Source organism: Canis lupus, chromosome 35, assembly GCF_048164855.1.
Source record: "Canis lupus baileyi chromosome 35, mCanLup2.hap1, whole genome shotgun sequence".
NCBI lineage: Eukaryota > Metazoa > Chordata > Mammalia > Carnivora > Canidae > Canis > Canis lupus.
In genome coordinates, this window is record NC_132872.1 from 1868791 (window position 1) to 2155052 (window position 286262).

Sequence of the window (286262 nt, forward strand, 5' to 3'; positions counted from 1 at the left end):
TATTTGTGGGGCTCACCCAGGATGTCTTAGAGTTCAGAGTAGCCTATATCTGCTTGAAGACTGAATACTAACCCTAGACCAGGGCTAGAACCGGGTCATCCTGAGACAAAGGCTGTTGGATCTGCTTGGCAACTCCGTGTGAAGGAAGAATGCCGAGTAAGGACAGAAATGGGGACCGGAGCTGTAGAGCTATCGGCCAAGAAATGTCAATGAGTGGAGGTAACACTAGAAGCTAAGAGTAAGGCATGGAATACATTCTTCCCCAGAACCTTCAGGAAAGTGTGGTCTTGCTGATACCCTGATTTTGGACTTCTAAGCCTCCAGAACTGTGAAAGAATAAATTTCTGTTGTTGAAAGCAATCCAGCTTGTGGCATTTTTTTTTTACAGCAGCTCTAGGAATTTAATACAGCCACTCTAATACCCTTATCTCAGGATGAATTTCTGAAATATTGAGCCTCTTTTTAGGAAAGAAAGGAATTTCAATGGCATCTACCCCGGTTGCCAGACTAGAGAAGCCCAAAAAATCCTTTCTAAACTGGCACACAAAGTGAGTTTTGGAGGATGAACCTAGTCTCCACAGCACTGTCTAGCTCCCAAGACCCAGGGGTGGAGTTATAAGGAATTATTTAGGATCTTAAGATTGCTACTATGAGTTTAGGGAGGTGCAAGCACACCTCTCTCTCTCTCCCCCCCCCCCCCCCCCCCCCCGCCTCTCTACTACTTAGTGGCTAAAATGGGAGATTTCTAAATTCCCAAATAGCTACTCATGTAGAAGCTAAGTCAGGGCTTCGGGAAGACATTGCCTCAGAAGCCAGAAAACAACCAGAGAGTCTCCACAATGGCCACTTTGGTTGGTACCCATTCCTGCTTCGTGTGAGAAGGAAGATGGCAGATGGCATGGCCAAAACATCAGCTCCTGTTGCCTTTAAAGGAACCAATGGCTCCACCCTTCCTTCTAGGCCTACAAGGCCCATTAGAGGGTTCACCCAGCTCAGAGGAAGCCCATATCTTGGGGAGTGGAAGGAACGCAACCGAAGCCCCAGGAGGAAGTCCACTCCGGGGCTAGCAAGGAGGTATCATTCAGAGGGACACAAAGCACATGGCCTGGATGCGGGCTTCGCTAAGAATCCGAGGAGCCCAGAGGCAATGTAATGGATCCCTATGTAGCAAATTGCTCAAGACTTAGTGACTTAAATGACAATAAACAGTGATTATCTCACATAGTTTCTGTGGGTCAGAAATTCTGGGTGGTTCTGCCCAGGGCTCTCAGGTAAGTCACAAGACGTCAGTTGAGGCTGCAGTCATCTGAAGGCTTGACTGAGGGGCACCTGGGTGGCTTCTGTCTTCGGCTCAGGTCTGACCCCGAGACCCTGGGGTCCTGGGATCAAGACCGGTGGCCGGCTCCCTGCTCAGCTGGGGGTCTCTTCTCCCTCTCTTTCTGCTCGGGCTCTCTCTCACTATCTCTGTTGCTGCCTGTGGTTCTCTCTCTTAAATAAATAAAAGCTTTTTTAAAAATTAAAAAAAAAAGAGAGGCTTGACTGAGGCTGGCAGGTCAGTCGGCGCTGGCTGTTGGCAAAAGACTGCAGTCCTCTGCCGAGAAGATCTCTCCACAGAGCTGCTTGAGTGTTCTCCTGACATGGCCGCTCGTTTCCGCCAGGCGAGCGATCCAAAGGCGCCCGCACCTTCCACGACTTTGGCTGGGACGTCTCATGCTGCCACTTCTATCACATTCTTTCCATTAGAAGCAAGTCATTAAATCTGGCCCAACCTAAAGAGGAGAGTAATTAGTTGCCATTTTTTGAAGGGAGGCATGTCCAAGAGTTTTTAGATACTTTTTAAAACCACCACAAGTAGCGTCATGAACACGCACCGAGCTGCTGGGTAAGAGGGAGTTCGTATGTCGTTGAATCAAATCTGGGACAAACACCCAGGTCCCATCATCGTGAAGGTCAGGGACTTTGGGGTGAGGCGTCATTTTCTGTGATTATCCCCTACGACACCATCACAGCCAATGAGAAAAACACCAGCGTCTGCTCGAGGTTTCCAGGCAAGTTTTTGCTTTGTCCTCTTTCCTCCTGTCTCAAGCATAGATGTGATGTCTGGAGCTGCAAAAGCTATCTTGCAAATATGAGAAAAAGGCCAAGGGTTATCAGCCCTGCCTACCAAGCCAGGACCAGCCTGCCTGCTCTGGACATCCGGTTGCGTAAGAAAAACAATTCCTTGTTCCTCAAGCCCCTGGTATCCAACTCTTCTGCTATTGACAGAAACTGTTCCTAATTAATGCCTAGACACAGAGGAAGCAGGAAAAAGAAAGGAGTCACTTGGGTTCTGAATTTTAAAACCTAGGCCTCAGGATGGTAAAGGAAAAGAAAATTAAGAAAATCCTCGGAGTGTGGTCTATAGATCTGGGAGATTGATGATTGATGATTATTTACCAGGCTACTCTCCTTCTGGACTACAGGAAGATCCCTGGTCTGGAAATCGTAAAAATTAAATGGAATTATGGAAAAATAAAATTATGTTTTTTTGTTCTAGAAGTTTGTGCGCTAAGATTTATACTTACTATACGGTAGCTGTCATTTAACTAAAAATGTTATCCTATCTCACCCTTGGATGTCTTGCGATCACTCTGGTCATTTTCTCTGAAAATTCACTTTTCTTCTAGACTTCTTTTTTTTTTAAGATTTTATTTATTTATTTGAGAGAGAAAGAGAGATAGCTAGAGAGAGCACAGAGGCAGAGGGAGAAGCATACTCCCCACTGAGCAGGAAGCCCTACAACGAGGTGGGGCTTGGTCCAAGGACTTGGGGTCATGACCTGAGCCAAAGGCAGCAACTTAACCAACTGAGCCACGTAGGCGCCCCAACTGAAGGACTTTAACAATAGAAATTCATTGTCTCACAGTCCTGGAGGCTGGAAATCAAAGGTCAAGTTGTTGGCAGGTTTGGTTGAATTCTGAGGCCTCTCTCCTTGGCTTGCAGGTGGCACTGCCGTGTCCCTGTGCCCTCACATGGTCTTTGCTCTGTGCATGGGATTCCTAGTGTCTCCTTTGGTGTCTACATTTCCTCTTCAATAGGAAACCAGTCAGATTGGATTATGACCCACTCTAACGGGGGTCTCATTTAATCACCTCTTTAAAGGCCGTATCCCCCCACCCTAAAAAAAGAAGGCCCTATCCCCAAAGGCAGTCACATTCTCAGGTACTAAGAGTCAGAACATGAACATATGAAATGGGCAGGGAGGTGGACACAGTTCAGCCCGTTAAAGGGGTATAATATTAAACACTCCCCATAACATTAGGACCCCTCTGATAAGAGAGAGAGAACCAGAAATAAATATGCTTTCTACCTCCTGTCACCACAGGGCTGCATGGAACTTGCCTTGGAGATGGGTAGTGGAGAGGGGTGGGGCCGTCTGTGAGAACATGTAGCCCCAGACCAGCTCTCACATGCTCACTTGCAGCCCTAATTCATATCACTTGTGTGGTGGTATTACATTTAACTAAAATTGCTCCCAGTATGGTGGTGCCCCTAAATGGGTGGGAGGAACCAAAGGAAATCTCCTTTAGAGAAACGTGCCTTCAGCTTAGACCTCAAAGAATTCCTGCAAATATTTTTGCAAGAACTGAGTACCTCACAGTAAAACAAAACAAAACAAAAAACAAGGCACACACACACGGAAACCCAGGTACTGTGTGTGCAAAGCAGTGTAAACAACAGATAGAATGAATAGATACTGGAATTATCAGACATGGATCAAAAAATAGCTAGGATATAGCTAGGATTATCATGTTTAAAGAAGTAAGATACTAGCCTGAAAGCAGCTTCGAGAAACAAATTGTTTTTTAAGAAATGACTAATCAGATTTTCAATATAAATAGAACTTACAGAAATGAAAAAATACGGTAATTAAATTTTCTCAGCTATTTGAGGTGCCTGGCTGACTCAGTTGGCAGAACAGGCGACTCTTGATCTCGGGGTAGTGAGTTTGAGCCCCACTCTGGGTGTGGAGATTACTTAAAAAAAAGTAAATTAAAAAAAAAACAAAATTTTTTTTTTCTCAGCTATTTCATACAGGTTTCAAAATACAGAAAAGTTGAGGGATGGCTGAGTGGCTCACTTGGTTAAGTGTCTGCCTTTGGCTCAGGTCATGATCCCAGGGTCCTAGGGTCGAATCCTGTGTTGGGCTCTCTGCTCAGCGGGGAGCCTGCTTCTCCCTCACCCCTGCCCTTCCCTCCCTTCTAGTGTTCTCTCTCTCTCTCAAATAAATAAAATCTTTTAAAAAATACAGAAAATTTGAAAGAACAGTAAAACGAACACCTATATATTACTTAGATCCAACAATTAACATTTTATCACAGCTATTTTTTAGAATGCTGAATAATTTAAAAATAAGTTACAGACATCATATTTCACCTCTAAACATGTTAGAATGCATTTCTGAGAAATAATACTTCTTTTATAATTACAGTGTTGTCACATCTAAGAAAATTAAAAATTTCCTAATATCATCTCATACTGATTTCATATTAAAATTTTCAGTTTGCCCAAAAAAGTACTTTATAGCTGTCTTTTGGGTTTTTGTTTTTTTGGTTTGTTTGTTTAGATTGAGGATCCAATCAAGGCATTGCGTTTAGTTGTAATTTTTTTTAAGCTTTTATTTATTTATTCATGAGAGACACAGAGAAAGAGGCAGAGACACAGGCAGAGGGAGAAGCAGGCTCCATGCAGGGAGCCCAACGTGGGACTCGATCCCAGGACCCCAGGATCACACCCTGAGCCAAAGGCTGATGCTCAACCGCTGAGCCGCCCAGGCGTCTAACTTCCTCCTCCTCCTCCTCCTCCTCCACCTTCTTTTTTAAGTAGGCTCCGTGCGCAACATGGGGCTTGAACTCACAACCCGGAGATCAAGAGTCAGATGCTCTACCAACTGAGCCAGCCAGAAGCCCCTGTAACTTTTTTCTTGATTTTCGTGTATTTCTTGTAGTCTGAAAATTAGATCTAGAAGCTTGATTAGATTCAGGCTAACAATTTTGCCAAGAATATGTCATAGGTGATTCTGTGTATCTCCTAACACATCACAATAGGAATACAAAATATCAAGTTGTTTCATACTTAGGTAATATGAAGTATGATCACTTGGTTAAAGTGATGGTTTCAAGACCTCTTCTTCAAACTGAAATTTAAAAATTCCTGGACAGTTTATCAGATTCTTATAAAGTCAAACATACATTCACCATACCACCCAGCGATTCTACACTTAGGTATTTTCCCAAGAGAAGTGAAAACTTATGTTCACACAACAACTTACATACGCGAGTTTGTGACAGCTTTATTCATAAATTGCCCCTAACTGGAAACAACCCAAAGACCTCCAACTGATGAAAGGATAAACAGATTGTGGTACATCCTGACTATGAAATTTTACTCAGCAATAAAAAAGGAATGAAATACTGACACAGCAGCAACATGCATGGCTCTTAAAACACATGATGCTAAGTGCAAGAAGCCAGACTCGAGAGGGTATATCCTGTATGATTTCATTTGTAGAACATTCTGGAAATAATAAAAACCATAGGAATAGAAAACTCCAACCTTACACCAAAATACCAATTTTAAGTCTCATATTAGGAGATAGAAGTTTCCAGTGATTAATATACCGTTATACCACTGTCCTGGTATCAAGAAGCCTGGAGACAGGTTAATTGTCACTCATTCGGTTCTAGGTAAAGGTAGAATCAGAACAAAGGGGAAGTAGAGGAATATTTCCTCATGCTCTGAGTGAAGCTTTATGAATGGAGCAGACTCTGATGATTCCCTAATTAACATCCATTCCCCTCCTTCTTTCTTCCTAGAAGCACCAGACTTTAAGGAGGAATCCACCTTCCTCCACAACACCATATGCTTTACTAAACCAGTTATGTTTATCTCGCATCCCTTGGCAGGGATGACTCCAGGAACAAAATTGTGACTCAACTCAAACTGATAAATTCTGAAGCGAAATCTCCCCAGGGGACTTTTAGAAACTGTTTCTCAATTAAAAAAAAAAAAAAAAAAAAGACCTGTTATAAGAGATAAGGTAAGGAGTTCTTCCTCTGGATGTTATTGTATCTGAATGTGACCCTTGGAACTACTGCTGCTATCTTGCTGGCAGCACAGGACAGAGCTGAGACAGGTGAGGGGAAGTCAAGACAGAATCAGAGCTGGAGCCCTGTACTCTGGGGTACACACCTGCCCTAACTTTTCTTATTTAGGCCAGCTGAGCGGGGGTGTCCTGATACAGTACATAGAACCCTAAAGGACTTCATGCCTGTCTCACAATAACATACCTTTCTGAAGGCAGTCACACTGGGTCCACCTGAAAGATGCTGAAAAAAATCACCGAAATATTTTTACTTGTTGGATTTTCTTTTTATAGTTCCTGTACACACCACTTCCCAGAATTTGTCAGCTCATTTTTGTTTGGGTTTAAATCCAATCTTACCCCTTACGTTACAGACATTTGTCATTTTAACGTTGTCAAATTGATCATTTTTTCCCTTTATGTGATTTTATATCTTCTTTAAGAAATATTTCCCTTCTTTGATCAGGCTTTTGTGACCCCCTTGAAGGCTTTCCTCCCAACCACCTTGTGTTCCACGTGAATGGCGCCCCCTGGAGTGCAGAGTCCATGGCATCATCTGAAGTTGTGCCAAGCTGTTCCACTTGAAGTCTTTCCCATACTCCTATATTCTCTTCTGAAGGTCGTAAAGTTTTGTTCTTCTACTTAAATCTTTGATAAATATATAATTAATTTTTGTGTCTTATATGGAGGTGGAACCAATTTTATTTGGTCTTGTGGTCGTTGATGGGTTAATTCATCCTTTCCTTCACTGATCCGCGTTCAGCTCCCTCAGTGTCCACAGATGCCTATGTCTAGTCCCCCTCTCTGTCTGCAGTCTATTTATCTATCTCCCATCAATCCCTCACACATTCAGTTACTATTCCTTTATAATAATTCCTGGTATGCAGTAGGGTAAAACTTATCCCTTGTTCTACCCCAAAACTGTCTGGACTATATTGTTGGTCCTTTGTTCTTGAATTTTAAAATCGCCTTATTAAAATACTTGAGAAACTGTGGTATTTTGATTGGAATTATATTGAATTTATTAATATATACAATATTGACATCTTTATAATATTGTGTCTTCCCATACATGAATATAGATTTCTTCATTTAATGCTCATCAATAAAGTTTTAGCATTTTCTTCATAAAACTTTGTGCATTTATTTATTTATTTATTTATTTTTACTTTGTGCATTTTTGTTAAAACTATGCTTAGGTACATACTTCATGTGAACATTCTTAGTTGCTATTGTGAATTGTGTGTGTGTGTGTGTGTGTGTGTGTGTGTTTAATTACAGCTTCAGGGTCGCCTGGGTGGCTCAGGTCATGATCCCAGGGCCCTGGAGTTGAGTCCCCCATAGGGCTCCTTGCTCAGCAGGGTGACTGCTTCTCCCTCACCCTTTGCCCTTGTGTGTTCCCTTGGTCAAATAAATAAATAAAATCTAAAAAAAGTTAAAATGACAGCTTTAAGGTATTTGCTGCTTATGTTTAGGAATAGAGTTTTAAAATATGTATACTGGGGGGAGCGCCTGGCTGGCTCAGTCAGTGGAGCATGTGACTCTTGATCTCAGGGTCATGAATTCAAACCCCACATTGGGTATAGAGCCTATTAAAAAATAAAGTATATGGTTTTATATCCAGAAATATACCTGAACTAAAAGAGATAAAATTCTTTTACATATTTTTTCTTGCTTACTCCCAAGGCTAGACTTTCCAGTATATTGGTTCACTGAAATAGTGACAGAGTGCATACTTTAAATGTTTTATTAAGTATAGTGCTGTTTATCTGTGCTTTTGGTAAATATATTTTATTAGGTTGAAGAAGTTTCTTTCTCTACCTAGATTATTAAGAAGTATTTTTGTCATTGTTTTATGAAGGGATATTGATTTATACCATTGATTTTTCCATATCTGATCAAACGGATCAAATGGCTTCTCTTAGTTGCTCTACCCATGAATTACATTGAAAGATGTTTTTTTTTTTAAATTTTTATTTATTTATGATAGTCACACACAGAGAGAGAGAGGCAGAGACATAGGCAGAGGGAGAAGCAGGCTCCATGCACCGGGAGCCTGACGTGGGATTCGATCCCGGGTCTCCAGGATCGCGCCCTGAGCCAAAGGCAGGCGCCAAACCGCTGCGCCACCCAGGGATCCCCGAAAGATGTTTTTTTTTTTTTTTTTTTTTAATTTTTTTTTATTTATTTATGATAGTCACAGAGAGAGGGAGAGAGGCAGAGACACAGGCAGAGGGAGAAGCAGGCTCCATGCACCGGGAGCCCGACGTGGGATTCGATCCCGGGTCTCCAGGATCGCGCCCTGGGCCAAAGGCAGGCGCCAAACCGCTGCGCCACCCAGGGATCCCCCGAAAGATGTTTTTATTGTAAAATTATGCTTACATTCCTGAGATAAATCCAATTAAAAAATAAATATATATGTGCATGCATGTACGAGGGTATGCAACTGGCTTTCTAAATTTTTATTTAATATTTTTGTATTATTTTGAAACCTTAAATGAGGCTGAACTTTTATTTATTTTTAAAGATTTTATTTATTTATTCATGAGAGACACACAGATAGAGGCAGAGACACAGGCAGAGGGAGAAGCAGGCTCCATGCAGGGAGCCCGATGTGGGACTCAATCCCAGGACCCCGGGATCACGCCCTGGGCTGAAGACAGGTGCTAAATCACTGAGAGCCACCCCGGGATCCCCTAGGCTGAGCTTTAATTTACTGTTTTGTTTGGTTTTGATATTAAGGTTACTAGCCTTATAGAAGGAGCAATTTGTCCTCTTTGTTTCTCTCTCTGGAATAATTTGCATATCATTTATGCATAATAATTGCATGTTAGGATTATCTGTGTCTTAATTTTTTTTGATAGAAACCACCTGTAAAATCATCTGGATTTGGCTGTTTATTTGTATGCTGGATTCAACATCATTTTTTTAAAAAAGATTTTATTTATTTATTCATAGAGACACATGGAGAGAGAGAGAGAGAGGCAGAGATGCAGGCAGAAGGAGAAGCAGGCTCCTGATGTGGGATTCGATCCCGGGTCTCCAGGATCGCGCCCTGGGCCAAAGGCAGGTGCCAAACCGCTGCACCACCCAGGGATCCCTTCTTTTCTTCTTAATATAATTTGCCAAAGGATTTAAATTTTGGTGTGCAGATCCTCTGTTTTTTTTTTTTTTTTCTTTCCTTTATTGACTCCTGCATTTTTCCCTTCAAATTTCCCTAGGCTTACTCTGTTGTTCCTTTATTAACTTATTTTTTTTTTAAAGATTTTATTTATTTATTCATGATAGTCACAGAGAGAGAGAGAGAGGCAGAGACACAGGCAGAGGGAGAAGCAGGCTCCATGCAGGGAGCCCGACGTGGGATTCGATCCCGGGTCTCTAGGATCGCGCCCTGGGCCAAAGGCAGGCGCCAAACTGCTGCGCCACCCAGGGATCCCTAACTTATTTTTTTGAAACATTTTATTTATTTATTTTTACTTGAGAGAAAATGTGGGCGGGATGGGGGTGCAGAGGAGCAGAGTGAGAAGGACAAGCAGACTCTGTGTTGACTGTGGAGCCAGAGACAAGGCTCAGTCCCACAGCCCTGAGGTCATGACCCGAACCAGAATGAAGAGTCAGGTGCCCAACCGACTGGGGTACCCAGGTGTCCCGTCTTTTCTTCTTCACTGAATGTTGAGCTACTCATTTTCTAATCTTCTCTAATATAAATATTTAAGTTTACATATTTTTCCTTTAGGTACTGTGAAAACTATACCCCACAAATTTTGATGTATATATTTCCGTGATCCTTCAGTTTTAAATATTTTCTATTTTCCATGAGTGCCTATCCCCCTTGCCCCTTCAGACCCACTCGCTTCCACCCTCCTCTACCCTGCTCTCGGGCCCACAAGCTGCCCGTATAGACACCGGGGGGCTGCTGTGCCCTCTGTCTTCCGGTTGTTTCTGCCCGTGGGGATTCCTGGCAGGAGATGGAAGAGGAGGAGAGCAAAGACAGAGTAGTTGTTTCCTTGGTCTCTTCTCTGAGATTGCCTTAGGCTGATTATATCCCTCGACAGGTCACGCTTTGTAAAAGGTGGCCTGTCCTACAAATACAATTCTCTGTCCTTTGGGATTCTGGTAACAGCTCTCTCATCTCTTTGGACCTACAGGTTGTGACGTTTCTGCTGTTGCAAGTCCCAGATCCTCCACTATTCCTTGAGTCTCACGTTATCCCACCTACACCTTTAAGATTTGCTCCTTTATAAATCATTTAAATGACATCTGTTATCTGTTGGTACTCTGGATAATCCAGCATTTTTATTTTTATTTTTTATTATTATTTTTTTATCCAGCATTTTTATTTTGTCTTTGATCCAGAAGTTATTTAGAAGTTTATTTATTTTTTATTTATTTATTTATTATTTTTTTTTAATTTTTATTTATTTATGATAGTCACAGAGAGAGAGAGAGGCGCAGAGACACAGGCAGAGGGAGAAGCAGGCTCCATGCACCGGGAGCCCGATGTGGGATGTGGGATTCGATCCCGGGTCTCCAGGATCGCGCCCTGGGCCAAAGGCAGGCGCCAAACCGCTGCGCCACCCAGGGATCCCCTAGAAGTTTATTTTTTTATTTTTATTTTTACCTTTCCAGGTATATGAGTTTCTTTTTAAGTTATTTATTTTTTTAAAATATTTTATTTATTTATTCATGAGAGACACACACAGAGAGAGGCAGAGACACAGGCAGAGGGAGAAGCAGGCTCCCTCTGGGGAGCCTGATGCGGGACTCGATCCCGGGACTCCAGGATCACCCCTGGGCTGAAGGCAGACACTAAACCGCTGAGCCACCCAGGGATCCCCTTTTTGTTATTTTTAAATAATTTCTCTGCTATGTATTTAGAGAACATGTTCTTTTTTTTTTTAAATTTTATTTTATTTATGATAGTCACATAGAGAGAGAGAGAGAGGCAGAGACATAGGCAGAGGGAGAAGCAGGCTCCATGCACCAGGAGCCTGACGTGGGATTCGATCCGGGGTCTCCAGGATCGCGCCCTGGGCCAAAGGCTGGCGCCAAACCGCTGCGCCACCCAGGGATCCCGAGAACATGTTCTATATTATGATTCTCTGACATTTGTTGAGACATGCTTGCAATCAATTTTTATTTTGTTTCACATATGCTTGAATAGGGTAAGCATTTTCTGTATCTTTACTACTTTTGCCAAAGAGAAAGGGGTTAAGTAATTGCATATTTATCAAATTTCTTCTGTAAACATTAATTTTTCTTTAAATACCCTTGAGACCACGTTATTGGATGCATACAGGTTTAGAATTATTTTATCTTTCTGGTTGTTCTTGTTGTAATTATATAGTGACCCTCTTTATCTCTAATGATACATTTTGCTTTACAATCTATTTTAAAAAATGGGCTTGGCCCAGTGTAAAAAAAAATCTATTTTATTTGAAATTAATACAGCTACTCCAGTTTCATTTCCTTAATATTACCTCTATATATCTTTTTTACTTTTCCCTTCAACCTTTATCCTTATGTTTTAGGTATGTCTTGTGTCAACAGATGGATTTTTTAAAAAATCTTATTCATGAGAGATACAGAGAGAGAGGCAGAGACACAGACATAGGGAGAAGCAGGCTCCTCGCAGGGAGCCTGACAGGACTCAACCCCTGGACCCGGGATCACACCCTGAGCCCAAGGCAGACGCTCAACTGCTGAGCCGCCCAGGCATCCCCAACAGATGGACTTTTAAGAGCTATCTAATATAGTCATGTTTTTTAAACAAAAGAAATATTCTCATTTACAATCAAAGTGTAGTACATCTGTCTAGGATGCAAGGGATTTGGATTCTAGGCTCTATCCTACCATATTGTAACCTTGAGGAACTCTTTTAAACTCTGTATCTCAGGAGAGTCATGATAAAATGCAAGTGTTGAATCAGATTATCTTGACTATACCTTCTAGCTCATATACTCTGTCATTCCATTAAATTACAGTAACATGTTACAAATTGTCTTGATACAAGGAGTCTTAAAATCAGACCTAAAATTAAAAACAAAATCCTAGTATAATTTGGTGAAATAATTCAAATAGTAACTGATGTTTAGCTTTAGGATATTTGCTCTTTGTGTTCTAAAATTTTAATTTTTCATTATTCAATATATAATATTTTTGCAGTTTCTTTTCTGAGGATAGTCCATTTTTTAAAACATATTTCCCATGATTTGAAGAATGTATTTTTTTAAATTCACCCTTTTTTTAAAGATTTTATTTATTAATGAGAGACACACACGGAGAGGGGGGAGAGAGAGAGACAGAGACACAGGCAGAGGGAGAAGCAGGCTCCATGCAGGGAGTCTGATGTGGGACTTGATCCAGGGTCTCCAGGACCACGCCCCAGGCTGTAGGCGGCGCTAAACCACCTTCAGGGGCTGCCCTGAAGAATGTATTTAAACATATTTTCTTATGAATCTAAGGATCTTTCATATGCGTTAACAATTCAAAAAGGCTTTTCAAAGTTGTGTTATTAATTTCCTGCCTCATTTTATTTTTTAATCTCCACAAAATCTTTTCTAAAGTTGTGGACAGCACAAGCTTGACCACTTTTTGACAAGATTAATTGAAAAATCACATCATCATATCTGAATTCTAAGATCTTGGAAATAAATTTCCAGGTTCCGTAGTAACGGCAGTAATAACCGCACCTAGTTTTTGTAGTCAGTGGTATTATACCATTTTACCTGGAGTTCGATTTTACATGGTTGCCCATAGTGATACAGCCTTTAGGATTAAGGAAGGCCTTTAGGAAGGGAGAGGATAACATGCCTGGCTGGGTCTGTCATTGGAGTGTGAGGCTTTTTTTTAAAGATTTATCTATTTATTTATTTTGTTGGTGGGGGGAATGGAGAGAGAGCACAGGGAGGAGAGGCAGGGGAGAAGTCAGAGTCTTGGAGCCCGGTGATGTGTGGTTCTGTCTCATGACCCTGAGATCACGATATGAGCCATAGTCAAGAGTCAGATGCTTAACAGACTCAGCTACCCAGGTGCCCCATGGAGTATGCCATTCTTGATCTCGGAGTTGTGAGTTCTAGTCCCACATTGGGTACAGAGATTACTCAAAAAAAAAAAAAAAGCTTTAAAAAATAGTAAAAAGAGGTCAAACTGTTTCTTGCCCTTGTTTTCCTCTCCTTTTTTGCACTTCTGTGTCAATGTGAGTCAAACAGCTTCCCAAATCCATTACTGGTCCTTAGGATTTCTCAAACATCCAGAGAATTGAAGCAACCTGGAGGTGGTCCTAGGACCAATCTTTGTCATTTAACTGGCAATATTCATCAGGAGTCAGTTTTCTGATATATTATCAATCATATCTTCATCATATCAACCATATTTTCCTGAAGCTTTAACTCTATACCTGATTTGACCTGGTTATTTCTTAATTCACCCCAATAACACATTTACACACTCTTAGAATGGGTCAGTTTTCTTGTCTCATCTTTTACTGGACCATTTTCCTATGTAGATGAAAAATACGTGGGTAGGAGGTTAGAACCTAAATTGAGTCTCCTTAATTTTATTCTTATAGAGGGAGGGATCATCAGATTTGAGTGCACCCCATCATTGTTTTATTTTATTTAAGATTTTTTATTTATTCATTTGAGACAGAAAGAGAGAGAAAGCATGAGCGGGGAAGAGGTAGACTTCCCACTGAGTCCGGAGCCAGGTGGGGCTCCATCTCAGGACCCAGAGATCATGACCTGAGTCCAGGAAAGCAGAGGCTTAACCACTTGAGCCACCCAGGCACCCCTCCATCATTGTTTTAAAAATATAAAATATAAGTAATATACTAATAATATTTTATTTATTTATTTATTTATTTATTTATTTATTTATTTATTTATTTATTTATCTTTATTTAAAAATAAAAGAGAGGGGGATCCCTGGGTGGCGCAGCGGTTTGGCACCTGCCTTTGGCCCAGGGCTCGATCCTGGAGACCCGGCCTGTGTCTCTGCCTCTCTCTCTCTCATGAGTAAATAAATCTTTTTTTTTTTTTATTTATTCATGAGAGAGAGACACACACACACAGGCAGAGGGAGAAGCAGGCTCCATGCAGGGAGCCCGATGTGGGACTCGAACCCAGGACTCCAGGATCACGCCCCAGGGCGAAGGTGGCGCTAAACCACTGAGCCACCCGGGCTGCCCAAATAAATCAAATCTTAAAAAAAAGAAAAAAAATCTTTTAAAAGAAAGGGATAAAAGAATCCTCAAAGTCCCCTTTTGCCATCCCCTTTATTGCTCCCCTCTCTAGGGGTCACTAGCATCTTTTTAAGAACAACTTCTCGGTGCTCTTTCTATGCACATATACCCATGTTATTTATATATATATATATATATATATATATATATATATATATATATTTTTTTTTTTTTTTTTTTTTTTTTTTTTTTGCATAGAGGACACCTCTTCATTTTATAGGCGAGGAAACCGAGACCTAGAGTGGAGACATGGGTTGGCACGTTGACGGAAGGGAGGCGGACTGGACCGTCATTTATTCGAATCCGCTGCGCGTCAGGCTCCGCGCCGGTGCTGGGTCGGCCCGCGGCGCCTGGTCCTGGACTTCCCTTGGACGGGTCGTCGCGCTCAGGGTGGCTCCGCGGAGCTCCCTCCCGTGCGGCGATGCGCGATTTGCATTTTGACAGGAGCTGCAGGACACGTCGCAGAGCGCTTTGGAGCTGCAGAAAAAGACGGGAAAACGGTCACCGGCGGCCGGGTCTGCTGGTGCAACCGGCGAGGCCGGCACGCGGAGCCGAGACGCCGCACCTCCGAGGCCGGCCCGCGAGCGCTGCGCCCCAAGGGGCCGCGGGCCGCCAGCCAGCGCGCAAGGCGCTCCCGGAGCGGCCCGGAGCGCGCGTGCGCCTGCGCCGCCGGGGGGGCGGGGCGGGGGGGCGGAGCCTGGGGGCGGCCAGTGCGCCTGCGCGGACGGCGCGGCGAGGTGGGGGAGGGCGGCCCGTGTGTGTCTGTGTTGTTGTTCGGCGGCGGCGGCGGCGGCGGTAAGATGGCTGCCCACGGGGGCTCCGCGGCGTCCTCGGCGCTGAAGGGGTTAATCCAGCAGTTCACCGCCATCACCGGTGAGAGACGCGGTTACCGGAAGGCGGGGAGCGGGGCCCGCCGCGGGCGGCCGTTGTGCCCCGGGCTGCCCCGCGCCTCCCTGCGTGTCTCCCTCGGGCTCTGCCGTCCGCTCGCGTCCTCCCTCCTGAGGCGGCGGCGGCGGCGGGTGTCGGGGTTCGGGCGGGAGGCGGCCCCCCCGCCGCCGCGCGCACCGCCTACCTCGGTGTCGGGGTCCGCGCGGCGTGACCGAGACGCCCCCGCGCGCCCCCGCCGCCCGCCGGTGCGCCGGGACCCGGGGGCTGGGCCGAGCCGGCGCGGGGACCCGGGGGCGGGCGGGCGCGCGGGGGGGGCGCCCCGGGGCACCGCCCTCCGCCTCCCGCATCACCTCCCCGGCCCCGCGCGGGCCTGGGGTGCCGCGCATCCTCGCGCCGCGCTCCCCCGCGCCCCGGCCGGGTCGCCCTCCCCCAGCCCCCGCCGGCCCTTCCCCTCCCTGGGCCCCTCGGAGCCGTCGCCGTGGCCCTGGCGTGCGCGGGCCCTCCCGCCCGAACGGCGAGGCCGGTGGGCTCGGCAGTGCCTCGCCGGCCCGGGGGGATGGGCCGCTGCGCCGAGGGCGCCCGCCGAGGACTGCCTTCCACACCGAGGTTCTCCGAGAAGAACGAGGGGGAGCCCCCCTCCCTCCACCCTCACACAGAAGGCCTGCACGAACCGTGGGTGGCGTTTCCCACCTCCCCATAATAAAAATCATAAAGCCTGGGACGATGGCGCCGGAGCCTCCTGCTGATAAAATAGGGATGGCGGCAGAAACTTCTTGGAGAGAAAGTCAGCTTCGGGGGTGTCAGCATCCCCCAGATGTTCGGCGATTCTTCTCCCTCTGGACCCCCCTCCCTCTCCCCCCGCCCCCCTCCACCCCTGCGAAGGGCACACGCAGATCCTCTTGCCGCCTGGAGGAAAAGGCCCTGAGCCATTCTGCGAATTCTCCTCTACGCCTTGTTTCTCTCTGATGGTGCTGAACTTTTTTTTGCATGAGTTATTAGAGGGCGGAGCAAATGATGAAGTTCTCTGTGGAGTGATTTGAAGGGGAAGAGTACTCCATGTGCCTGAGTGTGATCTCGCCGTCCTAGTTTTGTCATTTTGGAAGGAGGCTTGGAAATGTTCGTGGCCTCCCCGAGCAGACCCGTGCCTCACCCGGCGGTTTGTTAGGTGCTAGGGAAGGATTCTGCTGGTAATGGAGCTAAGAGCCCGATGTGTAAGAGCTGTCTGGTCGAGTAAGATTTCACATTGTTCTAACCAGACAGGCCGTATGCAGGTTGCTGTTTTATCCTTTAAAGCTTCGTTTGGCCTTTTGCTTTGCAATGACTAAAGGCTTGATGCATTATCTCGCTGGTGGGCATGAAACCTCGCGTCAAAATTGGTGAAGTAAAATTCGCAACAAAATTGGGATGAAGGGGGATCGCTAGGTGGCTCAGCGGTTGGTCGCCCGCCTTCGACCCAGGTCGTGACCCCGGGGTCCCGGGATCGAGTCCCGCGTCGGGCTCCCTGCATGGAACCTGCTTCTCCCTCTGCCTGTGTCTCTGCCTCTCTCATGAATAAATACATAAAATCTTTTTTTTTTTTTAAAGGAAAGTGTTTTTTTTTTTTTTTAAGATTTTATGTATTTATTCATGAGAAACACAGAGAGAGAGAGAGACAGAGACACAGGCAGAGGGAGAAGCAGGCTCCATGCAAGGAGCCCGATGTGGGACTCGATCCTGGATCTCCAGGATCATACCCCAGGCTGCAGGCGGCGCTAAACCGCTGCGCCACTGGGGCTGCCCGTAAAACCTTTATAAAATAAAGTACTTGACTTAGTATTGCTTCTAGAGTAGCGGCAGAATTGGAATCGGGGGGATCCCTGGGTGGCTCAGCGGTTTAGCTCCACCTTCCGCCCAGGCCATGACCCTGGGGTCCTGGGATCGAGTCCCGCGTCGAGCTCCCTGCTTGGAGCCTGCTTCTCTGCCTCTCTCTCTCTCTCTCTGTGTGTGTCTCTCAGGAATAAATAAATAAAATCTTTAAAAATAAATAAAGAAAATTGGAATGAAGAATGGAATCATCAGCTTTTCTTGATATTTTAAAACTTTTGTGATTGGTATGTTAAAGATGTAATGCATTTCCCAGTGTCTAAGCAGATCAGTGTTACTGGGAAAATTACAAAATTCTTGTGTATGCAAGTTAATATTGCAGCATTACCTTTTTTACAGAAAAATATTTGTAGTGAGTTAGATGTAGAAGTGGTTATTATTATTTTGAAAGATTTTATTTATTTATTTATTCATGAGAGACACAGAGAGAGAGAGAGAGGCAGAGAGAGAAGCAGGCTCCATGCAGGGAGCCTGATGTGGGACTCGATCCCGGGTCTTCAGGATCACGCCCTGGGCTCCAGGCGGCGCTAAACCACTGAGCCACCCGGGCTGCCCAGAGATAGTTATTATTCTTTAAGTTTCTCTAGAGTTGGCTTAAGATGACACCTATTTAATTTCAGCTTTTTTTATATTAATTACCACCACTTCAGCAACTCAGGCCGTTTTTATGTTAACTTCTACCCCTTCAGGAACTCAGAACCTCACATTATTTCTTCTAAGTAAGCATTTTTGTTAGATATGGACAAACCCAAAGTGTGGTGAGATAAAATGGCTCACTCATTTGCTTTAATTCTGTTTCTGTATATTAGCTTACATGGCTTATTTCTTGGCCACAGGCCTTGCTATTCCTGAATCAGGTTGGAGACTCTTAGTAGACAATGGTATCTGGAATCTGCAAAACGGAAAATACCTTAAATTTTTCTTGATGTATTATGAGTTTCTGGCAGGCTCAGTCAGAAGAGTATGCAACTCTTGATCTTGGAGTCATGAGTTCGAGCCCAATTGGGTGTAGAGATTACTTAAATAAAAAAAACTAAAAAAAATAATAACTTTGGGGATTTTTTTTTTGTGAGATAATAATTAACTGTTATAAACACATGATTAACCCCTATCGTCTTTTTCACATATTTAAAAAAATAATTTGGGGTCTGTATACATATATTTTATTTTATTTTTTATTTTTTTAAATTTTTATTTATTTATGATAGTTACAGAGAGAAAGAGGGAGGCAGAGACACAGGCAGAGGGAGAAGCGGGCTCCATGCACCGGGAGCCCGATGTGGGATTCGATCCCAGGTCTCCGGGATCACGCCCTGGGCCAAAGGCAGGCGCCAAACCGCTGCGCCACCCAGGGATCCCTGTATACATATATTTTAATTGTAGTTTTTATGTGAACCAGACTTTCCCTGTAACGCTTAGAAATAGAAAACTGAATTTTAAGTCTTATTTCACTAAGTAGAACAAATCTCTCTATATATGAGTATGAAGTAATGACTGATTTCTTTTTAGTTGAGTACAACTAACTATTATATTACCTTCAGCTATAATGACTCTGATTTTTATTTTATATTTATTTAAACATTTTTTATTTATTTGAGAGGGAGACGGCATGTGCCCGAGTGTGAGTGTACATATGTGCAGGTGCCTGCATGAGGAGGAAGGGCAAAGGGAGAGGGATAAGCAGACTCTCATATGTTGGGCTCCATCCCAGGACCCCAAGATCATGACCAGAGCGGAAGGCAGACACTTAACCGACTGAGCCACCCAGGCGTCCTTATTTTTATTTATTTATTTTTTAAGTAGTCTCCACTCCCAATGTGAGGCTTGAACTTGGAACCTTGAGGGTTTTTTTTTTTTTTTTTTTTTTTTTTTAAGATTTTATTTATTCATGAGACACACACAGAGAGACAGGGAGAAGCAGATTCTCTGCAGGGGAGCCCAATGAGGGACTTGATCCCAGGACTCTGGGATCATGACCTGAACCAAAGGCAGAGGCTCAGACACTGAGCCACCCAGGTGCCCTGCAACCCTGAGATTAACAGTCACATGCTTGAGGCACCTGGGTGGCCCATTAGTTGAGCGTCTGCCTTTGGCTCAGGTCGTGATCCTGGGGACCTGGAATTGAGTTCTGCCTCGGGCTCCCCTTGGGGAGTCTGCTTCTCCCTCTGCCTATGCCTTTGCCTCTCTGTGTCTCTCATGAATAAATAAAATCTTTAAAAAAAGGGTCATATGCCGTACTGACTGGGCTAGCCAAGCACACTGACTCTTGAGTTAAAAAAGAAAACCCTTAAAAAAAAAATCACACACACACACACACAAATCATAGCAACATGAAATGATTTTGAAAAAAGCAAAAACTAATCCCTCACAACAGGAATATTACTTATTTTATGTATTTCAATTTTTGTTTGCATACTTTTAAAAATTCTTACATTATGGGCCATAGTATACATAATTTAGAATTCTAAGATTATTCAATTAATATTACATCATAAATATTTTTTCTGTGATCAAACTCTGATAAGCAATTCGCCAAGGGAAATGACAGTCTTTGAAATACTCACATTGATAGACTATATACCTTTACCATTGATGTTGTTAAGAGTCATTTGAAGTTGCATAGAAAACCAGTCCTGTTACTTCATAGTTCACTACATTTTACAGTATTACTCAGTTTGATCTCCCTGATATTCATCATACTTGGGTTTGAATGATTGTTGACTGTTTTCAAAAGTCGTATCAGTTCTGAAAACATGAGGAAAGAATGTGCTGCTGGATCTGAATGTAATTCCAAGTAATCTCTACACCCAATACAGGGCTTGAACTCATGACCCCAAGATCAAGAGTTGCATGCTTCTCCAACAGAACCAGCCTGACAGCCCCCAAAAGAACAGTTTTTAAAAATGTTTTGACCCATGGCGGTATCCCATTAACACCAACCTAGGCTGACATCCATCTACACATAGACAGAATGCACAGATGTATTAGAATAATTTCATGAGATGAGGGATCTATAGATGCTATAGAATTGGTAAAAATAAACAGGCAATAGAAGATAAGGACAAAATGTGAGGGAATAGAAAGTGGAGGCCCAGAAATACTAGAGTTTGTTGGTATAGATTTCCATAAAGCTTTGTGCATAGTAGACATTCATGTACTTAATGAAGTTATACAGTCTCAGTTACAGAAGAGACCTTAGTTTAATCTCTCTCTAAAATTATCAAATGAATGTGCGTTAGTTGATGTTAGAAACTGTGGTGTGGGTAGTAATTGGCTTTGTGGCCAATTTCCATTCATATTCTTTTCTACAATACATTTCTCTTGGGTTAGTATTAAAATGTGTTAAAGTTCTCTGTCAGGAAAGATGGTGGTAAGTGTTCTAGATATCAAGAGAAAACTCTTGGAATTTTAAGAACTATTTCAGAAGGTGATGATGTTTGAGCAGAATTTTTATTACAGAGAGGTAATAAGTTTAGAGTTGTGAATGGAATCTTACTAATAAATTCAGTATTGATAGACTACTATGTGCCAGGCATGGTTCAGATCCTGAGGATATTACTGTGAGCAAGACAAGGTTTCTGTGCTCAAAAAGCATAAAGTTTAATGGGAATACAGACACATAAATAGGTTATTATAATACAGTGGGAGAATGGTAGGTAGCTGTTATGGGAGCATAAAAGATGGAGGTAAAGAAAAGTTTCCTAGAAGAAATAATTTCTTTTTTTTTTTTTTTTAATTTTTATTTACTTATGATAGTCACAGAGAGAGAGAGAGAGAGAGAGAGGCAGAGACATAGGCAGAGGGAGAAGCAGGCTCCATGCACCGGGAGCCCGACATGGGATTCGATCCCGGGTCTCCAGGATCGCGCTCTGGGCCAAAGGCAGGCGCCAAACCGCTGCACCACCCAGGGATCCCCTTAGCTAAAACTTAGAGGAGAGATATTTCTGACAGGAGGAACATGTGTAAAGGCCTGGAGGAGAGAGGGACAGATATATACACATACCGAGACAAGAAAGGAGAGACAGTAGGTTTAGGGAGTTGATGATAATTCCAAATAAATAGGGCATAGCTAGTTGGAGATGCAGTAAATTGAGCTGAAGAGATAAGTGGGTGGGTGCCAGATTACGAAGGGCTTTATAAAACCCATGTTAAGAAATGTTGGCTGTACTCTGTAGTGGGGAGTCCATGAAAAATTTAATTGGGAGTGACAAAACCTGATTTAGATTTTTTTAGGAAGAACTATTTGGTTATAGTGGAGAAGAGAGGCATCGAGACCAGTAGAAAACTTGTTTTAATCCAAGAAAGACACTGGTGTCCTTACTGAAGTAAGTTTGTGGCAGAGAAGTGGAAGTTAAGGGAAGAAAGATATGGGAAGAAGTCAGAGGAGTCAGAATGAACCTTAGGTTTCTGTTTTGGGCATTTAGGTGTATATGTAATGGTGCTATTTGTGAAGATTACGGTATAGTAGAAGAGGTTTGAGGAGAAGATGATTCAGTTCAGTTTCAGATCAATTACTGCCTGTGAGACTTCAGAACTGTTCAATAAGCAAATGAATATTTGGGTCTAGAAATAGGAGTAACACCTGAGTTGTGGCGATGGTGGTTGAAGCTGTAAATGTGAATGGCACCTTGCAGGGGAGAGTGTACTGTGAGGAAGCAATAGGCTCCAGGACACAAAGCTGAAGGAACTCTTAACATCTGACACACTGCAAAGGAAGTACAGAGAAGATTCCAGAGAAACCAGATTTAGGAGGAAAACCAGGGGAATGTAATGGTACTTCCAATATCAGGAGTATGGTGATAAGTCAGATACTCTGTAGGCACTTGAAGAAACCAGAAATCATTGAATATTCATAGTTTTTTTTTTTTAAGAGGGAGGGAGAGACCGTGAGAGAGGGTGAGAAAGAATCTTAAGCAGGCTCCATGCCAACAGCGCTAGATGCTGGTTGGTTCTCACAACCCTGAGATCATGACCAGAGCCAAAATCAAGAAGTTGGCCCAATGCTTAACTGCCCGAGCCACCCAGGAGCCCCCTGGGCTGGAAGATATCTTAAAAACCATCTTGAAAAAAAAAAAAAAAAACTTGACCCATTTCTGAGTTATTCAAATGAGAAGTAAACTGTTATATGTCTAGGTCAGTGCTCCTCAAACTTTCTTGGAGGAAAAGGACTCCTTCCTTCCTTCCTTCCTTCCTTCCTTCCTTCCTTCCTTCCTTCCTTCCTTCCTTCCTTCCTTCCTTCCTTCCTTCCTTCCTCTCTCTTCCTCTCTCTCTTTCTTTCTTTCTTTCTTTCTTTCTTTCTTTCTTTCTTTCTTTCTTAATCTAGTCTTTGTGGACTAGTACTTTTATAAAATACAATAAAAATTAGTTGCTGGAAAAATGAAGTAAAAATAAAATATAAGCCCAAATTCTTTTTAAAGTATAATTTGGATGCAGTAAAATTTGCCCTTTTTAGTATGTATTTTTGAGTTTTGATGAATGTGTACAATTTTGTAACCTCAGTGAAGTTGCAAAAACAGTTCTATCATCCTCAGAAAATTCTTCCTGCCCCTTTGTAATCAATCCCTCCCTCCACCTATAGCCTAATCTTTTTGTCTATTGTTTTTCTTTTCCAGAATGTCATATAAATGGAATCACAGTATGTAGCCTTTTGAGTCTGGCTTCTTTCACTTAGCATACTGTATTTGAGATTCATTCATGTCATTGTGGTATGAGTATGAGTAGTATTGGTGAATAGTATATCTTTGAATGGGTATACTACAATTTATTTATCCATTCACTGAATGTATAATTGTGCTGTTTCCGGTTTGGGAGATTATAAGTAAAGTTGTGCAAAACATTAGTGTACAAGTGTATGAATATAAGTTTTCATTTCCCTTGGATAAATTCCTAGACTGGGATAGTGGGATAATGGATAATATGATAGGTGTATTACTTTAAGAAATTGCCAAGCTGTTTTCCAAGGTCATGATTACCATTTTGCATTCCCATCAGCAATGTATGAAAGGTCAGTTGTCCTTTTGATATTTTTATTTTTTTATTAATTATTACTGTTATTTGTCCATTTGGTATTTTTAAGTTTTGGTAGTCATTTTAACAGATGTGTAATGGTATAGTAGTTTTAATTTGCATTTACCTAGTGACTAATGATATTGAGCGTTTTCATATGGTAATTTGCCATCTGTAAATCTTTCAAGCCTGAACTTTTTTAATTATTAGATTCCACAAAAATAAAATAACTCTATCAAATTGTTACAGAAGTTTCTAAATGCTTACACTGGAATTTCTGTTTTAATCTTGTCATGAACTAGAGATGAGATGGCTGGTCTGAGGACCATACTTTGGATAATACTGGTTTTAGGTAATGGCACAACAGGGCCTAGAATTCTGTTGTCTTTACTCCTAGGCCTATGCATTTTTTTACCATATTACTCTCACTATAGTTTACCTTTTGTTGATCCAACAAAAATTAGCTTTGTTTTTTTTTTTTTTTTTTTTTAAAGATTTTATTTATTTATTCATGATAGTCACAGAGAGAGAGAGAGAGAGAGAGAGGCAGAGACACAGGCCGAGGCAGAAGCAGGCTCCATGCACCGGGAGCCCGACGTGGGATTCGATCCCGGGTCTCCAGGATCGCGCCCTGGGCCAAAGGCAGGCGCCAAACCGCTGCGCCACCCAGGGATCCCAAAATTAGCTTTGTTAATCTGTCCCCTAACTCATTTCATTCCTCTTATATTTACTAAATGTAGTTTTCTGGATATAAAGGTTTCTTTGTTTCGTTTTATTTATTTATTTTTTATTTAATATTTTCTATTCCTGAATGCTTAAAACTAACTTCAGGATGGGAGACTGATGAGGTTAACTTTTACCTTACTTGTTACAACTATCACTCCTTCCTGTTTCCTAGGTGGACGCCTAGCTTATTTTGTTAGCATTTGGGAAAGGTAGAAGTAAAAAGCAATCTCTTTGGGTCTTTATCATTTCTGTCTCTATCCTTCTGAGATAATAAGGGCTCTATAGTGGGATTCTTTCTTTTCTATTTATCTTTTCTATTTCTCTGACTTCTCTAGTTCTTTGATATTAGTGGAGAGACTAATTTTTTTGGCACTGAAAGTGATGCAGAAAATAGGCATAAGGGGCTACTATAGTTTGGAAAATCTCTTGATTCTTTCTTCCAACTGTGGTGGAGATGTGGACTGCATTATAGGTTTTGGGCTATTTCCTATATTAAGTCATTAGGGAGAGAGTGTGAACTAAGAGGCAGCAGCAAAGAAATGGCCACTGGTAAATTGTATATCACAGGCTGGGTAATCATACTTTGGTGCCATTAGCAAGCTTAAAACGGAAGGGAAAAAGATAACAGGTAAATAAAAAGGATGCATATAGTGAGAAATAGTAAAGTGGAGCTCCGGCCACAGATTATAGATTGAATTTTTGTGCCCCCCCCTCCACTCCCTATATGTTGAGATCTTAAGCCCCTGATATGGTGATAGCAGGAAGTGGGGGCCTTTGGGAGATCATCAGTTCTTGAGGATGGAGCTCTCATGAGTGGGACTAGTGTCCTTAAAAAAGAGACCCCAGGAAACTCCCTTGTCCCTTCTGTGAGGATACAGTAAGACAACTGTCTTTGTTCTTCTTTTTTTTTTTAAATATACTTTTAAAAAGTTGTATTTTTTTTTAAGTAATCTTTACACTCAGTGTAGGGCTCAAACTCACAACCCCAAGATCAAGGCTCACGTGTTCTACTGACTGAGCCAGCTAGGTATCCCAGTATAGCTGTCTTTGAATCAGATAGCGGTCCTGTACCACACACTAAATCTGCTGGAGCCTTGATCTTGGATTTCCCAACCTCCAGAGCTGTGAGAGATTTGTTGTTTAAGCCACCCAGTCAAAGGTATTTTTGTAAGAGTGTCCTGAAAACACTAAGACACTGCATTAAATTAAGCTATCCTATTGCTGGCTGTAATATTGAGACCTCAAAATAAGCCTATTTACTTTTATTTTTTATTTTTTTAATTTTATTTATGATAGTCACACAGAGAGAGAGAGAGGCAGAGACATAGGCAGAGGGAGAAGCAGGCTCCATGCACCGGGAGCCCGACGTGGGATTCGATCCGGGGTCTCCAGGATCGCGCCCTGGGCCAAAGGCAGGCGCTAAACCGCTGCGCCACCCAGGGATCCCCTACTTTTATTTTTTTTTAAGATTTTATTGATTTATTCATGAGAGACACAGAAAGAGAGGCAGAGACACAAGGAGAGGGAGAAGCAGGCTCCCCACAAGGAACCTGATGCAGGACTTGATCCCAGGACCCGAGATCACACCCTGAGCCAAAGGCAGATGCTCAACCACTGAGCTACCCAGGTGTCCCAAAATAAGCCTATTTATTTATTTATTATTTTAAAGATTTTATTTATTCATGAGAGACAGAGAGAGAGAGGCAGAGACACAGGCAGAAGGAGAAGCAGGCTCCAGGCAGGGAGCCCAATGTGGGACTCGATCCTGGGACTCCAGGATCATGCCCTGAGCCAAAGGCTCAACTGCTGAGCCACCCAGGCGTCCCAAAATAAGCCTATTTAAACAAGTGTACAGGGATCCCTGGGTGGCGCAGCGGTTTGGCGCCTGCCTTTGGCCCAGGGCGCGATCCTGGAGACCCGGGATCGAATCCCACGTCGGGCTCCCGGTGCATGGAGCCTGCTTCTCCCTCTGCCTATGTCTCTGCCTCTCTCTCTCTCTCTGTGACTATCATAAATAAAAAAAATAAAAAATAAAATAAAAAAATAAACAAGTGTACAGATAGTTTAAATATGCAAACCTGTGTTATTAGTCCACCCTTTAAAAAAAGATAGATTTTAAAAAAAGATGTTTTTTATGCTGAATATAGTAAGGTAGAAGTTGAGGTCATAGCTGACCCTTCAAAAATAGTTATTACTCTGAATATATAGGTAAAACTTGCAACTTGATTAAATTTGTTGATCACTTTTCCTTTCTCCTATATCATTTAGATCTCCATGCTTTCCTCTTTCTTCTCAGTTAACCTTCACTTCTTCATATTTCTGTTTGTTCAGTGAGAGTGTTACTAGCATTTTGGCTGGGACAGTTTTTGTTGTGTAGGACTGTTCTGTCCATTTCAGAAGATTTAGCACTTGTGTTTATTTCCTATGGCTGCTGCAGCAGATTACCACAAACTGCATGGCTTAACACACATTTATTCTCTCATAGTTCTGGAGGTCATAAGTCTGAAATGAAAGTGTGAGCAATCTTTGAGGGAAGGGAGGTCTTTTTCAACATACTACAGCATCCCTGGCTTCTCTCCACTAAACGCCAACGGTGCTCCCGCAGCCCCCGGATATGGAACACCAAAAATGGTCTCTCACATTGCTAAATGCCTCTACTACTTCCCGACATTAAGAACCACTGGAACCTTTAATTATCTCTCCATTGTCTTCTGTTTCTAAAATGATGCACTAAGTGATACATGCAATACATTAAGAATGATTATACAAGCAGGATGACTCAGATAAGTTGGCTTTATTTAAGAAAGTGAATGGAGTACTTTGTTTCTTGGGCCCCTCTCTAATACTACCTTCTTCAGTCTTGCCAGGATTTAGCATGTGCTTCCTTTAAAAGAAATATTCGTAGGTTCATACGTAGGCCCCTCCTTTTTTTTTTTTTTTTTTTTTTAATACTCTTAGAGGTCACTGTCCTGACAAGCACCAGTAATGCAAGTTATCCTGTCACATTGTCAACTGAGATATGATAGGGCTGTCTCTGGGATATGCTGCCTACAGCTTAGATTCTAATGTTAAATGGTTAAGTGAGCATTATAAATAGGATGGCAGTTCTGGGCCTTGAGTGTTGATACCATCTGCCTTCAAAGTATCACAGTTATTACTTCCTTTATTATAGTTTTATTTTTGTATCTTAAAGTCATTCCCTGTAGAATCTCTTTTAATAAATTCTCTTTTAATGTATAGTTCAATAAACTTGTTGACCTAGGAAATTTTGGAGTCCTTACTTATACTTTTATTAAGTTTTCTACTGCCTCTACATCACCTCCTGGTACTTCTCAGTCATACTGGAATGCTGCTTAGTTACAGATTTCTTTGAAGCCCATCTTTTAGTATTGTTTTATACTTTATAGCATTCACTTTTTTCTAGAGTGATATTTCTTGTTATACTCCTGCTTAAAAAAAAAAGTGTTTAACATGAATGAAGCAAATGTTCATAGCATCACATGAGTGAGGAAAAGAAAACTGTGAGATGTCTTACTCTGCCTGCCTATTTGCCAATAAAGAGCTGTGCCAATTTCTTTAATGTGAATTTTCTTAGTCTGTACAAGCACTTCATGAAGTTGGTAATATCCCCATTTTATAACTGAGGAAACTGAGAGCTAGAGAAATTAGTAACTAGATCAAAGTCACATAACTAGTGAGTGAAAGAACTAGAAGTTTGACTAGTCTGAGTGGTATCCAGGCTCGTAATATCCATACTATATTCCCTAGCCTGAGAACTGGTGGGAACATGAAGAATGTTTTCTCTTCCTTATGGTGTATAGGACTGGCCAAAGGAAAAATTTTGATACCTTCATTCCAGTTACTTGTTGTCGCTATCCTCAGGTACCCCATATCTTTTTCATGCTCTGAGGTACCTCCCACCCCAATGCAGCACTTCTTGTAGGCCTTTCTTAGCTGTCCTCCAAAAGACACTTGGGTGCTAAAGCTACCTCTATCTCTTTTTTCCAGACCCAGCTCCCTTAATCTCTTATCCTCAATTTAATAGGGTTTTAGGGAGTAGCTCAACATCTAATGAAGAAGCTAATAAAGAATGGGGCACCTGGGTAGCTCAGTCACTTAGACATCCGACTTTTGATTTTGGCTTAGGTCATGATCTCAGGATTGTGAGGTAGATCCCTGCATCAGGCTCTGTACTCAATGTGAAATCTGTTTAAGACTCTCTTCCCCTTTCCCTTTGTTCTCCACTTCTAAAAATAAAATAAAAATAAGTATGTTTGTTTACCCAGATTAATCTCTTCAGTGGTTGCATTTTAGACAGTATAATAAAGTGAAAAAAAATTTAGTCAGTTAGGAAAGACTTTTAGGATAGGCAACCATAAAAAAAAAAAAAAAAAGGATAGGCAACCATATTGTTGACAGGCAAGCTTGCCTGAGGATTGGTTTTATAAGTTCCCAATTTTCATAAAATCTTTTTTTTTTTTTAAGATTTTATTTATTTATTCATGGGAGACAGAGGGAGAGAGAGAGAGGCAGAGACACAGGCATAGGGAGAAGGAGGCTCCACGCAGGGAGCCCGACATGGACTCGATCCTGGGTCTCCAGGATCACACCCTGGGCTGAAGGTGGTGCTAAACCGCTCAGCCACCCAGGCTGCTCCATAACATCTTTTATTTTAGTTCAGAGCCCACAAATTATTTATAGGGTTCCCATGTCAGTGGTTTTAGAGTTCTGATAGTTGGAGGGTAGTAGAGAGGATGACAACAACTATTTGTATGCAGCGGTCATTTTAAGTTGAATTTCCTTATGAATACATTTCAGAAGGAGTGAAAGCAGCCAGCATTGGTCGCTGTTATGGCAGAGGAAGTTTCACTCCCCCACCAGGATGTTTTTTGTGCTTTTTATGGTGATTTAGTGCAGTGTGAGCACCTAGAAAGATGAGAGCCAAAAATGATACAAACTCAGCGATTTAATTCTCTGAAAGGAAAAGATTAGTAGACCTTGTGAAGCTGGTTTTAGGGTTCATTATGAGGTAAATATAACAGTTCATGCATCTTGGCTAAAACAGGTAACCAGAGTGGTCTACCTGTGGGAACCTTTTAACTTTTAGAAATTGCTGTGTATGTAAGTTAAATGGAGCACAATAGACACTGAACTTTTAGACTAGCATTTAAGATGTATAATGCAAAAATACTAGGAAGGTACTAAACCAAAGCTTCAGGTTTTATGCCAAATAGTATGGAAACACATGAGTCTCAAAATTGTTCATCAAATTTATGCTGGTTTTGCCTCAGGATTACCTAAGGTTGGCTATTGGGATAGTTGAACTTCTCCTTCCCCTCAAAAATTTGCATTTGTTTGTGTTGTGAAATTTCTTTCTCTCTCTCTCTTTCTCTCTCTTTTTTTTTTTAAGATTTATTTATTTTAGAGAGAGAGCCAAGTGAGGGAGGCAGAGGCAGAGAGAATCTCAAGCAGGCTTCCAGCTGAGTGTGGAGCCCAATGCAGTCTGGGGCTCAATCTCACGACCCTGAGAGCATGACCTGAGCTAAAATCAGAGTCGGATGCCCAACCAACTGAGCCACTCAGGTGGCCCAAAATTTCATTTTTTAGAAGTGTGTTTCCTAATGGTGAGAATGTAAATTTGTACCTACTCGTACTTGAGTTCAGCTTGATTGAGAACTTAGGGAGAGAAAACTGATATGAGAAAAGTGAAAACTGGGCAAGTTCAAGGAGTTTTTAAAGTTTTCAGGGTGGAAAAGCTAGCAGGACAAGGATAGAGAATGAGACTAAATAGAAAAGTATACATTTATTCCTATATCTCCTTCAGAGTGAGGAAGAAAGGAGGAAGGTCCAAAACTTAACAGAAAAGTGGGTATTTGGTATGTTAAGAAAAATGAGGGGACTGATTTTATATAACTATCCATATTTTGCAAAGGCATGGCATTTTAAAATAACACCAAGGGATCTGCCTAGATTACCTAGGCCTGTGTGGGTAGAGAGAATGGTATAGTGGTGAGATGAGAGCAGAGGGGTATCATTTGGGAGCAGTATATAGGAGCCAAATCTTATTGGCAGCTTAAGAGAGATGAAAACTTTTAGTCAGCAGGGACACCTGGGTGGCTCAGCAGTTGAGCGTCTGCCTTCGGCTCAGGGCAGGATCCCGGGTGACAGGGATTGAGTCCCATGTCGGGCTCCCTGCATGGAGCCTGCTTCTCCCTCTGCCTGTGTGTCTGCCTCTCTCTATGTGTTTCTCATGAATAAATAAATCTTAAAATAAAACAACAACAACAAACCCTTCTAGTCAGCAATGCAGAACTATGGATACAGAGGAGACCATCAAATTTACATTATTTAGCAGTGTATAAGGTCTATCAAAAGGAGCATGAGCAAGAGCAGAGAGATGCAGTTAGTTCACATAAGAGGTAAAGGCTTGAGCAAAGACTATAGCAATGGATATAGAGCGAAAAAGATGGGTCAGAATGGGTATATATATGGTCATTTTAGTTACATAGACCCAGGGAGTCTTTTTCCTTTAAAAAGGCTTCATATATTACTCAAATTTAAGAAACTTTAAACCCTTCTCTGTCTCCTTCAATTGGAAACATAAGATCAACCAACAATTCCTACAGTTTCCATCTAACTGAAACCATTCTAAGTTTATTAGACATTGATTGTGTGCAGGCAAACACAATGCTAAGTGTTGGGGATACCAAGATAAAAGGCAATCCCTGTGTTCAAGAAGCTTCTGCTCTTTCCTAGAAGCCAGAAAGTAAACTAGCATTTACTGCTTGGTAGCATATTCATGTATATAATAAGAGTATCATAAGGTTGGGAATGGGGAGATAGTATAGAGAGTGCTTAGCACATAAATTGACAAAGTAACACTTAGGGTGGTTCTTGAGCATGCACAAACTAGATGGAGGGGAGATGAGGATAAGGGCATCCCAAGCATGTAATTCAGTATTACTGTACTGAGTTGTGTTAGGATGAGGAAGAGGAGAGGGAAAACCAGAGAGATGGGCTGAGGCTTGATCACAAAGGACTTTCCTGATCATAAGGATTTGGGAATTTATACTGTACACTGTGGTGTGAGAGAGCCAGTAAAGACTGTGTGAGAGACAGAGGGAAGGAGGGAGAATGAGAATCAGACTTGTATTTTGGAGCATAACTGCAGCAGTAAGGTGGAAGATAGAATGGTGATCATTTAGGAGCTTGTTGTAGTAATGCAGGTAAGAAGTATTGTAGGCTTCATTTAAAGCCTTAGAACTTGATAAAAGATAACAATCCTTACATAGTGAAAGTGCGGTGAATCTCAAGAATAAGTAAAATCAGCCAAAACAAATTAGAGTGAAACTGCAGAAGACCAAAGAGAGAAAATCTTAAAAGCAACTAGAAAGAAACAACAGATTGCTATAAAAAGGATTTTTTTCTGGTCTGGCAACTGATTTCCCAGTAGCAACACCAGAAGCCAGTGGACATTGGAATGCTGTCTTTACTGAGGGAAAATAGCTGTCAGCCTGAAAATAGCAAAGCTGTCTTTCAGGAATGACAGCAAAATAAAGACATTTTCAGACCAAACACATAAACATAAACACACAGACACAGACTCTTTAGAAGGAAGTTATAAGACTACGTGATTCTTGTAGAAGGAAAGTCATCCCAGATGGAAAAACCTGAGATACGTTTTAATGGTCACAAAATGTTCCATCATATAGATTCTATAATTTAGATTCTAGTACTATTGGAATTTATGTTTCCAGTTTCTTTTTCTTTTTTTTTTAATTAATTCATTTATGATAGTCACAGAGAGAGAGAGAGGCAGAGACACAGGCAGAGGGAGAAGCAGGCTCCATGTACCGGGAGCCTGAAGTGGGATTTGATCCCGGGTCTCCAGGATCGTGCCCTGGGCCAAAGGCAGGCGCTAAATCACTGCGCCACCCAGGGATCCCCTATGTTTCCAGTTTCTCAATATTAATTGAAACTATACTGGACATGTATATGGACATATTTATGCACATAGTGTTTGATATGTAATAAATGAAAGAATAAATTGATTTTTGGCTCAGTTGATTAAGTGTCCAACTCTTGGTTTTGGCTCAGGTCATGATCCCATGAGATTGAGCCTCATATTGGGCTCTGTGTTCAGCATGAAGTCTGCTTGAATATTCTCGCCCTCTGCCCCTTACCCTGCTGCTGCACACACACACAGACTACACTCACTCACTCTCAAAAAAAAAAAAAAAAAAAAGTTTTTTGACCATTTGACCATAAGCGCAAATTACTGGGTCAAAAAAAAGGAGTACTTTTTTTTTTTTTTTTTTTTTTTAAGATTTTACTTATTTATTCGAGAGAGAGGGAGAGGGAGAGGGAGAGGCAGAGACACAGGCAGAGGGAGAAGCAGGCTCCATGCAAGGAGCCTAATGTGGGACTTGATCTCGGGTCTCCAGGATCACACCCTGGGCTGCAGGCGGTGCTAAACCGCTACACCACTGGGGCCGCCCGAAAGGAGTACTTTTTGATACATGTTGTAAAATTGGTTTTGTAAAGGGCTTTACCAATCTACATTGCATCTAACAGACAATACTGGCTTTACAAATGAATAAATATATGTAGCGTCAGTTTTAAATGATGAAGATTGACATCTCCCCACCCCCCCTTTTTTTTTGAGAGAGAGAAGGAGAACTCAAGAGAGTGGGGTTAGGTGGGGGGAGAGGGAGAGAGATAATCTTAAACAGGCTCCACACCCAGCACTGAGCCCAGTGTAGGGCTCAATCCCATGACCCTGAGATCATGACCTGAGCTGAAATCAAGAGTTTGGACACTTAACTGACTGAGCCACCCAAGTGTCCTGAAGACTGATATGTTTTCTTAAGGTTTTATTTATTTATTAGAACATGCACAAGTGGGGGGAGTGGCAGAGGGAGAGGGACTGACTCCCTGCTGAGCAGTGAGCATGATGTGGGGCTCCATCCCAGGACTTGGTATCATGACCTGAGCTGAAGGCAGATGCTTAACCAGCTGAGCCACCCCTGAAGGCACCCCTGAAGACTGACATTTCCTACCAGATTTTGACTTGGTTATGTTTTTGACAAAAATGTCCTATCTCACTTTTCTCCCTTTATTATTAAAAAATGCTTTCTTTTTAATGGAAACAAATGCTAACTGAAATGCATTCTTTCTAACAAAATATTTCTAACTTTCTAGAATGTAATCTTTAATCTTTTTTTTTTCAGTTTATTAACAGATATATGGTTGGTCCATTTAAAGACATGCTTTATTTAGTTTGGTTTTATTATGAAGGACGAGCACTATTTTAATGTTGTCAGTTTCTTTTCTAGCTTTGTATATTTATTAATCAGCTAACATTGTAAAAGTATGCAAACAGGTTTTTAAAAAGAAGCCATTCATCCTAAAAGGAAAAAAGATATTATTCATTTGCTTGGGAATTCTATTTTTTAATATGAACTGAATATAAGATGTCTTTTTTTTTTTTTTTTTTTAACTTTTTCCCTGTCTTTTTTGCTATTTCAGGTGCAAGCGAAAGCGTAGGGAAACATATGCTTGAAGCCTGCAACAATAATCTGGAGATGGCAGTTACTATGTTTTTGGATGGTGGAGGAATTGCTGAAGAGCCCAGTACCAGTTCAGCAAGTGTTTCCACAGTCAGACCACACACAGAGTATGAGTTTATTATTTATTGTTAGGAGGTACCCCTTGCTTATATTGAGCAGTTGCATTTTTATCAGTTAGGTTAATTCTCTGATTTTGAAAAAATTAGGAGTTGAAACCATCTGAGAAAGTGTCACATGGACATTTTAATGCTTATATACTGTAAGTTCTGTAGAGCACTGTCATGTCTATTATTTAATGTTCAGAAGAACCCTATGGGATGGCCTTATATCTACATTTTATAAATAAGGAAGCAGAGGCATAGCCATTTTCCCAAACTAGATAGCAGTTACATAGCAGAAGTAGCAACAAAGCCCAATAAAGTTCAGATTTCTCAATTCTGGATTTCCTTTCCTTTCCCTTTCCTTTCCCTTTCCTTTCCCTTTCTTAATTCTGGATTTTCTTACGTTGTCCCAGGAGAGTTTTCAGTTGCCACAAAAATTTTTGAAAAATAATTCTAGTCCTTTATACCTTAATGATAGTTACATACATGTAGTTAATCATTAGAAACATCTTTAGTATATGGAACTGTACTCTGTAGAGAATGATAATAAATGGTGAACAGATTTGGGTGTTTTTGCCCTTTACATTGGATACCAATGAGAATTTGAAATCAATACCTTAGGGACAAAATTCCAAGTCTTTGGAAAATATTAGAGATAAATGCTACTGGAAGGAAAACCATTGATTTTTGAAACAAAATTAAAGAGATCTTTAAATAAGACTTTAATGCTTACAGCCCTTTATAACTCTCAGGGTTTATAACATGAGATACTAAACAAGAGGAATTTTAGGGAATACACTAAAAGACATAGGTATTAAAATTAGAGATAGATTTAAAAAGCCAAAGAACCTTCAAGACATAGTTGCCTCTTTTGTTGATCTAGTTCCAGATTTTAGAGTACTAATTGTTTCCAAATGAAGAATGAACTTTAGAGATTATTATTAATACTTCATAAAGTTTTTTCTTGTCAGTGTTGCCTGTATATTTCAGATGTTGGTGTCCCATTCCCCCCCAACATAGCTCAAATTTTTCATGGAAATCAATATGAAAACATGATTTAGTTTATAGAAACTTGAATAACAGATATTCACAGCTGATTTGGGGGAGCATAACTGTTCTCACTGTTTAAAACATGTTTTCTTAATTGTGTTTAAAAATAATTTTGAGGGACTTCTGGGTGGCTCAGTGGTTGAGTGCCTGCCTTCAGCCTAGGGTGTGATCCTGGAGACCCAGGATTGAGTCCCACGTTGGGAACTGCCTCTCTCTCTGCCTATGTCTCTGCTTCTCTCTCTCTGTGTCGCTTATTAATAAATAAATAAAATCTTAAAAAAATCCAACTTAAAAAAAATAGTTTTGATATAGGGCGCCTAGCTGGCTCAGTCAGTAGAGGATGCAGTCAATGCTTGATCTTAGGGTTGTGAGTTCAAGCCCTATATTAAGTGTGGAGCCTACTTAAAAAAAATTAATTAAAAAGTTTTCTAAATGAATGTCTTTTCCTACTGAATTACATTATAATTTGACTTTTGATAATGACTCCTAATTCCTAAACTATAATTTTTCATTCTTTGCCATTCACTTTTTTCTGATCCATTCTTTCATTTTGTTAGGTAGCTAACAATCTTGGAACAGATACACTCAATCAAGTTTTTCTGTATAGGGACTACTACTTAATCCAACCCCCTAATTGATTTGTTTTCTGAGTTATACACACACACACACACACACACACACACACAGACTCTAAGTATAAAATCAGATATAGCAATAATGGATTGATTGATTGATTTTTTTTTAATTTTATTTTTTTATTCATGAGAGACACAGAGAGAGATGCAGAGACACAGGCAGAGGGAGAAGCAGGCTCCATTCAGGGAGCCGATTGATTGATTTTTTTAATGGATTTATTTAGGTTAAAGCTATCTTCTAAGTTCTTAGTTTTCTTTCTTTTTTTTAAGATTTAGTTATTTGAGTACAAGAGAGAAAGAGGTACACAAAGGGGAGAGTGGGGCAGAGAGAGAAGCAGACTCCCCCCACTGACTAGGGAGCCAGATGTGAGGCTCAATCCCTGGACCCTGAGATCATGACCTGAGCCAAAGGCCAAGGCTTAGCTGACTGAGCCATCCAGGGGCCCCTAAATTCTTAGTTTTTTTTTTTTCTTAAAGATTTTATTTATTTATTCATGAGCGACAGAGAGAGAGGGGGTTGGGGGCGGAGACACAGGCAGATAGAGAAGCAGGCCCCATGCTGGGAGCTCAACGTGGGACTCTATCCTGGGTCTCCAGGATCACACCCTGGGCTGCAGGCGGCGCTAAACCGCTGCACCACCAGGGCTGCCCAATTCTTAGTTTTCGTAAGAAAATAGACTATCTCTTTGATGAAAGAATATTAATAGAGCTTCCTCTTATAGATGCATTGTCTATCCTTCAGATTACAGAAATTTTGTCTGGGAGCTGTGACTGATGTACTTAGCATAATTTTGAATTACCCTTTATCCTCCATCTTTTGGCTTTATTGTGGATTTCTTTGTCCATCTAATTGTTCTTTGATTATAGTATGTTTTGTTGACAAATGAATATTCATACCTTATTTCATTAAGTATATTTTGGAGTTCCAGCTATTAGATATAAAAAATAGGGCCTTAAACTCAGTTAATATTATTAGAAAACACCTGAATGCAAAACAGTAGGCCTAACTTAAATTAACATTGTAAGCAGGACAGTAATAAGTTTGGAACATAACTCTTCCTTGCTATAAACATTAATCAGCAGAGATTAATATTTGAGTTAAAACTATAAAATAATTAAATTGGTATTTAAAGGAACATACACCATTTTTACAGTATTTCTAAATGAGTATTTTCTACAGGAGGAGGTGGTGTTTTTTTTTTTTTTTTGGAGGTGGGTTTTTAATAAATCCTCTGGAGGTAAACTATGAAGAGTTTATAGGCTTTTAGGAGATGAGTTATTACCTTTTCTGTTTTGTGTGTATATTGGAGTCTATTTAATAAATAATCCAAGGTAATACCTATATTAACTATCTTCATAACTAGCATAAAATTTGCTGCTTGTTTATTTAAGGTATTTTAATATCTGGGTGATTTAATTATCTATTATGTAATGTAATACTGCTTTTATTATGCCTGTATTCTTCCATTAATTTTTTTTGTCTGAGGTTTTTTTTTTTTTTTTTTTTTTTTTTTTTGGTCACATCCCTTTTTTTTTTTTTCTTTCCTGAAAAGAACCTAGGGTAGGGAACTTGAGAGGAAATGGGAAATATTTTTTCTTTTTCTGTTTGTTCTATTTCTTTATAAATTATATGAGCTATCTATGCCAGGTACTTTTATTTTAGTTGACTTCTTTATAGAAACCATCTAACAGTCATTTAATACCGTGATTCCTAAAAGTCACTAAGTTTAGTATTAATATTACTTGTTAATTTGGATGTTTTCACAATAGTTGTAGAGAGAACATGAAGCAAAAAAGTTTTCCTTTTGATACTTTCCTACTTCTTTTGATAGAGAAGAAGTTCGTGCCCCAATTCCTCAAAAACAGGAAATACTGGTGGAACCAGAACCTTTGTTTGGTGGTAAGTTCATCTTTTTCCTTGGTTTTATTGGACTCTGTTGTTATCTTTAGGGTTTTTTTTTTTTTTTTTTTTTTCTTTAGGGTTTTAATGAAGCTATCAAAAGATATGAAGGCTTCCTCAGAGATTCTTACTTCAAATGTTGTACAGTCAGGTCTTATCCTGTAATTCTGTACTCTCATTGGGAAAATTGCAGAGTTGCTTCTTTCCAAGGAGAGAACCAGATTAAAATATTGGTATTTGTTGTAAAAGGCCAAAAGAAGAAAGTTAGCAAAAAGAACTGCTGCCTTGCAATGGAAACAAAGCTATCATTAAATAAAAGACAGATTACTTTTTATTTTGGGGAGCACTTACTTGACTGCCATATTCTTACTGTCTTGATATGTCTTTACTCTTTCTAAATTTCTAAACGTTCTATCCCTATTTTGAGCAAGGGAGAAAATAATACCTACTCCATGCAAAAAATTGTGATATCAATCTAGATGCATAGAAAGATGGTAGAAAATGGAACATATAATTAGATTTAAAGAAAATTTAGTTTTAGTTTAATAAGCACTTTAATTTACCTTTTGCAGGCTAAATATTTTAGGCATTAATAGATATATTAAAAAATAGAAAATAAAGTTATAATCTGGGTGGGCAGTCATAGAAATGTATTATATTGTACATATGGAGGCCAGTAATGCAGAGTAATAAGTTTTGTAGGTAAATTTGAATAAAGGAGAAGAAATAAATTATAAGAAATGGATGAAGAAAACAATGTAAATGATGTGTTTTAATTTGAAAAAGCACTATAATTGAGAGCTTTTTTTTCCCCCCAGAGATTTTATTTATTTATTCATGAGAGACACAGAGAGAGAAAGAGAGACACAGGCAGAGGGAGAAGCAGGAGGCTCCATGCAGGGATGTGCAACTTGATCCTGGGACTCCAGGATCATGTCCTGGGCCAAAGGCAGATGCTCAACCGCTGAGCCACCCAGGTGTCCTGAGAGGTTGTTTTTTTTTTTTTTTTTTTTTAAGATCAATATTTGACTGGACAACTTTGGAGTTTACTGTAGTAAGAAATAACAGAATATACTGTCTAGATTCAGAAATAAAAGTGGGGTGAAGAAAACTCTAAGAACTGAATATTGAAGTATAATATAGGCTTTCTGGACTTTGATTCAGGCAGTCATTGTGCTTATTATCAGAACTAGTAAAGCATTGTTCATCATTTGTTTTTTCATACAAATGTTATGGATGGATTTTGGAATTGAGGGGTGATGCCTTTGGAAGCTTTATCTTTTCTTTATTGAAGGAATAAGGCAGGATTTCAGAGTGGGGTAAATGACAGGAAATAAATTCTATGCTCTCTTACTGTTGTAAAGAGGCAAAACTGTTCTTTTTTTTTTTTTTTTTTTTTATTTATTTATTTTTTATGATAGGCACACAGTGAGAGAGAGAGAGAGGCAGAGACACAGGCAGAGGGAGAAGCAGGCTCCATGCACCGGGAGCCTGATGTGGGACTCGATCCCGGGTCTCCAGGATCGCGCCCTGGGCCAAAGGCAGGCGCCAAACCGCTGCGCCACCCAGGGATCCCGAGGCAAAACTGTTCTAATTTGAAATCCCTTTCCTTTTACCTCTGGTTTAATAGACATTGAAGAGGGGAATGAGAATGACTATATACAGTTAGGAAGTCAGTCCTAACTTTCATTATTACATCTTTTTTTCTTTTTTTAAAAAACATTTATTTATTTGAGAGATTATGAGCAGGGGAAGGGGTAGAGGGAGAATCAGACTCCCCACTGAGCAGTGACCCTAATGCGGGACTTGATCACAGGACCCTGGAATCATAACCTGAGCCAAAGGCTTAACCAGTTGGACCACCCAGGCACCCTCATTGTTAGATCTTACTATATCCTGATAAAGGTCTTTGGAGAACTATTTTCTTCTTAGGACAGTATTGATTTTAAAGTGTGATTCTCAAAGTGTGATCTTGGGTCTGTAATATGAAAACTATTTTCATAAAAATTTTCAGAAGAAGTTATTTGCCTTTTTTACATTGTTGAGATTTGAACTGATGGTTCAAAAACAATGATAGATCAGACTGCTGCATCTTAATTAAGTCAGGGCAGTGGCACCAAACTGTAAATTCTTCACAGAATTAAAAAAAAAAAAAGAAAAAGCCTATTTTACTTAATAATGTTCTTGATGAAGCAATAAAAAATTGATTTCATTAAATCTGGATTCCTGGGTTCATATTTCTAAACTATTCTTTTCTATGAAATAGAATGTATACATAAAGCACTTCTGCATACTGAAGTATAGTGTGGTTACTTTAAGGAAAAGCACTTGTATAGTTGTTTGAGTTGTGAGCTAATTAAACCAGCTGCTTTTCTTGTGGAACTTTATTTTTACTTGGAAGATTCTGGAAAAACTATGGTTATTTAGGCATTTGGCAGACATTTTCTTGGAGATGAACAAAATCCTATTACCACTTTGAGACAGACAACTGGCATTGTTACCAGTTATTCTGGCAAAAATTAGAATTTTAGAAAGTTTATTTCCCACAATTAGGAACTTGGTAACTTCCTAATCCTTAAAGGCTTTCTGATGAGATTAGTGGTGGCATTAACAGGTGTTGATTTATTATTATTATTATTATTATTATTATTATTATGTAATGAAATGGTCGGTGTTTGAAATGTTTGTATATCTCAGTGAACAAACATTTTTTCTCTTTTTTTTAGAGAGAGGGAGGGGGGTTAGGGAAGGGACAGAAAAAGAGGGAGAAAGAGAATCTTCAGCAGGCTCCACATCCAGCAGTGAGCCCAGTGCAGGGTTGATCTTACAACCCTGAGATTGTGAACTGAGCTAAAATCAAGAATCGGATCCATAACTGACTGATACCCTCAGGCACCCCTGAACAAATATTTTCAGGTGACCAGTACACCATATTACAAAATTGCACATAGGTAAAAGATCAGACAGTAAGATGAATCACAGATGTATATTAGTTATCTATTGCTGTGTAACAAATTACTCCAAAATTTAGCTTCCTGAAAGAACAAATATTTATTATTTCATGGTTTCTATAGTTCAGGAATCCAGGTGTGGCTTAGCTGGGTATCTTTAGTTAGGGTCTCTCACAAGGTATAGTCAAGGTGTCAGCCAGCTCTATAATCATCTTAGAGCTTGAATAGAGGAGCATCTCCTAAGCTCACTCACGTGGCTATTGGTTCCTTACCACAGAGCAAATGAGAACAAGAGAAGGAAGCTCATTTTAGAAGCCACCATCTTTCTTAGAAGTGACAACCCATTATATCACCTCTGCCACATTCTATTTGAACTTGCCCGAATTCAAGATACTCACATACAGGTAATGAATATTGGGAGATTAGGATAATTGGAGGCCATCCTAGAGACTGCCTACCACATAGACCAGTGGATTTTAATGGAGCAGATAATGAAAAGTGCATTGATAAGATTTTAGATTTCATGCTACAATTAACCTTTAAGAAACTACTACTGGTTGAGTTTTGGTGCAGTATCAAAGAAGAATATTCACTGTGTTCTTTTTTTTTTTTTAGAAGATCTTTTTTTTTTTTCCCTAAAGATTTATTTATTTATTCATGATAGACATAGAGAGAGAGAGAGAGAGAGGCAGAGACACAGGAGGAGGGAGAAGCAGGCTCCCTGCAGGGACTCCAGGATTGCACCCTGGGCCAAAGGCAGGCGCTAAACCGCTGAGCCACCCAGGGATCCCCCTATTCACTGTTATTCACTATGTTTTGTTTTTTTTTTAATTTCTCCATGTTGTTATATATTCTATTTTTTTTTCTTTTTCTTTTCTTTTTTTTTTTTTTTTAAGATTTCATTTATTCATTCATGAGAGACACACAGAGAGAAAGAGGCAGACACACAGGCAGAGGGAGAAGCAGGCTCCATGCAGGAAGCCCAATGTGGGACCCGATCCCGGGTCTCCAGGATCACACCCTGGGCCAAAGGCAGTGCCAATCCGCTGAGCCCCCCGGGCTGCCCTATTCACTGTGTTCTTAACACTATTTTTTTTTTTTAAGATTTTATTTATTCATTCATGGGAGACACAGAGAGAGGCAGAGACACAGGCAGAGGGAGCACAGAAGCAGCCTCTGTGCAGGGAGCGTGATGTGAGAATCGATTTCGGGATTCTAGGATCATGTCCTGGGCCAAAGGGAGGCACCCAACTAGTCCCTTAAAAACACTATATTTAAAACAAAACATGGGATCCCTGGGTGGCTAAGCGGTTTGGCGCCTGCCTTTGGCCCAGGGCACGATCCTGGAGTCCCGGGATCGAGTCCCACGTCGGGGTCCCAGCATGGAGCCTGCTTCTCCCTCCTCCTGTGTCTCTGTCTCTCTCTTTCTCTCTCTATATCTATCATGAATAAATAAATAAATCTTTAAAAAAAACAAAAACAAAACAAAACAAAAAAAACCACTATATTTTTTCTTTTTTAAGATTTTATTTATTTATTCATGAGACGCACACACACACACAGAGAGAGAGAGAGGCAGAGACACAGGCAGAGGGAGAAGCAGGCTCCATGCAGGGAGCCTGATGTGGGACTCGATCCCTGGTCTCCAGGGTCACATCCCGGGCTGAAGGTGGCGCTAAACTGCTGAGCCACTGGGACGGCCCCCTAAAAACACTATTAAAATACTCCTCCCCTTAGGATGCCTGGGTGGCTCAGTCTTTGAGTGTCTGCCTTTGGCTCAGGTTGTGATCCTGGGTTCCTGGGATTTAGTGCTGCATCAGGCTCCTTGTAGGGAGCCTGCTTTCTCCCTCTGTCTATATCTCTGCCTCTCTTACTGTGTCTCTCATGAATAAATAAAATCTTAAAAAAATACTCCTCCCCTTTACTACTATGGATCTGTGTTAGGTTGACTTTTAATTTTATTTACTTGAGTTATAGGAAAAACAATAGATTGAATGCAGAAGCAGATCTGAAAATCTAGATGTCTTCTCTTAAGCCAGTTATTTTTTTTAATAGCAAAGGCTTTTTTTTTTTAAAGATTTTATTTATTTATTCATGAGAGACACAGAGAGAGAGGCAGAGAGAGAAGCAGGCTCCGTGCAGAAAGCCCAGTGTGGGACTTGATCCCAGGACCCTGGGATCACAGCTTGAACCAAAGGCAGATGTTCAACCACTGAGCCACTCAGGCATCCCTTAAGCCAGTTATTTACAGGGAGTTGTGAAAATGTGATGAAGTGCCATTTTTCTGACTAAATTTTATTTCCACCTGCCCCACCTCCCCTATTCTATGAATCTCCTTTTTTTTTCTTTTGAAGATTTTATGTATTTATTAATGACAGACACAGAGAGAAAGGGAGAAGCAGAGACACAGGCAGAGGGAGAAGCAGGCTCCATGCAGGGAGTCTGAGGTGGGACTCGATCCTGGGTCTCCAGGATCACACCCCAGGCTGAAGGTGGCGCTAAACCGCCAGGGCACCGGGGCTCCCCTATGAATCTCCTTTTGAATCTTTTATTAGCTCTTTGTAGCTTAGCCTCTTTGCCCTCCGTTACCAGCATTCCTGTTATGTCAATAGAATGAGAATACAAAGGACTGATGTTTGCTATATAGCAGATGGCTTGCAAGAGTCAGGAAACACCTATTGAAGTGGCAGGTGGAAGTGCAGGCATGCCTTGTTTTATTGTGCTTCACAAATACTGCGCTTTTTACAAATGAATGGTTTATGGCTACCCTATGTTGAACAAGCCTGTTAGTGCCATTTTACCAACATTTGTTCACTTTATGTCCCTATATTACATATTGGTAATTCTTGCAATATTTCAGATGTTTTCATTATTATTATATTTGTTATAGTGATCTATAATCAGTGGTCTTTGATTGTAGTATTGTAATTGTTTTGGGGTGCCACAAACCACACTTATAAGATGGTGGACGTAATTGATAGGACTGATTGACCAGCCAGCCACTCCCTGTCTCTCCTTCTTGGACCTCTGTATTCCCTGAAACACAGCAATATTGAAATTAGACCAGTTAATAATCCTGCAGTATCCTCTTAAGTGTCCAAGTGAAAGGAAGAGTTACATATCTCTCACTTCAAATCAGAAGCTAGAAATGAGGGGCAGCCTGGGTGGCTCAGTGGGTTAGCGCCTGCCTTCAGCCCAGGGCGTGATCCTGGAGACCCAAGATCGAGTCCCATGTCGGGCTCCCTGTGTGGAGCCTGCTTCTCCCTCTGCCTGTGTCTCTGCCCCTCCCCCCCCGTGTCTCTCATGAATAAATAAATAAAATTCTTAAAAAATAAAAAAGCTAGAAGTGATTAAACTTAGTGAGGAAGGCATATTGAAAGCTGAGATAGGCCAAAGGCTAGGCCTCTTGTGTCAGTTAGCCAGGTTGTGAATGCAAAGGAAAATTTTTTGAAAGAAATGAGAAGTGCTGCTCCGTTGAACACATGAATGATGAGAAAGTGAAACAACCTATTGCTTGCTGATCAGGAGAAAGTTTTAGTGTCAGGATCAAAGATCAAACCAGCCACAACATATCCTTAAGCCAAAGTCTAATCAGAGCAAGACTGACTCTCTTCAATTCTTTGAAGGCTCAGAGAGGTGGGGAAGCTGTAGAAGAAAAATTTGAGCTAGCAGAGTTTATTCATGAGATTTAAAGAAAGAAGCTATTTCCATAACATGAAAGTGCAGAGTGAAGTAGCAATTCCTGATGTTGAAACTGTAGCAAGTTATCCAGAAGATCTAGCTAAGATAATTCATGAAGGTAGCAATACTAACCAACAGATTTTTCTATGTAGACAAAACATTCTATTGGAAGAAGATGCTGTCTAGGACTTCCATAGCTAGAGAGGAGGAGTCAGTGCTTCAGATCTTCAAAGGACAGGCTGGCTCTCTTGTTAGGGACTAATGCAGCTGGTGACTTAAAGTTGAAGCTGATGGTCATTTATCATTCTGAAAATCCTAGAACCTTTAAGCATTATGCTAAATCTGCTATGCTTGAACCCTATAAATGAAAAAACAAAGTCTGGATGACAACACATCTGTTTACAACATGGTTTACTGAATATTTTAAGCCCACTGTTGAGACCTCCTGTTTGGAAAAAAGGATTCTTTTCAAAATATGACTGCTTAGTGACAACACACCTGGTCATCTAAGAATTCTGATGGTAGGGCAGCCCCGGTGGCACAGCGGTTTAGCACCGCCTACAGCCCAGGGCGTGACCCTGGAGACCCTGGATCAAGTCCCACATCGAGCTCCCTGTATGGAGCCTGATTCTCCCTCTGCCCGTGTCTCTGCCTCTCTCTCTCTCTCTGCATCTCTATGAATAATAATAATAATAATAATAAAAAGAATTCTGATGGTATTGTCAAATAGGAATAATGTTTTCATGCATGCTAACACAACATCCATTCTGCAGTGCATGGATTAAAGGGAAATTTTTATTTTCAAGTCTTACTATTAAAGAAATACATATTGTAAGGTGATAGCTGCCATAGATAGTGATTCCTTTGATGGACCTGAGCAGCATAAATTGCAAATCTCATAGAAAGGATTCACCATTCTGGATGCCATTAAGAACCTTCACAATTCATGAGGGGTTCGAAATAACAACATTAACAGGAGTTTGAAAGAGGTTGATTCCAACCCTCATGGATGACTTTGAGGGTTTAAGACTTCAGTGGAGGAACTAATAAGTGTAGATCTGGGTAGAAATAACAGAACTAAAATTAGAAGTGGAGCCTAAAGATACAATCGGATTGCTGCAGTCTCTTGATAAAATTTAAATGGATGAAGAGTTGCTTCTTACAGATGAGCAAAGAAAATGGTCTCTTGAGAACTAATCTACTCCTGGTGAAGATGCTGTGAAGATTGTTGAAATGACAACAACAGATTTAGAATATTACATAAATTAGGGGATCCCTGGGTGGCTCAGCGGTTTAGCGCCTGCCTTCCGCCCAGGGCGTGATCCTGGAGACCCAGGATCGAGTCCCACATTGGGCTCCCTGCATGGGGCCTGCTTCTCCCTCTGCCTGTGTCTCTGCCTCTGTCTCTCTCTCTCATGAATAAATAAATAAATAAAATATTTTTTAAAAAGGAATATTACATAAATTAGTGATAAAGCAACAGTAAGGCTTGAGAGGATTGACTCCAATTCTTTAAAAAAAATTATTTATGTATTTATTTAATTTCTACACCCAGTGTGGGGTTCAAACTCACAACCCCAAGATTGAGTCTCATGGCCCACCAACTGAGCTAGCCCTGGTGCTGCTTAGTTGATTCCAGTTTTTGTTTGTTTGTTTGTTTGTTTGTTTAGATTTTTAAAATTTATTTATTCATTTGAGACACAGAGAAAGAGGCAGACACATAAGCAGAGGGAGAAGCAGGCTCCCAGGGGAGCCCGATGCAGGACTTGATCCCAGGACCCCAGGACCATGACCTGAGCCAAAGGCAGACACTCAACTATTGAGCCACCTAGGTGCCCCTTGACTCCAGTTTTTCTTTCTTTCTTTCTTTTTTATTTTTTTTAAGAATTTGTGTATTTATTTATTCATGAGAGAGAGAGGCAGAGACATAGGTAGAGGGAGAAGCAGGCTCCCTGTGAGGAACCTGATATGGGACTCGATCTCAGGACCCCAGGACCATGACCTAAGCCCAAGGCAGATACTCAACCACTGAGCCACCCAGGCGTCCACTGACTCCAGTTTTGAAAGAAATTCTACTGTGGGTAAAATACTATCAAACAACATCATATGCTACAGGGAAATCTTTTGTGGAAAGAAGAGTTAATTAATACAGCAAACTTCATTATCTTAAGAAGTTGCCACAGCTATTCCCAACTAGAAGCAATCTCTACCATGATCAGTCAGCAGCCTTCAAGCAAGGCCCTCCACCAGCAAAAGATTACAACTTGTTGAAAGCTCCAATGATGGTTAGCATTTTTTAGCAATAAAATATTTTAAATTAATGTGTATCTTTTTTTTAGACATAATGCTATTGTACACATAATGGACTACAGTATACAATTGTCCCTTGAACAACTTTCAGGTTTGGAGAGCTGACCTCCAAACAGTTGAAATCTGCATATAACTTTTTACCCCCACCCCAAATTTAACTAATAGTCTGCATTTGACCAGAAGCCTTACCAATAACATAAATAGTCAATTAACAGATATTTTGTATGTTATGTGTATTATATACTGTATTCCAAACAATAAAGTAAGTTGGAGAAAAATGTTTAAAATCATAAGGGAGAGAAAACACATTTAAAGTACTGTACTGTATTAAAAAAATCCACATATAAATAGACCCATGAAGTTCGAATCTGTATTACTCAATGGTCAGCTTTAGTGTAAATATAACTTTTATATGCACTGGGAAAATAAAAAATTCATTTGACACCTCTTAACGTGATACTTGTTTTATTGTGGTTGTCTGGAACCAAACCTACATTATCTCTGAGGTATGCCTATAATAATGGTCCTAGGGCTAGAGGTGTTGTGAGTGGCCTGAGGAGAGGTTCTTGGTTAGACTGAGCATAAATGAAGAGGAAACAAATGGGAGCAGGTTATGAGCCCAGGAAATAAAAGGGGTTGAGTCTAAGGGTAGCAAAAGAGGAAATTGGAGATTCCCTGGTATAGAAGGGCTAAAGTGGGAAGAAAAGTGGGTGGGTATGTGTGAAATAATAGAGTATTGAGTGGCCTGCCTTGTCATTTTCAAAGTAGAATAAAACTTTGATGTACTACTTCCCCAATAATCACATGCTCTGTTGAGGCAGCCATTCTATGCCTTATCCTCAGATATCCTTACTTTCTTAATTGTCATGGTTAAAAAGTATCTGCTAGTGAGTTTTAAGAAGGTATTATTTGAGAGCCCATATTATTCCTGCTAGAAACATACACATTTGAAATAGGAACTCTTAATTAAAAATAGTTACGAGATTGAAAATAATGCATTCCTTGCTGGTGCTTTATAAAGGAAAGAAGGGAGAGAGGAAGTGAGGAGAAAATAATGCAATATTTAAATTTTAAAAATTTCAGTTTAAATAAATTCAATATAAATAAAATTCAATACAGAACTAAAACATGAAAGTTTCTTTTTCCCTTTTTTATTATTTATGTATTTATTTTAAAGATTGTATTTATTTATTCATGGGGGGGGGAGTGGCAGAGACACAGGCAGAGGGAGAAGCAGGCTCCATGCAGGGAACCCAACATGGGACTCAATCCTGGGATTCCAGGATCATGCCCTGAGCCAAAGGCAGATGCTAAACCACTGAGCCACCCAGGTGTCCTGCCATAAGCCAATTTTTATAACTGTTATCTATTTGAAAGAATGGTTAAATGTCCTTTTTTATTATAGTGTATGTAAATGATCTAGTTTATTGTAGTGTAAATAAATGGTCTGACAAATCATATGAACATGTATATACATATAGGAAGATAACATTTTTATTAATGCTTTCTAGACTTTATAAAATACTTAAGGATTGAGTAATAGATACACTATATTGGGTATCAAAAGACTGTGGTTCTGTTCATTTTTCTCTCACTAAACCATTGTATAGCTGTGGAAAAAGATTTTCTTCCAAAATTAAAAATATATTTGGTGTTTATAATTCTACATGTGTATCCATTCACTAAGAAGCTGTTCTTAAATATTATGGTTTAGAAGGTAGGTTGTTTTTCACTCTCAAGTGTTAAACCAAAGGATAGTGAGATCCCTTAGGCTAACCTGAATTAGAAATTTGTAGCATATATGTAGCTTCCTCACCATGGGGAATCATCCTCAAACCTTCTTTCTTCCTGTCTTTTACACAAGTTTGGGTAAGTCTCTTAACTGGTCCTTGATTTTCTTATTTGGAAAACAGTATGGTTGGGCTGAAGAATGTTGAGTTAATTATATATGAATGACTTGAAGATTTTTAAATATTTTATTTTTTGAAGGAGGACACCTTTATAAATCTATGAGTGTTTTAAAACAAGAAATGCTTACAGATAAAGAAGTTTTTAGAATTACTGCAAAATTAAGGTTTAAATTTTTATATGATTTCTGTTTTTTTCCCTTAAAGCTCCTAAAAGACGACGGCCTGCGCGTTCGATATTTGATGGTTTCCGTGATTTTCAAACTGAAACTAGTAGGTATCTTGGACCATTTTATTCTCTCTCTCTCCCCCCCTCCTTCTCCTCCCTTCTTTCCTTCCCTCTCTTTCTCCCATATAGAAAACCGCAAGATGGAAAAGCACCCATATACTTCCCTATAGGTCAAGATCCTGGTTTGTTTTACATAATTTTTGTTTCTTTTTTTAATAATAAATTTATTTTTTATTGGTGTTCAATTTGCCAACATATAGAATAACACCCAGTGCTCATCCCGTCAAGTGCCGCCCTTAGTGCCCCCGCCACCCAGTCATCCCCACCCCCCGCCCTCCTCCCCTTCCACCACCCCTAGTTCATTTCCCAGAGTTAGGAGTCTTCCATGTTCTGTCTCCCTTTCTGATATTTCCTACCCATTTCTTCTCCCTTCCCCTCTATTCCCTTTCACTATTATTTATATTCCCAAATGAATGAGACCATATAATGTTTGTCCTTCTCCGATTGACTTATTTCACTCAGCTACATAATTTTTCTTAAAAAGATGTTTAATATCAGACCTAATTACTTAGATGAGTTACCTTATTTTAAAAGGAAATTATGAATTCAGTCTGTGATTGATTGCTACTAACTTCCCTTTGAGCCGAATTGTTCCAAAGTGCTAACCTAACTGATGATAGGATAAGAAGAGTGGTAGAGAAATACAAGAAATCTGGTAATTTACAAAGTTAATTAGCTTTTGAATGAGCACTTAAAAGCTGACTTTAATAAAAGAAAAAGATGGTTTCCCTCAAGATCCTGATATCTCACCTCACATAAGTCAGAATAGCCAGTATGAAATAGACAAGAAATAAGAAGTGTTGGCAAAGATGTGGAGAATAGAGAATCCTTGTGCACTGTTGATGGGATTGCAAATTGATGCAGCCATTATGGAAAACAATATGCATGTCCTCCCCCCAAATTAAAACTAACAATACCATATGACCCAGTAATTATAGTTCTGGGTATTTATCCTAAGAAAATGAGAAATACACACCTCTTTGTTTATTGCAGCATTATTTTTAGTAGCCAAGTTATGGAGGCAACCTGTGTCCATCAATAGATGAATGGGTAGAGAAGATGTATTATGTACATAATGGAATATTAGTCATAAGAAAGAATGAAACCTTGCCATTAGCAGCAACGTTATGGACGTTGAGGATATTATGCTAAGTGAAATAAGTGAGACAAAGAATGACAAATACTACATGATTGCACATGTATGTGGAATCTAAAAAACAAAACAAGTGAAAAGGAGACCCCTAAGTATAGAGAATAAGTTGGTGATTGCCAAAGGGGAGTGGGAGGATAAGTGAAATAGATGAAGGGGATTAAGAGGTACAAACTTCCAGTTATAAAATAAGTTATGGTGATGAAAACTACAACATTGGGAATATAGTCAGTTAATACTGTAATAACTCATACAATGACAGAGGGAACAGAGGGTAGCTACATTTAACAGTGGTGAGCATTTTATAATGTGTATAATTGTTGAATCACTATATTGTACACCTGAAACCAAAAGAGTATTGTATGTCAACTGCACTTGAATTTAAAACAATAAATGTATAATCGGCAGCAAAAAGAAATCTTGATATATGTCAGTTAAAGGAATGACCACAATGAAAATGGTTATTGTAGGGGATTGATAAACAGAAGAGGAAAAAGCCACACTACCCAAAGCAGCCACTCTTAACATTATGGCTACAGTTGTTTGCAATAGGTTTATATCTTTCTGTGAAATAAGTTAGGATGAGTGAGATTCTTGGCCTTGTACCTTTAGAGGATTTAGTAGTGATTTAGCAATGGAATCTTAGAAGGAAAGTTGCCTAGAGAATATCTGAAAAATTGTTGGACTCTGCTTGATTTTGTAGTTGATTTATAGTGAGCTCATTGCAGCACAGATAGGTTTTGTAACTTTGGAATGAGTTAAAGGGGAAACCAAGCTGATACAGGTCATCCAGGGACCTGTGCCCTTCCAGGAAAAGGTGACAACATGTGGTCGGTCATTCTCCCTCACTGCCAGAATTTTTAAAGATTGGGAATGTACCTACACAAAACAGATAGATTTAGAATCACTTTCAAACTGGATAAATGGAGATGAAAATTTTCACCTGTGTTTAAATTGGCTTGGAATATGAAAGGGAGATACTGTGATTAGATGATGCTACTGTAACTTTCAGGTTTTGCCTTTATGTTTGGCTTGAGAGCACCACTAGGTCTCAAGAGACCCTCCCCATCTTGCTTTGTATCTTTTTCAGAGTCAGCATTAGATATTTGCATTTGCATGAGGTTAGTAGGCACATTGTTAAGTAATTCTTAGAGTTGATGCATGTTCTTTTTATTTTGAGATTCGTGGCTTTTATTTTCTGGCTAACTGAAACTTTCCTATCCTCCTGTGTTGCAGTTCGGCAAGAACAGGAATTAAGGAATGGAGGAGCAATAGATAAGAAACTAACTACCCTTGCAGATCTATTCCGGCCACCCATTGATTTGATGCATAAAGGCAGCTTTGAAACAGTAAGTTGTTGGAAATTGTAAGCCTTAGCTATAAATTTTTTCATTTTCAATACCATTTTTATCTAAGAAAAAAAAATTTCCAACTTACAGAGAATTGGCATCTTAAGTATGACACCAGTATGAAGTACTTAAAAGGTTGCATTGATTTATATTTCTACCAGCAGTATAAGAGATTGTTTCATAAAATCCTTTTATTACCCTTGTGTGGTATTGCTTAGAATCTTTGTCATTTTGGTAGTTTCTGAAAAAAAAAAAAAAAAACTTAATTTTTTTTAGTAGTTTATGTTTCTTTGATGACTATTGAGAATAGTAGGCCTGTGTTTATTGGCCATTTGTGAATTGTAGGTATCTTTTGCCCATATTTCTATGGGGATCTTATTGTATTTTAAAAGAATATCTAAATAGTTGTAGAAGGTATTATCCCTCAGTTCTTGTTTTTATTTTTATTTATTTATTTATTTTCAAAAGATTTTATTTATTCATGAGAGACAGAAAGGTGGAGATACTGGCAGAGGGAGAAGGGAGCCCGATGTGGGACTCGATCCCCAGGATCACACCCTGAGCCAAAGGCAGATGCTCAACCCACTGAGCCACCAGGCATCGCTCAGGTCTTGGTTTTAATTTGGCTAAAGCCAAAGGAAAACTTGCCAGGGCACATTTATTTGATTGTCTGCTAAATTATAAGCTTAATGAAGGCAGGGATAACATGTTTCTTTTTATTTTGGTAATCCTTGGTACCTGGTTTCTAGTATTTTATAGAAACAAGGTATTTGTTAAATGAATAGGTTTGGTTACAATCTTAAATATTCTTCTGTTGAAGTGTTCAAACCACAGTTGCTTTTTTGTGTTGAATAACATGTTAACGCTCTTTTGAGTCAGAATAGTATTTTTACGGATGGAAATCACTTAAATTTCAAGTAAATCTTATGTGTTAGGATAAAGTAGGCTAAACACTAATCATAAAAATGATGTTTGTAGCTGCATATTTGGAAATGAGTGATTATTGTTTTTTAAAAGATTTTGTACTTTGGGATCCCTGGGTGGCGCAGCAGTTTAGTGCCTGTCTTTGGCCCAGGGCGCGATCCTGGAGACCCGGGATCGAGTCCCACGTCGGGCTCCCGGTGCATGGAGCCTGCTTCTCCCTCTGCCTGTGTCTCTGCCTCTCTCTCTCTCTCTCTCTCTGTGATTATTATAAATAAATAAAAATTAAAAAAAAAAAGATTTTGTACTTTGACAGACTCTTAGAGTAGCCTAAATGAACTACTGAGGATTAAAAATGTAACTGTAAACCTCTTCTTCAGTTTTAATTTTCTGAATTGTAAAACCTGAAAGTGTTTGACTGAATGTAAATCAAAATCAAAATCCACATGATGTTGATTTGACCAAGCCAGTATTTCATTTTTGTCATATAAATAAGACTAGAGTTGAGAGAGTCTTTGATGTTCATTAGTCAGGTCAAAGGTGTTTTCTTTTTCTTTGCCTGGTGATCTAAATATGGCAGCTGCCTATCCTTTCTACTCTTCTGGTGATAATTCAGCCATTCAGAGAGAATAGCAGCAACATGAAAGACAAAAAGGATCTGAGTTTGTTGTGCCATGTTTTCCATTTTTTAGTAGCTACTGAGTTGCTGTAGGGCTTAATGAAATAGCTGTGAGCCTGATTTAACTTCTATCACTTTGGGTTCATAAAAGCAGTTACTCTGCTGCTTGTTCATTGAGGGAAAATGTGAGTCTTTTTTGATACTGTCATCTGAACTTTTATTCATTTTGTTAAGTTATATCACTTTTTGCTTTTTTTTTAAGATTTTTGTTTATTTATTCATGAGAGACACCGAGAGAGAGAGAGGCAGAGACACAGGCAAAGGAAGAAGCAGGCCATTAAGTACAAGTGTGCTTACTCGTAAATTGAAAGCAAAATTGATTTTATAAGTTTCACATATGTTTGTAGTTGTGAGGGGACAGAACTATTTTAGATAGGGAAGATTATGAAAGGATGGGATTTGATAGAAACTTGAGTGAGGGAGTGTGACTCATGGAAAGGTCCAGGGAAAGAGTAGACAAAACGGTTAAGTGTAAAGGTACTGATGCTGGAAAGACCTAGGCCTAGTTCAGATACAGCCAAGAAAACCAATGTAGCTGGAGCTGAGTGAGCAAAGTACTTAGAATGAATGATCTGACCTGGGCAATGGAACATTTCTTAGGTTTTCTTTTTTTTCTTTTTTTTCCTAGTAGGCTCCATACCCAGCATGGAGCCCAACACGGTCTTGAACTCAAAACCCTGAGATCAAGACCTGAACTGAGATTCAGAGTAGGATACTCAACCAACTGAGCCATCCACAGGCATCCTTTAGGTTTTCTTATTTTTCTCCCTAGCCCTTAAGTTCTGTGAACACAGGGACTTTGTTTTATTTACTGTTCCACAGTGCCTGGAAGGGTTTCTGGCACATAGTTGGCCCTTGTTAAATCTTTGTTAAATGATTGAATGAATGGTATAATCTGGAGTATATTATACAGAAAGAATCAGAACAATTTCCTTGATGTTCCTTACTTTAATAAATCCATATTTACTAAAGTTGTCAGTTACACATGTACCTATTCCTAATTAATAAGAGTTCTTTATTAATTTCAAAAGTACTTATTATAAATGTGGGTAAAAATAATTAACATTTCCATAAGAAAGTATTTTGATATTTTTTTCTTAGCTTTATGCATATATATTTATTATTGAAGTATTGTTACTTTCCTAATCTGTCTGGGACTGAGAGGTTAGTCTTTACTGTTTCCCCCTTGTCATGATAAATCCCATCACAACCTCTCTATTTGGTATAGCCACACTTGCCCTTGGGTCTCCCTATAATGGCTTTTTTCTTTTTTTTAAAGATTGTATTTATTTATTCATGAGAGACACAGAGAGAGAGAGAGAGGCAGAGACATAGGCAGAGGGAGAAGTAGGTTCCTTGCAGGGAGTGGGACTCGATTCCAGGACCCCGGGATCACGACCTGAGCCAAAGGCAGACACTCAACTGCTGAGCCACCCAGGTGCCCCATGGCTTTTGAATATTGACTCAGAACAGCCTAATAGATTCCAAGAGGGAAGATTCATCATTGTCCCATGGTCATATTCACCTCTAGTCCTTGACTTCATATAATTTGTATTATTTAGTGAGATTTTGTTAAGGCTCTTACAATTCGTCCAGACACTGTTGCTTTGCATGAATTTTATATCTGCTTTGGCTCCTTCCTTCTAGCAGTAATTTCTTAATAGATCTTCGGGTATTTTTGCTGGTATAAGGTTTTGCCCTGCAGTGTAAGCTTCATGAAGGTGGCAGGGGTTTTGTGTTCTGATAATTGCTATAGCACACCATCTAACTGCCTGAAACATGGTAGGTTCTCAGTAAGTACTTGTTGAATGAATGAATCTGAATTAATGAAAGCTTCATTTTAGTTCCTATGCAGAGGTTTGAGGTAGCATTTGCTCATTTGCTTTCCTGCCATTCTTTTCCTATTTGACAACATTTCTAGGTCTTTATGGTAATGAGGAACTGTGAAGCAAAAAGTACACACACATGATTTATTTGTACCATACACAGGGGAGTCTTGGAGATCATTCTGAAATATTCTGTGATCCTGTGATCTCATGTTTTGAAATTCACCCTTAGGAATAACAACCTTAAGGAGAAGCATCCTGGGCAGCCCAGGTGGCTCAGCGGTTTAGTGCCGCCTTCAGCCCAGGGCCTGATCCTGAAGACCTGGGATCGAGTCCCATGTCAGACTCCATGCATGGAGCCTGCTTCTCCCTCTGCCTGTGTCTCTGCTTCTCTCTCTCTCTCTCTCTCTCTCTCTCTGTCTCTCATGAATAAATAAATAAAATCTTAAAAAAAAAAAAAAAAAAAGAGAAGGCATCCTTGGTGGCTCTTACTGAAGTATTTGGGTGATTCTGTAAAATAGATGCCTTATAATTGAGAAGAAAATAGTATTTGGAACTATGTATACAAAACACATTTTGAAGTATTTATAGACGTGTATGGGATTTTTGAAAAAGAAAACAAAGTAACACACCTACTGCTTTCATCTGTTTAAAAGGAGGGATATTTATGAGTAGGGATTGGAAGAGATTACAATATAACTATATGATTTGTTGACCTTGTTTGTGGAATCATTTTTTTAAAAATTTTTTAAAGATTTTATTTATTCATAAGAGACAGAGAGAGAGAGAGAGGCAGAGACACAGGCAGAGGGAGAAGCAGGTTCCATGCAGGGAGCCCGACATGGGACTGGATCCCGGGTCTCCAGGACCATACCCCGAGCTGAAGGCGGCGCTAAACCACTTGGCCACCCGGGCTGCCCTGGAATCATTTTTAGGGAAAGATATTTAAATGTACAGCACAAATCTAGCCATTAAGCAAGTAATGGTGTATAAATGAAAAAAACAGTTAATTTAAATTTGAAAAATGCTGAAAATAGGTGGTACAATGATATAGAAATATGCAAATTAATGTAAATAATGTATAGATACTGAAAATTCTAGATGTACTTCAGAAAAAAACTTACTATTAATATGAAGATAGCTTCTGAATTGTGAAACATATCAATTACTAGTAGAAAGTATTTCTGACAAATTATATATAAATTTACTCTTACAGGCCAAAGAGTGTGGCCAGATGCAAAATAAGTGGCTAATGATAAACATTCAAAATGTACAAGACTTTGCATGCCAGTGCCTCAACCGTGATGTGTGGAGCAATGAAGCTGTGAAGAATATTATCCGGGAACATTTCATTTTCTGGCAGGTGAGGAGGAGCATTAATCAAGATTTTTACGGTATTTTACTTTTATAATATGGGATGTTGGGGAGGAAGCATTAGGTTATAAAATGGGGGAAAACTAATAACAGTTAAATTGTGACATATGAAAAAGTAAAACTGCCCATAATGGCTGAAATAATAAGGACAAATGAAAATAAGGGCAGCAGTGAACTCCTAAGGGAAGGAGGCGAAAAAGAACCAAGCCATATAAACCATGTAATACTCCTATCTCAGAAAAGTTTATATATTTTGATGGAATGTACAACTGTACTGTTTAGAAGAGATATAACATGAGCCATATAAGTAAAGTTTTTTAGTAGCCATATTTAAAAAGGTCAAAAGGAATAAGTGGAATTAATTTTAATATATTTCTAAAATTGCTCTCTCATATAAAACTAATACTAGGGATCCCTGGGTGGCGCAGCGGTTTGGCGCCTGCCTTTGGCCCAGGGCGCGATCCTGGAGACCAGGGATCGAATCCCACATCGGGCTCCCGGTGCATGGAGCCTGCTTCTCCCTCTGCCTGTGTCTCTGCCTCTCTCTCTCACTGTGTGCCTATCATAAATAAATAAATAAATAAAATAAAAAAAAAAAAAAACTAATACTAAAATATTGAGGGGTTTGGGCAGCCCCCGTGGCACAGTGGTTTAGCGCCGCCTGCAGCCTGAGATGTGATCCTAGAGACCAGGATCAAGTCCCACATTGGGCTCCCTGCATGGAGCCTGCTTCTCCCTCTGCCTGTGTCTCTGCCTCTCTCTCTCTCTCTCTCTGTGTGTCTATGAATAAATAAATAAAATCTTAAAAAAAAAAATATTGAGGGTTTGTTTGTTGGTGTTAAACCTTAAAGATCTGGTGTGTATTTTATACTTAGCAGTATCAGACTGGCAACATTTCAGGTACTTCAATACCACATGTTCTAGTGATTACTGTAATTGACAGTTCAGATATAGAAGTTCTTGAAGTAATGGAAAAGCATTTGACTTTGACTAAGGCTTGGTTGGATTTTAGCTTGAGTTTGATACTCCCCCATCCATATGTCCTTAGGGTCTTGCTGATTGTACTTTTTAAAAAATTTTTTTTATTTATTTATGATAGTCACATAGAGAGAGAGAGAGAGAGAGAGGCAGAGACATAGGCAGAGGGAGAAGCAGGCTTCATGCACCGGGAGCCTGACGTGGGATTTGATCCCGGGTTTCCAGGATCGCGTCCTGGGCCAAAGGCAGGTGCTAAACCGCTGCGCCACCCAGGGATCCCTGTACTTTCTTTTGTATAAGTTATCAAGCTAAAGTTAGATAACCTTACTCTAATTTTTTATTTATGAAAAATTAACTGAAAACAGAAACTTATGAATGACCTTAATTCTTTTCCCAATGCAAGATATGCTATTAGTATTATTCATTTGCCTTCTCATGTGTTGTAGGCCACTAAATTCAATATGATTTTTCTGAATGGTAACCTTTTATTCAGCACCTGTTGGTTGGCTATCTCTTTGTCTAGCACTGTGCTAGGTACTCAAGCATATGATCTTAATATATTGTGATTTATTAAGATGTATATGGTTGAGAGTCAGGAATGACATAGATGGACAGACAACTTAAACAGGAAGGGTAATACCTCTTTTGTACTGGGAAGGGAGGAAGAACAGATTTCTATGTTTCTGTAAGTTTCCCAAGGGATTCAGGGCAAGAAGTTGAGAGAATTCACACCAGATAATTTTCATATTCTGTTTAATGCAGGAGTGAGATTCTAACATATACCAAAGGTATATTTGGATAATTAGTTGCTATTCGTATATAACAAGGAGATAGTTGACACTTTTTTAAGAAGCTAACCTTTTTTGTAATATCAATGATTTAACAGGTTTATCACGACAGTGAGGAAGGTCAGAGATACATACAGTTTTATAAGTTGGGGGATTTCCCCTATGTCTCCATCTTGGATCCACGGACAGGTAAGATTTATGTCCCTTTATAGTCTTTAACCTCTTATTTATCTTTCAGTTATCTCAATAATCTGTAATATTTCTCTTGGATCCAGTTTCAGAAAAATTTGTAATAATTTAGTTAAAGCGTTTTGTTTGTGCCCTTGAGAAATGTTTAAAAATCTGTGAAGTATGTATTTCGGTCTGTTTCTAGTAACATTAGGAGATGGTAGTATTTTATATTTTTGTACAGTTCTGTCCTTTCAAAGAATAGCTGTTTACCTTTCTTGTCCTTTTATAAAGGATTCCCTTGGGTTTCCTATTATTAAAATGTTAATATTGTTCAATTATACGATATAATCCCACCAGGGAAGCAGAGGGTAGAGCTAGTTTTATTATTATTATTTTATTTAGATACTGCTTTATCTGAATCTCTTCTTAAATGGCAAAAAGTGATATCAGCAGATAAAGTAGCAGATAAAGTAGCCCTGTCATGATACCTAGGAGTCTCTTATGTTGGTTATTATTAATGTATCCCCTAGTTTATGGAAGCTTTATATAACTTATGCTGGTGAAGGATGGAATGTATGTTCCTAGTAAATTTTAATTATGCATATGCCAAAAAGAAATACTTAATGAGAATGTTCAGAAAGAGTATTGATTTTATTATATATCCTGGTTTTTAATTTTTAGGTCAGAAGCTAGTAGAGTGGCACCAGTTAGATGTATCTTCTTTCTTGGATCAAGTGACAGGATTTCTGGGTGAACATGGGCAACTGGATGGACTTTCTAGCAGTCCCCCCAAAAAATGTGCCCGTTCAGTAAGTATGCCTGAGAATGGTGATGGGCAGTTAAGTCTAACTGTATAATAAATGTCTTGTGTAAAATGTTTTGAGCAAAGATACTAATATAAGTTTTGGACAGAGTTTGCAGCTGCACAACATCTTAGACACCCTCCTTGTATTTTGATAATTTGCTACATAAGGGTTCAGTCTTCTCAGTGAAATTACAAGATTCATATTCCCAGTCTTCCTTGCAGTTAGGGTACAGCCAAGTGACCTGAGACTTGGATTTAGAAGTAAACAATGTATGTAGCAGTAGACAGGAGGGACTGCTATGGCAAGCCAGGTGACAGAGTAAGCTACGTCTTCAGGGGCAGCACTGCTAGGACTTTTGGTATCCGAGTCCAAGCAGCAGTGGAAACGCTCTTTTCCGTAGACCACTCTGATGATGGTATAGCTGGGCATTATTACTGGCTATATAGCTCTGGGGCTTGGCTCTCTGGCCCATCTAGAGATATTTCTATAATATGCTATTATGAGGCAGACCTGTTTGATACTTAGAATCAAGATCAGTGGTAAGTAAGAGAGCTTCAAAGATACAGGAATCACACATTGGTTGTAGGTGCTATTTGGATTTGATGGCAGTGACAATAAAAGTTTTAGAGGATATGACTTAAGCAGTCATATCATGCAGTTGTGAAACAGTTCCTTAAGTTATCACTTAGAATAAAGTACCCCCCAGGCACAATATGCTTTGGGTGCTTGCCAAGGAGTGGTATAGAATTCTTATTCCCCTTTAGAGAAGTTTTATTTAGGTAGACAAAGTAGTGCGGAATTAAAACATTGTTTCATCTTTATGAATAAACACAGTATTTTGGGAGGTTTTTGGTTTTTGTTTGCTTTTTTCGTTACTCAGAGAAGTGCTTGCTTATTTATTTATTTATTTATTTATTTATTTTTGAGAAGTTTTACTTATGTAGAACCCTTAAAAAAATTTTTTTTTAAATTTATTAATGAGAGACGGGTCGGGGCAGAGACACAGGCAGAGAGAGAAGCAGGCTCCGTGCACAGAGCCCGACGTGGGACTCTATCCTGGGTCTCCAGGATCAGGCCCTGGGTTGAAGGCAGCGCTAAACCATTGAGCCACCTGGGCCACCCAGAAACCTTTTTAAGGCATAAAAAAACTCAGAGAATTTTTTTTTAAAAAGATTTTATTTATTCATTCATGAAAGACACACAGAGAGAGGCAGAAACATAGGCAGAGGGAGAAGCAGGCTCCGCGCAGGGAGCCCGATGTGGGACTCGATTCCAGGACTCCGGGATCACACCCTGAGCCGAAGGCAGTTGCTCAACCACTGAGCCACCCAGGTGTTCCTTCAGAGAATTTTTGTAATTGCCCTAAGCATTTCTTACCCTTGGTAGTCATGAGGCTGATATTGTCAAAAACCAGAGCCTGAGCTTGTGAGTTTCTGAATTACAATAACATAAATTGAGTTTACAACTTGATTGGGTCTCTCAGAAAAGTAAGGCTTTTAGTGGGGAAAGAGTGGGACCATAACATTGGACAAATACATAGGGGTGATTTGGGTAACTAGTACCTAACTCAGACTCCATTTCTGATACTAAATTCTGTGTTACAAATGTTCGTGAACTGTTTGCAAGAGAAACCCCAACAATAATGACTTAAACAAGGAAGATACCTACTTCTCTCAACAAGAAGTTGAGGCAGGCAATCTAAGACGTGACTCCTGTGGACGTCATCAAGGAACCGGGTTCCTCCTCTTACCCCCACCCCCTCCTCTATCCTTAATATTGGCTTTTGTTCTCATGTTTACAATATAGATGCTGTGCTCCCAGGCATTATATCCAAGCATGGACAAGGAGGAAGGAGATAGTGCCTCTATATAAAAGTAAACAGCCACAGATAAGAGTTCTGCTTATTTTAGCTGGACACATTTCTTGCCCAAATGCAATTGACGTTAAGGCAAAGAAGATTGTGTGATAGGAAACTAGTAGTGTCCATCATAGTGTCATTCTTTAAAATCAACCTTATATGGTACACAATGTTATCAATGGTCAGTCCAAGCCATTGCATGTCATATAGGCACCTCTTTGCTTTTGTGTATGTAATAAGTCAGCCTCAATTTTATTTATTTGTTCATCCATCCATCCATCCATCCATCCATCCATCCATCCATCCATTCGAGAGAGAGAGAGAGGTAGAGACACAGGCAGAGGGAGAAGCAGACTCCATGCAGGGAACCTGACGTGGGACTTGATCCTGGGTCTGCAGGATCATGCCCTGGGATGAAGGCGGCGCTAAATCGCTGAGCCACTTGGGCTGCCCAAGTTTATTTTATTTAAAAAAAGTTATAAAAAAAAGTTATAGGGTTCATTTTATTTAAAAAATAAATAAATAAAAAAAAATGTTATAGGGGGTGCCTGGGTGGCTCAGTTAGTTAAGCGTTCGACCCTTGGTTTCAGCTCAGGTCATGCTCTCAGGATTAAGATTGAGCCCCGCACTGGGTTCCTTGCTCAGCACAGAGTCAGCCTGGGATTCTTTCCCTCTTCTTTTCCTTCCCTCTTTTCTCCGCCTACCCCCCACCCCCCCGCCATGCTCAAGCACATGTTCTCTCTTTGTCCAAAATAAAATAAGATCTTTTAAAATAATTATAGCTTTATTTTAAAATTTACAAGTTGATATGAGCATCTTTTCACATGCTCTTATGCTATCCCTCTTTTGGTAGTGTTTACTCCGATCTCTGGCTCATTTTTTTATTTTCTCTTATTAGGTTGTAAGAATTTCTTAGATGGTAAGCCTTTGTTGGGTATGTGGTTTGAAGATACTTTCTCTCAGTCTGTTGCTTACTTGCTCATTTCTTAATTGTCTTCTGAAGAGCAAATTTTAAAATTTTCATAAAATCCAAATCAAACTGTTTTTTTTTAAGACTTTATTTATTCATGAGAGAGAGAGAGAGACAAAAGCAGAGACACAGGCAAAGGGCAAAGCAGGCTCCATGCAGGGAGCCCAACATGAGACTCGATCCCAGGTCTCCAGATCACGCCCTGGGCTGAAGGCAGCACTAAACCGCTGAGCCACCCAGGGATTCCCCCAAATCATAAACTTTTATACTTTGTGCTTTTTCTCTCTTATCTAAGAAATCTTAGCCTAACCCAAGATTTTATCCCATATTTTTTGCATTTTAGTTCTTAAGTCAACCATCCATTTTAAATTAATTTTTGTATATGGTGTCAGAATAGGATTGAGTTTGAGTTTTTTGTTTATCTACATATGGCTGTACATTTATCCTAGCACCATTTGTTGTTTTTTTATAGGTTTCTTTTTATTTTTTTGAAAGATTTTACTTACTTGACAGAGAGCACAAGCAGGAGGAGCAGCAGACAAAGAGAAAAATGGGTCCCCCTGCTGAGCAGGGAGCATGATGCAATGGGGCTTGATCCTGGGTTCATGACCTGAGCTGAAGGCTGTCGCCTTAACCTACTGAGCCAGGTGCCCTCCCCAGCACTTTCTGTTAAAAACACATCCTTTTCCCATTGAATTGCCCTTTATACCTTTGTTAACAAATGGAGATGTATATGTGCATTTATGGACTCTTCTTCTTCTTCTTTTTTTTTTTTTTTAAGATTTTATTTATTATTCATGAGAGACACAGAGAGAGAGAGAGAGAGAGAGCGGCAGAGACACAGGCTAAGGGAGAAGCAGGCTCCACGCAGGGAGCCTGATGTGGGACTCGATCCTGGGACCCCAGGATCAGGCTGTGGGCTGAAGGCGGCGCTAAACCACTGAGCCACCCGGGCTGCCCATAAATTATTTATTCATGAGAGACACAGAGAGAGGCAGAGGGGAGAAGCAGGCTCCATGCAGGGAACTCGATGTGGGATTTGATCCCGGGACTCCAGGATAACGTCCTGGGCTGAAGGCAGATGCCCAACTGCTGAGCCACCCATGCATCCCTGGGCTCTTTTCAATTGATACATCTTTCTTTACACAAATATTTTTGTCTTGATTGCTGTAGCTTTATAAGTCTTGAAATTGCATGGTGTAAATTCAACTTTATAGTTATTTGGTTATTTCAGGCCTTTTATGTTTCCACATATGAGTTTTGCTTTGTTTTTTTAATTAAAAAATTTTTAAAAAAGATTTATATAGGGGATCCCTGGGTGGCTCAGCGGTTTAGCGCCTGCCTTTGGCCCAGGGCGCGATCCTGGAGTCCGGGGATCGAGTCCCACGTCGGGCTCCTGGCATAGAGCCTGCCTCTCCCTCTGCCTGTGTCTCTGCCTCTCTCTCTCTCTCTCTCTCTCTCTCTCATAAGTAAATACAATCTTTTTCTAAAAGAAAAGATTTATTTATTTATTCAGGGGAGACACAGAGAGCAGCAGAGACACAGGCAGAGGGAGAAGCAGGCTCCAAGCGGGGAACCCGATAGGGGACTCGATCCTGGATCCCAGGATCCAGGACCTGAGCGGAAGGTGGTGGCTCAACAGTTGAGCATCCTGCCTTCAGCTCGGGACATGATCTGGGACAGAGTCCCACATTGGGCTCTCTGTGAGGAGCGTGCGTCTCCCTCTGCCTATGTCTCTTCCTCTCTCTGTGTATCTCATGAATAAATAAATAAAATCTTAAATTTTTTTTAACATGGGAGGGATCTATGACAGAGAGATCCACATGAGCTTGCTTGCTTATTTAGTTAGTTCTTTTAGTAAACTATACATCTAATGTGGGGCTTAAACTCACAACCCTGAGGTTTCCAATCTCTATGCCTTTTTCTCAGGTAAGACCTCCAGTACAAAGTTACATAGAAGTAGTGAGATTAGACCTCCTTTTTTTTTTTTTTTAATTTTTTAAATTTTATTTATTTATGATAAACACACAGTGAGAGAGAGGCAGAGACATAGGCAGAGGGAGAAGTAGGCTCCATGCACTGGGAGCCTGATGTGGGATTCGATCCTGGGTCTTCAGGATCGCGCCCTGGGCCAAAGGCAGGCGCCAAACCGCTGCGCCACCCAGGGATCCCAGATTAGACCTCCTTAATTTGCTTCTGGTGTTGGGGTGAAAGTCTTCACTCATTCACCATTAACTTTGATGTTAGCTTTATTTTTCTTATAGATACAGTTTATCAGGTCGAGGGAAGTTTCCTTCTATTCCTAGTTTGCTGAGTTTTTATCATGAGGGAATTTTGTCAAAAGTTTTTTACGTCTGTTTAGATGAACATTGGTTTTTTTTTTTTTTTATCGAATTCTATTGGTTGGCATCTATCTATCTAACTATCTATCTGAGAGAGAGAGAGCATGAGCAGGGGCATTGGGAAAGGGAGAAGCAGACTCCCTGCCAAGCAGGGAGCCTGACATGGGGCTTGATTCCAGGACCCCAGGATCATGACCTGAGCGGAAGGTGAATGCTTTAACCAACTGAGTCACCCAGGTGCCCCTATTGATTGGCGTTTTAATCTTAAACCAACCTTGCATTCCTAGGCTAAAAAAGTTAGGCTTAAAAACCCAGGCTACTTGGTTACTGATGGATTGCTCTTTTATATATTGTTGGATTTCATTTGCCAAAATTCTGTCAAGGATTCTTGGGCCTATATTCATGAGGGATATTGGTTTGTAGTTTCTTTGTCTTTTGTCTTCCTTGTAATGTGTTTGTCTGGTTTTGGTATTAGGGTAATGCTGGCTTCATAATGAATTGGGAAGTATTTCCTTTGCTTCTGTTTTCAGGAAGAGTTTGTGTAAAATTGATACTTTTTCTTCCTTAATGTTACATGACATTTACCAGTGAAGCCATCTGGACCTAGAGCTTTTTTTGCGGGAAGTTTTTAAACTATAGATTCAATTTAATTAATAGATTAGGAATTATGTATTTCTTTTTTTAGTAATAGAAAGTTTGATTACTACATAAAGTTAATAGGATATAATAATTTGCTATAAAAATTTACATCTTTATTTCATGGAAATAAATTTTTATGACAGTGATAATACATATTTCAATATTTTATTTTCTTCAGAAATGGTCACTAGGTTTGACATTCTTGTGACATTGAAGGTCTTTAGCAGATTAAAGTATTATTTAAAATTTTAAAGCAATCTCAAAATTAGAGAAAAATGCAATTATGGCACAAAGCAGTTCTGAGCCATTTAAGATTAAATTATCCATTTCTTCTCTGTTTTTTTTTAAAGATTTATTTATTTGAGATAAAGCACTAGAGTGTGCGAGTGGGAGGGGCAGAGGGAGAGGAAGAGAGAGTCTCAAGCAGACTGTGCTGAGTGCAGAGCCACGAGGGATATATCCCATGACCCTGAGATCACCACCCGAGCTGAAACCAAGAGTTGGATACTCAACTGACTCTACCACCCAGGCACTCCCACTTATGCTTTAATGAGCTTTAGTAGGTTTTGTCTTTGTAGGGATTTATCCATTTTACCTTAGGGGTTGACTATATTGACAAGTTGTTCATTATTATTTCCTTGTTATTTCTTTAATGACTATAGTATTTGTAGCAGTCATTATTAATCCTTAATAATACTATTAATCCTGTTATTGATAATTTGTAGATTCTTTTTTTCCTGACAGTCTGGCTAGAGGCTTATCAGTTTTATTGATTTTAAACAACTAGCTTTACGTTTTAATGATTTCTCTTCTGTTTTCTAGGTCATTGATTTCTGTCTTTTCTCTTTTTCCTTCTGTGTAGTTTGGGTTTGACTTAATTTTCTTTTTCTGTGTGGGTGCTTTTTTAAGATGGAATCTTAGTCATTAATTTCAGACTTTTCTGTTATATCTGTGAGTTCTATAATTTCTCTGTAAGTGCTTCTTTAACTCCATAACACAATTTTTTTTTTCTAGCTACAAGAGAAACTAATAAATGGAATTTTTTGGCTGGACATATTTTCTTTTATAGACATCATTAGGATTCTATAAAAAATCAGAAGAGAATGGATATTGGATAGGAAGTTAGTAGTGTCACCATGGAGACAGTCTTTAAAATCAAGCTACATGGGCAGCCCCGGTGGCTTAGTGATTTAGCGCCACCTGAAGCCCAGGGTGTGATCCTGGAGACCCGGGATCGAGTCCCATGTCAGGCTCCCAGCATGGAGCCTGCTTCTCCCTCTGCCTGTGTCTCTGCCCCTCTCTCCCTGTGTTTCTCATGAATAAATAAATAAATAAATCTTAAAAAAAAATAATAAAATCAAGCTACATGCTGTGCATTGTCATTGTAAACCTACAATCCACCTAAAAGCCATTGAAGGTCATGTGGGCATTTTACTTGCCCTTTTTTGTTAGTAGATTAGTCTTAAATTTATTTAACATTTTTCCTTTAATTTTTTTACTATATGATTAGCAGATAGTAAAAGCCAAAATGAGGTTCTTTTAGTTTTTTGTTAGCAACACATACATTTTTTACCTTTTTATTGTGGAAAATTTTCAGCATGTTCAAAAGTAGAAGGAACCTGGGACACCTGGGTAGCTTAGTCGGTTAAGTGTCTGCCTTTGGCTCAGGTCGTGATCTCAGAGTCCTCGGATCAAGCCCCCATCAGGCTCCTTGCTCAGCTGGGAGTTGACTTCTCTCTCTCCCTTTGTCCCTCCATATCCCCTGCTCGCTTTCTTTCTTACTAATTCTCTCTCTCAAATAAATAAAATCTTTTTTAAAAAACCCAGAAAACAAAAGTGGAAGGAATTAATTGAGCATCTATGTATCCGTTAGCCAATTGCAGTAATCATTGTACATGACCAGTCTTGTTTCATTTATACCCCATTGTAGTCACATTATTTTGAAATGAATCTCAGAATTCATCTTTTCATTCATTAATACTTTGGCATGTATCTTTAAAAGATAAAGACTCTTACTTTTTTAAAACACAATCATAATACCAGTAACACACCCTTTAAGAAATTAACAGCAATTCTTTAATATCATGAGATGTCTAGTGTTCAACTTTTGGTTTCCTTACAAAAAAATTTTTTAAATAATTTGAGTTAGGGTCTAAATAAGTTCCACTGAAATAACCGATATTTTGTGATTCAGTCAGTTTAGTGATATTTGTGACAGAACTTTACATAGGGGACAACTGTTGAAATTTGCATTTCTCATGATCACAATGAAACCCTTCATTGTAATTAAGCTTGGGAAAACATAGCTGTCATTTTTTCATATTCTATATGCTGTTTTGTTTTGATTTGAATGTTAGATTTTTTTGCAAAATGATGATTACTGAATTTATTGATATCCTTCTCTGTCGGAGCGTTGCTATGTGAAGAACATAGTGATAAGCAAGGTAGACATCCTTTCCCATGTGGAGTCATTTTAAAAACTAATGTTTTCGCTGTATATTTAAAGCCTGCTTATATTTTTCTGGGCTGAGAATAAACTATTTTCTTGATTCTATTCATTTTGACAAAGAAAACCTGTGTTTGCAACACCATTATGCCAGGTGGTATAATTATTAATATATAATTAAAAACCAGGTGGTTTTTATTTTTGTTTTTAAAATATACATTCCATCTTGGCTGTGTAAGACAAAGTTGTAGCACTCAAATAGCTTAAAATTTAGGAAAGAGATATACTCAGCAGAAAAGAATATTGGCAACCTGGTTCTGTTTCTTATTTCCTATTTGACTTTATCTGTTTTTTTGGTTTAACTGTTTTCTTTTTCTTTTTACCCATGTTTTATGACTGCATCTCGCAGGAGAGCCTTATAGATGCAAGTGAAGACAGCCAGCTAGAAGCTGCCATCAGAGCCTCCTTGCAAGAGACACACTTTGATTCAACACAGACAAAACAGGATAGCCGCTCAGATGAAGAATCTGAATCTGAACTTTTTTCTGGCAGTGAGGAGTTCATATCCGTTTGTGGCTCTGATGAAGAAGAGGAGATAGAAAATCTTGCCAAGTCCAGAAAATCTCCCCACAAAGATCTGGGGCATAGAAAAGAGGAGAATAGAAGGCCACTGACTGAGCCCCCAGCCAGAACTGAGCCTGGAACAGCCACAAACCACCAAGGATTGCCACCTGTGGATTCAGAAATATTAGAGATGTCACCTGAAAAATCAGATGGAATAGTGGAGGGCATAGATGTAAATGGTGAGTTACATTCTAGACCTGCTTTATTTAAAACTTGAATGTTGCTGAAGGGGTTGATTTGTTTAGTCTTCTGTCTTAAGCTCTTACTATCTTTTTTTTTTTTTTTTAAACCTTTCCTTTAGGACCAAAAGCACAACTGATGTTGCGGTATCCAGATGGGAAAAGGGAACAGATCACTCTTCCAGAGCAAGCTAAACTGCTGGTAAGTATATTTAATTGACAGTGTTTACTCGAAGCATAGAAACTTACTTAATTGGCATAATTGGCTTTATGATTCTTTGATGTAGATGGTAGGTATTCAGTTTGGCCTCTAACTAGAAGATTGTGGTGAATCTTCATTCGGGTAACTTTATTTCCTTCTCAGATTATCTTATGCAAGTCACACAGGGTTTGTCCAGTCAAGGATTTTCTATCCTATGGCTGCATGGGATGGAAACCCAACTGAAATTATTACTTGGGAAAGAGGAGCAGGATTGTTTGAAGATTATAGTGGGGCTCCTGGGTATCCTAGTAGCTGAAACTGCAAACTGGTTAAGAACCAAGATTGTTTTCCTGTGTATTTTTCTCATGGGATCTGTTTTGTTTCCCTTTTCCAATTTTCTGCTTCACATCATTCTTCTCTCTACATATTGGTGGTTTTTGTTTACCTCTAAACTTACACATGGTTTATCGAAGTGATGCTGAGGGCATCAGCCTTTACGTCTAAAGTCCACAGCTGATGGGCCTTCCCTCTGTTTCTAATTCCTAGAAAAGAGAATGGGTCTAATTAGCTTAGCTTAGCCTATGAGTGAATCCCCCTTGGGTCAGGCCACTTGCTGTGGCTGGAGATAATTAATATGATTCTTCAAGACTGTATGACTGAAGTACAAGAAGGTTCTGGTCGCTGGTGCTGATACCCAGAACTGTCTCCCTGGTCTAGTATTTGGAAGGGAATGGGAGAGAGATAGTAGATACAGCAGGTTTGTTTGTTTGTTTATTTTTTAAAAGATCTTATTTATTTATTCATGAGAGACACACAGAGAGGCAGAGACACAGGCAGAGGGAGAAGCAGGCTCCATGCAGGGAGCCTGACGTGGGACTCGATCCCAGGTCTCCAGGATCAGGCCCTGGGCTGAAGGCAGACGCTAAACCGCTGAGCCACCCGGGGATCCCAATACAGCAAGTTTAGATCACTTTTTTGAGAAGTTTGGTTTTGAAGCTAGAGAGAGAGAATGGGCAATAATCAGAGGGGAAAAAAATGATTGAAGGAGCAGCTGAGCATGTTTAAGTTTGATGGGAAGCATCTATAGAGAGTGAGATGTTGAAGATGTGTGTCAAAGGGGTATTGTAGTGGGATGGTTTCTGAAAAGGCAAGAAGGAATTCAGTGTACAGGTGGCAGAGATGTCTGTAGGTGGACTGAAGAACATATATCCAAAGAGTTATATTGGCCCTTTCACGAGGGTAAGCTTTGGTTATGTGAAGAGTAATTTGAAGTTCATATCTTATCTGATATAAAAATGAATATAAGATATTTAATTCTTTAAATATTCCTTCTTTTTATTTCCATCTAACAGCTTTGTCTTTCTCTTATTTTTCATAGGCTTTGGTGAAGCACGTCCAGTCTAAAGGATATCCAAATGAACGTTTTGAACTTCTCACCAACTTCCCTCGAAGGAAACTCTCTCATCTGGACTATGACATTACATTACAGGAGGCAGGCCTTTGTCCTCAAGAGACTGTCTTTGTACAGGAAAGAAATTAACATCATGGCCTGACCTCTCTCAGCTTACCCCTTTTTCCCCTTTTCCTGTGAGATACCATGTCACTAAGTATGCATTTTGGCTCATAGGACCATAGAGCCAAAGTTGGGCAAGCAAGTCACCTGCCTTCTCTTTTATTTCTTGCTTTCTTCTATATTCAGTCTGTTTACCCCCTCCCTCCACCTTTTCACTCCTCTTCTATTTTCTTCTTTTTCCTACTATTCTTTCTTTCTTACCTAATCTGGTGACCAAATGGAAGTATAAGGATTAGACCTCCTAGTACTGGCAGCAGGAAATGTGTGTTCCAATAAGTGGTCTCTTGCACGGCACTTTTTTGGGATCAAATGATAATGTTACTCCTCAGACTCCTTGGGTAAAGGAATGGCTACATTCAGAATAAGAACAACCTTCCATTTTTGTAAGCCCCATTTTTGGTAGGGAAATGAAACTCTATATAACATGTTTTGTTTGTTGTTCATGTAAGAAATATCATGTGACAAAATATCCAGGCTTTTGTTTTCATGGAAAAAGCATCCCTTATAATTATTGCTCATCATATTTAAAAATTTTTCAATGGATTCCCATGTTCCCAGCTAGAATTATTTCCATGGTGTGTGTTATTGGCAGAACGAGTGTTAAATGTAGTAGGGTGAGTAGCATGGGTGGCTTTCAATATCCTAGCCTGAAACAGCTTTCTTCATTATTACTTTATAAACTGTATTGATCCTGCTAGTCCTGAAATGGACATTTGGTGAGGCTATTATGGTGAGTAAGATAGGAAGGTGCTTGCTGTTTTTGCCAGTACAGCATATTAGTTCCTTTGGCCCTTCCATTGTATGGGTCTGCACGTGATCTATGGGAAGGCAGCTGTTCAATAATCATGCAGTACAACGGCTTGTAGTTGTAACCACTGTGGTTATTGATTGTCCTATGTGCTTTAAGGCATACTTATGTATGTCCTGGGGGGAAAAAGAATACGCGGCTGAGAGTTGCTAACCATGTTCCTACGGTTAGAATGATTCATTTTTTTACCCCTGGTTGGAATAGTTTCTAAAAGGCTCTGGTGACTGAATGAGTTTATTAATTCCTCTACTGTTTTCTTGCAAAAGGTGTCAAAACTGAAAGCCTCTGTAAGGGGAAGACCTTTAAATTCAGTTTATAAGGGGAAGACCTTTAAATTCAATTTATAAGACATTTAGTAAGGGAGGTGGAGAAGATTATTGGCAATCTTCAGATGTTGTGGGGTTTTTCTGTCAACAAAAGCCACATTCAAAATATAGTTGGTGAAAGCTTTTTTTCAGTATTATTTAGAAGAGACCATCGTGAATCTATGTAATACTGTTTGACTTATCACCTTCACTGTATGCTCAATTCTTATTTTGAGCTTTAAATAGAGTCCTCTGAAGGGGTAGTAACTATTCTGGTGGCAAAATCAGGACTTTAACCTTGTTATATAGAATGGGCCTATTTTGTCAATTGGGAATTTGGATCAATTGATTCTTCTGCTTGAGGAACATAAATTGCGATTGCTCAGAGACCTTAGGTTCCCATGTACTTTAAGATTGCTTTCTTGGCAACGGGGGGATTAAAAAAAAAGATGCTTACGTGTTGCTAGTACACAATTAGAGAATATGGTTTCTAATGGTTGGATTTAGAGGGACCCTTCCTAAAGAATGAGTTGTGTATCTCCTCAAGGAAATCATGGAAAATTCTGTTTATTCTTCAGTGAGTCCTTTTGAATTAATGTTCTTACATTTTTTTCTAAGTCTGTGTAAGTGCTTATGTATAAGTATATAATTGTATAAATATTTATAAATATATTTATATAATTACAATTTCATTTATACCTTGAGTCAAAGTTCTCTCTTTAGATTGGTGACTGAGTGATACCATTTTGGTGTTTTTTCATAGGCTCTCGAGGCTAACTAGCAGCTTCTGATTTATTGAGGAAACATGGTTTTCATGTTAATTCCTCAGTTGTATCTCTGAACTTGGATAATACATTTGCTATCTGAGGAATAAAGCTATATACTAGCAAAGATGCAGTAGAGGTTTAAAAACTGTTGGTAGTAGACAAGGTCAGAAATCTTAAAATTCAGGAAGGCACAGGGTAAGAACTGAGGGTATGCCCAGCTTTGGTGCTATGATGGCACCCATCTCCACTCTCAGCAGAGTCACAGCTAAAGCCCAAATCTGTCAGAAATGTGAAGTCAAGAATTTTCCCTGTGGGACTCTTTCATTCTTTTACCTACTAAGTTCTCTTTATAAAACATATCCCAAGAACCTGAGGCATGTTCATTAATGATAGGATGTAGTTCTACTTTTTTGATGAGGTCAGCCGTGGCATATCCATTTATGAGAAACCAAAGTGACTTTTTCAACTTGGATTACAGTGAGATGCCCGAGTATATATAAAATGATTTAAGTAAGCATATCAGAGACACAGATCATGAGATATTGATCCAACTTAGATACAACTGGTGTTTAGAGTACAAGATGTAGGGGATTTTATTTTATTTTGAGGCAGAAATGTAATTATCCTGGGCTTGATGCAGAGGCCTATGGGGGAAGGGTTATAGATTCTATGGGAAGAGTAAGGACTATTGCTTCGCTCATTAACAAATTCAGTAAGTAGTAAGCTTCCTCCAGTTTGTCTTATTTCCTCTGTAAATTCCTTTGCTCTGTGGAGGAGAGATTTTATTGAATAGATAAAATGAGACTAGTAAGATTAGTTAAAAATAGTCATTCTTTGTAGGTATTGGAAACAGCTTGAAAGAAAACGTGGAGAGGAAAAGAATGAGATAGACTTTAAGAGTGACAAATACAGGGAGATGGAATGAAAACTAGTGGGGAAAAAGACAGGAAACATCTTTTGAATTTGATTTAGAAAGCAATCAGAGAAGAGGACAGCCAAACGTGGGAAGAATGGGGAACTAATTTTGAGTAACTAGCATGTGTTAGGTATTTTCTGTGTGTTTTTTCCCTTAATCTTCCTAAGAACTCTGCAAAGTACATATTCTCACCATTTTATAGATAGGATGAAATTGAAGTTTGGAGAACTTTCTCAGGATGTCACAGCTAGTAATTGGCAAAATGAAAATTGACATCCAGAGTCCATTCTTTCTTCACTCTCTTGCTGTTGTCCCCTACAACAGAGGAATCAGTTTACGTAAAAGGCTATCTTCTTGTTGTTTGAATCTGTAAATTAACATTTGGTTTTGTTTCCTTAAAGCTTGTGGGATTTGCACTATGCCTATAAATTCTTATTTACACCACTGTTTTGAGGGACTGATTATTGCTTTTTTAAAAAAAAATGATGCACTGATGAAAACGTGAAAGGAAAATATGTGGCATTATTTGCCAAGAATAAATGGAGAGGATAAAAAAAATAATTTTATCTTTTTTTTAACCTTTTTGGAGAAAAGATATAATTTTCTTTGTCCCATCCATACCAGATTATTGAACTCTCTATGTGTATGTTTTTAAATCTGTAACATTCTACTTCCTTGACTTTAGAAGTCAATAAGTATTTATTGAGTCCTAGTTCCACCTTTTGTAACTACTAGACTCAGGACATGACTTTTATCAGTAAGGTACACCCAACACCCAAACAGAAAAGGATTATTGATCCTACAATTAAAGATTTTAGCTAGCGAGGATCTCAGTTGGACACTTATGGAAATACCTGAGGGAGCCACTGGCAACTGAAAGTGAAGGAATGATTTAATTTCTCTACCCCCCTACAAATTGAATGTATGTATAAAGAAGCACTATATGTGGGCATAAGTGCACTTGGGTGACAGTCCTGCTACTAATAGAGAATTGGACTAGATCAATAGTTCTCTGTCTTCTCAAGTAAAAGGACTATTAAAATCTGGCAGGAGTGGGGAATTGTGGGGTTAAGTATTAATAACTAAGTCCATAGATAAAGAAAATGTAAATGTGCATATGGAATTGCAGACCCTTTGCAAAAACTCTAGGAACCCACAGATTGTAAACCACCGATTAGAGTATCTTTGAAGTCCTTTCCACTCTAAAATTTTATGCTTCTAGTTTCTCTTCTCTTTATTATCCCTGGGCTAATTAAAAGTTTACTTGTTAATCAATTCCTCTGCTTTTTTTCTGTGTCCAGGTTTCATTTGCCCAATAACTTTATGTAACCTCACTGTGATGACTGAAATCTCCAAAAAAGAAGAGTATCATAGTTCTAAATCTAGTAATCTATCTATCTATCTTTCTTTTTTTTTTTTTGTTTTTTTTTGTTTTAAGGTTTTATTTATTTATTCATCAGGGACAGAGAGAGAGAGAGAGAGAGAGGCAGAGACACAGCCAGAGGGAGAAGCAGGCTCCATGCAGAGAGCCTGATGTGGGATTCGATCCCAGGACTCCAGGATCACACCCTGGGCTGAAGGCGGCGCTAAATCGCTGAGCCACCCGGACTGCCCTAGTAATGATCTTTTAAACACAATTCATTAATTTAAAAAACTTCATGCTGTGTTTCTAATCGGTATTAAGTATGACTAAAATGTAATTAATGAGCTAAATATTTCACTGACAACAGAGTTAAATTTTATTTTACCTGTGTGCTTAACAAAGCACTGTACTTGCTGAGCAATTGTTGATTTGTATAAGTTGCAGAATTTATACTTGGTTTTGGCAGAAACAACTTTTTCAAGATTTGGTGAGGTTGACTTTTAAAAATACTTCCTATCTCACAGAATGTATCTCCATTATGCCATTCATATTGTCTTTCTTTGGCTCTCTTTCACTTAGCTACTCAATAGTAAATCATAGGATGCAGGTTGATGAATAAGTGATGACTTGTGTAAAACTAAATGAGAGTCGGGAGAACCAACCCTGCTGATGAATGTGGCAGTTTTCCAATATTACAAGCCTTGATGAAAAGCCTACTTAAAGACAGCTGTGTCCTATGAATATTCAACTTCATTGATTTGCCTTGCGTAGCATATCAACTTGCCTTGAAACTTAGTATTGCATTGTACACGGTTTAGTGGCAAAAATGTTCTTCTGTGCAGAGAATAACCAACCGAATACCAAGGCACTATCTTGATTTCTCCTGTTCTATAGAAATTTAGTATTTCGGTGACAGTGATTTTGGTCTTTGACTCACCTATGTGTCAACACTGCTGGATGGCTTAGAATCAGGAATATTTTTTTTATAGAGATTATGATGACCTTGATTGTTTTCCCATGAAGTGAACTTGTAATTAAATTATTGGATGTGATGATGAGACCGTTAATGAGAAAATCTTTTCATCTTACTTTCTCTTTTACTTTGCCATTTTCTATTCTCGTCTTTTTAGACATTCTTTCACTGAAAACTAGGTATGATTTTTAATGAAATTAGCTGTGTTTTTAAAATTCCATTTCTATGTTTGAGTATGTAACATTTTAAATTATTTTCATAATTTAATGCATAAGGGAACAATTTGAAGCAAATGTTTTTATAGCTCATTTTCTCTGTCTACCTAAAAATTCTCTTGTTCCAAATACAGAATGGCTAACACCAGGAGACACCTTCCCCTTCTTTGGCCTACGGAATGCTGTTGTACTGCTTAGAATCTCAGTCATTGTCACAAACACGATAATTTTTGGTTCATGCCATTCTTTGCCATACGATCTCCTACTAGAGTTGAGCAATCCAATATGAACTACTTCAATAAAATGAGTTAGCATTTCTGAAAAGTATTTTCAAGAGATGGCCAGATTTACTTGTAGGATTAGAGATACAAATATCAGTAATAGTATTTTGCCCAAGAACAATCCCACATTAATCTCTAAATATGGGAAGTTGCTTTGTTGTACTTAATTCTGTGGCAACAAACTTTTGTTGTTGCTTATTTCCTGTACAGAAATCAAAATGCCCTGAGATTTTATATCCCTTACAGGGTCACTTAAGTTTTCAAATAGGAAGAATAGTCCAGCTACACTGGACTGAACATAAGGAAATTTTATATGTATCAAAACGAGTTATTTATCTAACTGGGCTACCATGAATCATTGATTTATAAGGTGTAAATAAAATGGGAGCATTTCAAATCATTGGATACATTCTGACCTGGAATTATTCTCCTTTTCTTAAAATCTTTTTTATTTGCTTCTTTCATAGACTCAGTATGAGCATCTTAATTAAGAAGGGAGAGAGTCTTGATCTGGAGCTATTCCCTGCCCTTCTGTTTTTTTTTTTTCTTCTTTTGTCAAGCTTGCTGGCTCTAGAAGAGTACATGTTATTTCAAATTAATGACATTGGAATGCTGATGCTCAGTTGAGTATCTTAATGTTTTCAACAAAATGGTTTGATAGTATGTTTTTCTCAGATTTCTGTGTTCTTAATAATGGAAAAATATCAATTAATTAAATGGTGTGATTCGAAATATAAATAAGTTTTTTTCCCTAATCATATGTTCTTAACTTTTTGATGATTTATTTCCCTCTCAGCTAAACCTCAGTGAAGTTACCATTGCCACCAGAAAGTCCCCTTTTACTTGCTAATTAATTAGAATGAAAGTAGTATGTAACCCCCACTTTTTAGTTACTGAGTGTAGCAGGCTTGTACCAGGGGCTGTTTATCTTACCCATTTGGGGACTTGGGCCTTGTTACTTTCTTATGTTTGTCCCTTCAGTTTTGGAAAGGCTATTTAAAACTCTTGGTGGGAAACAGTAAAGCTATGATATAATCCTCTAGTCTTAGATATAGAGAAATGAGTACCAGTTGATCCAGTTGATGCTAACATGATACTTAGACTTCTTTTTTTTTTTTTTTTTTTTTTTTTTTTTTTTTTTTTTTTTGATACTTAGACTTCTGAGGGGCTTTCATCCATGCTTTGGCATGAATCTGTTAGATACAGTTTTTTCACTCCTTTAAAAATCTTTTTTAGAACAGTTTTCCTTTTGATTGTTAACAACTTCTAAGCATCTGGTGTTTCTCTCTTTTTTTAACCCTTTAATTAAAGTCCTTGTTTGAGTAGATTCTGATTGTTCCATGGATACTCTCAGGAGTGTTTGTAGGCTCTGTGCATGCTTTGTATGAGTTCAGTTTAAATAATGCGTTTTGAATCATCTGGGATGTCCCAATTCCGGCATGTCCTCACTAGTTGTGTTTTTTAAACGTTTTTCATGTCATTTTCCAAACTTCACTTTCCATCTTACTCAGAGAGGTTAATCAAGGAATGAAATTTGTTTGGGGAATAGGGAAGGGGGTGGGGTGGGGACTCGAGTGACGTCAGCTTGGGGTATTTGCTTTAAAGTGTTTCTCAAGCAGTTCCTAACAGTATTTAGAGATTCCCTGGGAATCCTTATTCTGGACTAAGTGGCAGTCTTAGTGAGATTTGCATTTTTAATGCAGGACAGGCTCTAAATTTAATTTGTAGTGTAACTTTGTTACTGAATCCAAGAAGATAATGGACAGAGACAGCGCTCCTACTGTAGTGTTTCTGGCAAGTGCTCCCTAAAATGCACATACAGTTCTCAGTTTTCTGGGCTTTTAATCCCATGGTGCTAGGAGATATTTGTTTCTGCAGCTCTTCTGCAAAGTGGGAAGAAGGGTTTGGGACCAGTGAGCAAGGATCATCCACTAAATTTTTTTTGTTCACAACACACTAGAGACCCTCCTGTACATCTAGTTGGTGAAAATTAAGGTGCTAGGGAAAGCCTTAAATGTGAGGACCGGAGGCAGTGGAAAATGTATACTTGGAGGAAGAGAAAAACATGCCATTAGATAAAGCAGAGCTGTACTGCTGGCTAAGACTCAATGGAACTTCCACTTGCTCTAAAACCAGGGAGATCTTAGATAACTGGGTGTGGTATATCTATAGATACACATACTCTACAGGTAAATAATTTCTAAAAGGAGGGTTTTTCAGTTGGTGATCCTCTGGTTTTGGCTGTACCAAATTGTGAATATATTTGCTGTGTTGTACCCAGTTGCTTTATATTGGTACTGCAACTTGAAGGGGGGGTGGGGAGGGGCACTCGGGGTGGGGGAGGGAGGGGAGTGGGATAAATCTTTTGAAGACATCAGCTCACTGTGCTGAGAGAGGGACCAAACTCAAGGAAACCTCTGATCTATAAATTCAACTGCTGCATTTTTTTATAAATACATGTAAATGTCCTGTTGTAATATTTGATCTTGGAAATAAAATCAAAAACTTTTCAGTATTAGTTTTTTTGGAATTGTTTTTGTGAGATAAGACTCCCTTAATATTATTTTAATTAATATAATTCAGGCTTCAAAAGCTTACCCTCCTAATGTTTAGGACACAAGTATTTATTGACATAAGTTAATTCATAGTCGCATCATCAAGGATGACGTTTGCTCGCTTCTCTGCTACTAGTAGTATGTTGAACATTGATGGTAATGCTCCATGAATGTTGGGCATATTGTCAGGAAATCGTTGGGTAAGCTTTTTAGGAAAGTAGGATTCTGTAACTCACATTCGGACAATTCCAGCATGTAATCTTTCAGACCAGGAATAATGACTAAGGATTCAAAACAAGTGAAGGAAAAAAGGAATTACTAAATTAATGGGAGAAAAACCAGGAGATAGGATTTTATTGTGTTATAGAAATTGAGACCACTGCCTAGCCCACAGTAACCCCAGGAACCAGTTTGGGCTGTTCTTTTCCTCTTGTGGAAGTGTCCTCATCCCTATGCTTCAGCAACATATCCTGATGGGACTTGCCATCTTCTTCCAAGACTGTGTCTCCCTGGCCGCATCGATGGACCAAGGTTTGGGCATAAATACTACATTGGGCTGAAGTATCTTTCCCATTCCTCAAGCCACAGAATAAGTAGCCTCACTAATGTGCCAACTAATACAAACATGGTGATGAGCAAAGCCTACATAGCCCTGTCCTCAAGGAACTTATTTTCAGTTCATACAGACAACCGTTGAGAAAATAGATGTGATTCAAATACAGTGAAAAAAATTGAGCAGATAGAGAATTCTTTATTATTTTTTAAAGATTTATTTGGTTGAGAGAGAGAGAGAGAGGGTGGCAGGTGGAGGAGCAGAGGGACAGAGAAAGAGTCTGACATGGAGCTTGATCCCATGATCCTGAGATCACGACCTGAGCTGAAACCAAGCATTGGACACTTAAGCGACGGCGCCATCCAGGCGCCCTGAGAATTCTGCTTTAAATAAGATGTTGGGAAGTTAACATTTAGGCTGAGACCTGAAGGATGCAAAAAAAAGTGGCCGTGCTAAGATGAGGAGGAACGCTGCCAAGCCGAACAACTGCAAAGAGCTGGGGAGGAGGAAAGTGTTTGATGTCTTGGAGATGTTTAGGGAAGGCAAGTAGGTCTGGTGTGTAGTGAGCAAAGGGAGTGGCACAGAGTAAGAGCCAGATCACACGAAGCCTGATGAGACCCTGCTAAGGAGCTCCGGTCGCGGTCCAGCTGCAATGAGAAGCCGTCATGTGGACAGTGGACTGGAGAGCCAGAGTAGAGATGTTGCAACGATCAAACCGTAAAACAGAGGTCACCTGCACCGGAGGAGGCCGCGCACCCGGGAAGCCGTGTATAGATCAGAGCTGCGTTATGAAAGACGTACTGCTGCGTGAAACGCGAGGGATGAAGGGACGCAAAAATCAAGAACGACTCTTTTCCAGCAGGGGGCAGGGAGCGGTGTGGTTACTGAGGCAGGAAGCTGTGAACAGGCAGGTTTGGTGGGGAAGAAATCATCCTGGATGTGCTCATCCAAGGAGAAAGTCAAAGAAGGGGATCCAGGACCTAGGTCTGGAGATCACCAACAGAAAGAGGTCCAGTTGAGGAGGGACAGTCCGTGAGGGAGGAGAAACACCAGAGCAGGGTGTCAAGGGAGCCAAGAGCAAGAATTTCAAAAAGGACCTAGTGGCCCGCTATGGCTAATTCTGTCTTGGAGCCTAGTAAAAAGGATAGTGAAGTGTCTGTTAGATGCAAAAAGTCATTGAAGACCAAGGACAATCTCCGTGTGCTGTTGGAGACAGAAGCCTGGTGGGAGTGGCTTGAAGCCTGTGATATTTTTATACTAATAAAAAAGAAAACCAATACTTCCCCTTCAGCGGACGAGTATAAATGGCAATGCTTGGAACGCCTCTGACCTTCCCTTTTTTCCTCCCTCCAATTAAGGGAATGTGCTCTCTTGTTTTGTCAGCTGTCAGCTGAGGTGGGGGCCCACCCACAGGAAGCTGATTGCCCGTCACTCTTATTTGGGGAACACTGGCCTGATGCTCATCTTTTCCCCTTCCCTTCAACTTCCTCTATTCCTGGATTGAATCCCACCGCCAGACCCAACAGTATCCCTCAGAATGGAACATCTGTCTATCCTCTTCTCCTAAACCTTTCAGTCTCGGTTTATGGCACCAGGCAAATTGCTTTCCCACCCAGGCTCCGTTCTTAATTTGTGCCCTTCCTAGACGCCTATTTGCCTCTCCCTAGAGATATCACCACCAAAGTGATAACTAGTAGCTGTGTCTCCAGTGGAGCCACGTTTTTTTTTTTTGGTCTGTTTTTTTTTTTTTTTTAAATAGGCTCCACCCCCAGCGTGGAGCCCAACACGGGACTTGAACTCAGGACCCTGAGATCAAGACCTGAGCTGAGATTCATAAGAGTCCCACACCTAACCAACTGAGCCACCCCGGCGCCCCCAGGGGAGCCAAATTCTATGATTATTAGCACATCTATAAAAAGGTAATGCTTTAGTTCTTTCGTGGCACTCATCAGGCCTCTGTTACCGTAGAGGTTTACTGCAAGGAGAGTGAAGAACTTGACCTACAACTGGCCTGGCCTAGTAAAACTCTTTATCGCAAGTATATAGTTTCTTAAAGAAGTGTCTTGTTTGTAAGGCGAACCGTTGAATTAACTGTCTCACGTTTACCCTAAGGAAGAAAGGCCTACAGCTGCTAGCACAGCCCCAAAGAAGTTTGGTTCTTCAAGGGGTTAAAGCCTAATTCTACTGCTTAATTCCCCTTGTTCCACGAACACCACTTTCCTGGTACCCGTGAGCGAGGGTCTGCCGTCAGACACGCCACTGCGTTGGGAACGGAGGTACCCTCCGAGATCTCAGCCATCAGAGCATTCTAATCGTCTAAGTACGAGATGCTCTCACGGGGGTCCCGTGTAAAATCCTTCTGCTAAGCTGAGATCCAAGAAGAGCAGGAGAGGACTAACCTATTCTAGGCCTCTCACATCCTAATTTTCAAAATAAACTTACAAGGTAGGCATCATTTTATATGAAAAACAGGCCCAGGTTATTTCTGGGGCTCCGCGAACTACCCAAGTGCACATAGCTGATAGGTACCCGTAGCAGGCACGGGGACCCAGGCCCCTCCGGTGCCAAAGCACCCCGGTACTGCCTCCAAAAGAAGACTTTAAGATAGTTGGGATGTGGGTTGGGGAGAAGAAAACACCCCCGGCATCACTGGGTGGGGCCGTGCGGCGCGTCCTGGAGGATGAGTTTCCGCGGCCTCCTTCCCTGGTACTCCGAGCAGGGCAAGGTCCTCTGCACCACCATCCCTGTCTGCGTCTCAAGGCTGACCGAACGTTTATGTCACTTGCTGGAAAGTCTGCTGTAAGGATCTAATGAAAGAGTTTGTAAATGTATTTTATAAGGTGAATGAGTGTCTCTTCTTATTACAAAGCTTTGTGAGTGCTCAACCTAGTATCTCTTATCCAAATTTGGTTCTCTGCAAAGACCCAGGAATTCACGTAGGCTCTAGATGATTCTCTTTTGCAGTGAAAATGAAAACTGGATTCTACTTAATGAGCTTTTCAATAGTTGTTTACCAGCTTTTGCTTCACGCACATACACATCTGCACACAGAGACAGCAGCCGTCTGTAGTCCACAAGGATGTAATAGCCAGTTGTAACCATCCCTTCTCAGGGCGCCTGCGGGGCTCCGTGGTTGAGCGGCTGCCTTCCACCCAGGGCGTGACCCCGGGGTCCCGGGATCGAGTCCCGCGTCGGGCTCCCTGCATGGAGCCTGCTTCTCCCTCTGCCTGTGTCTCTGCCTCTCTCTCTCTCTGTGTCTCTCTCTCATTCTGTCTCTCATGAATAAATATCAATAAAATATTAGCGATATTAAATATAATATTGATATTAATATTAGCAACAATGAAGTGCCTAACTCGGAGTGAAGAAACCAGGGAAGACCTCCTGTGGACGTTGAGCTGGATCTTGAATGAAGGCTTGTCAAGGGGCTCAGAGGCCTCCCAAACCCAGCAGCACTCCGCGCTCAGCGCTGCGGCGTGACTGGCACAAGGTGACGCCAGCGGGGAAGTGGCGCACATGCAGGGAGGCGACAGGGACAAGATGGCTGCTGTGCTTGGCGAAGCTGGTTTTCCGCAGAGCCCCAGCTGGGCAGCGGTGGGGCAGCTGAGGGCCGCCAGCTGGGGAAAGGGTCGCTGCTCTGGGGAAGAAGGGAGGGTGAGGTACTTCTCGTGGGTGCTCGTCTGACTCACCGAGACGTCGGCTCACGAGGCCTTGCCTCCTGGTTCCTTCCAGGGTCACATGAAGACGTGGGTCATCCGGGGAGGGCTCTCCGAGGGAGGCCAGCTCCTGCCGGGGGCCGCACAGCCGCTCACATAAGGGCTGCCCTGCCCTCGGGCTCCCACCAGGGCCGCCGGGTCCGGGCCTCCCCGGAAGGCCAGCGCTCCTCAGCCGCTCTCTGTCCCGTCGCGCTCCTGCCCTGGGTCGCAGGTAAGCGGAGGTGAGGCCCGACGCGGCGCCAACCAGGCGGCTCGCGCCACCTCACTTGGCCCAGCCTGTCAACCTGGGCCTTCTGCCCCCGCCAGACGCCTGTCCCTCCTCGGCTGCGTCTGTGGGATGCCTCGCTGTGGGGGAAGTCTCGGCTTGGCCCTCAGCCTTCCAGGAGGCGGGCCTCGCCTCTGCGGGGCGACATGAGGTGACGCTGTGGCCTCCGTCACCTTCCCTGGACACCTCTGCTCCGCACTGGCCCAGGGCTTGTGGGCCCTTAGGCGTAGCCCCTCAGGAAAGGGCCGGGGCGTGTTACCTGAGCCCGCCTGGCCCCGGGCCTGCGGGAGGCCGTGCCCACACTTCCCTGGTTCCCGGGTGGCAGACGGAGGGATGCGAGCCAAGCGGGCTACGCGGCCGCAAGGAGTGGGCCCGCAGACAATCTGCAGCGCGTCCCCGCGGCCTCGCCGGTCACTTCTGCGGGGCCCCGCCGGCCCGGACCTCGGGGGGGAACAGGGCCCGGTTTTAAGGCTTCGCCTCATGATCCCACTTTCTCTTGGAGATCAAATTAGCCGCACAGTTTGCTCGTCTCCAGGCTCACATTCGTGGGAGTGTTTCTGAGGATGGTCCTGCGTCCTGCGTCCTGAGTGATTTCCTGTGGGACAAGGTCAGGGAGGGGAAGTGAAGTTCAGACTGACGTGACTCAGTTGGCTCAGTTGGCGCAGCGGCCAAGCCTTCCCAGGGCAACGCTCGGCGGGAGTCTGGGATTCCCTCCCCCAGGCCCGCCCAGCTCCCTGCTTGGCCCTCACACGTTTATGCTCTCAAGCCTCCCCTACAAAATTCTCCCCTCATAGAATTTTCCATAGGAGAGACCGTGGGCGGGGGGGGGGGGGCTGCTCTGATGTCCCTGCCCACGGGCCTTCCCCGCAGGTGGGGTGAGGCGCTCCTGGCGCCGCCGTCTCCAGGCCCCGCTGCCGTCCAGCCGCGCTCCGGTCCTTACCCGGGCCCCTGACACAGTATCAGTCATCCGGGAGGGCGTGTGGCTTAGACTCACTGACTTGCCAACACCGTCCATTGCTCCAGCACAGGGACATACGGGAGCTTTGCCCTCATGAGACAGTGGGAGGGGGCCCAGCCGTGTGCTTACACCCCAGAGGTTGCCGGGCACACTGTGGCGAGGGCTGGCTTCCTCCAGGCGCTGGGCTCCTGACAGCAGGGCCCGTTCATCACCCTGGGGGCTGGAGGACGAGGACCCAGCAGCCAGGATTTCAGGAAAAGGGGCCTCCAGGAGTGCGCCATCTGGGAGGGGGCGGCTAGGGGGAGACCAGCTTCCCTCCTCGTCCCTGGTCCCTACCCTTCCCTCCAGCCTCCTCCGTCCCTGGGCTAAGGGTCACTGTTGCTTCATATCCTTCCCGCACCCCCCAACGCAGGCCCCTGTCCTGGAGGCCTTGCCTTTGGGGGGCGAGTTCTCATGAGAGACGGGGCTTAGGGAGCAAACACTGCGGGGAGGGCACAGAGTGAAGGCGACTCTTCACACGGAAACGTTAGCAACTGCAGCCGAAGCTCTCTGCTGGGAGGAGTCCCAGGAGGCAAGCGCGGACTCTGGGACTAGGGGAGGGAAAGATGGGGATGGGGGGTGCGGAGGAGGCCGTGGAACAGACCACCAGCCACCCTGCTCTCGGCTGTGCCTGGCACCAGGCTCTTCACCCTAAGATAAACAGATAATGCTAAGTTAATCAAGTTTTCCCTTTTATTTTTTAAGAGACTTTATTTATTCATTTGAGACACACAGAGAGAGAGAGAGACAGAGACACAGGCAGAGGGAGAAGCAGGCTCCATGCAGGGAGCCCGACGTGGGACTCGATCCTGGGTCTCTAGGATTACGCCCCGGGGTGAAGGCGCGCTAAACCGCTGAGCCACCTGGGCTGCCCTCTTTTTCCCATTTTTAAAATCAAGTTGCTTGTCTTATTGTATAGTTTTAAGAGTTCTTCATATAGTATAGTTACAAGTCTGTTATCAGATGTGCATGTATTCACATTCACCTACATATTTGCAAAATACACATTGTATTGTCTTGGTCTGTGGGTTTCCTTCATTTTCTTTTCTTTTTCTTTCTTTCTTTCTTTTTTTTTTTTTTTTTTAAGAGAGAGAATCTTAAGCAGGCTCCATGCCCAGCTTGGAGCTGTATGTGGGACTTGACTCCACGACTCTGAGATCATGACCTGAGCTAAAATCAAGAGTTGGATGCTTAACCAACTGAGCCACACAGGTGCCCCCAAAGTGTTTTGTGAAGAGCAAATTAATTTTGAAGTAAATTTTTAAATCTTTTTTTTTTTTTTTTTTTTTTTATTTATGATAGTCACAGAGAGAGAGAGAGAGAGAGGCAGAGACATAGGCAGAGGGAGAAGCAGGCTCCATGCACCGGGAGCCCGACATGGGATTCGATCCCGGGTCTCCAGGATCACGCCCTGGGCCAAAGGCAGGCGCCAAACCGCTGCGCCACCCAGGGATCCCAATTTTGAAGTAAATTTATCACTTTTAAGGATTGTACTTTTTGTCTTTTATCTAATAAATCTTTTCCTAACTTAAGATCCCAGGGCACCTGGATGGCTCAGTATGTGGAGCATGTGACTCTTGATCTCAGGGTTGTGGGTCTGAGTAATAATCATTACTCAGGGTCTGTGGCTAATAATCATGGTATATATTTTTTGTTTTGCATATAGTTTGTTCTAGTGCTGTTGGAGACTGTCCTTTTCCCACTGAAACAGTATCTTTTTCAAAAATCATTTGCTCATGTGTGTATGTCTATTTCTGAATTCTCTAGTCTGTTCTAGTGGTCTGTATGTCTTTATATACCAGTACTTTACTTTTTGTAACTTTATAAATGTCTTAAAATCACATGGTGTAAGTCTTCCAACTCTGCTCTTTTTCAAAAGTATTTTGGCTAATCTAGGACCTTTGCATTTCCACATCAATTTAGATTCAATTTGTTATCTACAACAAAATGCTGCTAGGATTTTGACTGAGACTGTATTGAATCCACACATCAATTTAGAGAGAATTGACATGTTAATGATAGTCTTTTGATCTGTGAATGTGGTATATATGTCTCCATTTATTTAGGTCTTTAATTTTTCTCAGCGATATTTTGTTATTTTTAATGTACAAGTCTTGCACATATTTTGTTAAATTTATCCATAAATATTTTCTATTCTTATGTTACTTATTTTTTTAAAGATTTTATTTATTTATGCATGAGAGACACAGAGAGAGAGGCAGGGACATAGGCAGAGAGAGAAGCAGGCTCCATGCAGAGAATCTGATGCAGGACTTGATCCCAGGAACTCGGGATGACAACCTGAGCCAAAGACAGATGCTCAACTACTGAGCCACCCAGACATCCCTATTCTTATGCTATTTAAATATTGTTTTTAAAAGTTTTTATAATTTATTATTACTTGTATATAGAAATATAAGAGAATCTTTGTATATTTATTTTTATTGTGTTACTTGCTATACTCACTAGTTCTAGTAACTTTTTGATAGATTCCTTTGGATTCTCTACATAGATAATCATGTTACCTTCTTTCTTTCTTTCTTATCTATATTTCTTTTGCTTCTTTTTATTTTATTGTACTAGATAGCACTTCTTGTACTATTGAATGGAAGTGCTGGCAGTGGACATCTTTAAAATGACATCTTTTAAAGACAGTTAAACACCTTTAAACATTTTTTCCTGCCCCAAATACAGATAATCACTGGCTGTATAAAGGTATAAGCAAAATATGATGGGATGAGTGGGGGTTGGCAGAAAATGGAGAATTTAAATCCTATCCTTTGGGGACTATTTATAAAAAGCAGAGATTTTTTTTTTCTTAAAAGCAGAGATTTTAAGAAAGTTCTTTGGCTCTTCTGGATCTAACCCCAGGAGGTGACAGTATCTGTAGTCTGTTTCCCCCATCCCACACTTGCTGTGGGTGTTCCCTTTCCTGATGCTCCCAGCAGCAGAGCTACCATGACCCTCCATCCATTGGTTCCAGGATGCTGTCGTCTCCTGATGTGATGGCATGCTCACGGACCTGCTCTTGCATCCTGGGGCTGAGCCTTGGGACTACTGCCCTGTGTGCTGCTGGAACCAACATGGTGCTTCTCTTTCCTAACTGGGATGTGACCTACCTGTTGAGGGGCCTCATTGGCAAGCATGCCATGCTGGGCTCTGGGCTCTGGGGAGGAGGCCTCATGGTAAGTGTTTGGAGTTCCCTGGGTGTGAACTCCCCAAACACCCCTCAGGTGGAGCAGGGAGATGTCAGGGAGGTAGTGTTTGGGTTCCTTGCAAGAATGCTTGATCTTGGGGTGCCTGCCTGGCTCAATTGGTAGAGCATGTGACTCTTGATCTCAGGGTTATAAGTTTGAGCCCCCCATTGGGTAAGAGATTACTTAAAAATAAAATCTTAACAAAAAAAAAAAAAAAAAGAAAAGAAAGAAAAGGATGCATGATCTAGCAAACTAGTCTTGGGTCTATGGCAATTCCAAGGAATGGGAGACCCTAGGAAGACTTGTCAAGTCTTGTTGGTGAACTTTGGCTTGGGACTAAAAGGCTGGGTGTAAATGTTGCAATCCAGAGTCAGATCAGGCTAGTCATCCAATTTGGTCCTGATAGTCAAAGCCAAACCCTCTGGGGAAGATACAGGATAATCAAATCCATGTGAGGTGCCCAACCAATCTATTTCAACAGCCACAGGTGCAGCTAGAAATGTCAGTTACCCAATGTCTTCTTATCATTCTTCTCTCCTCTCCCAGGTACTCACTGCAGCTACCCTCATCTCCTTGATGGGCTGGAGATATGGCTGCTTCAGTAAGAGTTGGCCCTGCCGAAGTGTAAGCAGCAGATTCTACTCTCCTAATACCCAGAATATACCCCCATTCTATTACTCTACAAGTAGAGTGGTAAAGAGGCAATTTCAATCTTGGGGCTTGAAGTCAGGTCCTGACTGTACCCCCTTAATAACTCTAAGCTGCTGGGCAAGTTCCTTAATCCTTCTGAGCGTCAAGTCCTCATCTATAAAATGGGAGTGAACAGGATCAAATTAAGGGAATAAGTGCTTAATGAGCCAGAAATGTCTATAAACATGTGAGGAATTGTTACCATTATTTTTAGCCTATTGAATAATATGGACATGAGTTAAGTGACTGCAGTCATGTGCCATTGATAGAAAATTTCCTGGGGTGCCTGGCTGGAAATGCACTCAATCTCTGGGTTGTGAGTTCAAGTCCCACACTGGGTGTGAAGCCTACTTTTTTTTTTTAAAGGTTTTATTTATTTATTTATGAGAGATACACACACACACACACAGAGAGAAAGAGAGAGAGAGGGGGGGGGGGGCAGAGACACAGGCAGAGGGAGAAGCAGGCTCCATGCAGGGAGCCCGACGTGGGACTCGATCCCAGGTCTCCAGGATCAGGCCCTGGGCTGAAGGCGGTGCTAAACCACTGAGCCACCCGGGCTGCCCTGGAGCCTACTTAATAAAAAGAAAAAAAAGAAAACTTCCTGGCTATTTTTTCTTAGAGTTGAAAGGTTTTCCAGAAATCATCTAATGACTTTATTCTAGTCTAACTCCTCCATTTTACCGAAAATGAAACTGAGGCCCAGAGTAAATTACAGTGGCATTTATACATATCTGAAAAATCTCAGTACATATATATTGCTTATTCAGTCTCAGACACACGAATTTGTGGACTCCTTACAGTAACTCCTTACAGGCTACAGTAGGCTGTAGCCTACTTTGATATCTGCAGCCCACATATTGGAAACCCCACTGATTCAGAATTACATGTTGAAGAATTAAATATAAACACCCACACATTTCATTCACTATCTGTTCTCAGTCTGGTCAGGTTTTCCCTGGGCGAGTGAGTGGTTCTCACACTTGTGTATCAGAATCCCTGCAGGGTTTGTTAAAACGGATTGCTGGGCCCCACCCCAGACAGTCTCTCTCTCTCTCTCTCTTAGGATATATTCTCTGAGGAAAGGAGAAGGTAGGAGAGATGAGAGTTGACTATTTTTTTTAGAGGGAGGGGGCTGGAGCAGAGAGCTAGAGGAAGAGAAAGAATCTGAAGCAGGCTCCAGGCCCAGCACTGAGCCTCATGTAGGGCTTGAACTCACAACCCTGAGATCATGACCTGAGCTGAAATCGAGAATCGGACGCTTAACCTACTGAACCCCCCTGGTGCTCCACCCCTAGATTTTTCTGATTCAGAGGTTGGTGTGAACCAGAAAGTGTGCATTTCTAACAGGTTTTCAGGTGATGTGATGCTGTCAGGGCCAGGATCACATTTTGAGCATTTCCCTGGCTCCTCCCAACCTCCAAACCAGCCTGACATCGTGGGAAGAAGACTCCACGATTCTGTATAAAAGCTATATATACACACACACACACACATATATATATACACACACACATATAGCTTTAAATAAACATATATATGTGTGTATATATATATATGTTTTATTTAAATTCTTAAAATATGTAGTCTTTGGAAGGGATAAAATGACCTAGTATTCTCAGAAAGAAGCCAATTTAAAAGCAAGCTAGAATCCTGCCAAGGAAATGCACTCGTTTTGTTTTGGGAGGGAAGTGAGTGGTGCACAGACTAGAAGTACAATGACACAACTGGAGTCACTTCAGAGCTGACTGTAATTTCTGTCTGTCTCCCTCCTTCCCTTCTTTTCTAACCCCTTCCCTCCTACCTCCCTTGTTTCCTTTCATGCTTGATTTGAGAAAGAGAGGAACTAGGGGTAGGAGCTTGGAACTTTTGAGAATACAGCTTTCCCTTCTAAGAGTCAGAAATGGGAAGGCGATGACCATCCAACCCTTCTACCCAGAGGCTATGTAAAAGGTTTTTTCCTAAGATTTATTTATTTGAGAGAGAGAGAGAGAGAGTGCACATGCATGAGTGGGGAGGGGGTAGGTAGAGGGAGAACAAGAGGGAGAATATTAAGCAGATGCCATGCTTAGCCCAGAGCCTGATGCAGGGCTCTATCTCAAGACCCCGAGATTGTGACCTGAGCTGAAATCAAGAGTCGGTAACTGACTGAGCCTCCCAGGCGGCCCCTGAATATAAAAGTTTTTTATGCCAACCTGGAGAGCCTACTGGGCCAGGGAGACTGAGGTCCAGGTTCCACTGCTTCCCCTTCTCAGGGCTTTCTCTCCCACCCCTCCCGGCTCTATCCACTGACCGCTCATCAGCCACCCTGCCTTGGTTATTCTTTAAAGGATGTGCCAGGGGCAGCATTATCCCCATGTGATATGATGGGGAAGAGCCTGAGTGCCAGGGAAGTTCGACTTGTCCAGATCACTCCATCACCTGGTCATGACCCTGTCTCACCTTATGGCTTCTCTCCCTCTACAGATACTCACTGCTCTGCTGTCCAGTGGCCTGGCTTCTCTTGGAGCCTTGATTTGCTTTATCACTTCCGGTGTAGCCCTGAAAGATGGTCCATTTTGCATGTTTGATGGCTCACCCTTCAATCAAACGCAAGCTTGGAAATACGGTTACCCATTCCAAGACTTGCATAACAGGTAAGTGGATGGAGACCTGGATTTTCAGTCTTTTCAGAGAGATACAGAAAGACAGACAGAAAGACACACAGATGGACTACAAACTCCTCTTGGTCACGCGTTCTAGCACCCCCTTCTCTGATGCTCAGAATTTTGCAGATGCAGCCACAATAGCTACCCTGAAGAGTCTAGGCCTATGACCCTGGCTGGGGAAGGCCCCAGGTTTTTTTTTTTTAGGCCCCAGGTTTTTATTGAGGTTGTTTACTTGGCTTTTCTTACTTATTCCTCAAACCCCGGTCTCCTTATTTTTTGGGATAGGAATTATTTGTATGATCATTCACTCTGGAACTCTGTCTGCCTGGAGCCTTCTAAAGCAGTCATTTGGCACGTGTCCTTCTTCTCCACCCTTCTATGCATCAGCCTCCTCCAGATTCTCCTGGTGGTCATTCATTTGATCAACAGCTTCCTGGGCCTTTTCTACAGCCTCTGTGAGAAGTGATAGGTAATGCCCTCTCCTGTGTGAGAGTTTTACTCAGAAGCTGCCTTGAATCCTTTCTGCAGTATGGATTATAAACAAACTTTCCTTTTAGGTATTCCTGTAGTAATAATAACAGTAACAGTAATTCCTTGTACATCTGTTGAAGGATACATACGTTTTAAGTCACATTGTAAACTGCAAGATGATATAGTTGTAGAAGGAATAATTAAATCATTACCAGGTGCAGGAATTTATAGTTCACAAAATGTCCTCCAGCCACGGTCTCATTTCAGCCTCTCAACGACTCCATAAAACTGGCCACATGTCACAGAAGTTGAGGTTTGGAGAGCATAATGGATTTGCTGCCTAAAAGCACTCAACTGGGTTCAGAGAAAGTCAGTACCTGAGCTCTTATCTTCTAAATTCAAGTTCAACCAGTTGTTATGGATGGAGTTTTGTGTCCTTAAAACTCATAGGTTGAGGCCCTACCCCTCAATGTGACTCTATTTGTAGAGAGAACCTTTAAGAACCTAATTAAGGTTAAACGAGGTCATAAAGGTAGGGCCCTAATCCAGCAGGACAGGCATCCTTGTGGGAAGAGGATGAGATACTCTCTCTCCACACAAGCACAGAAGACAAGGCCACATGAGGAAGCAGCCAGAAGGTGGCCACCTGCAAGCCAAGGGTGGGAGCCGCAGTAGAAACTAGCTTTGTTGGTACCTTCATGTTGGGACTTCCAGCATCCAGAAAATAAAGATCTGTTGTTTGAGTCACTCGGCCTGTAGTATTTTGTTAGGGCAGCCGGAGCTGAGTAATCCACCAGTGCTCTTTTCTTTACTCTTCTGTGCAATTCAGTAAGTGCTGAACACTGAGTATCCACTGTGGATCCAAAGATGATTGAGACATGGTCCTTGGCCTTGGGCCCTGCCTTGTCCTTGAAAAGCTCATGGTCAGATCTAGGGGAACAAACACACCCACAGAGAATTTAAATGTCATATGGTAAGGGCCATGTTAGAGGTCAGCAGGATGCAGAGTTCCGAGGAACAGCGAACCTCCAAGGAGGGGGTCTTTGAGAGATGAAGGAAGGGTCCCTTGTGTCTGAACTGATTCTTGAAATAGCCCAGCAAAGAGGGGTGGAAGAGATTCCTCAGTAGAGGGGAGACACGGGGTGGGGGGTGGGGGGTGGGCGTGGAGAGCTGTGGTGCCAGCGGTTTCTCACGTGGTGCATCTCCTACCTCAGGGCGGTGGTCAGGCCATGGTGCCGGGTGGTGCCTGGGGTCAGCAGAGGGCTGGAGGGGAGCGGCTGGGGCAGCGGCCGGGGAAGACACGGGGAGACACGGGGAGATGGGTCTTGGCAAGGGAAGGGGCTGGCGCGCCCAGGGCTCTGGAGCCACAGAGCGGGCAAAGGCAGGAAGTGAGGGGGCGGTGCCCAGGTGCCGCGGTCTCCCCTCCACAGCCCCCTGGGCCCCAGCGCTGTCCCCGCCCTGCCCCAGGTCGCGGAGAAGCTCCAGATGCCTCCAGAACACAGGAATCCCTCCATTACCAGGGGAGGGAGGGCGGGGAAGAGGAGGGGAAAGCAGGGATGCAAGGGGAAGGGGCAAGGAAGGAGCTGGGGCCCCCCCACGGAGGGCTCCAGTCCCCCCACCTGGCTGTTGGCTGCCCCTGTGGGACTCCAGAGGATACCTGCGTCCCCTTCCTTCTCCCACGTCCCAGGACCACCTCACATTCAGAATGGGCTTTCACCCTGGCTGTTTCTCCTCAGTTGAAAGCCACGACTAGCTCTTGGCTTGGCCTCCAATCAGGTTTTGGGCCAAGGGGTTTATGTTAATCTGTTTGTCAGGACAGGGTTAACATTTTGTTAAGAAAACAGTTGTCTGTCCCTTACCTTGTATGTGCCTCTTGAGCATCATCAGGGGATAAAGAGGACGTGGCTGGGACACTTGGATGGCTCAGTGGTTGAGTGTCTGCCTTTGGCTCAGGGTGTAATCCTGGGGTCCCTGGATGGAGTCCTACACCGGGTTCTCGGCAGGGAGCCTCTGTCTCCGTCTGCCTGTGTCTCTGCCTCTCTGTGTTTCTTAAGAATAAATAAATAAAATATTAAAAAAAAAAAAAGAAAGGAGGACGTTGCCTTGTTTATGATCACTCTCAAGAAAAGTAAGCCCATCTTGGGAACAGGTTGTCCTTCAGCTTTCTGTTATAGCAATTGGTGCTTCACTCAGCCCATTCCTCCCCAGCAAAATCTGTTCACTCTTTAGGGCAAGATCTGGGTTTTACTCACTTTTGGATCTATAGGCCCTAGCACAGATGGAATAATAAAATATTTATTGAATTAAATTATGCATCTAATCTGTGTTTGTAGTTGGACCATAGTAGATAGTAGATAGGATGAGAAAAATATAACTGAAGAAATCAGAAACGAGGAGAGAGTCTGCATATTAGGAGTATGATTTGCGGGGCGGCCTGGGTGGCTCAGTGGTTTAGCGCTGCCTTCAGCCCAGGGTGTGATCCTGGAGACCTAGGATTGGGTCCCACGTCAGGCTCCCTGCATGGAGCCTGCTTCTCCCTCTGCCTGTGTCCCTGCCTTTCTCTCTCCCTGTCATTAATAAATAAAATCTTAAAAAAAAAAATAGGAGTCTGATTTGTTAAGGCAGGTGCAACAGCAAGGAGCAGACACTATCTGCCCCCAGGGGACACTGGGTTTCTGTGCCAGGCTAGTCAGTGGCTGCACAACTGCAGCAAAAGATGCGGCTGGTGCTGCTGAGCCAAGGGGCAGTGAAAGCGGGCAGAGTTCAGGCAGCGTTGAGCTGATGCTGGCTGCACACCTAGCCCAAGGCCCTGGCACCCACCCCAGGCTGCTGCTCTGCTGCTCAGTGCCAGGGGAGGGCTCAGCAACCTGGCCAGATCATGAGAGGTCTTATTTGGAGTGGATGCTGGGGAGACGGTCATAAGGAACCACTGAAGGATTTTCAAGCAGAGTAGCGACAAAGGAAAGCCATTCTGGGGACAGGGTGCCGTGTGGACTGGGAAGGTGAAATTCAGGGGACTTTCCTGGAGTCAGGGAGACCAATCTAGGCTCTACTATCAAGAAAACGGATTTTTTATTTTTTTAAGAAAACGGATTGTAAGCCAAAACCCTGAATAGTAAAATTAGTTGGTCTCTCCTGGGCTTTTACAGAAACTACTCCCTTAGCATCCCGATAGGAGGAAGTTTTGCAATTTGTTAACCAACCTAGAGGAAGCCCAATGCATAGTGTGGGGAGTTTCTTTTCCTAGTTTTTGAGGCGTGTAGAGGCTAGGGTGCTGCAATCTTTTAAAACAGGACCAGCAACTGGGGGATACACCTCGAGTCTGCTTCTTTCTGAATCTTGCACTGGATGCACGAGGGGCGACTTCATGTGCAGTTTTCGCGTGTCACGAAATATTCCTTTGATTTTTTTCTCCGATCACTTAAAAATATAAAACCCGTTCCTAAGTCGTGCAGAACGAAAGCAAGGCTGCCCTCGCGCGCGGGTCGCAGCTCGGAGATGGGTCCGGTCCCCGCCCCCCCCCCGGGCCGCCCCGGGCCGCCCCGGGCCGCCCCGGGCCCGCCCGGCAGCTGGTGCGCAGGCGCGGGGAGGGCGGCGGCGGGAGTGCGCAGGCGCGCGGCCGCCCCGGTTGCCCTGGCGACGGCCCCCGCTCCCGCCGCGGAGCCGGAGCGCGGCCATGGCTGCCTCGGCCGGGGCGTCCTTCTCGGTGGGCGCCGCCGCCGCGCTGCCGGGGGCTGAGAAGAACTCGGGAGAGCCCGAGAACACCTACAGTCTGCGGCCTGTTTTCCAGCAAAGGCGGGTAACGGACGGACGGGCCGCGAGGAAGGCGTCCTGCTCCCAGCAGGTCCCGGGTCGTGCGGGCAGAGCTCGCCTGAAGCCGGGGCGTCGGGAACAGGCGCGAGGGCCCGGAGGGAAGGAGCTGGGGGGGAGGGAGGGGAGGAGCTGGGAGAGGGAGGGAGGGGAGGAGCTGCCGGGGGAGGGAGAGGCAGGGCTGGGGGGGAGGGGAGGGGCTGCGGGAGGGAGGGGAGGGGCTGGGGGGAGGGAGAGGCAGGGCTGGGGGGAGGGAGGGGAGGGGCTGGGGGGAGGGAGAGGCAGGGCTGGGGGGAGGGAGGGGAGGAGCTGGGGGGAGAGAAGAGGGGCTGGGGAGAGAGAGGAGGAGCTGGGGGGAGGGAGAGGCGGGGCTGGGGGGAGAGAGGTGGGGCTGGGGAGGAGGGAGAGGAGGGGAGGAGCTGGGGGAGAGGAGGGGAGGCGCTGGGGGGGGAGAGGAGGGGCTGGGGGAGAGAGGAGGGGCTGGGGGTGAGGGAGAGGAGGAGCTGAGAGTGAGGGAGAGGCGGGGCTGGGAGGAGGGAGGGGAGGAGCTGGGGGGAGGGAGGGGAGGAGCTGGGGGAGAGAAGAGGGGCTGGGGGAGGGAGGGGAGGGGAGGAGCTGGGAGGAGGGAGAGGCGGGGCTGGGGGTGGGAGGGAGGGGAGGAGCTGGGGGCAGAGAGAGGAGGGGCTGGGGGAGGGAGAGGAGGGGGCTGGAGGACAGGATGGGAGGGGGGAGAGGTGGGGCTGGAGGGAGAGGCGGGGCAGGGGGGGAGAGGCGGGGCTAGGGGGCGGGGTTAGGGTTGGGAGAAAGGTACTGGGTCGAAGTGGAGCGGGGAGGCAGGGTGGGAGGGAGCGGGGAAGGGGATCGGGCCGGGGCTGGAGAGGATGCGGCTGGAGAGGATGCGGCTTGGCGGTGGGGGTGGGTGGGGGTGGGGGGCCTGGGAGTGGGGGGGCGGGGAGTGGGGGGGCGGGGAGTGGGGCCCGGTCCTTGAGCCTCCAGCCGCTCCGTGCAGCTGAGGACCGACCTGCTGCAGTTGCAGTGCTAGGGCGCCAGGAGCGCTCAGGCTGGCGCAGTGGGGAATGCGTGGTCTGGGACACCCAGGGACACGGGCAGAGGAAAGGAGATGCAAGGAATAGAACCGTAAAGAAGTGCCTGGCGTCGACTGCCATTCAGCCATTTCCCAGGGTTAGTGTGTGCATACGTGTGCGAGAATACGCCTACACCTACGGGGTATGGGACTTGTGTGTGTGCGAAGTCTTAGCCAGGGGTCGTCTGGATGCTCTTGGCGCACCACGGCAGTAGCTTCCCAGGATTCAAGTACGCGGTCTATTGCGCAGGGCCGTCTGCTAGGGCTGTAGGGTCTATCACTAACTTCATTTTCACAAGATAAAAAAAATTAAATAGAAAAATAAAGCCCCTCTCTTGCTTTGAAACCAGATTGCTGAATCAAGTGCTTGGAAAATACTGGAAGCCAGGAACTTTGGTTATAGTGCAATAAAAAGTTTCATGCAGTAGTTTTCTTTTGGGTGGAATGGACATAAAAAAAGATATATTCAGTTATCTTGGTAAAGGTTTCTAAATGCATAGAATGCCTGCAATTCTGCCGTAAAGCAGAACAAGATTCGTAGGAATAATCCTATGAAATTATTTGTGAATTGTTTGAAGAAAACTTTTGACATTTCGCTGAAGATGAGAAAGGATTAAGGGGAAGAGCCAGATACAATATATTTGTAATAGGAAGACCCCTTTCTGAACAGATCAAATCCTGGAAATTTGTCTATGAGTCAAAAGTTCATCTGTGACAATAACTAGGAAAGAAAGCAAAGAAAATACTGTTAAAAAGTAATAAGGGACCACTAGGATTACCAAATTACATATACCTCAAAATCTAAAACATTCTAGTCGCTGGGCACATAATAGACACAACAACTGATACAGTATATGGCCCAGAAAATGAACCTAGTGTTGTAATATATGATAAATAAAACTAAATTGTGGATGGTGTTGTGAAGGTGGGGAAATTAAGGGAGATTTTTTTTTCTCTGTCTTCATTTATTCAATAATCCATTCCTTCCAAACGTATTTATCGCCTACTGCGTGCTCGGTGCTGTTGTAAGAAACGAGGTGATAACAAGTGAACAGAACAGATAGAAATCCCTGCCCTCGGGAGCTTATGTTCTAGCTAGGTAGAAGGACAACAAACAATAATTACAGAAGTGAACTATATAGTGTATGAGATAGTAATAAGTACCAGGAAGTGAGATATAAAGTGATGTGGTAGGAGGGCAATTTGAAGTTTTAGAGAAAGAGGCTAGGGAAAGGGACTTGCATAAAGACTTGAAAGAGGTGAGGGAGGTAGGTGTGCATGTAGAACAGGCTGGTGCTTCAGGCGGAGGTTAAAAGCAAGTGCAGAAGCACTGAGCTTGGCATGCCTGCCGTGGTCAGAGAACATAGGGAAGGCCAGTGGCTGGAGTGGGGAGAACTGGCAGGAAAGTAGTAGAAAACAAGGTCAGAGAGTTTGGTGCGGTAGGTCATATGGGACTGTGCAAGTCACAGTTAGGATGTTGCTTTTACTCTGAGTGAGGTGGGAAGCATTTGGGGTATTTTGAATAGAGGAGGGCCACGATCCAACATGTACTTTAACAGGACCAGTCTAGTTGCTGTGGTGACAACAGGATATGGGGGCAAAGGCAGAGACAGAGGGACTTGTTAGGAGCCATTGTAATCCAGACAGGAGGTGATGGTAGCTTGGATGAAGCTGGTGGCAGTGGGGTGGTGAGAATGATTGAATTTTAGAGTATTCTGAAGGTAGAACTGATAAAACTTGTTCATGAACCAGGATGTAGTTTGTGAGAGAGAAAGGCAAGACTGACTTCAAGTTTTTTGGCCTGGACAACTGAAAGAATGGAGTTACCATTGACTGATAGAGTTTTGGAGAGAGGGGAGGGTTAGAAGCTCAGTGTTGGATGTATGGACTTTGAGTTGTCTGTTAGACACCCAGATGGAATAGGTGTTGGGATTTGTGGTCTGAAGTTCAGGGGAAAGGTCCAGGCCAGAGGTATAAATCATGACTATGACAGTGTTCTTAATTTGTGTATGTCACTTTAATAAGTACGAAAAAGAAAGATTAGATTGTTCTAGTGACAAAAAGCTGGGGGCAGTTCAGCTGTGAAGGTAAACTGGAGTTTTGAAGTTACCAACTAGATGTTTCAAACTGTTTCATTTAGGTTCAGACCCTCTGTGGTTAAAGACTGTATCCATGCCGTGCTTAAGGAGGAGCTGGCAAATGCTGAATACTCTCCAGAAGAAATGCCTCAGCTCACAAAACGGTTATCAGAAATCATTAAAGACAAATTAAAAGGTAATTTCTTCCATGTCTGGTCTTCTCAATTATTTGGTAACTTTTACTCATGTAGGTTTTTGCAGAGATGGTGTGAAATAAAACATTGTATGCAAGCACCATCTGAGAAATTCCAGTATGGGAAACCCAGAAATTATAAGGGCTCCTTTCTCCCCTCATTCTTGGTTGTTTTTCTCAGCAAAATATCAATTCCTTAGCCTGTCATTCATACCCTCACTGTGTGACCTCAGCCCTTCTCTTCAGCTGAGTCCTTAATAGTCGCCATACTTAACTTGTCATGGCTTGATAAGCAAGCCCTCTACATCTACAAAATACCTCATGCTTTTTCTCTGTTCTCTTTATCTCTGTCTCTCTCTTTTTAAAGATTATTTATTTAAGAAAGAGAGCTCACACATATGGGGGGAGGGGTAGAGGAAGAGGGAGAGAATCTTCAAGGGGACTCAGTGCTGAGTGTGGAGTTGGAGGTGGGGCTTGATCTCATGACCTTGAAATCATGACCTGAACTGAAACCAAGAGTCAGATGCTTAACTGACTATCTCCCAAGTGCCCCTCTTTTGTTAGTAATATTATACCATCTGAAAAGTCCTTTCTATCTACCTTTTTAAAATAGAACTTTTTTTTGGAGGGAAGAAAATGTCTTTGTAGCAGTAATACATTTTCATTGTACTAACCTAGACAATCTAGAAAAAGTACAGATTTAAGTTTTTTTTAATTATATAAAATTCCATTACCCAAAGGTAGTTATTATTAATATTTTGGCATACATTTTTCTTAATTTAAGTTTTACAAATTAAAAATATACAAGAGTACAAAGAAAACAGCAATTCTATGTATTTCTATCACCTGGAATTAACCGGTTTCTATATTAGCATTTTTATTTTCACTTTTTTTAAAAAGGAGTTTTTATTTATTTGAGAGAGAGAGAATGAGTGGGAGGAGGAGCAGATGAAGAAGGAGAAGCAGACTTCCTGCTGAGCAAAGAGCCCGACATGAGGCTTGATCCTAGGACCCTGAGATCATGACCTGAGCAGAAGTCAGCTGCTTAACTGACTGAGCCACCCAGGCACCCCTTTATTTTTCCTGTTTTTAATTTGAGAGAGAGAGAGAAAGAGAGAGAGAGCATGAGTGAGGGCAAAAGGAGAGGGAGAAGTAGACTCCCCACTAAGCAAGGAGCCTGACTTGGGACTCAATCTGAGGACCCTGGGATCATGACTGAGCCAAAGGTAGACTCTTAATCCACTGAACCACCCAGGTGCCCCTGCTGAGTTATTTATTTTAGTTCAGATATTACCTGATGAGATTTTGTTGTAAGTTTTTTGAGGAAGGGCTCAGAAATGCTACATTTTCTGGGATTTTTCATGTTTTAGAATGTTTGCCTTTTGCTTTTAAGCCAAAATATATTTTGGATGAATATAATATTTTGAGGTAACAACTTATTTTCTTCAGAGTCTTGTAGACTTTGTTTTTTTTTTTTTTAATTTTTTTTTTTTTTATTTATTTATGATAGTCACAGAGAGAGAGAGAGAGAGGCAGAGACACAGGCAGAGGGAGAAGCAGGCTCCATGCACCGGGAGCCCGATGCGGGATTCGATCCCGGGTCTCCAGGATCGCGCCCTGGGCCAAAGGCAGGCGCCAAACCGCTGCGCCACCCAGGGATCCCTAGACTTTGTTATATTGTCTGGCATTGAAAGTTACTGTAGAGAAATCTAAGGCCACCTGATGTCCTCTGCCTAAAGAATCCCATCCTTAACCTTGATGCTCAATAGCTTTTTTAGAATGTCACTTGATAGTGAGCATTTCATATCTTTCAATCTGTGGTGGTTGTTTTTTTTTCCATATCAGGGAAGTTTTCTTGTATCTCTGAAAACATTTCCTGTTCCATTCATTAGATTCTCTTCTTCAGAACGACAAATACTGATATGTTGAATCATCTTTATCTTCCATATCTATGAGCTTTTCTGTACCATAGTTTCTTCCCTTTCTTTTGATATTTACTTATAATTGTCTTAAGCCAGTAACTCAATTTTCATTTGTGACTGTTCTGTCTCTTGCCATTTTCAATTTATTAGGTCTGCTCTGATATTGTGTGAGTAGTTTGTTTCTTAGGGCTGTGATCTTTCTTTTCATCTTTCTGTTGTTTATAATCTTTTTTTTGTTGTTGTTGTTTATAATCTGATTGAATTCTTATTTTGTTGAATTTATGAGCTGTTTTGTTCTATACAGTGAATCAATTGTGAGGAGTTTCTCTTTGTTTCTTGGTTTATATTATATCCTAAGTTGAGAGGTTTTTTGGTTTGTTTTTGTTTTTTGTCTTTGTCTTTTAAACAGTATGTTTGTTTCTTGTTATCCTTTTGTTTTTCTTGCTGCATTATTGCATATTGCCAGTCAGCTTCTTTCCATTTTACTCTGATGTGGTGTGGTTTTCAGATCTTTTAATTTGCTGTTTTCATAATTGCTCTGACATGGTATGGGTGGATTTCTTTTGTATTCTCCCACCATATCTGAGATTGTTTTATTTTTTCCCTCTACTATGACTTAAGGGTTGGGTATTTAATATTCTAGCTACATGGATATCAGAAAAAGAAGAAGAGAAATGAGTAGAGAAAGGAGGAAGCTCCATGGAGCTGTGTACAGTGTTTTGGGCTCTGTCTCCTGAGATTTTGTTAAGGGTCCTGAATTAGGGTTCGTGTCTCACCTGGGAGGGGGCCTGTAGTCTTGAGATCGTTTGCCTAATTTACTATATAATCCTGGAGCCTTTACTTTGATCAAAAAGAGTTGGCTGTGTTTCAACTTTGTCCATTTCCTTTACTTTTTCTTTTCTCCAAATGTTTCTATTATTCCTTGGTTAGAAAAGGAGGAAGATAAAGATACTCAGTTTTCTTTTCTCCAAATTTGAGGTTAGTGAAAATTTTTGGGATTTTGCCTCTTTAGCAGTATGGTTTCTGGGGAAGCAGCGGAGTTGTATTGGGCTATACCAGTATACTCCAGAATCTCATGTTGTTTTCTTTTCTCCTTTACTGAACAGCTTACAGTTTTCTTTTCTTTCTTTTTTTTTTTTAAAGATTTATTTATTTATTTATTCATGATAGTCACAGAGAGAGAGAGAGAGAGAGAGAGAGGGAGGCAGAGACACAGGCAGAGGGAGAAGCGGGCTCCATGCAGGGAGCCCGATGTGGGATTTGATCCCGGGTCTCCAGGATCGCGCCCTGGGCCAAAGGCAGGCGCCAAACCCCTGCGCCACCCAAGGATCCCTACAGTTTTCTAAATACTCCATACTCTATGCCTTTGTACATGCTATTTCCTCTCTGTAGAATGAAGACTTTGTCTGCCTGATAAATTCCCATTTGTCTTTCAAGGCTCAGCTCATTTATCACATTTTCCAAGAAGTCTCTTCTGGTCGTCCCTTCTCCACTGTCCAGACAAGGGAAGGAGATGCCAGCTCTGTGTTCCTATGTATCTTATACATGCTACTCTTGGAATTATTATTATTATTATTATCATTATTTTTTTTTAAGATTTTATTTATTTATTCATGAAAGACACACACAGAGAGGCAGAGGCACAGGCAGAGGGAGAAACAGGCTCCATGCAGGGAGCCTGATGTGGGACTCGATCCCGGGACTCCAGGATCACACCCTGGGCCAAAGGCAGGTGCTAAACTGCTGAGCCACCCAGGAATCCCTATTTTTTAAAGATTTTACCTATTTATTCATGAGAGACACAGAGAGAGAGACAGAGACATAGGCAGAGGGACAAGCAGGCTTCTTGCAGGCCCGATGTGGGACTCGATCCCGGGACTCCAGGATCATGCCCTGAGCCAAAGGCAGACGCTCAACTGCTGAGCCACCCAGGCGTCCCTACTCTTAGAATTATTAATATGATGCTTTTTCATTTTATTCCTCATGTTTGCCTTCCCAAATACCATATGTTCTTCAAAGCAAGAAGAGTGTCTTGTTTATCTTTGTGTTTTGAGAACCTACCAGCACCTGACTTAGAGTAGGAGAGAAAGGAAGGAAGCTGAGATCTATTGAGAAACTAGTACGTATCAGTACTGTTCTAGATGTTTTACATATTACTTATGAAAATCAATGAAGGGCAACCTCACTAAAATGGAGCTGGGAAGCCAAAAGGGGGAGCTCTACTACTGTACCACTCCTTATCAGCCCAACAGGAAGAAGTTTGTACTTTTTACGGTCCCAGCAGGAGGAAGAGAGATTTTCTACTTGCCCCAGCAATAGCCCTGCCAATGAGAGACTGTCACAGTTCCAGCAATGAAAAGCCACGACACTTTCAACTCCTGGGTGACTTTTTGTCTATAACAAACAAAACCTCCCAACCTCCTCCTTTCCACTATGAAAGAATTAGCTGCTTCTTTGTTTTGTAGACTTGCCTATGGTTTTGCTGTAACTTTCATTTCCTGAATAACAATTCTTTGCCCTTCCTGACTAAATCCATTATTTTTGCTGGTAAAATAACTGAAGTTTTATTTTTAAGGTCAATGTACTAGATCTTATCTCATCTCACCTCACAACATCCCCCAGGAGGTAGGTAATAATTTTCCTATTTAACAGATGAGGAAGAGTTAAGCCAAAGAAGGTAAACAACTTGTCTAAGGTTACGTACTTGGTAAGATAACTGACTTACTTACCAAATAAAATTTGTCCTCAAGTCCTTCTGACTCCCAAGCTTATCATCCTACTCAGTCAGTGCTTGTGGACTGAATGCCTATGTCCGTTTCTAGGCAAATTTACCTTCATTAAATAACTTTTACCACTTTTACTTATAGATACCTTTCTTATTTTTCTTTCTAGAAATGGGATTTGACCGATATAAAATGGTGGTACAAGTAGTGATTGGAGAACAAAGAGGTGAAGGAGTATTGTGAGTACTTGGTTTTTCCTTCTTGTTTTTATTCTTAAATGTTTCTTTTTTTTTTTTTTAAAGATTTTATTTATTTATTCATAGAGACAGAGAGAGAGAGAGGCAGAGACACAGGCAGAGGGAGAAGCAGGCATCATACAGAGAGCCTGACGTGGGACTCGATCCAGGGTCTCCAGGATCATGCCCTGGGCTGCAGGCAGCGCTAAACCGCTGTGCCACCGGGGCTACCCCTTAAATGTTTCTTATTAGATATTCTTTCTCCTGACAAGTTAGTAAGATTGTGTATTTGTAAGAGTGAGAGGGAAGGACAGCATAACAAAATGCGGCTGTGAACCAAAAAGATCCTGGTACTGAACAGTGTGGTTGACAGTGTGGGTGAGCTCCGTGAGGTGATTCACTTTTTGTGCTATCTGTGGGCCAGTACGTCTTTTAGGGTTTATGTATATTATGCTCCTAAGTAGAGTATGGCAGTGTATATATATACTTCTTCTTAAATTCCTTCTTGCCTGGCTTTTGTGCCTGTCATTCCAAATGAATTTTTTTAAAATTGTTTAAGACCTCCTTTTTTTTTTTAAAGTATATCCTTTTTTTTTTTTTTAAGATTTTTATTTATTTATTCATGAGAATACACAGAGAGGAGAGAGAGAGAGAGGCACAGGGAGAAGCAGGCTCCATGCAGAGAGCCCGATGTGGGACTCGGTCCCAGGTCTCCAGGATCATGCCCTGAGCTGTAGGCGGTGCTAAACCGCTGAGCCACCCGGGCTGCCCTGTTTAAGACCTCCTTATTAGCATCTATAGTAGTCCTTAGCTCTGTTCTTGACCTGGGCTTCTATTTCTTTCTATTCATTCTAGGGTTTTTTGGCTCTGATTTCACTTATCTAACTTGTTTCTCTTCTGTTTTTCTAACTGATTATTCTCCTTCCTTCCCTGGTTCCTCTTTCTCCGCTACATTGCCAGCTGTGAGCTTTCTTCAAGGCTCAGTTCTTGTTCTTTTGCTCTGCTCAGTGCTTTTTCAATGAGCTCATTCATTCTCATGACCTCAAACTGTCGTTTGTGTATTGGTGAGTTCAAAATCTGTATTTCCTGCCTTTTTCTATGCCCAAGTGTTAATCTCCTGTTTCCCAGGGCCCTTGGGTGGCTCAGCTGGTTAAGCATCTAACTTTGGCTCAGGTCATGATCCCAGGGCCCTGGGATTGAGCCCCATGTCTGAGCAGGGAGCCTGCTTCTCCTTCTCCTTCTGCCCCGCCTCCCCACTTGTGTGCTGTCTCTCACTTTGCTCTCTCCCTCAAATAAATAAATAAAATCTTAAACAAAAAAATAATCTTTAAAAAAATCTCCTGTTTCCCTTTGCAAACAGTACTTTGTATAGTATTTTATAAGAAAGTATTAAAATATTTGTTGAATGAGTTTTAAAAATACCTTGTGGATATTATTACTGAGAATTTTTACTATAGAATATTAATTTGGAAGGGACTGTGAATATGTTCTAGTGTCTACTCCTCTTTATTTTTTTTATTTATTTTTATTTTTTTATACTCCTCTTAATCTATAGATGATGCTTAGGAGGGTCAGTATGATTTTCCCCAAATTATTTATCTGACTGGTGTTAGGTAAACTAATAGAGCCTAGCCTTCTGGCTTCTGGCACAGACTCTTCACCATTGTTCCCCCTACCATTTGGTCAAAAGTCTTCAGGAGATTTTCACCTCAGAGACATCACTTCAGATTCGACACGTTCAAATCAGTTGCACCATCAGTTAGCCTGCCATTTCTCTGTCTTTCATGGTCTTAGAAATATTGTTAACTTTGGCTTACAACCTTGACTTCCTCTTTTGTCATAGTTAGCCGTTACACTCTCCCACTGCATGCACTATGATCTGGATGCCAAGGTTATGTAGCAGCCCCTTATCAGCATTGCCAGACTCTGGTCTGTCTCCTCTACAATTCATTTTATATACAAGACCAATCTCTCATTTTCTTTCTGTAAACTCTTTAGAGTTTATTTTAAGCCCTGTCAAATATAAACTCCTTAAACTGGTTATGTTTCACTTTGCTAAACATGATACAGCCAAACTCTAAAGTATAGTATTCAAGGCCACCCTGCTCCTTTTTTAAAACTTTTATCTAAAATTTCAAACATGCAAAAGTACAAGGGCTAAGGAACTCCCTTTTACTATTACTTAGTTTCAAAGTTTATCAGCAAATATGGATGCTGTTTTATTTATACCTACTCTCCTTGTCCCACCAGATTATTTTGAAGCAAATTCCAGTCACCATACCATTTCATTTGTAAATACAACAGTATACGATATCTCTAAGTTATAGGAACCCTTTTTAACACAACAAAATACCATCACATCTAAAATATTGTTGATCCCTAATATTATACAATATTCAGTTAGTGTTCAGATATTCCCAGTTGTCTCATATACAGTTGACTCTTGTGCACAATATGGGATTTAGAGGTGCTGCACAGTCAAAAATAACTTTATATATGCATATAGCTTTGACCCCCCCAAAACTTAACATTAATAGCCTACTGTTGACCGGAAGCCTTACTGATAACATAAATAGTGGATTAATACCTATCTTATATAGGTATTATATACTGTATTCTTATAATAAAGTAAGCTTATGAAAAGAAAATGGTATTGTTATTTAAAAAATCATAAGGAAAAGAAAATCATAAGGAAGAGAAAATACATTTACAGTACTGTGCTGTATTTATTGAAAAAACATCTGCAATATAAGTGGACCTGTGCAGTTCAAACCCAAGTTGTTCAAGGATCAACTATGTATATGTATGTTTTTTTTTTTTTTTTACAGTTTGTTCAGATCAGAATCCATGTAAAGGCCACACACTGCATTTAGTTGATACATCTCTTACATTTATTTTAATCAATTATTTTCTTTCTCTTTCTCTCTTTTTAACCTTGCCATTTAATTGTTGAAGAAGTTGGGTTATTTGTCATGTAGAGTTTCCTACATTCTGACGTTTGCTGATTTCATCTCATTTATTTATTTTCAGGATTTTTATGTTTTAGATTGTAATCTAGTACTACTGTATTTATTTTATTGCTTCATGTTCTAACTTTGGCCATGGGCAGCTCTTTTGGTGGCCTCTTGTGTCCCTTTGGTATACCCTAGTATTGTGGGTGGTTTTTTTTTTTTTTTTTTTTTCTAAGATTTAGTTTAATTTAGAGAGAGAGAGCAAGGAGGGGGGAGGTCAGGTAAATAAAGGGAGGGAGAGAGAGGAAGAATCGTTAGGTAGACTCTACACTGAGTGCAGAGTGTGTTGTGGGGCTTGATATCATGACCCCAACATTATGACCCAAGCCAAAATCAAGAGTCAGACACTTAACCAACTGAGCCACTCAGGTGCTCCTATTGTGGGGTTTTTGAGTACTTCCTTACTTTTTGGCACTATAAGATGCTTCTCAATCTTATTCATTCCCTGCCCCAACCTTATAATCAGCCATTTCTCCAAGGAGCTCTGGTTCATTTTATTGGAAAATGACATTAGAAACTAACATCTGGACACTAGATGTGGCCGTTAATTTTTTAAATATTGCTTCTGCTCTATTTGCTCTTTTTGTCCTTTTTGGACTCCAATCACCTATATTTGGATTGAGATGCCCTTTTTACTGTATTCCACATGTCTCTTATACTCTAAGTTTTTATGTTTTTTTTCTCTGTGCTTCCTTTTGGATATGTTTCTATTGATTTTTCAGTTGACTAATTCTCTTTTCTGTTGTGTCTTCTGTTATCCAGCCCACTGACTGAATTCTTAATATCAGTTATTATATTTTTCAGGTTGAGAATCTCCATTAATTCTTTTTTATAGATTCCATTCTCTAGTAAAATAATAATAATAATAATTTAATTATTTAATAATAATTTTATTATTATTATTGTTATTGAATACCACACAGCTTTATTTATTTTTATGTTTTAAAGAGATTTCTTTGAGAGAGAGAGAGAGAGAGAGAGCATGAGCAAGGGGAGGGAGCAGAGGGAGAGGGAATGGGAAGAGAGAATCTCAAGCAGACTCCCCACTGAGTGCAGAGCCTGACGTGGGGCTCTGTCTGAGGACCCTGAGATCATGACCTGAGCTGAACTCAAGAATCAGGTGCTTAATCAACTGAGCCACCCAGGCACTCCTATATGAGGTTTATTTGAAGAATTTATGTAAGAGATTTCTGAATTTGCCCCAATGAGGGAAGAAGGGGCCTTTCTCTCATGCCTGTTACTAAAGTATAAATAAAGACAATTGCTGATCAGGGGTGCCTGGGTGGCTCAGTCAGTTTTGTGTCTGCCTTTGGCTCAGGTCATGATCCTAGGGTCCTGGGATCAGGCCTCACATTGGGGATGTGGGGGGCTTGCTTTTCCCTCTGCCTACCACTCCCCCTGTGGCCCCCCCCCCCGTCGAGTAAATAAATAAAAATCTTTAAAAAAACAAAGACGATTGCTGATCAAACTTACACACTGTTGACAAATAGTTTTTAGCCCCTATTTTAGTTATTGTGATTATCAGAGGAAAAGAACTTTTCCTAAGACACTAAACTGCAAAGGGCAGGCAGTGTTGGAATGAATTCCCCTCAGTGATACCAGACCACTCTGGAAAATACATTTTCAGGCTCCTTCTCATCGCCCAAGGCAGCAGCAAATCCTGTCACCTCCTTTTGGCCAAAGCAGCCAAAGATTTAAAAGTCTTTGGTTCATAGATGGCTGGGTCCACTCTTAGCTCCACCTGGCATTTAATTGACAGTGAATGTTGGGTACTTCAAACCATGTTCCTGGGAGACAGAGTTCAATGAATCCAGTGTCCTCACGTTCCTCTTCTTTGGTCTGCACTTTTGTGCATTTCACGAATACTATGGTCATGGTTCTGACCACTGGCCTGTAGCACTGCACATGCTGCATCACCTCCTGGACCCACCGGTAGCAATCAGTGAGGCCAGTGAAATTATTTATGTTTTTCATCCTCCGTCTCTCCTCCGTTTATACATTTTGGTCAGAGCAGTTATTTTAAAGTCATTGTCTGCTTACTCTAGTATCTTTTTTTTTTTTTTTTTTTCACTTTAGTATCTTGATCATGTGTGATTCTTTCCATTGATTTTTTTTTCCTTGGTAATTCTTTATGTGGCTCTGTCAGCATGCCTGGTTTAAATCTTGGACCTTATGTCAAAAAATGGTAGAACCTTCAGATAATGTGATTTTCTTCCAGAAAAAGTTTCGTCTTTCCTTTTCTATTCAGGTAGACTATGGACTGCTTACCTTAATCCAGTCAGGTACTAAGCAGAGTTGAGGTTAGGTGGCAATTTTGATTCGAGGTTCCCTCTACCTTCAGTTCACCTTTCTTTCTTGAATGTAGCCCTCCAGATCTTTCAACTAAGAACCTGTCACGCCCATTGAGACCCCCACTCCCATCAGGTACCAACTTTTTTCTTTTTTTTTTTTTAAGGTACCAACTTTTATACTTGTCTCCTCATTATAAAACTACTCTTTACTTCAAAGTTTTTTTTTCATTCAGTGTTTTGGTTTCCTATTGCTGCTGTAAAAAATTATCACTGACACCTAGCTGGTTCAGTCGGAAGAGAATACGACTCTTTATCTCAAGATTATGAGTTTGAGCCCATGTTGAGTGTAGAGATGACAATAAACAAATAAGTAAATAAAATTATCACAAACCCTCTAGCATAAACATATTATTTTACATTTCTGGAGATCATAAATCCAAAATGGGTTTCGTTCAGCAAAAATCAAGGTATTGGATTGACTGCATTCCTTCTGGAGGTTCTGTGGGAAAATCCATTCCTTTGACTCTTCCAGCTTCTAGAAATAGCATTCTTTAGCTTATAAACCCTTCCTCCATCTTCAAAGCCAGCAGCATAGCATCTTTAAATGTTTCTCTGACTCTCTCACCTCCTTCTTTCTTTTATAATATGGACCCTTGTGATTACAATGAACCCACCTGAATAATCCAGGATACTCTTCCCATCTCAGGATCGTTAATCATATATCTGTAAAACTGTCTCTCTTTTTTGCTATATAAGGTAACATTCACGGGTTTTGGGGGGCAGGACATAGATATATTTAGTGTGAGGGCCATTATTTTGCCTGCCACACTTGGCTATCAGTTTCAGAATTCAGCACATGTCTTGAGAGGAAAACCAACCATGTGAATGGCTTTCCAGTGATCTTGGTCCCTCAAGTCTCCAATTTATCTCCCTAACCCTGCAAGTCTGCCAACAGTCCCGCTGGTTTCTTTTTCCCGAGTAGTTGATTGTCTAGCTGAGCCAAGCCTGGGTTCTTAGCTTCTAATCCTGTGCCTGGACTTGGCAAATGCCCCAGGGAGAATTCTGATGCAGGAAAGGAGCTTAACCTCCTTGCAGTTCACCTCTCTCTGGAATTTTGGCTCCCCTAGTCTTACTTGCTTTAGCTGCATTCTGATTCATTTTATCCAGCCTTGCTAATTAATCTTGGTGGGAACATTGGCCTGCTACAAACCGTTCCATCATGTTTCTTCTGAGTCCTTTTGACACAAATATATATATATATACTTGAATTATAGCATTTTTTTTTCTGTAGAGTCCAGGCTTTGAGTGTGACTCAAATATCATAATTTCCTCTACCAGTTACTACTGTGCATTTAAGTTGTTTCCATTATTTATTTATTAAAAAAATTGTTTTTAAGTTATCTCTGTACCTAACATGGAGCTGGAACCCACAACCTGGGAGATCAAGAGTTGCATATTCCACTGACTGAGCCAGCCAGGTGCCCCATCAATTGTTTCCATTTTTTTTTTTTTAATTTTTTTTTATTTATTTATGATAGGCACACAGTGAGAGAGAGAGAGAGGCAGAGACACAGGCAGAGGGAGAAGCAGGCTCCATGCACCGGGAGCCCGATGTGGGATTCGATCCCGGGTCTCCAGGATCGTGCCCTGGGCCAAAGGCAGGCGCCAAACCGCTGCGCCACCCAGGGATCCCTCCATTTTTTAATTAGCTTTTGTTTTTGCATAACATTCTTATTCAAGATTTGGGGAGAGAATGGCTAATTTGAGAATTCAGAAGTACATAGGAAATCTGTAGAGATAATACTGGGTTTATTTTATTTTATTTTTATTTTTTTAAATTTTTATTTATTTATGATAGTTACACACAGAGAGAGAGAGAGAGAGAGGCAGAGACACAGGCAGAGGGAGAAGCAGGCTCCATGCACTGGGAGCCCGACGTGGGATTCAATCCCGGGTCTCCAGGATCACGCCCCGGGCCAAAGGCAGGCGCTAAACTGCTGCGCCACCCAGGGATCCCTAATACTGGGTTTAGAACTAGTTAGAAGATTGAGTTCTAGTTCAGGGTTTGTCCCTTTCTTTTCTGGAACTCTACAAAATTATCAGGTTGATATAAATAATCTATTGGGTACTTTCCAGACCTGTTTTTTCATATTATGCAGGATGGAGCCCATTTGAGTTGTAAGTCTTAGGTATTACTTCCTCTAAAAGTTATACAAAAATATTTTGGCTGAAGTAATCTGTAACAGCTTCCCATCCAGGATTTCAGAGTATTGACCCCTGAAGCTGTCAGGCAGCTGGTCAGAGTCTGAGATTGCCACAGCCCCTGGGCTGTCACTGCCAGTGACATCTATGATTCCAATCCCTTCTAGTTTACTCAGTATATTCTGCTGTAGGAACAGGATTTTCTGTGTGCCACCCTGTGAAAAGTTGGCAGCATTGATATATAAGAATGTATCAAGGAAAACTTTTGCTCATGGCAAATAGGTGGTACAGTTCAGATCCCTGTTATATTACTTACAGTTTTTCATTCTTGTACTTTTCAGCATGGCTGCTCGCTGTTTCTGGGATGCTGACACTGACAACTACACTCATGATATTTTCATGAATGTAAGTCTATTTGAAAGCCTTTTTTTTTTCCTTTCCAAGGACATGTGGACATTTCAAGTCAAATTAATAAGATATGAGGACACTTTAGTTTTAGATGTTTGTCTTAGACTCCTTCTAGATGAAATGATTTTGCTGTTTCTTTACTGTGTTACTAAAGCAGAAGAAAAAAATAAAGCAGAAGTATGCGCTGCTGATAGGCAAGGAGACTTGTAGGTGTACAGATGATATAACTCTTCACAGGTTTGATTTTGAGAATATCATATAGTTTATTTAGTGCTAACAGACATGTGGCACTTGGCTAACTATAAAGATAATGGGGTGGCAGGGATTCACGAGCAAAGGTGATTTTCATTAAGTAATAAAATTATTTTATCTTAAAGCTGTTTCTCAAAACTAAGCAAAAATAAAGAGAAATTTTTAAAAAGAGGTTTCACTTAAACATAGGTATGTTATTGACTGAATGTTTTATTTATTTTAATCATATGCTGTTATACTTGCCTCCAGAAATGATCCCTTTCTCTATCCAAATGCTCTTAGGTTGTGAATTAATAGAGTCAGAATTGAAGTATAGTAGAATAGAACAGAAACTTGGTTGAGTGATTAGGAAAGGGGTTCCATTTCCAGCTCTGTAACTTTCTAATTGAATGACTTTAGGTAAATCATTGGACTTTTCTGATTCTATCAGTAACATTAGGAAGCTGTACTGGATTTTCCCAAAGAATGGCTGTGGCTATCTAAAAATAATTGGGGAAACTTGCTTAAAATACAGATGCCAAGACTCTACTCAAGTAGATTCTGATCAAATAAGTGTTGAATCAATGAATCTGAATTTTTAAAAAAGTTCTCCACATGATTGTGCTTACTGCCAGGTTTGGAAGCTGCTTATGCCAATGATCTCAAGATACCTTTTAGCTCTAAAACTCTATGGTCCTACCAAAGTTTCATTTTATACTCAGCTCCCCTAGGGATCAAGGACTGAATAGTAGAAAGTACTATCCACATACTAAAAAGTATGAATACTAAAAAGTACTATCAACATAAGCATTGTTGAATCGCTGCACTCAGAGATCTCCATTTATCAGATCTCTAAGGGAAGGGTCAAGCTAAGGTGGTTTTTCCTGCTTTTTGGAGTTATTGAGTCCTTATACAATTCATTCAGCAAATATTCTTTTTTTAAAAAAATATTTTATTTATTTGAGAGGGGTGGGGGCAGAGGAAGAGGAAGAGGCAGAGGCAGGCTCCTTGCTGGGAGCCTGATGTGGGACTCTATCCCAGAACGCCAGGATCTTGACCTGAGCCAAAGGCAGATGCTCAACCACTGAGCCACCCAGGTGCCCCCATTCAGCGAATATTTTGAGCTCCTATTAGGTGCCATCCTCCCCTGGAGGTGCTAGGGATAAAGTGATGAATAAGACAGATAAGGAGGGTAGCCCGGATGGCTCAGCGGTTTAGCGCCTGCCTTCAGCCCAGGGCATGATCCTGCAGACCTGGGATCGAGTCCCATGTCAGGCTCCCTACATGGAGCCTGCTTCTCCCTCTACCTGTATCTCTGCCTCTCTCTCTCTCTGTCTCTCATGAATAAATAAAATCTTAAAAAAAAAAAAAATAAGGAGAATTCTGGGCAGTGCTGTAGAACGGTGGCCAAAGTGGGATCCACAGACCAGTGCCAGTCCTTAGGCTGTTTGTTTACAGATCCTTCTTGAGAAAAGTACATAAATAGAATGTAAGAGGTTAGAAACTCTTACAGGAATTTGACAATTTTATATTGATTAAATCTAATAGTAAAATGTTGAGGCTATACTTTGCATGTTACTTTTTTCATTTCATTTTCCTACTTAGCAATTTTTATTGTATCTTACAAAAATATCAGTCCATAAGGGCCAGGAAATTAAAAATAAAAACAAGTTTCTCTCCACAGACAGCACTGTTGTAGAACACAGCTCACAGTTATCCCACCCAAGGAGGCAGGGACCTGGGCTAGCCAAAGAATTTTATTTTGGCTGGTAATCAGATACTTGAGTTCAGATTTTTTTTCCCAATACACCAGGCTGGAGGTGAGATTTGCTGGTCTCTGAGGCAGGTGGAACTCCTATAATAATTACCTAAAAACTGTTGTAAAAAGTTTAACTGGGATCTGGAAAACATTTTGTGAATCTGAGTTAAAAGATGGCTAAATGAATTTTATCAATTAAGAATAAACACCCAGAAACCATTTGCCCTTACCAAGAATTTATGACAAAGTGCTGTTATGTTTTTTTAAGATTTATTTGAGAGAGGGAGAAAGAATGAGAACACACAGGGGGAAGGGCAGGGGGAGAGAATCCTGAGCAGACACCATGTGGTGCGTAGAGCCCATTGTGGGTTTGGGCTCGATGTCATGACCCTGAGATCATGACCTGAGCTGAAATCAAGAGTCCATGCTTAACCCACTGAGCCACCCAGGCACCCCAACATGCTGTTATTTTTAGCTGTGATGTTATAGTTACACATTTACTCCAGGAAACTCAAAGCATTTTGTAATTGTTATTTCTGTGATAAATCAGGAAAAATGGGAATACCTATGAGTATGAATTACAAAAAATTCATTACTTTGCATTTTACTTCTATCTTCAGAAAATCTAATTTTTCACCCATCCTACCCCTTGAGCAAGCAAGCAACATTATAGCTAGACTCTGGGAACCCTCTGCGTATTGAAGAAGTTAAAAACCTTCATGATTGAAAATTGGCGGGATCTGAGATGATGTTCATTTCGATTGCCTTTGCTGTCCGTAGCACTTCATTAGTACTAACATTCAGGATTTGTGTGTGTTTTCTGTTTTGTTTGCATTTTAGGACAGTTTATTCTGTGTTGTAGCGGCATTCGGCTGTTTCTACTATTGAATCTTTGAAAAGTTGGATAAAGATATGACCATGAAGAAATATGAACTTTTTTATGTTGTTAAGATCTCAACAAAATAAAGGTAATTTGGCATTTTGGCAACTGAGTCTATTCAGTTTTAGGTCTTCTATTTTAGTGTTTTGTTATAATATGTTCTTATGGTATTTGGAAAGTGGGGAAAAAAAATCTGTATTTCAATTGTTCAGGCATAACCAATTGTAAATATTTGGGTGTGTTGTCTACCAGCGGTTTATTTTTTTATTTTCAGAGTTCAAAAAAAGCATCCACACAATTCTGTACCCTGATTTTTCACTCCTCATGACACCGTGTGCCAGTATTCATGTCATTTTATTTCCGTCACGGTTTTCATAAGCATTGTTGAGTCGCTGCACTCATTCCACTGGGTCATGCCGTTAGTTTTCTTTGCCATTTCCGTACTGAGGGACTGATTATAAGTTCTCACTCTTCTAACTCAACACCGAGATGACTCTGCGCATCAAGGCTCTTTCGCACGGCCCTCACGGCCCTCACGGCCGCCGCCCCGCCCCCGCCCCCTGCCCGTGTCTGCCCGGCTCCTGCCGCGGCGCCTCACAGCGCTCACGGGTCGAGGGGAAGGGTCCCGGCTCCGGCCCGATGCCTCCCGGGGCTCCGGAGCCGAGGCAGAGGGAGCGGACGCCCTAAGACGCCCTGGCCCGGGCCCGGCGCGAGTCGCGCGGAGTCCAGGGGGCGCCTCCGGCGCTGCGCCGCCCCGCCCCGCCCCCCCGTCGGCTCCCGCCCCCGTCGGCTCCCGCGCGCTCCCTACCGGCGTCCTGTACCGCCCGCCCTCCTCGGGGAGCCGCTGGGTGGGCCCCGGTCGCGGGGGTCGCGGGGGCCGCGGGCCCGAGGCGTCTGCCCGGCCGTCGGCGAGCGGGCGCGGCGGTTCGCGGCCGGATCTCCTCACGCGGAGGCTGCCGCAGCCCCGCCCCGCCCCGTCCCGCGCCCGGTGGTTTCCGCTCGGCCACGCCGTCCCCGGGCCTCCGTGGCGGCGGAACTGCTGTGTCAGGGGTCGCGGTTTTCGGGGAAGCGTCGTGGGCGGATTGACAAGGGGGCGGGCGGGGGGCGGGACTTCCGGCGTGCTCTTCCGCCAGCTGCCTTTCCCGGGCGTCTCCCCGCAACCTCCTCAACGCCCCTGGTCCGCGCCGCGGCGCCGCGGGGAGAGCGGCCGGGACTGGCGCCGGGGGAGCGTGCGCCGCAGGTGAGGGGCCGTGGCGTGCGTGTCCCTGCGCCTCTCCCCGGGAGGACGCGGGGCGGGGGGCGCCGCCCGCGAGGGGGCTGTGAGGGGGCGCGCGGGGCTGCTGTGACCCCGGGGCCGTGACAGCGAGCGGCTGTGACCGAGGAGGAGCCGCCCGCGAGGACTGAGCGGCGGACTCTGACCCCGGGGCGCGGGCCAGGGGCCGCGAGGGACTCGGCGCGGGGAAGTGAGGCGGCCACGGGCGCAGCCGCGGCTCGGCGGGCGGTGACGGGAGCGGGAGCGGACGCGCCGCGAGGGCCCGGCGGGCGGCGGCGAGGGGGCGTTGGAGCCTCGAGCGGGCCTGAGGGGCGGACGTGGTACTGCGGGGTCCGCGGGCGGGCGGGGAGCTGGCGCCGGGGCCGGGCCGGGCTTCGCGGCCGCAGTCCCGGGGCGGGGAGGCGCACTCGCGCCCGAGCCCCGGCTTCCGCGCCGCCCCTGGGAACCTGCGGCCGGATTCACGGCTCCTGCCCTGCGGGCTCCGGCCTGCTCGGGGTAGCACCTCAGGCGGTGGGCTGCTTTTTTATTTTAGTTTTTATTTTTATTTATTTATTTTTTTTGTAAATGGAGCACAGCAGGGAACCTCTGTGTGTCCACGTAGGAACCGTGTTTGATGCAGCTCGCTTCAGGTCTGCGGGCGTGAGGCGCTGTGAGGTGGGTCCCAGGTGCAGCCCAGGGCACGCGGGGTTTCTCTCGGCGCGACAGCCGCGAACTCTGCTGGGGGGACTGTTGAGAAGCGCGGAGACTGCGGGATCCCCGGGGGGCTCGGCGGGGGGGCGCCTGCCTTGGGCCCGGGGCGTGACCCCGGGGTCCCGGGATCGAGGCCCGCGTCGGGCTCCCTGCATGGAGCCTGCTTCTCTCTCTCTCTCTCTCTCTCTCTCAAATGAGTGAAATATTTTTTAAAAAGAAAAAAAAAAAATTGGGAGACTGGCTGCGTGGCTGGGGGCAGGTTCCACCAGGGGGGCTTACCCGGAGAAGGCGTCCCAGAGGTGACCGAGGACCCGAACCCCAGGTGCCAGCCGGCGGGACCAGACCTCCCGCGCTGAGGTGGGGACAGCGCTATCTGTAGAGGCGGTGAGGATGCGGGGCTGCGGGCGGAAAGACTGCCAGGAACAGACACGGAGAAAGGGGCAGCTTTGCGGAGCGAGGGCAGGGCCTGGGAAGGGAGCCCAAGAGAGCGACAGGGCGCTTTCTGCCCGGAGCAAAGCGGGCTTGGGGAGATGGGGCCGCCAGGATCCTTCACCTTGGTAGTCGGTGGTCCCGCAGGGGCGCAGGATTGCTGCTAACTGAGATCCCGGTTGGGCAGCCCAGCCCGGTGGCTCAGCGCTGTAGCGCCGCCTTCGGCCCAGGGCGTGACCCTGGAGACCCGGGAGGGATCGAGTCCCACGTCGGGCTCCCAGCATGGAGCCTGCTTCTCCCTCTGCCTGTGTCTCTGCCTCTCTCTGTGTGTGTGTGTCTCTCATGAATAAATAAAATCTTAAAAAAAAAAAAATCCCAATTGAAAATGAGATTGGCGCAATAATCCGTGGTAAGGCCGATGGCAACCATCCCGGGGAGAAAAGGGAGATGCTGGGAAGGCCAGCAGTGCTGACAGGAATGCCACGTGGGAGAGGCTTTGAGGTCTCTAACTCCCCAGCTCGAAGACTCACCGACCAGAGGCCAAGGCTGACCAACAGGGAATAACACCAACACCGCGGGTAGCGCGGGCGATGTTTCACCAGGTGGCTTTATCCCCTCCTGATCCCCATTGAGGAGCATGGTCAGCAGAGCAGATGAAATGAACTAAAGTGAGTGTCATTCCCTCCTCTCTACAAACCTTTGTAGAAGGTGCTACCGATTGTACCACCCGGTGTTTTTTTAAAGCGATATTTAATAGAAAAAGCTTGAGGGATCCCTGGGTGGCGCAGCGGTTTAGCGCCTGCCTTTGGCCCAGGGCACGATCCTGGAAACCCGGGATCAAATCCCACGTCGGGCTCCCGGTGCATGGAGCCTGCTTCTCCCTCTGCCTGTGTCTCTGCCTCTCTCTCTCTCTCTGTGTGTGACTATCATAAATAAATAAGAATTAAAAAAAATAGAAGAAGCTTGAGGGAATTTTGATTGATCTGGCACTGTACGAATTTGTTGACCCAATAGTCCCCCCCCCCCCCCCCAGCTCCTACACACACATACACTTTGTGATAGAGGAAGGGAATTCAGAAAGATTCTTGAATGGTAAGCTAATGAGTTGTGATTGACAGGGGAGACTCTGTTTAGCTAAAAAATGGCTAGTTATACCTTTTTCTAAAACATTAGTAACTGAAAGGGATTACTCAAGAATTTCTGTAATGGAATACAGTTGACCCTTGAGCAACACAGGTTTGAGTTGCAGGAGTGAGTCCACATATATGTGGATTTTTTTTTTTTTTATAAATACAATACTGTAAATGTGTTTTTTCTTCCCTGCCTACTTTTCCTTTCCTCTCCTCTCCTCTTCTCTCCTCTCCTCTCCTCTCCTTTCCCCTTTCCTTTTTCCTTTCCTTTCCTTTCCTTTCCTTTCCTTTCCTTTCCTTTCCTTTCCTTTCTTGATTTTATTTATTCATGAGAGACACAGAAAGAGAGGCAGAGACACAGTGGCAGAGGGAGAAGCAGGCTCCTTGCAGGGAGCCCAACATGGGACTGGATCCAGAGACTCTGGGATCACACCCTGAGCCAAAGGCAGACGCTCAACCACTGAGCCACCCAGGCGCCTGCCTGCCTGCCTGCCTGCCTGCCTTCCTTCCTTCCTTCCTTCCTTCCTTCCTTCCTTCCTTCCTCTCCCCCTCCCTCCTTCCTCCCTCCCTCCTCCCTCCCTCCCTCCCTCCCTCCCTTTCTTTCTTTCTTTCTTTCTTTCTTTCTTTCTTTCTTTTCTTTCTTTCTTCTTTCTTTTTCTTTTCTTTTCTTTTCTTTTCTTTTCTTTTCTTTTCTTTTCTTTTCTTTCTTCTTTCTTTCTTTCTTTTTCTTTCTTTTTCTTTCTTTCTCCTTCCTTCCTTCCTTCCTAGATAGATAGATAGATAGATAGAAAGGTGGAGTGAAGGAGCAGAGGGAGATGGAGAAGAGAGAATCTTTAGCAGACTCCATGCCTAGCTTGGAGCTGACTTGGGGCTTCATCTTACAACCCTGAGGTAATGATTTGATCTAAAATCCAGAGTCAGATGCTTAATCAATGGAGCCACTCAAGTACCCCCTTATGATTTTATTTTCTTTTAAAGATTTTGTTTATTTACTTAAGCAAGGAGAGAGAGAGAGGGAGAAGCAGACTCCCTGACCTGGGGCTCCATCCTAGGATCCCAGGACCATGACCTTTTCTCTAGTTAACTTTTTGTAAGAATACAATAATATGTATAACATCCAAATAAGTTAATCAACTATGTATGTTATTGGTCAATAGTAGACTTGTTTTGAAGGAGTCAAAAGTCATATGCAGGGGTGCCTGAGTGGCTGAGCTGGTTAAGCTTCTGCTTTTGGCTCAGGTCATGGTCTCAGGATCCTGAGATCAAGCCCCACATTGGGCTCTCTGCTCTGTGGGGAACTCACTTCTGTCTCTCCCTCTGCCTGTCACTCCCCATGCTTGTGCTCTCTCTCAGTCTGTCAGATAAAAAAAAAAAAAAAAAAAAAAAAAAAAATTTTAAAAAATGTTATATGCAGATTTTCAACCAGTGTGTGTGTTGAGGGACAGAACCCCTAATCTTTGTGTTGTTCAAGGGTCAGTTGTAAATGCTTCAAAGTAACTGACTTGTAAGAGAAGACATTTAGGCTTGGGGATTGCAGCACTGCCTTTGGGGTCCTTTTGTTTGTTAAAGGATTCTTTTTGACCTTCCCTGCTTTGCAAATTCCCTTCAAAAACCAGTTATAAGGGCCTGATTGATAAAGAATGATCTTTAATTCTTTACTGAACCTATGATTTCTCTTCCTGTAAGTAGGTGAGGTTTTATTTTTCTTGGGGACTTTCTCTTTGGATATGTGATCCCTTAGGGAGAATAATCTAATCAGAGCCTTAGATTTAGAAATCCCAGGTTACTTTATCTGATGTTAACACTGACTCACTCTGTGACTATGGGAAGAATTGTTTGCTTTCTCTTGTTTTAGCTTTTCTAACTATGGCAGAGGTAACTGTTCTTCCGCTTAAAGTCTTTTATAATCTGAAACATAGGTGTGCTCACCAAATTTTGTACTCAGTCTCGTGGAGTTTGTAAACCACCAGACCCCATTCATGATTCCCCTGTGGAGCTGTCTAAATCTAGGTTAGACCTGATTTTCCTAGGGAGCTGAATAACTTTTCCATGTTATAAATGCTGATAAGAATTAATTTCTAAAATATTTATAGAAAAAGCAAACATAGTAATTTGCTATTGTTATTAATGTTGGATAATGACAAAATATCTGATAATGTAATTTTCTTATGCTTTTCATATATTTGCATAACTGATCTGAAGTCAGATCTTTTGGCTTTTCTTTTTTTTATTTTATTTTATTTTTTTAAGATTTTATTTATTTATTCATAGAGACAGAGAGAGAGAGAGAGAGAGGCAGAGACACAGGCAGAGGGAGAAGCAGGCATCATACAGAGAGCCTGACGTGGGACTCGATCCAGGGTCTCCAGGATCAAGCCCTGGGCTGCAGGCGGCGCTAAACCGCTGCACCACCAGGGCTGCCCGGCTTTTCTTTTTTTTTTTTTAAATATTTTTTTAATTTATGATAGTCACGCACAGAGAGAGAGAGAGGCAGAGACACAGGCAGAGGGAGAAGCAGGCTCCATGCACTGGGAGCCCAACATGGGACTCGATCCCGGGTCTCCAGGATTGTGTCCTGGGCCAAAGGCAGGCGCCAAACCACTGCGCCACCCAGGGATCCCCTGGCTTTTCTACTAATAGAGAATTCCCTCTTCTACAATTCTTTCAGTAAATTCAGGGAATATACATTTTTTTAATATACTCTATATTACAGCATGTGCCATGAACTCCATTCCAGAAGGGAAAAAAAGAAATGACTGTTTGTGAGTCTCTAACAAATATTTGGTACTATGTTGTTTACCTACATTACCTCATTAATATAAATAATTGAATTGTTTGTATTTTACTGTTTGCAAAACAGATTAGTAGATAGATATATAGTTGGCTTTTTTTGGTTTCTGTTTTTTTCTTTTGATAACTCTCTTGTTAAAAGTTATATTAATTTGATACTTTCTGTATTTGTACTAGAATGACTGCTAATGAGCCAGGGGAACCCCTGGATCGGCCAGGCTGTTATATCACATTCACAACTATTTGGAAACCAGTTTGAAGTGAAGGCTGGTAAAAAAAAAAAAAAAAAAAAAAAAAAAAAAAGTGACATATGGTCTTTGCTCTATGCTAGAGAACAAAATGGGTGTGTGCACTTAACAGAAAACAGGTAGTTTTTTGTTTTTTAGATAGTTTTTTTTTAATCTAAAGAGAATTATCTTAGATGTGATTATCTTTGTTTATTTTTTGGCCCTAGACTAGAAATCTTAATTTTTTTTTGTGCCACGGGCCCCTTTGGCAGTATGGTAAAACCTTGTGGATTCCCTTTTGGAATAATATTATTACACCAAGCTAAAGGAAACTATTTTGAAATATAGTTATCAAAATGTTTTTAAAATGTGTGATATAAGGGACACCTAGGTGGCTCAGTCATTTGAGAGTTGTGAATTCAAGCCCCATGTTGTGCTCTATGCTCAGCATGGAACCTTCAATCAATCAATATAATATAATACCAAATATGATTTTTATTAGCAGAGTAAATAATATTTACTGTCAATGGATCTTATGATCATATAATTTAAAAATGATCATATATTTAAACACTATTTCAAGATATTTCTAGTAAGTGTAACATCATCTGAAAATACCTAAGATTTCTATTAGTGACAAAATCTATTACTGTTGTGGCTTATCTTCATAATTGAAGGAAATAGTGAATTTGCCAGAGGTTAGTAAAAATGAAGATATAAATATTTTTGTTAAAATCCCAGACTCTCTGAATCTGCCTTAGAGCTGTATAAATTCCATAACCCGCTCTAGGAAGAGCAGAATCTTTTAAAAATTTTTTTTAAATTTTTCTTTATTTATTCATGAGAGACGCAGAGAGAGAGAGAGAGAGAGAGAGGGGGGGGGGCAGAGACACAGGTAGAGGGAGAAGCAGGCTCCACACAGGGAGCCTGATGTGGGACTTGATCCCGGGACTCCAGGACCACGCCCTGGGCCGAAGGCAGGCTCTAAACTGCTGAGCCACCCAGGGATCCCCGGAAGAACAGAATCTAAACACAGGGTTTACTTACTGAATTTTGTAGTGGGAGAGCAAAATTATTCAACCAAGTGTCCCTTGTGGTTTTTAGGATAATCTCTTTCCTGAAATGTTCTGTTGTGTGGCCAGGCCCAAATATAAACTTTATTTTGGGGATCCCTGGGTGGCGCAGCGGTTTGGCGCCTGCCTTTGGCCCAGGGCGTGATCCTGGAGATCCGGGATCGAATCCCACGTTGGGCTCCCGGTGCATGGAGCCTGCTTCTCCCTCTGCCTCTGTCTCTGCCTCTCTCTCTCTCTCTCTCTCTCTCTGTGACTATCATAAATAAAAAATAAATAAATAAATAAATAAACAAACAAACAAACAAACAAACTTTATTTTGTTCCAGGGTGAGCTCAGGGTCTGGCACAGTGTAAGTGCCCACTCAGTGTTTGTTGAATAAAGGTTTCTCTGAAGAAATTAGAGGGAAGAGATCAAGTTCAAAGCTAAGATCTTAGATGTGGCAATTTAGTAGCCTCCAATATTGAGCCGTAATATTGAGCTCTGGTTTAAAACTAATCTGTCAGTGTGGGTTATATTGTGACTTTTACCTTTCCATTTAGAATTTCCCAAATCAGGCATACTTACTATGACTTATTCTATACAGTGTGATAATATACAGTTCAGTGACATAAAACTGTAGTAGTCCTATATCAGAAAGTTACAGTCCAATTTCAGTTTCTTGAAATAATCATATTCCTAACACTGATTTCTACTTTATAATTGTTTGCATAATCTAAGTAGGATTTGCTACCAAATTATTAATAAAACTGGTTCCTTCTTCATTTAGTATAAGAGTTGGCAAACTTTTTTCAGTAAAGGGCCAGATAGTAAGTATTAGGCTTTATCAGTCATACAGTGTCTATTGCTAAGTACTCACCTCTGCAGTTATAGCACAAAAGCAGCCATAGACAGTAATACATCAGTGAATGAACATGGTCATGTTCCAATAAAACTTTAGTTACAAAAGCAGGCAGTGGGCCAGTTTTGGCCTGTGAGGTCTTCATGGCTTGTCAGTCCAGCCCCTCTCCCTGCTGTGGGTTAGACATATCCTCCCTCCAACTTCAGAGGCCTTTACACAGGGGTAACATGATTGCACTCATCTTCCAAATGGCCTAAGCGCACAGCAGATGACATTATTAATGCCATGAGTGTTAGATGCACTTTGACCTAGGAGTCCACAGAGCTTGCCTCTTAAGAGCACCACTTTTTTAAGCTTCATAATGATGGAAACAGGTAAGGATCCAAAATATAAAGTATGCTTGCTCACTCAGCTTTGAAACTGGACATTGGTTTGCCAATAGAAAATTACTGGGCATATGGTTTCACTGAGGAAGATAATGTCCCAGAGATGGAAGAAGAAGGAATAGAATGCAAAGGAAAAATTCATGTCTCCTCCTTTTGTGGATAGTTCCCTGTAGTACTCTGTCAAATTTGAGTTCAGTTTTTGAAACTCGAAGATTATATGTGCTTGCAACTTGCTATTACTTAGGTTGTTGCATAGGTTAGGAAGCAGAATCTACCTTCTCTTTCATACTAGGTGCTTACTAGATCTACTAGCAATAAGGAAGTAGAATAAAAGAGGTTGGATGGGAGTCCTTAAAACTACACTTGTAGGAGCCTTTCATCTTTAAAACACAAGCATATGGGGCACCTGGGTGGCTCAGCCAGTGAAGTGTCTGCCTTCGCTCAGGTCATGATCCCAGGGTCTGGAATGAGCCCCATCATCAGGCTCCCTGCCTGGTAGGGAGTCTGCTTCTGTCTCTGCCCCTCCCTTCCACTCATGTTCTTTTCTCTGGCTTACTCTCTCAAGTAAAGAAAATCTTTAAAAATATAAAATAAAATACAGGGATAGGCATACCAGTACCCAAATTTTATTTCCTTTAGGACACTTATATTGGAAAAGTGCTTATTCACTAGGTTTATCCTCAGTATCTCCTCACTGCCACCCTTCCCACCTCACACACATTTCCACTTCTCTGTATTTCTTAGCAAAATTGAGGCATGCAACCAAGCATTTATTGGAACATTGAAGAACAAGGCAAGCAGTGTGTATTGGGAGGTGAGTCAGCAGAAATGGAGCCAGATTTTGTGAATCCGAGTAAAAACTGCAGGCACAGATACTACATTCTGTATCTTGAAAGCAATTTGGAAACACAAATTCACTTAATAGGCATGGTGGTGGTCTGGTGGTGGTGGCAATTATGTCTTTATTTAGAATCTGTGCATCAATGGGGATTTTGACTAAAGATAAGGTGACTAGGGACTGAAGAGGTAGCAATGTTAGGAAGATCAGGCCTTACAAATGCTGTCAGCTCCCTTTGTCTCTTTTTTGTTATAGTTTCTTTGACAAAGAAACTTTTTTGTAGGATAAACCACTAAGGAAGCAGGGAGCTTTGGCACACGGTAATGAGCTTAAGAGGGAGGGAGGCTCTGTATCCTATCTCCAACTACTTTCATTCTGACTCATCCTAGCTTAACGTGCATGCGATGGTTGGAAGCCATAGGTAATTCCCGGCTTCCCATCCCCATTTTGATCTTATACTATATTGGCTCTGAGGAGGTGCCATTTTTATTTTTTCTCTCTTGAATGTAGATGTTTAAAGCCACCTTCTTTTTCCAAGGAAATCACTGCATTTTTACATAATGTATTGGTTGATTACAAAGGTGCAGTTATCATAAACACAGTTTGTTTCTTATTGTTGGAGGAACTGGGCAATTGTAAATGTTGTAAAAGTGATGTGGTTTTAGGTATACTAAGTTGCAGTATAATGAACTAGAAGCCAACATGTATTTACTATCCTCACTATGCCTTCATCCTCCCACTACTTTTCTCACTAGCAAACCTGATGTGTCCTGGCAGGCATCTTTTGTAACTTTTGGGGAACTGGTAATTTTTTTCCAGAAAGGCACAAATAATTAAATTATTCTATATGCTTTCATGGTGTCTAAGTTAGTAGATGTGAGGGAGCATGAGGATGGTCTGAGAGAGCCAGTGAAAAATAGTATTTTTGAGAGACCTATAGAGTCAAAATTTTTAAAAATATTAGTAGTTCTAGAAGGAAGATGAGAGTTACTCTCTTTATAATTTTAAAATTCTTTTGGTTACTGTTAAGGAATGTGTGTGATCTTGGTGTTGTACTGTTTCCTAAGTAAATAGATGAGATACAGAAGTGTTTTACATAAAACCCCAGAAGTGTTAGGTGTATTTGTTCCAAATCCATAGAATCTTGGGGCACCTGGGTGGCTCAGCGGTTAAGCGTCTGCCTTCGGCCCAGGGCGTGACCCCGGGGTCCCGGGATCGAGTCCCACATCGGGCTCCCTGCGTGGAGCCTGCTTCTCCCTCTGCCTGTGTCTCTGCCTCTCTCTCTCTCTCTCTTTCTCTCTCTGTGTGTGTGTGTGTGTATCTCTCATGAATAAATAAATCTTTTTTAAAAAAATCCATGGAATCTTAAGACCTGAGTTTAATGTGTAATGTTCGGTTTAAAATATAATGAAAAATACAGTGTTAGACAAAAAAGTCATCTTTAGAAAATAGAAGTACTGTATGTAAGCAGATAAGGAAGAACACTTTCAACAGGATGGGAGCTTTGTTGTGCCATCTTTGATACACTTATAAACAGACAAGAACTTGACTCCTTTCCATCAAAACAAAATAGTAATGGATAAAGTGCTTTTCAAAATTTCAAGGAGGTTTTCTATACTTAGTATTATTCAAATAGTAATTGAGTGTGCCTACTATGTGCTCATTGCTAGGTATTAAATGCACCAGTTATGATTTTTATGGTTTCAAGTGATAAGAAACCCAGTTTAACTTTTTTAAAAAGATTTTATTTATTTATTCATGAGAGACACACACAGAGAAGCAGGAACCCATGCAGGGACTTGATCCCAGGACCCCGGGATCACGACCTGAGCCGGGGGCAGATGCTCAACTGCTGAGCCACCCAGACATCCCCAGTTTAACTAACTTAAGCAAAAAGGAGGATGTATTGGTTGGCACAATTAGTTCAGGATCTGAATTCTCCTCCTCATCAGCTTGCTTTCTCTATGTTGACGCTTTCAAAAAGGCTCTCCTGGTGATAGGATTGCCACTAGATTGTCACAGGATGCTTCCCAAAGCCATGGCTCTAGGTTCAGATCCACAAAGAAGTGATAGTCTTTATCCAAGCGTTTCCATCTGGTGAGTTCTGAAATGTACTCTGATTGGACTGGCTTAGGTCACCTATTACCGTCCCTTCTCCTTCCCTCCTCATATCTGTGGTTGGGGGAAGGTAATATGCAGATTGGTTTAAGTTTGGTACATGTGATCTGATGCTAGGGTTTGAGGTTGAAGCTTAATGTAGACCAAGTGAAAGTGAGTCTCCAAATGAAAATGGGCTCTTTTCAAAGCAGGAGGAATGAACAGTGGGAAGACCAACAACATATCCACTACATCAAGGGATTTATAGTCTAATTTCTCATTTGATCCTTAGCATGACTTAGAAATTAAGTATATTATATTAGAGCCCTCCTTAATTACATGGAGAAACTCTAAGAATCAAGGGACTTACCTTAACCTAAAGTTAAGATACTGGAAGGAGCTAGAATTAAATTCATTTGATATGATTCCTAGTTCAGTGTCTTCTCTACTCTTCTACTCTGGCCCAAACCAAACCAAGTCCCTAGAGTTCTTGAGTAGTTTGCCATTGATAGGCCCTGTGAGAAAGGAGCCCATTGTTTATGAAAGATGAAATTAAATTCCTGACAGTGTAATATATGGTTTTTTTTTTTAAAGATTTTTTTTTAATTTATTTATTCATGAGAGACACACAGAGAGAGAGAAGCAGAGACACAGGCAGAGGGAGAAGCAGGCTCCGTGCAGGGAGCCCGACGTGGGACTCAACCCCGGGTCTCCAGGATCAGGCCCTGGGCTGAAGGTGGCACTAAACTGCTGAGCCACCCGGGCTGCCTGTAATATATGTTTTTCATTAAATTCATGTATGATCATTTTATATACTAGACAACATTGTGGTGGTATTAAGTGCAAAGACCCTAGAGTCAGAATGCCTAGGTTCAAATCCTTTTTTCCCTGTCCTTGGTGTGTGACCTCAGTCATTTAATTTAGCTGTGCCTCAATTTCCTCATCTTCCAAATGAGGATAATAGTATTACCTTATAATATTTTTGTAAGGATTAAATTATTTAATATATGCAAAGGTTAATATTTCCTGACGTATATAGGTCAGAAATTATAGCTAAGTGTTAGCTATAATCATGATCATTATAATCTTTGGTATTTTGATAGAGAACTGTGGATAGGGTGATAATGCAATAAAATAGATTTATATCTGATTGAATATCCTAATCATTAAGAAATCTAAATATATTCTCCATTCTGTTTTTTTTTTCTTTTTTTTTAGATCTTATTTATTTATTCGTGAGAGACATAGAGAGAGAGGCAGAGACATAGGCAGAGAGAGAAGCAGGCTTCATCCAGGGAGCCTGACATGGGACTCAATCCTGGGACTCCAGGATCATGCCCTGGGCCAAAGGCAGACGCTCAACCGCTGAGCCACCCAGGCGTCCCTCTATTCTGTTTTCTAAAGATAAACTCTACTGTGTTTTACATCATACTATAAGAGTGGATCTTGGGGGCAGCCGGGTGGTGCAGTCAGTTGGGCATCCAACTCTTGGGTTTTGGCTTAGGTTGTGTTTTCAGGGTTGTGAGATTGAGTCCTATGTTGGGCTCCGCGCTCAGCGTGGAATCTGCTTGAGTTTTTCTCTGCATCTCTGCATCTGCCTCTGTCTCTCCTGCTCTCTCTATAAAATAAATAAATATTAAAAAAAAAAAGAGTGGATTTAATGGAGGGGGAGGGATCTGGTGGTAGATCACATTGGTGTATGGTGACATATATCTATCCTGATCAATATTTTCAGTAGTGACTTGGATGGAGACATAAAAACCTTTCCAAGTTTATAGACTGCATAAAATTGTGATAAAAAGCTGATACTATAGGTGGCAGTCAAGATTTGAAATTATGTTAACAGATTGGAATAAGCAAAAAGATCAACCAAGATGGATTTTAATAGGATAATGACAAAATGAATAAATGTGTTTCTACACGACCTCTGCTTCAATGTCCTGGTGTGCCAAAATGAAATGCCTCCTGATGTAACCCACTCTTGTTTCAGATAACTCTTTTTCCTAAAAAGGTTTTTATTATATTTAGTTAAGATTTATAACTCTGCCTCTTCCAACCAGTGATCCATTTTTTGTTGTCTGGATGTTGCTTTATCCAGCATGACAAGCATTCAGATATTTAGAGATAGTTACCATGTGCCTTCTTGTAATAGTATGGTATATAATAGTATGGTATATATCATATTATATACTATAGTGGTTAGGGGTGTGTAGTGTACAGCCAGGCTGACTGAATTTGATTCCCAGATTCTCTCCTTACTAGCTGTGTGACCTTATCATCTGTGCCTGTTTTCTCATCTGTAAAATAGTGATAAAAACGATAGACCTATGTCAAAAGGTTGCGAACATTAAGAAAGTTTTAATATTTTTAAGGTATTTAGGCATACAGGTATTATGTAAATGCTCACTGTTAGTAGTAGTAGTGATAATGTTTCTTTCCTCATCATTGCTTACGATCAGACTCAAAGAGTTCTTGTGACAACAGTGATTCTTAAATGGGGTAAGGGTTGGGGAGATATAGCATACTTTATATTTTACCATATTTTTACATTAAAAGTGTACTTTTCATAATAGTAATATTAGGAAAAACGACAATCTTTTTGGATATACGGGATACACAAAAGGCAAATTTTAAGGCAGTTGATTACAACTACTATTACTAAATAATATAGTAGCTAATACTTACGAGTACTTATTGTGTGCTAGGCACTGAACTAAGGCTTACATTACTCCATTTGAACCTTATTTGTTAGGTGATGCAACTCTGGAGATAAAGGAACTTGTCCAAGTTCTCATGGCTAGTAAGTAGTAGAGATGGGATTCATATTTATATATTCTGATTTTAGGCCCTGAACTCAATCATTAAACTATGCTGATGGAGTGAGGTTACAATTCCTGTATTTCTTAAAATGGAGCATGTGTAAAAAATATTGAGAAACACTGCCTTGGACATCTGATTTAAGGTGCTTATATAAGGCAGATGGAGAGATTTTGTTATATATACTCAATTGAAATACAGGTAAAATATATTAGTATTACTATTATTTACCAAAGGGCTTTGTAACATAACAGTAACCACTTGATTCATGGTTTGTGGATTTTACTTTATTTTTTTAAAAGATTTTATTTATTTATTCATGAGACACACACACACAGAGGCAGAGACACAGGCAGAGGGAGAAGCAGGCTCCATCCAGGAAGCCCAATGTGGGACTCGATCCCAGGACCCTAGGATCACGCCATGGGCCAAAGGCAGGCACCAAACCGCTGAGCCACCCAGGGATCCCCAGTAGATTTTACTTTAGCTTTAATTAACTAATCATAGAAATCCTCTCTCTTGCCTTGAATTCTCATTGTGATATTTTATGTTTTTTGTATGCTTTTTAATCTAGTGGAATAGATCCAGTGTCACAAGGTCCAGTTACCCCAGATAACAATTTGGCTTTCAAATATCTTAAAACCACACTGGCAATATTTTAACTCTTAGAAGGAAAGCCTTTGCTTCTTTCTAGTACTATAATATCCACATGTTTGTCTAGTTAAGTTGAATCATACGACAAGATGGTTCAGTACTTCAAGAAGTGGTAAGCAGGGATCCCTGGGTGGCGCAGCGGTTTGGCGCCTGCCTTTGGCCCAGGGCGCGATCCTGGAGACCCGGGATCGAATCCCATGTTGGGCTCCCGGTGCATGGAGCCTGCTTCTCCCTCTGCCTGTGTCTCTGCCTCTCTCTCTCTCTCTCTCTCTCTATCATAAATAAATAAAAATTTAAAAAAAAAAAAAAAAAAAAGAAGTGGTAAGCAGTTAGAAAGCAAAGCAAATTTTATGTATATTTTGCCACAGTACAAAAAACAAAAAAGTAAATCAAAGTTGAAGTTTAGGGAGGGATGGACTCTGATGTGGCATGAGGAAACCTGAGAGTGATAGTTATGTTGATTATCTTAATTCTGATGATTTACAGATATATAGATATGATAAAACTCATTAAATTATACACTTTAAATAGTTTATTGTATATCAATTATACTTCAATATAGCTGTAAAAATGTAGCACATGTACCTTCCCACACACACCCCCCACATACATACACAAAGACTTCTTTTTTTTTTTAAATTTTTTATTCATGAGAGACAGAGAGAGAGAGAGAGGCAGAGACATAGGCAGAGGGAGAAGCAGGCTCTTCGCAGGAACCCGATGTGGGACTCAATCCTGGATCCCACAGGATTGAGTGATCCCAGTCCAGGATCACGATCTAAGTGGAAGGCAGCTGCCCAACCACTGAGCCACCCAGGCATCCCAGAGTGAAGAATTCTGAACAAGTTCCTATAAATGTGTCTTTGGATGTGTTGAATAGTTTTCTATTAAACATTAAGGAATTTTAATTTGAAGTTATGGAAAATAATTGTTGAAAATACAATGACATTTATCCCCTGGACTTATTATGGCATCCTTAAAACTGTTTTGTATCATGAATGGAAAGTATAGTGCCTTTAAAATGCCACCTATTGGAGCATTTTATTGAGCCTGGGTGGCTCAATGGTTGAGCATCTACCTTTGGTTCAGGTCATGATATTGGGGTCCTGGGATCGAGTTCTGCATCAGGGTCCTCCTCGCAGGGAACCTGCCTGTGTCTCTACCTCTCTGTGTCTCTCAAGAATAAATAAAATCTTTTTTAGAAAAAGTAAAAAAATAAAATGCCACCTATTTGTGGCATATTTGTAATGTCAGAAGAGGGAGAAACAGATATTAAATCTTTATTGACTAAGTTGAAAGTTTATAAGAAAATCCTAGCAAAACTATCCAGTAGGAAAGATTTGCATATCTGAATAGCTGACAAATTGGGCTGCCTTTGAATCAGGGCAATGGCCACCTCAGTTCTGTTCGATTGGTCCTGAGACCTTGCTTACCTTTAACTGTGACCTTTTATTTTACTGTACAGTTAGGACTGACTTAAGTCTGAAAGAACTTTAAGGGACTTATGCCATAGAATGTTCTTGACAGAAGGAAGCAGCAGAATTGATGATGAAACAGCTTCTTTTTAAAAATCTTGAATTTCAGGCAGCCTGGATGGCTCGGCGGTTTGGTGCCGCCTTCAGCCCAGGGTGGGATCCTGAAGTCCCTGGATCAAGTCCTATGTCAGGCTCCCTGCGTGGAGCCTGCTTCTCCCTCTGCCTGTGTTTCTGCCTCTCTCTCTGTGTGTCTCTCATGAATAAATGAATAAAATCTTTAAAAAATAAAAATAAAAAAATAAAAATCTCGAATTTCTGGGAGACAGAAGAATATAGTGGTAAGGAATTTGGAATTAGACAAATTTGGATTTAAATCCTGGCTGTCCCAAGATGTGATCTTTTGAATAGGTTACTTAACTTCACTGTTCCTTAGTTTTCTCATTTATAAATTAGGACTAATAATACCTGCATCTCAGTTTATATGGGTTAAATAAGAATAATGTATATAAAGTGCCTAGCATAGTGCTTGGCACGTAGAAAAAATTCAAAAAAGATAGCCATTATTATGACTGTTGTTGTTATGAGCTTACTTCCTTGCAAGATGTTTACTAGAACATACACTTCTTGGAATATTTGTATCATTCATACTAATTCAAAGAGTTTAGAAAAAGAAGGAATCAGTTTCTAGAGAACCTGAAAGACAGTCTCATATGAGAGCCTATCTGTGTGGAAAATTGTTATAGGATATTTTAAAATTAAAACTTTTCATTTGAAAAATATAAAGTCTATAGAAAAGTTATAATAATATTAAAATTAACTCCTTTATGTCCATCTAGTTTATACATTGGTAACATTTTGCCATATTTGCTTTACTTTTTTATTTTTTAAAAATATTTTATTTATTTATTCATAGAGACACACACACAGAGAGAGAGAGAGAGGCAGAGACACAGGCAGAGGGAGAAGCAGGCTCCATGCAGGGAGCCCGATGTGGGATTTGATCCCAGATCTCCAGGATCACACCCCGGGCTGCAGGCGGTGCCAAACTGCTGTGCCACTGGGGCTGCCCTTTTTTTTTTTGGTTTTCATTTCTTAAATTAAAAAAAAAAAAGATTTATTTATTTATTTGAGAGAGAGCGTGTCAGTTGGGGTAGAGCCAGAGGGAGAGATCTTCAAGCAGACCCCGTGCTGAGTGTGGAGCCCCGTCCATGGGGCTTCATCCCAAGACCTGTGAGATCATGACCTGAGCCCAAACTGAGAGTCAGATGCTTAAGTGAGAGCCACTCAGGCGCCCCTACTTTGCCTTTTTTTAATGTTACATAATTTAGACAATTTTCTTCTTCTCTCCCTCTTTCCCCACTCCCCTCCTCCTTTCTTCTTCTGCTTCTTCCGCTGCTTCTGTTTCTTCTGCTGCTGCTTCTGCTTCTGCTTCTTCTATTTTTGCTTCCTCTTTTCTTCTTCTGCTTCCTCTTCTCCTTCTGCTGCTTCTGCCTCTTCTGCTTTTGCTGCTTCTGCTGCTTCTGTTTCTGCTTCTTCTGCCTTTGCTTCTGCTGCTTCTACTTCTGCATCTGCTGCTTCTCCTGCTTCTGCTGTTTCTGCTGCTTCTGCTTCTTCTGTTTCTTCTGTTTCTTCTTTTGCTTTTGCTGCTTCTGCTCCTACTGCTGCTTCCTCTATTTCCGTTTCCTCTTCTTCTCCTGCTTCTGTTTCTTCTGCTTCTGCTGAGGATAAACTGCAGAAATCATGACCCTATATTATAGCCCCAGGTGCTTCAGCTTTTATCTCCTAAAAATAAGTACAGTCTTTTATATAACACAGTATAATTATCGAATGTGTTTCAACATTGATATGTGTTATGATTTGATACACCGTCCATATTCAAATTTTACTGATTATCTTTTTTTTAAATATTTTTTTCTTTATTTATTTATGATAGTCACAGAGAGAGAGAGAGAGAGGCAGAGACACAGGCAGAGTGAGAAGCAGGCTCCATGCACCGGGAGCCCCACGTGGGATTCGATCCCAGGTCTCCAGGATCGCGCCCTGGGCCAAAGGCAGGCGCCAAACCGCTGCGCCGCCCAGGGATCCCTTTACTGATTATCTTAATAACTATCCTTTATAACAATTTTTTCCCCAATCTAGAAATGAAGTTGTCTTTTCTTTGGAACAGTCCCCCAGCCTTTCATTGTTTTTCATGATTGACATTTTTTGAAGAAGAACAGGTTACTATTTTATAGAATGTCCTTTAATTGAGGTTTGTTTGTTTGTTCCTCATAAATCCATACAGGTTGTGTCTTTTTAGTTGGTAATGTGTCTTCAGTGCCTCATATCAGGAGACATTATTGGTGATGTTAATTAACTTTGAACACTTGGGGATCCCTGGGTGGCTCAGCGGTTTGGCGCCTGCCTTTGGCCCAGGGCGCAATCCTGGAGTCCCGGGATCGAGTCCCATGTCAGGCTCCCGGCATGGAGCCTGATTCTCCCTCCTCCTGTGTCTCTGCCTCTCTCTCTCTCTCTCTCTCTCTCTGTCTATCATAAATAAATAAATAAATCTTTAAAAAAAAAAAAAACCTTGAACACTTAGCTAAGAGATTTTTTTCATTTCAAAGGTAACTCTTTTCACTTCAAAGGTAATTAATAAGTAATCTATCCTGATTACTTCAGAATACTTGGAGATACTTTGAAACTATGTAATCCTGTTTTTAACAAACTTTCCCCCAGTGGTTTTAGAATCCTAAGGAGCATTTTCGTATCATAAGCATGTGGTTTCCTCAGCTGAATTGAAGTCTTCTTTCAAAATTTTTTACTTCAAATGTAGTACCTTATACATCGTTAAGTTCTCACTGGTGACTGACTACCTAACCTTCAACTGCCTGATAAAGGATTGCTGATTGCATTTCTCATAATGGATTTTGTCTGCTTACCCTGAAAAGTTAATAGATACTTAAGCAAAGTCCTATTGTATGCAAGTCAGAAACGATAACTAGTTGGACTGATTAGGTGTTTTTAGTTAGGCTTCCCTGACCAGTGAGATAGGAGTAGTAATACAACTTTTGGATATTTTGAAAGAAAATTGAATAACAGTAATGAAGAAAAGCTCTCATCGTCTCTGGAAAACTTGGTGATGTTTAGTACCTTTATTCCATTTTAATTTGCATTTGTGACAAAAGGAAGTTTCTGGGTGGTGTTCATCTATCTCTTTAGACTTTGATATGTTTCATATCAGCCTAATACTTAGCTATGACTCATGGATGTCACCTTCAGTCTCTAAGAATTAGGTCAGGTTTCTTGTAGATCTTGTCACATTGCCATTTTTTTTTTTTTTTTTAAGATTTATTTATTTACCATAGACAGAGAGAGAGAGGCAGAGACACAGGAGGTGGGAGAAGCAGGCTCCATGCCGGGAGCCCGACGTGGGACTCGATCCCGGGACTCTAGGATCGCGCCCTGGGCCAAAGGCAGGCGCTAAACCGCTGAGCCACCCAGGGATTCCCGCCATTTTAACTAGAGGAAAGAAAGTAAGGCTAGAAGCTCTGCGAAGTAAGACAGTAATAAGTCACTTTTCACTGAGGGAAGCAGCTTGGGTGAGGTTTTGATAGTTGGAGGCTCTGAACAAGATTAAGGTGCTGACTCTGAAAGAGGAAGGGGAAATGGGTAGTAGAAAAGGAAGAAGACGGATATTTAAAATATTCAGTGTACTTCACAGTTTTCATAGATCTAATCCTAATGGTGTGGTCTCTGAAATCTACACAGCATTTAGAGTTGAAAAATCCAGCTTTGGGATCCCTGGGTGGCGCAGCGGTTTGGCGCCTGCCTTTGGCCCAGGGCACGATCCTGGAGACCCAGGATCGAATCCCACATCGGGCTCCCGGTGCATGGGGCCTGCTTCTCCCTCTGCCTATGTCTCTGCCTCTCTCTCTCTGTGACTATCATAAATTTAAAAAAAAAAAAAAAAAATCCAGCTTTGTTAAGCCAGGAATTGGTGATGGCCTGTCTCTTTGAAAAAAAGCTCTTTTTCCATCTGCACCAAAAACATACCTTTCACATTTCCTTGTACTTGTCATATCTCCAGATACACCAGGGATGTTATAAGGGGTAGTGGTAAAAATCTGTATAACTAATTTTCTCAGTCACGTTATTCCAGTCTTTTACATTTAGTCAGGTTATGAAATTAGCAGTTAGTATACAGGTTATGTTGGTCAAGGTAATAATTTCCAAGGTCAAGTGATTAATTTTGGCTCTTGTTCCAGAGAGGCATTTCAGTGTTTCTATTAGAGCATGCGTTTTGTGAAGCTTTGTTGTTTTTGCCAGATGCAGTTGGCTTATCTTGTGAAATATGTGCTATCATTTGCTGAGTGTATCTGTGTTAACATCTCTGAAATACTGGTAACAGACTTTTTTTCCACTTCAGTGAGAAAAAAATTTTTTCATTTTCTATGACCAGTTAAAAGAAGATGGATGCACAGAGTTCAGCCAAAATGAACACAAGAAAGAGGAGAAAAGAGGTACCTGGACCCAATGGGGCAACAGAAGAAGATGGAATTTCTTCAAAAATGCCACGCTGTGCAATTGTAAGGAAGAGATTTCTTTGTTGAACACTTAACCTTGCAAGGGAAGGTAGAAACTGATATAGAATTGATGATGTCAGTATGACAAGTCTTCTAAGATAATGGAAAGAATGAATAGTGTAAATAGTATTTTCACAGTTGTTGGAGATGTTATGCTTTCTTACCAAATTGTAGCTCCCAGCTCAGTTATGAGAGAGCTTTACATTGGGACGGGAAAAAGAATGTTAGGGGAAAAAAAGAATGTTGGGAAAATTTGGAATTTGTGTATATATTAGGCTAAAGATCAAATTAAAACTAATGGAATAGAGAAATTGGAGCAGTCATCTGATCTCAGTATCATCTCATGGTGTTTAGTTTTCTCCAGTATCATTCCTTCACTCTATTACTGCTAATGTCTTAGATGAAAGCCTTTTTCTATTACTGCCTACCTGTAATTCTTTGTTCCTGGGATAGTATCTTGTATTTGCTAACTACTGCCAAGCTTTCGATGAAAGACCCCACTCCAAACTGCTCATCCTGTCTCAGTTTGGTATCTTTCTTTTTTTTTTAATTTTATTATTTTATTTTTTTAATTTTTAAAAATTTTTATAGATTTTATTCATGAGAGACACAGAGAGAGAGAGAGAGAGGCGGAGACACAGGCTGAGGGAGAAGCAGGCTTCATACAGGGAGCCCGATGTGGGACTTGATCCTGGGACTCCAGGATTACGCCTTGGGCTGAAGTCAGGTGCTAGACCACTGAGCCCCCCAGGGATTCCCCAGTTTGGTATCCTTAAAGCTTCCCATAAAAAACATGTCAAAGAACACATATATAGTTGAAGTTATTATTAATATATAATATATATTACTAATATATAATTTATAGAATATATATGATAATACGTAATGATAATATATGTCATTGTTAATAAAATGAAACCCATCTTTTAAAATTCCAGTGAAAGGATTATATGTTTCTGTGTTTTCTTTACCCATGTTGACCATTCGCCATTGATCAAACTGCAGTTTCCACTGGTTAGTTCTGGAGCTTTGTGTAGTGCAAAGGGAAAAACATTTTTACTCTGACACAATTAATATTTGTTCCAAATCAGTACTCTATCTTGAGCAATAAAAGCACTTGGACTCCATCAATAGGAGGCATATGCTTTAGGCCTGATATTGATGATGATATTGACGGTAGGGGCAAGTGTATTCGTTTCCTATTGCTGCTTAACAGCACTAAATTTAGTGGCCTAAAACTATACAGATATTATCTGATAGTTGTGGAGGTCAGAAGTCTGAAATGGGTTTCAGAGGACTATAATCAGTGTCAATAGGACTGGAGGCTCTAAGGGAGAATCTGTTTTTTTCAATCTGTCTTTTCCAGCTTTTAGAGGCTGCCCTCATTGCTTTCCTCGTGGTGCCAGCCAACAAGCATATCACTCTGACTGCTGCTTCTGTCATCACATCTCACTGATTCTAACTTTTCTGCCTCCCTCATTCACTTACAAAGACCCTTGTGATTACATCGAACACACCTGAATAATCTGGGATAATCACCCTATTTCAGAGTCCTTTAATTTAATCATATCTGCAAAGCCACTTTTGCTATGTAAGGTAATTTGGTCACAGGTTCTAGAGACTAACATGTAGACATCTTTAGGGGATCATTATTCTATATTATTCTATACATTGTAGCAAGTATACTCAGAAAATCATTCAGCTGTAAACAAAACAGAACATTGTTAATTTTTGAATGTTTCTTAGAGAATTCAGGTTAAGGAGATCAGTGGTAAGCACCAATTCAGCAATCAGTCTTGGAGTAGGGACAAGTTATAACCAAGTAGGTGATACTTGTTGACAGTCACAATAGCCAGGGATAGAGCAAAATCTAAGTCAGTCTTAGTGGAATGGTCTCTGAAAAGACTTAAATTTATTGGTCCTTAGAATTTAGGAATTTCAATGCTTTTTTTTTTTTTTTAAGATTTTATTTATTTATTCATGAGAGACACACACAGAGAGAGAGGGGCAGAGACACAGGCAGAGGGAGAAGCAGGCTCCATGCAGGGAGCCTGACGTGGGACTCGATCCCGGGTCTCTAGGATCACACCCTGGGCTGCAGGCGGCGCTAAACCACTGCGCCACCAGGGCTGCTCGGAATTTCAATGCTTTAAATTACTTTGCTTTATATGTTCATGTCACAAATCAGTTGAGTGACTTGCTACTTATTGCACATTCCTCTCTAGTACACACTGGCTATTTAGCATGGGCTAATGGTCAAAGATTCACTCACCCAACAAGCTGTACCAACCCTAGTAAGGAGTGTCTGCTAAATAAACTCGTCTGTCATCTCCATTGTATACTTGTGTTTTCTATCTCTAATTCCTGTTTAGCTCTGTAGCAAAAGTAAAGATTTTTTTTTATAACAACTCTACTGAGATCATATAGTCCACCCATTTAAACTGTACAAGTCAGTGGTTTGGGGCATATTTAGAGTTGTGCAACAGTCATCACAACCAGTTTTAGAGTATTTTCATCACCCCCCCAAAAAAGGTCCCATCCCCATTAGCAGTCACTTCACATTACCTCCTAACTTCCCCAGCCTCTTGAAACCACTCTTTCAGTATCTGTATTTACCTATTCTGGGGATGCCTGGGTGGCTCAGTGGTTGAGCGTCTGCCTTTGGCTCAGGGCGTGATCCCAGGGTTCCGGGATCAAGTCCCTCAATGGGCTTCCTGCTTGGAGCGTGCTTCTCCCTCTGCCTGTGTCTCTGCCTCTCTTTCTCTCTCTCTCTCTCTCTCTCTCTCTGTGTCTCTCATGAATAAGTAAATAAAATCTTAAAAAAAAAAAAAAAGATTTGCCTGTTCTGGACATTACATGCAAATAGGATACATACAATGCATAGTCTTGTGGCTGGCTTTTTTTGCTAAGCATGATTTCAAGATTCATTAGTGTTGTAGGCATGTATTAGTACTTCATTTCTTTTTGTTGACATCTAATAATCCATCACTATCCATATAATATTCCACATACCACATTTTACTTACCCACTCCTTAGTTGACATTTGAGTTGACCAACCAAGATTTTATTACATAAAATGTGTCAACATGGCCAGAAGATGCTAGCAGTATAAATATAAATAAGACCTTCCCTTTGAGAGATGTGACCCTAAGATGGAGCTCAAAGCTCAGAAGAGGCTTTTTTTTTTTTCCAGGCAAAGGAGAGAGAAATTGGAAGGATCAGCAAATATTAGGTAGCTGGGTTGGTGGGTCAGAATGAATTGGAAAGAAGAGAGAAAAGAATTAAAGAGGAAAAATGAAAGGATAACTTTATGGCTAGTTTTTTTTATAAGTATAAAGAATTTGCTGATACAGATGTTTCTAAAGGTACAATAAAAAAATCACAAAAATATGGAGAATAAGACTTTTAGCCTATCTTAATATTTATCATATGTATGAATAAGTCACAAATTGGAAACAGTTCCGCTAATGGAGATAGAGCGCACAGTCTCATATATTGGGAAAATCTGTGTGCCAGTTGCTATGCATTGTAGGTGCAAAGATGAAAAGATGACCTTGCCCTTAAGAAGCTCACAGACAGGGGAAATCAATAAATAATTAAGATACAGAATGAGGGGTGCCTGGATGATTCAGTAAGTTAAGCATCCAACTCTTGGTTTTAGCTCAGCTCATGATATCAGGCTTGTGAGTTTGAGCCCCATGTCAGGCTCTGTGCTGAGCATGGAACCTGCTGAGAATTCTCTTTCTACCTCTCCCTCTGCCCCTCCCCTGTTCGCATATTCTGTCTCTTAAAAAAAGAAAAAAAGATAGAAAATGAAAAGGGGCAAGTAGAAGAAAGTTAGAGGTACAATGGCTGCCTAGAGGAGCAACAGATTAACTTTGATCTAGGGGTAGAGATAGTGGTTTTGGAAAAGCTTCATTGAGGAGATTATTTCTGAACTGAACTTTGAAGGATAAATAGGAATTCAAGAAATGAACAAGGGGCGCCTGGGTGGCTCAGTTGGTTAAGCATCTGACCCTTGATATCAGCTCAGGACTTGATCCCAGGGATGTGAGTTTGGCTCCATGCTAGTTGTGAAGCCTACTTTAAAAAAAAAAAAAAAAATAATAATAATAATAATAATAATTTATCCAAGAAATGGACAAGAGATAGAATACAAGTTCAAGTGTGAAATAATAGTATGTTTAGTAAACCATGAGTAATATTACTAGCGTTTAAAGTTCAGAAAAATAACCTGCAATACATAGGTAAGCAAGGGCCTGATTATAAAGGATCTTGTATTCTTTGCTAAGGAGTTTAAATTTTATCCTTTGGATAATGTGATCAGATTTGCAATTTAGAAAGTCGTCTTGATTGTTTGGGGAAGGATAATTTGAAACAAGGATTGACAGAAACCAAAGGTCTAGTTGTGAGATTGTTGTAATGATCCAGATTGGATATAATGAGAATTTAAACTGAAATTTTAAGGAATAAAATAGACAATTCTTGGAAACTTGTAAAGGATGAGAGGTGTTGAAGATGACTCCTAGATTTCAGTCTTAGGTAGATTGTGTAGATGGGGTGCTTCTTACTTAATGTAGAAATACAGAAAGAAGAGCTGGGTTAGGAGAAAGGTGATGGGTTTAATTTAGTACAAGTTCAACTTACAAGTCTAGGAGAGGGACACCTGGTGGCTCAGTGGTTGAGTGTCTGCCTTCAGCTCAGGGTGTGATCCCCGGGTCCTAAGATTGAGTCCCACATTGGGTTCCATTCAAGAAGCCTGCTTCTCTTGCTGCCTGTGTCTCTGCCACTCTGTGTGTGTGTGTCTCAAGAATAAATAAATAAAATCTTAAAAAAAAAATCTTAGGAGATATCCAAATACTGGTTAGATAGATGAGCTCATTGTTTACATTCATTGAAATGGCAGTAGGAGTCAGGGAGAATTGTTTTCTTTTCTCCCTCTCTCCCCTCTTTTCTTCCCTCCCCCAGGGAGTGGAATCTTTTTGCTCTTTTCCTTATCCTTTCTTTCTCATACCATGTGGTATTCCTTTTTACTTTACAGCCAGCCTTTCCTTTAACATTATGGAAAAAAATTGGATCTCAGTAAGACCTATTACCATTTATGCAGCATGTTTGGTAAAAGGGAAATGTTCCTCTGTGTCGTTCTGAAAGCTTTTGCTGAAAAATGTTTAAGAATCCTTGGAAATAGAGTACTAGGAAGCCAGTATCAAATAATGGTGTTACTCTGAGTTATTTCCATTTCCTATTCCTAAGGATGCCAGAATCTCTTCTCTTTCACTGGAATTTGGAGGAATATGTAGTTAATATATGTGAACATAATCAGGAAAAGTTTTTATGATAGCAGTATTGCATTCAGAAAATCATTCATAATTTGGGGATGATGATCATTAATCATAATATCAGTTATAATTTATATAGAATTAGAAACTTTATATAGCATCTAGAATCTAACCTCTTAGATTAATACAATTTAGTTAATTTTGTTGGCATAATGAAACCTGTGTTCCACAGAACAGGAGAGAAAACGAGCTCATGTTGATGATGACCCAAACTTGTTGAGTGCCACTATATGTGAAACATTATGGTAGTTACTTACTTGCATATGGTCTTTTATTTAATCCTTGTAGTTCACCTTATAGGGCAGGTATTTTCCATTTTATAGAAGATGAAAGCTGTGATTCCATAGCTATTAAGTAAGTGATAGAATTGGGATTTAGATCTAAGTTTTTTCAAGTTGCAATCTATGCCCTTTCATTTATGCTTCACAACCAGATAGTCAAATGACTTGAAAATAATATTCTGTAAGATTCCCTTGAGGTTAAAATGAAGGAGGTATGTTTTAGGAGAATTAAGTAGAAATACTTAGTCCTACTTTTATAAGGCTTAGCTTCTAGAAACACTTTTTAGAAAGATATTTTTAGAAATACTATTCATTCTAACTGGAGGCAACTCTAGACAGAGAAAGATTTTGCTGATCTGTTGTAGTTGAACCTTAGGTTTCATTTTCTATACTTAGGAGGAATTGAAACCTTAGCCAGGAGGGACATCTGCATTTGCCTTCTGCCTTGGAACATACATAGTATACAGAGAAGATTGAAGAAACAGTTATTAAAGATAGGACATTAAAAAAAAATTTTTTTTAGGAACTCCTGGGTGGCTGAGGAGACGCTCAGTGGTTGAGCGTCTCACTTCGGCCCAGGGCATGATCCTGGGGTCCTTGGATCGAGTTCCACATTGGACTCCCTGCATGGAGCCTGCTTCTTTCTCTGCCTGTGTCTCTGTGTCTCTCATGAATAAATAAATAAAAGCTTTAAAAAAATTTTTTTTAAATGTTCTATCTTTAATAACTTTCTTTTTATTTTAGACAGGAGGTAGGGAGGATAGAGGGAGAGAGAGAGAGAGGGAATCCCAAGCAGACTCTGTGCCGACTGTGGAGCCTAATATGAGGCTCGATCCTAGAACCCTGAGATCATGACCTGAGCCGAAATCCAGAGTTGGATGCTTACCTGACTGAGCTACCCAGTACCCCAAAAGATAGGATACTTAAATGAATCTTTTAATATTGAGATAAGATTCATATAACATAAAATTCACCATTTAAACCATTTTAAAGTGTACAATTCAGTGGTTTTTTAGTGTATTTACTATATTATGCATCCATCACCACTAATTCCAGAAAGTTTTCATCACCACAAAAAGAAACCCCATATCTATTAGCAGTCACCCCCTGTCCCCTCAACCTACTCCCTGGCAACCACTAATCCACTTTTTGTCTCTAAGTATTTATTTGTCTATTTTGGACATTTCATATAAATGGAATCATTCATACAGTATGTGGCCTTTTGTATCTGGCTTTTTATATTTAACATACCGTTTTCAAGGTCCATCCAGGTGGTAGCATGTATTAATACTGCATTCCTTTTCACAAGTGAATTATATTACATATAGAGGTGCCATTTTGTTTATCCATTCATTAATTGATGCACATTTTGATTGTTTCCACTTTCTGGCTATCATGAATAATGCTGTTATGAACATTATTCATGTACAGGTTTTTAAAAATATATATGTGTTTTCAGGGGCGCCTGGCTGGCTCAGTCAGTAGACCATGTAGCTTTTGATCTTAAGGTCATGAGTTCACTAGAGCCTACTTTAAAAAATAATAAAAAAAAAATCTGTGTTTTCATCCACTTGGTTATATACCCAGGAGTGTAATTTCAGGATCATTATGGTATTCTGTGTTTAACATTTTGAAGTTTTCCAAAGTTATGCACCAGTTTACATTCACAGCAGCAGTGTATGAGGGTTCCAGTTTCTCCACATTCTTGCTGTCAATGTTATTGCCTGTCTTTTTGCTCATAGCCATCCTAGTGGGTGTGAAGTGGTATCATTGTGGTTTTGATTTACTTTTCCATGATGACTAATGTTGTTGATCATCCTTCCACATGCTTTTTGGCCATTAGTATATCTTCTTTGGAGAAATGTCAAGATCCTTTTGCTCCCTCCCATTTTGTTTTCCATGGCCTCACCTAGGATCTTTCATAGTTGCTCTTCCTAGACCTGTTAACTCAGCCTTCTCTAGGTTAATGTTTCTAGCTTGATCTAGGCTTAATACAGAACTCAGTAGTCCGGGGGATCTCTGGGTGACTGAGTGGTTTAGCACCACCTTTGGCCCAGGGTGTGATCCTGGAGACCCGGGATCGAGTCCCGTATTGGGCTCCCTGCATGGAGCCTGCTTCTCCCTCTGCCTGTGTCTCTGTCCCTCTCTCTCTCTCTCTCTCTCTGTGTCTCTCATGAATAAATAAATAAAATCTTGAAAAACAAAACAAAACAAAACTCAGTAGTTCCATTAGTCATTTGGTATTGCTCTGGTACATTTCTCACAGCAGCTATTCCACATATTTCCTACTTTCCTCAAGCATCCAATCTCATTTCAAACTACCTGTTTTTCATAGGACATTTTTTTCCCATAGGACATTTATGTCCTTCTTACTATACTGTTAAAATCAAGGACATCAGATACACATTTGTGTATCTTTCCTCCTTTACATCTAACATTGTCCTTTTATCACCTTTCATTCTGCTTTTAGAAAACGGTGGTCTTTCTTATTTCTGAGGCTAATACTTTCCCCACTGCTTTCTTTTGAAGCCGTTTCCTGCCATTTCTTTAGACTCTTCTTTCTTCCTTAGATATCTATTTTTTCCTTCTCGATATTTTCAATCCCTTTGGCTCCTTTTCCTCTGTCTTTGACATGTACAGATCTCCTTAACTTAAAAAAAAAAAAAAATGCCACTAGATCTTCCTAAGTACATTTCAGTTTTTCTCATTCCTTTTATGGATGCACATCTCTACTGAGAGATTATTACTAATCTATTTCCTTTTCGTCTAATTTTCTTAAAGGCACTGGTGTTCTTTTATTAATATATTCTAGAAGATCTCTTAATAGTCATTTGAATCTCCAAATTCAAAGACTTCTCAGTTCTCATTTTCTTTGATCTCAAGTCCTTTTTAAAAAAACTTCTGGGCAGCCCCGGTGGCTTAGCAGTTTAGCACCACCTTCAGCCCAGGGTGTGATCCTGGATATCCGGGATCGAGTCCCAGCATGGAGCCTGCTTCTCTCTCTCTCTCTCTCTCTCCCTGTCTCTAATAAATAAATAAATAATCTTTACAAAAAAAAAAAAAAAAAAAAAAAAAAACTTCCCCATTCCTGCTACTGATACTACAATCTTATTTTTCTTCAGTTCAAAAATTCATTGTAAATGCTTCTTCTCAAATTCAAATGACAACTTTTTTTCTTTTTACCATGTCCTAGCCATTCTTCCTTCACAAAGTTCATTTTCTTCTCCCAATAATAATTCTTGAACTGGTCTAAGTATGCAAAATAATAATAATAGTAAATAATAATAAAGTGGCTCCCTGTGGGGGGAAAACACTGAAATGTAGCATTTGCCAATTTCTGTGGCTGAGTTCAGACTACCAATGATTTAATAACTGCTCCATAAAATTCCTGAATACTTAACAGGCAACTCCAGTACACCATTACTGATAACTTTCAGAGACACAATAAAGCTCATCTTTGAGCTACATGTACTATTGTTAATAAACACTTTTTTTTCTATTTGTCTTACAGATTTTTACCTGATTTATATATAAATATATATGCTTTATTGAGAGATAATTCACTACCAGTATAATTTACATGCCCATTTAAAGTGTGCAATCCAAGCAGCCCGGGTGGCTCAGCGGTTTAGCGCCACCTTCAGCCTGGGGCATGATCCTGGAGACCCGGGATTGAGTCCCACGTCGGGCTTCCTGCTTGGAGCCTCCTTCTCCCTCTGCCTGTGTCTCTGCCTCTGTCTCTCTCTCTCTGTCTCTCCTGTCTCTCATGAATAAATAAATAAATCTTTTAAAAAAATAAATGGAATCATACAATAAGTGGTCTTTTGTGGCTAGCTTCTTTCACTTAGCATGTTTTCAAGATATCAGGATCCATGTTGTAGCATGTATCAGTATCACATTCTTTTTTATACCCAGGTGTCATTTGTTTTCCTGAAGTATAACTTATATAAAGTATAGTGCATAAACCTTAAGTGTATATAAACCTTAAGTATAGTGTATAAACCTTAAGCTCAATAAATTTTTATGTATGTATATATCCATGTAATCACCAGTATTCCCAGAAGACTCTCACATCCCTGCTTGTCATTATCTACTTTCCCTAAACTCCCTCCTTTTCCTGTGGCTTCTAGTCATCATCAATTAGCTTTGCCTGTTTTTTAGCTTTATATAGATAGAATCATAAATTTATTATTTTGTGAATACCATATGCTTTTAGAAACACAAACTACTGTTAAGCAACTATTTGAGTACTAACTTCTAGAGGATAAATTGTCTTCTCTAATCTGTAGAGAAATCTCTATTAACTACAGAAAACTATATTTTTGGGTCCTCGGTCTATTCTTATCTCCTTTAAAAATGTTCTTAAAAATGATAACACACACAATGTACCCATGTCTCCTAAAAATGAATGTTTTCTCTTATAACTTTAGCGTATCTTAAACTAAACTTATAAGTGTTTTTTAAAAAGAAATTTTTTTTTAAGATTTATTTCTTTTTAGAGAGAGAGTGTGTGTATGGTGGGGAGGGACCGAGGAAGAGGGAGAAAGAGAATCTTAGGCAGACACCCTGTGAGTGGGGAGTCTGACATGGAGCTTGATCTCATAATCCTGAAATCATGACCTGAGCTGAAATCAAGAGTTGGATGCCCAACTGACTGAGCCAGGTCCCCCCAAAAGAAATCTGTTTAAATTGTAAAACCTAATCTTAATATTTTTTTAAGATTTTATTTATTTATTCATGAGAGACACACAGAGAGAGAGAGAGAGAGAGGCAGAGACACAGGCAGAGGGAGAAGCAGGCTCCACGCAGGGAGCCCGACGCGGGACTTGATCTCGGGTCTCCAGGATCACACCCTGGGCTGAAGGCAGTGCTAAACTGCTGAGCCACCCAGGCTGCCCTAAAACCTAATCTTAAAGGGGTATCTGGGTGGCTCAGTCAATTGAGAGGCTCAGTCTTGGTTTCTGCTTGGATCATGATCTCATGGCGAACCTGCAGTCAGGTTCTGCACCCAGTAGGGAGCCTGCTTGAGGATTCTCTCCCTCAGCCCCCTCCCCCGACTCACACTTGTTCTCTCTCAAATAAATAAATCTAAAACCCAATCTTTAAAAATTCATCCTTATCTAAAAATAAAACAGTGTTTTCCTAGTGCCTGGATTCAGCCCAATCATGATGTAATCTGTTTAGAATTAAAAATTTTAAGCAGACATCACTATAACCCAACAAAAATTAAAAGAATTATAAGAGAATATGAACAACTAAACACCAAAAGTTTTGACAATTTTTTTGTTTTTTTTTATAAATTTATTTTTTATTGGTGAGTTTTGACAATTTAAATGATATAGACATTCCTAGAAAGAGGCAAATTACCAAAAATAACCCAAAATGAAATAGAAAATCTGAATGGACCTATCCCAGGTTAAAAAAAAAAAAATCAAATTAGTCTCTAAAAATCTTCTCACAAAGACAATACCAGTCCCAGATGCTTTATTGGTGAATTCTTTCAAACATTTGAGGAAGAAATAGTTTCCTATTTTGAAGAGTTTCAGAAAAGAGAGAATACTTTCTATCCCACTTTATGAAACCAAACATCAAAGCCAGGCAAAAATAAAGCACAAGAAAAGGAAACTATTGTTCAAAATTTCTCACAAACTTAGATGCAAAAGTCCTTAACAATATATTAACAAATTAAATTCAGGAATATATAAAAAGATTTATATAGCATGACCAAGGGGGATTTCACTCTGGAATACAAAGCTGGTTTAACATCCTAAAATCAATTTAATCTAATATACCATAAGTAACAAAGAAAAGGCATGTGACAAAATCCAAAACCTACTTATAAGACAAATTGCAACAAATTGCAAAAAGAAGGGCCAATTCCTCAGTTTTATGATAAACGACATCCACAAAAGCCCAACAGTTAACAGAATATTTAGTGGTAGAAAATTTCATAGATCACCCCTAAGATTGGGAAAAAGGCAAAGATACTTGTCCTTGTTACTTCTTTTCAACATTGTGGTAGAGATTCCAAGTAAGGCAATAAAGGATAAAAAGGAAATTAAAGACATCCAGATTGGTAAGGAGTAAATAAAACGTCTTTAGTCACAGATAACATGATCTCATATGTAGAAAATCCTAGGGAATCTATCAAAGTGCTAGAACTAATAATTGAGTTTAGTAAAGTCAAGGACATAAGGTCAATATACAAAAATCATCTGAAATTACACACACAGATGCAACATTTGCACATATAAATCAGTTTGCATTTCTATATACTAGCAAGGAACTGGGACGCCTGGGTGGCTCAGTGGTTTAGGACCTGCCTTTGGCCTAGGGCCTGATCCCAGAGTCCCAGGATTGAGTCACACACAGGGCTCCCTGCGTGGAGCCTGCTTCTCTCTCTGCCTCTATCTCTGCCTCTCTCTCTGTCTCTTGTGAATAAATGAATAATAAAAAAAATACTAGCAAGGAACAATCCAAAAATAAAAGCAATTCCCTTCAAAATAGCATCAAATAAAATATTAAATTTAACAAAAACTCTTAAGTCTTTCCTCTACAGAGGAAAGAGCATTCTTGCCTTCTTTTTTTTTTTCACAAAGGTTTTATTTATTTATTTGAGAGAGAAAGTGCCAGTGAGAGAAAAGAGCACAAACAGGGGGAGGAAGGACAGAGGGAGAGGGACAAGGAGGCTCCCCACTGAGCAGAAAGCCCAACAGGGCTTGATCCCAGGACCTGGGATCAGGACCTGAGCCGAAGGCAGATGCTTAACCCACTGAACCATGCATTCTTATTTCATCTTTGCCTCTGAGTAATTGCATATAATTCATATGCAGTAATTCATATAATTCAAGTTTCTTTGAACCTTGTTTTCCTCACCTTTAAATTGAGAATTATTGTACTTCTTGCCTCACAGGGCTGTTATGAGCATTAGAACATATCTACAGTGTAAAGGATTATACAATGATAATCATACTTTAATAAAGCATACAAGTGCCGTTTGCCTTCCTTAGTTGACGTGGTGTGAAAATGTACTTAAAAACCTTGGCAATTTCATTACGTAGAACAGGGTCGGATGTTCTGCTGTAGGGCAAAGGAGCCATTATTCTGGACCCAGTTAGTTGGGATTATGCTTAGTTTCCCAGCCACCTTGCTCAGTGTTACCCCAAATCATCAGCAAGGCACTTATTTATCTTCCATATCATGATTTACCAATTTAATAATTTGGTAAAAGGTTGCAACTCTCACTTGTCATTTTGAAATTCTTTTTTTTTCTTTTGTATGTTACAGTTTTAGGAGGAATCTAATCACCAACATATTGAATAACTGATTGTACTTTAAAGCTGCCATGTTTTTAGTATTTCAGTCTGTACCATTGAATTTAACTTTCTTTTCCTTCACTTTCCTCTTCTTAAGGGCTTACAGCAGCCAGCTCCTTTTTCTGATGAAATTGAAGTAGACTTTAGTAAGCCCTATGTCAGGGTAACTATGGAAGAAGCCAGCAGAGGAACTCCTTGTAAGTAAATGCCTAATTATTTTGTTGTTTTACTCTTGTTTGTAGCATTCAGTTGTACTTTATCAAATATAAATGTACTTTTTATATTCTTTTCTCAGTTTACCTGTAAAGGCTAGTTGGGGGGCAGTTTCCACCCATCTCCCAGCTATTCTATTTGGGAAGATAACTGTATTCCATAAAGTTTCATTTTTTCTTATTATTATAAACTTGTTTCCTAGGATGTTGTTACAGCTAAGAGCTATAGTTGTACACACTTGCTTCCTGGGCTACTGTAAATAGCTATGAGGTATAGTGGAACAGAGATATAATAGGATATGAGGCCAAGCTGAATTAAAATCTTGTCTGTTTTTTACAAAGGTCCAAATAATATGTCAGGATGTCATATTTTTAATAACCTTCAGAATTGTCCTCCAGATCTCCCTTTCTATAGGTTACTACCCTAGCTATGATGCTGTTGATTTATAGAGGACAAAAATATCCTAAGTGGGGAGATGCTTATCACTTAACTTTACTGATACAATTTTTTAGGATTTTTTTTCCAAAGACTCACTTTATTATTTTTAAACCCTGTTTCTCTATTTGCATGCCTAGTTTACATCATTAATTAGCAATTTTTGACTACATGAATTATTAAGATGTGTTCTAGATACTCTTCCTGTTTTGGACAAGTAGCTTTAGGGATCATCCTAAAGAGAAACTTCCTTGAGTGTTAGGAATACAAAGTCCTATAGGTAGCTGTCCGTACTTATTCCACAAATCTATGCATTTCCAGTGTGTAGAAGGTATTTGTGATTACTTCTTAATCACATACTTAATGTGTTAGTATGTTTGCTCTCGGTTGTAATTGAAGAGTAGGGAAATATGAGTAGACATGAATACTGGACAATTTCAGGCAGGGATCCCAATACTCCTTAGCTATATCTTGGCTATATGGAGCATAGTTTCTGAGTCCTCAGAATTCCAGAGAATGCTTTCTTTTTACAGAAGTGTTTAGCTGTAGCTTATATTGATCACAAACCTTCTGACTCACAATAAGGTTATTTTGGGCTTGGGCTTGGCTCCCCTTGAGTAATAAGCAGGCCAACGGGGCACGGTAAAATGACAACAAAACAGTGTAGTGGTGGCAGGTCAAATTTCACAATGCCATCAAACAGTTCAAGGATCACGTTCAGATGTGATAATAGAGCCTGTTGAAGGCAAGATCTTTGCATATGCTCTCTAATAACACACATTCAGAATGCAGTACCTCACCCAGATCTGATTGCATTAGCCATATTACCCAGCTTTTTGCTAATCTATCCACAAAGATCACTGTGGTACATAAAATGTATGTGTGTACATATGTACTATTCCCAAGATTTAAAGCTTATAATTAACAAGCACTAACTAATCTAATGTTTAAAATTTTAGAATTAATAGAATTTTATAAATAAGTCATTTTTGAGATATCCACTGTGTATCATCTCTTCGTTATATACATGAAGATATTGAAGTTCATAAAAACTAAGAAGTGAAAGCTCCCCTATAGTAAAACAAATGATAGTGATAGAATTGAAACTAAAATCTTAAGTTTTTGCATCTTTGTGTTCTTTTTACCCTGGAGTGATGCTGCTCTTTTTAGACATTAACTGTAAATAATAAAGAACCATCGGCAAATTGATTGCATTTTAAGTGGAACAAAAAGTCACAGATTAACTTGTAAAGTTTGCTGGTCTAATTTATCTCCAGTTTTTCTCCTATATCTCGTTCCGTCTGTCCAGTCTTATGTTAAATAACCAAGTGTCTGTTCATGCCAGTGTTGGACAAGGAGTAAACCAATAAAGAATCTACACATGCCATAGTTCATGAATTTTAAACCAATAACTAGTACAAGGGGCATCCCTCCCCCCCATGTTTTCACTAGGGAGGTTAAGGGAATACAAGAAAGGAGTTGGTATAATCTGGGAAAAAACTCACTACCCAGAGAAAAAACAAATACAGCTTGAGAGATGAAAAGCTTATTTCTTTTGGAAGATGAAAGAAAAAAGTCAGCTATATGTTTTCTAGGAGAAAGGAAAAAAGGCAAAATCTGAATGGCAATGGAATCTGTTACGGACAAAATGTTTTGGTGATAGATATTTGAGAGAATATATCAAAAGATACAGTAAACTGAAACACAGGTCTGTTCTGCCTAAAAAAGAGCATATATTTATTTAGCCAGCAGTAGTGCAAGGCCCATAATTTATACAAATCAGGACCATTTTGAAAATGAAAGAGGGTTGCACTTAACACTATGTGAGACAACATATAAATCAGGGTTTGGGTGGCCATCCTGGCCAGTTAGCCACTTGGTAAGAGAATAGATAACTTGTGCTTTGTCCCTACATTTTCTCATTTAACAGTGGCCCCTCCTGGCCATTTGTTTACTATATTAGCCTGGATTTGCTAAAGACTTGGCGGGAGGCAAGTCATGGGGAATTGAGAATTTGGGTGGCTGGGGAAACACTGAAGAAGGCAAGAAGTATGTCTGGAGATGGTCTGATAAAGGGTTTGGTGGTGACTTGGCCTGATACGGAGAATTCACGCTGGCAAACAGCCAGTTGATCAACAGCATTCTGTACTATTTCCGCCATCCTGTAAATGTGTTTATGGAGCTAAACCCACCTCCCCATCTTGCTCTGCCCCTTTGACACTATTGTCAAAGAAACAATAACAAAATATTCTTAATTTTTGTATTCTATGCTTTATCTTTTAGGATAAAAAAAAGTACGATCATAGTCATGCTGATTTGTTTCAGAAAGATAGAAGTATGTTAGTTACTTTGTGGTCATGATTTCTAGGATGTACAAGACAGATTATTTTCCTCAGATTTTGTTTTGTTTTATAAATAAGGAAACTGAGTCTTACAGTGGTTAAGATTACAGAGGAAGGAGGCTGGTTATTAAGTTGGAACTGTAACCTTTCTGACTCTTAAATATTTTATATTATTTGTTTTTCATTATATTGGCAGATCTGTTTTATTTAAAAATTTTATTTCCTGTATTATAAAACCAACACATTCCCATGGCCTAACATTCATAAAGTACAAACAGAGTACAGAGTGAAATTATCACTATCTCACAGCCACCCAGTATCCCTCCCTCCCACCCTTATAGTAGGTGTATCATGGTACATTCAGTCCTTCCAATGATATTTAGGTTGTTTCCAAATTTTATTATTATAAACTGTGTTGCAATGAATAACATACATATTTACAAATACATCTGTGAGTTAAATTCCTAGAACTGGAATAGTTGGACCATTGTAGAAGATAAGAAAAGATCTGATGACTTTAGGTACTTTGCAGAAAAAAAAGGGTAAAAGCATTTATTTGTCTTTTGAGATATTGTCTAATTGCACCTTTTTTTTTTTTTTTTTTTTTAAGATTGAGAGAGAGCTAGAGGGGGAGGGGCAGAGGGAGAGGGAGAAGCAGATTCCTCACTGAGCAGGGAGCCCAAGGAGGGGCTTGATCCCAGGACCTCAGGATCATGACCTGAGCCAAAGGCAGAGTCTTAACCAATGAGCCACCCATGTACCTCTCTAATTGCCCTTCTTAAAAATTGTACTAATTTTATTTCTATCACCAGTGTATGATTCCTCAGTTTAAAAGCTACAGTTTAAAGATATCTGGAAAGAGAAGTCCACATACCTTCTGAGAACCAGTTTTCTCCCCCTTGATTCATTGTCTTCAAGATAGGAGGGAGAAGATGTATCTTATCCCTACCTTCAGTATGGTATATTTGATGAGGCTCCCCTTCTTTCCCAGAATGATGTAGCTGCTCTGTTATTTTCTGCTGCTATAGTGGAATACTCTTATTCACATACGGAAATATGTTACTAGGACTTGTTAGATTTATTATTTGAAACACGATGAACCATTATGTCAATTCCATTCTCAACGTATTTGTTTGGGTTTGGTATTAGTCTTGTACCCCTAGAGATCATTTCCTGGTCTTTCTTTCATAGTCCACTACTACTAAAAATAAATTGGCCATCTGTTTTCTATTATTCCTACTAAGGGAGAGGAGAAGAGGAAAAACTCTAATATAAAGTCCTATAATATTTATATTTGACTTTCAAATACTTAGTATATCACCCTCTACTGAGAAAGTATAACATCATGCTCGCTGTCCAGGAGAAATACTTGAAGGAATCCCATCTGTAACCACAGGTATTGAGGGTGAATCTGGGACTGAGAAGCAGTAAATTGGTAACCTACCCTTTTTCTCTATCTCACCGCTCTGGATCACTTCTTACTCACTGGGCAATTGAGGGGAGGTTTATTTTCAAAGCAAAGTTTAGTTATTAGTAATTAAGGTAGCCTGAAAATGAGAGAGCAAGCAGCCAGAGAATAGCTTAACTATACTCTTTTCAAACATGACTGAAATTTAAAAATAAGCTGAAGGTGAGGATTTTGAAGTTTAGGACACATATGTAACTGTTCCCATTCACTGACTTCTAACTTCAAGAAAAAGCAATCGTGAAATCCAGTTACAGAGCAGTTTGGTGAAATCAGGCTAACAGAGTCAATGGATGTGATGTCAAAAGGTCTTTGTAGCCAAAAAAATCTGTGATGTTACTCCTCACAACTCCAACCAATCCTTCCATTAGGGTGAATATCTAGAGAACACCTTGAGAGAGGGGTATGCAAGGATGGAACACAGTGCCATTTCCATTTGTCAAATAAGAGGTTTTGAATCTCAGTGTGGTTTTGTGATACATTCTTTCCTTTGGATTTAGGTGATCGGCCTGTGAGAGTTTATGCCGATGGAATATTTGACTTATTTCACTGTGGTCATGCCCGGGCTCTAATGCAAGCCAAGAACCTTTTCCCTAATACATACCTCATTGTAGGAGGTAAGAAAACATCTTATGACTTTAGGTGCTTTCCAGAAAAAAAATTATAGTAGCATTTTTCTCCTATTGTAACATAAATACTGGTTTTTATTTTGGTTGTTTTTGTTTAGTTTTGTTTTTAATATTTTATTTATTTATTCATGAGAGACACATAGAGAGAGGCAGAGACATAGGCAGAGAGAGAAGCAGGCTCCATGCAGGAAGCCCAATGTGGGACTCGATCGCGGAATCCCGGGATCACACCCTGAGTCAAAAGCAGATGCTCAACCGCTGAGTCACCCAAGCGTCCCCTTATTTTGGTTTTTAAATAAGAGATATAGAATAGCCTCTCTAAAACATGAAGTATATGAAGCTCCAAGCTCTTTGACATGAGATGTCCAGTTTTTATCTGTGTTTTTAGCTGTTTCTATTGCCTACTTAAGAACAGCATTTATTCTAGATTTCAGTTTATCATTTTTTTTTCTTTTTTAAAAATTTTTGTTTATTTATTCCTGAGAGAGAGAGGCAGAGACATAGGCAGAGGGAGAAGCAGGCTCCCTATTGGGAGCCTGATGTGGGACTCAATCCCAGGACCCTGGGATTATGACCTGAGCAAAAGGCAGATACTCAACCACTGAGCCACCCAGGCGCCCCTATCTTTTTTTTTTTTTTTTTTAAGATTTTATTTATTTATCTGAAAGAGAGGGGGGTAGGGGTGAAAGAAGCAGAAAGGGAGAGAGAGGGACAAGCAGACTCTGTGCTGAGCCTGGAGTCTGACTCGGGGCTCAATTCCAGGACCCTGAGATCATGACCCAAGCTGAAACCAAGAGTTAGATGCTCAACTGACTGAGCCACTTAGGCATCCTTCAGTTTATCATTTTGAATTAGCTGAAGTACAGAAGTCTGTTAAGCAAATGTGATGTGGTCCAGTACAGTCTTAGGAAAATATAATAAAACATTTTTAAAAACTTAAGTGATGCAGAAATTCACAACAGGTTAATTTCAAAGGGACCTTAGTCCCTTGTTGTATCCTCTCCTCTCCAAAGTGTGAACATACTATTTAGTGAGTATTGTTCCTGAAAGTGTATCTTGGATTAGGAAAAGCATTGTTACCCCAGACTGAGCTATATCCAGAAAATCCTTCTCTAGGTGGGGCGATTGGTTACAGTTCTAGGAAATGGGAGAGATTGGTGACTAAGGAATGGTTAAGCAAAGGGGACTTGGACTTACAACTTTATGATGTGGTGAACTCAGTTTGCAGTGATGAGCTTACACACAACTTCAAAGGCTTCACGGTGATGAATGAAAATGAGCGCTATGATGCAGTGCAGCACTGCCGCTACGTGGATGAGGTGGTGAGGAACGCCCCCTGGACCCTGACGCCGGAGTTCCTGGCTGAACACCGGGTAAGATGCTGAGCATGCGTTCCCATCCCTGTTCTGGAACCCCCCAGCTCTCATGACTTCTGGGACTTGGAGTACTTTTCTGCTACCCTTATTTTATTTCTGCCTTCTATGTACTTTTCATATAGAAGAGATGACAGTGATATGACGACTACTGATATTCATACTACTAATGACATTTATATCCCTAACATTTATATGGGATTTGGTGGTTTATAAGCACATTTCCATACACTATATTTCATTTGCTCCCCAAAACAGTCTTATTGGGTAGCTATTATTTCTACTTTACATATGAGAACAGAGCCAGAGAAACCAAATAACCTGATCCAGGATACATTCTAGCAAGGCTAGAAATTGAACTCTTCAGGTAAGTGATTTTTATACCCCCACACTGTGGATGTGTCCATCCTCCTAACATACCAGTCCTTTAGGATATGCAGAGCCTCAGTTATGCTCCCAAGGAAATAAGACATAAACACAGACTTTTCTTGTATTGACTGAAATCTAGTTTTAGGGCTTTGATTTTGGGCTAGAAGCTGTGTGGGATCAGAAACCAAGAGGTTTCGGGCAGCCTGGGTGACTCAGCGGTTTAGCTCCACCTTCAGCCCAGGGCGTGATCCTGGAGGCCAGGGATCGAGTCCCACATCGGGCTCCTTGCATGGAGCCTGCGTCTCCCTCTGCTTGTGTCTCTGCCTCTCTCCCTCTCTCTCTGTCTCTCAGGAATAAATAAATAAATAAATAAATCTTTAAAAAAAGAAAAGAAAAAGAAACTGGGAGGTTTCTCATTTTTACTCACTGAGCTACAATTGTAAAATAAAACCCCTCACCTCCTTTTAATTTTCATGTGTTAAAGAAACAGGTTTCCTATAAAAGGCAGGTATAAAAGGTGAGGATTTATTAGGTCAGGTCCAAGGCCCCGCTCCTAAGGTTGAAGAACCAGCAAGCAAGCATATTGTCAGTTCTCAGGAGGAGTGTGTGGAATGTTAAAGGTGAGTTGTTCAATGAGGCAGAAAGAACAAAAGTAGTCAAAGTGCTTCAAAAGCAATATTTGGGGGTAGACCTGAAGCTAGAGGATATTTGTTAAGACCATATCAATACTTGGCAGCCAGTGGTACCAAAAGTGATGAATAAGATTATTCTCAGCAACGCAGCCAGGCCGGCCCAGGCACAAGAGGTTAAAGGAAGTTTTAACTTCCCTTTTCTCCTTGTTAGCAGTGTATCCTCAACCAGTATTCTTATTTGCCCACCATTGTTATTTTCACTTTGTTGCCTATCAATCCCTGACAGATTGTTCATAGGTAATCAGGATATTAGCCAAGAGTCTCTGACACAGTCCTGATTGGCATCCTTCAGAGTACAGTGGCTTCTGGGAATTGGATATAGTCGTGTTAGCAATTACATTAATGAAAGGAATATAGCCTACTCAGGAATGACTAAGTAAGGTTAGCATATCTCTCTGAAAGATTCTTGATCCCAGTGCTATTGATCTCTTCTTACTGTTGCAAAAGGTATTGACAGTAGTCAAATGATAGAGCCCAAGATCTGAAGGTCTTTTATGGCTTGGAGTTTTACATTCGTCAGGAGTATAGATGTTTCTATTCTATTTAAAGGGCTCCTGGTTGCTATTTTTATATTTCCACTCATCTCATGGACTGAGAGAGAAACCAGCTAAGGAAGAAGTGACCACCTCTTTTGCCTATTTTTAGAAACCCTTATTTGACCAATCCTTATAGACCCAGGAGGATGGGGTGATTTCCTTTCTTCTTTCCTCAGCTCTGGCTCAGGAACTAACTAACTAACTAACACACCAGCAAATCTTTCAGTCATTTACTACGGCATGGTGACTGGTGTGCAGTGTGAGGGTAGCACGTCTAGTAGACCAGGAAAATTAGCTAAAAAAAGAAACTAGTCAACTTCATATTTATGAGTGATAAATAATTAGATTAGGTGGCTTGTGAATGAATCACAGAATTTATGAAGCAAAGCAAAGAGAGATTTTTTTAAAAAAAAAAAAAGGTCCATTTGAGGCCTGGCATCTCCTTGTCCTTTGTCTGGGTCTGGGAGAGTTTTTTCTGGGGGGAATATTTACTTATTCTTTCTGATGGCAGTGATCTTGGGTTTTAAATGATGTTTCCTTATTTCAGATTGATTTTGTAGCCCATGATGACATCCCTTATTCTTCTGCTGGGAGTGATGATGTTTATAAGCATATCAAGGAAGCAGGTGAGTAAGCTGATGTACATCCTCACTTTACGGAGTCTCAGGGGCAGCGACAGAGATTCAACATCGCTATGTTATAGAGGAAAATGTATACCTTAGAAATTCAACATCTACTTTCAGTTGCATATCAGATAAGAGGTTTAGGTGAGCATAGTACTGACATCCATCAATTCTCAGTCTAAACACCTAATTTTGATATCTCTTTTAAATTTTTTAAAAATATTTTATTTATTTATTCATGAGAGGCACACATACATACACACAGAGGCAGAGACACAGGCAGAGGGAGAAGCAGGCTCCATGCAAGGATGGATGTGGGACTCGATGCTGGGTCTCCAGGATCACACCCTGAGCTGCAGGCAGCACTAAACTGCTGTGCCACCAGGGCCGCCCTATCTCTTAATTTTAGGAAACTCTCCCTAGGCCCGTATTTTTCTTAATAATGGGGCCATATAGCTCCTCCCTTCCTTACTCCTAGTGTTAGATTCAGTCCTCCTCCTGTATGTCAGTATCTCCAAACTTCACTTAGTAATAGAAGATTATTTTTTGAGGAAAAGAATGTTGCTCCCAGTTTCCATCTAGTCCTACTGCCTGAGTTAACCAGAATGTCACAGTGTTTGTATATGTTCTTGGATTAGGCATGTTTGCTCCAACACAGAGGACAGAAGGTATCTCTACATCAGACATTATCACCCGAATCGTCCGGGACTATGATGTGTATGCCAGACGGAACCTACAGAGGGGCTACACGGCAAAGGAGCTCAATGTCAGCTTTATAAATGTGAGTTCCAACTTCATCCCAGACTTCCCTGGTCCTATAGGACACATGTTTGCTTCCCAATTCATCCGAGCTAAAGTTGCTTTTCAGTCTGCTGTAATTATCACTTCCAAAATTCAGTGAATGCCTCTTTGCTGATTACACTGTGCTAAGCTCTTTACAAAGAATAAAACAGAGGCATGCATTCTCTGCCTTTATGGTCTAGTATCAACACATTGATATAAAGACACACACCCAATTATGTAAGAATATGTAAGTTATGTAAAAAAAAAAAATATGTAAGTTACATAGTACAGTGTTTATGTCAAATATATTTAAAACAGCAGTTCTTGACCATTTTGTTTTTTGTTTTTTTTTTAATTGGATGGTCTTTGGAAAATCTAATGAAAGCTATAGATCCTGCCCCTGGGTAGATAGTGACACATTTTACATGCAATTTCTCATGGCATGTGGACCTACGTTTTAAAATTTTATTTATTTATTTATTTATTTATTTTTAAATTTTTAATTAATTAATTAATTGATGATAGTCACAGAGAGAGAGAGAGAGAGAGAGAGGCAGAGACACAGGCAGAGGGAGAAGCAGGCTCCATGCACCGGGAGCCCGATGTGGGATTCGATCCCTGGTCTCCAGGAACGCTCCCTGGGCCAAAGGCAGGTGCTAAACCGCTGCGACACCCAGGGATCCCCTAAAATTTGATTTATAAAAGCAAAGTCTATCTTAGCTTAAGATTGCATTTTATTTTTTTTAATTAATTTTTTTTAATTTTTTAATTTTTATTTATTTATGATAGTCACACACAGAGAGAGAGAGGCAGAGACATAGGCAGAGGGAGAAGCAGGCTCCATGCACTGGGGCCCGACGTGGGATTCGATCCCGGGTCTCCAGGATTGCGCCCTGGGCCAAAGGCAGGCGCTAAACCGCTGCACCACCCAGGGATCCCAAGATTGCATTTTAGAAACAAACTGCTATACATTTTGTATATAAATTGTATCTTAATAAAGTTGATTTTAAAAGAAGAAAGCTGTTCATTATATCTCCTACATAAGTGGTTTATCATATTCCCTTACCTGCTGCCATTTCTGTGAATTATGAATAGGTGAAGTGATTTCATCTAAATATGATTTATCTTTGTAGATAAACCCTAGCTCTTGTTAACGACCTACTACGAAATCTTTTTCAGGTGTTTAGAAATACCAAACCTATTTACTTCCCCCTTTATGATCTGGAAATTGTGTATGAAAAGACTTTTCCTTTGGCTAAACATCTTCCCCATCCCCAGAGGGTTCATACCGTTTTCTCTTCTGTTTAGAAAAGTTTGTAAGACCAAAAAGCATCATCCTCATTTTGCAAATGAGCAAACAGACCTCCAAATATTAAAAAATAAAACAAACAGCTCTTCTAAAGTCATAGAGTAAGCCAATGATAGAGGGAAAACAATCCAGTACAATAGACAAATTAAGTAAAAGATCTGCTACTTCAACCTATTATAGCTCTCTTATTCTTGGCAAATACTGTGCAATAATCCTGTGGCTCTTTATATATCTTCATCTAGAATGGGGTTTGGGTTATTTTGGGCATGTTTATGTTTCAAGTGTATGTTTTGTCTTTAAAAAATCTGACTTCATTTGGCTATATGCCCATCGGTTACTGAGCCTGCTTTATGTATTTAGTTCAGTTTGGGCTTCCAGAATGTTCAAATTATCACACTTTTGTGTAAGATGACCATCCAGTATATTTAATCTGTTATTATGCTAGAGAAACAAGGGATAGATTAGGGTGAAGTGAAAGTCTAATGATAGGAAGTCTAGTGTCAATAGAGTGCCAAAACTTTTTTTTTTCTCCTCTCTTTGGAATGGAGGTCAGAGTATTATTTCTCAAAACAATTAATTCTTTACTTAGGAGAAGAAATATCACCTGCAGGAGCGGGTTGACAAAGTAAAGAAGAAAGTGAAAGACGTGGAGGAAAAGTCAAAAGAATTTGTTCAGAAGGTCGAGGAAAAAAGCATTGATCTCATTCAGAAATGGGAGGAGAAATCCCGAGAATTCATTGGAAGTTTCCTGGAAATGTTTGGTCCAGAAGGAGCACTGGTATGTTCTTTCCTATTGGACAATTTTGGGAAGGAATTTCAGGAGAATTTAGGGAAATTCTCATGCTGTGGGAAGAATTATAGCATTGTAGAAAAGGACATCAACACTAAGAAGTTACCTAATCTGTTCCTTATACTGGGCAGAACTATATTTCAACTACCCCCAAAAAGTTGTTTGAAGTCTTTACAGAAAGAGGTTACACATTCTCCTAAATAATTTTGCCAGCTTTTGTCAACTTCCAAATCTGGTGGTAAGCAAGTAACCTTGCCCAGCTTGCTTCTATATTATAGCTCTAATTAAAGGAAAAGAAAGAACAAAGAACAGTAAAGAGAAAGCTGCTTCCACTACAAACAGCTGCTGCAGAGCTGCTGGGTAAGGTGAGAGTTCTGTCCTTGAGAAGTGACAAGGTCTTTTCAAACCAAATAGAAGGTGAAGTGTAGTTAGCAAGTTAGTCCTAAGATATCAGGGAGAATCTAACTGTGAAAGAGTCTGATACCAGAATAGATTATTCAGGGAGAATATTGAATTTCCTTTTCAGAAAGCTCTAGAACTAGGATAGGTACCCTTTTGTCTGAGTTAGTTTTTTTATTTTTGCCTGGAGCCTGGGCTGCAGACCAAGTAGCCATTTAAGAATTCCTTTGACATAGAAGTTGAGAATTGGGTGACCGTGGATAGTATGTGGGAACCCTTAGATAAGTAGTATAGTGCTGCTTTAGGGATGAAATTGCTTAAAATTATAGATATGTCCCTCCCGTATCTATTTGATCACTTTTGACATTGCACAGGGCACTTGTGAAAATTTGAAGTATCAGACCTCCAGTGATGATTTAGTAAGATCCATAGGTTTCTTCTAATTCTTCTTTTTGGTTTCCCCAGAAACATATGCTGAAAGAGGGGAAAGGCCGGATGCTGCAGGCCATCAGTCCAAAGCAGAGTCCCAGCAGCAGCCCCACGCGGGAACGCTCCCCCTCCCCATCTTTCCGATGGCCCTTCTCTGGCAAGACTTCCCCACCTTCCTCCCCAGCAAACCTCTCCAGGCACAAGGCTGCAGCCTATGATATCAGTGAGGATGAAGAAGACTAAGTTTTCATCCCTCTTTTCCCCTCCCCTCCCTCTGTCCCATCACCTTCGGAAGATCTCTGTTGAATTTCAAATTGTGATCCCAACACTAAACCTAAGGACAGCTACAAAGGAAAGAAAGTTGGGGCAAGAGGACCTAGGATGGGCTCAGACAACCCATCCTCCAAGAGCCATCACCCATCCACACCAAGAAGGAAGCTGACTACACCTCAGAAACCTGTTTTGCATCCATATGCCCTCCCTACAGACTTTGCTTTACTGTTTATGTTCATGTGATCTTGACAGGGAAATTGTCATTTTATTAATTTTTTAAAAATTAATCTTTCAAATGTTGTAAGTAGAACTAATTTTTTGCCCCTGAGGAGTGGGCAGAAGGACGTGGTGTATTACCCAGAGGCCTTTTCTTCCTGATATACTATAGTGTTTGCCTTCTGTTCTGAGGCAAAGTGGCTTGCCAAGCCCTTCAAGCAATGAGCCATGCTGATGAGTGATTTCAGGGGGAAGGGAAATAGCATAATTTTGGTGTCCTTAAAAAAAAAACGAAAAGCTGAGTAAACTCAGTCACGAATCCCCTAGATGTACTGCTAGTCCATGTGTCAATGTGGCTATGAGAAGGAGATCTGAGCCTAACTTTTCTTACTCCCTGAGGAGTTTCTTGTTGGACCCAATGGGGTCCATGGAAGACACTGATGGGGATGGAACCAGACCACATGGCATCAGCTGCGGTTTTCTGCTGTGTTCATCTTCTCAGAAAACTCTGTTGCCCAGTTATTTGGGAGCTCTTGTCAATCTCTTTCCTATAGTCTACCTTTGAAGGAAGGAACACTTTCAGGTTTATTGTGATTGGGGAGGAGAGTGGGACGATACTCAATCCTATACAGGGTCAGGTTAGGTTAATTTTCCCATTTGGGAGTAAGTCCCTGGCCCTGCAATTTCAATGCTTATTACCTAGCTTTCTACAGAGTATGCTTTGTAAATGTCTGCAGTTTGGATATGATCTGTTAATCCATGTTGCTCAAAGCCATGTTGAATATTTAGATTTGCACAAAATTTAAACACAAAAGTATAAGGAAACACCCCCCTTTCTAAAGCCTTATCTTGAACTCTGTCCCTCTCAAGAATGTTTTTGACTAGAACTAGTGCTCCAGGTCACGTTTCTTTTCCTCTGAGAGTTGCAGCTGGCAGGGACCTCCCTCTGCTGCCGCTAAGCAGGCCACAAAGCATGGGTTCACATACAAGAGTACGGCAGGTTCTCTTGCTTTCCCGCTTGTGCCTAGTGGTTATGGTCCCACTTCCCCTGTTAGGTTGCCCAGGGGGATTCTTCACATCAGAAATACTAAGCTGCTCACATGGCAGTTGATTGTGAGCTCATTTTAAGCCTCTGGCATCCTGCAGCTACGTGACCGAGCAGACTATCTTCAATAATCCTGTAGCTAAAAAAAAATAATAATAATAATCCTGTAGCTACGTTTAGGGGAAAATTGCTTATGTCCAGGCCCCACCCTGTCACTCATAAATACCCCTTGTGGGGGTGGAGTTTTGGTGTTTTCAGCTAAGAAAACCACATTTTATCTTTTTTTGCCCCTCTGCTAGAGCTGTGAGCATCTCATAGCCTCCTCCCTAAATACTCTGGTAAAACCTGCTCTTCTGCCTGAGGATCAGAGGCTAGAATCACTGCCTGCCTGCACAGCAGGACTACCTACTTTCCTGAAACTCTGATCACCCAGAGAGTAGAGACATAGGAGAGGGAAATCTCTAGTTGTCATGGTGGCTTAGGAAAACTACATTTCTGATTCTTCGTATGAAGTGCTATCTTTGCTATCAAATCTGATTCAGTTTACACGAGCTTTGGCTTGGAATCCTTTTTTGGGAACAGTTCAAATCACTGTTTTCCTACATTTTTTTTTTAAGATTTTATTTTATTTATTCATAGAGACAGAGAGAGAGAGAGAGAGAGAGGCAGAGACACAGGCAGAGGGAGAAGCAGGCACCACACAGAGAGCCTGACGTGGGACTCGATCCTGGGTCTCCAGGATCATGCCCTGGGCTGCAGGCGGCGCTAAACCGCTGCGCCACCGGGGCTGCCCTGTTTTCCTACTTTAACCAGTTTCATAGGATCACATACTTTAACTTCTCTGCTTCAGTCTTCCCTCTTTGGGAATTCTGCGTATTTCTGCTTTATTCTCCCTCGTACAGAAAGGTGAGGAAGTCATCACTGAAGCTCACCTACCTGTTCCCTCAAAGAACATATTAGCCAAGTGTATTTGGCAGGGGAGATGCTCAGAATGTGGTTTTCCTCCCTGCACATCACTCCTCTCAAGTCTACTGTCTGGGACTGCTGCCTCCGCTCTGTCCGTGGGCTACTTTTGGCATTCGCTGCCCTTGGAGTATAACTGCTGTGTTGATCAGCTCTGTGAGACTGCCCGGCCCGCATGTGCACATGTTCTTGGAAAGCCCTCTCACCCCTTGTGGTGAACCTCTCTGGCCTCACGCTCCTCTAACACTAGTGCATCTTCAAATAATTTTGACTTCAAGCTGTCAAACTTTAATGGTGTGGCACATGAGCTACTTTGGGATAAATGTGATCTTAGGTGCCAGCCAAGGATAGGTGGAGGGAGGAAGCTGTTGGGATGATGTATTATTTGATCATTTGTGCCTAATTAAATGAAGTTAGTGGTTTGCCTACCATGACCATGCCTGTGATCTGTAAATCTTCTAATATTAATTTTAATATTAACTGTTAATACTGATTTCTAATATTACTATTAATTAGCTATTTCCCTGAATCCCCCACACAAAGCAATAGGCCAAATGTAGCAGAGATGGGGGAGCCTTAAACACTGGTTGGCTTCAGAGCTCAGTTTGCAAGACAGAAGAATGGAGACAGACGCTGCAGCTGGCACTGAAGAAGTGCCACTTCAGTTACCTTGAGATGGCTGGGCAGAAAGTTTGCTCTTCTCTTATACTAACTAGTAACACTAATGAATAGAGATTGAAACTTTAGAGGAGTAGAAACAGATTGTCTGCTGCAGCTGTCTCTGGTAGCCAGAGCCAAAGACTGTTATTTCGCTGAGGCTTGAGGAAGAAGGTTGGGGATATGAGGAGGCTGAAGATCCTAAATAAGAAAAAATATGAAGGAGGTCAAGAGAACTTATTGACATTTTCTGATTGCTGATAACCCAGCACCTGTTTAGATTTTTCTTATTTTACTTGGGATCACACAACTGGTCAGGCGGCCTCGGGATGTTCCCTCTGCGATGGTTCTTCACAGTGTTTTTGTGTCTCTGGGTTATCTTGATTTGTGGGTAGCTTTTGTTACTCTGAGCTCATTGCCTTTTTTACCGTTTCAGATCTCCTGTCTAAAATCCTTCCAAATCAATTCTATTTTGCTGCTTTTCTTTAATTCCCTAAAAGCCATACGTAGTGTCTACATTTTCTGTCAGCTCACACTTTCACCAGAAGTGGAACTAATACAGGTAGGAAAAAAAAGCTCCCTTAACAATGTTTTTAACTAATGGTAATTTTTTTTAAGCTTACCAATATAAGTATTTTTAAAGGTTGTATTTTTCAAAGTCATACGATGATTGTTCTTGTTTTCGCTCATAGAATAGATTGTTGTGGGATAAAGAGTGGTCCCTAGCTTCTATTTTTCCAATTAAGTAGAACATGTTCTTGGGATTATACTATTAAATGTTAATTTTCTTTAAAAGAAAGAAGAAAGATTTTCTGTCTGCCAAAGTTTTACGTTAATACTCAGATTGGGGTAGAAAACAAAAAAGTGCTAGGTTTAACACTAGGATGACTCAGGTTGTGTTCCTCTAGGTTTAAAAAGGGTTTTCCCACCCTTCTTAGGGGGGCACTGACTGTTTTAAACACAGAGACTTGATTGGTTGGGTGGTTTTGTATTGATTATCCTGAAAAAAAAAGCTGTTGGGAAGAAACGCTGGCCTTGGTGTGAATGTTAGCCCCACCCCCAGTGCCAGCATCCACAGGGCGTTTTCCTCAATCGGTGTTCAGTATATTGTTTTCCATGTGAATGTTATTAATTGGTTCAGTTATTTTGGCCTTTGTCATTTAGCCAAATAAAGGCAAAGTGGTTTTACCTAATGTTCCATTTCCTGTGTTTCTGACCTGGTATACATGTGTATATGTTTTATGTATTTGGGGCCTTTACCTATACTCTCAGTTCCTTTGCTTTTGCATCCTAATTTATCTTCCTCAAAACTATTCCATGACCATATTATCAGGGAAATCCTTTTTTTTTTTTTTTTTTTTTTTTTTTTAGTGATTTTATTTATTCATAGAGACACAGAGAGAGAATGAGAGGCAGAGACACAGGCAGAGGGAGAAGCAGGCTCCATGCAGGGAGCCTGACGTGGAACTCAATCCAGGGTCTCTAGGACCACGCCCTGGGCTGCAGGCAGCGCTAAACCACTGCGCCGCCGGGGCTGCCCTATCAGGGAAATCTTTTTGCAGCTTTGCACAGAAGGCTCAAAAAGCCATCATCCCTCAAAGGGAAGCTGATCCAGATCTATGAGGTGTAATGTCATCAGTGCCCTAATGACACATCTGTAAGGGAAATAATACCTTCCATCTGTTCTTCAAAAGTCTGCTTTCTTTTGAGACTTTAGGTTTGTACTACTTTTACCTGGTTAAGTTGGCTTTTTGTTGTTTTTTTGGATTTTTTTAGTTGACAAACTGTCACATTAGTTTCTGGAGTACAACTTAGTGATTTGACAAGTTTATACATTGTGCTATGTTCACCACAAGTATAGCTACCAACTGTCCCATTGTACTGCTATTACAATATAATACACTATAGTCCTTTTTTTTTTTTTAGGATTTTATTTATTTATTTGAGAGAGAGAGAATATGCATATATGCATAGGGAGAGGGAGTAGTGTTAAGCAGACTTTGCACTTAGCATGGAGCCCGATGTAGGGCTCTGTCTCATGACCCTGAGATTGTGACCTGAGCCAAACTCAAGAGTCAGATGTTAAACTGACTGAGCCACCCAGGTGCCCCTCATTGACTGTATTCCTTATACTCTATTCTTACAAATAATTCATTCCACAGCTGGAGGCCTGAATCTCCTACTCCTCTTCACCCATTTTGCCCAGCTCCCTACCCCCTCCCTTCTGGCAACCATCAACTCTCTGTATTTATAGTTCTGATTCTGCTCTTTGTTTGTTTACTCATTTTCTATTAGATTCCATTTATGAGTGGCATCATAGTATTTGTCTATCTCAGGCTGACTCATTTCACTTAGCATAATATCCACCCAGGTCTATTCACGTTGTCTCAAATGGCACAATCTCATCCTTTTTCGTGACTATGTAATATTCCATTATATACACACACACATACCACATTTCCTTATCTGTTCATCTATTGATAGACACTTAGGTTGCTTCTATGTCTTGGTTATTGTAAATAATGCTACAATAAACAGAGGTTTGCCTGGTTGACTTCTATTCCTGTTCTTATAACAGGTAAACTACTGTATACTTTCTCCCCTTTGTTGGCTTTGGGAAAATTCAGAGTGACCTTTCAATATATAAGCATCAAAGGCTAATAGTATCACCCACAGAGGCAATGTATGCAATTATAGAATTTTAAACTCTATCCTGTTTATTATAAAACTTAAAATAACTTCTCCAGGCAAGATCCAAAATAATTGCCTATTATTATGGAATTCCTATTCCATAATTCTCCTTTGCCCCTATAGTCAAATGTAATCCGCCAGCTGGTGCTGAAAATGAATTCATCTCCATTTGGTCAAGGTTGAGGGACAGTGAGGAAATCCTGTGCCCATTTAATGTGTAGAGTCTCTTTCAATGTCCAAACCATCTATCTTGGACTTTGAGGTCAAATCCAGGTCTGAGGAAGAGAAAGGCTCATATCCAACCTTACTGTCTTTCCTTCGGTAGTACACACGTGTCAGCACAGTCATTAGAAAAGTCTCCAGTACGAGCAGGTGGCAGTTCATCACTGTAGCATGCAATGAATTGATATAATATGAATTATGCTAAATTGTATAGATGGTATCCCACTAGTAGCCCTGGCATATGAGTTGAGCAACACTTTCTCCAATTTGTCCTCAAACCAAACCTAGAGATATTAAGCTTTCATAAGTAACATAGCAGATTAATGGTAGAGCCAGAACCAGAACTTGGCTTTAACTTCTGCAGTCTGAGGCTAGCATTAAGCCCCATTTTTTGGTGTGTTTTATCAGCGTGACCTTTTTTTAGAGAGAGAGAAAGTGAGTGGGGGGACAGAGGGAGAGAGAGAACCCCAAGTGGGTTCCATGCTTGTGTGGAGCCCAACATGGAGCTTGATCCCACAACCCTGAAGTCATGAGTCAGATGCACTTAACCAACTGAGCCACCCAGGCACCCCAATCAGTATAACTTCCTGCTTTCAGACCCTACCCATTACTCTCCCAGAAGCTGAGGATGGCTTCCTGGGTTGCACATGAGGACTGGCCTCAAGCTATGGGATTGCTGGTCTCCTCTGTGTGGTCAGAGAAGTCACTGTTTCTTATAACCTCACTAGGATTTCCCTTTCTGAGTATTCTGAGCAGAAACCAGGCTTGCCCAGCTTCTATTCTAAGGTCATCTCTTCCCTGACCCTCCCTTCTCTCATTCTGGAATGAGAAGAATTCATGTGCTCACCTTGAGACCTGATTTTAGAAGAAAAGGGAGGTGAACAAGCAATCTGCCCGCTGCTGGCCAAGACTGAGAAGATGGATGGCTGCAGAGCAGTCAGGATGAGGAGCGTCTGCAGAACAGAAGAGAAACAAGGGCAGACTTGGCCCAGTACCAGTGGCACTGGGGCCAGCTGCCCCTCTGCTGTGCTTGTCTCTCCACAATCCATTCTGCTGGACTTGCAGTCTGTGTACTTACAGAGGGCTGAAACTCACTTGAGTAAAATTTTGTGGAGTTTTAATCTGTAGGCAAATTACAGTCTTGTCCTCTACCCAATATTTTATGAGAATTGGTGACAAGAAACAATGACTAATCGGGGATCCATGTTTATTTCCCTATCTCAGCCATGGCTACTAATAGTCACTCATGGATGAAAAAGGTAGATGGTTAGAGAAGACTATTTCCATCTGGCTCAAGGACCTGAGATCCCTGCTCCTAGAATGATGGGCAATTGGCCATGAAGGTGCTCTTTGAAAAATCTCTACCGTGCCACGGGCTAGGCCGAAGGGGGAAGGGGAATTAATGTTCAATGGGTACAGAGTTTCTGTGTAGAAGGCGAAAAAATTCTGGAAGTTGGTGGTGGTGATGATTGAACAACAATGTGAATGCAGTTAATGCCACTGAAATGTACACTTAAAACTAGTTAAAATGGTAAATTTTATATATATTGTAATGTTATGTGTATTTTAATACAATAAGAAAAAGAATCTGTCCAGAGGCTTCAGCAACACCATTTGTCTTAGTACTTGCCCTCACTGAGTGCACTTTTCTGAAGCATCAGCCTCTTCAAGGCAGACTCAGCATGTGCAGGCTTCCCCATGATAGTCACTGGCAGGCTCGGCAGTCACAGAGCTTTGACCTTGTGGCGTGACCCTAAGAGCTTCTGGGGCCCAGATCCTTTCTGCCCTTTCAGTCCCTGTCTCATTTTGGCTCTTCTGGCCTCTCTCTTCTTCAATTCTACCTACTATTTGCCCAGAAATCCACATTTCAGAGGCATCTGCATAGATCAAATGAGAATTTATGCGAAATCACACTATTAACTATAGTGCAGTCACTAGGCCATGGGAATAGAAGGGCCTAGCAAAGGAACAGAAGGAATAGAGAAGGAAAACAAGATTGGGCCAGAAGGCATCGCACTTGGTGAAAATTCTCTGGGCTTAGAGAATGGAAAGTGTCAAAAGTGAACAAACATGCCTTGCAGAGAACTTTCAGAAGGTGTGCAGGTGAAGAGGCAACCTGATAAGGAATGCAGATTTGGGAGTCAGACAGTTGGAGGTTTAAATTCTAGCCCCATACCTACGTACCTGGAGCAAGGCTCATTGGTACAATAGAAATAATAATGACTCCTAAGATTATTGTGAAAATTTAGATGTAAGGTATGAAAAGTCCCTAACGTGTGGTGTGGGTAGTTCATAACTATGATGAGTTATAGAGCTTTAGGAAGTACTGGGTAGAAAAAAGAAAAAAAGGAAAGGTAGAAGAATTTAAGGTCGATAAGACACATTTTATGAGTTGAAGTGGGTCCCCTGAAATGGTATGTTGAAGTCCTAACCCCCGGTACCTAAGTATAGAATGTGATCATATTTGGAAACCGCATAATTAGGTGTCATTAGTTAAGGTGACGTCATGCTGGAGGAGAGTGGATCTTTATTCTGATATACTGTTGTCCTTATAAGAAGATAGAAAGAGACACAAGACACATGCCATGTCGTGATGGAGGCAAAATCAGTGATGCAGCTGCCAGCCAGGGATTCCTGGCAAACCGCTGGAAGTCAGGAAGAGGCAAGGAAGAAATCTCCCCTATCGTTTCAGAGGGAGCATGGCCTGGTGGACACCTTGATTTTGGACGCCTAGCCTCCAAAACTGAGACAATACATTTCTGTTGTTTTAAATCACCCAGTTTGTGATACTTTGTGAGGACAGCACCAAGAAACTACTACAGCACAGGAAAGCAAAAACTGGGAAGGAACAGGTGACATTTTCTAAATCTCATAGAAAACCTGGGCTTAAAAAAAAAAGGGGGGGGGGGAGGGGAAAAAAATAAAAATAAAAATAAAAAAAGAAAACCTGGGCTTAAGAAGATTCCCAGACCCACTTTTGGTCTTTATTAGTCTCACTTCCTAACCCTAATTGTTCGTAGCTCTAAAATTACCCATCTTTTCTCTCTCAGGGTATAATTACCTGAAAGAGGGCAAATTTGGCTCCCATATTCTGCTCGCCCAGGTGCATCTTGGCTTGACGGAAAATGATGGCCAGGGCCCAGAGAGCCAACAGGGTGGACACACCAAGCACAGTATTGATCCACAGAGCTGTGCTCCCCTCCGAAATCTGGTGGCAGATCAGAAAGTAGTCCGTGAGGGAGGCAAGCCTTTTCTCCTCCTCCTATTTCTCCTCTTCCACAGTGGGAAAGGTAATGAAAAAAGCCCCAAAGCCTTGGCCTATTCCACACTCTTCTCCCCCACCAGAGTCTCCAAGCCTCTACTTTTCCACAACCACACATTGCGGGGCCTCCCCTGTCTATGGGGCCCCATTGCAGGGGATGTTGGCTCTGGCTCTTCCTTCCAGAGCTCAGAGGTACTAAGTGAGTCTGGAACTTTGCTGCCCCTTGCTCCTGGCTTACATCTGCTGGGTCATAGATGCCATCGGGGATGAGAAACAGGCCCACCAGGCTCAGTGTTATCTTGAAGAAGGCATACTGGAATGGGCCTAACATCAGCAGCTGAAGCTTTTTCCTGAAGGAAAAGGAGAGTTGGAAACATGAACCCACAAACTGCCCACCTCAAGAACACCTTCCACCTCCCTCACCTGGGCTCCTTGAGCTGAGGCTTGGCTGCCATAATAGATAACGAAATGGCTAAATGGATGGGGATATAGGAAGAAGCCGGAATGTTGAGAACACTGGGAACCCTCGTCTTGCCTCCCCCTCAGCCCCAGACCAGAATTCTGCCTTTTGAGCAGGAACTATCAGAATGTTGACCCCAGCCTCATCAACCAAAATGGACAGCAGGGACAAGTATGTAGACCAAAGTCCACTTTACTCCATGTAGCTAAAGTTTGTAGGCAGCAGTGAGCTTAAATGATGGAAATTGGAGTTCTCTTTCCTCCCTCTGCCATCCTCACCCCTGAACGGGTGCCCAATGTGTGGATGTTGGCTGTGGGATGCCCACCCTTTCATCACCGGCTTTGTTCCATACAAGCCTGATCCCAAGAGGCTTGAAGCAGGGCTGAGGGGGCCGGAGAGGCTCTTGGGAGAGTGCAGGTAGAGGCCAACCTGTTCTTTGAAGGAGCCTCTCCCTCCCACCTTACCTGGTGAGCATGAGTGGAGGGCAGCAGGGGCAACAGCAGCAGCAGGGACCTGTGTGGATCATCATCGGAGTGTCCTTCAGTGTCCTCAGTACTGCCTCCTTCCCACCAAAGCCTTCCACCATGGCCATCATCATCAAGTAAAAGCATACCGAGTAAAACCTGGAGTGGGAGCAGAGGTGGCCTCACAGAGTGGGAGGTGGCAGCCAGCTGAGAGGACACCACACACCAAGAGACTGGAAAGGGTGCAACAGAGGGGGTGCTCACTGAGGGGGTCACAGTAGGGCTCACGCATTCAGACCATGTGACCCAGCAAGAGGGAGAGAGAGGACAGGGTCTAGGGGCTGAGAGAGAGGGGAATTGGGACCCATAGGAGCAAAATGGTTGACGGGATGGACAGCACCAGAAGTTTAAGAAGTTCAACCTGATTAGCAAGTTTCCATCCCAGTGGTTGCAGGGATTTGTGGAAGGGATCTGGGATAAAAGAAGAGATGGACTCTGGAGTCCTGGGTGAGTGTGGAGCAAAAGGGTACCCAGCTCAGAGCTGGGGGCGGGGCAGGACACTCACGAGGTTATGGCCATTTCCACGAGCATTAGGGAACGAGGGATCCAGAGACCAAAACAGCAGAACACAGACACCACCTACTTGGAGAGAAGCAAGAAGCTGGTTGTGGCAAGAAGGGAGCCTCTGTGCTCACCCTCTCAAACCTTTTGTGGCAAGGGCTCAAGGAGGCAAAACCTGAACATGTGAGGCATCATTACTTAAAAGTGGTCAGCTGGAAAAATAAATCAACTAATTTTTTTAAGTTTTGGGTTTGTTTTTATTTATTTATTTTTAATTCAGTGTTCAGGGAGCACCTGGGTGGCTCAGTGATTGAGCATCTGCCTTCGGCTCAGAAGGTGATCCCCGGGGTCCTGCTTCTCCCTCTGCCTTTGTCTCTGTCTCTTGTGTGTCCCTCATGAATAAATAAGAAATATTTTGTTTATTTATTCATGAGAGACATACAGAGAGAGAGAGAGAGAGAGAGGCAGAGATGCAGGCAGAGAAAGAAGCAGGCTCCCTATAGGGACCCTGATGCAGGACTTGATCCCAGGACCCCAGGATCATTCCCGGAGCAAAGGCAGACACTCAACCACTGAGCCACCCAGGTGCCCCAAATAAAATCCTAAAAAAAAAAAAAAAAAAAAAAAAATTCAGTGGTCAGTGTCTTCTATATCTAGGATTAGAGACAGCAGGTCACCTCAAGTCAGGTGCTCTTTTTTGTTTTTTAAGATTTTTATTTTATTTATTTATTCATGACAGATACAGGCAGAGGGAGAAGCAGTCTCCTCGCAGGGAGCCCGATGCAGGACTCGATCCTGGGACTCCAGGATCACGCTCTGAGCTGAAGGCAGACGCTCAACTGCTGAGCCACCCAGGCGTTCCAAGTCACGCACTCTTCTGAAGACTATCTCATCCTTTATCCCTGGAGTAGTGTAGGTAAGTTCATTTTTAGGAGGGAGTGAGTCAAGATCCAACCCTTCCGTTTCAACATCGCATGTTACTAGAGCATCTCTGAGGACTTGAGTGTCCTCTGCTAAAAAAAAAAAAAAAAAAAAAAAAAAAAGGACCTCACAGGCTCCATTCTCTACCCCAGACACACACGCAGACCTTACCACGGAGGAAACGAAATCCAGTCTTATGGCCTGGGAGCAAGCCAGAGACGTATATAATGTCTGTGAGAGTGAGTTAAAAAGATCTACTATGTAAGGGGAGAGCTGAATATGTCCCCATGGAGGAAAAAAAATCTTTCCCTCTTTCCCCTCTGAGGAACACTGCTTTCCTGTCCAGGAAAGAAGCCTGCTCTTAACAGTAATAGTGTGGTGGAAAGTAGTGAGTGCGGCTGCTGGTGGCTGAGCAGCTTCTCCAGCTGTCTCTTGGCTCTAAGAATTCAAGCTCCCTGTCCCACTGCCCGTTGGCCTTCCAAGCATAGGGTCCTGACTGCAAATGGAAATCACATTACAACTCCTCTTAACCTTCTAAGAGGGTAAAAGCAGGCAACCCTTTGCCAACTTGAATTGCTGAGTTTAGAGGAATTCTCAAAATGGTTGCTCTGTCTTGTTGAGTTCCTCCCAAAGGGCAGCTACAAGGCCCTTACCGTGGGTGCAGAGCTGCCCCAGAGCAGAGTCCTCCTCTTGATGGGGCAACGGGTATTCTTGTATAGGTAGACAGCATCCTCCAGGAAGATGACGACCGAGCCCAGGGTGAACAAAGTCATAATGATGGTCAGGGCAATTTCCTCAGGGCCCAGTGCTAAAGCGGGAAGAAAGGGCAGACTTTCCTGAGCTAAAGTCCAGGACTGAGGGGAAGCAGATATGGGCTTCTTCATTTGGATCTAAATTGCTTTGCTGTATCTAGAATTATCTGGTCTAGGCTCCCACCCATGCAGAAGAATGGCATTCTCTTAGACTTAGGGTATCCAACACGGAGCTGAAAAGTAGTCATTCTTCTACATGGATGAGAGACTAATTCTAGGCATGGTAAGGCTTAGCTCAACCAGGAGATAGACACCCAACAAGCTTTCACTTCATTAGCAAACATTTTGAATTAAGGGGCAGCCCTGGTGGCTCAAGTGGTTTAGCGCCACCTTCAGCCCAGGGCCTGATCCTGGAGATCCGGGATCAAGTCCCATGTCAGGCTCCTTGCATGGCTCCTGCTTCTCCCTCTGCCTGTGTCTCTGCTTCTCTCTCTCCTCTCTGTGTATTCTCAGAAATAAATAAATAAAATCTTAAAAAAAATTTTTTTTTGAATTAAGAGGTTGGCAGTGCCTATTTAACTTTACTACTTCCCAGTGAAAGGTGTCATGCTAGCGGACGTGGACCAATTAACATTATAATTAAAGCAGAATGTAATTAATGGTATACTTTAGAGCTGTTTAAATTTGATTACAAAAATTATGTCATGAAACTGGGACATTAGGAAGGGATTTTAACAAAAGAGAAATGGATACAAGTAAAGATTCCAAGGACTTTTGACTCGTGTTGGCCTTATAATTAGTCTTACATTAAATGTGGTCCAGTAACTTTTTTTAGTGTTTATTGCAATCATTTGAATAGTTTTCTTTTTTTTTTAAGATTTTATTTATTTGAGAGAGAGTGAGAGAGGATGAGCAGGGTGAGAGGCAGAGGGAGAAGCAGATTCCTCACTGAGCAGGGAGCAGTTGTTAAAAGCTAGGTGTCCAGGTCCTACCCTCAGAGATGCTACCTCAAAATCTTTGTGAAGAATGTGTACTATTTTTAAAAAACTCATTAGCACTCAAAAAACAAAAAAATTATTAATAGACCCACACATATATAGTCATCTGACTTATGACAAAATTCTCCTACAATTTATGGGAAAAAAAGATTTTTTTTTCAAGAAAGGGTTCTGAGCTAATTGAATATTCTTTGGCAGATAAAAAAGAATATTGGGAGCAGCCGGGGTGGCTTAGCGGCTTAGCGCCCAGACGTGATCCTGGAGACCTGGGATCCTGGAGTCCCACGTCGGGCTCCCTGCATGGAGTCTGCTTCTCCCTCTGCCTGGGTCTCTGCCTCTCTCTCTCTCTCTCTCTCTGTGTGTGTGTCTCTCTCATGAATAAATAAATAAAATCTTTAACATAAAAAAAGCAAAAACAAGACATAAAATTGGAGGTATGGTATGATTTCGACTAATGTTAAGTAAAAGCAAAAAAAAAAAAAGAAAGAAAGAAAGAAATACCATCAAGATATTTGCAGTGCCTCTCTCTGAGTGATGGGAATATAGTTTTTTCCTTTGTCTACTTTTCTGGATTTTCAGATTTACTGTACCTGAATTATTTTTACAATAAAAATATTTAGTTAAGAAAATACACACAAAAGGTAAGTCCAGATAGGCAGAAACCCAAATTAATTCAGTAGATTTTTTTAAACAATATATTTATTTATTTGAGAGAGAGTGAGAGAGAGAGAGAGAGAGAGCACACGAGGTGGGGAGGGGCGGAGGGTGCTCCGCCCTCCACTGAGTGTGGAGTCGTCCCCCCCCAACACGGCTCAATCTCACGACTAAAATCACAGCCCTGAGGCAAAATCAAGAGTCCTACGGTCAGGGATCCCTGGGTGGCGCAGCGATTTAGCGCCTGCCTTTGGCCCAGGGCGCGATCCTGGAGATCCGGGATCGAATCCCACGTCAGGCTCCCGGTGCATGGAGCCTGCTTCTCCCTCTGCCTATGTCTCTGCCTCTCTCTCTCTCTCTCACTGTGTGCCTATCATAAATAAATAAAATTAAAAAAAAAAAAAAAAGAGTCCTACGGTCAACCAGCTGAGCCACCCAGGTGCCCCAATTCAGCAGATTTCTAAAAACCACTGTCTGTTGTGGGAAGGCTGAATCATCCTCTTCTGAAGGGACTTGCCCACCCCTGCTTGACCCTTGTCCTCACCAGCTCAGGGAGAGCCAGGAGTAAAAGGAGAGCGGTTCCAAAGCCATTCAAGGCCAGAGACTTTCTCAGTCTTCACTGTCTTGACTGCTCCCTCCTCTTTGAAAAGCTGCCCCCCTCCACTGCCAGATGAGATCGGGCACGTTCAGGGTGGTATGGCCATAGACCCCCCTCCACTGCCAGAACCACAGTCCCCCTCCTGGGCTCTGACCCTTGGTCTCCTGGGCTGATCCCTCATCCTCTCCCACGCCCTGTGCTCCTCAATCTCAAAGACGGCAGCTCAGCTCTTCCCTGTTTATTGAGGTTGAGGATTTCCCTACCACTCCTTCAGCCTCCCAATAATCGCGTAAGCTGTGCCACCCCCAGAACTTGATGATACTTGGTTTCTGCCCATTCAGCTTTTCTCCCTGGGCTCCCAGTGGCTGGCTTCTGCTCATCAAGCTCTCTGCTCACATGCCCCTGCTCAGCCAGCCTTCCCTGAGTGCCCAGTAGGACACTGCCCCCCATCCGCCCCCAACACTGAGTTTGGTTACATATTTATTTAGGTGCCTATTTTCTGCTGCCCAGCCCTAGTCCTCCCCTTCCAGTAAACTCCAGGAAGGCAGGGACTTTGTCAATCTTGTTTGGTCTCTGTTCCACCTCCAAGTGCCTGGAACAGCAATGGTGGCCATTTGTTGAATGAAAGAACTTTTTTTTTTTAAACACACAAAAATCAATTGTATTTCTGTAGACCAGCAAGGAACAACTGGGAACCAAAATTAGAAAAACAATACCACTTACAATAGTTCCAAGAAAATAAATACTTAGCTATAAATCCAACAAAATTTGTCCAGGATCTGTATACTTAGACTATGAAATGCTGATGACAGAAGCCACAGATGTAACTAAATGGAGAGACAAGTCACATTTAGGGTTTAGAAGACTCACTATCATACATGATTCTCCTTAAACTTTATAGATTTAATGGAATTCCAATGAAAATCCCAACAACACTTGTGTATATATTAGCTCGTTCTAAATCTTACATGGAGAGACAAAATTGGTAGAAAAGTTAAAATAATTTTGAAAAGGAAGAATAAAGTTACAGGAATCACACTAATAGATTTTTAAGATGGATACAAGCTACAGTAACTTTGATGATGTGGTATTGGTAAAGGGAGAGACTCCTATCAATGGAAGAGAAGAGAAAGTCCAGACATTGACCCGTACAAATCTGGCTCATTGATTCTTGACAAAGATACAAAAAGAAATTCAGTGGAAAACAAAGTCTTTTCAACAAATGGTCCTGGAACAATTGGACATATAATCCGATGCCCCCAAAACCAAATAAACCAAAAACATAAACCTCACACTTAAGAAGAAACATAAGAAGAAAAAACCCAGAGGTTCCTGTCAATTTTGCTGAATTTTCCAAGAAGTGCTCTAAGAGGTGGAAGACAACGTCTGGAAAGGAGAAGTCGAAATTTGATGAAATGGCCAAGGCAGATAAAGTGCGCTATGATCGGGAAATGAAGGATTATGGACCCGCTAAGGGAGGCAAGAAGAAGAAGGACCCTAATGCCCCCAAAAGACCACCATCTGGATTTTTCCTCTTCTGCTCAGAATCCCGCCCCAAGAGCAAATCGACAAACCCTGGAATCTCCATTGGAGTTGTGGCGAAGAAGCTCGGGAGATGTGGAAATAACTTAAGTGACAGCGAGAAGCAGCCTTACAACAAGGCAGCCAAGCTGAAGGAGAAGTATGAGAAGGATGTCGCTGACTATAAGTCTAAAGGGAAGTTTGATGGTGCAAAAGGTCCCGCAAAAGTTGCCCGGAAAAAGGTGGAAGAGGATGAAGAAGACAAAGAGGAAGAGGAGGAGGACGATGACGACGACGACGACTAAAAAAACTGTTGATCTGTCAAAAAAAAAAAAAAAAAAAGGAGAATTCCTATTGTCATCTCCATTTCATAGGCTTTTCCAGGAAACTAGGCTTAGAGAGTTGAGCACCTTGCCCATGTCATTCAGTCTGGAAGTCATGGGACTGGGCTTGAATGCAGGAGTTTCTGGCGAAGCCCATCTTCTTAAGTGTTTGACACACTAGCCCTTGGTGTGTGTTCACATAGCTATGGAAGGAAATGTGGAACAATCAAATGCAACCCTAAGAAGTTGTTCAAGTTTATGAAGCTGGGGTGGGGGCATATGTGACTGTCCAGTACAGACATGGTTTTGCAGCCTCTTATAACTGCTGGCTGTGCCACTCTAAGTTCTCTTCTTTGTAGTATCTACAGGACATAATATCCACTGCCACAGCAGGAAGGCTAAGAAAGGGAGAAGTTTCTTAGCATCCATAGCCTGATGCTATTCTTCTCCATGAAGCTCATTTATCTTCTTTGAAGATTGTCCCCTACCTTATGTTTTCTGCATCTTAACAGATTTTATGGGACAAAAGTATCCTATGGCCAGAGGATTTTTGGAAGTTCCTTACACAAAATTAAACCTGCTTCTTCCCATGCTCAAGTTTTTAATCGGATTTACACTGTAATTTCCTAGTGGAAGTTATAGAATACAGCTTTTACAAAACTTTTATCTCGATAGATGCTGTGTTCATGAAGCACTACTTGAGGTTAGTATCCCGAGGGATACACTTTGGGAAATGCTTGTCTAACTGACCATTTTGAATTCAATTACACCTTCAGCAACTAGCAAATTTCCCACTGTGTCAGAAATAGCAAAGATTACTTTTTTTAAAACAATGAAAACAATATTAGAGCATTACAATTTTGAAAGAGTATCACCCATAATTCCAGCCAGTCAGTTCCTAACCAAAAGTTATTTTCATTTTTGCACATTTGTCCTCATGGGAGTGAAGGGCATAGGCTCTGGAGTCAGAGACGCCTGAGTTCAAATTAAAGTCCCACTTGCTGTTTGCTGTTGACCTTGGACAGGTTATTCATCCTCTCATTAACCTCTTAGCACAGCACTTGGCATGTATTATTTGTTCAATAAAAAGTAACTTTAAAAAAAAACCACCCTGGTTAAAGGGCATACCTATTGTATTACTGCAATTATACTATAAAATTGTGTACATTTTTAACTAGCATTTCATCACAGCCTGTCAAAAATGATTATTTCTAATTAATTTTTAAGTTACAAAAATTTCAAAAAGAATAATAGAGCATGGGGGAATATGCCCATGACCCATTTTATTTTATTTTTAAAGGTTTTATTTATTCTTGAGAGACAGAGACCTAGGCAGAAGGAGGAGAAGCAGGCTCCATGCAGGAGCCCAATACTTCGGGAGCCCAAAGCAGCAGGACTTGATCCTGGAACTCCGGGATCAGGTCCTGAGCCGAGGCAGACGCTCAACCGCTGAGCCCCCCAAGCGTCCCGCCGTGACCCATTTTAAAGAGTGTTACAATGTTGCCAATTTTGCTTCAACAATTATTTTTAGAAAAATAAAACATTACAGATATATTTGAGGGCCCTCGTACATACCTCCTGGATCATTTTCCCTTCCCTACTTCACCTCCCAGAGCGAACTACTGTTCTGAAGGTGGTGTGTATCTTCTTTGCTTATGTTTTAATTTTCACAACATAGGTACATTCTCAACATGCTATATTGCTTTGCATTTTGCAAAATCTACATAAATGAGGGCACCTAGGTGGCCCCATCGGTTAAGAGTCTGCTGGAGGCTCAGGTCAGGATCCCGGGGTTTTGGGGCGGAGCCCTGGGATGGAGCCCCGGGTCTGGCTCCCTGCTCCTCGGGGATCCTGCTTCTCCTTCCCCCTCTGCTCCTCTCTTCACTCGTGCTCTCTGTCCCTCTCTCTCTCACTCCGCTCTCTGTCTCTCAAGTAAATAAATAAAACCTTCTTTAAAAATTCTGCTTAAAAAAAAATAAATAAATAAAAAATAAAAAAATAAAGATTCTGCTTAGATGGCTTCATTCTGCAAAATGCTTTTTCCACCCAACATTGTTTTCATGATACTATTTTCATTATATTCTGATATTCATTATGATCATTATAATGATCTATTTTCATAATGATATATTTTCATTATGACAAACAAATGCTTCAATAAGTATTCTTGGACGTGTCTCCTTAGCACATATGGGAGAGTTATTTTATGTGGACACTTAAAATCAGATTTTCTGAGCTGGAGGAGATGAGACTCTAGTGCTGCAGAGAACTGATCACTCTCCGCGTGGCTCTCCCACTTATACTCCCACCAGTGGTCCGTGAGCCCTCGCTGTCACCTCAGATTCACCGTAGTGAAATATTGTTTCATGCACGGCTCCCTAATTCCTAACCAAATAGAGTATTATTTTTAATATTCTATTTATCTGTTCATGAGAGACACAGAGAGAGGCCGAGACACAGGCAGAGGGAGAAGCAGGCTCCCTGCGGGGAGCCGGACCTGGGACTCGATCCCGGGACCAGGGTCACGCCCTGGGCCAAAGGCAGATGCTCAACCGCTGAGCCACCCAGGTGCCCCTAGAATATCTTTTTGTACATATATTGGTCATTTGGGTTTCTTCTGCTTGAACAGTCTGTTCCCATATTTTACACACTTTGCATTGGGTGATTTCTCTTACACTGTCTACTTATCCCTTGTTAGTTAGGCTTGAAAATACCTTCTCCCAGTCTGTGGTTTGGCTTTTAACATTGCTTCTAGTGTTTTTAACTGTAGAGAAGTTTGTTTGCTTACGGAGTCAATCTCCACGATCATTTGTGCTTCCTTGCGTTTTATTTAAGACATTTTCTCTACTCCCAATCATAAAGATATCTTTCTGTATTTTCTTTTGTAAAAACATTTGCATTTTACATTTAGGTATTTTCGCTGCCCGTATTAAAGCTGCCATTGGAGCTATCTTTACATTGGTTTATTCGCCATAGGCACAAATTGTCCAGATCGCTTCAAAAGTGTCTGTTCTGCCCTCTAGTGTGTGTGGCATCCCTTCACAGGGTGCGTCCCGAGTGGGCTCTATTTCCAGGCACTCTGTTCTGTTCCATTGATCTACTTATTAGGCCTCTTGCACTTACTGCTTGTTGCTTAGTCTTATTATAAATCTTAATCCCTGGTGGGGCAGGTACCCTCCTTAACATTTTTCCAAAGATGTCTTGGCTTTTCCTTGGCACTTCACTCTTTCACAGAAATGTTTGGATGAGTCCATTTTTTAAAAAATCCTGTAGGGATTGTAATTGCAATCATATCACAGGGATTTCAGGAACAGGTTCAGGAGTCCTCCCCCCGCCATAGCTCCTCCTTAAATGGCATCTGATTTAAGGTGCAGCGGTTAGTCTTGCCAGATCTCAGGCAAAATCCTCAGATCTTCCTGGCTTTCCTGTTTCTCAGGGTCATCACCACTGCCCTCGCCCTGCCCACATCCCCAGGGTGCTGCTTACAGTCTCCCCTTCCCGCTCTCACCCCATCTGGCTATTTCCCAGATGGCCTGCCCTTTCTTTGGCTTGCCTGTGTCCTCCGACCTTCCCTCCCTTTCCCTGACACTGTTCCGGCTCAGACTCTTGTTCCTCCTTCTGGGCTGGGGCGACAACCTCCAGTGTATACCCCTGCCTCTCACGGCCCCTCTTCCCCGACGTCCACCCTGTTTACTGATTAATTATTTTGAAGCACCGTCCGGCCGCTCCCAATCTCAGGGCCCTCAGCGGCTCCCTCCGTCTACAGGATAAAGTACAGCCCCTCTGCCAGACGCGCATCAGGCCGCACCTCACCTGGCCAGGCCTCCAGGTTGTCCCCTGCTTCCCCAGCTCGCTACACTATCAGACCCACAGTGGTCTCCCTGCCCTGAACATCCCTGGTGCTTCTATTTGCACGATCTGTAGCAAAGCAATGTGACATCCATGTTTACTGCGTAAGGCAGGGTTTCTCGGGCTAAAAAGCGCTATGGACACGTTGGCCAAGGTAACTCCTTATGGTTGGGGTGCGGGGGTGCTTTCCATTGTATTCATGGCGGCATCCAGGGCCTCTCCCCACTATATGCCAATGGCACCCTCTAGTTGTGGCAACTGAAACGGTCTCTAGCCGTTGCCAGAAATTCCTTGGGGGACAAATTTACTTCTGGTTGACAACTGCTAATGTAAGGGAACACTTGCACCACAAGCTGCGCTCTAAGCAAGAGGTTCCTAGAGCTGGATATAGCAGCTACCTACTGGCACAAATCCTTGAACAGCTGCAAAGCCTCTCTGGACACTGGCAGTTGTCATTCACTCTGAAACCAGACTGAATGTTGTCCAAGCACATGCCCGTGCCTGCCTCCTGATTCGACCAACCACATCCTGTTTCAGAAAGTCTGCTTGCTCACTGAGGTGACAACATCAGGAAGGAGGTTGGGAAAAAACGTTAAAGATACCGTAGAGGGGGTGCCTGGGTGGCTCAGTCAGTTAAGCATCTGCCTCTGGCTCAGGTCATGATCTCAGGGTCCTGGGATCCAGCCCCGCATCAGGCTCCCCTCTCTCTCTCAAATAAATAAATGAATTCTTAAAAAAAAAAAAAAAAGATACCATAGAGACATAGACTCTTATTCATCAACGTCTAAGAGGTGCTTAATCACGCAGTAGGAAAACAAAATGAAATCTAGATGGGAGCCACAGTTGTGAAGATGCTCGGGTCATTTGGTTGTCATATAGGTGGCCAGGGAATAAACTGGGTCCCATCTTCTGCTTTTCACTTTCAGAAGCAATTCAGTATAAGAATAAGATCTAGTTGGCCAACACTGTCAGAATACTTTTACAGGTTCACCTAATTTTTAAAAAAGATGTCATTGATTGATTGATTGACTGATTTGAAAGCAGAGAGCATGAGCAGGGGGCAGAAGCAGAGGGAGAGGGAGAAGCTGGCTCCTCGCTGAGCAGGGAGCCTGATGCCCAGACTCCATTCAGGACCCCGAGGTCATGGCATGAGTTGAAGGCAGATGTTTAACCGACTGAGCCACCCAGGTGCCCCCAGGTTCACCTGTTTTAAGAACATTATTCATAATGACCACCTCTCTAGGGCAGGCTGGGTGGCTCAGCGGTTTAGCGCCACCTTTAGCTCAGGGTGTGATCCTGGAGACCCAGGATCGAGTCCCACGTCGGGCTCCCTGCATGGAGCCTGCTTCTCCCTCTGCCTGTGTCTCTGCCTCTGTGTATGTGTGTGTCTCTCATGAATAAATAAATAAAATCTTAAAAAAAAAAACCACCTCTCTAGAATGATGTAGACACTTTCCCGAAGAGGCTATATGCAGGCCCCAAGGAGATTCTTTGGGGCTTGGATCATATGGACACCATCTTGAATCCTCTGGATGGCTCTGGAGTTTGAAAAATGCTCCAGGCCAGTGTCTGCAATGTGAATGAGCCTTGAGGCTGGGATTCATGGGAGGTCCAGCATGCAGCTTTGTCTCCCTGGCTAGGTTGCCATGGTCCTCTTTCTGAGGCCTCAACCATGAGAGATAGACCCTGTCCAGGCTGGCCAGCTCAGGACCACCTCTCCTCAGCTTCACCCCACTGTCCTGGCTTCCTGCTGGGATGCTCATCTCTCATTTCCCTCTGGGGAGGGCCCCCGACTCACCCCTCAGAAGCTGGGCTGCAGTGGGAGCGTGAGAGAAGCAGGCGGAGGGGATGCTGTAATTGGTTGTCAGCAACTCCAGAAGATCTGCTGTGTACCTGTAGAGACACCAGCCTACACTAGAATATGGGGACTTGGGGACATGGACAGGGGAGTGGGGGAGTACCGGAAGGAACACCAATTATTTGACACTCCCTCAAAGCCTCCTGAGTTCAGGGTGTCTGTACATTTCCCCTCGACACCCCAATTCTTGAGGAAATAGCAAATTAGCTCAGGCTAGTGTGTAAGGCAGGTGCCACCCAGGCTATGACAGGCCTGGCTTTGGTGCCCAAAGAGTCCACAGTCCGTTCTCTCCACTTCCACTGGGGCAGCAGTGCAGGGACTGACCAGAAAGAGCAGGGCCCCAGAGGAAGAGTGGTCCCTTAGCACCAAGGTTGAGTCTCCTGCTGCCTGGGGCTCTGTGCCTGCCCCACACCACCCCTGCCTCTGGAGCTTTCCTCTTCCCACTTGAGATGCAAAGCCAAGGCTCTGAAGAATCACACTCCGGCCCGCAGGACCTCAAGGACAGCCAGACCACTCTGAGTCGGCCTCATTCTGTGTCCTGAGAACCAGAGGCCCTGACGAGGAGATAGGGACCGGCCAGCGTGTTAGGGGCCACTGCTTAGCAACCGGCTCCTGGCTCTGGGCCTGCCGGCCTCACTCACCTGGGGTCAAGCTTTATCTGAGTCCTGTCTGGCTCCATGGTCTTCTCTCCCTCTCTGGTTTCCCAGCAAGCTCTGAGGGGCAAGGAGGGGCAGGCAGGTGAGGGCCCCGAGGGAGGCTCCCGCTGGTCCTGCTGCCTGCTGGCCTTGGTCAGAGCGACACCTGGGCCACGTGTAAGTGCAAAGACAGGATCTTCCCCTCTGGCTCTCTTTTCTCAAACTTCGCCTGCCCACAGGTCTCTAGAGACTGTCTCAGAGTTCACCCCAGAGGAATTTGATCCCCTTGGCTGGCTGAGTTCCCTGGTTCCTGACTCCTCCCTCTCCCGAGGTGTGGTCCTTCCTCCTCCCTCCACGAGTGCCTTTGGCCACCCTTTGCCACCTGCCAGCCCTCATCCTACATCCCCTCTAAGGAATCATCTAGGGTGGTGGTAGAATGAAGTTGTCTATCCTCCCTACAGTCCCACCAGCCCTCAAATCCGGTCTCCCAGAACCTGGCTGAGTCAATGCCAAATCCCCGGTGGCATTGGCACCGTGGTTCTGGCATGCAGAGGGGAGAACTAGCTGGAAAAGCCAGACGAGGCCCATGCGGGTTTCCTAAATCTCAGCCCTCCTCATCTCGATGATGGGCTTATCCTGCCCAACAGCAGCCAAGGATGTAGCAAACCTGCAGGTGTACGTAAGGGGCAGAGTTGCTGAGTGAGATTTCAGAGCTTTTGCACAGATTCTGAAAAGCTGTGCCAAATTACCTGTTTGTGATTTCTCTTCTCTCCCCAAGTAGATTCAAAGCATTGAGCCCAAGCACAGTACCCCTGGGTTCCTGGCACAGGGCCCGATACCCACGGAGTGCTCTTTAGAAGAGGCCACGTGACTGATGAACTAGTGAAAGCTTAACAGCAGTAGCAAATGTTTGTTGAGCATTTTGGGTGCCCCCAGTGCTGTAGAAAATGCAGCGTATTCCTTATCTCGTGGAAACCCTACAACTGCTCTTGGGACATCAGTACTGTCTTTATTCCCATTTTACAGGTAAAGAAACTGAGGCTTGGAGAGGTTCTAACGCCAGCTTGGGTAGAAAGCCACGAAGAGTGTAGAGAGAGGCAGAAGGGACCCAGGTTAGGAGCTCTGCTGAGACTCAGGTAAGAGTTTTGAGAGTAAGAAAAGGGCCCTTGAGAGGGTCAAGAGAGTGGATTGTGGGCTAGCGAGGAGCTAAAACCAGAGGAAGCAGTTACTGGTGTGGTACCAAGGGGACACTCATTCCTGTCCCCAGACACCTAATATGTCTCCCAAGGGTCGGGCAGGGTTCCGCCCCTCTTCTACCCTCCTCCCAAAGCAGAAGTCTCAGGACAGGACAGTCTAGTGATCCAGGAGTCCTGGATACCTCCCGAGGTCGGGGGCGGGGAGGGCACCCTAAGGAAATCAAGGGCATTGACCCAGCAAGGATGGCTCGCCTTGGCCCCACCCCGACAGACTCAGGCTGACTCAGCTGCCTCAACTTGCTCCCTGGGTCATTCATCTCTGGCTTGGTGAGAGGCCTTGAGCTTAATTGTCCCAAGCCCTGAACTTTAGACTTCCCAGAGCAGATAACAGGGCGCCAAGGATGTTCTCTGAAACTTCTTCAGGACAGAATTGGGAAGAGAGGGAGGCAGGAAGGAAAGGTGGCAGGACAGACGCTCTGTGTCTGCAACTGGGCAGCAGAAGCTGGGAGGCCGCGGCATGCGGAGGGGGGCCCAGGCTACTTCTTAGGTTGGATGACGGTGGAGAGAGGAGAGACAGGGGTGTTGGTGAGAGGGAGGACCTTTCCTCTGAGGGGGTACTTCTGCCGCATGCAGAGTCTCTATCTTCCAGAAGGTGTGACCCACAGATTAGTCCAGAGCCATCATGGCCAGGATGCAAGGCCGGCCCATCCCTAGCTAAGGTATGGCTGGAGAAGATGAGCTGGGACATCTTCTAATTTTCAGATTCTTCTAAATTTTGGACAGCTGCAGTCAAACACTGAGTTTTAGACCCAAGAAGAATGAATCATTCTTCATTTTTTTTTTTTTACTTTAAATCACAAAATTGTATGATTACATAGATAGGACACCTGTCACTTCAATTTTGGCCCTCTCAGTGCAAGGATCATTTTGTGAAAAGTCAAAAATTAAAAGCCCATAAATTTCATCCGTTTTCCTTAGGGGTCCTCACCATTTGACATATATTTTTAAAGATTTTATTTATTTGAGGGATCCCTGGGTGGCGCAGCGGTTTGGCGCCTGCCTTTGGCCCAGGGCGCGATCCTGGAGACCCGGGATCGAATCCCACGTCAGGCTCCCGGTGCATGGAGCCTGCTTCTCCCTCTGCCTGTGTCTCTGCCTCTCTCTCTCACTGTGTGCCTATCATGAATAAATAAAAATTAAAAAAAAAAAAGATTTTATTTATTTGAGAGAGAGCACAAGCAAGGAGAGAAAGAAGCAGACTCCCCACTGAGCAGGGAGCCCGATGTGGGGCTTGATCCCAAGACCCCGGAATCATGACCTGAGCCAAAAGCAGACTCTTTACCCACTGAGCCACTCAGGCGTGCCAATCATTTGATATTTAAAGGCCATTCTCTTTTTTAAAAAATGTCTTGTTGAGACAAAATTCAGGTAACATAAAACTCACCTGTTGAGTCGTTGTAAAGTCTATAATTCAGGGGTTTGTACTGTATTCATAACATTGTACAACTATCACCATTCATCTAATTGCAGGATATTTCCAGGAGCCCAAAAAGAAACCTCCTCCGTTCCAATTTTTCCCCTTCCGTTGCCTGGCAACCACTAATCTACTTCCTCTCCATTGATTTGCTGATTCCAGACACTTATCTAAATAGACACTTATCACACAACACATGGTGTTCGGTGCCTGCCTTCTTTTATTCGGCAGGTTTTCAAGATTTGTCCATGTTGGAGCGCACAGCCACAGCCGTGCTCCCCTCTTTGTGCTCTCCTCATTCCGCGGTGTGGCTAGGCCATATTGTGTTTCTTTGTTCATCAGTTAATGGGCATTTGGGTTCTTTCCACGTTGGGGCTGTTACGAATGATGCTGCTACTTTCCTGAACTCATTTATTAGCTCTGATTGTGTGTGTGTGTATTCCTTAAGGCTAACTATACACAGATTTGTGTCATCTGCAGGTGGAGGTTTGCAGTGTGGGTAGTTTCTTCTTCTTCTTCTTCTTCTTCTTCTTTCTTCTTCTTCTTCTTCTTCTTCTTCTTCTTCTTCTTCTTCTTCTTCTTCTTCTTCTTCTTCTTCTTCTTCTTCTTCTTCTTTCTTCTTCTTCTTTTTAATCTAATTGCTCAGGCTAGAACTTCCAGTATAATGTAAATAAATGAAAGTGATAAAAGCAAGTGTATTTGTCTTGTTCCTGATCTTACAGGGAAAGCTCGCAGTCTTTCACCATTAAGTATGATGTTAGGCTCTGCGTTTTCCATAAATGCTCTTTCAGAAAGGTCCCTTCTGTTCCTAGCCTATGCAGTATTTTAATGATGCAATGGTATTAGATTTTGCCAAATGCCTTTTCTGCATTAAGAGGACCATCTATTAGGGCCCCCCGGGTGGCTCAGTGGTTCAGTGTTTGCCTTTGGCTCAGGGCGTGATCCCAGGGTCTTGGGATCGAGGCTCACATTAGGCTCCCTGCATGGAGCCTGCTTCTCCCTCTGCCCGTGTCTCTGCCTCTCTCTCTTTCTGTGTCTCTCATGAAAAAAAATAAAAATAAAAATAAAAATAAATAAATAAATATCCTTAAAAAAACATGGTGAATGTACTTAATGCCACAGAACTGGACACTAAAAAGTGATTAAAATGGTAAAATTTATGTTATCTATATTTATCACACAAGAAAAAGAAAAGTACGCCAATCCTTCCACATGGAGATGTGAGCAAGCAAAAGAGGTAGAAGGGCAATTCACAAAACAACTATAAGGAAATGACCTCCAGTTGTAGGAGAATACTTAATTTCATAAGTAATTCAAGGAGATATAAATGAAAAGATCAAGGTGTCATTTGTCACATGTAAAATTTGAGAACTTACTTTATGTTACTATTTACTGTGTTTGTGTTATGATACAGTTATGCTCATAACAGTAAACGTGTATAAACTTTCTGGAAAGCATCTTGCAAATTATGCAAAAGATGTTTTAACTGTTCACATTTATTGACCCGAGATCCAGCCGTGAGGAGTGTATTCTAGGGCTGGGGGGGGGGGGCAGGGGGCGGTGCAGCATAGGGGCGCTGGGAGAACAAAGCACTGGGTGAAGTGAGTTAGCAGGCTCTGCTGCAGAACTCCAGGGAAACAGGAGAGGAAGTGTGAAGGACCCAGGATGGGAGCTGCAGGTGTGTCAGGAACAGCAGGGAGGCCCGTGTGCCCGAGCAAGGGGCTGGGTGTTAGGAAATGAGATCAGAAAGCTAGAGGAGCCAGGTCAGGGAAGGCGGCTGTAAGGACTTTGGACTTTATTCTGAGTGAGGTGGGCAGGAGTTGGGGGGTTCTGACCAGAGGCCATGATCTAAGTTCTAGAAGGAGTGCTGACCACTCCAGAGTCTACTGAAAGCCAAGGACAGGGGTGTCTGGGTGGCTCAGTAGGTTAGGCGTCTGCCTCCAGCTGGGGTCATGGTCTCAGGGTCCTGGGATCAAGTCCCGCATCGGGCTCCCTGCTCAGTGAGGAGTCTGCTTCTCCTTCTTCCATCACCCCTACTCTCTGAATGTGCTCCCTCTCAAACAAATAAATAAAATATTTTTAAAAATAATAATAATAAAGACCAAGAACAGAAGAGGCCCAGGCCAGTTAGGAGGTTATTGCGATACCCAGGCAAGGAAGGGTGGTGGCTTAGACTTGTGAGATTCTATTTTGATGGCAGAGCTGGTGAACTGGATGTGGGATGTGAGACAAAGCCAGGAGTCAGGCGACTTGGTGGGTTTGATCTGAACAATAGGGTGAATATAATCCTAATTACTGGGAGGAACAGTAATTAGCTGGGGGAGAAGCGGGTTTTTGGAGGAAGGAATCCACAGACTGACTCTGACAGCGAGGTGTCTGCCCTGCCGGTCACGTCAGCTTTTTCTAAGAAGTCTGTAATCCTGTGTCTATTCCCTGTATCCCTTTCTGTCCTTCTTTGTTGTTCCTTCCAGAAGACCTGATTTCTGCTCTGCAGCTTCTAGCGGGGACTTTCAGACAAAAATAAGAGGAGCAGAGAAACCGTATGTGGATGACAAGGCACGATAACGTGTTCTAGCAGCTAATGTTATCAGAATGGAGGGGAGTAGAATCTCTACTGGGGTGAGCTACAGAAGTGATGGGTCCCCACAACTGTTCCATGAAGACTTCACTGATAATTGGGGCACCTGGGGGGCTCAGTTGGCTAAGCGTCTGCCTTCGGCTCAGGTCATGATCCCGGGGTCCTGGGACTGAGCCACTCACCTTGGGCTCCCTGCTCAGAGAGAAGCCTGCTTCTCCTTCTCCCTCTGCCCCTTCTCCCCGCTTACACTCTCTCTCTCTCTCTCAAATAAATAAAATATTTATTTTTTTTATTTTAAAGATTTTATTTATTTATTCATGAGACTACACAGAGAGGAGAGAGAGGGAGAGGCAGAGACACAGGCAGAGGGAAAAGCAGGCTCTGTCCAGGGAGCCTGACGTGGGACTCGATCCGGGGGCTCCAGGATCACGCCCTGAGCTGAAGGCGGCGCTAAACCGCTGAGCCACCCGGGCTGCCCTCAAATAAATAAAATCTTAAAAAAACTGTTGCTATATGAGAGTACAGGTGCCTGAGATAGGAAATAAATAGTATTTGCTATATTATTAATCAGACTAACAGTCTTACATGGCATAGCAGAAGGTAACATGACAGCATTTTCAGTCTTTTTAAGAGGTGAGCAATCTCCTATCATTCTATTTATTTGCTTATAATTGTCAATGGTCATAAAATTCCCCCAAACAAAAAAGCATATAAGTGAATAGACCCCATTAAATCATTCCTTTAGGTTAGGTGAGATCATGATTCTCTACCACTGAGTAAGTTTGGCAGAAAGCACATAATAACTTTTTATTGCATCATGTTGAAAACATCATGTTGGGGCACCTGGGTGGCTCAGTAGTTGAGTGTCTGTCTTTGGCTCAGGTCATGATCTTGGGGTCCTGGGATCGAGTCCCTGTGGGGAGCCTGCTTCTCCCTCTGCCTCTCTGTGTCTCTCATGAATAAATAAATAAAATCTTAAAAAAAAAAGAAAACAGACTGTTATGCAAAGATCATTTCCAAGCTCAATTCTCTCCTATTATAGATATACTGGTAAAAAATTAATTAATTGTAATATATATCAATATGTAGGTATTTTAAATGTGCATACATACAGTTATATTTAATTAAGACAAATGAAAATAGCTAAAATTTTAAACCATAGTATTTGAAATACAATCAAGTATATTATAGTATTCCCTTTTTTTAAGATTTTATTTATTCACTAATGAGAGACACAGAAAGAGAGAGAGAAAGAGAGGCAGAGACACAGGCAGAGGGAGAAGCAGGCTCCATGCGGGGAGGCGGGTGCAGATTCAATCCCGGGTCTCCAGGATCACGCCCTGGGCTAAAGGCGGCGCTAAACCCCTGAGCCACCGGGGCTGCCCACATTCCCTTTTTTAAATGTTTTATTTATTTAAGTAATCTCTATGCCACAGGTGGGGCTCAAACTCACAACCCCAAAACCAAAAGTCAGCGGTCTTCTGACCGAGCCAGCCCAAGTGCCCCTTAAAAAATAGCATTCTTACTACATTGATTTTAACCCGGTAATTTGAATGTCATGAAGAAAAACTATGTTTCTATAGACAAGAAAATATAAGTAACAATAATTGTGCATTGACGAGGGACTTTTGCTCTGTTTTTAGTCAAATTAATTTTCCCAAAATGTTCCAGTTCATTTAGTCCAATTCCTACTTAGTCCAAAGTAGATCTCTTAGAATTGCATATTTTTTTAAAGATATATTTACTCATTTTGTAGACAGAGAGAGAGAGAGAGAGCATGAACAGGAGAGGCAGAGGGAGAGAGAGAGAATCCCAAACAGACTTCATACTCCCCAGGGAGCCTGATGCAGGAACCGAGAGCCAGATACTCAACGGACCATGCCACCCAGGCACCCCCGGCATTGCATCTCTTACCCATGTTGAAGAATAGCACAATCACTGTTGAAATTGAAGTGACCTTCAAAAAGGCCATTACACTTCAACACACAGAGCTCTGAAAATATGTGCACTTGCTGGATCTCAGAAGATTTCCAACTTGGTTGGTGGTGGCAGTTCTGAGGCTAATTGGTGGCGCTGGGTCACAGGGCTATTCCCCAGCTGCAGGAGAGGCTTTGAATGTGAGTATCTGGCAGTTTGGGCTCCAATTGATACGGGGAATGGTCTTTGCCCTTCATGAAGACGTACAGTGTGGGAATCCTCCAAGCACAGAGGGGTTCAGATGCTCAGTAGCTAAAACAAATGACAAATGTCGGCTGCATGTAACAGAAAACCCAGTTATCCTCTCATATAATAAGTAGCCCAGAGAGAGCCAGTTTAAGTCTGGGCCAGGGACTCAACGATGTCATCCACGCCATTCTGTGTACCGTGTTGCCGTTGCCGTTGCCTAATGGGTTCAAGATGGTACCGCCAGCCAGCACATGTGGGTTCAAGACCAGAAGAAAGGGACAAGGCAAAGCTTTTTTAGAAATCCTCAGCAGACCTCTAATCATGTCTCTTGCCCAGAATTGTGTCATGATGCCAACCCTGGAAACGAAGGAACCTGGAGAATTATTCAGCTGCCCCTCCATGGTGTAATGACAAAAAGGAAGACAACGGAGATAGGGTGAACAGCAACCACCGTCGCTCTGGCTGGCACCACGCCTGGGAGGATGAGTACAATCACCCACCTGCTCCCCGTGTGTCCCCCTGATCTCAGGCGTCTCAAAGCCAACCTCACAGGGGGAGCTCTCACTCCCTGGCACAAGTGAGGGGGGTGCAGTGGTGACGGTGGCGGGGGGGTTGCTCTTGGAAGCAGCCCTCGGCGCCTGCAGGCGGTTCTGCCGAGGGCCCTGGCCTCCCTTCTCCTTGGCCTCTGTGATGTCACACTGGAACTTCTTCCCTTCCACCCTAGGCTGTGGCTTCTGAGGCTGCTGTGGCCATGGGGCTCCTAGAGCCGGCGGGGGCGAGGGAGCCTGGTGGCCCTGGTCTCCCCTGGAGGCGAGGGCGGTCGGGCCATGCCGCTCCTGAAGGCGCCCCATCTGCCGCCTCGGGCCCCGCTTCCCTGGATCCTCCCAAGCCTGTTTGCCGCCTTCAACGTCGCGCTGCTGCTCATTTTCAGTGGCCTCTTCTTCGCCTTCCCGTGAGCCTCCCTCCCCCACAGGCTGCGGGGTCCCTACCGAGGCAGAAAATGGGAGCAGGGAGGCAGGGGAAGTGCGGGAGGGGGTGAGGGGAGGGGGTGCTCCAGGCCGGGGTTACGCATGTGCAGAGGCCTGGGGGCCCTGCTTGCACCCCCGGGAGCTGCGGGTGCCGGTTCCGCCGGTGACGATCGGTGGGGTGTCCAGGGATCTGTCACCAGCCTGGGTACTTGGAGCGGGCTCCGGCGTGTGTGGGTTCTGACCCAGTGACGGGGTCCGGGGCTGGGGGCTTCAGGCCCTCTGGGTCAGGGCTGAGCGCCGCGCTGGTCTCAGTTGCAGGTGGCTGGCCCAGAACGGGGAGTGGGCCTTTCCCCTGGTCACGGGCCTCCTCTGCGTCCTCACGGTCTTCAGTCTGGTTTCACTCAATTTCTCAGACCCCGGCATCCTGCACCAAGGTGAGGCGCTGGGCCTGCGGAGGGGGTGGCCCGTCCTGGGGCTCCTGCCGCCGCCCGCCTCGGCCTCAGCACCCTTCCCCGCACACCCTCATATGCCGGGGCCCCGCCTCTGGCACTTCCTGCTGTGAGCCACGGACACGCCACGCGGCAAAACAGATTTCGGGAGGTTCTCCCGGGGCTTCGCGGCCGCTGGGGCGGGAAGCCGGCGCCCCGACACCCTCACTTCCCCCTTCCTTCTCCCCACCGCACCGACTGTTTCGAGGGGCTGAGTCCTCACAGAACTCTCCCGGCTGGAGGCCTACCGTCCCTTTGATGCCCTCTGCGCTTGGGCAGCTTGCTCAGTGGGGACCGGGACACCCGCCCAGCTCCCCCCTCCACCTCCCTCACCCCCCCCAGCTGGCCTCCCTACCCCAGCAGCACACTGACCCGAGGGCCTCCTGCTGCCGCTGTCCTCCTCCCTCCCAGGCTCCAACGAACAGGGCCCCACGATGGTGCACGTGGTATGGGTGAACCACAGAGCCTTCCGCCTGCAATGGTGCCAGAAGTGCTGCTTCCACTGCCCGCCCCGGACCTACCACTGTCCCTGGTGCAACATCTGTGTGGAAGTGAGTGCCCTCTTCATGCTCACCCCGGGGCCCGCGGCAAGTGTGGAACCACTCCCAGGACGGCTAGAGGCCAAGGGGGCCCGTAACTCCCAACCGCTCTTGGTCACTCGTGCAGGCCACTACCTGTGCACCTGCACCTGTCCAGGGAGGTGAGCCCCTGCCTGTGCACATGCTGACACTCACGGACGCATGACACTCTGCAGGGCCTGCTCAGTCCAGGGGGGTCAGAAGGCCACTCCCGTCGTACCCCAGGCTTGCTGGCACTGGCTGCCCGAGGGCCTCGGGCTGGCTGGAGGCCTGGCCAGGAAAGCTTCGCCTGGCTTCTTGTCGCGTCCAGGCCAGAGGCTCTCCTGGGCTCTGAGGGCTTGTCTGTCTCATGTCACAGCCCGCAGAGGTTTGCAGATGTGCTGTCTTCTCCGGTCCCTACAACCAGAGGCCAGCTGGGAAGGGTACTGTTACCCTCATTCAATGGATGAGGAAACAGAACCCAGAGATGTTCTATGTCCAGCCCAGTCACACGGGGATGTGTCCCCCAGAAGACCAGGCAGGCTCTGCGTCCAAAGGCCGCTTGCCACGTGCCCTCGTGGGCCCCAGAGACGGCAGCGCTGTAATAGAAGTGCTGGCCTTAGGGACCCTGTGGCTGGGTTTCTCCCTAGGGATGGGAGCCAGTTTGGGGGCCAAGGCCAGGTGGCCTTTGGGAACAGGGGTCAGGGAGGGGGTAGGGTCTCAGATGTGGGGGTGCCCTCCACTCCTGCTCCCTCCCTCTTACCCAGGACTTTGACCACCACTGCAAGTGGGTTAATAACTGCATTGGTCACCGCAACTTCCGCTTCTTCCTGCTGCTGGTCCTGTCCTTATGCCTCTACTCGGGCGCCATGCTGGTGACCTGCCTCATCTTCCTGGGGCGCACGACCCACCTGCCTTTCTCCCTGGACAAAGCCATGGCGTATCCTCCGGGGAGCCTCCCAGGGAGCGGCTGGGGGGCAGTCAGGGGCAGAGGCCCTGGTGGCCGTGGGGGAGGGGGGGAGGAACTATGGGGGGGACTGCAGGTGGGGGGGACTGCAGGTGGGGGGACTGCAGGTGGGGGGAGGGACTGCAGGTGAGGGGGACTACAGGTGGGCGGACTGCAGGGGGGCAGGCTGCAGGGGGTCGGGACTGCAGGGGGCCGGGCTGCAGGTGAGGGAGACTGCAGCTGGGGGGGACTGTAGGGGGGCGGGACTGCAGCTGGGGGGGACTGCAGGGGGGCGGGACTGCAGCTGGGGGGGACTGCAAGGGGGCGGGACTGCAGGGGGGGTGGGACTGCAGGTGGGCGGACTTAAGCTGGGGGGGACTGCAGGGGGGCGGACTGCAGGTGGGCGGGCTGCAAGGGGGCAGACTGCAGCTGGGGGGGACTGCAGGGGGGCGGACTGCAGCTGGGGGTACTGCAGGGGGGCAGACTGCAGGTGGGCGGGCTGCAGGGGGGCGGACTGCAGGGGGGCGGACTGCAGGTGGGGGGTACTGCAGGTGGCCGGGCTGCAGGTGGGGACTGCAGAGGGCGGGGCCGCGGGGCGGGGCCAGGACGGGGGCGGCGCTGCTCCTTAGCTGGCGCAGCCTCGTGGTGGCGGTGCCGGCCGCCGGCTTCCTGGTGCCGCTGTCCCTGCTGCTGCTGATCCAGGCGGCGTCGGTGAGCGCGGCCGAGCGCTCCTACGAGGGCAAGGTACGCGGCCCCCGCCCCCGCCGGCCCTCCCCGCCCTGGGCCCCGGCGGCCTGACCCCCTCGGGGGCGCTGCTGCACCCAGACGCGTCTCGGGCCCCACCTGCCGGGAGCTCGAGCAGGTGCGCCGCCCGCGGGCCTGGTTCTGGGCGCGCAGGTGTCTGTCCGCGCCGACCGTGCGATCGGAGGAGCACCTGCCCGGGGCGCCCGGGGCTCAGCGGCTGAGCACCTGCCAGCGGCCCAGGGCGTGACCCCGGGGCCCGGGATCGAGTCCCGCGTCGGGCTCCCTGCGTGGAGCCTGCTGCTCCCTCGGCCTGGGTCTCTGCCTCTCTGTGTCTCATGAGTAAATAAATAGAATCTTTTAAAAAAGAAGAAGAAGAGCCCCTGCCGACGCGGTGGGGCTCGGGGAAGGGCGTGTGCTGGGCGGAGTTCAGGGAGCAGCGCGGGCGGGCTGGTCCCCCAGGTCCCCAGGGCTGCGGGCTGCGGGCTGCGGGCTGCGGGGCGGGACACGGTGCTCACGGGAGCTCAGACGGGCCTGGGAGGTCGAGCGGCGGCCCGGGACTGGCCAGAGCTGAAACGCCTGGAAAGTCAGGTGGAGAACAGTCTTGGTTCAGGGGAAGCCTGGGAGCCACGACCGGACTTTTTTTTTTTTTTTTTTCCCTTTCCTTTCCTTTTTCTACATGCAGTAAAATTCACCCTGTTTCAGTGCAGCTCTATGAGCTTTGACCAACGCACAGCCCTGCTCTGTAGTTACCACTAGGGTCAAGGTTTACAACAATTCCACCCACCCAAAAAAATATTCCCGCAGGCCCCTTTTTTTTTTTTTCTAACGATTTTATTTACTCATGAGAGACAGAGAGAGAGACAGAGGCAGAGACACAGGCAGAGGGAGAAGCAGGCTCCATGCAGGGAGCCCGAAGCGGGACTCGATCCCGGGACCCCAGGGTCATGACCTGAGCCGAAGGCAGATGCGCAACCGCTGAGCCACCCAGGAGTCCCTCCCTCAGGGCCTTTTGTCCTCAGTTTCTCTCCCTGCTCGCAGCCCCTGGCAACCACTTGATCTGTTTTCTCTCCCTTTAGTTTTTCCTTCTCCAGAGACTCCTGTGAACGCAGCGGTAGCCTGTTGAGTCTGGCTTCTCCGGCTCAGTATCTGCCGGCCATCCGAGTCGCTGCCGGTCCCCATCCCTGTGGCTAGTGTCTTGTTGATCCACTTCCCGGGCTGAGGGCTATGTGGGTGGTTTCCAGTTTGGGGGATTATAAATAAAGCCGCTGTAACCGTCGGTGGATAGGCACGGGAACGCGGGTTGTCATTTCTCTTTAGGCAAATACTTAGGAGTGGCATTGCCGAGTCCTATGGTGACTGTATGTTAAACCTCATGAGACCACCATAGTGTCTTCCAAAGTGGGTGCGTTCCCATGGTGCTGGGTTCCCGTCCCTAGAGGCAGTGTCGCTCACATTTGGTATTGTCAAGATTTTCTGTTTTTTTTTTGTTTTTGTTTTTTAATTTTAGCCAGCCTGGTAAATGTGAAGTGATACTTCACGGTGATTTTTTTAATTGGCCTTTTCCTAACGAAGAGTGATGTTGTGAGCATCCTTTCACTTTCTTATTTGCCATCTACATATCTTTGACTAAATGTTCCAATCTTTTACCCATTAAAAAAAAGTTGGGATTTTTAAAACTATTGAGTTCTACGAGGTCTACTCTGGATTCAGAAACGTATTTTGCAAATATTTTCTCCCAGTCTATGGCTTGTCATCACAATTTTTTTTAACGGTGTCTTCCAAAGATCAGAAGTTTTAAATTTTGATGAAGGGCACTGTTGCTTTTTTTCTCTTATGGACTGCGTTTTTGGTGTTGTAATTAAGAAAGCTTTGCCTAACCCGAGGTCACAAAGATTTTCTCATATTTTCTTCTGGAAATTTTATAGTTTTAGATTTTATATTGAGGTCTATGATTCATTTTGGGCTAAATTTTGTATGGGATGCAAGGTATTGGTCAAGATTTATTACTTTTGCATAACTCCAGCATCATTTGCCGTAAAGATTATCCTTCTTCCATTTACCTTTGCACATTTGTCAAAAATCAGTCGACTAAATAGTTGTGGGTTTATTTCTGGACTCCCTACTCTTTTGCCAATACCTCACTGTCCTGATCAGTAGGGTTTTTTTTTTTAATTTTTATTTATGATAGTCACAGAGAGAGAGAGAGAGAGAGAGAGAGAGAGAGGCAGAGACACAGGCAGAGGGAGAAGCAGGCTCCATGCACCGGGAGCCCAATGTGGGATTCGATCCCGGGTCTCCAGGATCGCACCCTGGGCCAAAGGCAGCGCCAAACCACTGCGCCACCCAGGGAACCCCTGATCAGTAGGTTTGTATCAAGTCTTGAAATCACACAGTGTGAGTTCTCCAAATTTGTTCTTCTTTTTCAGAGTTCTTTTGGTTATCCCAGGTCCTTTGATTTTCTTTTTACCTTTTAGAAACAGCTTAATTTCCACAATTTGCTTTTTATTTGGATTATGTTGAACCTATAGGTCAATTAGGAAAATTGACATCTTAACAATATTGAGTGTTTGAACCCATGAACCCCTTTCCACTTATTTGCTTCTTTGATTTCTTTCATCAGCGTTTTGTAGTTTTCAGTATATAGATCTTGCGTACATTGTGTTAGATCTTTTCTAAGTATTTTGTTTTTGTGCTATTATAAATGTCTTTAAATTTCATGTGTATATGTTAATTATTGTAAAAGATACAATAGATTTTTGTTTATTGGTCTTGAATCTTGCAGTTTTGCTGGACTCACTTACTCTAATAGCTTTTTTGTTGATTCACTTAGAAAATCATGTCACCTAAAAAAAAAAAAAAAAAAAAGAAAAAAAAAAGAAAATCATGTCACCTATGAATAAGGACAGTTTTATTTTTTCCTTTCCAACATGTATGGATTTCTTTCTTTTTCTCTTCTTACTGCACTGTCTTGGATCTCCAGTACGGTGTTGAGTGGGAGTAATAAAAGTGAACATCCTTGCCATAGGATTCCTTTAGCAGGACAATGACTTGACTAACGGTGGTTGTTGTTTTAAGTAGGCTCCACACCCAACGTGGGGCTTGAGCCCTGAGATCATGAGTCGTGTGATTCATGATCTGACTGAGCCAGCCAGGTGCCCCAACTAAAGGTTGTTTTAGGAAGAGTGTAGTTAGCTGCCTTGATGGGGGAGGGGGGCTGAAGACGGTGAGAGCTGAAAGGACAGAGGCACTGGCGTTGCCCTACCACCTCCCATCCCTACAGCCAGCACCCAATCACTCCAACCTACCCCTGTTGGCTCCCAGCCCACCTGTGACTCTGCTCTAACACATTAGCCCTACTCGTTACCTTCTGTGCAGCCTTCCCTCTCCAGCCCCAGCCCATCTTTTCAGCCTCTCTGGGGCAGCACTCTCCCTTCTCAAATCCCAGGGGCCTTCTAGTCCCTGGTCACACCATTGGCCTGCCCTCTCTCCACTGCTCATCATGGGGCTTTCCCAGTCTGTGGTCTCCAGTCTTTTTTTTTTTTTTTTTAAGATTTTATTTGTTCATGAGAGACACAGAGAGAGAGGCAGAGAGAGACACAGGCAGAGGGAGAAGCAGGCTCCATGCAGGGAGCCCGATGCGGGACTCCATCCCGGGTCTCCAGCATCAGGCTCTGGGCTGAAGGTGGCGCTAAACCACTGAGCCACCGGGGCTGCCCTATGATCTCCAGTCTTAAGAAATCTAAATGTGGTCTGCACTCTGTGAGTCACTGTATTCTGTAATGAATGGGATTCATTCATTCAGGGCTCCTTCCTGTTACCCGCAGAACCCGTTTCAGGCATTCATTCCCTTCCTACCTCCATCCTCGAGCCACATCTCCTGGGGCCGCTTGCTTGGTGGTTGATAGCAAGGGCTCTGGAGCCAGGCTACAGAAATTCAAACCAGAGCTTCCCAGCAGCAGGGAGATCTTGGGTCTGTTACTCAGCCGCCTGGTGCTTCAGTCGTCCCATTTGTAAAAGGCAGCAGCGTGGGTCGATAAGCGTAAGACGCACACAAGAGACGCCAGTACAGCGAATGCCCTCTGTATCGCTGCTGTCATTACCTTCCTTCCCGTCATCACCGACAGGCATTCATGTCTCTCCATCTTAAATGCAAAGCAAACACTCCTTTCCATCACAAGCCTCCCTTCCAGCTGTTGCGCTCTCCCCTCCAGCAGAGCCATCTTTCTTTTTCTTTCTTTCTTTCTTTCTTTCTTTCTTTCTTTCTTTCTTTCTTTCTTTCTTTCTTTCTTTCTTTCTTTCTTTCTTTCTTTCTGATTCTATTTATTCATTAATTCATGAGAGAAACAGAGAGAGGCAGAGACACAGGCAGAGGGGGAAGCAGGCTCCACGCAGGGAGCCTGATGGGGGATTCGATCCCAGGACCCTGGGATCACGCCCTGAGCTGAAGGCGGATGCTCAACCGCTGAGCCACCACAGGTGCCCCCAGAGCCATATTTCTTGAACGAGTCGGCTGTGCTCACCGGCATCATTCGTCACCTTCTCCAGCCCATGCGGCGGCTCCTCTGCTCAGGGGCACACTGAGGCCGTGCTCTCCAAGTGCTCCCCAGCCTCTAACACTAATCTCTCCAGGCTGCACACAGCAGCGTGGTGCTGCATGCACCTGCCTGGGCCCTTCCCCAGCCCCCTAGGGCCCAGCTCTCTACTCTCCAGGGCTGCTGCTCCTCTGCCTGCACCTTAGAGTCTTGGCACCGGCTCCCTGCTCCTCTCCCTCATCCCGTCTCCGCGCTGCCCTGATCACTCCCCCGCTGATGGTGTGTCCTCATCCCCAGTGCAATGCCTCAGACACTGTTGAGGCCCCAGAATATTTATGAGCAAATGGGTGAATCTATACACAAGGAAATTGGTAACTGCTTTGGGAGAGCAAGAGTGAGGGAGAGAGAGAGAGAGAAAGAGAGAGAGAGGAAAGCCTGAGGCCCTGATCCTGGGGAAGACAGGCGGAGAGCAGAGGCAGCCCGGAGGCGCAGGGGATGGGGCGAGAAGGCGCCCACCTTGGTCACTGTCCTGTGGGACGCGAGCGCGTTTGAGGTGGGGACCGGGAGCAGGACAACTGGGTCTGGAGCCAGTGAGAGAGGACAGTCAGGGGACTTCTGAGCTGCTGGATTCTGTTCACATCTGAGAGGCTCTCCTGTAGGGAGGGGAAAGTGCTGCCCTTCTCAGTGAGTTCTAAGGAGTTCTTTAGGCAACTGTCTGTCACTCCTTTAAACGTTGAACAGTCAATGCCTTTGTAAACTTCATGTACATCTAATAAGTCAAAGTTTTCTCTAAATTTACAATTCTAATGGTAAATGTAATCAAACTCTTCTAACCATTTAGTTAAAATTGCAAATAGAATATCAGGTTCCCTTAAATGCTTTAAACATGGTAAAGTGGGCAGGACTCAAAGTATCTCAATGGTTAGTGGTGCCTTTTGGCAGCAGTGGAACATTGTGGAGGCATCTTGACTTTTCCTCCCGTAGGTGTCATGTTCTCTCCATGAGGTCCTGACTGGTTTTCATGGAGAATAGTGGTGAAGGTCAAAATCTTGGTGACAGGGGCATGGGACACGGGGGAGCTGGGGGTGGCCTGTGACAGACATTTTGTAGCTGAGGCTCTTGAAGTCAGGGAGAGAATCAGCTGGTGCTGGGGAAGAGGAAGAGGGCGAGGCTGTTGGGTGGGTAGGGGGAGAACTTGGTTAAGAGTGTCCAGGAGATAGGGGCACCTGGGTGGCCCAGTGGTTGAGCATCTGCCTTGGGCTCAGGTCATGATCCCAGGGTCCCAGGATTGAGCTCCCTGCATGGAGCCTGCTTCTCCCTCTGCCTATGTCTCTCTCTCTCTCTCTCTCTCTCTGTGTCTCTCTCATGAATAAATAAACAAAATCTTTAAAAAAAAAAAAAAAAAAAAGAATGTCCAGGAGAGGAGTTGACCTTGGCCTTGCCCTTCACTGCATTGGTGCTCAGGAACTTCAGTCCAGATTTCCAGGGCCAAGTTATTTTGTTAGGGAAGTATGACTGGGGGCCCCACGCAACCGCCCTTCTAGCTAGTGAAATTCAGCGAAGACACACGTTTGGAAAAAATGAGAGGTGGGGGGGGGGGCGGGCGGCACCTGGGTCCCTCAGTTGGCTCAGGTCATGATGTCAGGGTCCTGGGATGGAGCCCTGCATGGGGCGCCCTGCTCCCCCTGCCTCTGCCTGCAGCCTCCCCTGAATGTGCTCTCGGGCACCCCGCTCTCACTCCTGAGCAGTGGGGAGGGGCAGAGGGAGAGGGAGAAGCAGACTCCCCACTGAGCAGGGAGCCCCATGTGGGGCTCCATCCTAGGACCCTGGGATCATGACCCGAGCTGAAGGCAGGCACTTAACCGACTGAGCCACCCAGGCACCCCAGTAAATGACATCTTTAAAAAAAAAGAGAGAGAGAGGTGGGCAAGTAGGGAAGTTGCGGTAGGGGTGCAACTGTCTTTGGAGCAGTTTAGCAACAAAAGAAAGATCTGAAAGTACATCTGGAAGCAGGAGGACATGGTGTGGCCAAAGGAAACAAAAAAGGGGGGATACTGCAAAAGGGGGTACAGGTGACGGGGCAGGGGCCCTGCGAAGGCAGGAGAAGTGGGTGCCTGCAGAGAGCTACTCAGAGGTGGGTTGACAGAGCCCTTGGCTCACTGTCCCTGCTTGTCTGCCCTTGGAGCTACAGCCCTGGGGGGAGGGGGGCGGGGGGGGCTGCCCAGTCCTGCTGGATCTGAGTTCCTTCCGGCCCTTGCCCCCATCTAGGGCCAATACCTGCAGGGATACAACCCCTTCGACCGCGGCTGTGCCAACAACTGGTATTTAACGATTTGTGCACCGCTGGGACCCAAGTGAGTTGGCTGACCAGAGGCCCGAGGGGTGGCCCCTGGGGCTGGGGGGCAGGATGAAGCCGAGGCATCTCCCCTGGCCCTCAGCCCAGCTCCCAGGCCCTTATATGCCCTTCTTCTTTCAGGGTTTTCTGCAGGGCAATGTGAGAGCCTCTGGGATCCCGGCTTCCTTGCCCTTGTGGGTTCCTGCCCCAGGTTGTGGGGTACAGGGGCACTGTAGCCTGGATAAGATGGTCCCAGCTCTCTGCAGGGCCACGCCTTGGGCTGTGTGCTCCCCAAGCTGAGGGGGACCAGGCCGGGGGGCCATGACCCCTCTCATCTGGCTTGTTGCTCCCCAGGTACATGGCCGAAGCTGTCTGGCTGCAGAGGATGGTGGGGTCCGACTGGGTGCCCAAGCAGAACCTGCACGTGCCACTGTGCCCCTCGGCGCTCCGTCCCCCAGCCCTCCCAGGGCCCGGGCCTGGCCCCCAGGCCCAACCTCCGGGTCTCTGCAAGCCAGGGACGGGTCCCCCAGGGAGTGGTGAGGCTGCGGCCCTCCAGGAGGTGAGGAGCGTGTGTGTGTGTGTGTGTGGGGGGGGGGGGGCGCCTGCAGGCAGTGCCGCCCCTCGCCGCACCCCCGGGCCTCTGCGGGCGGCGGGCGCCAGGCCCTCGCCGTGGGGGGCGGCTTAGGGGGCCCGGGCTGCGGGCGGGGGGGGGGGGGGGGGGGGTCGGGGTCGCGGCGAGGGCGGGGCGGGGCGGGGCGGGGCGGGGCCCCCGCTGTGCCCCGCCGCACCCCCGTCCACCTGCAGGGGGCGCCCGCCGCCGGGAACTCGCCGCCCCGGGCCGCCTCGCCGCAAGGGGCCCTGGGGTGGGGGGGCTCAGGCTGGGAGCGGGCCCTCTGGGTGCCTGTCCCTGGGGGGCCCCCTGGCTCCTCATCCCTGGGGGGACCCCCTGGCTCCTCACCCTTGGGGGGACCCCGTGGCTCCTCATCCCTGGGGGGCCCTCTGGCTCCTCATCCCTGGGGGACCCTCTGACTCCTCACCCCTAGGGGGGCCCCCTGGCTCCTCATCCCTGGGGGGCCCTCTGGCTCCTCATCCCTGGGGGGCCCTCTGACTCCTCACCCCTAGGGGGGCCCCCTGGCTCCTCACCCCTGGGGGGCCCCCTGGCTCCTCATCCCTGGGGGACCCTCTGACTCCTCACCCCTAGGGGGGCCCCCTGGCTCCTCATCCCTGGGGGGCCCTCTGGCTCCTCATCCCTGGGGGGCCCTCTGGCTCCTCATCCCTGGGGGGGACCCTGGCTTTTCATCCCTGGGGGGACCCTCTGGCTCCTCATCCCTGGGGTCCCCCTGGCTCCTCATCCCTGGGGGGACCCTCTGGCTCCTCATCCCTGGGGGGACCCTCTGGCTCCTCACCCCTGGGGGGGCCCTGGCTCCTCATGCCTGGGGGGGCCCTGGCTCCTCATCCCTGGGGGGACCCTCTGGCTCCTCATCCCTGGGGGGCCCCCTGGCTCCTCATCCCTGGGGGGACCCTCTGGCTCCTCATCCCTGGGGGGCCCCCTGGCTCCTCATCCCTGGGGGGACCCTCTGGCTCCTCATCCCTGGGGGGGGGCCTGGCTCCTCATGCCTGGGGGGGCCCTGGCTCCTCATCCCTGGGGGGACCCTCTGGCTCCTCATCCCTGGGGGGGCCCTGGCTCCTCATCCCTGGGGGGAACCCTCTGGCTCCTCATCCCTGGGTGGGGGCTCTCCATGGCAGGACAGTTCTGCAGCCCTTCTTGCCAGTGGTGCCATCCTGACGGCTGCCTCCTGCCGGGGGGTCACCTGCTGGTCCCGGTCCTGTCGCTGGCACGGGTCCCAAGCCCCCGGGTCGGAAGCGGGCTCAGGGGCGGGAACCACCTCAAACTGAGGCTTCTCTCTGGAGGCCAGTGTGTGACTTTGGGGATAGAAATGGTGGCACTTCCTGGAAGGCCATCAGAGGACAAAGCAGGGGGCGCGCCAAGCGGCAGGGGTGCGGTGGGCACACAGGGAACGCAGCGCTGTGGCTGTGGCCTTTGCTCCGCCAAGCAGCTAACAGGGTGCTCGTGCTCTCCGAGGGCCTCCGCCCTCGAATCACGGGGTCCCTGGAACACTGACCCGAATCTCGGGGAGGGGGGGCACAATCCGAATCTGAAGTCTTGTCAAGGGCCCCTGTGATGCTGCCACCCTGAAGTTCCAGAGCAGCCACACTGCTTCCTGCCACCCTGGCGTCCGGGTGGAATCAGGGTGTGGTGACGGTGAGAGGAAGGGATGTCGCCGAGGGATCATGTCCTGTGGCGCGTGTGCCTACGTGCGCGTGCTCGTGCTTGGGATGGGGGTGAGGGGCAGGAGCCCACCCTCCGGGGGCGTCAGCCCAGCCTGGAGAGGTGGGTGACCCGTGACGGAGACGTCGGTGTTCCGTGTGCGGGGGCCCCTCCAGGCCGCCCTTCCTTCTTGCTCCCACCTGGAATGTTCCTGGCGGCCTCGGCCCTTCCTCTCCAGCCCCCACTTTTCCTTGGCTCTGGCTGTCTGGGCTCCCCACCCAAGCCCAGGGCCTCCAGCTCTTTCCTGTCCTCTTTGCCCTGGTCTCAGGGCCTCTCTGTGCCCAGGCCCCTCCACGTTCAAGCCTTTCCTCAGCTCTCCTCCCCGCTGAACTCGGGTTCTTGGGCTCCGGAAGGGGTGCAGGGTACTCCCCGGCCTACGGAAAGGCAGCCTGGCTTTCGGCCTTGCCCCAAGCAGCTCCCGCCGCCTGCTTAAAACGCTTGGGCCCACGCTACAAGCGGAAGCCGTCCTGTGTGTCTGGAGAGCCTGCCGTCCCCAGTTGCAGGTGGAGAAGAGGGCGCGAGGCCTCCCGAGCCCCCGACCCCAGGATGGCACACATGTCTGTGTTTGTCACCTGGCTGGGGGGTTTCAGAGGACGCAGCTCAGCTCAGGTGGCCCAGCAGTGAGGACAGGCCCAGGCTCCCTCCCAGATGGGCGTCCTTGGGCTGGTCTGAGCCTGGGCCAGAGGGGAAGAGAAACCGGGAACCCAGGCCGAGGCCTGGATGGGGAGATGTGCAGGCAGCTGGCTGGGTACCCAGGGGGTGCCGGCCTGGAGCCCCAGACCCTCGGCCTGGTCCTGCTTGGCCCTCCTGCCTTCTCCCTGCTGCTCTGCCGGGTTTCAGAGCCCTGTGACCGGTCATCAGACTCTGCCAACGGGGTCTGCACCTCCAGCCGCACAGGGGACTCGGCCTTCCAAGACTTAGGGCCTTCCAAGTCTTTTTTTTTTCCTTAAGATTATTTATTTCAGAGAGAGGGCAGGCGTGAGCTGGACCAGATGGGAGGCGGGGAGGAGGGGCAGAGGGAGAGGAAGAAAGACGCTTTAGCCGACTCCGTACTGAGCATAGGGCCTGACGTGAGGCTTGATCCCAAAACCCTGAGATCATAACCTCGGCCGAAACCGAGAGTCGGCCGCTTAACTGACTGAGCCAACCCAGGTGCCCCAGGGTCTTCCAAGGCTTAAGCCAAGTGTGAATCATCTCCCAGAAAGCCTGGGCCCTGGTTTCCCCACTGGGCAAGGACAGAATCATAACTTTTCTCAGGTTCTCAAAGGTGGCCATAACCCCTTCTGCTCTGGGACGTAGCTTCTGGGTCTGTGTCAACCCCCCAACCTGAGGTGCCTAGGATTTCTTTAGGAAGGCCCCTTGGATCAGGCTTCCCTGCTCCTCAAGGGACCTAGGTTGCCCCTTCCTTTGACTCCCACTACGCCAGTCCCTGAAGCCTTGGATGTGCCCTCAGGGAGTCCTTCCTTCCAGGCTGGAGGTCTCAGCTGGCCTGCACCCCCTTCCTTCTTCTGCTGAACCTGCCCTTGATTCTCAGACACACCCCCCTTGGAGCCCTTGGCCCACTGATAAGAGCAGGGCTATTATCTGGGCCCAATTCTGGGGCCAGCTCTCCACACACCCAGGAAGCCCTGCCGTCCCTGGACAGGAGCCAAGGAGTGAGCGCCCACCCAGTAGGGTGCCAAGTCCCCATGGGTCTGGAGCCCCTCTGAGATGTTCCCAGTCCACACCTGGAGCCTGGTGGTGTGGATCGGATCTGGGATGGGGAGCCCGGAAGCAGCCATCCCTTCATCTGCAAACCTTTCCTCCACAGGCCTTCTAGAAGGTCAGGGTGTCGGGCCGGGAAGCACACTGGGCTGGGGGCCACTCTGCTACCAGCTGGTCTGCTACGGGACGGAGTGTCTTCCCTCTGCGTGGCCTCCTCCCTGGTGGTTGGTTGTAGGACCCTAACTCTTTAGAGACGCACGGGGCTCCGGGGTGACCCTCCTCAACCCCCCCAGTTTCACAGGCAGGGACCCGGGAAGGAAGGGCTTGCCCATAATGACATGGTGTCCAAGCCGGGCCGCGCTCCCTCTGTTTGCCAGACTGCCTGGCGCGTTCCTGCTCCGGGGACCGTTCCAGAAGAGCAAGGAGCTGGGCAGCCACCCGGGCCCCGCCTTGCAGCCCCCCATCCTCGGGGCCAGCAGTGCACTGCGGCGCAGGGCCTGGGGAGCGATAAGAGGGCCCGGCGCAGCCCTGCCCGCAGCCCTGCGCCGGGGGTGATAACGGTGCCCGCCGCCCCGCCCGGGGCCTGCCGCTGAGGGGGGTGCTGGGCGCCGGAGGCTCCTCCGCGTGGGGCGGGCTGGGCCTGCCGGGCCCCAGGTGCGCAGCCTGGCACCCAGGGGTGCTCCCCTGGAGCCCCAGCCCGGAGCGCGGGGTGACGGTGTGCAGGGCCCCGGCAGGAGTGCCCCGTCCGGGCCTGTGCCCCAACCCCGAGCTCCCCGCAGGTGCCCCGCTGCCTGGAGATGGGGGAGCAGGCCGCCTCCTGGGGTGGTGGCTGCCCCGTGACACGCGGGCCCGGGGCTGGGGGGGCACCCACCGGGTGGTCCCGGCCCTGGACTCCGCGGGGGGGCTGCCCTACAAGCCATAGGGTGTCCACCACCCAGGGCCCCCCGGGCTGCGTCCGGGTCTCGCAGACCGTCCCACTGGCTGGGGTCAGCCCCCGAGGCCGCCTGAGCGGTGGCGTCAGCGCTGCTGTCGGGCTATGCGGCCTCCTGCCGGCCCCTGGCCCGGGCAGCTGAGCCCCGCGACCTCGGACGAGGATGCTGCTGCTGTGGCTCCCACTGGGCTGGTCCCCTGCTGGGGAGCGGGGGGCATCCTGGGGACCGGCCCCGGGGGGCAGGGGTGGGGCCGGCTCAGCACCCCGCAGGTGCTTGATCCAAGGCGTGACCACGGCCTCCCCAGTGGAGGCTGTAGGAGGCTGGGGGAGGCTGCAGGAGGCTGTGGGAGGCTATAGGATGTGCCGGCCGGGCGGCTGTGGGCTCCCCGCTGGCGGCTGCAGGGGCGTCCGCGGTGCCCCCTGGGGAGCAGCCGGCCTTGGTGTGTCTGGGCCAAAGGAGGGGAGGCCTGCGCGTCTCCAGGGACCGGCAGGATGGCCCCCACGGGCCCTGCCTCCCGTGCTGCGGGGTCTCCCGTTGACGCCACGTTGCTCCTATTCTGTGACCAGTGGCCCAGGAGAAGGAGGCCGAGGACTCAGTCCCCCGCCCCCTGTGGGGCTGCTCAGGGCCACGGCCCGGCCTGGCCTCCTCTCCCGGCAGCCTCTGCACACGGGGCAGGCGGCTCAGTCTGGCTTCAGCCCTCCTCGCTCCTGCTTCTTGCCTTTCCCCTCGTGCCCCTCTCTGCCCTGCCCCCCCTTCACCCCCCTGCCCCCCGCCCCCCCCTTCCTGGACTGCAGCTTCCAGGAACACAGAGCTAACTGTCTGCCAACTGTCAAGTGACACCTTTGCCTGTGATTCTTGGAAGCCCGGCGGGTGGGGAACCCGCAGGCTCTGGGCCCTGCCAGGGGCGGAGCAGCCCGGGGTGGGGGGGCTCGGCAGTGTGGCGGGGGGGCCCCCTCCTCTCCCCAGGCCCGCGCTCTCAGCAGTCCCGCTGTGCAGCTGGAGGCTCCCGGCCCCGAAGGCTCCCTCCTCAACGGCCAGCTTATTTCCCAGAAGAAACCCAAAGCACCAGGTGGGGGGGGGGGCTCTGCAGGGCACCCCCAGGTCGCCTCCTACCTAGAGGCAGGTGAGGCCGGGTTCCAGCCCTCCTCCCTCTGACTCCTCCTGTCACCCCACCTGCACAGCCAGGTGGGTCAGAGGCCTGCATTGTAGAGCGGGAGGCACCCTTCCTTCCAGAGCCCTAGGGCCGTGGCTCCGGTGGGCAAGATCGTGAGGACACCAGGGACAGCGGCGGGCTGACTGCGGGTTGCTCGGCTTGCAGGGTCTCAATCCTTAGACGACTTGCGAGGAAGGTGCTGCTATTACGTCTGTGGACGTGACCCTGGGCCTCAGGCCTCTGTCTTCCTGTCTACAAGGACAGAATTTTCTGGAGGCTCCTTGGGCTACTCTTGCCCTGACCTCCAGTTTATGACGCAGTGACCAGGAAGGAGGGTCCCTGGCGTGGGGACAAACCCTGAGGTGGACAGGGCCCCTGGCAGGGCTTTTTGAACGACACATTAGGGTCCTTTACCTGAAACTCATCTGTCCCCCATTGCAGGGGCTGCATTAGGTCACCAAACAAGGGTCCTGATCCCTGGGCAGGACCGTTGGCCATCTGCTCTGCAAAAATCCCCTGCCCGGTGTTCACTAGATGACTGTTCCTTAGCCACTGACAAGACCCGAAAGGCTGTCCTGCCTGCCCTCTTGCTGTCCGGGCAGTGGGACGATGCAATGGACAGAGCACAGGCTGGGCATCCGGGGGCTGAGTTGGAAAGCAGGCCCTGCTGCTTAGGGTCCTGTGGCCCTGGAAAGCCTCTAGCCTCTCGGAGCCCCTGGTCCTGTATCTGAAGGCACCTCGCGGCGTTGTGGTGATGGTCCCCACCTAGCATAGGCCACAACCCAGCGGCTGTGGGGTTGCTGTCAAGAGAGCAGGAGGAGGGCCTGCTTAGGCTCCAGTATTTGTCTCCATTTCCCCTCCTCGGGCCTCTTTCTCTAGCTTTTTGGGTCATTTGGAAATGACCAGAGCCAAGAATGGACCACCTGTTTCCAAATCCCAGGCAAAGCCTGGGTTGCCTTCCTTGGGTGACTTCTCAGCTCCCTGTCTTCCCCACCAAGTATCTGGTCCCTAGGGGGCGAGCTGGCAGGACTTCGGTTTGGGGCAGGGATGTGGCCCCGTGCTCTCTGCTCCCAGCTGGCACCACCATCCGTCGGTCCGTCTGGGCCCCTGGAGTGGAAGCCCGGGCAAGGTGTCAAGGTCTGGTCCGGCCGGGCTCTCTGATGCTGTAGCAGACACTCGGGCTGCACCCCGTCTTGGCCAGGAGGCTCTGTCTGCCTTGGACACAATTCAGACCAAAGAGCAAAGGAGGTTTGTTCCTAAAGCGGAGACCAGAAGTAGGCACACAGAGGCCTCTTTGCTTTGGAGTTGAAGCTTCTAAAGATTTGTTTTCTTTGAATATCCTGCCACAGGAAAGAGAAGCCAAAAATCAAACATGACTGAGACGTAAATATCAGGTGACTTTAAAGGAACAATTTGTTTAGTTTCCGTCCCACCCTGTTTCTGCTCAGTAGGGTCTCAGGGACTCGTCCCTGGGGTTGGGTGGTGGGTCCGCACCCTCCTGGGTCCACCCGTCCAGCCCCACCGGGAGGTTTCCTCAGTACAGGATCCAGCCAGAGGGCCTGGCCCCGCGCGTGGTCCCAGGGGCGGACCGTGGCCACCCAGCTCAGGAAGCGGAGGCAATTGCCTCCATCCTCCGCCGCGTCGGCACCCTTGGCCATGCCCTCTTCCCTGAAAACGCTCCCTTTATCCTTGACCTCGGGGAGTGGACACACCTGCCTCCTCCCGACTCCGGCTCTGCCTCCCGCTCACCTCTACCAGGCTCTGTCCGGCGCCCCCTCTTGCAGAGCTCACGCCCTTGCCCTCCATAGCCCTGACCCTGCCCGTGCCCCGGCTCCGGCCTTCCTTTCTTTTCCTTTTTCCAGCTTTCCTGGGGGTATATATAGGTGACAGATATGATTATAAGGTATTCAGAGTGTACAACGTGGTAGTTTCTGATCTGCCTGCACTGTAAAAGGATTCTCCCCATTGAACTGGCCTTACTTTTCCGACTGAGTGATCCCGGGGCCTGGGATCGAGTCCCACATGGGGCTCCCTCTGCCTGTGTCTCTGCCTCTCTCTCTGTGTCTCTCATGAATAAACTATTCCGGTCGAATGGTTCCCTTGGGGTCCCACCAGAGGCTCAGGGCCTCTCCATATCCCGGCACAGTGGGCACAGGAGAGAACGGCAAGACGAAGTCAGCCATCGAGGGAGAGGAGCTCTTTGTTAGCCGGAGGGAACAGCTAACTGAGCAGGGTTCCAGGGCCTGGATCCCCGGAGACGGCGTCTGGGTGTCCCCGCCTGTTCCCGAGCCGAATCCAGAGGGTGTCCCATAGCTGGCCTCGAGCAAGAGGGAGCAGAGTGGGAGGAAACCTCTGGGCAGCCTCATTGGCCCTCTTTGCCTCCAGGGTCCCTGTCGGGGGGCGGAGGGAGGGTCCGGGTGAAGGAGCTTCTAGAGGGGAAACCAGCTGAGGGCTTGGCGCTGTCATCCAGGGAAGAGCTGCTAAACAAAACTAACCAAAAAACTGAGGCCAGACCTGGGATAGTGGGACTAAAACTTCATTCATTCAGCAAATACTGAATAACTACAGTGTATTCAGGAGGTCATTTAATGATTTTTTAAAAAAATGTGTTCAGGGCACCCGGGGGGGCTCAGGGGTTGAGCATCTGCCTTCTGCCCAGGACGTGACTCTGGGGTCCCTGGATCGAGTCCCCCGTCGGGCTCCTGCATGGAGCCTGCTTCTCCCTCTGCCTGGGTCTCTGCCTCTGTCTCTCTCTGTCCCTCATGAATAAATTTTAAAAAAAGGAATCACACCCCTTATCTCTTTAGCCCCATTTTGAATCATGAAAGGCCTCCCGGATCCTTCAATTGTGGCCTCAAGGCTGGGTGCAAGGGGGGGGTGACAGAGCGGCTGCCTTCACAGCCTTGGTGGCCTTGAGGCCTCTGTCAGGAGGTGAGGGCACCAGCCAGGCCAGGGGAAGGTGTGTGTATGTGTCCCCTGCGTGCCCGACACCCACTGTCCGGGTCATTCGTTCCCCACCGCAGCCCCGCGGGGAGGTTTGAGTTACCACCATCCCCTCGTGCAGCAGCAGGTGAGGCTGGTGGCAGAGCTGGGCCGAGGCAGGGGGTCCCTGGGCCGAGGCAGGGGGTCCCCTCCGGCTGCCTGCAGACAGTAGCAGGGGGTTAAACCCATTTCTGATTACGCCAGTTGCAAACCCGTTTGTCTTCCCCTAGAAAATCCCACTGTCAGAATTGCTTCTCCCCTCTTTGTTCTGCAGCCTCTGAGTCTCCCAGACTCCCCCGCAGTTAGCAGGTCCTCTCTCGTGTCATCTCTGTGATGAAAGCAGCCTCCTGGATGGGAGAGGATCTAGGGTCCCCAGCCCTCCCGCCACCCCCCTCCCGCTGAGCTGGCTCCAGGGACCTGCTGCTTCCTTTCGCAGCTTCCCTATTTGCTTCCCAACTGTCTGCTTCCCCAGCCTGCTCCCTGCCCCCCACACCACCCTCTGTCTTCTGATTCTAAAATAGGACGGCAGGGGGAAATTATGTGCATTCCCCTATCTGGCCTCAGATCTTAGGCAGGCATTGGAGAGAAATAAAAAGTACTCGATCACCTTCCTGTTTTGACTCCGGCACCAGTAATATTTTTCTGAAAGCCCGCTGCGGGCGTTCAGGGGTCTGCGGGTTAACCGGCCCTCGTCAGGCTAACCCGAGGACCTACGTACCCTACAAATCCTGTTTTGGGGTGAAGCGTCTTTAGACCCCACCTTGAAATACAATCGACTTGGAATTCGAGGGGTGCCTGTTAATTCTTAACAAGTTCAAATCTGCTACGTCTTGGGAGGGATCCCTAACCTTGCTTATTTGGCTGCTCGTCCAGACTTCAGGGTACTGTTCTAGGGAGTAAAGTACCCACGCTGTTCACCACTGCATGCTGTCCTGGGGGCTCAGGCCTGAGCCTCTCTGAACCCCAGCTTTTTCCTATGTGAACCGGGTCAACAGTCCTGGAGTGGCTCTGACCACTTCAGAGGTGGCAGTGAGGTGCCAAGCACAAGGTGTGGACGTACTTTCTATGCTGAAGGTGCAGGGCACCATTAAGAAATTGCGATATGCGTGCCCCCATTGCACCACTTAATTGACCTTTTTTTAAAAAAGATTATTTATTTATTTATGATAGACACAGAGAGAGAGAGAGGCAGAGACACAGGAGGAGGGAGAAGCAGGCTCCATGCAGGGAGCCCGACGCGGGACTTGATCCAGGGACTCCAGGATCGCGCCCTAGGCCAAAGGCAGGTGCCAAACCACTGAACCACCCAGGGATCCCCAACTGACCTGTTTTTAAAGAGTTAAAGCTCCAGTCCCCAAACTTTTTTTAAAAAGATGTTGTTTGTTTATTTGAGAGAGAGAGAGAAAGAGCACAAGCAGGGGGAGAGGGACAAGGAGACTCCCCACGGAGCAGGGAGCCCGACGTGGGGTTGACCCCAGGACCCTGAATTCATGAGCTGAGCCAAAGACATGTCTGAGCCGACTGAGCCCCCCAGGTGCCCTCCAGCGCCCAGCTCCTGAGTTCCGGTTTGGCCAGGCCCCACGGAGCTCAGATGTCCTAAGTTCTGAGCTCACCGACTGGCAGGAGGTACGTGCTCTGACGGTGGCCTGAAGGCAGGACTCCCAGGATGAGCTGACTTCTCATGGCACGGTGAGGCCCTAGCCTTGTCCTCTGCACCCCTCTCCCAGTGGAGCAGTGGGGGACCTGGTCCTTGGCCTCCAGCGGGGAGCCAGTGAGTCCTCCAGGCAGAGGTCCTCCTGCCCACAGCCCCTGCACACCTGCTGCAGTGGGTGTGGCCTTAAGCTGCCCACCTCTTACCTCAGGGTCTCCCAAAGCGTGCTGCCGCGGCCCGCTCGTCTCTCCCCCAGAGGACTTTGGATTTCAATAGGTAAATATTTATTGTAATGGCCATGGGAGAAAAATACATATCTAGCTCAAGAGAAGCCTGCCTTGACCAAGAATAGAAGGATTTGGAGACTGAGTTTTGTTTGTTTTTTTGAGATGGGGTTTTTTATTTTTATTTTTTTATTTTTTTTAAATATTTTATTTATTCATGAGAGACCCAGAGAGAGAGAGAGAGGCAGAGACACAGGCAGAGGGAGAAGCAGGCCCCCTGCGGGGGAGCCCGATGTGGGACTCGATCCTAGGACCCCGGGGGTCACACCCTGGGGCAAAGGCAGATGCTCAACTGCTGAGCTCACTGGATGTCCCAAAGTGGGAGTTTGTATAAATGGGTTATTTAAAAGGAACAAGAGAGGCTGCATATATTAACCTATCATTGTGGGCTCTGTGGGTTTTTTTTCCAATATATATATTTAAATTTAAACTCCATTAATTAGCAGATCATGTATTATTGGCTTCAGAGGTAGAGGTCAGTGACTCATCCGGCTTACATAGCACCAGTGCTCATCCCATCACGTGCCCTCCTTCATGCCCATCACCCCGTGCCCTTTCCCCCCATCCCCCTCCCAGGCTCTGTGTTCTTTAGCAAAGTATATTTTCCCACAAAATGAGGTGGTTTAACATTGATTTGATGGCGCATCCCAAGTGCAAGGTAGAGCAGGTGATGTGCAGGTATGGAAACCCTGTCTCAAGTCGGGGAAATGCTGTTTTCCATGCGATGCTCTCAAGCATCGGGAGGATGTGTCGTCGACCCCTTCCCGGGGCGAGGATGGGCGCAGAGTGGCGGCTGCCCCGTGGCGGGGCGAGGGAGTGAGGGGCCCGACCCAGCGGAGCCAGGGCAGGTGCCGGCGGGCTGGTCCGTGAGCAGGGCCTGGGGCAGAGCGGCCCGCGAGGGTGGTGGGCACGAGGGGGCCGCGGGGCTCCCCGAAGCTGACCCGACGGCGGGTGGGAGGACTGGAGGCCCGGGCGGCTGCACCCGCGCAGGTGCGCCCCACCTGCCGGGCTCCCCCACGCCGTCCTGGGGACGGCACCCGCACACCCCCGGGGGGCTCGGGCGGGGACCTTCCTGCTGGAAGAGCCATCACAGTCCTTGGGCCTGGTGCCTCTGAAAACACTGCCAGCAAGGGCTCTCGCCTGGGGCACGCACGGTGCTCACCTGCCCGATGGCCGCGCCTCGCCCCGCACCTGCCCGGGACGCAGACAGGCTCCCAGAGCCGGGGCCGAGCCCCGAGCGCGGGCGGCCTCGGTCTCCCGGGACGGGGAGCCTGCGCGAGGAGCCCGAGGTGACCGCCCGCGGCCAGCCGCCTGCAGGGAGGTTTGACGGCAACAGGCCACGGAGGGGTCATAACCGAGGGCACGACGCCCCGGCCCGGAGGCACCTGCAGGCGAGGGCAGGGTGTGAGCCACGGCCCCTCTCCTGGGAGGCCGAGGGCACGCCTGTGTGCAAGGCTTACTGCACACCGCGTGCAGGGGCGGGGTAAGGGGCCCCCAGACAGATGAGGGGCGCGAGGCCGGGAAGCGTGGTAACCCCCTGGGCACCGGCTCAGGCCCTCGGCCAGCGCCCGGACCCCCAAAGGGATGCCAAGGGAAGACGGCCCCGGGGCCGGGGAGGCACAGGTTACCCCGGGCCGGGGGAGCAGCTGGAGGAGGAGCAGCGGCCGGTATCCCGACCCGGTGAGGCCGGGGTGCAGGTGCAGCGGCGGGGCACTGGGCGCGGGCGGGAGGCCAGGGGGTTGCGCTTGGTTGGGAGAGAGGGACCTCTGGTACCGGTTAAGAGAAGCCTCCCGAAACCTTCAGTTCCAGAGTTAGCTTTTGGTTTCAGAGATTACTCAACCCTCCTTATTTTTATCTTCAAAAACAAAAAAGTAAAAAAGCTTTTCTTAAGTCAGTTCTCTTCTTTGTAATACCTGGGAGCTAGGATGGGGGGAGCAGCAGGTGCCGCTCCCGGGTCTCCACCGTGCGGGGCCTAGGCCGCTGGGAGCCGCCTGCCCGGGCCGGAATCCCTTGGCCGCCGGCGGAGGCTGCGGGAGTCCTCTCCGTGTCATAACTGGGGAAACCGAGGCACCGAATGCTCAAGTCCCCGGCTCCGGGCCCCTCAGCCAGCAAAGGGCAGAGCTGGGGTGCGACAGGTGCTCCCTCCGGGCCGGGCTCTTCCAGCCCCGAGCACCCAGCATCCCCCCCACGCACAGCCTCGGGCTCCCCCGCTGCCCCTCTTCCCAAGGTCCCCGCAACTTGGAGACGGCTCTTATGGCGACGTAAACGCTTTTTTCTCCTGACTACAGAAGTGGAACATACCTATTTTGGAAAATTTGTAAAGTATAGAAAAGAAGAAAATGGAAGTTCTCGGTAATCCCACAACCCAGAACTAATCACTGGTAACACTTTGGGGAATAGCCTTCCCGTCTTTCCTCCGTCTATCAAGAGGCATATGTAATAAATATCACCACCACACAGGTTTTGTAGTTTTTAAAAAAGAAACCTATTTATTTATTTGTTTGTTTGTTTATATATTTATTTATTTATTTATTTATTTATTTATTTATTCAGAGAGGGTGTGTGCACAGGTGACAGAGCAGGGTTGGGGGAGAGACTCTCCAGCAGACTCCCCACTCTCACAACCCTGAGACCATGGCCTGAGCCAAAATCAAGACTGACTGAGCCACCCAGGCACCCCTTGTTTCATCATTTTTAACAGCTATTTAGAAATATAATTGACTGGGCAGCCCAGGTGGCTCAGCGGTTTAGCGCCTGCCTTTGGCCCAGGGCATGATCCTGGAGTCCCGGGATCGAGTTCTGCGTCGGGCTCCCTGCATGGAGCCTGCGTCCCCCTCTGCCTGTGTCTCTGCCTCTCTCTGTGTGTCTCATGAATAAATAAAATTAAAACAAAAAGAAAGAAATCACTGATGTTTAAGAAAAAAATATAATTGACTAAACTGGACATATTTAAAGTGCACGATCTGGGGCGCCTGAGTGGTGCTGCCGGTTAAGCGTCCGGCTCCTGGTTTCTGCTCAGGTCATGATCTCAGAGTCGTGAGATCAAGCCCCATATCGGGCTCTACGCGCCTCACAGAGTCTGCTTGAGATTCTCTCTCCTCCTCCCTCTGCCCCTCCTGCTTGTGCTTTCTTTCTCTCACTCACTCTTTCTCTTTAAAGTAATAAATTAATAATAATACAATGAACAATCTGGTAAGTTTTGCCACACGCGGAGGTCCGGGAAGCTGCCGCCACAATGAAGACACAGCGCATGTGCAGCGCCCGCCAGCGGTCCCCGAGCCCCTTTGGTAGCCTTGCCTCCCTCCACTCCTACCCCAGGGCTCACATCCTGAACCGGGGAGTCCCGCCCGTGTTGGCAGGAACCCGGCCAGGGCCCCATGTCATCCCTGGCTCTGTTTCACGGTGCTTCAAGGAGCACGAAAGATAAACCTGCGGGTCAAAGGGTGCTCGATCTTGTCAGCTCTGGCCTCTGCTCTTGGGCCAGTGGGCCTGCTCCTGTCCCTCCAGCTCTCGGCCCTCCCCCTCCGTTACTCAGATCTGCCTCCCCCTCCCCCTCCACCCTCCCTGCTCCCTGGACTTGCCTCCCCCCTCCTCGGGTTCTGTGGCCTCTTCTGGGAAGCCGGCAGGCGTCCCTGGTGGCAGGTGCCAGCAGGTCTCTGGCTGCCTGTGCTGGTGGAGCGGGCCCAGGGATGGAGCTGCCCTAGGTGGAGCGGGGCACAGGGATGGAGCTGCCCCAGGTGGAGCGGGGCCCAGGGATGGAGCTGCCCCAGGTGGAGCGGGGCCCAGGGATGGAGCTGCCCGTGCAGGTGCAGGTGCAGGTGGAGCGGGCCCAGGGAGGGAGCTGCCCGATGGCGAGGAGGTGCGGCAGCCTCGCTGGTGGGCCGCCTTTGACAGACATCTCCGTGGCTCTCACCACTCTAGCGCTTCCGTGAGCAGCATTTCCTGAGCGTCACTCAATCTTCTCCCTATGACTCAGGCCAGACTTGCAGCATCGTCCGCTCATGTAAAGTGGCAGGTGCAGCGGGCGGCGTGGGTGGAGGGGGAGACCAACCGAGCTCTTTTCCTGGAACCTGCTTTCTTGCAAAGGCCACATGTGTCCTCTGCTCAGAAGGGGGACAGCCGTCGGGTTTCCGCGCGGCCTATTGGCGGTGGCCCACCCAACACGCCACCGGTTAAGGGTGGGCAGCAGCCCGGGGCTTGCTCGGTCTCCCTCCGGTGAGATGAGCCGCATCTGTGCGTTGTTTCCAGTCCTGGGGCCGCCGTCTCTGCTCGTGCCCCCTGTTCTGACCTTGTAATGACCCGGGTGCAGCAGCCCCAGAAGGGAGCCCCAGCTCGGCGGGCGGGCCTGCGAGGAGCGAAGACAAAGCCTAGAGCGAGCGGGAGCCGGGCCGGCTCCGACGAGGATCTCCGGAGGGAGAGCGCTGACTGCTACAGGGAACACGTCTCCACGTTAAACTGAGAAGCTGGTAATGATGTGCCCGCGTGGGTAAAGGGATTGTAACAAATGCACCACGGGTGGGGGGGGGGGCGCCGGTGGTCTGGGTGCAGTGTGGGACGGCCTGTACCCTCTGCTCTGTAAAGCCGAAACTGCCCTGGAAAATAAAGCCTCTTCGGGGTGCATCGGCCTTGGGCTCAGGTCATGGCCCCAGCGCCCTGGGGTCAAGCTCCGGAGCTCCGCATCACTGGGGTCCCTGCCCAGCAGGGAGCCTTTCTCCTTCTCCCCTGCTCTTGTGCTCTCTCTCTCTCAAACCAATAAATAAAATCTTTTTTTTTTTTAAAGACACTCATAAATAAAGCAAAAAATGTGAAATAAGAGAACATCCTAGCAACACATAAATCAGCGCAGGATTAGGGTCCAGAATACATGAAGAACTGGAAGTAAGTAAGAAGAAAAGACAAGGAACACGCGACCATGTGTTTTGCAAGAGAAAACATCGTCAGCCAACACGGAGAAAGATGTTTAGCTTCCTTAGGAATCAGGAATATGCAACTTGAAGACACCGGGAAATACCACTTTCCAACCACCAGGCAGGCCAAGGGTTTAGCCGTTAGGATGGCCTCGCCACGCGTGCTGCTGCTCTGACTGCTGCGCCAGGACCCAAGGGCCCGTCCCCTGTAGGGCCCCGCATGGCGGGATCGGGGATGGGGCCGCCGCCCTTTGCGCCGTCAAAGAGCCGGTAAGTGAGCCATTTAGCTTTTCAGGGTAAATGGATAAACCGGGTAATACCGTATAATGGGACGGGGAGGGGAAACGAGGAACCCTGGGCCCCGTTCAGCCTCATTCATTAACAAGTGCATGTCAAGAATATGGTAGCGGATGACGTATTCATTTCCTGGGGCCACCATCACAAAGTACCACGGACCAGGTGCCCTCTCACGGTTCTGGAGGCCAGAGGTCCAAGGTCAAGGTGCTGGTGGGGCCGCGCTCGCTCTGAGGGCCCAAGGACGGATGTGTCCCACCGTGATCTCCTGGTTTCTGGTCGCACCTGGGCCAGAACTCCAGTCTGCATGGGACGTTCTCCCCTTATATGTGTCTCTATGTCCAAATGTCCCCCTTTTATAAGGACACCAGTCATGTTGGTGTAGGGCCCACTCCGGTGACCTCTGCAAAGGCCCTATCTCTGTAAAAGATCTTCTACAGATCACATTCTCCGGAGTAGTGAGCACAGGACTCACAGCACTCTTTTTTGGGGGGAGGGGCACAATTCAATCCACACCAAATAAAAAAGTACCAGAACACGTTACAACGAGATGCCCTTTATAAGAAGTTTAGGGATCTTTAAATACCTAAAAGGTCGATGGAGAGGAGGCACCTGGGTGGCTCAGGGGTTGATCTGGTCATGATCCCGTGGATCAAGTCCCCGCAGTGAGCCTGCGTCTCCCTCTGCCTGGGTCTCTGCCTCTCTCTGTGTCTCATGAATAAATAAATACAATTTCAAAAAAAATCTTTAAAAAAAAGGCAGTAATTCATTAATAAGGGCACATTTTAAAAATAGAATCAGAAAAAAAGGACTTGGAGGAGAGCTTAGACAACTCTGCAGGAATTTTGCCCTGGAGGAACCGGGTGGTGTCTGGAGGAAAATGAGGGCAGGTCCCATTGTCGTGCAGGGCTGGGTTCGGGGGTGCAGTGGTTCTGGGCCCGGTTCTCAGCCCGCGGCCGCCAGCTCCGTGTGTCGTGCTTCCCCACCACGGATCGGCCCTCGGCCGGCCTGTCCCTGTCCCAGCAGGACTCGGGGACCGCGCTGCCACCTCCTGACGTCCTCCACTGACCTGCGCCCGCTCGCCCCGCACCGTGACCTGAAACCCGCCTGCGGACGTGTGTGTGATCACATGTGTCTCTTTTACTCTATGACGTGTGTTGGGGTCCTCATGAGCGATGAGCGGGCTGGCACAGACACGGGGGCCACCACGGGGGGGACGGAGCAGCGCACGGATGCCCTCCAGGTTCTGTCCCCGCGCTGTGGTGACAGGCAGCGGCCACCTGCGGTGGGCAGGGCACAACGTACAGGGCTGTCAAGTGACCACGGTGTATGCCTCAAACTAATGCAACGCGTGGCAACTCGACTTCAACAGAAAGTTATTTTGATTTAAAAAATAAAAAATAAATAAATAAACGAGCCTATGGGGGAAGAAAGAACACTGCGCTGTCGGAGGGCCAGCGGCGCCGCGGTCCTCACTTGCTCTCAGGTCGACATTTGCTCGAGTTCTTGACCTTTTCCGAGCCTCATCTGCCAACGGGGCAAATGCCTGCCTGGAAGGGCCGCGCTCGGGTCGGGGGCAAACCAGGACCTGGCCCACGGCAGCTGCTCGGCGATGGGGCCTCCTGTCCCTGTCCTTCCCTGCTCTGTGTCCTGAACAGGCAGGCCTGGGTCCTCTCTGCTCCTCACTGGCCAAGTGCAGACCCCACAGCCACAGGCCGGCCCATGTAGGGCTGCCAGTGTCATCCGTCTGGGACCTGGCTCCCTGAGTTGACTGCAGGGGGGCCGAGCTGCCGTCCTGGAGAGAGTTTTATGGCTCCTGAGTGGTCACCAGGCAGCTGTCACTCAGGCTGTCAGAAGGTGGCCTCAGCTGCCCCCACAGCTGTTATGGAGCCTGGCAATGCAGTGAGCTGCAGATTTTGCTCCCTGCTGTGACCCCAAACCTCGCTGGGGCGATAGGCCAAGTTCCATTTTAACTGTCCATCGAGCTAAGGGAATATCATCCTCCTTGTGTGCCTAATTTTCCTGCTCAGTAAAATGACAGGGTTGGATGAGGCCATCTCTCTAAGTCCCTTCCCACGACGGATTCTGGACTTTTTGTAAGATGTTTGAACCTACAAAGTTAAGCCCAGAGTGACACAGGGGTCCTGTTTTACTTCGCCGAAATCCCAGAGCATCTAGTTCCCCAGCACCTGCAGGAGTCAAATCCAGTAGAAGTGAAAGGAGAGAGAGTCTCCAGTCTCGGCGGCCCTGGCAGGGACAGCGGGGAGCATAGGGTGAGCCCTGGCCCTGGGAGCCGAGACAGGGCTGTGAGGGAGGGCCCGGGGTGGGGGGGGGGGGGTGCCACCACCAGGCTCAACGCACGCAGCCTTTTTCTTCTTTTTTTAAGATTTTATTTATTTATTCATTCATGAACGACAGAGAGAGAGAGAGAGAGGCAGAAGGAGAAGCAGGCCCCATGCAGGGAGCCCGACATGGAACTCGATCCCGGGGCTCCAGGATCATGCCTTGGGCCAAAGGCAGACGCTAAACCACTGAGCCACCTGGGGATCCCCCACACTCAGCCTTAAACTCAGTAACTTCACCTCTGGGAAATGATTCTAAGGAAATGACTGCAAATTTGGACAACAGTATATACATAAGGATGTTTATCACAATATTGTTTAAAATATTGAAGAACTTGGAACAACCTAAATGCTCAGAAATAGAACAACAGTTGAATAAATTGTGGTTATGTCCATATGATTAAAATATCAGGAAGCCATAAGACGTCATGTTATAGGAGATTTCAGAAATACTTAGGATGCATTAAGTGAAAAGGTGGCATATGTAATCATACCTATTGAATGCTGTAAATTATAGACGGACAGAGATGTATATGCATGTATATGTTCAAATGCAGAAGGAGGTCTATCGTGTTATCAAAAGCAGTTGTCTCTGGGTAGTGGGGTTGTAGTAGTTTTTTATTTCATTCTGAGTTTTTTCATGTAATATATGGGATATATTGCATCTTTGTCTCTTTGAACCTTTGTATAAGGTCAAGAATTTTATTTATTTATTTTTAAAGATTTATTTATTTATGATAGACATAGAGAGAGAGAGAGAGGCAGAGACACAGGCAGAGGGAGAAGCAGGCTCCATGCACCAGGAGCCCGACGTGGGACTCGATCCCAGGTCTCCAGGATCGTGCCCTGGGCCAAAGGCAGGCGCCAAACCGCTGAGTCACCTGGGGATCCCAGGTCAAGAATTTTAATAAATATTTGCTTTATATGCAGAAACAACAGAATGTTGTTGATATTTTTATTTTTAATAGTGGCAAATACTTTTAATAGTGGTAAAATGCAACATAAAATTTACCGTCTTAACCACTCCCTCTTTTTTTTAAAGATTCTTAAATTTATTTATTCATGAGAGGCACAGAGAGGCAGAGACACAGGCAGAGGGAGAAGCAGGCTCCAGGCGGGGAGCCTGATGCGGGACTCGATCTCACCCTGAGCCAAAGGCAGACACTCAACCACTGAGCCACCCAGCTGCCTCCCATCTTAACCACTTCTAAAATGTAGAGTTCAGTAGTGTCTTTTGCTGTTGTTATGTTTATTTGTTTATTTTATTTTTTTCATCACAGTTAAGTGTGCTCTTTAATACCCATCATCTATTTCCTCCATCCCCTGTCCCCTCCACCAGGTTCTCTCTGGTAACCATCAGTTTGTTTTCCATAGTTAACAGCCTGTTTCTTGGTTTGTCTCTCTTTTTTCTTTTTTTAAATTTTATTTATGATAGTCACACAGAGAGAGAGAGAGAGAGAGAGAGACAGGCAGTGGGAGAAGCAGGCTCCATGCACCAGGAGCCCGACGTGGGACTCGATCCCGGGTCTCCAGGATCGCGCCCTGGGCCAAAGGCAGGCGCCAAACCGCTGCGCCACCCAGGGATCCCTCTCTTTTTTCTTTTGCTTGTTTGTTTTCCTTCTTAATCTCACACAGGAGTGAGGTCATATGCTTATTTGGCTTTCTCTAACTGATTTATTTCCCTTAGCATTATGCTTTCTAGCCCCATCCATGTCGTTGCAAATGGCAAGATTTTTTTCTTTTTTATGACTGAAAAATATTCCATTGTGATATATACCACATCTTCGATCAGTGGACATCGGCTGCTTCCAAATCTTGGCTATTGTGAATATTGCTGCAATAAACCTAAGGGTGTGTGTATCCCTTTGAATTAGTGTTTTCCTATTTTGGGGGTAAATATCCACCAGTGCTATTCCTGGATTGGAAGGTAGCTCTATTTTTAGTTTTTTAAGGAACCTCCATACTGTTTTCCGCAATGGCTGCACCAATTCGCATTCTCTGCAACGGTGCATGGGGGTTCCATTTTCTCTGCATCCTCACCGACGCTTGTTGTTTCTTGTGTTTTTTTTTATTTTAGCCATTCCGCCAATTGTGGGATGATATCTCATGCATAATTTTGATTTGCATGTCCCTGATGAGTGATGATGAGCATCTTTTCATGTGTCTATTGGCCCTCTGTATGTCTTTTTTGGAGAAATATCTGTTCATGCCTTCTGCCCATTTTTAAATTGGATTATTTGGTTTTATATATATCGATTCTTTATGTATTTCAGATACTAAGTCTTTATCAGGAATAATACTTGCAGGGGCACCTGGGTGGCACAGTCAGTTAGGCAGCCGACTCTTGGTTTTGGCAAAGGTCATGATCTTGGGGTCTTGGGATCAAGCCTCGTATCAAGCCCTGGATCAGGCTCCTTGCTCAGGCAGGAGTCTGCTTGAGGATTCTTTCTCTTCCTTTCCTTGTGCCCTCCCCCAATTTGTGCTCTCTCTCTCTGTAAAATAATTTTTTAAATCTTAAAAAAAAAGAAAGATAGGGGCAGCCCGGGTGGCTCAGCGGTTTAGCACCACCTTCAGCTCAGGGCACGATCCTAGAGACCTAGGATCGAGTCCCACGTTGGGCTCCCTGCACGGAGCCTGCTTCTCCCTCTGCCTGTGTCTCTGCCTCTCGTGCTCTCTCTCTCTCTCTGTGTCTCTCACGAACAAATAAATAAAATCTTTAAAAGAAAAAAAATCTTAAAAAAAAAGAAAGATAAAAGATATTCACAAATATCTTCTCCCATTCCATAGGCTGCCTTTTAGTTTTGTTAATTGTTTCCTTCATTGTGCAGAAACTTTTTATTTTGATGTAGTCCCTATAGTTTATTTTTGCTTTTATTTCCCTTGCCTCAGGATAGATGTCTAGAAAAATGTTGCTACAACTGATATCAGAGAAATTACTGCTTGTGCTCTCTTCAAGGATTATTATGGTTTCAGAGCTCACATTTAGGTCTTTAATCCATTTTGAGTTCATTTTTGTGTGTGGTGTAAGAAACATGGTCCGGTTCCTTTCCTTGCATGTGCTGTCCGGTTTTCCCAGCACCACTTGTTGAAGAGACTGTATTTTCCCATTGGATAGTCATTCCTCCTTTGTGGAAGATTAACTGACCATATAATTGTGGGTTTAATTCTAATTTTCTGATCTGTGCATTGATTTTATTGATCTGTGCATCTATTGTTATGCCAGTGCCGTACTGTTTTAATTACTACCGTCTTGTAATATAGCTAGAAATCTGGAATTGTGATGCCTCCAGTTTTGTTTTTCTTTTTCAAGATTGCTTTGGCAATTCAACGTCTTTGTGGTTCCAGAGAAGTTTTAGGATTGTTTGTTCAGTTCAGTGACATGATGCATATTCACATGGTCGTGTAACCAATCTCTAGAACCCTTTCATCTTGAAGCCCTGTACCCATTGAATAAGAACACTCCATTCCCACCCCTGACAACCACCGTTGTACCCTCCGTCTAGGACTTTGGCTCTTCCAGGTACCTGATGTAAGTGGACGCGTACAGTATTGGCCTTTTCCCGACTGGAGTATTTCACTTCGCGTAATGTCTTCCAGGTTCATCTTTGTCGTAGCGTGTATCATAATTTACTTCCCTTTTCAGGCTGAATGATATTCCGCTGTATGCGTATGCCACATTTGGTTTATCCATTTGTGTCGAAGTGGACACTTGAGTTGCTTCCCCCTTTTGGTTCTTGTGAATCTTACTGCTGTGAACATGGGTCTCCGCATATCTCTTCGAGATGCCAGTTCTTTTGGAAACATACCCAGAAATGGAATTGCTGGGTCATATGGTAAGTTTAATGTTCCGAGGAACCACCGTACTGTTTGCCGTAGCAGCTGCACCATTTTACATTCCGCCAGCGGTACACGAGGGGCTCAGTTTCTCTCCACGCTCTGGCACATGTTATTTTCCTGGTTTTTGATAGTAGCCAAAAAATGTCATTTCTAAAGAGGACAGGCCACGCTGAAATCTTACCTTTACCTTCTGAGTTCCCGATGCTGATTCCCGGGCTGCACACAAAGGGGATACACAGAGGCTCACTACAAGCCCCAGCGTCCAGCTCCCCTGCAGCTTATAGACCAGCCAGGAGACCCGTCTTGGCTGTGAGCCATCACTCGGGATGCCACTGGAGGGACCTGGCTGTGTGCCCTAAACTCATTTCAAAGTAGGGGCATTCAGGATGTCCTCATGCCAGAGCTGAGGCTGCAGAGCAGGGTTATAACCCTTTCTGTACGTGAGGGCTGTAGAGGGCAGAGGTCAGGCCTGACCTGGCAGGTGCAGCATGATTAAACATGGTACGCCTCTTATTTCCTTACGTGTGGCATCACTCCAGGAGGATCCCATGCCTAGCCGTATGTCCTTCTGGCCTGACGTCTGGCATGGAGCAAAAGAAGTGGAGCTGGGTTGCCTGCAGCTGCTCCCAAAGGCAGTGCACGGAAAAAAAAAGGTCCTCAACCAAACTGAGGCATCAGCAGGGACCTGTTTTGGGCTCTGAAGAGGGTCAAATAAGTCAGAAACGGGCAGCAGAGCAGCGGGCAGGAAGCAGCAACGGCAGCCCCGTGCATCCCCGCACCTGTGAGATGGCCTCCCAGACGACTACTGCCCCAGTAAAGTGGAGCATCACAGAATTTTCTGTTTTTGCCTTGAAATAGCTAGAGGCAGAGGGATGGCCTAGTTGACCTTCGGAGGGCCCAACCAGCAGCACAAGGATGTCACCTGATATCTCACTTTTATGCTGGTATCAAATAAATATTTATGTATTTTATGTGTATTATTTATGACGGTCCTATTTCAGTTTCCGTGCATGGCATCTGTGTCTGAGGACAGAGTGTCCTTGGAACTTTCACGTTAGGGATTGTTAGCATCAGTGGCTCCCATCGCTTTTCCTGGCTCCTGACCTTGGGCTGGTAATTTGTGGTGACGGGGAGAAGACACAGTGAGGGGCAGGCCATCGTCAAGCACCCCGAGACAACTGCAGGGTGGCTCTTTCTCACGGCGAGGAAATTGCTGTCCATTTCAGCTTGTGGAAACCCAGCGTCACCCCCGGTGACTCTCATCAGACGGAAATGAGTCTCCTCAGGGAGAAGTGAGGAGCCGTGACGCATGATCACTAGCTTGGCCTCCTGCGGGCCCATCGCCCACAGGGTCTGCCCGGTGCCCAGCTCTCCTGGAGGCAGCTGCTGCTGTCTCTGCAGGATCCTAGGGGCCTGCACGGGGGTCATGGAGAGGTGGTGCTCAGGGCTGGCTGGTGGGCCTGTGACCTGTACCACCGTGAGGGGCCCTGTGCTCACACTGGCCCCACACTTGGTTTAAGGCTCTGCTATCACTGAAACTCTTCATCTTCTTAATGCGGGGCCCTGCAAGTTATATAGCAAGTTACGTAGCTGCCTTTTCCACGGGAGCCCTGCAGAACTCTTCCTCGGGGAAGGAATGGTAGGAGCACACCATGCCCAGATGGCGCCCGCCGCCTCCTAAGTCCTAGCATCTTGAATCTCACTATACCCTGCCTTGTTTTAGAACTATTTGCTTGCCATTCTGTGGCTAGACCGTCACCCGCAGTGGGTAAGGACCCACTTCGAGCATTGCGGTGCCTAGCACATGGCAGGTGCTCCGTGTTAGCTGAAGTAACCGCCGGGGACTTCACGCCGAGTCAGTGCTTTAGCGGCAAAGGAAAATAAAACAGGGGACCCCTGATGATAGAGTCAGATTTTGTCAGGAGAATGCGTGGGAAGTGGGAAGTATGCAAGACCGGAGGGGCTCCACGGCTGAATTTCCACGTTGCTGTGTCTCTAGCAAGGCACGGATGTTATCAAACACCTGCCGTTTTCAGGCACTGGGCTGGGTGCCCTAGGGCACAGTCCACGCCACCCTAAGACCTCTCACGGTTAGGAGGCCCAGAGAGCTCAGGAGCTTGCCCAAAGCCGCATGCTGACAAGTACAAGAACGGAGATTTGCACTCAGGTCTGTCTGGCTTCAAAGGCCTCTTTGCTGGTCGGGTAGGGGCTAGGGTGGGGAGGTAAGATGGGGGGCGGGGGGGGGGCAGAAGGGGAGGGAGAAGCAGGCGCCCGCCGAGCAGGGAGCCCTAGCCGGGCTCCATCCCAGGACCCTGGGGTCATGACCCGAGCCCAAGGCGGCGCTTAACCACCTGAGCCCCCAGGCACGTAAGCAGCAAATAGTTGCAGACCCAAAGGCTGAGGAGTGTGTGCATCAGAGCCCCCGTGCAGTCTTGACTCTATTCCTGCGAAGCGCTGCGCCTCCGGGCCTGCAGGTGGGCAGGTCGAGCATCGCCGCGGGGCGGCTGCTGTGTAGACCGGGCGACCGAGGGATGACCGTCGCGGTGGCAGCACGCGTGGCCTGCCATCCTCCAGGCGGGGCCGCGCTCTTTCCCGGGGACTCTCGACTCAGACTTGGCAACATTAGTTGCATCTTCACGGAAGACGTTGGCCAGGAGGGTCCCCTGGGGCTGCAGTTGCGGGGCCAAGAGCCCCCCACCCCCCACCCCGGGCCGGGGAGCCTGGGGGCGCCACAGCCTTCAGACCTGGCCCCGCTTTTCAGGTCCCTCATCTGTCCTGACTTCAGGTTCTCATTTCCTTGGATGAGTCCTTGCACGCCCACCTTCCGATCACACGCATGGAGTCAGCGTCCCCTCCGCATCCTGTGGCACCTGCACCAACACAGACACCCCCTCATCCCACACGTCTCCCCCCCTTCTGCCTGCTGCGTCTTCTCGGTGTAGGAGAGCCACTGGGCTGAAATCCAGCGTCCTGACCATGCGTCTGCCCGACTCCATCTGCTCTTGCCAGAGTGTTGTTCATGGCGTGTCATCTGAGAGTGGGGGGGCAGGTGCGGGGGCCCCGGGGAGCAGACACCCTCACCAGTGCCGGGGGGCCGCCCTGTCTTCCTCCAAGCGAAGCCCAGCTGGCCTGCCCCCGGGGACGCATGCGACCAGGGCAGAGAGCAGAGCCTCTCCAGGGTCCTCAGCGGCAGTGCTGACCTTGGAGGCCAGGACCCCAGGCTACCCCGAGCTGCTATTTGGGGATGCCTCCTTCTGGCTAAGGAGACCCTGACCAGGCAGAGGGTCCCCAACCCAGTGCAAGAAGGGGAAGGTGGCTTTGCCGCTGAAAGGGTGGTCTGTAAGGAGCTCCAGGGGGCGAAGCTCACCGAAGGGGTAGGGGAGCCCCCCACCTATGCAGCACCGGCTACCTGCCTGGCGACCTGGGCTGCTGGGAACAGCTCCCTGTGTGGGGGCCTGGCCTGGGGATCAGCAGCTCTGACTCAAACCACCCGGCGGCTTCCTCACTCCGCAGAAGGTCTGGAAGCTTTCCTGGCACCCCTGACTCCTGCCCCGCAGGCACCCCTCCCAGCCTGGGAAGCCTTGCAGGGAGGCAGCTGGGAGCCTGCTGGGTGGTGAAGGCTTCCTCCTGGGTGTCAGCAGGTGTGGGCTCCCAGTGGATCAACCCCTGCAGGGCATGGCTGAGGGGCCAGACAGGAGCAAAGGGAGGGAGTACCCCGACTTTAAAGCTTCTGGACCTGAGTCGAGGTCTCGGACTCCACGTGTGTTTTGTGGGGAGGCCTCATTCTGGGATCAAGTCCTGGGTTGAGACCTGGCCATTTGGCCTGGAGCAAGTTGCTTTACCTCTCAGAATCTCAGAAGCCGCCCACCCTGTGAAGGTGCCCTGGGAACAGGTGGCAGGTGGCAGGTGTGTGCAGAGGAGGATTCCTGTAGCCAGGGGGCTGCCGGTTTGTCCATCCGCACAGTGGGGACTCCCTTCTCTCCTGCTCTCTTCGTAGGCCCCGGAAGCACTTCCTCATGGCAGTCCCTGCGGATCACACCAAACACGATAAAACACGCCTGCAGCCCCCCTTGAATATTTTCTGCTGTAAACTTTCCAAAAGAGATTTAAGGAAGTTGCTTTGTAAGTGATTTGGCTGTAAGTAGCATTGAAATTTGATTGGTTGATTTTCCAGGGACCACGGTGTATATTGGAAATTCTTGGAAAGCAAGAAAAGCTGCAAAGAGTTCTAAATTGATGCCACTGTCTTGAATGCTGACTGAATGGTTTTGCAAGCCAGTTGGTAAACCAGCTTAGCAACTTAAATGGGGGGGGGGGGCGGTAGTATTTACACCCTGGAAATCAGCAAGAACCGTAAATTAATGGAGTGTGAACTCATAGCTCTCCACCACCCCATCACCACCACCACCACTCCCGCACTGATTTGCCCCCAAACCACTGACAAAGTGGTGGTTTATCTGTTTGTTTTCGATCTTCCCAGGTGATTCGAATTGGAAGTCCGGGCTGGGAGTCCCCTAATGAGGACTACATGCCCATAGGTACACACGTACGGCTCAGCAGGACCCCAGACTCAATTCTGGGAGGAAGGAGGAAGGATGGATTCTTGCAGGAAAGAGGAAATCCTCTGGCAGGGAGGTGCTCACCGCCACCAACCTCAGGCCTTGCTCATGGGGAGTCCTAATTTAGATCAAGGCCTAGTCAAAGACGGTCTAATCTGTCTTTGTTTTTGTATTTGCTCCGTAGTTAGCTGGTTTATTTTTATTGTTTTACTGCTGCCATGTTCTTCAGTAGCAGCCTGGTTATCGTGTTTATTGTACTTCTCTTTTTATGTTACACTGTTAGCAGGTCCTTTTGGCAAGCAGAGCTGCGGAGGCTGGGCTCGAGCTCCTGGGGCTCTGCTGGGCCTTCCTACTTCTGCAGCAGGTGGCCTGGGGGAAGCCCTTGATCTTGACTTCCAGACACTTAAGGTCTGCGGGTGGTCCTGCTTTCAAAGCGACCTCCGCAGGATTTTGGCCTTGCCAGCTGAGCAAGTGTGTGAGCTAGGAGGCTTCCAGAAAGCCGCTCAGGACCTACTCCACAGAGCCTCCAGCCCTCAGAAGCGGTGGGAAATGGGGCGGGGGGCTCGGGGCACCCATCAGGGGAAGGCCAAGCATAGCACATTTCAATGGAATCCCGGGGACCAAGGGAACAAACCAGATTTATGTGTTTCAACAGGAGAACTCGCAAAATGCGCTGTGGAGTAAAAAATGCAAGTTGCCAAACCTTGTGGGATACATGATGCCATCTCCGTGAAAACACTCTTCCCAAAACACGTTACAATAGACTTTGTGTAGGTTTATACATAAATAAAGGAACGGAAATGTCTATATTTTTTTAAATTTTAGGGCGTACATATCAAACCCATAAATAATAACCCCTGGGGATGAGGAGACAAAGATAAGTTCTTTTTTGGTTTTTAAATATTTCATTTATTTATGAGAGACACACAGAGAGAGGCAGAGACGCAGGCAGAGGGAGAAGCAGGATCCACGCAGGGAGCCCGACGTGGGACTCATCCTAGGACCCCAGGGTCACGCCCTGAGGAAGGCAGGCGCTCCATCGCTGAGCCACCCGGGCGTCCCAGACAAGGACAAGTTCTAATAGAAAATGATGGACAAAGAAACTTTAGGTTTAGCAGTAATGTTCTAATTTTTTAAAAGAAAATTAACTTACATATGTAATTCAGCTTATTTTTAGAAATCTAATCTTTTGTGTGTAAAGGCAAAGCATAGGGCTTGGAGTCGGAGGTTGGGGATCGAAGCCCTGCTCCACCCCATCACCCCTTGATTCCATCTGGCCACTAGGGCCATTATTAATCCCCTGCCTTTACTTACCGCTTGGGTAAACGGGCATAAAGATAAAAACAGTGATCAAGGGGGCTTCCTTTTTTTAAAAATTTTTTTTAAATTTATTTATTTATAAATAAATTAGTAAATAGTCACAGAGAGAGAGAGAGAGAGAGAGAGAGGCAGAGACACAGGCAGAGGGAGAAGCAGGTTCCATGCACCGGGAGCCCAACGTGGGATTCGATCCCGGGTCTCCAGGATCGCACCTGGGCCAAAGGCAGGCGCTAAACCGCTGGGCCACCCAGGGATCCCCAATCAAGGGGGCTTCCTAAAGAACTCAGTGGCCCGGTGGAGAAAAGTATATATATCTAGTTATAATTAGCGTTTTGTTTTTAAAAACAATTTTGAGTCTTTACAAAGACGGTCTCAAAATCCAAGGTCTCTCCCCAAGGACGGAGAAAATAGAGCTATTATAAAGGAGCCACCGTGAGTTTCTTAAGAATAGGTCATGTCGGACTAACATTACCTCCTTTGTTCACAGAAGGGGAGAGAAAGAAGCAAAGATTTATGCTGCTTTGTGCCCCAGGCTGTGTGCCGGTGTACTCAGAGTTCACAACACCCAGAGAGGCAGGTTTCTCATTTTACAGATGCGGAAGCCTGAAAAGGGTTTAGCAGAGTCAAGGAACGTGCCTCAGGGGACACGGAAGATATGGATTCAGATCTAGGTTCACCTGGATCCCAAGCAGGTACCCGGAGCAGCAGCAGGAGCAGCAGGAACCATGGTAATAGCCACTTCTATCCTGGGATGTCATTTAATCCTCCTAGGGATGGGACGTTTTATCACTCACTTTTTACAGGTGAAGAAAAGGGGATGCAAGGGAGGTTGAGTGAGCTAGCCCCAAGTCACAGGTCTGTCTCATTCCAAAGCCCAAGCTCTGAACCATGCTAGTCTATGGCCTCCCTCCAACTACCCCCAGTCCAGGAGATCCTGGCCTCCCCCAGGGGAAGAGTCTGTCAGAATCTTGGAAAGGCGGAAAGGGACAGAGCAACCACATATACCACTCCAACCTGGGTGAGTATATCACGGTGGCGGCTTACAGGGGTTGGGGTGCATGGACTCCCATGGCCATCTGGATAGAGCTGGGAGGTCAAGAAGGAGATATAAAAGATGAAGTCTGATACCACTTGTGTAGTAGATTGAATTGTGTCCCCCAAAAAGATACATTGGAAGTCCTCACCCCTGGTACCTGTAAATGTGACCTTATTTGGAAATAGGGTCTCTGTAGATGTAATCTAATTAGATGTAATCTAATTAGAACAAACTCATAGTGGAACAGGGCATTGGGCGCTAAGCCCGATGACCAGTAGCCATATAAGAGGGAAATCTGGACACAGAAACACATGGAAGACACACACCGAGGGAAGAACACTGTAAAGATGGAGGCAGAAATGGAGGGATGCAAGCTAAAGCCAAGGAATGTCAAGAATTGCTGACAATCTACATGGACTATAGGAAATAATAAAGGGGATTATAAGGGAAAGGAGGGGAACTGAGTGGGAAAAATTAGAGAAGGAGACAAACCATGAGAGACTCCTGACTCTGGGAAACGAACACAGGGTTGCAGAAGGGGAGGAGGGCGGGGATTTAGGGTAACTGGGTGATGGACAAGGAAGAGGGCACTTGATGGGATGAGCCCTGGGTGTCATACTATATGTTGGCAAATTGAACTTCAATAAAAACAAATGAATAAAGAAAAAAAATTGCTGGCAATCAAGAAAAACTAGGAAGAGGCAAGGAAGGATTCTTCTCTAGAGTCTTTGGAGGGGATGTGGCCCTAGTGACACCTTAACTTAGGATCTCTGGCCTCCAGAACTGTGAGAGAGTGAATTTCTGTTGTTTCAAACCACTCAGTTTGTGGTAATGTGTTTTGGTAGCCCTGGGAAACTAAAACAACTGGGTTGCTCCATAGCTGATTGCACAATCACAAGATATCATGTGGACTTGGGTAGTAGGACAGAGGGCTTCATCCTTGACCCTAATTTATCCTATTGTTCTCTTGGATGAAAATCAGGAGTATGTCTGCCAATCAAATAGGTAGGTCATACAAAACCTGGAGAGATGCTTAGCACTGAAGATAGGATCTATATTCAAAAACACCTGAAGAAACTGCAATAATGGGCCAAATTTTATAAGTTGAAGTTTACCGAAGACAAATTCCTTTATTTAGTTGGTTCAAAGAACCAACTGCATGAATGCAGAACGAGGAAGCTCTGGCTTAATGGCAGCTCACATATGTTGGCCAAAGATGAGTACGAGCCAACAAGTCATTGCAGTTGCTATAAAAGCTAATGCCCCTTTAAGATGCTCCATTGACCAGGAGAAATGAGAGGAGCAACCCACTGGTCAGGCCACATCTGGAGCTTCATTCAACTCTGGGTACCACACTTTAGTGTTTGGCGCTACTCAGCGTCCAGGGTAAGGGAGCCAGGAAGGTGAAGAGCCTAGAAACAGTCGTGCAAGGAAGATCAGGGGATCTAGGCTTGTTTCCCTGGAGACAAGATGTGGGGACATGGGACATGTCTTGAAATACTGAATGGCTCTTGTGATGTAAAGGGACCCAGGCCAGTTATATAGTATTCAGAGAGGGGGTTCCTAACTAGCTGCTCCTCGCTGATGATGGCGAGCAGCAGTCTCGGGCTTCAGGCTAGGACACAGCTACTGGTCTTGCAGCGTTTATCCTCTCTTTTTCTAGTAACAGCACCCGGAATTCCTTTACAAGACCATTTCCGCCTCACTTTGTCCATGGTTCCAGGGGTGGGCACATGAGTCAGGCTTAGCCAATCATTGTGCTCTATCTCTTCAGCCATAGTAATCTGTTCAGGGATGGGCATGGGACCCAAGCCAGATCAGTTAGTGTCTATACCAGGCAGAGACGCTCTCCTTCCCCTAGGATCACAAAGCTGGCAGGATAGAAGCCCAGGTAGCTGGGGTGTGAGACCAACTTGCCAAGGTGTGAGAAGAGCCCACTTGAGAATGAAGTCAACACAGGAAATAGAGCCAAGAAATGGAGACAGAAAGATCTCTGCTGGCGCCATGTGAACACCTGGATCCAGCCATGACTGCAGCTTGTTGTGATGCGATGCAATGCAATCCTCTTTTATGCACTCACCAGCTTGAGCTGAGGCTCCCTCATCTGCAGTCAAGTGTCCTAACACATCACATCCACCTGTGAGTATGGCAAGGCGTCTGATGAAGATGTCATGCCGAGGGAATAGTAATGGTTGACACTGATTGAGCATCTTCTGTATGTAGAATTTGTGGTAGACTTCTATTTTTTTTTAATTTTTTAAAAACTATTTATTAAAAACAAAAAAAAAACTATTTATTTATTTATTTATTTATTTATTTATGATAGACATAGAGAGAGAGAGAGGCAGAGACACAGGAGGAGGGAGAAGCAGGCTTCATGCTGGGAGCCCAACGTGGGACTCGATCCTGGGACTCCAGGATCGCGCCCTGGGCCAAAGGCAGGCGCCAAACCGCTGAGCCACCCAGGGATCCCCATTTGCTGAGTATTCTATGTATCTGTTAATAATTCAACCCTGACCACCCCCGTTTGCGTGTAGGTCTCTAGTCAATGTGCTCATTACACCAGCTGCTCTCAAGGTTGCGTCGTGCTGGACGGGCCCGTCCCTTGGTCCCTTGGTCGGCCTTCCGACCCACTCCGATCTGGACTAGTTCCCTTCCAGGCCTTGGCCACAGCTGCCGGCTTGGGCCTTCCCTCGTCAACTGCTAGACAGTCCCTTTGCTCCTCATTTTATTGGCTTCCGGCTGAGTCCCAGTCCTTCTTCTTTCTCAGTTTACAATCTTGTTTCGGCAGAGCACACCCTGAGTGGCTTCCTGAGACAGTGGCTAGGTGCGCAGAGGGCAAATTTTTGAGATCTTTCCTGAAAATGTTTCATGTTCCCACTTAATTGCTGCGGGTCAGACATCGCTCTCCTCAGAATTTGGAAGGTCCGGTTCCATCGTGCTCTCACTTCCAGGGTCACTGCTGAGAAAGCTGGTGCCATTCTGATTCAGGAGCCCTTCTCATGCTACCTTGATGTCACTGATTTAAGAAAAAGTTGTTTTCATCCTCGAAACTCGTCTTCTCGTTGTCCCCAGTGAGCGGGCCTAGCAGATCCAAGGATGAGCAGGTGGGTCCCTGGGGGGGGTCGAGGCCCGCGGGGAGGATGTGTCGGGGTTGCCCGCCGCTGTGTAGTAAACTTCCCCGGAGGTTAAAGGCCTGAGCAACAGTCATTTGCAGGGGCAGTTCCCAGGGGTCCGGGACCTGGCACGGCTGGGCCGGGGGCCGCCCGCAGCACGAGGGGCCGTGACCCACGAAGCCTGTGCCTCCAGGTGACTCAGCAGCGGCCCCCCTCGAGCGCCCCGACTGCGGCCTGGAGGCCTCTGCCCGCAGCACGAGGGCCCTCCCGGCCTCCCCGAACGAGGGCGACCCACCCGAAGCCACACAGCCTCGGAGGTGGCAGCCCTTCACCTTGCCGGGCCCTGTGGTGACAAGGTTCCGAGGCCCGGCTGCCTCAGGGCGAGGGCATTGCCCGGACAGACCCCAAGGGGCGGGGCCCGCGCCCAGAGCCGCCTCCGGGCCGGGCAGGTGGTGACCAGCCGAGCTGGGCCCTGGGCGAGGCGAGGGCGGCGGCCGCAGGAGCTCCCAGGGGACAGGCCGCCCCCGCCCCGCGACGCCAGGCAGGAAGGGCTTCCGGGAGCAGCAGCTGTGGACACCCCAAAGAGGAGTGGGCCGCAGCCCAGGTGCACCCGGAGGGGAGAGCATCCCGGGCCGCGGGAAGATGCCGAACGCCAGGTGTGGGAAGCGTCGCAGTGGGTTCTGGAAGCTGCCCAGCAGAGCCCCGGGCAGGGTGAGTGCAGGACCCGGTGGGGGGGACCGCTCCTGAAGGGCCTGCCCGCGCCCCGGGGAGCTGGTGCGTATCCTGGGGCTCTGGGGGTGCTATCCTGGGGCTCCGGGGCATGCTATCCTGGGGCTCCGGGGGGTGCTATCCTGGGGCTCTGGGGGTGCTATCCTGGGGCTCTGGGGGGTGCTATCTTGGGGCTCCGGAGGGTGCTATCCTGGGGCTCCGGGGGTGCTATCCTGGGGCTCCGGGGGGTGCTATCCTGGGGCTCTGGGGAGTACTATCCTGGGGCTCTGGGGGGTGCTATCCTGGGGCTCCGGGGGGTGCGTATCCTGGAGCTCTGCGGAGTGCTATCCTGGGGCTCTCGGGGGCCGGGCCTGGCTTCCGGGAGAGCCGGGCGAGCAGACTGGTGCTTTAGCAGCCCCTCGTCTGAGGGAGGCCAGGCCCGTGGGGGGCCTGATGTGAGTGAGGGGCCTCCAGGCCTGTTGGAGGCTGGCCTCCCTTTGGCGGGGGGGAGCCAGTAGCGATGGGAGCCTGGGGGAAAGGTCAGGGTGGGGATGGCCACCACCCCTTTGGGTCCCCCGTTTGGCCGCAGGAGGCCCTGTGGTGCTTCCTCCAGGCCTCTGGATGCCTCCTGGTGTGGGAGCCCCCAGGCTCAGCTCCAGAGCCTGTAGAACCCTCCAGGGCTTTCTCAAATCCTCCCTCAATCCCACTCCACGGTCAGACTCACCCTGCCCTCCTGAGGCCCGTGAAAGACCTTGAGGCCTTGACCTAACCTCACTCATCTGCCAGCAGCCTCGTTGCCTTCTCCTCTACGTGACCGCGGGCAAGTGCATCACTCCTCAGTCACTTCTCCGAGGGGATGGGTTGGGCCTGCGGCGGCGGCTCCCCAGGTCCTGCGCCTGCCACCCTGAGGGCTGTGAGCCCCTGACCCCCTGGCCCTGCTCAGGCCTGCCCTGCAGAGCTGCAGGGGCTGCAGGGAGCTTGGCTCCCCGTCTGAAGCCTGCAGACCTTTTTTTGGAATTTGATCTCTCCCAGGCCAGCACTTGGATCCTAGGATCTGGGTGTCCTGCCTGGACCCACCCGAACCCCAGGAGCCGCAGGGGGCCGGTCCTCCGGAGGGCACCCACCCCTGCTCTGGGCGTGCATCACAGGGATCCTTAATCGGCACAGAAGCCTCCGTGCAACAGTTTGCCCAGCTCAGTGGTGACGCTCCTTCTTCGGTCTCCCCCGCATCCTTCAGGAAGCCGTAGACCAGAACAAGCTACATTCTCCGGGCTCCTGGGTACAAGACTCACCTGGGTTTGTCCCACTTAACTTTCCTGCTCCGGCAGTGGGGGCTCAGGTCTCCAGGTGGGAAGGGGACCCCTTCCTTCCACCTCCTGCCCCTCTGACGAGGCCCGGCCCACCCCTGCGTGGGGCCGGAGTGCAGCTGCCCTGGGCCCCCAGAAGGGCTGAGGGCATTATGTAACCAGTCTTGACCAGACATTCTGGTTCCACAGGTACAGCCTGCAAGTTAAAAATTGTTCTAAAAATGCAGTGCGGCTGCCTAAACACACACAGTCCTGGAGGAGGAGGAGGCTGGGGGCGGAGGCTGCGGTCAGCAGAAGGATGAAGGATGTGTTTTCCGTGGGGATGTTCGCCCCAAGCGCTTTGACCCCAAGGGAACCCTCAGACTTGGGGGCCAGTGGCACATGCCTGCCCCCTAGAAATAGGTCGTGTGGCCTCACCCCCTCCTGACTCCCCGCCCCTTCGTAATCCTACAAGCTCCCCACCTCTGCCTGAATTGGGGTCTTGCTTTTCTGGGGATTTTTTTTTTTTTTTAAAGTGTCCATACTTTGAGGCTCCTCTAACCTTCCTCTACTTCTTCTCTGGTCCCTTATTTGTTTTCTTCTTTTTCCGCCTTGCCTCTGCTCCCCTCTATGCACCAAGTAATGGGGAGGGGAATTCCTCTGTCCCCTCCTTAGGCTCTGGCCCTCTCCCTGAGCCTCGGGTCCTCCATCTGTGACCTTGGGGGAAGTTCCTTCATCTCTCAGCTGCTGTGCAACAGGAACCATCCATTGTCTTCTCTGCCTCATGAGATGGTTGTGAAAATCCAAAGAGGTGACACTGACTCCTGTACACATGCACATGGACTTTTTTAAAAAAGATTTTATTTATTCATGAGAGACACAGAGAGAGGCAGAGACACAGGCAGAGGGAGAAGCAGGCTCCATGCAGGGAGTCCGACATGGGACTCGATCCCGGGACCCCAGGATCATGCCTGAGACAAAGGCAGATGCTCAACCACTGAGCCACCCAGGTGCTCTAGTACGTGGACTTTAAAACTTGCATTTTTTGGTTCATTTGTTACATATTTATTAAGCACTTACAATTTGCCAGGCACGGTGGTACCCTCTGGGGCATGTAATAAGGAATGAAAGACACCAATGGGTGACAGCATCAGAATTACGTGGAGGGCTTCAAAAAAGAGCCTCCCAACCTCCACGCAGACCTGCAGGGGCAGGCTCTACAAGAGGGGGCCAGGGAGGGAGGGCGGAATAGGGGATGCGTTTTCACAGCTTCTCTGGTGGTCCTGACCCCCACCCCGCCCCCCTGGGCCTGGAAACCAGTGTGTCAGCGAGGGAAGAAGCAGAGAGAGCCGAGGACGGAGAGCACTTTGGGAAGGAAGACTCCGCTCCCCAAGGTGGGGAAGAAGCCAAAGGAAGTTGGCTCAAGGGGGAAACAAGAGGGCCCTTTCACCTGCCTCTTGACTAGGTCTGCCCACGTACCTGTCTTCAGGCTGCCTAGCGACTGATAACCTGGGACAGAGTCTTTCAAAAAATAAGGAAAAGAACCACAAAGGAAACACGGTAGCTCTAATCATTTCTTCATAACAGGTGGCTTTCTCCCCTCAGCTGGGATATTTCATAGGGGCTTTCGCTCACGGATCAGCCTTTCCCTATTTGTTTTGTCTAGCGAGTCCATTCTTCTTTTTTTTTTTTTTAAGATCTTATTTTTTTTCAAGATTTATGTATTTATTTTGAGAGAGATGGGCGTGGGGGGAAGAGGGAGAGAGAGAATCTCAAACAGACTCCCTGCTGAGCACCCACAACCCATGAGATCATGAACTGAGCCAAAACCAAGAGTCAGAGGCTTAACCAACTGAGCCACCCAGGCGCCCCAAGATCTTATTTTTAAGTGATCTCTATACCCAATATGGGGCCCAAACTTACAGCCCCAAGATCAAGTCATGTGCTCCTCCAGCTGAGCCAGCCAGGCACCCCGAGAGTCCTTCTAAAAGGAGGCATATGTTTTCCACTTTGCTCTTGGTGTATGTGTAAGTAAAAACAGTAAGGTGTGTTTGTTTCTTTAAATATCAGTAATATTTATGCTGATGTTGATGAAGCAGTTATTAAGTCTTACTGCCTGGAAATTTATGCCCATTAAGAAATGAGCAGAGGAGCACCTGGGTGGCTCATTCGGTTCAGGGCCTGCCTTTGGCTCAGGGCGTGATCTCAGGGTCCTGGGATCAAGCCCTGCATGAGGCTTCCTGCTCAGCCGAGAGTCTGCTTCTTCTCCTCCTCCCTCTGCTCTCTCTCTCTCTCTCTCTCTCCCTCTCTCTCTGTCTCACTCAAATAAATAAATAATCTTTAAAAAAAAAAAAAAAAAGAAAAGAAATGAGCAGAGAGATCCTTGGCTGGCTGGGTCGGTAGAGCATCTGACTCTTGATCTCTGAGTCATGAGTTCGAGCCCCATGCTAGGCACTTAAAAAATAAAATGAACAGGAAAAAAAAAAGACAAAAACCTAACATCTCCAACCTCGATAGTTTTTGTCCAAATTTTCTTTAGAAGAGTCCTTTAGGAATGATGACCTGATGTTCAGCAATGCCCTCATTCTACCACAGTATCTTTTTTCTTTCTGTTAAATTTAAGTTGAAATGAATATCTGTAATTTTGAAATGTTACCAGTGATTTTTTTGTGTTCCAGTTATTTGAGTAGTCAGTCACTATTGACTGGAAGAGCAGTGAATGAAACAGAAGTTCTGATGGAGTCTACACTCCAGCTGGAGACGGGTCACAAGCCCAATTCACCAGATGGCATAAGACCATGGTGAGTATGGGAGATAGTAGTAAAATGCCATGGAGGGAAAACAAAAATTGGGGATGAAAAGGACGAAATGAGAGTCACTTAAATGGAGTGGGAATTTTAGGTAGGGGAGCCTGCAAGAACCCCCCAGACGATGTTTTTAGACTTTTCATCCCACAAGATTTCAAAGATATGCAAAGGCAGAGAGAACAATGAAATGAGTTCCTATACATCACCTGGTTTCAACAATATTGACATTGCGCCAATTTATCCAATTTTCTCCATCTTTTGTTTGTTTGGTCCTGGGGTTTTTAAAAGCAAATCTGAGATTTCACATGCATTTTCCTGTAAATGCTCCAGTAAGCGTCTTAATTGTTAAGCTTATTTTTAAAATTACACATTTACTTGCTGTTACGTGCCCCCCTCCCCCCCAGTTAACAACAGTGCCTTCACATCATCTAACAACCAGCCCATACTCTTATTCCCCAACTGACTCAGAAATATATTCTACATTTGGTTTTGAAACAGGATAACAAAGGTTAATTCTAAGTGAAGACATTCACTTTAATACTCTATTTTCCTCACTTTCCTCTGTATTTCCCAGGATTTAGCACAGAGTAAATGCTCCATGAATGTTTACTGTTCACTGAATCATCTGAATGAATGAAAGCGTTGTAGGCCTCATGATAGACACTTGCAGAGCTGAGCAGAGCAGGGAACCAAGGGGATCATTTCAGGAGGAGGAGAAGAGAGCAGAGAAGTCAAGAAGTCGCATGTGGGACAGTTTGAGAAAGGGAGGGGGATGTGCTTCTTTGGCCAAAGATCACACTGTCAACATCCTTCAAACCCAGAAGAGATGGGACTAGGACAACGGACCAATAACCAGAGGGTTTAGAGGCAGAGATCCTGGCCTTAGCCCTGACTCTGAAGAGAAACCAGGCCCAGAGGGCCTGACAGGGAGCCTCTGAGCCCATAGAGGCAAACACCCTGTTTTAAAGAGGCATGCCAAAGAGATTGTGTATGCTTCAGACCAGCAGTTTATCTCCTATAATTTGGCCTAAGCAAATAATGACAAGTGAGAGCAAAGGTGAGTCCAAGGATTTTCATTACAGCATTGTTGATAAGGCCAGAAGCCGCAAAAAGCCTGCCCAACCGCAGGGGGATGGTTCCTAAGGCCTGAGTCACATGATGAAATGGTATGTAGTCCTTAAACGGCATGTGGAGACCTGCGTACTTACAGATTTGAAAAGGTGCTCGAGATATATATTGCACGAAAAGCCACATTTCCAAGCAGTGTGTTTGATGACATTTCATTTTGACTATTTTATATCTAAGTATGAGACAAAAAATACATTGGTTAGCTCTGGTTGGTGGGCCTACAGATGATTTGTCACTCTCTCCTTTTTTTTTTTTTTTTTTTGCTTATTTTTGAAAAATTTCCTGCGATAAATATAGCTGGTGCGGATAATAAACATGAAAAGAAAATCAGAATAAATAAGATCTACACTATCCTCTAGGGATGGAGGTTAGTAGTGTGATCTGACAGGTGTAAACTGACTAAAGGGAAAAGCACTTGGGATTCCCAGGGAGCAATATTCCCAGGGGAGAAACCTCGGGCCCCAGGGATCCTCAGGGGGAACAGGGAACCCTCCTCAAACAGAGCAGGTGTTGAAACCCAGTCAACTAGCGTTAATCAGCTCCATTACCCTCAGCTCAAGGCATAGCGTGCCAGGTGTGGGGATAATGGGATTAGAAAAGCAAGATTGGTTCTAGGGCCACAGGGGGTGTCCGCAGGCACCAGCTCCGCACCAGGCCTCCAGGCAAGTGCCAGCCCTTCCAGGAGCTGGGGTATCTGACCCTTGTACTGAGGGCCTGGCTGGTTCCTGCGACTCGATCTCAGGGTCGTGAGTGCAAGCACCACGTTGGTTAGTAATTTCTTAGATTACTAAGAAATAAATAAGTGTATGGGCGCCTGGGTGGCTCAGGTGGTTGGATGTCTGCCTTCAGCTCAGGTCATGATTTCGGGGTCCTGGGATGGAATTCCACTTTGGGTTCCCTGCTCAGCAGGGAGGCTGCTTCACTCTCTCATTCTCCCTCTGTGCTCTCCCCCCCTCTTTCTCAAATAAATCTTTATTAATAAATAAATCTTTAAATAAATTTAAAGAAAGAAATGTAAAAAAGTAAAATTTTTCTGTCTTAAAAAAATATATATAACTAAAAATGTATACCGCGGAAGAAAAACGTGATTGATAAACCTGAACCCCTAAGATATTTTTTTTTAGTTAATTTTCCTTCTATACCGCAGTTCATATACATGGGCATATTGGCATCCCCCGTGGCCTGCCCATGGGATCCTGATCTCTTCATTTACCGTCAAGAGCGCAGACTCCCCAGTTTCCAGGGAAAGGCCTCCTGGCCCCACTCCTTGGGCCTGGCTCCCCAGACAGGGCTTGGACCCGCCCTGAGGACTGCGGTCTGCAGTGTAGATCCTGAAAACCCTCAAGGAACAAGACCCTCAACCGTGGACTGAATGCTCAGGGAACTACGTGTGGAGAGGAAAGGCACAGAGTTGAGATTAAGACCATAAAATTCCCTGTAATCATGTTTTCTTGTTTGTTAATGATTAATTATCATTATATATAATAATTGATATTATTAATAATCGAGGCAGCACCCTCCACGAAGGGACGCCGTGACCACCTTCGTGGGGCTGCATCCTTCACTCACACAGCAGGTCCTGCGGGCTCCTCCTCGCAGCTGCCGAGAGACCATCGTGATTCTGCGTGGCTTTGCTGCTGGTGACCCGAAGGAAGGTCAGAGGCGTCCCTCTCACACAGCTCAGCCTGCCGCTCATTCTCTGACTTGGGAACAGGGCCACCGGCTTGAGCACTGGGCCATTTGTGGGCCTTGCTCACATTTGAGACCCTGGAGAGTCTCCGTGTCTGTCCTCCCCGTCCAGGATGCCAGAGCATGCAGGCTGACACAGAGCCCTAGATGGGCCCCACCAGGGAGGTCTACACAGGCCTGGCGACCTACCCCCTAAGCCCACTAAGCTAGCCTGAGGCCAGGGCCCACCTTCCTCAGCTTCCCTTACTTCCCCCAAGGCTACACTATGCAAAACATAAAATGTTTACTCCAATTCAGCCATTTGCCTCTGGTTTTGTTTTGTTTTAAAAGAAGTTATTTATTTATTCATGAGAGACACAGAGAGAGGGAGAGGCAGAGACACAGGCAGAGGGAGGAGCAGGCTCGCTGCAGGGAGCCGGACAGTGGGACTCCATCCCAGACCCGGACCCCAGGATCACGCCCTGAGCCAAAGGCACACACTCTTCAGCTGAGCCCCCAGACGTCCCTTGCCTCTGGTTTATCATCACAATCCGCAAACTCCTTTCTAACTGGCTGCCGGCAACACACTCCATGGAGGTGCAAATTCTTTCACAAGTTGTTCTTCTGATCAAAAACCTCAGGGTGGTTTCCTACTTCACTCAAAGTTAAGTCTTTTCCTTACAAGGGCATCTTCTGCTCCCCCGGCTCTGGCTCCGCAGGTTCCTCCAATAAAAGCATCCGGCAGGCTTCTGCCTCGGAGCCTTGGCCCGGCGGCCTCCTCCAGCTGGGAGGCTCTCCCCTCAGCTGCCCGATACGTCAAGCCTTTGCTCAAACGTCCGCTTCTCAGCGAGGCCCACTTTGTGCCCACGTGTGGCAGTGCAGCTGCTTCCCTCCAGCACCCCACGCTGCCCTGTGCGCCTCCTTCAATAGCTCTCTCGCCTTCCAACAATCTAATAACGAGCTCGTTTATTACATTTGGTTTTTACTGTCCAGACCCCCCCCACCCCCGCCCCGGCCCGGCACGTAGGCCCCGGACGGGCAGGGACCTCGTCCCTTTTGTTCACTGATAGGTCTGAGTGTCTACGGCTCGGAGCAGGATAAGGTACGGACCGGCCTGAACAGGGGGTGCTTAGATTCCTGAGAGGAAGTTCCTGCGGGGAAGAGCAGGTGCACCTTTACGTGGGGCCAGAGCTGCACACGGCCCGAGCTTCCAGTTTCGGGATCTGGAGCTCGTCCCCTGCCTGCTGTGCAGGGACGAGTGTCTGGAGGTGTCGGAGGGGACCAGGTGGTGTGCCCGCCCCGCCCTAGCCCCGTCTGCAGCCTGTTAGGCCGGATCTCGGGGGACTTCCCGGGCCGCCACCCAGCCCCCCGCGCGGGGCCTGCCGCGCCGTTCTCTCTTGCTCATCCTTCTCTTCCTGAGCCCGGCTGGGCGGCCGCGTCTTAACCTGCAAGAAATGGGGGGAATTCAATGATGCCGTGAAAGTTCCCGAGACAGCTGGCACGTGGCGGGGAGAGCAAATGTTTTGTGGACCGAGGATGTGGGTTCGGGTCCCGCCTCTGCCGATTCCTCGCTGAGCCCTAGCTTTGGAAACTTTACTGCACCGGAAGGATCCCCCCGGTTCCCCCCCAGAACCGTGGGTGCGCTACACTGTCTGGCAAGGTGACTTCCCTGGGGGGATTCGGGTTTACAGGCGAGATGGGGAAATTGTCCTGGGTCATCAGGGTGGCCCTGATCTAATCACACGGCCCCAGGGGCAGAGGACGTCCTGTGGCCAAATGAAGAAGGAGATGAGGCCCGAGGGGAGGGCGGGGAGCTTTGAAACCTAGAGGGAGCTCGGCCACCAAGGCTGCAGGCGGCTGGAGGAGGGGAGCTGCAAAGGCGGGGGTGGGGGTGGGGGGCAGCCCTCGGGGCCAGGCCTCCTGCCGCCTAGCTGACCTTGGACGCAGATTCAGCTTCGAAATCTCCAGAAAGGAGCCCAGCCCTGCCACAGCTGACTTTGGTGTTGCGAAGCCGAGCAGGGGATCAGCTGGTGCAGGCTGCGGCCTGTCCTGCCGTCTGACCGGGCGGGAGATAACGCCTGAGCTGTTAACCTTGTGCTGCCCCGGGACGGAAACAACAGGAAGCGAGTGGTCGCGGCGAGCCTTGATTTTCTCAGCCATGGACCGGGGACCGGGATTATACTGTGCATGTGGCCGACCCGCTCGGGAGGTGCCGGGTGGCCTGGAGGGTACCCCGGACAGGGCTGCCGGCTCCCCCAGCACTACTCTACCCCGTAGGAATCCCGGCCACCCTCAGCCTGGAGAGACACGGGGAGCGGGGAGCGCGCCAGCTTCTTGGTGGGGACCAGACCTGGCTAGGTGTAGGAACAGAGGGACGCCCCGGGGCTGAGCCGCTGAGCGGCTGCCTTCAGGCCAGGTCGTGACCCCGGGGTCCCGGGATCGAGTCCCGCGTCGGCTCCCCACCTGGAGCCTGCCTCTCCCTCTGCCTGTCTCTCTGCTTCTCTTTCTCTCTGTGTCTCCCATGAATAAATAAATTAGTTAAACTAGCGTCCAACTAGCTACACAAAAAAGTAAGCTCAAGTGCCAAACAGCCGCCCGCACCTCCACCCACCACTGGCCCTACCCCCTACACCAGCGGGCAGCTTTTAGGTTCTAGACAGGGGCCATGCCATCCTGTTTACTCTGGGCCAGAGGGACTTATCACAGAGCTAACCACGCTCTCCCAAGACAAAATAAAAACAACCACACTTCCAGATATTCATTGATTTATTTATTATTTATACCACACCTACTTCCAAAACCTAGGTGAGGTGGCTCACAGCAAAGGCCACACGTACAACAGAGCTATTCACGAGGGAATAAATGGCCTGTCAAAACCTTTCAAGATTTTCAGACTGTGGGAGTGTTTTTTTTTTTTTTTTTTTTTTTTTTTTTTAAGGACAAAAGAGGTCTGTGAGCTGAGGTACTTGAAAGGTCAGGCCTTGAGGGTAGATATTTAGGTGCGCCTGGTCGGGTTGAGTAGTTAAACCTGGAGCATCTGATGGAGTGCAGGGAGCAGGGGGTAGGAGACAACAGCCATCATCAGTGGAGGAGTCAAGGGGACATTTTATGCTCTCGGATGCGAGGCGTGCTGACGCGATGCTTGGAGCTACAGCCACTATCTTTTGACCATGAGGCAAGTCACGCCCAACATGCTGAGGACGGCAGGAGGGAAGGAGCCTAGGTCCTTGAGGACAGAGCGGAGTCCCTGAACCAACCCTGGAGAGTCACCATCTCCGCCATCAGTTGCTGGAGAGCCGATGAAATGTTTCTCTTGTTTAAGCCATCATGTTCTTTTTTTAGAAAAAATATTTTATTTATTCATGAGAGACATAGAGAGAGAGAGAGAGGCAGAGACACAGGCAGAGGGAGAAGCAGGCTCCATGCAGGGAGCCCGACGTGGGACTCGATCCCAGGACCCCAGGATCACCCCCTAGCCTTGAAAGCAGCGCAGACCCACTGAGCCGCCCCGGCTGCCCTAAGCCATTGTGTCTGCTACTTGCAGCCGGGTGCCTACACACGGATTAAATGAAAGCACCTCGTGGTGGGCTGCGGAAGATACAGTGAAGCACAAAGGGCAGATGGCTTGTTTTACCCAAATGGATCACAACCAGCTTCTTAGAAAACACCATTGAGGAGGGTCTTAAAGGATGAGTAGGAGCTTACTAGGCAGGCAGGGGAAGGCAGGGCATGGCAGGCAGAGGGTAGCACGTGTAAAAGGCATGGAGGCAGGAAGGAAGGTGCAGGCCAGAGGGGTCACTGAGAGGGCTGGGATGTGAGAAGGCATCTGGAGGACTGTGAGCCAGGGTAAGTGCGGACTTGTGGAGCAGGCAATAGGGAGCCAGTGTGGGCACCTGAACCAGGCCTAGCCAAATATCCACAAGGAAGGGTGAGCGCTGAGGAGTCAAAGGGACCCAGACTATGGAGAGGGAGAGAGGGAGCCAGATGCAGTACCAAGAATTTTTTACCAAAGAATTATTCACCTTTGTTTTGGGCCTTCTCTGGGGACTGCTTGTTTGGTAGGAACCGTCACCCCATTGGTGAGAACAGTCAGTCACACCAGCAACTCCTGGGAAAAACCTTATAAAGGTCAGGAACTCTCAAACGTCCCAGCTTTGCACACTGGTGGTAACAGCTGATGAGGTTTATCTGAGGCATGATTATTGCTAATTGGGAAAGAACATACCAGGCACTAGCACTTGGCGCATCTGGCTAGACCCTTTGTGGAACACATGGAGAAACGGAGCCGACAGGCCACACGGCCACCTGGACGCACAGCAGGATTGGAACCTGGTTAGCCTGGCCCTAGGACTAGTGCTCAGCCCCACCATCCTCAACTCCAGTCGTAACTATAAGTGGCCACGGATCCAACAGAGAACAGACGAGAAAACCGGGTCCAACAGGATGACACAGCCCTGCCTTCCCTCAAACAAAAAGAAGACGGACCAACGTTTGAAGCATATTAATAGGGCCTGTCCCCCAGAGTGAGGAAGTTAAAGATAAAATTCCTTCAGCCACACCGATTGCCTTTAAGAGCCTCTCAGAATTCCTAAGAAACTTTTATTGTAAAAACAACAACAACAACAACAAACAAGCTTTGAAGTCATCTGAAGATTAAAAGTATTTTGTGGGCCAAGGCTGGTGAGGGGATGGCTTCCACGTATTTTGAAACAAACTTCGGAGAGCTCATCACACTTTGAAAGGCTTCTGCGTGAGACCACAGGCACGTTGGGCAGCACCCAGCCCAGAGAACATGCAGGGGCCTCGGTCTGTCAAGACTGGCTCATGGTGCAAGGCCCTCGTGTGCGGGGCGGCGCAGGCCAGCTGGCTTTGGTCCCAATGTCGTCACCTACCAGCTGGAGGCAAGTCACCTACTCTCTCGGTGCTTTGGCTTCCTCCTCCATAAATGAGGACGGTAGTGGTCCCCAGCTCCTAAAGCTGCTGTGAAGACGGAGGGAGGGAGCTGGGGGTAAGTCCCAGAGCAACGGTTGCGCTTTGTTGGTGTTCATTAGCGCCCGTTCCAGAAATCTCGGAGGGGAGAAAGAACCCAGCTGTATCTAGCTTGACTGGGCCTCCCCACTCACCGGCCCCTCACCTGCTATTCCGTGTGGTCCTTGGACCAACAGTGACTGTCACCTGGGAGCTGCTTACGGAGGCTGAATCCGAGGCCCGACCCTTAGCCTACTGAGCCAGAATCTTCATTTTAACAAGATCCTCAAGAGGACTCAGGTGAGCATTCAAGTTTGAGGAGCACTGAGACAGGCCCCTGAAAGGACTACCGAAGGCATCTCTAAGTGGAGGGCTTCGGCCCGTCTGCGGCAGGGATCTTCTGGCCCTCGGGTCTCCAGGCCGGGGCTTCTGGAGCTGCTGGGCTGTCTCCCTCCTGCCTGCTAGGGAGGCCTGTCCAGCCTGCCCCCGGCTTTCTGCAAGTCTGTGTGGACCTGACTCCCTTTTCCCGTCCTCTGGCTTGAGTCCAACGGGACAGGGTTGGGGGTGGGGGCACATGGGAGACCTTGGCCATGCGTTGCATTTGCCTGGAAGAGGGAATTGGTGCGCACCTTCCGTAGAACCTCTCGCTTAACCCCCGGGGGACCTTCCACAAATTCCTTTTTCACGTAGAGCTCAAGCCCCCCCACCCCAGGCCATCCGAAGGGCAGTCCACTGTGCCACTGAGACAGTCATGGGACTGGCTGGGGCGGGTGAGTAATTCTGAGAAACTGAAGTCAACTAAAGCCCTCACCAACGCAGAGCAGGTGTGGTTCACTCATTCATTCTCTCCAGGAACATTTTTTTTTTTTTTTAAATGGATGACTGTGCTCTGCTAACTGGCTCCAATAGTTCCACTTGCTCTAGGAGTCAGGAAGTCCTTGGTGTTGCCACTAAATATTTGTGTGACCTCAAGCAGCTCATTTTCCATGTCTGGGCTCACAAGGGACTAGTTGTAAGATGAGGGAAGTTCTCTAAGATGCCCTCCCTCTGTTCCGAAGTAAAATAAATGCACCTGATTCACTGAATGGGGGTCCGGTTACAAAGGACCTGGAAGGCCACGCCGTAAAATTCAGACTTGACGCTCTAAACCTGCATGTCTAATATGGTTTCCACCAGCCACCTGTGGCTATGAACGCTTGAGACCTGGCTACTCCGAACTGAGATATGCTGCGACTGCAAAATACATCTTTTTGTATTTGTATTTGTATCTTGAGACTTTGTATGACAAAAAGAATGTAGGATATCTCATTAGGATTATGTAGATACAGGGATCCCTGGGTGGCGCAGCGGTTTAGCGCCTGCCTTTGGCCCAGGGCGCGATCCTGGAGACCCGGGATTGAATCCCACGTCGGGCTTCCGGTGCATAGAGCCTGCTTCTCCCTCTGCCTGTGTCTCTGCCTCTCTCTCTCTCTCTGTGTGTGACTATCATAAATAAATAAAAAATTAAAAAAAAAAAAGGATTATGTAGATACATGTTCAAATTGCAATATTTTGGATATGTTGGGCCAAACAGCATATGTTATTACCATTAATTTTACCTGTTTCTTTTTGTTTCTTTTATTTATTTTATTTTATTTTATTTTATTTTAATGTGGCCTCTAGAAGGTTTAAAATTACATATTAAAATACATTATATATCTATTGAACAGCACTGCCCCAGAGCTACTTAACTTCTCCAAGCAAAGAGGGTTGAAACCAAAGATGGCTTTATCCTTGAATAGTGCACTCTTGGAATCACTCCAATTTAACCATCATAGAAATTATCCATTGGGAGGAATATGAGGGATAGTTCTACAGATATTCTAGTCTAGTTCTAGATTTTACTTGTACCTCCCTAAAATGTCCATTTGCGTGTATCACTTGTTCTATGTTTAGAGCTTGACCTAGAACTCATCTGGTTGTGAACCAGGGACAGGTCTCTGAAGAAAAAAAGACTGAAAGAGCAGCAAAACGTTAGCAGCAGCTTACAGGAAGGAAGTTACCAGACCATGCCTATGTGGATCAACTTCCTCTCATGAAATTCCCCAAAGCAGCCCTATCAGTCTTCTGCCAGGTGAATCTTTCCTCTCCTCACCTTGGGGCCTCCTGACCTCCTGGACCAGCTGCCATTCTGGGAGGCCTGGTCCGGATGCCTCTTCTTTCTAGCGTGTCTGCCCTTGCTCTGTGCAGGGGTTGCCTAGGCTGGGGGTCAAAGTGGCAGTTAGAAGGAGGGTCAGGGCACAGGGGAGGACGAGGACTTGCTTGAGTGTCAGCTCTGGGCCTCCCTTGGTCCCAGCTGAAGCCTCCTGCCAAGCTATAGCCTGGCAGATCCAGAGTGGCTCCCACTCCTGGGTTCTGCTGACTCTACCCCAGTTCTCTGAACCCTTGGCTATTAAGCACGGGACAATGTGAATGGGACCACTGTACCCTTTGCCCCCCAACCATGGCCAGTGGGGCACTGGGACTGCATGGTCTGTGCCCTTTGGGACAGTTCTTAGGCCATTCACAATAAGCCCATTTTTCTCTCAGTGTTTTGGAGAAGAACCAAACTCCCTTGACCTAAGCTCTCATTGTACAAACAAATGATTCCTCAAAAAGCCCTAGAATGAAAGGTTCATGGTGAATATACTTTTGGAATAAAACATACAGATAGAGGATCAGATAAGAACTTATTTGTGGCTTATTTGTGGTGTGAACGGAGCGGTCTGCTCGTTCCATGGAAGTCACTTGCTCCATCCACCCCAGCCACCGAACACCCAGCTTCCTATTGCAAAGGTCTGGAGGAGGGGACTCCTGACTCCAAGGACCCCGCAGGGAGGGAGCAGTCCTGATTCTGGATCTTCCAGAACCAAGTGGCCCTGGAGCTCTGGGCTGTCTCTGCTGGCCTGGCCCCAATCGTCTCAGGCATCAGCATCAAAACAAGCATCACTCAGGCCTTTCTTTCTTTCTTTCTTTCTTTCTTTCTTTCTTTCTTTCTTTCTTTCTTTCTTTCTTTTCTTTCTTTCTTTCTTTCTTTCTTTCTTTCTTTCTTTCTTTCTTTCTTTCTTTCTTTCTTTCTTTCTTTTCTTTCTTTCTTTCTTTCTTTCTTTCTTTCTTTCTTTCTTTTTTTCTTTCTTTCTTCTTTCTTTCTTCTTTCCTTTCTTTCTTTCTTCTCTTTCTTTCTTTTTTCTGCCAGTCCCTTGTTTTTCACTCTTGCATGATCTTACTTGACAGTTCGAAGTGTGTAAACAAAATAGATAATTTAATGGGCCAAGAGTCTGGGAGAATTTGTCTCAGAGGCCTGTTTAGAGTTAAGGGCTCCTGGTTTCAGTGTGGCTGAGCCAGGGCCTCATGAGCTTTACATTTGGTTTCTTCAATTTAAAAATGTAAGGTGACTACCCACCCCGAGTATGTTTGCCGGTGTCCCACCCACCCCACCCCACCCCACCCCACCCCACCTCTCCTCCCCCAACTGGGCCCAGCCCAGCTGGCAGCTTTAGGCAGAGACTCACTGCAAGAGGCAGCCGTGTCTAGGGCGCACAGCTCAGGCTTCAGAGCCAGCAGTGGGAAGGTCCCTAGCGGCCCAGCTCCTTGGGGCAGGCCCTGCTTCCCCCTGCCCTCCACAGCTAGGGCCACCTGACTCCAGCCAGCATTCTGGGAACAGTCCGGTTTTAGATCAGAAGCTGAATTTGATTCCAGTCTTGCTCTGACACTATTATTTATTTATAGTTGTAATCATTAACCATTTGTTGCACTCTTGCCATGTGTCAGGTGTTCTACACTTACTGTCACTTAAAGCTCTAGGAGAATAAATAAATAATGGTCTGGGAGCCCTGCAAGGGCAGAGCTCTTAAGGTCACAGAGAACATGACATAACTGAAGTTGAGGATATTCAGGGACTTAGTTCCCTCCAGCTCCAAGTCTGCATTTTGTTGTTCTTGATTTTTTTTTTTAACTGTAAAATATGTTCTCAAAATAGTATATATACTGGGGCGCCTGGGTAGCTCAGTGGTTGAGCGTCTGCCTTAGGCCCAGGGTGTGACCCTGGGGTCCCAGGATCGAGTCCCACATCGGGCTCCCCCAGGGAGCCTACTTCTCCCTCTGCCTGTGTCTCTGCCTCTCTCTGTGTTTCTCACGAACAAATAAATAAAATCTTTTTTAAAAATAGTATATATACACATATAAATGATGTAATGCATTACAACATAAGTTTTTTTTTTCAACATATGTTTTATATACAAATAATACATTGGTTACACAGTTTAGTGATATGTTTGTAGCTTTTTTTGGCTTTATGAATTCTTTTTTTTTTTTATTTTTAATCTTCTTTTATTTTTTTTTAAAAAGATCTTATTTATTTGTATGAATTCTTTTAATAAAAGCAAATTCATAGCTTAAATGAAATAGAATTTTTTAAAAATATTTTATTTATTTTTCATTAGAGACATAGAGAGAGAGGCAGAGACATGGGCAGAGGGAGTAGCAGGATCCCTGCGGGAAGCTCAATGAGGGACTGGATCCCAGGATCTCAGGATCACAACCTGAGCCAAAGGCAGACGCTCAACCACTGAGCCACCCAGGTGCCCCCAAATGGTATAGAATTTATCAATATTTTTTTTTATGATTTGCGCCTTCCATAGCATACTTAAAAACTCATTTTCTTTTCCAAATTTGTAAAGATTGTTTTCTATATTGTTTTCTAGTTTGGCCTTTCATCTTTGTATCTTTAAACAAGCTAGAGATCTTTTGTATGGGGTGGTTTTATTTATTTATTTTTGGGGGGTCTTTGGGAGGGTTTTTTGAAGCATTAGGTAAGATGTGCTAAGTTACAGACATTGTGTGTGTATGTGTGTGTGGTCTCTAAACTCACACAGGAAAAAAAAAAAACTCACACAGGAACTACACAAACCAGGCTTCCTTCTTTTGGTTAAATTTTACAAGATTTTATTTAGTACCTACTGTGGGCCTATCTAGAAGCAGGTCCTGAATAGGGATAAAAGGAAATTACAGATTACTAAAGTTTTGTGTTGTTTTTTAAAGATTTTATTTATTTATTTATTCATGAGAGACAGAGAGAGAGAGAGGCAGAGACACAGGCAGAGGGAGAAGCAGGCTCCATGCAGGGAGCCCGATGCGGGACTCCATCCCAGGTCTCCAGGATCATGCCCTGGGCCAAAGGCGGCGCTAAACCACTGAGCCACCCGGGCTGCCCAGATTACTAATGTTTTGAATCATTAATTAGGAATTTATTGAGAACACCACATATTTTTTAGCTTCCTGATTGATTGCTTTCACATGGGTATATATAGTTTATGGGTCTGTGGGTCACTGGGGATTCCCAAACCCACTTCCTTTGAAATGAGTCTGGTGATGGCTTCTTGGCCATTTGGCTAAGATCAAGTGTGAAGTGAGTCTGGTAAGCACTGGTGTGGTGTGGTAATCCTTGGGTTTTTGTTCACATTCTGTTACTTATATTTCTCCACAGGGATATGCTATGGTCCAGAAATTCTTCTTGAGATCCTACAGTGATCCTCTACTTTTCCATAAGGAGAGAGAGAGAGGTGTTTATGAACAACTAAATGCTTCATGTGGCTGTGTGCTTCAAAAGCTAGTATGGTTAAGATCAATTGGGCCACGTTTCAGTCATCCAGCCCAAACAATTGGCTTACTATTAAACCCACCATTGGTTTCTAGAGAAACCACTCAAAGCTGGTAGTCCACTATGCTTGAATTTGTAGAACGGAGGTAGTTAGAGGAGTTCTTTGTCATCCAATATGAAAAATTCCTTTTATTATAAAGTCACTGTAGTGAGGGTTTAAGCAAAGCCGCCTGGAAGGCCTTTGCAGCCAAACTCCTCACACACAAAAAAATGGCACTTACAAAGGGAAGAAAGTATCTCAATACTACAGAAAGCTTTAAAATGAAAAATAAATTTCTTGGGGCACTGGGTGGCTCAGTCCATTAAAGGGACCTGAGTCCTCCCACTCAGGTCATGATCCTGAGGTCCTGGGACTGAGCCCCGCTCAGCGGGGAGCTGCCTCTCCCTCTCCCTTTGTCCCTCCCCTCACTCATGTTCTCTTGCTCATTCTGCTCTGTTCTCTCTCTCTCAAGAAAAAAAGAAAGAAAGAAAACAAATTTCTCTTTCCCTCTTTCCTACCTAGAGCTAATCATTATCAGAAACATGTGTCATTTCAGAAATTATTTTTAAGGAGCACCTGGGTGGCTCAGTGGTTGAGCGTCTGCCTTTGGCTCAGGGCATGGTCCTGGAGTCCCAGGATGAGTCCCGCATCGGGCTCCCTGCATGGAGCCTGCTTCTCCCTCTGCCTAGGTCTCTGCCTCTCTCTGTGTGTCTCTCATGAATAAATAAATAAAATAAAATCTTAAAAAAAAAGAAAATTCTGGTTGTGGAGTGATGTGAATAGTCCAATAAGTTCCATCCGATTTCATTCCATTCATCCAATACCCCCGGGGATTGAACAGTGTGGCAACAATGACAGAACCTGGGCTCAGGTCATGAATTCCACTCTTACAAGTGACAGCCTTCATGGTAACACCATATTTTATGTAGAACTGGGCCCACACTGCTGGGGCGGAATTTCCGGGGTTAGATCTGGCTGACTGGTTACCCGAGTCTCTGGGAAATCCAAACCAGACAAGTACCAACACTCAGAATTCATACGTCCCAATATGCTGCTCCATTTGGGGGAAATTGCATTAAGAAATTCTATTTCTTCCTGGAAATTCAGGTGTGAATACCCTTGGTGAGAAACTTCCAGAAAATTCTTGCGAGAATACGAGAAGCTTTGAATTGAGTCAAACCCACTGTAATCCCTGGCAAGTTTCAACAGGGGAACCAGTGCTTTCAGCAAGAGGCTGGTACCACATGTCTTCAAAATGAAATGTCTCTTGGAGACAAACATGCTACTTTCGCTGAGTGCATAAGCTTCCTGCTTGTCAGTTTTTGTCACACTCAGGATTGGACAATGCACACCTTACAGAAGTATGTCCCCCTCGGATCCCGGGACGGTGCGAAGATCTCCTGCTCCTTGGTCGGCGGTGGGCTGCTGCCTGGAAAACCAAATCTCTAGCAGCTTCTCGGTCCCTTCAAAAAAATGTGCAGCTTCCATCACCGTGAGACTAGCGAACAACCGCCAACCACAGAAAATCAACTAAATTAAATTTCTTCTCCCACCGCTGCAGATTGTTCCAACTGTGTTACTAAAGTTCAGGTTCCTATTTTTTTTTTTTGCTATAATTTTACATTAACTGTTTTTTAAAGGATTAATAAGATTTTCCTGGACTTTTTTTTTTTTTTTTTTTTGTGAGTGAGAATTGAACGTGAGTCTGTTAGAAATAGAAGCAGATACAGTCCATCTTGTAAGTCTTCTATTTCCCCTCTAGAGAGAGTAGAGCAAGTGCTAGCTAATGTCGTTGGCCCTACTGTGAAAGCCCACCTTGTTCTTAAATAGTTGTAGAGTATGCATGTACGGACGCATCAGACTGCCCTATAGACAAATATTAGGAATGCTAATTTAAAAAGTACAAACAATTATCAATGCAGTGCACTAAATTCCAAGTGACAGCAAGGCAGTCTCTCAGCATGAAGCCCCAGGGTCCTCTGTCTCAACAGGGGCCCTTTCTTTGTATCGAGTTTGCAAACTTTGCTTCACCTGGTGAAATTCCAAGTCCTGCTTTATCTATGTAAGGTGATTCTATTATTTAAAAATCATCATCAGGAGAAAAATGTAGGCACTATTAATCCTACCAACAACTACAATATTTCTAAAATCTTGCACCAGCAACTACCCCGTCTTCAAAGGAACTCACTGGACCTCAGTTCCACGCATCTGGATAAGGGGAGGGATAAGATGAGTGCTAAGGATCTTCCTATGTGGGCAAATAAATATAATTATGGGCATAAATCTGAAGGTTTTTAAAAAAAATAACCAACAAAAACAGACTGAAGTAGAGGCACTGTTAGCAATAAATTCTTGAAAAGGTAAGCTTATTTTGATATTTAATAAAGTATGTAGTTTATAGGAATGGCTGATATGCCATCCAACTTAAAGAGTAAGCACCCTGGGGAGCATATACAGGAAGAGTAAACGAATATTTGCTTCTGGTAGAAGTCAAAGCAAATAATAAAATTAAGTTATATCAAAATAAAACCAATGTGATCTTGATAACTAGAGTAGTTTTATGCACGAAATTGGTGTCTATCACATATAACGTCAGTTGGAAATCCAGAACGTTTCTTATCTGACAATAGATTATCATGACGAGCTTGGTCAACAGATCCAACACCATATGTCTCTAAAAATAAAGAAAGCTAAAACTGGCCATCCAGATGACAGGGCCAGAGGAAACATAGCCATTTCCAGTGAGAAGAGAGCTTCTCTCACCTGCTCCACACTTTAGCAACTGCTCTGCACCCCAATAATACATACTGGGAAATTTTTCCCGATTAAATTACTATTATTATGACTATGGCCCCCCAAAAGTGGTAAAATACATATTTAAAGACATGTCGGCTCTTTATGTGTACACATTTATAAACGGTGTCATGGACTTCTGATGACTCTCCTTAGAAATGCAGGAAGGTAAAAACAAATGTTGGAGAGGATGTGGAGAAAGGGGAACCATCTTGCACTGTTGATGGGCATGCAAGCTGGTGCAGCCACCCTGGAAAACAGTGTGGAGGTTCCTCAAGAAGTTAAAAATAGAGCTATCCTATGACCCAGCAATTGCACTACTGGGTATTTACCCCAAAGATATTGATATAGTGAAACTCTGGGACACCTGCACCCCAATGTTCACACCAGCAATGTCCACAATAGCCAAACTGGAAGGAGCCTCGGTGTCCATCGACAGATGATGGATAAAGAAGATGTGGTCTATGGATACAATGGAATATTCCTCAGGATCAGAAAGGACAAATACCTGCCTTTTACTTCGAGGTGGATGGACCTGGAGGGTATGATGCTGAGTGAAATAAGTCAATCGGAGAAGGACAGTCATATGGTTTCACTCATACAGGGTATATAAGAAATAGTGAAAGGGACCATAAAGGAAAGGAAGGGAACTGAATGGGAAAAATTAAGAGAGGGAGACAAACCACGAGAGACTCCTAACTCTGGAAACAAACCAAGGGTTGTGGAAGAAGAGGTGGGTGGGGGGATGGGGTGACTGGGTGATGGGCACTGAGGAGGGCACCTGACGGGATGAGCACTGGGGTGTTATACTATATGTTGGCAAATTGAATCTATTTTTTAAAAAGATTTTATTTATTTATTCATGAGAGACACACAGAGAGAGGCAGAGACACAGGCAGAGGGAGGAGCAGGCTCCTTGCAGGGAGCCCGACTCGGACTCGATCCCGGGACCCTGGGGTCACGCCCTGGGCTGAAGACGGCCGCTCCACCGCTGAGCCACCAGGGCATCCCGGCAAATTGAATCTAAAGAAAAAAGAAAAAAGAGAAACGTAGGAGAGTCATCCCTGAGTCCCATAGACTTTCATGCATTCTTTCTAATCTGTGCAGCTGAATCAGTGAGCTGCCAGGTACCCAGGAGTACCAGCATTACTTCTCCTGGTGTTTTCAGGGGGCATGCTTCATTTTGCAAGCTGGAATTTGACACCTCTGTTTCCCTCTTTCCGTAAATCCCTCCTGTTAGGACTCCATTAAGGAACTCATTATTAAAAAATTTAAACTGTTGGGCCACCTGGCTGCCTCAGTAGGAGGAGCGCATGACTCTTGGTCTCGGGGTTGTGAGTTCAAGCCCCATGTTGGGTGTACAGATTACTTAAAAATAATTTTTAAGAATCTTTTAAAAAATCTTAAAATTTTGATTAGTCTTGAAGATTTTTTGCCCCTTTTCTTACTCAGCACAAACAGTGGGTTTTTCCTTTTTGCTTAACTTGAGACTTCAGGGCAAAAACAAAAGCGCGGTTTTTACTAAGGAGCCTTACAGAGTGAAACAAGTTTAATGACAAATACTTCTGAGAAGTATGATTTGGATTGTTCCTCTTCGGTGGTTTGTGGGATTGTTTAAAAAAAACATTGTTTTCACTTGCTTAGGAGTGGATGAAACATTAGGACTTTTATATTTTCTCCCAGTCTCTAGCTTTGATCATTTTCTACAGATTACCAAGTCTGGAGGAGATGGTGTCCTGTCAGGGGCCGCAGAAAGGTACATGCCAATTGCAGAGACAAATAGAGTAGACTGTCAGAGTCGGGGCTGTTTCATAATCAAACCGTACAATTGTCACAGATAAGGTGTCTGAGAAGAAGACCAAGAGGAAGGTTGGCACACAGGCAGGCATTAAGGACACCTGCAGAGGAGGGAGGGTAGCGGGGTCAGGAGCGGTTGGCCTGGGCTGCAGGTGACGCTAAGGCCTCAGCCAATCCTAGAACGAGAAGCTCTGGAGCTGGGTGACGCTTTCCATGGGGAGGACATGAGGCAGGTCTCTTCAGTCTTGGGTATCTCCAGAGAGAGACTTCTCTTGGCTTAAATCCATTCTATCACGCACTTTTCCAATTACATTCCATGACCTCTGTTTTTTTTTGTTTTTTTTTTTTTGTTTTTTCAATAGGAAAAGAATATCCCACAGAGCTGCATGGGACAAGTCTGGACTACCTTAGAGTTTTTCTTTATACTTGTTTTACCCTTTTATCATTTCAAAAGAGGATTTGAGGTAGCAATGGAGGTCAATACAACTTTTACATTCTTCTATTAGCTACCATTTATTTAGTCTTCCCCTAGGCTGTGTACTGGGCTGTTTATCCATGAGAGACACACAGAGAGAGGTAGAGACACAAGTAGAGGGAGAAGCAGGCTCCATGCGGGGAGTCGGATGCGGGGCTCGAATGTAATATTTTATTAATCCTCAGAACAACCCTGTGAAGTAGGTATAATATTATCTTATAGATGAGGACCATTGTCGCAGGTAGGGCGTCTGGGAGGCAGATCAAGAGGGAGATTTGTACACAGGAAGTTTATCGAAGATGCCCTCGGGATGAATACCTGCAGAGGAGGAGGGCGGTAGGAGAGAGGCTAGCTCAGAGGCGGCTCGGAAAGAGGTTAGGGGGCCTAAGGCCCCACGGTTGGTGAACCAAAATGCAGAAGGTTGGACTGCCTCCAAGGCTGTTGCTTTAACCATTTGTCCTATTGAGGATGAAGGGGAAATAAGATGCAACCAGATGGGTAGGGTCCCGATCTATTAAAAAAAAAAAAAGCATGCCCTGAAGTCCTGCACAGTCCCTGGGCTAGTGCTCCAGGATTGATTCTTAGTTCCTGGGGCAGCAGTAGAGACAGAAACACAATTAGGAACAAGGTTCCCAGCAGCACCTCTGCAGTAAAAGCAAACCTGTGATGGAAGAAGTCAGAACAGCGGTTACCTTTGTGGGTGACCTCCTGAGAGGCGGCAGGTGGAAGGCTCCTGGGTCCCGGCTATGCCCTGCGTTGTGAATTAGGAGCTGCTTATACAGATATTAGTATGTACAAACATTTTTTAAAAATCATACACTTAAGGGCTGTGCACTTTAGTATATGCATGTTATACTTAAGAATAAAAAAATCATCAAAATTTTTGCCAAAAATACAACAACCCAGTTGATCAGAAGTTAAGCCTTTTCTGGTACTGAAGCCCTAGAAAAATTCCCGGAGCCGTAGAGGACAGATCCTGTGTGTGACGTGTTGAAAGGTCTTCCCTCACAGCAACTACAAGGAGCTTGATCCGTATGGAGTTTCACGTGACTTTTCATTGTCCCTCAGTGAGGGCCGCAGCCTGAGGCTAGAGAAGGATTTGGTGAAGCCTTGAGAGGGCTCCAGTGTGGTCCCAAGGCAGAGCTCTGGGTTCCCTTTCTCATTGTTAAACTGACACTCATGGGGGCGCCTGGGGGCTCAGTGGGTTCAGCGCCTGCCTTGGGCTCAGGTCTGGATCCTGGGGGTCTGCTTCCCCCTTTTCCTCCGCCTCTCCCCACTCTCATCCTGGTGCATGCGCGCTCTCTCTCTCAAATAAATAAATAAAATCTAAAAAAAAAAAAAAAAAAGTTGTCATTTGCAGTGCTCCTGAGGGTTCCCAAATGGGATTGCTCTTGGGCTTAGACCCCTTGCCATAGGGAAGCTGCTACTGCATACACATGCCGAGGGCATGGGGTGACTTCGTGGTTGGGGGGCCTGTGTCCACCTGCCCTGCCCCATCCCAGCTCGCTGGAGGCCTCAGTCCCTTCTCACAGACGGTGCTACCAACCACCAAACCTACAAGTTGCACAAGTCCAGGGAGCGCCACCCCCAGACGTGACTATTGTTCAGAGACCCTGTCTTCCCCACTCTCTCTTTGGAAGAAGGGGGCCTTCTGCTGAGGAGGGAAGGCAAGGCTCCACTCCAGCCCCAAGGCTCGGCAGTGGTTGGGCTGTGGGGCGGGGGTGGGGGGACCAGAAAGCCCCCCAAATATTGAGTATTAGCCAACCAGGCAGCCCTCAGCACATGTGCTACATCCTAGGCCAGGCCAGTGTGGGCTTTGGAGTCAGTCAACCTGGATTCAAATTCTAGCTGTACATCTGACTAATTGGGCAAATTCCTAACCACTCTAAGTTTTCCCAGCTGTACAATGGGCATGAAGATTACATAAGGGCCCACCTCATCGGCTTGTTTTGAGAATTGACTGACACAATGTACGCGCAGCGCAGCACACATTGTATGTGCTCAGCATGAATCAGCTATTTGCAGGAATCTATTATCTGCACTGTGATCGGCATGAGAGAGAGGTGTTCTTCTTATTATGTAATAAAAGTGGACATAATATAGACGTGAGAAAGCCAGGGTTTATTTTTAAGTAAATAATCATTTTCTTTTTTCATGGTTAAAAAAATGTGATGGAGGAGGGAAACAGGAAGACGTTGGTCAAGGGATACAGAATTTCAGTTCTGCAATATGAATAACCCCTGGAGAGCTTATGTACAACAATATGACTATGAGTAATAAGAATGTTTTATATGCTTGAGATTTGCTGAGAGGGTAGATCTTGACCATTCTCACCACAAGAAGAAAATGGAGGGGGGGGGGACGCCTGGGGGGCTCAGTGGGTGGGCACCTGCCTTCGGCTCAGGTCGTGACCCGGAGTCCCTCATCGGGCTCCCCGCAGGGAGCCTGTGTCTCCCTCTGCCTGTGTCTCTGCCTCTCTCTCTGTGTCTCTCATGAATAAATAAATAAAATCTAAAAAAAAAAAAAAAAGAAGAAGAAATTGCTAACTATGGGAGGAGAGAGATACATTAAGTAGCTTAATCATGGTAATGATTTCACTGCACATGTATATCAAACTGTACTCCTTAAATATATACAATTTTGAATTGTCAGCTAGCTATATCTCAAAGCTGGGGAGAAAATGACAGGTTTTTTTTTTTAATGGTCAAAGTAATACATATTCATTAAGGAACATTTAATGAAAAAGAAAAGTTTCAAAAATTATCTATTAACTTTTTGGTAGTTTTTTCTTCTATTCCTTACCAACAACTATGTGTATATGTGTGTATCTTTTAGCAACTTTCAATTATTATTATTATTTTTTTTTTTTTAATTTTTATTTATTTATGATAGGCACACAGTGAGAGAGAGAGAGAGGCAGAGACACAGGCAGAGGGAGAAGCAGGCTCCATGCACCGGGAGCCCGACGTGGGATTCGATCCCGGGTCTCCAGGACCGCGCCCTGGGCCAAAGGCAGGCGCCAAACCGCTGCGCCACCCAGGGATCCCTCAATTATTATTATTAACTATAGTCATCATGCTGCACATTATGTCCCCAGAACTTACTTATTTTATAACTAGAAGTTTATACCTTTTGCCCCCTTCATCCATATATATATGTATATATACATACATACATATATATATATATATATAGAGAGAGAGAGAGAGACTTTATTTATTTATCTGTCAGAGAGACAGAGAGAGACCACAAGCAGAGGGAGCTGCAGAGGAAGAGGGAGAAGCAGGCTCTGCACTGAGCAGGGAGCACAATGAAGGGCTCGATCCCAGGACCCCAGAATCATGACCTGAGCCAAAGGCAGCTGCTTAACCAACTGAGCCACCCAGGCGCCCCCATATATATTTTTTTAATAAACTTTTTACTTTAAAATGTTTTTTGGTTTACAGGAAAGTTACAAGGATAATACAGGGACTTGCCATATGCCTCACACCCAGTCTTTCCTACTGTTATCTTACATTGCTGTGGTACATTGTGGTACATAAAGAAACCATTTATCAAACTATTGAACATAGATAAATTATTTTTTATAAATAAGCTTTATGCCCTACATGACTCTTGAATTCACAACCCCAAGATCAAGAGTCTGCTGTTCTACCAACTGAACCAGCCAGACACCCCAACACATTGCTCTTACTTGAAGTCCATACTGATTTTGGATTTCTTTGTTTTTACTTATGTTTCGTTTCTGTTTTAGGATGTCATCCAGGAGACCACATTACATGCGAAGATCATGTCTTGTTAGACTCCTCTAGAATATAAGAGTTTCTGAGACTTTTCTTGGTTTTGGTGGACTTAATAGTATTGAGAAGTCCTGGTTAAGTATCTTGTAGAATGTCTTTCTTTCAATTGGGATTCATCTGATATTTTCCTCATCATTAGACTGGGGTAATGGGTTTGGGGAAGGATAACCACAGAAGTAAAGAGCCATCTTATCACACATATCAATGGTAGTATCAACATGACTTATCACTGTGGGTATTGACCTTGATCACCTAGTTGAGGTACTATTTGTAAAGTTTCCTCCCCCAACCCCATACCATATTCTTTTGAAAAAGGTCACTATGCACAGCCAATACTTTAAGGGTAGGAAGTCAATCTCCAATTCCTTAATGAAATACCATCTACATATTGTTTGGAATTCTTCTGTATAGGAGATTTGACTTTTTTCTACTTATTTATTTAGTCAATAATTTATTGATTTCAGTAATAGGATCTCATGGATATTTATTTTTTTAAAAGATTTTATTCATTTATTCATGAGAGACACAGAGAGAGGCAGAGACACAGGCAGAGGGAGAAGCAGGCTCCATGTGGGGAGCCCGATATGGGACTCGATCCTGGGACCCCAGGATCACGCCTGAACCAAAGGCAAACTCTCCACTGCTGAGGCACCCAGGCATCTCATGGATATGTATTTTATACTTTGAGTTATAATCCAGTATTATGCTATTTGTTTTGTTGCTAACATTGTTCCAATTTTGGCTCTTGGAAGCTCCTTCAGTTGGCTCCTGTGCCATGGACATATCCTTATAGGTTTTCTTTGAGCACTACCTTACTTTCCGCACTAGAAAACGCTCTCTATTTATGTCGTATATTCCCTCCCCAGACATTTCCACAAGAAGCCTACTTTCTTTCTATTGAGGAATGGTATTAGAAACCAAGATCTGGGCACTGGGGATGCTCATTGTACCTGCGTGTTCTTGCTTCTGGGCCCTCTCAGTGGACAGAACTAAGAAATATACGTGTAAATACTAATAGTTTGGGATCCCTGGGTGGCGCAGCGGTTTGGTGCCTGCCTTTGGCCCAGGGCGCGATCCTGGAGACCCGGGATCGAATCCCACATCGGGCTCCCGGTGCATGGAGCCTGCTTCTCCCTCTGCCTGTGTCTCTGCCTCATTCTCTCTCTCTCTCTGTGACTATCACAAATAAATAAAAATTTAAAAAAAAAAAAATACTAATAGTTTTTTAGTGAATTCATTAGGATTTTCTACAGACAAAATGTTATCTGCAAATAGACATAGTTTCACTTCTTCCTTTCCAATCTGGGTACTTTTTATTTATTACTTTTTTCTTGCCTCGTTGCATTATGTTGAATAGAAGTAGTGAGAATGGGCATCTTTGTCTTGTTTCTGATCTTAGGGGAAAGCATTCAGCATCTTTCCACTACGTATGATGTTAGCTGTGGGTTTTTTGTAAATGTTCTTTATCAGGTTGAGGTAGTTTCTTTTTGTTTTTTTGAGTGTTTTTATAATGAAAGGGCTGGATTTTGCCAAATGCTTTTTCTATGTCTATTGAGATGATCATGTGGGTTTGGTCCTTTATGCTATCATTATGGTATATAATATTCACCGATTTTTAGATGTTAAACCAAGCTTGCACTCCTGGGAAAAATCCTGCTTGGTCATAGTGTAGAGTCCTTTTCACATGTTGCTGGTTTCAGTTTTCAAGTATTTTGTTGAGAATTTGTACATCTATATTCATAAGAGACATTGCTCTGTTTTTTTCTTGTAAAGTCTTTGATTCTGGTATCAGGGTAAGACTAACCTCATAGAGTGAGTTGGAAGGTGTTCCTCCACTTTTATTTTTTGGAAGAGTTTGTAAAGAATTGCTATTCATTCTTTAAATATTTGTTATAATTTACCTGTGAAGCTATCTAGGCCTGAGCTTTTATTTATGGGAATTTTTTATTTTATTTTATTTTATTTGGGATGTCTGGGTGGCTCAGCAGTTGAGCATCCGCCTTTGGCTCAGGGTGTGATCTGGAGTCCTGGGATCGAGTCCCACATCGGGCTCCCTGCATGGAGCCTGCTTCTCCCTCTGCCTGTGTCTCTGCCTCTTTCTCTGTGTCTCTGATGAATAAATATATTTATTTGAAAAATGCCTAGTCTTATGTAACATACAGAATAGTTTTGTTGTCCTAAAACACAGTTCACCTCTTCAACCTTCTACACCCCCCAAACCCTTAGCAACTACTGTTATATTTTATAGTTCTATACTTTTACATTTTTCAGAAAGTTTTAGAAATGGAATCGCCTTTGAAGATTGGCTCTGTTCACTTAGCAATATGCATTTCATTTAGCAATATTTTCTATGTTGTTGCAGGAATCAATAGCTCATTCCTTTTTATTGCTGAGTGGTATTCTATTGTATGGATGTACCATAGTTTTTTTTTTTTTCCCATACTTTCACCTTTTGAGGACTATCTTGGTTGTTCCAGTTATTGCAGATCATGAATAAATCTGCTCTAAACATTCATGTGTAGATTTTTGTGTACATAAGTTTTCAAAGCTGTTTAATAAATGCCTATGAGTGTGACTGCTGGATTGAATAGCAAGAAAGACTATTTTTAACTTTATAAGAAACTGCCAATCTGTCTTCCAGAGCGGCTCTACCATTTTGTATTCCCACCAGCAACAAATGAAAATTCTTACACATTATGACAGAGGACTTTTCAGCTAAAAAGTCTCCAAATTTAAATTTATGGCCCTCTATTAATCTTGCTCTTTGCTGCTTTGATGGATCAAAAACTGTGCTTGGGAGGTATGGACCCTTTAATTCATTTTATCAATCTCTCAGCCAATGGCTAACCTTATAAACACCAGATGTCCAAGGACATCTCATTCTGTTAACAGTAAAGGGCTATAGTCAGAGAGGAGAAAAGTTCCTTCCTCACTGAACTGATAATCTCAATCTCTTGTGTGAGATTTCCCCCAGGCCATGTATATTTTGCACCCTTTCCCAATAATCCTGATAGTTCAATGCTATAGGGAACTACAGATAATATATGTCTATTTAAAAAAATGCCTTAGCTATCCCTTTTGATTTGGCTGCTTATAGGAGAAAAAGTATACATTTGGGTTGAATGTCTTAGGGTAAATTGGTCCCTTTTTTATTATATTTGAATTCCAATTAGAGATGTATCTTAAATACAGGGGCAAATAAATATGGCATGGGGAGTCCTAGCTTTAGTGGCACTCAGTGGGACTGAAAGGTACTAGGACAAGTTTGGGGAAAGGGGGTCAGGATGACCAGTGATGGGAGAGATGAAAAGAATAAGAACTTATCTGGGGAACAAGGAAGGAGCCCATGGCAGGGGTGGGTGATCCGCCTGGTGGAGAGGCCCCTGTGCTTGAACCAGGGTAGAGAAGAAGAAAGAGACAGGAAGTCAGTCTAGAAAGTCAGGAGGGGAGAACAACTGGGGTCTGACCTGAGTGGAAGCTGAGAGTGAGAAGCTTGGAGAGAAGAACCCGGGGCTTCAGTTAGTCTAGGAATCATTGAGACCTGAAGTTTTGACAGCAGCATCCGCAACAGCTAACACACTAATAGGTGCCCACACCTGTCCTAAACACTGCACTTCATTATTTCATGCAAACCTGTACGGTGAGCACCGTTACTCACATTTTACAGATAAAAGATGATTTAGAGGTTTAGAGAATTTAAAGATACTTTAGAGATAAATATCTCTAAGACATTTAGCTTAAGTTGAGATTCCACTCCGGGTTTGTTTGGTTCCAAGGTACCTTCTTTTTTTCTGTGGGCTCTTGAACACGTTCTATGCTTAGGCAGGGGGATATCAAAGTGCTCAGTCTGCCCAGATGGAACCTTCTGGATTCCCCAGGCCTCATTTCTTCCAGGAGCTCTCCTGGATGTGTGTAGCCAATCTCCCTGACCCCCACTAGTCTTTGTCAATAGCTCCCTGGCAAGCACATTTTGCCTTGAGTTGCAGCTTTTGCATTTATTATGCAACTTCTGAACTTCTAACAGTCTGCTTTTTCTTTTCTTCTTTTTTTTTTTTTTAAGACTTAATTTATTCTTGAGAGACAGAGAGATACAGGCAGAGGGAAAAGCAGGCTCCATGCAGGGAGCCTGATATGGGACTCGATCCCGGGACTCCAGGATCACAACCTGGGCCAAAGGCAGGTGCTAAACCGCTGAGCCACCCGGGCTGCCCACAGTCTGCTTTTTCATTTGTTTTTTTTTTTTTTTTTCCCTAATCTTGTTCCTTTTCAAATAGACTTTATTTATTCATTCATTCATTCATTCATTCATTCATTCATACTATGCTTCATGCCCAGCATAGAGCACAATGCAGAGCTTGAATTCATAACCCTGTCAGGACCCAAACTGAGACCCCAGGGCACCTGGGTGGCTCAATGGGTTAAGTGTCTGCCTTTAGCTCAGGCCATGATCTCAAGGGTCTTGGGATGGAGCCCCACATCAGGCTCCCTGCTCAGTGGGGAGTCTGCTTCTTCCTCTGTCCTCCCCCCCCACCTTGTTCTCTTGCTCTCTCAGATAAATAAATAAAATCTTTAAAAAAAAAAAAAAAAAGACCCAAGCTGAGGCCCAGAGTCAACGCTTCACCAACTGAGCCACCCAGGCAACCCTAGACTTTTTTTTTTAAATTTTTATTTATTTATGATAGTCACACACACACAGAGAGAGAGAGAGAGAGAGAGAAAGAGAGAGGCAGAGACACAGGCAGAGGGAGAAGCAGGCTCCATGCACACTGGGAGCCGGACGTGGGATTTGATCCCAGGTCTCCAGGATCGCGCCCTGGGCCAAAGGCAGGCGCCAAACCGCTGTGCCACGCAGGGATCCCCCTAGACTTTATTTTTTAGGACAGTTTTAGATTCATAGAAACATGGTAAAGACAGTACAGTACAGTGTTCCTGAATAGCTTCCACTCTCAGTTTCCCCTATTATTGGTAGAAGTGTGTGTCTGGTAGTGTGGTGGTAGTGTGGTGTGTCTCCCTCTTGACTGTTTTCTACACACTAAGGTACACATCAACATACTTCCAGAGACACAGTTCTGTTTAGTGTGTCTCGGCCTCCACACACAGCTTACCCTGGTGCTCGGCTGAGAGAAACCCTCTCTGAACACAGGCCACGTATCGTGGCCCCTGGCCACGGTGAGACCCTTGCTCTCTCCCTCGGGGACAGGGATTTGGGATGACAGGCTGAGATCTCGAAGCGGGATGTGTCAGTATCTCCTTTCCTTTCTTGGGGAAACTTGAAACTCTCTCAAGAGTGAGCTCTGAGGAAGAACAAAAACAAAGACGAGATTCGAGAATCCATTCTGTGCGAGTCACCTGCAGCACCCACTTGGTGATCATCTCTTCTTCAGGCCAACTGGTTTGGAAAAGTTATCTGATGAACAAGCTGGCTTTGTTTGAGCTCAGGAACAGACAGATGCCAAAGCTCCACCCATAAACATTTATGGAGCACCCATCAGGTGGCTCGGGGGAGAATCCCCACAACTGTCAGGACGTCTCCCAAATCTGTAAAACCCAGTGAGTGTCCCAGAGCAGGGAAGACAGGAGGCAGGGGCACCAGCTTTGGGGTGGAGGATGCCGGGTTCTCTATGGGACAGGTTGAATTTGAGGGGGTTATCCAGGCAGAGGTGTCCTTGGGCACGTGGGAATAAAGATCTGGAACTTAGAGGGGACACAAACTGGTATTTGTACAGTGGGCAGAAGGACCCTCATTGCAGAGACCCAGGTGGGAGAGTGTGGGTACCCGACTTTCAACTCATCACACACCTTCTCTCAGGCAATTCACAACATTTGCATATCTATTGACCAGCTTGTTTTTATAAGACCTCTTAGAAATTAGATAATGAGGGGCACCTGGGTGGCTCAGTGGTTGAGCACAAGCCTTAGGCTCCTGGGATCCAGTCCCCACATTGGGCTCGCCACAGGGAGCCTACTTCTCCCTCTGCCTGTGTCACGGCCTCTCTCTGTGTCTCTCATGAATAAATAAATAAAATCTTTAAAAAAAAAGAAGAAGAAATTAGATAACAATGAAGCACTGCTATAGATCCATTGTAATGGCCATTGGTCTGTTTTAAGTGATAACCAAACAGGAAACAAGGATGCTTCTTGTAATGTTTCAAAGGCTTTAATGCTGTAGAAATGCAATAATAGGCTCTGGGAGACGGGTAAGTGACCAGCGGGAGCTCCAGGGAGGCATTCTGAGGCATCTGTTTGTCCCCGGGGCTCTGCACAGGGCCTGGCCCACAGCACATCCTCCATAAACATTCATTAAATACGTCATCAATAGGAGGAGATGAACGGGAACAGGAACCATAAAGGCTCACTCCTTCACAGACTGGTTCTATTCTGTGACCACGTGGAAACCAGAAGCATCCTCCAGACAGGGAATAAGGACCAGACAGATGGCCCCAGAGCAGGCTCAGGCTTAGACACAGGACAAGACAACACAGTCTCTCTTGCAGACGGAGCTGATACCATGCAGAGGAGCCCAGATCAGTGCCTCCCGGCACCCAGGAGGAATGCTGGGTTGGGGCTGTGACGCCAGAGAGAAGTGGGTCAGGGCAAGGGCGGCCTCCCAGGAGCTGGCTGCACCGAGATTCCAGACAGGCTGAAGCGGTGTCTGCGGGCTCGGCATCTGAGGGGCCTGGTGGGCCTGCGCCGCCTTAGGTCTAGGCTACCCCGGGCAGAAAGGCTAGTCTTGAGAGCAAGTTCCCAGGCAAGGACCAACAATGCCCCTGCGCCGTGCCAGGCCCAGCCATCTGCAGTTCCAAGTATGAGTGCCCTGGTCAGAAGCCACCTTCCTCTTTCCTACTCAGAGAGGTGAAGAAAAGGAGGCAGGTCAAGGCTGGTGCCCTACTCGGCCAACCTTTAACTAGACTCCAAAATTAGGTTGCCAAATGCATACTTTGTGGTCTGCTCCATTTCTTGTGAGTGTGTGAACGGGTCGGAGTGGGGCAGGGAGGAGTGATTTAATATTTGCTTCCTTTTGGTTTCTCAGTAAGAGTTTTTGTTTGTTTTGTTTGAAGGAGAGGGATTGATGGTGGTGTTGGATCATTTAAAAAAAAAAAAACCCTACCCTTGCTCCAGCCCTGGCTGGGTCTGCGGGCGGGGAGGCTCCCTGGGCAGTCTGCGGGGACTGGCTCTCCAGCTGCTCTTCCCTGGAGTACTCAGTGAAGCTCACAGGAGGTCATTCCCCTAATTCAGTTTCAGAAACTCCATGTTATCAGTTCACCTATGGTCATGAGGAAATCTGCTACCCAAGGGCACAAAACACTGATTCACGGGGCCTATCGATTAATTTGTGTAGAGCCAGCGAACTGCTGTCAGGGTTGACTCTTCATACTGGAGCCTAGTGTCTGCTCAATAATTAGGATGAGTGGGTTGTCTGGCAATCTGTGGAGTCCCAGCAAAGGAGCGGAATGGTCTTAAGGGCTATTTTATTTAGGCTGTGAGAGCCCCAGAATTGCCTTTGGCCACTGACAAGCTCTGTAAAATATAGGCCACTACAGTCACAGAAAAATAGCTGCCAAGCAGAAACCACTTTCAAGCCAGTTGGCCACACAGCGCAACCTGCCTGCCTGCGGGGTGTGCTGGAGGAGCTGTTAACAAAAACCTCTCTTTCCTCTCCAACCTACTCAAACGTGCTCTAAAGCCCAGCAGCCCGGGCATCCCCAGGGAGCTTGTTAGAAATGCACCGTCAAGTCGCAGGGCCCCATGGGGACCTTCTGAGCCAGAGTCTGCATTTTAATAGATGCTCAGGAGACTTGAAAGCACTCAAGGCTAGAGTGTAGGCTCCGCATGGATCTCAAAATTCACTCCAGTTTGATTCATTTCAGCACCTGCAGGGAACCCGCCTTTCCCTTAATAAAATCAAGGCAGGACCTTGGATCCCCACCAGAAATGCAGACAGCCCTGGGCTCAGCAGGAATGCCTCTCATTCCGTGGCTTCTCTTTCCCTCTGGAACTCTCCAGCGGCCCTGCTTACCTTCCAGTCCCGTGTTAGACCTTATTATTACACAAGCCGGTGGGTCCCTTCAAATGCTTCTTTGAATCCAGTTTCAGAGGCAGCAGTCTTATAAAGTTTGGAGGTGGTTTGTCATAACTACATTTTAGCTTGGCTGCTTTGTGGGCTGTGGACCTTCATGTCATGATTTAAGAAAATTCAAAATCTCACTCTAGCATAGATTACTTCTAGAAAGTCTCCTGAGAGATAGTTACCCCAGGCACGCTGCACCTAGTGAGCTTGTCTTTGTGTTTGGGGTCTTTTATGTTGTGCCAGTAACATCAAATTCAATTATAAACTGGACTCAAACTTTCCGAAAATGGGTATGGGTATAAGGCCCAGGCTGGAGCCCGGCAGTAAATTATTCTGCTCTGGGCATAAACTTCAACTGTCTGCCTGCTGGACAACCTGAGATGTAATGATAGGTTGGTTTTTTTTGTTAAGATTTTATTTATTTATTCATGAGAGGCAGAGAGAGAGAGGGGCAGAGACACAGGAGAGAAGCAGGCTCCTTGCAGGGAGCCCAATGATATGGGACTTGATCCCAGGTCTCCAGGATCAGGCCCTGGGCCGAAGGCAGGTGCTAAACCGCTGAGCCACCCGGGCTGCCCGGTGGTTTTAAGATAGAAGACCTCAAAGATCTCTAGCTAGGCTATGCCATTTAAACATTGTGGTGCTTTGGGGCACCTGGCTGGTTCAGTCAGTAGAGCATGTGACCGTTTTTTAAATTTATTTTTTATTTTTTTATAGAGCATGTGACCCTTGATCTAGGGGTTGTGAGCTTGAGCCCCGCGTTGTATGTAGAGATTACTTAAAAATAAAATCTTAAAAAATAATAATAAAATTTGTGGCCCTTGAAACCAATTGCCTTGTATTCTTTGCACTTCCACCAGCCCACCTATAAAACGGATATGGTGTCTATTTCACAGGATCATTGGGAGGCTAAGACTCGGTGACACGGCCCAGCACCTGGACAGGGTCTGGGCTCAGTGAACGTCAGTAGACTGAGAGACATACAGGAACTCTAGCTCTGGAACCGTGGCTCTGGGACACAGCTTCCCTAGCATTTAGGAGACTGTGAGATGAATTGGGGGAAGGTAGACCAGCCCTCATAGGTGTAACCATTGTAGGATGTCTTTTCCTTTAGTGCCCACGGTTCTTGGTCACTCCTCTTCGAAGAATGAAGAGACGACCTGATGAAGAGTGGCGGGCAGCAAGGCAAAATTTATTGGGGGATACAGTACAAATATCCCGACGAGGGAGGGGACCCGAGAGGGTAGTCAGTTTGGCGTTTAAATCTAGGGGTTTTTATGGGATCTTTGGTGTGGGCTGTTTTAATCTGATTAACCCTCCATGTGCCTGTCATTCAATCAGGTTTTTGTCATTTACTAATCACGGAGTGGGAGGGAGGGGGGCTCCTTCCAGGGTGGTGTGTTTTGTAGCCTCATGCCAGCAGGTCACCAGATCAAGCACTTTGTTTATTTATTTTTTAAGTTTTTATTTATTTATTCATGAGAGACACAGAGAGAGGCAGAGACACAGGCAGAGGGAGAAGCAGGCTGCCTGTGGGGAGCCTGATGCGGAACTCCATCCCAGGTTCCTGGGATCACTACCTGAGCTGAAGGCAGATGCTCAACCACTGAGCTACCCAGGCATCCCAAACTCTTTGTTTAAATATTCCACCGGCTGTTGAGCTGGGCCCTGGGCCTGGGTTAGGACACCCAAGGCCATTCCCTTCCTTTCTGTGATCAAGTTGTAAGTCCTCACTGTAGGAAGACTAAAAGCTGGGGCACTGAGTAAAGCCTAGAATAACAGGATGGGGTCTTTTTCCTTCTGAGGGTAATTTCCTCCTAGGACAGGGAGGGGGCGGGTGTGTGCCTCTTGTCCCCACCCGACTATCCTTCATTGTAACCACCAAAAGGTTGCCTCCTTGACCACATTTCCACATATGTGAGAAATAAAAATTTTGGCAGAATCATTTTCCAAACCGAGGGAATGTTTGTCTACTTGTGTATATTAAGCAGAAATCAAGAAGTTTCTGATGATATGGCATTTTTCCTGAACATGGGATTTGCTGACTTGGGATTTAGATTTAATTGTTTACCAGTGCTTTCTTTACATATAAGTTCATTTTCCCTGTTTATGTCAGCAGCCACTCAGCATGCCATGATGTTATTTCAAAAATCTCTTTTTAGCCTTTAAAAAAAAAAGTCCTCGATTTAGGCAATGTTTGGCCACATGGCATACAGTTTATCCCAAGTATTACTGTTTAAGATGCCAGATGTACTCCATAGAGGAAGAGAAACTCAGACACAAGTGAAAGAATTGCAAACTACAGATGTTGAAAGGAGGAAGATGTAAATAAGAAAAACTAAACTGACTCACTGATATTTTGGAAACAAAGTTAACAGAACTCTTTTAATTCAATAACTCTCCTTATCAAAGGTAGTGTATATTGGGAGAATTTAAAGAAACCAGGATCTTAGAAGGACAATCTGAGCACACTGCAATTCTGTTAAACATGTACGTAGATGTCTGGAGCATCAGTTATACTACGAAATCTTGTATTTAGGATTATCTGAGATTTCTTCCTCAACATGAATAGGAATCCAAATTCTGAAATGCAATTAAAGCTGAAATGAAAAATAAATTGATCCTCTCCCAAACTGAATCTTCTCAAGTTGTCCTATTTGGATAGTCTCTGAAGCTCTTTTTTTTTTTTTTTTTTTTTTTGAGATTTTATTTATTTATTCATGAGAGACAGAGAGAGAGAGAGAGAAAGAGAGAGAGAGACAGGCAGAGACACAGACAGAGGGAGAAGCAGGCTCCATGCAGGGAGCCCGACGGGATCCAGGATAATGCCCTGGGCCGAAGGTAGGTGCCCAACCACTGAGCCACTCGAGCTGCCCCTCTGAAGCTCTTTAATAAAGATTCTATCTTAGAGAGAATGCCATGGGTAAGTCAGTCTGTGCCATGAGTAGATTTGTAAAGAGATAGCAGAGTGGAGTTGTTTAGGGCTGAATTTGGAAGCTAGATTGCCTAGGTTTGAATTCTGGTTATCACCACTCATTAGCCATATGATCTGGGGCAGATCCTTTAACTTCTGTACAATGCCAATTTTCATACCTGAGAAATGGGGATAACATGAATTCTTATCTTTAAGGATTGTTATGAGGATCACAGGAACTAACACTGTAAAAGGATTAGAATCGTTCCCAGCACCCAGTAGACGCTCAAGAAATCCTGCTCCTTACCGTTGTGTTATCATCCGGTGCTAACAGCAAGGGTGTTCCCAGCCAAGTAGGCCAGACTCTTTTCCACCATGAGCTGGCTGGACTGGTGATAAACTGGGACATACAGTCTATGTACCATGTATCAGACTGCAAAAATATCTGGATATCACATTATCCATGGAAATGAGGGAAATATGACCTACTAGTACAATTAGCTAGTACATGGCAAAACTAGATCTTGAACTCAGGTCTCTGTGCTCCAAGGGCCAATCCGTTCCTGTTGAACCCTGTCGAAACCTCCATGTGAGCTGCCAATGTGTAGTTACCATTAGGGTAGTGAATGGGTTGGTGGAACAGATGACATTTGTAAAGGCTGTAGCCAAAAAAAAAAAAAAAAAAAAAAGTAAAGGCTGTAGCCTCTAGAACAGAGAAATATGACCCTGTTCCACCTAGATTGGTCAAACCATGCTTCCAAAAGTGGCCAGTGGGTGGGGAGATGTGGAATTGTGTCTTGTGAGAGTCCTTAGATGGCAATAGAATATTTAGCCACAGAAGAGAAGATAGGTGTGGACATGGGTGCAGTCTTCAAGCAATAACGAATTTCTAAAGGAGAGAGAGAGAGAGAATTCAGTTTAATACAAGGAAAAGCTTTCTTTTTATTATTTATTTATTTGTTTATTTATTTTTTAAGGAAAAGCTTTCTAACCATCTGAACTATTCAAAGCTCTTTGCTTTGGAAAGCAATAGATTTGCTTTCATTGGAAAGGTTAAGGAGAAGCTAGATAAGCACTTGAGAAGATGAAGTATAGGGATTTTACTCAGTGATTTCAACACAAATTTACTGAACATCTATCATAGGCCAGGGATGGCATAGGACTTCAAGTTCCTTCCAAACTCAGTCCTACTTCGTCCAAATGAAACTAAATAGAATCTCATATCCTGCTCAAAACTCCAACTCATTGGCATAAACTCTACTCATTGGCATAAGCATCCTTATAATCAATTTAAAAATTAATTATGCTTCTTTCCTTGCCCCAAGTAACTTTTGTCACTTGCTAGAAAATAGGAGCAAACTCTTCCATATTAATCTGGATATTGCTCTTGTTCTATGTTCTCCTGTGTAAGCTTCCCTTTAGTACAAGAAAGGGGGAAAACAAGGAATAATTTAGTCAGCAGTATTAGGACAGGAAACTGAAGGTTCCCAAGTACATTTTTAAAGGAAAAAAAAAAAAGGAATGCAAAAGAAAATGGAAAATAGTACCAACCTCAAATATGTGAACTGACAGTCCACCTCCATTCTCTGGAATGCATCCTGTTTCAATGTGCAGAGGCCCACATTTTAATTTTATGATTCTGGTCCTAAAGTGATCGCCCTAGGCTTAGGAGTCCAAGGTAACGGAAAAGGATACGGTTTGTCAAATAGGAAGGGTGGTCAGTGTTCAACATCGGCTAGACTGGCTTCTGCAGGGGTTGCCATGAAGACCTACTATGCGGCAGCAGAGCTCCGCCGTGATTGACCAGAATGTGTGCCTGAATTTGAAAGCATTTGAAAACACTTTATCTGTGTTTTCTAACTCTGCCTCCCAACTCATAAAACCTCAATCAATATTTGCTGAAGTATAGAGTGGTAGAAAGTTGAAACATTGGGCAAAGTAACAGGGAGAAACCTTGGGAGTTGAAATTTAACTTTGAGCAAGTCATTTGTCCTGTTCACTAACAAGACTTGTGCTCTGAGACGGGAGATGGCCTCCGACTGCGGTTTTCAAACAGAGGTCACAGACCATTGAGAAATCAATTTAATAGGCTGAAATCAGCATTTTAAAAATTAAATGGAAAATTCCAGTGTTTCGCACATAGCAAAAATATTATTTTATGCAACTTGTTTCATGTGAACACACACATATCCACATACACACACACACATATACTGAGTCGTGACGTAAAATGGATGTTTTACCATCAAGTGCCATCAAAAATATTTGGCCCTAAGAGGCTCCACTTAGCATTTGGAACATAGATAGGACCCCAGAAAGAGCATATGATTTTGGATCCTCTATTACTGAGTTGGCATATTGATGTTTTTTTTTTTTTTTTAATTGTGACAAAATACACATGACATAAGCAGATCAATGTTTCTGAATGTGAGGAACAAAATACTAAAACTAAAAACCTCCCACCTCCGGTTTGCATCATCTTGCATGTTTGGGTTTACAATGTCTCCCTGCCCTTCCCCTACTTGCCCCCTTTTATTTTCCTTCCTAGGATCCTGGTCTGTAACTAAGGTAAGAGGGGTGATAAATTTTGACTTTCATCTTATGGGCCGAGCAGCCTGAGTTCTCTCTTGCATCTGTGACTGAGTTAGAGAGGAGAATGTGTTTTCAAGCAATTGTCCTCTTACATTAAAAACAGATTATTAGAAAACAGTTAAGCAAAAGATTAACTAGAATCTAAATAGGCCTATAATTTGGAACAGGATTTAGAGAACCACAGGTGTGCCCTGGTGGACACGCCTAAGCCTTACAGATCTTTTCAGTTCTGGACATTCAGCTATCACAGACCCCGGTTTGCTTTTTATATTTGCTTGTATTCAACATTTGCATCCTTGTTATCTGTTAAATTAATTTATTTAAGTATAAATTCTGTTTCCCCAGCTATGTTGTCTTTTCAGGGATACAGATTTGTTTCAGATCTGTCTACCTGTCCTTGCCTGAACACCACACTACAGTAAATGTTAATAATGACAGCAATTAATTACCTTTTATTCTCAGCCATTATCAGTAATGAGTCATTCCCCCCCTCCCCTGGAATCAGGGTATTGAAAGCCGTTGAAGACTGTTTCCTTTTCTTAAGCAATAGTTAATTTAGAACTTTACCGTTTCCAGGCTTCTTCTCCTGCTCTGGCCACATTTACTCACTTGGCTTGGGCTCTGAACTAGCAGCACCTTATATTTGTATAACTGTGTGGTTTAAAGAACTTTCCTACTTTTTCATTCACTGGTGAAGGAAATAAAGGGAGTGTTATTTCCATTTGGCCAATGGGGAAAAAGAGGCATGGAGCCATTAAGCCCATGTTTCTGCATCACAACTGGTAACTGCTCTGAGGCCAGTTGCTGACTTCTAGGCTGGGATGCTTTTTCACTAAGTCAGTGGCTTTTCTGGTTTGTTTGTTCCTGCAACTTCTCCTTCACCGAATAGCAAAACTTCTGCTTTTGATGAAGTTTTGGAATATTGGTAAGGTCTGGAGCCAACGACCAAGAAAGAAATCTTGAGACGTCTTTGGTGCAGAATGGTGGTTTTATTAAAGCCCAGGGACAGGACCCATGGGCAGGGAGGGCTGCAGCCCCCGGCCTGTGAGGGGTGCCTGATTCTATACCTGGCAGTTGGAAGGGGTTTGCGGATAGTCCTCTCTAAGGGATTTTGGAAGCAAGGTCTCCAGGACCCGGAGGGAGCTGGTTATTGTTGGGAAAAGGTCACTTTTTACCGTCTAATCAAACCTGAGTCATGAGCCCCTTCAGGTGTGTATCGGTGGGCCATGTGCTTGGGGATGATTGCCAACATGGATCTTGAGGGTTTAGAGATAAAGGACATTTCCAAAGGGATTTTTAAATGTTAAAGTAGCCTTACAGGCTCCTGGGGGTTGGGCTGAGATTGCCTGCTGCCCCTTAGCAAGGCATGAACACTGAGGCAGTTGAGTCTGTAGAGGAAGATTCCTCTGCCTGGTTCAAGGACTTGTCAATGTGCTTGATCCTCAGCTAGTCCTCTGTTCCCTCATCATTTCTCCTCTGAACAATTTTGACCCTTAAGTCTTTAAGGTTGTTGAAGGTGGAAGGTCTTATCTTCTGTAGCTTCTTCCTGCTGAGTAGGGGCATAAAGATGTCCCTACCTATGAGTCAATATTGGTCAGTTGAGGAACATATCAGGGAGTTACAAAAAGGAGAAGGCAGCTGAATTCAAAGAGGACAACACATGAACCTCCTTGAGTAGAAAGGATCATCCGTCAGCTGAAGTTATGGCAGTGAAGGAGTCTTCACAGTAGGCATGGAGACACCAGAAATAACAAAATTAAGGTTAATATTATAATGAGAAAGTGAAGACCTTTGACAGTTGATCTTTGATAATTTTCCTCTACTCCAGGAGTTTAAAACAATCACTAAAGAGAGATCATTGAAAGCACCAATTTGAGTATTTATGTTAGATAAAAACCCAGAAATATATTTTTTAAAAGATTTTTATTTATTCATGAGAGAGAGAGAGAGAGAGGGAGAGAGAGTCAGAGACACAGGCAGAGGGAGAAGCAGGCTCCAGGCAGGGAGCCCAATGTGGGACTCCATCCCAGGACCCTGGGATCACGCCCTGGGCCGAAGGCAGGAGCTAAACCGCTGAGCCACCCAGGGATCCCTGAAACCCAGAAATATTTTTGTTGTCATCTGGAATGTATACATAGCATTGTTTTTATGATAGCACAAGTTTTACCTCATGCAACCATTAAAACACCTAATGTCATTCTATTTTGTAAAACTGCTTCATGCATTTGTGCTACTTTAGTATTTAATAGAGAAGTTTTACATTGAGTGTCATTTAGGGTTTTGACCATGTACTTAAGAGGTTCCATGTTCCAAACAACATCCTCTGGTCTCAAAGAGGGAACAAAGATAGATGCTAGTTGGTCATAACAATGAAACATAAAAACACATCCACTGTTTTAAAAAGCCCAGAATGGGATCCCTGGGTGGCTCAGTGGTTTAGCGCCTGCCTTCGGCCCAGGGCATAACCCCGGGGTCCCGGGATTGAGTCCCACGTCAGGCTCCCTCCATGGAGCCTGCTTCTCCCTCTGCCTGTGTCTCTGCTTCTCTCTCTTTGTCTCTCATGAATAAATAAATAAAATTAAAAAAAAATAAACAAAAATAAAAAGCCCAGAGTACAGTGGCCTATCCAGTGTGGCCTATTGAAGCCAAGGCCACGAATTGGAGTGGCATAGTCATTGGGTCACATTAGAAGACAGTCCTATGGGGATCCCTGGGTGGCGCAGCGGTTTGGCGCCTGCCTTTGGCCTAGGGCGCGATCCTGGAGACCCGGGATCGAATCCCACATCAGGCTCCTGGTGCATGGAGCCTGCTTCTCCCTCTGCCTGTGTCTCTGCCTCCCTCTCTCTCTCTCTCTGTAACTATCATAAATAAATAAAAATTAAAAAAAAAAAAAAAGAAGACAGTCCTATGATTTCCGACATCCCTAAATGTGTCATCCAATCCAATCATAAAGCAGGGTCATCCATTACCTCCATAAGTCCATAGTTAACCCTATAGTGGGGTATGTTCTGGCTTTTAGGGAACTGATTGTCATCCCAGCCACAGAGAATTGGCTAGAGTGCTAGCTGGGTTATACAATTGTTGGGGAATCAGTCTCTTTTTTTCTTGTTAACTGTTTAAATATTCATATGCCCATGGGGTCCTGTTATCCCCACAAAATAACAAGAATATTGTCTATGCCTGAGCTATTGTGTAAAAATAGAAAAGCTATTTTTCTGAAGTTTACCTCAAGTAGTCTAGTGTAAGCAAACATCATTCATTTAAAATGATCAGAGCTATAATTAAACATCCGCAAAGATGTGTTATTGTGACATAGGTTCTCTCTACAATAACCCTCATTTTTAATCAGAGGTAGCCACATCAGGACTGACCTGTCTGCAAAACAAGTCCAGTTTTAACAACTTGGCCTAATTATTTACATAAATTCAGCAAGAATACTGATTGATCATATTTATCTTTTAGAATCTGCTTTGCTGGAACTTTTTATAAGGAATCTCTAGGTTGACCTTTTATAGTTTCTCCAGGGCAGAAGCCAAGCCAATTCAAGTACTTGCCCTCAGACGTGCCTGCAATCCCTGTAGATTTGGGCGGATTCCTCTTCATGAGGACCCCAAAGTATTCTGAGGCTCCTGCACCTGCCAGGAAGTGACATTCTTTACTCACGTGGTGAGGCTGCTGAGCAGTCTGTAAGCAAGGTATCAGGCCAACATTTCCATGTGGCTTTATTGCTCCAGGTTTTATAAAGTCAACCTTAGTTCCTTAAAGCTGCTTGGTCATATCTGAGTCTATGCATGTCTCCCAAACATGACATTCCAGTCAAAGCCTTGGTAAAATAACTAATATTTTCAATGGTGTCCTGTTACAAAAACAGACTCTTATTTGAACTTATGCGAATGACTATGATTGCCATGGAAGAAAGAGCACTCACTGAGATAACTTAAATTTCAGAGGGTTCAAGTAGAGAGAAAAGTTAATGCTTTAATTTGTTTACAAATGAATACTCTATCACATTTCTGTAAGTCAGATATCTTAAGAGAAAGTTTTAACTTGGGAGAGCAAACAGAACCAGTAGCGGTTCAAACAAAGAGACACAAAACTATCCAGTTACTATTGTTTATTTTATTTTTTTTATTTTTATTTTATTATTTTTTTTTTAGTTACTATTGTTTAATTTAAATGCAACTTTAGTTCGTTCTGGAAATTCTTATCTATTTCAGTTTTAGAATTTTATTTATTTTTATTATTTTTTAAAGATTTTATTTATTTATTCATGAGAGACACACACACACAGAGAGAGGCAGAGACACAGGCAGAGGGAGAAGCAGGCTCCACGCAGGGAGCCCGATGCGGGACTCGATCCTGGGTCTCCAGGATCACGCCCTGGGCTAAAGGTGGTGCTAAACTGCTGAACCACCCAGGCTGCCCAGTTTTAGGATTTTTAAAGACATGGAATACCTAAAGATCTTTTATGAATCTCCTTGAAGATGAAACTCATTTTGCAAGATAATAAGAACAATTACAAATGACAAAAACTTAGAAATGGCTATGGTTAATAATCATGATGCAATTGAAAAATTCAAGTTATTTGTGACTTATAACATTTCAATGATCAAAATATCAAGTGATGACGTTATATGAAAACATGTTAAAACTTTAGGAATTGCATATCATCTCTAGAATAGTTATAGAATTTACCTAAATGTAACCTAAGTCTTATCATTTGCTTAACAGTATTTTCAGAATAACTTAACATACCAAATAAGAGGCCTAATGAGTCAAGACTCCATTTACAACTCAAATCTTGGGAAGTTTGTTAAAACCTTAGAAAGTGTTATTTATTTATTTCAAGATTTTATTTATTTATTCATGAGAGACACGAGGGTGGGGGTGGGGGACAGAGACCTAGGCAGAGGGAGAAGCAGGCTCCATGCAGGGTGCCCCATGTAGGACTCGATCCCAGGTCTCCAGGATCACAACCTGAGCCAGAAGCAATCGCTGAACCGCTGAGTCACCCAGGGGTCCCAAAACCTTAGAAACTTTTAAAGCGAATGCCTAAATAGGATTAGGGATGTTAAAGACCTGATAAAGGCAAAACATAGAAACTGGTTTGTCTGGGCAGGCAAAGAGAAAACAACTGTTTACATTTTCTTATCAAGGACAGATCAACAATTCAAGAGAACTTGTTTTTTTTGAACAGAGAGAAAGTAGACTTTTTATCTTATACCTGTGTACTTTTAAAATCCATTCATTTCAACCTTAGTCCATCCTGACCACATCTAAAATTCCTAACCAAAGATTTCCCTTCACAGACCTCTTCCTTTTGCATGCAGATTTTGTCCCAAGCCATTTCTTCTCAAACAACCAGTCTCATTTAGGACAAAATTACCTTCTTTTACCTTTCACAAAAATAATATTCCCATTCCTATATCTTTCTTACATATCTCCAACCTTTCTACATACAGAGTTGTTTCCCTTATTCTCCATCAGTCTTAATTACATTTAGCAGATTTTTCCATCTTTGAAGTCTTAGTCTCCAGTGAAAACTAAATAGTAACCAATTGTGAAGTGTTACACCAAACTCTTTAGATGGCAAATTTATGGATTTGTTAAGCACAGAGCATGTTTACCAACAGACAAATATCTTTAGTTTTTCTTCAATAAGAAGTCAAAGGTCCAGTAATCAATGCTTTAGCACTCTATCCTATTTGGAAAAGACCTGGGTGATTATCCAAGCAAAACTTTAAGAAGTTTCAAGTTACCAAAGACTTTTTTAGTATATGTGCTGCCGAAGCGAGCACACCAAAGACTTTGAAAGCTGTCTTAATTACTTGTAAAAACTTTGAGACGGACAACTAACCATCATTTCAAGTTATCTTTTTTTCCTAACAAATTGCAAGAGATAACCTTGATAAAATAAAAATTTCATTTTTATTTTTTTTTTAATTTTTATTTATTTATGATAGTCAGAGAGAGAGAGAGAGGCAGAGACACAGGCAGAGGGAGAAGCAGGCTCCATGCACTGGGAGCCCGATGTGGGATTCGATCCCGGGTCTCCAGGATTGCGCCCTGGGCCAAAGGCAGGCGCCAAACTGCTGCGCCACCCAGGGATCCCAAAAATTTCATATTTAAAGACAGGTCTACCTTAAACCAATGAACTTAAGTTAGTTTAGATATTGAATATGTTTCAGCTGGGCCCACTCTTTAAAGTCACTTTGTTCCCCATTGTCAATTTTTACCTGTGACTGTGGTGGGGAAATCTGGAGTGAGCAGTGTTAAGTCCGGGGGCGCTCCTCTTGCTCCCTGTTGGAGAGGGTAGGAGCCAATGGTGCCAGAGGCATCAAGGATGGTATAGAAGCCAGTTACGTGTGCTGCACCCGAGGTGGTGCAGAAGCCCGGTGGGGGGGGGGACGGACAGAAGGGGCAAAGTGCAGCCAGGAGGCAGAGAAGGGGTTCCTGGTTCTAGAGCTCGGCCTCTTGCACAGATGAGTAAACACCATGTCCTTCCACCACCAAGTGGAACGAGGCGGTCCGTGTCAGGCCAGAGAAGACCGGGAATCTCCCCGAAACAGAGACTTTCAGCAGCTGCTTGGGAATGTTCCTTGAAGTCCCCGTCCTGAGGGAGACTAACCACAGGTGGCCCTGATTGTTGGCATTAACCCCCAGAATGAGTAAGGGAGAAACCCCCACATCTGTTAAGAGGCACAGCGAGAGTACGAGTCAGGGTCCCCTTCGTCTGGGAAGGCCTGTGCTTCCTCCCACACCCTGGTTTACCTGGAGGAGGCCTGTCTGGATCATTGTTATCCAGCGTCAGGAGGGAGGTTAGGAGCCCACGTCGGGGCCAGCTGGCCTCTGCAGAGTGGAGCTAACGGGGGATCCCCAGGGCAGCGTCAGCGCTCAGGCCTTTCCGGAATGTTGCCATCCAGATGGTCTCCAGTGGGTGAAAGGGGCCCCAGGGGAGAGTCCTTGGGGACCGAAGAGAGGAGCTCCCATGCTCCCAGAGAAGAGTAAGAGGTCCATTCTGAGGACCCCCCGCCGGGTGGCATCCCACATGCAGGATCGGCCAGAGGTTCCTAGTGTCAGGGCGACCCGAGGTGTCCCCTGCTCAGAGCCGCAGAGGTCACCGCGGCCGTAAAGAGGGCTGTAAAGGCCTTTGTGGGAGGGAGGCCTGCGTCCCCCCCGCGGATACATCGCTTCCTAGGCTATGGGTGGGTGCCACGTATGGGTGGGTGCCACGTACGGGCGGGTGCCAGCATACGGTGGGTGCCACATACGGGTGGGTGCCATGTATGGGTGGTTGCTAGTGTACAGTGGGTGCCAGCATATGGTGGGTGCCATGTATGGGTTGGTGCCAGTGTACAGTGGGTGCCAGCATACGGTGGGTGCCACGTACGGGTGAGTGTCACGTACGGGTGGGTGCCAGCATACAGTGGGTGCCACGTACGGGTGAGTGTCACGTATGGGTGGGTGTCAGTGTACAGTGGGTGCCAGCATACGGTGGGTGCCACATACGGGTGGGTGCTAGTGTACAGTGGGTGCCAGCATATGGTGGGTGCCATGTATGGGTTGGTGCCAGTGTACAGTGGGTGCCAGCATACAGTGGGTGCCACGTACAGGTGAGTGTCACGTATGGTGGGTGTCAGTGTACAGTGGGTGCCAGCATACGGTGGGTGCCACATACGGGTGGGTGCTAGTGTACAGTGGGTGCCAGCATATGGTGGGTGCCATGTATGAGTGGGTGCCAGCATATGGTGGGTGCCAGCATACGGTGGGTGCCAGTGTATGCACCCAAATCCCAGGCCTTGAAGGCCGGGTGGTGAAGCTCTGGCCTAGAGGCAGAGCAGCCCTGTGGAACCCTCTGGGAGCACCAGGAAGTCCCCAAAGGGAGGTCACCCAGCTCTGTAGCAGTGGTCGGTGGGGCACAGTGACAGAGGCAGCAAACGCCAGAGCCCGACGGGGTGCCGGGCTCCCCCAGGACACGGGCCACGCGCTCAGTGGTGGGGTCCGGCCCGGCCCCCAGTGGAGGCCCAGGGATGGGGCGTCCCCTTGACCCCTCGGGAGGGAGCCTCACGCGGGACTCAGCTGGCGGCCGTTCTGGTGGCGCCGGCGGCTATGCGGGCGACAGCACTGTCCAAGGACGGGAACAGAGAGAGGCCATCGAGGCTCGGGGTATTGCTACCAGCCCGGCCCGGTGGGCACCTCCCTACGGCAGGCAGGCTTTCTGCTCCCCGCAGTGGCCGTGCCCAGACGACTGCAGCCTGAGCCATGGCATGGAGGGCCCCCTAAGGCCGGCTCCTGGAAGGGCCCCCCCAAAGCCGGCTCCTGGAAGGGCCCCCCAAGTCTGGGCTCCTGGAAGGGTCCCCCAAGGCCGGCTCCTGGAAGGGCCCCCCAAAGCCGGCTCCTGGAAGGGCCCCCCAAGTCCGGGCTCCTGGAAGGGTCCCCCAAAGCCGGCTCCTGGAAGGGCCCCCCAAGGCCGGCTCCTGGGAGGGCCCCCCAAAGCCGGCTCCTGGAAGGGCCCCCCAAGGCCGGGCTCCTGGAAGGGCCCCCCAAGGCCGGCTCCTGGAAGGGCCTCCCAAAGCCGGCTCCTGGAAGGGCCCCCCAAGTCCGGGCTCCTGGAAGGGTCCCCCCAACACTGGGCTCCTGGAAGGGCCCCCCAAGGCCCGGCTCCTGGAAGGGCCCCTGGAATGAGAGTAAAAGGAAGAAGAGAAAGTGCTCGCCCACTCTGCACCGAAGCTCGAAGCTCAGAGTCCAGGTGTAAAGGCTCAAAGCCCCGCATTGGGCCCCAAATGATGAAGTTGTAGAATATTGCTGAGGTCCGGAGCCAAACCAAGAAAGAAACCTTGAGACGTCTTTGGTGCAGAATGGTGGTTTTATTAAAGCCCAGGGACAGGACCCGTGGGCAGGAAGGGCTGCAGCCCCCCGCCTGTGAGGGGTGCCTGATTCTATACCTGGCAGTTGGGAGGGGTTTGCCGATAGTCCTCTCTAAGGGATTTTGGAAGCAAGGTCTCCAGGACCCGGAGGGAGCTGGTTATTGTTGGGAAAAGGTCACTTTTTACCATCTAATCAAACCTGAGTCATGAGCCCCTTCAGGTGTGTATCGGTGGGCCATGTGCTTGGGGATGATTGCCAACATGGATCTTGAGGGTTTAGAGATAAAGGAAATTTCCAAAGGGATTTTTATATGTTAAAGTAGCCTTACAGGCTCCTGGGGGTTGGGCTGAGATTGCTTGCTGCCCCTTAGCAAGGCATGAACACTGAGGCAGTTGAGTCTGTAGAGGAAGGTCCCTCTGCCTGGTTCAAGGACTTGTCAATGTGCTTGGTCCTCAGCTAGTCCTCTGTTCCCTCATCTAGTCCTGAGTCCTCATCTCCAGGTGAAGAAAAAAGTGAAAGAGGGGGGACCTTACAGCTCATGACTCCTGTACCTATGCTTCCACCAGTGATTCCTCTGAAGTAGCTATCAGGTATTTCTGTAGAGTAGGATCTTTTAACCATGGCATGCCACGGGCTGGTTCTCACCTCCAAGTCTCCAGGCAAGCCATTCTCCTAGGGTGAAGGCCTCATTTCTTCCTCTTGATTAACCTATATGGAGCCTGCTTCTGTCTCTGCCTCTCTCTCTGTGTCTCTCATGAATAAATAAATAAATCCTACACTGGTCTGCAGACATCTTCCATGTTGCTTTCCTGCCTGACTCTGCTCCATCCCACCCAGGCTGACTTGACCAAGGCCTGGAAAGTCTACTCTGTACCAGTTTACTGTGTGGTTTTTGGAGCTTACAACTCCGCAGGAAATCTGCAAGGCAAGTATTTTATTTTATTTTATTTAAAAAAAAAAGATTTATTTATTTATTTATTTATTTATTTATTTATTTATTTATGAGAGAGAGAGAGAGGCAGAGACACAGGAGGAGGGAGAAGCAGGCTCCATGCCGGGAGCCCGAGTGGGACTCCATCCCTGGACTCCAGGATCACACCCTGGGCCAAAGGCAGGCGCTGAACCACTGAGCCACCCAATGATCCCCAAGGCAGGTATTTTAAATCCCATTTTAAAGATAGATTTATTTATTTATTTATTTATTTATTTGTTTATTTATTTATGAGAGAGAAAGAGAGAGAGAGCACGCATGCATGCGGTGGGAAGGGCAGAGGTAGAGAAGCAGACTCCCCGCTGATTGCAGAGACTGGAATGGGGCTGGGTCCCACAGCCCTGAGATCACAACCTCAGCAGAAAAGAGTCGGTTGCTTTAAGGACTCAGCCACCCAGGCGCCCCAATCCCATTTTAGTGCTGATGCCCAGGCTCATGAAAGTTGAGAACTCCAGTTCCTTGACTGTGTGCTCTTTCCCCTAGACCTGAAGAGATTCTCTGTTTTCTTTTTAAAGTACACTAGATTCCTCTCCAACCTCCAGCTTCCTTTATGCAACATTTCAATATATATGACTTAAAAAAAATTTTTGCGTACCTTTTGGAAGAACGTGAAGGGAAGCAGAATATGTGACCCCAAAATATAACATTTGGGCATGTGGATTGTTTTGAGCTGAAGGCAAGTGAGACCTGCAGGCTCAAGAGAAAGGTGCCCCTCCCCTAATTACCATGAAGAATCTAAACTGGGGGTCTCTCCCCGAATAAGTTACTGCCAGAGATAAATGTTGTCTGAACGATTCATCTATATGGCAGGGCAAACATTTAACTACTAAACATCTGCTGTTCGTATAGTCCTGTGAATTATCCTCCTCCCCACCCCCCACCCCTTTTTAAAGATTTTATTTATTTGTTCATGAGAAACAGAGAGAGGCAGACGTGGAAGCAGGTTCCCTATGGGGAGCCTGATGCAGGACTCCCCCCCGGGACCCTGAGCCAAAAGCAGATGCCAGGGATGCCTGGGTGGCTCAGCAGTTGAGCGCCTGCCTTTGGCTCAGTGCTTGATCCTGGAGACCCGGAATCAAGTCCCACATCCAGCTCCCTGCATGGAGCCTGCTTCTGCCTCTGCCTGAGTCTCTGCCTCTCTCTGTGTGTCTCTCATGAATAAATAAATAAAATCTTAAAGAACAACAACAACAAAGGCATATGCTTAACCACTGAGCCACCCAGGTGCCCCCCACCTCTCTTTGAAAGCCCCAGGCCGCTATCCCATTCCTTAGCTCAGGATGGCATATAAGCCTCAATTGTCCAACTTGTCCTTGGGTCTCGTATTCCGATGGAGCTCCCTATATTTGTAATTACATTTGTTTTTTGTTTTTCTCCTATTAATCTGTTTTATATCAATTTACCAGCCAAAGAACCTAGAAGGATAGAGGGGGAAAATAATTTTCCCCAAAACTGCAAGAATTTTAATTCTAGTTTAAGTCTTATATAACAGTCTGAGAAAGACTGGAACTTGATAGTTGCCATTTCAGTTATGCCAGATAATTTAAATAACGGTTAGTTACCAAAAGCTTCTTGAATGGCAAGCATCCAATGTTGGGTCTCCAGAAGTGGGAGGTCATGCTATGTAGTAATGGCAACGACAGTGATGACGATGAAGATCAGATTAAAAAAATAAAATGTTTGAACATTTGTATGGACTACCAGACAAAGCAGAATTGCCTCTCAGTATAGTACAGATTCTGCAACAAAGCAAGACAAATTTATAGTCATCTATTTGAAATTGCAGAAGAGTTCCCTCTTCTTGAAATCCTGCAACGTTTCAAGGGAGAAAGGGCTAGGAAAGTAAATTTAATTACATAGTGCCCATTATTACTAATAGGAGGTATGAAATTAAAAATATAATTGACTTGCTCTTTATTTATTTATTTTTATTTATTTATGATAGTCATACAGAGAGAGAGAGAGAGAGAGAGGCAGAGACACAGGCAGAGGGAGAAGCAGGCTCCATGCACCAGGAGCCCGACGTGGGATTCGATCCCGGGTCTCCAGGATCGCACCCTGGGCCAAAGGCAGGCACCAAACCGCTGTGCCACCCAGGGATCCCCTTGACTTGCTCTTTAAAGTAGTCTCATCTTTATTGTTTCATTTTTGTCAATGTACATTTTTTTTCATGATACCTTTTAAAAAAATTTTTAGTTTTCATCTTGGTGAGTGATGGGGAAGGGAAGACTAGCTGAGGACAAAGCACAAGCTCACACAGTGCAAAGCCCCACCCCGACTGCTGGTGGGATAAGTGTGACCTTCCTGGGCACTCCTGGCTGCCCTAAAGCTAAGGGAAAGGAAAAACAAATAGTTAACTTATAGAGATTATAGTCCTATAGACAAGAACAAGAATCTGTTTTAGTTCACAAAATGTCTTAGTGATCAAAAAGAAAAAAAGCATTCTTATCAATAACCTAACTTGCGGAAGGAAACTCCCAGCTATCTTAATGTTAATGCTTTACTAGAGGGAAAAACAACCTTAACTTGACAATGGCAAGGCCTCCAAAATCCTGTAGGTCCTCTTGAGCATACAAAAATCCTTTTAAAAACCTCCCTTTTCCTTACGTCCCCCAACTCCCAAGTGTATAATCAGCCACCCCTCACAACCCCTGGGCAGCAGCTCTTCCTGCCCAAGGGTCCTGTGTGCTTTAATAAAACTACCATTTTGCACCAAAGACGTCTCAATAATTCTTTCTTGGTCCTTGACTCTGGACCTCACCCCACCAAACCTCACCTATATTCCAAAACTACATCATTCTTCTATCAATGGATACTTGCTCTGCTTCCATAATTTGGCTCTTGTAAATAATGCTGCAATAACTATAGGGGTGCATGTATTCCCTTGAATTAGTATTTTTAGATTTTTTTTTTTTTTTGGTAAATACCATTACAGGGCCTTCGAGTAGTTCCATTGTTAATTTTTTGAGGAACTCCCATACTGTTTTCCAGTGGCTGCACCAATGGATGTCTTTAATTTGGATTTTCACGGGTTTCCTCCTGACCTTGGTCTCCTAAGCCCATTTCTTCAAATGGTTAAAAAAAGATTTTCACCTGGATTCTAGCATTGTTAGTTTT

General features: G+C 44.8%; 6 protein-coding genes, 4 long non-coding RNA genes and 2 pseudogenes across 20 annotated transcripts; 8 read left to right on the forward strand and 4 right to left on the reverse strand.

The window, feature by feature from the left end:
* The first annotated feature begins 15081 nt into the window (after window positions 1–15081).
* UBXN7 (UBX domain protein 7) lies at window positions 15082–70926 on the forward strand. Its single transcript, XM_072812224.1, has 11 exons — window positions 15082–15239; window positions 33378–33525; window positions 37037–37104; window positions 48161–48226; window positions 50629–50741; window positions 55384–55530; window positions 57406–57496; window positions 58160–58287; window positions 66949–67342; window positions 67465–67544; window positions 68923–70926. The coding sequence occupies exons 1-11, from the start codon at window positions 15167–15169 to the stop codon at window positions 69082–69084; spliced, it is 1470 nt and encodes a 489-aa protein (XP_072668325.1). The 5' UTR covers window positions 15082–15166; the 3' UTR covers window positions 69085–70926.
* Window positions 70927–77632: 6706 nt separating this feature from the next.
* Window positions 77633–113645, reverse strand: LOC140625236 (uncharacterized). Of its 2 annotated transcripts, XR_012024600.1 has the most exons (4): window positions 113474–113642; window positions 91697–91885; window positions 89193–90767; window positions 77633–82429 (listed from the first exon to the last, which is right to left on the reverse strand). It is a non-coding gene; the product is annotated as an uncharacterized lncRNA (long non-coding RNA). The 2 variants fall into 2 exon arrangements; XR_012024599.1 differs by lacking the exon at window positions 77633–82429 and having other exon boundaries at window positions 83523–90767; window positions 113474–113645.
* On the forward strand, window positions 81595–90584 carry TM4SF19 (transmembrane 4 L six family member 19). Its single transcript, XM_072812565.1, has 5 exons — window positions 81595–81780; window positions 85815–86016; window positions 86575–86652; window positions 89185–89354; window positions 89652–90584. The coding sequence occupies exons 2-5, from the start codon at window positions 85816–85818 to the stop codon at window positions 89830–89832; spliced, it is 630 nt and encodes a 209-aa protein (XP_072668666.1). The 5' UTR covers window positions 81595–81780; window position 85815; the 3' UTR covers window positions 89833–90584.
* On the forward strand, window positions 93499–112773 carry DYNLT2B (dynein light chain Tctex-type 2B). Its single transcript, XM_072812566.1, has 5 exons — window positions 93499–93632; window positions 96872–97005; window positions 101817–101886; window positions 109729–109792; window positions 112626–112773. The coding sequence occupies exons 1-5, from the start codon at window positions 93514–93516 to the stop codon at window positions 112671–112673; spliced, it is 435 nt and encodes a 144-aa protein (XP_072668667.1). The 5' UTR covers window positions 93499–93513; the 3' UTR covers window positions 112674–112773.
* Window positions 112626–163619, forward strand: PCYT1A (phosphate cytidylyltransferase 1A, choline). 3 transcript variants are annotated; one of them, XM_072812555.1, is made up of 9 exons: window positions 112626–112753; window positions 133825–133951; window positions 146983–147082; window positions 151841–151957; window positions 153191–153342; window positions 155487–155565; window positions 156201–156343; window positions 158244–158432; window positions 159309–163619. In XM_072812555.1, the coding sequence occupies exons 2-9, from the start codon at window positions 133835–133837 to the stop codon at window positions 159513–159515; spliced, it is 1104 nt and encodes a 367-aa protein (XP_072668656.1). In that variant the 5' UTR covers window positions 112626–112753; window positions 133825–133834; the 3' UTR covers window positions 159516–163619. The 3 variants fall into 3 exon arrangements, with proteins under 3 accessions (XP_072668656.1, XP_072668657.1, XP_072668658.1); XM_072812556.1 differs by lacking the exon at window positions 112626–112753 and adding an exon at window positions 113765–113905; XM_072812557.1 differs by lacking the exon at window positions 112626–112753 and adding an exon at window positions 114508–114592.
* Window positions 163620–165112: 1493 nt separating this feature from the next.
* Window positions 165113–191391, reverse strand: SLC51A (solute carrier family 51 member A). 6 transcript variants are annotated; one of them, XM_072812559.1, is made up of 11 exons: window positions 190110–191390; window positions 189358–189672; window positions 182202–182273; window positions 181501–181595; window positions 171661–171815; window positions 170091–170164; window positions 169526–169684; window positions 168840–168951; window positions 168401–168547; window positions 166187–166292; window positions 165113–165503 (listed from the first exon to the last, which is right to left on the reverse strand). In XM_072812559.1, the coding sequence occupies exons 3-11, from the start codon at window positions 182237–182239 to the stop codon at window positions 165328–165330; spliced, it is 1062 nt and encodes a 353-aa protein (XP_072668660.1). In that variant the 5' UTR covers window positions 182240–182273; window positions 189358–189672; window positions 190110–191390; the 3' UTR covers window positions 165113–165327. The 6 variants fall into 6 exon arrangements, with proteins under 6 accessions (XP_072668660.1, XP_072668659.1, XP_072668661.1 ...); XM_072812558.1 differs by having other exon boundaries at window positions 189807–191390; XM_072812560.1 differs by lacking the exon at window positions 189358–189672 and having other exon boundaries at window positions 190110–191391.
* On the forward strand, window positions 174406–175835 carry LOC140624738 (high mobility group protein B3 pseudogene; annotated as a pseudogene).
* ZDHHC19 (zDHHC palmitoyltransferase 19) lies at window positions 190341–200719 on the forward strand. Its single transcript, XM_072812564.1, is given in 8 exon segments — window positions 190341–190561; window positions 190890–191011; window positions 191477–191616; window positions 192390–192562; window positions 193207–193312; window positions 200113–200198; window positions 200534–200639; window positions 200642–200719. Coding segments are annotated over 8 exon segments (936 nt in total). The 5' UTR covers window positions 190341–190436.
* Window positions 200720–220233: 19514 nt separating this feature from the next.
* Window positions 220234–223574, forward strand: LOC140625237 (uncharacterized). Its single transcript, XR_012024602.1, has 3 exons — window positions 220234–222286; window positions 222401–222590; window positions 223134–223574. It is a non-coding gene; the product is annotated as an uncharacterized lncRNA (long non-coding RNA).
* A 4474-nt stretch (window positions 223575–228048) lies between these two features.
* Window positions 228049–234819, reverse strand: LOC140624715 (uncharacterized). The gene is made up of 3 exons (XR_012024199.1): window positions 234626–234819; window positions 229151–229240; window positions 228049–228230 (listed from the first exon to the last, which is right to left on the reverse strand). It is a non-coding gene; the product is annotated as an uncharacterized lncRNA (long non-coding RNA).
* LOC140624714 (uncharacterized) lies at window positions 228703–240539 on the forward strand. Of its 3 annotated transcripts, none has more exons than XR_012024197.1 (5): window positions 228703–231648; window positions 232464–232616; window positions 232727–233336; window positions 237298–237420; window positions 239702–240539. It is a non-coding gene; the product is annotated as an uncharacterized lncRNA (long non-coding RNA). The 3 variants fall into 3 exon arrangements; XR_012024198.1 differs by adding an exon at window positions 238001–238483 and having other exon boundaries at window positions 228706–232616; XR_012024196.1 differs by having other exon boundaries at window positions 228706–232616.
* Window positions 240540–251604: 11065 nt separating this feature from the next.
* Window positions 251605–252335, reverse strand: LOC140625138 (S-adenosylmethionine decarboxylase proenzyme-like; annotated as a pseudogene).
* Between the last annotated feature and the right edge of the window lie 33927 nt (window positions 252336–286262).

Coding starts and splice junctions, on each gene's coding strand:
- DYNLT2B (XM_072812566.1), top strand. CDS start 93,514: ATGGCTGCCTCGGCCGGGGCGTCCTTCTCGGTGGGCGCCGCCGCCGCG. Junction 97,006..101,816: donor CATTAAAGACAAATTAAAAG/GTAATTTCTTCC, acceptor TTTTCTTTCTAG/AAATGGGATTTGACCGATAT. Junction 109,793..112,625: donor CTCATGATATTTTCATGAAT/GTAAGTCTATTT, acceptor TTTGCATTTTAG/GACAGTTTATTCTGTGTTGT.
- UBXN7 (XM_072812224.1), top strand. CDS start 15,167: ATGGCTGCCCACGGGGGCTCCGCGGCGTCCTCGGCGCTGAAGGGGTTA. Junction 15,240..33,377: donor GCAGTTCACCGCCATCACCG/GTGAGAGACGCG, acceptor TTGCTATTTCAG/GTGCAAGCGAAAGCGTAGGG. Junction 48,227..50,628: donor TGATTTTCAAACTGAAACTA/GTAGGTATCTTG, acceptor CCTGTGTTGCAG/TTCGGCAAGAACAGGAATTA.
- SLC51A (XM_072812560.1), bottom strand. CDS start 182,239: ATGGAGCCAGACAGGACTCAGATAAAGCTTGACCCCAG. Junction 168,952..169,525: donor CCTCCACTCATGCTCACCAG/GTAAGGTGGGAG, acceptor CTTTTCCTTCAG/GAAAAAGCTTCAGCTGCTGA. Junction 166,293..168,400: donor CCAAATTTGCCCTCTTTCAG/GTAATTATACCC, acceptor TCTGTTCTGCAG/ACGCTCCTCATCCTGACTGC.
- PCYT1A (XM_072812555.1), top strand. CDS start 133,835: ATGGATGCACAGAGTTCAGCCAAAATGAACACAAGAAAGAGGAGAAAA. Junction 147,083..151,840: donor AGCCAGCAGAGGAACTCCTT/GTAAGTAAATGC, acceptor CTTTGGATTTAG/GTGATCGGCCTGTGAGAGTT. Junction 153,343..155,486: donor AGTTCCTGGCTGAACACCGG/GTAAGATGCTGA, acceptor TCCTTATTTCAG/ATTGATTTTGTAGCCCATGA.
- TM4SF19 (XM_072812565.1), top strand. CDS start 85,816: ATGCTGTCGTCTCCTGATGTGATGGCATGCTCACGGACCTGCTCTTGC. Junction 86,017..86,574: donor TCTGGGGAGGAGGCCTCATG/GTAAGTGTTTGG, acceptor CTCCTCTCCCAG/GTACTCACTGCAGCTACCCT. Junction 89,355..89,651: donor TTCCAAGACTTGCATAACAG/GTAAGTGGATGG, acceptor TTTTTGGGATAG/GAATTATTTGTATGATCATT.